Source organism: Carassius gibelio, chromosome B9 (genome assembly GCF_023724105.1).
Source record: "Carassius gibelio isolate Cgi1373 ecotype wild population from Czech Republic chromosome B9, carGib1.2-hapl.c, whole genome shotgun sequence".
NCBI lineage: Eukaryota > Metazoa > Chordata > Actinopteri > Cypriniformes > Cyprinidae > Carassius > Carassius gibelio.
The window spans coordinates 28,519,676-28,800,349 of record NC_068404.1 but is presented as its reverse complement, the minus strand read 5'-3'; the positions used below and the strand labels follow the sequence as shown (position 1 = coordinate 28,800,349).

At 35.9% G+C, this 280,674-nt stretch overlaps 6 protein-coding genes and 1 long non-coding RNA gene across 25 annotated transcripts in view; 5 read left to right on the top strand and 2 right to left on the bottom strand.

Annotated features, from left to right (window-relative positions):
* Positions 1–18,337: 18,337 nt before the first annotated feature.
* On the bottom strand, positions 18,338–20,266 carry sox21b (SRY-box transcription factor 21b). The gene has a single exon (XM_052564741.1). It carries the CDS (start codon positions 19,878–19,880, stop codon positions 19,152–19,154), a length of 729 nt encoding a protein of 242 aa, XP_052420701.1. The 5' UTR covers positions 19,881–20,266; the 3' UTR covers positions 18,338–19,151.
* A 66,681-nt stretch (positions 20,267–86,947) lies between these two features.
* zmp:0000000936 (interleukin-1 receptor type 1) lies at positions 86,948–126,906 on the top strand. Of its 4 annotated transcripts, XM_052566418.1 has the most exons (12): positions 86,948–87,089; positions 102,956–103,178; positions 111,034–111,123; positions 113,070–113,322; positions 117,216–117,396; positions 118,639–118,804; positions 119,384–119,446; positions 119,826–119,958; positions 121,521–121,666; positions 125,764–125,907; positions 126,112–126,276; positions 126,501–126,906. In XM_052566418.1, exons 3-12 carry the CDS (start codon positions 111,036–111,038, stop codon positions 126,890–126,892), a joined length of 1,731 nt encoding a protein of 576 aa, XP_052422378.1. In that variant the 5' UTR covers positions 86,948–87,089; positions 102,956–103,178; positions 111,034–111,035; the 3' UTR covers positions 126,893–126,906. The 4 variants fall into 4 exon arrangements, with proteins under 4 accessions (XP_052422378.1, XP_052422379.1, XP_052422377.1 ...); XM_052566416.1 differs by lacking the exons at positions 86,948–87,089; positions 102,956–103,178 and adding an exon at positions 108,291–108,521; XM_052566419.1 differs by lacking the exons at positions 86,948–87,089; positions 102,956–103,178; positions 125,764–125,907 and adding an exon at positions 108,284–108,521.
* A 3,734-nt stretch (positions 126,907–130,640) lies between these two features.
* On the top strand, positions 130,641–200,002 carry LOC127965580 (interleukin-1 receptor type 2-like). Of its 13 annotated transcripts, XM_052566420.1 has the most exons (13): positions 169,289–169,451; positions 170,377–170,514; positions 170,947–171,049; positions 183,309–183,439; positions 183,981–184,490; positions 187,535–187,745; positions 188,764–188,926; positions 189,866–190,025; positions 190,452–190,508; positions 193,621–193,735; positions 196,042–196,181; positions 196,269–196,409; positions 197,426–200,002. In XM_052566420.1, exons 3-13 carry the CDS (start codon positions 171,018–171,020, stop codon positions 197,446–197,448), a joined length of 1,683 nt encoding a protein of 560 aa, XP_052422380.1. In that variant the 5' UTR covers positions 169,289–169,451; positions 170,377–170,514; positions 170,947–171,017; the 3' UTR covers positions 197,449–200,002. The 13 variants fall into 13 exon arrangements, with proteins under 13 accessions (XP_052422392.1, XP_052422391.1, XP_052422390.1 ...); XM_052566424.1 differs by lacking the exons at positions 169,289–169,451; positions 170,377–170,514 and adding an exon at positions 131,166–131,494 and having other exon boundaries at positions 183,399–183,439; XM_052566423.1 differs by lacking the exons at positions 169,289–169,451; positions 170,377–170,514 and adding an exon at positions 131,167–131,494 and having other exon boundaries at positions 183,369–183,439.
* On the top strand, positions 131,461–154,174 carry LOC127965582 (interleukin-1 receptor type 1). The gene is made up of 11 exons (XM_052566433.1): positions 131,461–131,495; positions 131,885–131,986; positions 140,424–140,634; positions 142,059–142,221; positions 143,587–143,746; positions 144,372–144,428; positions 146,134–146,248; positions 149,880–150,019; positions 150,107–150,247; positions 151,188–151,346; positions 151,956–154,174. The coding sequence occupies exons 2-11, from the start codon at positions 131,929–131,931 to the stop codon at positions 152,390–152,392; spliced, it is 1,641 nt and encodes a 546-aa protein (XP_052422393.1). The 5' UTR covers positions 131,461–131,495; positions 131,885–131,928; the 3' UTR covers positions 152,393–154,174.
* On the bottom strand, positions 158,568–159,803 carry LOC127965583 (uncharacterized). Its single transcript, XR_008155334.1, has 3 exons — positions 159,529–159,803; positions 159,339–159,453; positions 158,568–159,263 (listed from the first exon to the last, which is right to left on the bottom strand). It is a non-coding gene; the product is annotated as an uncharacterized LOC127965583 (long non-coding RNA).
* Positions 200,003–205,430: 5,428 nt separating the features above from the next.
* On the top strand, positions 205,431–241,345 carry LOC127964309 (transient receptor potential cation channel subfamily M member 2). Of its 3 annotated transcripts, XM_052564441.1 has the most exons (34): positions 205,431–205,840; positions 207,624–207,718; positions 208,617–208,690; positions 210,006–210,174; positions 210,938–211,118; positions 212,013–212,179; positions 212,850–213,030; positions 213,966–214,027; positions 214,108–214,308; positions 214,989–215,091; positions 217,554–217,675; positions 218,377–218,718; positions 221,094–221,234; positions 222,301–222,436; positions 222,518–222,663; positions 223,721–223,833; positions 224,026–224,133; positions 227,495–227,720; positions 228,163–228,281; positions 229,327–229,465; positions 229,662–229,833; positions 230,668–230,848; positions 231,523–231,704; positions 232,486–232,618; positions 233,679–233,766; positions 233,873–233,960; positions 234,199–234,347; positions 234,436–234,488; positions 235,455–235,484; positions 235,578–235,664; positions 235,876–235,954; positions 237,383–237,484; positions 237,792–237,908; positions 239,684–241,345. In XM_052564441.1, the coding sequence occupies exons 2-34, from the start codon at positions 207,626–207,628 to the stop codon at positions 239,807–239,809; spliced, it is 4,410 nt and encodes a 1,469-aa protein (XP_052420401.1). In that variant the 5' UTR covers positions 205,431–205,840; positions 207,624–207,625; the 3' UTR covers positions 239,810–241,345. The 3 variants fall into 3 exon arrangements, with proteins under 3 accessions (XP_052420401.1, XP_052420402.1, XP_052420403.1); XM_052564442.1 differs by lacking the exon at positions 205,431–205,840 and having other exon boundaries at positions 207,602–207,718; XM_052564443.1 differs by lacking the exons at positions 205,431–205,840; positions 207,624–207,718 and having other exon boundaries at positions 208,521–208,690; positions 234,202–234,347.
* A 6,675-nt stretch (positions 241,346–248,020) lies between these two features.
* Positions 248,021–280,674, top strand: part of LOC127965402 (mitogen-activated protein kinase kinase kinase 13) — a 55,979-nt gene continuing 23,325 nt past the window's right edge. For both annotated transcript variants that reach the window (XM_052566212.1, XM_052566211.1), the window contains exons 1-2: positions 248,021–248,162; positions 263,984–264,058. The gene's annotated coding sequence lies outside the window, so the exon portion shown is untranslated. The remainder of the gene's footprint in view (positions 248,163–263,983; positions 264,059–280,674) is intronic.

Here is a 280,674-nt window from a genome sequence, read left to right as displayed (position 1 = left end):
ATATGTTTATGTTTTTTATTTTATTTTATTTTGTAGAGCACATCCAACATATGAAAATCCAAATCAAAACAATATTTTTCTCACTGCTGAAGAATGAAACAAGCACAAAGAAACACTGATAGAATTACCAATTCACTATAAAAACTGCATCCTTAAACCGTCTAAATAAAAACGAAATATCTTTATCTTTAAAGTATTCCTGGTAAAACACACAAATGGGTTTTGCCATTATTTCTCTCTCTGTGTCACAGTATTTGTGTTTTGACTAGAATATGGCCTGCTAATGCTCATCCTAAATGGGCCTCATTAAAGTTGTATTAATTCCTCAGTGGCTAATTGCAGTAGCGTGGAGTACGCTTGCCGGTTTTTCCATCATTTTGTCCACGTACAATGTAGTCTGAGCCGGTAAAGAGCACTTCGCTGAAGCCTTGCTGAAAACGCTATTGTTTTAGGGATGAATAAAATAGTTAGCGCTGAGGACGGCGTTTATCCTTTGAAGTGGCGACAATGAGAAATTCTCGATTAATAGCATTTCAAAGGGACGTCCAGATGAAGGGGATGCTTAATTCTGTGTAACAAGCAACAGGAGTATTATTATTATTATTATGTTGATGGAAAAATGCATCAGTTCTGCTAATGGCTATTAGAGCAGGCTCCGTACAACACACGTTTTAGGGAACCTAATGTGTCGATTCAGAGAAAGGTTGCCTTTTCAGATTGTAATTGAGAGCACTTCAGTTTCATCTCAAAAGCACGAGGCTTTGTGGAAGAAAATGCGAAATGTTTTCAAATGCAGCGTGGATTGGTCTGCCCATTTGACTAGCATTATGACACATTTCCCGTTGCGTCTCAGACAGTTCAGCTAATGGCTCACTCACATCTGCAGAGATTATTGTTGTGCATGCGGTGATAAACACTGAAGACGTCACTGAAGGGTTACCTGGGTTTTGGCACTCTGGTCTGCCACTGAAGGGCTTTGCAATTAAAAACACAAAGATGACAGCTAGATACACTGCTGCTAAAACAAGCTGGACTTGTTAGGACAGGCTGGCTTTAAATATGGCTATTACATTTTTATTTTAAGACAATGTAATTTTGAATTCATGTGATGTCTGATTTAAAAGGACATGCTATAGCTTTTATACCATCAACAGAGCTCAACCATGCTAATTAATAAAATCATGTTGATTTAAAAAGGTGTTATATTTCACACACGCTGTCGGAAGGAACGCGGAGACGAGAATAATCAAAAGAGTCTTTATTACACAGAACGAACAAATATTGCTACAAGTGTGACTGCATCATATAATAATTGCTGTTAATTCATCGTCTGGCTGACTATGTCTTGTATAAATTTCCAGAAAAATCATATGCGCACAAACTGACAATCACTTATAAGCTACGACTAAATATTGTAGAAACTTAATTTTCTGTAAAGTTGCTTCGTAATGATTTGTATCGTGTTACGAATCTCACAACAATCGTAAAAAGTGCTATACAAATAAACTTGAATTTAATCGAATTGATTAAACCAACACATGGGTAAATCCAACATGGAGAACAGGAGGAAGACACGCATCTTTACTGGTTGACCCGACAAAACTGAGCTGAAAGGACTAGGGTTTTTAAAGGCAGGATAATGAGGAACAGACAGGTGCAGGGAATCAACTAATAATCAGATTAACAAGGACAGGAAACAGACCAAATAAGGCAAAACAGGAACTAAAACACATGTCGAAACAGAGTTCTGTCAAACGATTGATCTCGATTAATTGTATCCCAAACAAAAGTTTTTGTTTACAAAATATCGGTGCTGGTATTTCTGGATCTCAGTGTTGTGTTTGACACTGTCGATTATAACCTAATACTAGAGAGACTGGAAAACTGGGTCGGGCTTTCTGGGATGGTACTCAAATGGTTAAGATCACACTTAGAAGGGAGAGGCTATTATGTGAGTCTAGGAGAGCATAAGTCTAAGTGGACTTCAATGACATGCGGAGTCCCACAAGGCTCGATTCTAGCACCGCTCTTGTTTAGCCTGTATATGCTTCCACTAAGTCAAATAATGAGAAATAACCAAATTGCCTATCACAGCTATGCTGATGATACTCAGATTTACCTTGCACTTACACTGGCTTCCAGTTACATTTAAGATTGATTATAAAGTACTTTTTTATCGTATATAAGTCACTAATGACCTAGGACCGAAACATATTGCAAATATGCTCACTGAATATAAACCAGAGTGCATCTTTATAATTATTTTATTTTGTTTTATGTAAAGCACTTTATTATATTTATTATAATAAATTTATAATTTATTATACATATATAAAGACACACACATACAGCATATATTTTGAAAAGATTTACATATATTTAAGTGTACACATTTGTATTTATATAAATTATATCATATATAAATATATTTAATATATAAATGTATATATTATGTAAACAAAAACTTTTATTTTGGATACAATTAATCGAGATTAATCGTTTGACAGCACTAATATATATATACACACACACTATCTCTCTCTCTCTCCCTCTATCTCTCTCTAAATTTATATTTATAATATTTTTATAGTATTTATAATAATTAACAATAGTTTGTTTTAAGTATTGTTTTTTTGTATTATATGTCTAATTTTATATGTACTTTTTAATTAAATATATGTTTATATATTTAACTGTTGTTCAATCCCTTTCTTTTCAGATCATTAGTCAACAAATCCTCTGTAAAAACTGCAGAAAGTGGTCAAAGGCACACAGGTACGTTTTTAATAATGTAGTGTAATAAAGTGAAATATTAAAGCATTAATAGGTTCTGTTTAAAACCTGCACATTTGGCAAACCTATCAAATTATAGGTATGTGTAAAGAATAATATTGGAAGTCTATTTCTCACTGGAAATGGAAGATCATGTGCATCGTGGGATACATTATTGTGTACAGTGCACTTTATGTGAATAGAGAGCAGGAGGTCATTGATTTAAACAGAAAGCAGTGTGCATACCGAGTACTACAGAAACAGTAAGAGATAGTATGCTGTTCTCAACACACTAGAAGAACTGATCATTTAGGAAGAAATTTGGTATGTCCTCCACACATTTACAGGCTCTAGAGGGCAGCAAAACTCTCTTGCACATTTAATTAAGGTTTTACACTTGGTGGCCCAAATCTGATCATTTGTCTATAAGGATAGTCGGATATATGGGTACTTGCATGCTATTTATTTTAACACTATATGCAATTTACTAACATTGGACACAGCATGGTATACATCTGGCACACACACATATACAGCAAGCAAGACGTTTGGGCCTTTACAGCAGAGAATTACACACGCACACATTTCAGGATACAGCGCCCTGAAAAGTAAATGCGAAATCAGCAGCACTCAAATCACATTTCTTGGACATGGAAGGGGGCGATTCCTGACTGTGTAGCTTAACTGAACCTTTTACGACGGCTCCAAGAAATCCACACACTATTCGCTCGCCTTGCTCCATGGTGACACCCACATCTCTGGCAGCTTAGCGATTTACATTTTAGCATAATGCCAGCCATAGAGGAGGCACAAGGCAAGGGCGATAAGTTACAAAGTGCTCCGGGGGTAAACCTTGTAAGAGAGGGTTTGGAGCTATTTACAGTGCTTCAGAAATCCTTCAAAGATGCGCCAATTGGGGAGGAGATTGTTCGCAGCGGTGCATGCTTCGCGCACAAAAACGCAACACAATGCGCGAGGAGCTCGTGACCAGATGGCTCTAATTCGAATGTCCTTATTTTATCGCATGCTTTTGAGGGGAAGAAATGTGGTCGGGGCAAGTCGGGAAATAAAAAGGAAATATAACGTTTCAGTTTTAGTGAAATACAATTAGGACCTTTGTCGCAAGTCAAAAGCCAAAAGCAAAAAGTGTGCCGGATGAAAGGCATTCGAGAAAGAAAACGAGAAAAGGGCTTAAATGATTTCTAAGATGCAATTTAATTTTCAATATGGGACTATTAAATTTTTGAGGCACATCCACTGTCGAGATATGTTTTCGATTGTGCAATTTCACATAACAGAATGCGGCTGAAATGCAAAAGTCGCAACAATGGAGGTGGGGGAAAGCAATGGCCTTTTCTTCTCTTATCGAAATTGCTTTCTGTAGAGTTGTTCCATTTGAAATGCATTTAATTGCAAATAAAAAAAAGGAGTGGAGAGAAAGCCGTGCGCCTCCTAAGCCTTTCTCATCTGTTTGGACGCAGAGAGAGAGAGAGAGAGAGAGAGAGTATTCAAACGCGGAGCGGCCCAGACAATAAGAAGAAGCGCGCGTGCTCTGAATAGCCCAGTCTCTGCGCTGGCCAATCCGCAGGCGTCCCTCAGCCGGAAACAGAAGCGGACCTCCCGCCGAAACAGAGGAAGAGCTCAGAAGAAGCAGGTGTTTTCCTAAGTTTGCAGAACTCTCCCTTTGCTTTATGTAGCATTGCTCAGAGACGATTGATGGTGCGTCTTGAGTTTGCTTTCAGAGGCTTCCACCAGAATGAGGTGAAATACTCTTCTTTCCTTTTTGTGTTTTTACAGTAGGCCTTTATTTATGCACTTTTTCACTAAATGACACATATTGACATAAGGAACACATTCATTTGAAATACCAACAGTTTGAGAAAGAATAAAGGAACAATTCTACAAAAATAAATCAATAAATAAATAAAAATGAATGCATACAAATCAATCAATGAATAAAAACCGCTGAAAATACACCTGAAATTATATAGTGTGAAATGTCCCCTTTAATGAAAAAAATAAACATTAATTCAGAATAACAATATTTCAAGGAAGAGTAAATAAATACATAAATTTAAAAATACATAAATACAGTTAAACTACAAGAAGACTATGATATATGATGATATTAAAACATTTTATTGTAATAATCTGGTTGCACTTTATTTGACAGTGTCCTTGTTACATGTGCGCACTGTTGTAATAGTAATTAATTGTGCAAAATTGCATGCAACTAACCATAATCTAAACCCTGACCTTAACCCTAACCATACAGCATATAGGTACACATAGTTAATTGATACTACTCAGTAATTAAATGTATAATTAAAGTATATGTAACAAGGTCAAAATAAAATGTTACTGAACTAAAATGCCATTTAATTTCATTTTTTGAAGTATCAACTTTTTCAGATTTCTCTCCTGCACCAAAATTAGGCAGATGTCAGCAAACAGTGAAGAGTAATATATATTTTTTAACATTGTATTTATTGATGTATTGACTTTGATAATATATATATATATATATATATATATATATATATATATATATTATCAAAGTCAATACATAAATATATTGCATATTGCAAATTGCATATTAATATATATATTAATTCCATTAATTCGGAATGACAATATTTCAAGAGAGAAATTAAATAAACATTCATAAAATAAAATACCATATCAAAATACATCTGGCGTTAGAAAGTGTAAAAAGTCCACATCAGTGAAATCCAAACAGAGCACCACAGGTCATCTCTGACTTTATTCTGTGTCCTTCTCTCAGGAGAAACATCTGAGGAGCAGGTGGTCCTCAAACAGAAACAACTGATTTGGGATTTTACTGTCAGGATGCTCTTGGCCTTCTCCCGGAGGATTGTGGGTAGATAGCCGACGATCCCGAGAAGAACCAGCGACGTGAGACCCTTCAAACTTTCTGTGCCACTCCCGAATTCTGTTTTCCCCCCAAACAAAGATTTATACATATTTATACGAGCCGATCGACGGGAAGGTGGTCCGGAGGAGGGGAGGAGAAGCGGCGGAACTGCAGAGGTAAACTTTATGTAAATGCCATAAAGTAATAGACTTGTAGTGCAAATCACACCATTTTATCTTTAATTTTGCCGAGCCGCCCCTTCCCAGCATCCTCTCGGCATCTCTACAGCACGTCCCATCTCTCCCTCCCCCAAAGTCCTCTTTCCGTGGGCTTAAAGGTGCATCGGAGATATGCATTTAAGCATATTCAGAACACGGGGCGTGAAATTAAATGTGTGACAGAGTGGGAAAAATATACAGGCGCGGGAGATGCCTTAAAAATAGTCATTTATGCAGATGGAAAAGGAGGGGAGTTGAAAATCATTTGCGACAGGATGACCCTCTCCGCAAGCTGTCTACCTCTCACTGTTCTCGGGCCTAATCTCGCGCTGTATCTTCATTTTTCATTGAACTCGCCAGTTTGCTGCTAAGCAGCCTTGTAGATAAGGAGAAGTGCTAAAAGGAGACAACTGAAGGTGCTCAGTGGGTCCGTTTCTATTGCACTTTCACCCAAGGCAATGGGCAGAATTTAACGGATTCCTTCCAACATATGTTTTTGCCAGATAAGTAAACAGTGTGTGTCGGCAAGGAAGAAAAAAAAGCATTTGCAATTTAATGACATTACAGCTCCCAGCTTAGCCCTTCTGTGCTGCCAGGCGCCGAGCGGAGAGAAGGAAAGAGCGGAAGAATGGAACCGGGTGTCATCAGCACACATGTGTGTGTGTGTGTGTGTGTTTCTCCTCTTTTTCCCCTCTCTCCACTCCTCATTCTTGTCGCTGCTTCGTTCTCTTCCGCAGAGTTTCCTCAAGTTTGCAGCAAAAGCTTTTTTTAGTCCAGCGCTCGAAAAGGTCGACGGGGTCATGAGAGAAAATTCCAAATTAGAGTTCTGGATCCGGATCTGGAATTCGGAACTGGACTGGATTGGCCACGCCCCACAGGATACATAAGTAGATTTCCCCCAAAAAAGAAGGAAAATCATCACAACTATATGATTAAGAATTATACTTAGGTGTTTATACATGTGAATTGCTTATGGTGTCAATTAGATCAATAAAAGTTCCTTAATTTAAATCACAAAATCTTTATTAGCCAAGGATCCAAACTTGACTTATAGAATTATTGTGTCAATATAATTATTGTATTATTGTACTATTTATTACTTTATAATACATTAAATATGATATTTTATAATATTCTTTATATATTTCAATACAATTTTTAAATCGTTTTATATATATATATATATATATGTTTATAAATTATTATAGTTATTAAATATATCGTTTCTGCAGGGGGCTTTTTAACTAATATTTTTGGAATTGTTTATGTTTTGCAATAAAACACCTTAGTAATTCACACCAAAAGGAGAAAATGTTAGAAAAAAACGAATATTTTAAACCATTTTAATGTATTCTATTTAAATGTGTTTGAATTCCATTCCGCATTCCTTTTGTTTGCTCAATTCAAATATTCCGTTCTCAAATTGGAATTTTAAGAAGAGGTTCTGATTTGATTCAGACCCAGTTGACGTTTGTTCCTGCCTCATTTACGCTTGATTTTTCTGCTTAGATAATTGGGGCTCAGTGAGACACTGGGCCTTAATTCCAGAAAAACACTGCCCTTTGGGAATTCTGGAGGGCCACATAATCTCAGCGTCTCCATTACAGACAGGCAACACAAGCATGGCCCGTCAGACCGTGGGTGAAGCCCCCTGCCCCCATCTCTCTTTCTCCCCCGGTGTCTTGACAGTGACTTATTATGGCAGGCTAATTGTGCAGGAAAGCAGATTATGGAAGTGTTAGGATGTAACTCCTTGACCGTGTGCTAATGTGATGTCAAGCTTTTTTCTTTTTTGGAGGGGGAAGCACTGCCAGCTACATGCCAGGGCACTCTTTGGCACCGCCTGTAATCTGTCTTTGGTATTAACTCAGCAAACCGGCTTGTTGGAGTGCGGATCCCTCACTAATTATTGCTACAAGAAAGACTTATATTGGCGGCGTTGATCTGTCATTAAGCATGCTATATGGAAAGGCATTGGCAGGCTCCCCCCCTCTTCCTTAAAGGATACACAGTCGCCCTCGGGGCGTGAGGATTGCTAAAGCATCTTACAGAGGAGGAAGGGGGCAGAAAATTTGGGTCAGGCGTGTTTGCCAAAAACAAGAATTTCAGGTCCTGCTTTAAAGGAGATACTTCGCTCTCCGCCTTTATTCTGCATGCAAACATCAGCTCTCACATGCATGATGCATTGAGATTTTGATTTGTGCATCTCTTTAGAATAGAAAAATGGCAACTGAGGTCTCTTTAATATCTCTTTTTTTCTCATAATTTTAGAAGCATCTGAGACAAAGTTGAGGCCTAAAAGATTGAATCATACAAATGCATTTTAATCTGTGATATTTACATCTGTGTATCAGTTTAGAACTCCATGGAATTAAAGAGAGAGCAAATGGAAAGTTTGCAATATATAGAGACACAATATATAATAACTATGCAATATACATTTACATTGATGCATATATACACATATATATAGTGCATGTTTCATCTAAGATCTCACTAATGTATCAAGTATTTCTCACCAAAGAATCTGAGCTGATAGTCACTTAATTTATTTAGTTTTATATTAACAACTACTGACTTTTTTTTCTCTTTAAGTAATTATAGAAGCAGATCACTAATAATGTAATACATTAGTTCAATCTAATTTTTCTAATTAATAAATTAAATTTAATATAATAATTCTTATAAATGATTAAATATAAATGTTATTTATATATAATATTTATTTAATAAATTAATGTTATGAATTTATCATTTAATTGAATCTGTTAGTCAAGTGCATACAGAGAATTTTACTTTATATTTAATGTAATTCTTTTACAATTGTAATATATATAATGCTATATACTTTTATAAAGTAAGTTTTAATATTTTAATTATATAATCCTTCATTAATAAATATAATAATTCTATACATGTATATATGTTTCTAGATGGGGAATTGCTTCCATTGTTCATGTGCAATGAAATAATACTTCATACTCATACTGGATGACAACTATTGACTCATTGTTATGCATCTGAGACAAAGTTGAAACTTCACATTCACAGTGTTGAATCTCCAAAGGTATGAAAAAGCGATCAGTTCACCTGTCATTGCACACATCGGATCGTTTCATTAAATGTAGATATCTCAGCACAGCTACTCTTCAGAACTGAACACAAAGTTGCATACTTTTACCATGTATAAATAGCCTGATTTTGACAAAGTGTTTGTATCTAGGCACTTTAGCATATCTGAGGTGGAGTTAATAAAGCTCTGTCGCAGGCAGCCGCTCCTCGTGCGTTTGCTTTAGCTCTACCTGAGCCCACCGGCCTGTCACCTCTGATTGTAAATCAAATTACCGAGATGCACAAATTCAATACCTAAACATGAGCGTTTGAACATTTATTTATCTTGCATCAAACTGCATTTGTTAAACTAATATCAGCAGAAGTGTTGAGAAGTGCAGAGTGACACCAGGACGCAATGAGTCTGACATTAATGGCCTAATGACTCGCATTTACACGCTGTCCTACATACATAAATGCACGTCTCGTTATTTCACGGTGCTGCAGATGATATTTTGGTGTGCATTTCACCCTAATGATCCGGTTTTAGTCAGAAAGCGTGTCTTTTTGAATGCATCGCTGCCGTATCGACAGTGAGCGAGAGCTAGAAAGGTCTGAGGGTTATTCCAGGTTTCAAACACGCTTGTGGGTTAGAAAAGAGTTCATGAAGAGGAATACAAACAACGGCATTCTGGTGTGTGACTGGAAAACTTTCTGGAAAAGTTCGCACTGTTGACACATTGATGAGTGATGTGACAAGAAGAGAAAGTGACGAGGGGGTTGCACAGAAGTTGTGCAATTCATGAGCATTTCATAAAACCCACACAATCTTTTTATTGTGTGTGCATTGTAAAAACACAGCAAAGCATTTTGATTTGTATTCTTTTAATTTGTATTCTAGAATATTCAAATTAGTGATCATCAAATCTTCATAAATAACATGCAGATTTTTCTACAATGCATTGAATTGTGCATTTATAATCATTGTTTTCTGGCATGAAATTATATGTATATCTTTTGTAACGATTCCCACTATGGAAAGAGCGTTCAGAATAGATTAAGTGTGTTATTAGAGTAACTATTTGTTCCAGTTATGCTAAAACATGGGTTTGATAATGTGCTTTTGCTTGCTGTAGCAAAGAAATTACATTGATTTGAGTGTTTAAATATTGTTATGGTGGTTGTTTTGTCAAATAACATATTGAGCGCTCAATATGAAGTAATGTGAAGAAAAAAAATTGTGAGTTGAATTTATCTATCATAGAATACAATTAATATGATTCAGGGGTGAAATAGTATGATTTGATTGCAAGCATTGTGCTATATAGTCATATTACCGAGACAGCTAAAGAAAAACTTGACAAAAGCTATTAGAAGTGTTTTTGCCTCTTTAAATGTTTTTAATGTTGTTTATCTAAACTAAGTGTGTGCTTTTAGTTATATGTATTTAGCATTGTGACCTAAATCCATGAGACTGCAATGGAATGGAATAGAATCCAACAGAGTGCAATGCAATACAATAGCATAAAATTCAATGCAATAGAAAAAAAAAACAGAACAGAATGCAATTGAACAGTATATAACATAACGCAATGGAATGGAAAAGAACAGAATGGAATGTACTGCAATAGAGTAGAATGCAATGCATAGAATAGTATGTAATGGAACACAATGTGATAGAATAAAACTGAATTGAATGCAACAGAATAAAATAGAATGCAATGTAATAGAATAGTATAGAAAGTAATGCAATGCAAAATAATGTAATGGAATGCAATGCAGTAGAATAGAACAGAGTGGAATGCAATGCAATAGAATAGTATAACGGAATGCAGTGGAATGGAATAAAATGGAATAGAACAGAGTTGAATGCACTGCAATAGGATAGGATAGAACGGAATGCTTTGCAGTGCGATGGAATAGAATAGAACAGAATGCACTGCAGTAGAATAGAATAAATTGGAATGCAATGCAAAGGAATGGAATAAAATCCAACAGAGTGAAATGCAATATGGTAGAATTGAATAAAATGGAATGCAATGGAAAAGAACAGAACAGAATGCAATTGAACAGTATATAACATAACGCAATGGAAAGGAATAGCACAGAATGGAATGTACTGCAATTGAATAGAATGCACTGCAATATAATAGAATATATTATATTATGAAACACAATGCAATAGAATAGAACAGATTAAGAATAGAATACAGTATATTAGAATAGAATATGAATGAATTCAATGCAAAAGAATGGAATGGAATGCAATGCAGTAGAATAGAACAGAGTAGAATGCAAAGCAATGGAATAGTATAGTATAGTATATAATGGAATGTAGTGGAATGGAATGTAATGGAATAGAATGCACTGCGATAGAATAGAATGCAATGCATCAGAATACTATATAATGGAATGCAATGCAGTAGTATAGAACAGCACTGCAATACGATAGTATAGAATGGAACGCAGTGCAGTGAAATGGAATAAAATAGAATAGAATGCAATTTAATCGAATTTAAGGAAATGTGATGCAAAGGAATGGAATGTAAAATAATCAAATATAAATTAATGCAATAGAATAGAACAGAATCATGCAAAATAGAACCTTTTAGTTGAGACTATTTTGACTGTGTTCAGCCTCGAGTGCCATATTGCTTAAATATACATTACAATATACTATAATCTGGTTGTGGTTTGCCGTGTGAGCTTTAAGAACCACTGTGAGGGCAAATCCACATGCATATAGCAATATGTAAAGCGATAATCAATGTGGAATTCAGAGCAGGCCATGCTTAAATAATCCTGTTGAAATATGAATAAATAAAGCTGTACAAATTGAAGCCAGGGAGGATTTTTTGACACCAACAATAATAATAATCATTATTATTATTATGAACGCTTGCAGAAATCCTGTGGGAGGCAAAGAACGTTCCTCAAGAGGAGTTTTTGAGCAAATGAGAGAGATTCACTGGTTCTCATTAAGGATGTAATCTGCAGCCCCCCACCAGATCAGCTCAGTAATAAGCAGAGAAAATAATCTGCTTTATTGATAGGCATATGTAGGTTCGAGTGTACCGACTGCCAGGTACTTATCTTTTTTTGTGCATGTGGTGTCTCATAGGAGGATATAATACTTTGTGACTAACTCCTGAGGCTAAAAGTTCTTCAGATTCATTATTTTCTATTTCTCACTGATACATTTTAGCCTCCAAACCAGGGAATTTAATATGATGGCAGACAATCTGTGCCAGCAGTTAACTAGAGAACGAACAAAAACATCCTGTCAGCTGACAGACTATTTCTCCAAGACTATGCATATTTAAAAGTGTGTTTTTATTTCCCATGCATTTTAGAAATCCTCAAATCTCTGGTGCGGAGGACACTTTTAATATGCAAACGTGAAAAGAAGGTGATATTTCAGCACTTTATTGTGTGAATCACTCAAAACAGCATCAGTGTACAGGAAATAAATAAATTACATAGGAATAGAAGATTATTTCATCATTCGTACAAATTAAAAAATTAAAAACACTGTCAGAAATAGTTTGATATGCTGTATTCAAAATAATGACAGATTTTTTTATATATTCCTATTTGTGTACAGTGATTGCTTTGAATGCATCATGTTTCTTATACTACAACATTATTTATGAACAGTGCTGGGCAGGAACTGATTACATGTAATCTGGAATAAAATAATCGTGTTCAGAAAATGAAGTACTTGTAACTAGAATATGTTACATTTTAAAATACTTGTAATCAGATTACAGTTACTTTGTTTTACAGTTTAAATGATTGCATATTATTCACATGGTCACATGCATGTAATTGCATAAAAAGTGTTTTATTTTGATTGAAAGATTTATTTTAATTTAACATTTTTAGGATTTAATTTAGATTAGCTTTTCATTCAATTCACAAACCCCTGCAGTTCCTTCCCGAATCTTTGACGTTGATGTTTAATGCATTTCATGTATTTTTATATTAATATGGTGCAAGATTATATTTAAATCAGTGTGATAAGTAAAAACAAATCTGTTTGTATCACCTGAAATTTAATGGATTATGGTACTAACTACAATTTCCATCATGTGATTTGGACTACAGTTTGTAAATAATTTGTCTGTTTTACAAATGTCAATCTCTACACAGAATGGTCCTTCAGCGACTGTCCCGCTCGGGTTGTTTGGAGTCGAACTGTCACCCGTCTCACGCTGCGAGTGAGTGTGTCTTTCCAATTTTCATCATGTGATTTTCTGCCTTCCTGCAGGCCCTCGCTGCTGTACATGGCTTATTGTGCACAATACCTTGACACAAACTTCCTCTTTTAAGTACAGAGTTCAGACTTCAGAAGACGTGCAGTGTTTATCTCATTTCTTCTAGTGACCTTGGGCACAGCGACACGGGCGAGTTCTGAAGCTTCGATTTGACACGTCAAGATGTTGCGGTAATGCGAGATAATTTTGGGGTTTTTGCCCTCCTCGGAGCAAACTGAAGTAAGGAAATGTGGCAGAGTCCTTCTCCAGAGATTACAGGTAATACAGTCCATTGCCCCCATAAACATGCTTGACACAAGGCCCTCATGATGGAGCGATTGCTCCAGGAGAGACTTTTTCACACTTTAATTTGCCTTAAATGAACTGGAGAAGTCAGCGAGGGCTTTGAGATGCTGTGCCGAGAGAGAGGCCATGGTAAACTACCTCTGCGCTCGCCTCTCTCCCTAAAAATGACATGGAGTTACATCACGAGTTCGGTGCGAATCTGCATGTGACTTGTGCAACCTCGTTTAGAGCCAAAATACTCATCTGCATCTACGATTGGTTTAGAGTGGATCTAAATTATCAATAAAAAAATACTTTCCATCTATCTGAGCTACAAAAAGAAGTCATTATTCCATGCATAGTTTAACATTTCAAAAAGGATATTCTATATATTTTAATATTTGTACAATATTTTAAAACCAGCATGCAGAATTAGACTCAAATTGTATATCTTTTCTTATTGAGCTTTATTTTTTTATATCTTTTAATAGTTATTCTATTTTAAAAAGCACTATTTTTTTGATGATTTGTACAATGTTCATATTTTACCACCAGCATGAAAGATTAGACTCAAATCTTATATTTTTAAATCTCTTTTATCTTTATATTGCAGTGTATTATGTCTAATTTGTCAAATCCCCATCACTGCAGTTTAATTAAATGCTAAAGTTTGTTATTTGAGTTTTATTTTTAAACATAGTGGCAACAATAAATATCTTACCTAATTTTTTTTTTTTTTTTTTTTACCGCCAGCATTATATTATTTGATGTCTTATATTTATATTGCAGTGTATTGCTTCTAATACATCAAGTTCACATTGTCAATGGTTCATCTAACTAAATTTTGTTATTTGAGTTTTATTCATGGATGCATTTATATTCATAAATGACAAAAACATAAGATCAACTTTATCAGATCCTAGTTTTAAGATTTTTGAATATTACAGTCATTGTTTTAAATGCATCTTGTTCCTTATAATGCATATTATCATTATTATGCATATTTTATTATTTCAATCCAAAATTATAAAAATGTCAAATAATCATCATATGTAATATTTTTTTTCTCTTTTTAGTGTAATATAGTTTTCAAATTGCAGTAAGGGAGGAATTAATTCTTGCACAATATCTTTGTGCCAGTGTTTGACAGCAGAAATTGATCAATTACTTTCAACAAGTGGCCAAAAGAAGAAGAAAAAAAAAACAGTTGCTAACAATATTTGCATGATTTATTTATGGTGTTATCTGGCCATACATCATCCTGAAGGACTGTCCTGTAAAAATCTAGTAGAAGTGCAAATGCGTTTTATTTACTGTACCATTATGACCTTAAGAGGAATTCTAAACTCAAAATATTTAATCAATCAGCATGGCTATAGAAATAATATCTCACAGATATGTTTTTCAGTGTCATTGCTCATATATTTCCAGTAGAGAGGAAGCACTTTTACACACTTTAGGGAGGAAAAAAATCTGTGTGTCGAAGCAACACGGAGGATATTTGGGTCATAGGCGGAAACTTCTATTATCATGGCTGGAGTGTTTAGTGAGGCTGAAAAGGATCAAATCGCTAAAAATCAATGAGCGCTTTTTAAAGACAGTGAATCAGAGTGTGCTGACCAATCGTCCATAGGTTCAAATCCTCAAAGGATTCTAAGGATGGATAAATGTGGCTTTTTCTTTGTCTGTCATCTGATATCACTGTAGTGTGAAATACACCCATGCTGGAGAAAACCCCCGCCTGTAATAGTGGGTCGGCGTCTGAACTTCTGAACATTTAATCGATATTGTGTTTTAGGAAATGTGGCATTTGGAGCCTTTTTACATAAACTGTGTGATCTAGTGTCAACTTTGACCATTTGTGTGCTGTTTTACCAACCCAACACAATTTAAGACACTACAGGCAAAAACATTGTACTTGCATGCACTGGACTGAGATTTCATGCTGTTTGGCTTTGCATAACATGTATTTTATAACTAGTGGAAAGAAAACTCAAAATACACATTTAAGTGCATTTTTAGGGCCCCAGCACTGCAGTGCGAGCACCCTATTGGAATTGCTCCGTTTATATCTTTTTTTGCATCTGTAGGTTTCATTAAGTATCTTTAAAGGCCGTGAGTTTTTTCTCCACTTCAATAGCAGGTTTTTATAGAGGGATTTGTGCATATATAATCCATCTAGTTTTATTAGAGAACTTTATCTATTTTATTATGATTTTTTATTATAATGCATATTTCTTAAAGGCCATTTCTCACTTTAGCAGCACTCACATGCACCAAAATGTAAAGTTTTATTCCTAAAAATATTGTAAAGGGTTTTTTTCTTTTGACAGGATTTTACATATGACATTATCCATTGCTCAGATTTATCTTCAGGAGATGTATGCATTTTATAATTAGATAATGCCTCACTTTCATATTTACACATAACATTTCAGAAAGCATGTTATAAAAAACAATATTTGCAATTCTTAATGTCATCAGTCAACTGGGAAACTGTCTTTTAGTTAAATATTCCACCTTAATGAAAGAAAACCCAACTTGGCACACTATGATAGTTGACACCTGATGATATTCGAAGATGATAAGGACAAAAATCTGGGCAAAATACCTCAACGTATCAACGCTTACCTCTTGTCAGCGAACTTTGTGCCAAAAAAGAGGCACCTTTTAGTTCGGTAAATGAACAAATTTCCTCATTCTTCCAGATTTTCTCATGCGCTTGTTTGAATAGTCGCATCTCTACCTTTCCCATTGGGTCTCCTTTCCAGAAAAGAAAAAGCATATCTATTCAAAAGCCATTTAGTTCATTCCTTTCTTGGCCTGTAAACGCATTCATCAATTGTTCTGCTTTGTAGATGCCTTTCTAATGCTAATCTGCCGTGTTAAATATCTTTTTGTTCCCCTTTCACCGTTTTGTCATTCAGTTTATCCAGTTTTGGTCACCCATTTTATTTATTTATGCGCCTGGCTCCATTCATGTGCTCATGTATTTTTTATTATGTTGTTTCACTGTCATCCAGTGTCAACTCACTCTATTCAATGTAGGCTACTTGAAGGACTCGGAGGGACAAAGCGTGTACACATTGCAGCGCTATTCACCCCGGCCAGCTGGATTGCCTGAAAAAAAGGGGAGAAGAAAAAAAAAGCCTTGTGAAAAGAAATCCTCAACAATGAACACAGAAGAAGTGCACAATGCTAACAGTTTTCCAAATACCACTGATTGCTTTAACCACAATGAGGGAAAGCAGGCGCTTTTTGCTGAGCTCCACTTCAACAAACAACAGGCTCACAAAGGCCTCCCAACTCAGGTTTTGTTCCGAGACAAAACCTCCTCGACTGTCTAAATGCTCCTACTGAAGGGACGCAAAGTTCTTTCAGTTAGTGCCCCCTTTTTAAAAAAAGTGGAGGGAGAAAAGAGAGCTGAGAAAATAAAAAAAAGAGAAAAATGGTCACTGGGCTGGTAATGTGCACTCTTTTTGTGGAGCGACGACCTTTTCAGGCATTTCAGTGTAACACAGAGACCAATTCAGAAACTAAACAAAAAAAAATATATGTTTTTCAGGACATTTAAAATATGCATATATGGTGACAGCTAAATGATTTTTGAGATATTCGCTGAATCAACCCGGTTGCATTGGCAAAAGCCATTTTAAAGGTCATGGAGGGTAGAAATAAATCAGCACATTTTTATTGTTCACCTTTTTGCGGTGTAAAGTAGCTACTAATAGAAGTAGTATTATTTTAATATATCTACTTAAGTTGCATTGGAATGCAATCTTTCAGACAAGTTTTTCATAAGTTTTTCAAAAGCTTAAGTTGCAAACCAAAAAAAAGAAAAAATAATAACATGTTTAAAATATAAAATGTCTAGGTTGCATTGAAATGCAAATCTCTAGAGTAGTGTTGCAAACGTTTAAAAGGTTGTCAGAAAGCTGTTTTGAAATAAAAAGGATAATTCTTGAAACCGTGTCTATCCTTAAAATAATGTGCACAACACTTAAAACAAATATTTACTTTGCAATAACTATATTGCACTGAAATGCAAATTTCAAATGCTTAATAGGTTTGGAAAAAGAGAGTGAGTTGAATTTTTTTTTTTTTAATAACGTGCAAAAGGTCACCAAGAAGCTGCTCTGAAATTAAAAAAGGATCACTCTTGAAAAGGTGTGTGTCCTGTGAATAATGTGCATCTATACCCCGGTGATTTGTTGATTCGTCCGGTTCATAACAAGTGCAACAAGGTCACTTTTCCAAAGCGAAGCAGGAAGTTCCGTGGAGAGCAGCGATCGCGGTGTGACAATAGAGAATACAGCCAGAGAAAAGATCCAATTAACCGTGGCGGAGGTAATTATCCCTGGACAGTCCAAATTAGTTTAGCATAATTGGTCTGAGCCATACGAATTAACTTCTTAGTGTAATCTAAGAGGGCAGTTTACATTAAGATCGACCCGACACGGAGCATATTGGAAATAAAGGAGTAAATTCTACGAAAGTTATGAATAATGCAACCCCGTTTGAATAATGTGCATGTGTAATATGCATAAATAATGACAACTGGTGAGTACATAAAACATTAAATGGACAAGAGTGTTCCCATTTTTAATACAATAGCTCTATTTGACTAAGAAAAGTATTTCTAAACGGTTTCGTTTTTCTGCTTAAAAGTAAACTCCTCTTCTTTATCTTCCTTCCTATTCATGATCCGAGTTGTGATAAATCAGGATTCTGGCTCTTGATTACAAAGACCTGCTTGAGATTTCTGAGTAATTCTATTCAAAGCCCGAACAAAAGCGTCCTTTAGAGGATACTTTACACTTCACCTGGTCCGAAAAAGTAAAGGCATTCAAGATACAAATCTTGTAAGAACTACAGAGCAATTTCCTTTTTTCCGCATACGCTTTATTATATCCCCCTTGTTCAGTAAATGAACGATAGGCATTTAAGTACATATAAGTGGAATTATGCAAAACATATAACATACAATTTCACTTCGAGTTAGTAAAAAAAAAACTGACTTTCTTACGATCGTCTGATCTAGAATATGTTGACGGACCAGCACCCTAGAAATTTCAGAAACTTGGCCATGTTGTTTCTTTTGAATAAATGACACTTATAAGTGCTCAATATCAATTTCCCTTTGTGCAAAAAAAATATTAAAGGACACGGCGTGTCCCGCGATCAACAAATAGGGTAGTTTCACTGACTGAACAATAAATATTACATACATCCATGGAATAGTATTCGAAACTCAAAATATAGCCTACACCTGATTTCTAGTCAAACCATTTAGAGCACTATCCAGATATGATTTAATAAAACTGTACACATTTACAGCAACATGACTGATTTGAAAAAGAAGAAGAAAAAAACTGCGCGGGAATTCATCAAGGTTGATTTTCATAATAAAACAATGTTTTTTTTTTTTCAATATATCTAAAATGCAACCACTTGAACAGTATCACCCAATTTTCTCTGCAATAGCGGCACACAGAGTCAACAGGTGAGTCTGAACTCTTCACATTGATGAGGGCATTCTGGATGGTCTGTCATTAATATCCACGCCGAACAGAACACCAGAGGCGTTAATCATGATACAAACACATGTGATATCTGATATGAAGATCGTGGCATCACATGTTCATGCTCCACGTGTATTGCGTTGATTTCACATTTACAAACTGTTTCAGAGTCTCATAACGCCGCCGCGTACGCGGGGTACGGTTCAAGCTGTGGTTTGCCCATTCCAGGTAATAAAATGTAGGCAAGAGGTGGCTGGAGCCCTGCAGACGGCCAAGCCGCGCAGTTACACGGGATCATGTAGCCCGGGTTTCCCGGTGATGGATGTGAATGCGTGTGGGTGTGTGCGCCGGCTCCGGAGAAAGCCGTCGCCGCTGTCGGGTAACCCAACGGTGAGGCGTATGAGAAAGACGGTGGAGAAAGTTCTGTCATTTTTGAGCTGAAGTCAAGAAACGAATAGGGGTTTGTAGACATGGAAGGGTTGAAGAACACTCTCGCTGCTGCTGCCGCCGCCGCCGCTGCCGCCTTGTCCGGGTTGCTCATTAACGATTCGGTAAGCGCTCCACTCGGTAAGCCGCCCACTTTCAGCGCCTCGTGCTCGCCCAAATTATACGCCATGGGGAACGCGAATTTGTCTTTCTTCATTAAAGTCTTGGGCTTGCGCCTGGGTCTGTATTTGTAGTCAGGGTGTTCCTTCATGTGCATCGCGCGCAGTCGCTTCGCCTCGTCGATGAACGGCCTCTTCTCGGACTCCGTCAGAAGTTTCCACTCCGCTCCTAGTCGCTTGCTGATCTCGGAATTGTGCATTTTCGGGTTTTCTTGGGCCATCTTCCGCCGCTGCGCTCGGGACCACACCATGAACGCGTTCATGGGACGCTTTACGTGATCCATAGACTTGGACATGATGGCGAGCGCTCGCTTCACCTGCTCAGGTAGCTACAGATCCACCGACGGAGCTGTCACTTCGGCGAAGATTCGCGTGGTTTGAGAGTAGGCTACGCGATGTAAAAGTCTCCGGGCTTGCTTTAAATTCACTGCTTCATTCCGACGCGTAAAAGAAAAAAAAAAGAAAAAACAGTCCAAGCGTAATTCTTCTTAAACTTTCACGAAAGCAATGTTCTCAGATGCATCTTTAGTATATCCTCAAAAAGTTGTTGATGAAGTCGAAGAGGGTGAACAAGAAGCGTCTTCCTCCTTAGCTCTGCTCAACTTTTGTTTTCCTCTTCACCATGGTGAAGCAACCGCAGCTGATAGCTTCAGTCGAGTGATTGTCAACCGAGAGTTGCAACATGTGAAGTAAGGAGCGCGCTGGCAGGTGCTGAAAGGGCCCTCGGCGCATGCGCACTACAGCTGACAGACCCGGGGCGCTCCAAAATCCCACCCAGCGCGAGGAAAGAGAGTGAAATGATAAACTCGCTTTGCTCAGAGTAAAAGCAGTCCGACATCGCGTGTGTGTGTGTGTGTGTTCCAACTTAAGCATATGAGTGTAGTACTTTAATAATAGCCTACTCCACGTAAGCGTGCTAATTATATAACGATTTTCGCATTTGAAATACATTTATCTGGGATTTTTAGTAGTGCAATCTGTCAATCTCACAAACCAAATTGTAAATTCTAGATTTTTTTTTTAACAAAGATTTGTTTATAAACAACATACTATCAGAATTATTTGTATTTTGTCAACGTTCCATTTAATAACGATCCTGACGAGAAGTGTTCGACTGTTGCTATGGTTACCTCCTCAGGTGAACGCGATTTTCGTCTATTTAACACCAAATTAAACTTCGTTCTTTTTTTTTACTCATTTGCATTTTAACAGTCTGATGTGTTTAGTTCCTGAAACGTTAGAGAACTTATATTGACCGTCAATATTGAGTCACCTTTAGCAAATATAACCTAATAAATCACTTTTTATTTATATTTTGTGTTCATATGCCTGGGGTGCGTTCCGTTTGCACATAAAAGTCACATTAATGCAATACATCACGAAATTAAATCAGGAAAAAAAAATCAGCTGTCTTGACCAAACGGAACGCACGTCTTCTTTAATTTATCTGAATACGTCTCTAACACACACACACACACACACACAGGTATTAATAAGCTAGATAAAGCGTGAGGTGTTTATCGCACTCAGATAACTTTTTCTTCCTCAGAGTTTCTCTGTCGCTTCTTTCTCTCCGACTTCAAAGGATTTTCAGAAGGCAGCGCATCGTGACCCGAGAATGAGGTTGAGGAATATTTCACTGTGCAATTACAGATATATGAGAGAGCCCTTGTGCAAATTGTATGTTTAAGTGGATTCTGTGCGCACGTTCTCTGTTGTTCCCTATTATTAAAATGATACCTAATATGACAGCTTTTAACCAGTGGGAAAATCATTTAATTGCAGAAACTGGCATTGCATTTTCCCTAGCTCTTAATATCACTGCATACGTTTGTATTTGAAACGGAAAATTGGCGTGCACGCATACCAGTTTTATTCTAATTATTTTTGTGTTTACCTATTATTATTAGCCTATTTTTATTATTATCCAAATCGAAAGTCAAAGCATCTAATTATTTTAAAGAGAAAGGCACATAATCCGGTTTTATCAGAGATGATGCCAACATGATTAATAATCATACATTTAAAAGATGCAGAGCCTTGGTAGGGAGCAAATAAGATTCAGATAAGAAAAAAAAATCATTCACATTTATTGTGAAGAAAGTCATCTGTGAATTAAAAGACAAGCAGCGCTAAATGCTGAGCAGCTACATGGGTGTTTGAAATCTATTGTTCGCCATAAGCCTGGTTTCCTCTTCATTATTCGCCCAAACGTGGCTTCTGAAATTTAATTACGCCTTTCGAATGAGATTAATGTTGTACTGTTATGGCGATGTGCCCTCGGCCTTTATATGCATGTCTTTTGTTCAGGCTGAAGTCCGGCGGGATACAGTGAAGATAAGATGATGATGATGATGATGATGAGTGTCAGAGCAGATGATTGACAGACAGCAGCTCTGACGTGTCCATCTCTGTCCTGTTCTCTTCTGTGGGGAATTTATGTTTCAGATGCTTCAGGCGACAGCAAAAATATCACGTGAGCGGCCAAAACGTCCTTTTAAACCCTTCAAACAGTCGATGATTAAGAGAAATAAAAAGATTGAAGTGAATCAATGCATAAACACCGCCGCCTCTGCTTTGATACCAACAAATAGTTTAAAGCAATAACCCCCACTCCCCAACACACACACACACACACACACACACACACATTTTGATTAGCTAGTACCAAAAATGATTTTAATTTTGACTATTAATTATATAAATGCTTTTTAAATATCTCAGGTATTGTGGTCTGTTGGCTGATATATAGCAGAATAATTTATGCATCATATATTATTCTTAATGTTTGTAGATATTATATTGCTTAGAAATGTACATTTTTATTAAGGTTCATTGTGTGTGTGTGTGTGTGTGTGTGTGTGACATTGACATTTCAAGTTTCAGTTTATAAATAGTTTTTACACATTCCTTGACTGTGATGTATGACAATTAAAAGTACATAAAAGAGGAGTGTGTAGAGTCGGTTTGAGAAACTTGAGGAACAGCCAAACCTCTTTCATTTGAGTCTTGACCTTGAGTTTTCCATGAACTCCATGTGAACTTGAATCAGACTTTAGCGTGTCTCAAACAGCAGAGGAAGTGATTTACGGGAAGAGATGGGCATTTCTTTGTAGAAGCTGTACACTTTGCCTATCATGTCATCTCTCAGTGACACAGGACTGCAATAGAGCCCTTCAAACTGAAGCTGGGGTGTGGAGGCGCTTTCTCACTGATGAAAGAGTGGTCATTACAGGGAGGCTGGAGAATATAAGTGACTCTTATCAGATGCTCTGTCATATAAACTCCCTTCCTCTAGTTTGAGATGTTTAACTGCATGGCCTAAATAAGCCAACAGATCCACTGCATGTTAGAAAACAAACAAGTTTTTATAATTATTATTGTGTTTTTGGACGACTTGCTTTTTTTAGGTGAATGGATCCATAAAAGTGCATAAAACAGGATACAATTTACTGTGATGCTATGATTTTTTTTTTGTACTTGTAGTTTGAATTATGCATTGCACGTGTTGTGTTTTAAAGGAAACATCTGTAAACTGGCAGAAAATAACCAGTATTTATTTCTGTTTCCTACAGATTTCTAACTTTGATGAAGTTTAAAGAGAAGATTGTGCATAAAGTCAGCTTAAGATTCAATATTATGGCATAATATATCAGCAGCAGTCCTTAAAGTATTAACCAACTGTGTTTCATTTCTACTTGACTTAGCTGACTTTTTACTAATGCAGATGCTCAATTATGAACTTAAGAACAATAGTGAAAGAAACTGAAAAATACAGAATTTAATTCGTCTGAATCATTACAGTCATGGGTTTTAAGAAATTGTGCAGAATTTGGCACTATTTAAAGCCCACACATTTATAGACATAATCAGGTGTTTAAAAGATAAACAAAATAGCTACTACAAATAGCTCCCAGGCATTTGGACTGAAACTAGATCTGTGAGTTTCTGTCAAAGTCGTGTTTGCGCTGTAATCTTTCATCAAGTTTGGATCCAAATATCCAGCACAGAATAAAATTAATAAATAAATAATAATAAAAAAAATATATATATATATATATATATATAATTTAAAAAAAAAAATTATTTACCAATATAAAAAAAATATAAAAATAATATAAACATTTTCTATTAAAAATGTCATTATTCTGTGGAAACATTACATGATCGCTAGGTGTCCTCGTGAAAAATTCTTGCTCTCTCCTGTTCTGGTCCTCTCAGGCTAATCGCTCACTAAACCGACAGACGCTCTGAAATCTGAGAGTAAAAGGCAATGATGTACAGTGAGAAAACAGGACGAGTGATAAGCCATGTCTCAGTCAAAGAGTGACAGTATCTGTCTTCCTCGAGGCTGGCTCCGAAATCTTACGCCGTTTACCATGCGACCTTCTGAGCCGTTTGTCAAATCAAATTTCGCCGGCGTCTCCCAAGAGCTGCATGTTTAACTGAAGAATAAACTGGAGGGGGCGGGGAGAAGTATTCATCGTTTCCACTCTCATACCCCTGCGGTTTACAAATCAGAGTCTTTTCCCCCCACAGGCATTGTGATGACTTTGTGATGATACACTGTTTTGAAGCATTTAGCCGGTGTGCATTATCGCCCGCTTGCTTTTTCTCCATTCTTCCAGCTTATCGTGGCTGCATCACAGCCCGGTCCACACAGAGAGTTGTAATTACCCAGACTGCCACCTGATAGCTGCTCCTCTATCAGCAGCATCACCTGCATTACAGAGAGACGTAATGATAGCATTTTGAGCTGGAATCAGCTTAAACTTCACAATGTTTCTCATCCATCCTATTATCTCATCACAATGCCTGGCTTTCTCCATACACTTCTCCTTTTTCTGCTGAAGCAGATGTGATGTCTGACACAAAACAGAAAGCCATTCATTCTCCTTCGCATTCAGCGTGTTTTATATGGTGTCAGTGTTCTGAGTGTAGAAAGTGGAGAGTTCTTTGGTGATATTCGCCTCTTTCCCGAAACCTGGTGCTCTGTCTCAATGTGTGCCGTCTACATAGGCTCACTATGGAGCTGTTTCCAGTCGAAGCCAGTTTGGCCTGCAATGTCAGCATTAAAATACACAGCACATGCACGCTGTATAAAACAGTTTTGATTAGATTGAACTATTTCACAGAAGTAAACCAACCCATATGCAGAAAAAAATATATTATGTCTGGTCAAAATATATTCTAATTAATGCTAAATATATGTTGTAAACAGCCCAGTGAAGTCATATATTATAAACTAAGCTCCTTGCTAATTTTTATAGACAACACATTAATTATACACATTTAGATTTTTTTTTCCCAGTGTGACATGTGAAAGTATTTTCTTGGAATGAAATATGCAGAGGGTAAAATATATATGGGCTATACATTTATATATAATCAGTTTTAACAATGGTCAGTGTGGTCATCAGCATGATGTTTGCTTAAAAGATAAAAATAAATTAAAAAAAAGATTATTTTTATTATTAATCAACACTATGCCACACAACTGACATAAAATAAGTGCAATTTTATGCGTCAACCATAGAAGGCGATAACCCCGAAGTGCACTTTTTTAAGAGAAGAGGGAAATAACAAAATAAGTTTCAGCTGGAGGTAAAAAGGTAGAGTTATTTAAGCAGAAACATCAAGAGACATCGATCAACACTGAATGAAAATTAAAGTATTGCTTACGTGCTATGGCTCTGTGTCCATACTATATTAAAATACTTATTTTTTAAATGCAAATAAATGAAAATTTATTACATTGTACATTTCCTTAATTGTTTTACTGTTTAAAGTTTGCTGAGATGCTTTTTTAATGACAGGTTTTCATTGTGACAACTTGTTGGCATGCTGTCACAGTGTGAACCATATCTTTTGCCTACACAATAACAGTGGAGATGGTTCATAGTTTTCATTAAAGGGGGGGTGAAATGCTCGTTTTCACTCAATATCCTGTTAATCTTGAGTACCTATAGAGTATAACAGCATCCTTCATAACTCCAGAAAGTCTTTATTTTTATTATATTTATAAGAGAAAGATAGTCTGTACCGATTTTTCCCGGAAAAACACGAGCGCCTGGAGGCGTGACGTGTGGGCGGAGCTAAAGAATCACGAGCGCCAGTAAGCTTTTGAGTTGAGAGCATGTGGAAGCTGTGACACAGATCCAGAGGCTGAAATTGAACAAGAGCAGCATCAGCAAACGACGTCTCTATGTGGTATGTACTGAAACTGTATATATTTGCTTAGTGGTTTTGGAAAATGACTAAGTTCCACTTTATGTCGTCTTTTTTTTTTCTTTTTCTTTTTTTAAGCTGTACATGTGGAAAGTGCAGTTTGATGACAACATCGCATGTTGTTTACTTGATGTGCTTATGCGCCGATAGCTAAGTTAACAACAGAGATATTTGAAGCAGTTTAACTCACCGCCTGCGGTTCCAACACACAATCGTGACCCTTTTCCGTTGGGACTACATTATCCTCAAGAAATAAACGATGTGCAATCCGAAATGCAGGGAACAAACAAAAACACTTGCACAACTCCGTTGATGCTCTGTAAAAATAAACTCCATCCACTGGTCCCTTAATGCTGTTTCTCTTTTGGTAATCTGTGCAGGGTTGTCTTGCCCTGGCAACCAAAAACACACTTCTTTTGTGACTTTTCGCGACGCTCTCGCTCTGATCAGTGAAGTCTGTTGTGCTCTCAGTGCTCTGCTATACGGGAGCGTGCGCTCTTCCGGCAGAAGTGCCTTAGGACCCATATAAGGAAATTCCGCTCCATCTAACGTCACACAGAGCCATACTCGAAAAGAACTTTCAGAAACTTGTGACAAACCGGAAGAGTTTTTTTTGGAACAAAAATACTCCTTCAAACTTACAACTTAATTTTTTTAAACTTTGTCCAAGTTTAGCATGGGAATCCAACTCTTTAACAGTGTAAAAAACTCAGTATGCATGAAATAGCATTTCACCCCCCCCTTTAAAGACAGTAGTCAATAGTTGTAGTCCAGACTTTAATGTATGGCATATTAAGGCCAAATATGCCCATTTGTGTCTGTTTACATTATAACTCATTGCTTTGGACAGCAACAAACCTTTAAAGCAACTGAATGTAGTTTTCCATATTTTTGCGACTTTAGAGCCCCCTGCAGCAAAGTGAGTATAATTCACTGTTTTAAATATATCACTGTCCAGTTCATTTACAGTCAAACTAAATACAAAACAGCACTATAAAATACTACACATTTTTATTATTTTGACAATAGAGGGCGTGCACGTGACATCACTGTCAGTTGGAGTGACTTTGGCTCCGCCCACTGGTGCAAAAAGATTGAATAGCAGCATTGGTTTTCAGCGTGAATGCTGCGACAAAATGCACGAAACAGACGAGTTTGCGATTGACTGTACGAATAGATTTGATCTGAGGTATGTTTACAGGCTGCTGAAAGCTACAGAAGCTAACTTTAACATACTGGTAAAAAACAAAACAAAAACATGGCCAAAATGCACTGTAAGTTGCTTTGGATAAAAGTGTCTACTAAATGCTTTAATATAAATGTAAACATTAGTATATAATTTATTATATATATATTATATAAGTATGCAGTACACACATATAGAATGTAAACATTATGCCTATATTATTTTATGTAAACATAAACTTTTATTTTATTCGTTCTGCGCCCCTTATTAAAACAATGCATGATTCATCTTCTCATTAGCCTATAAATAAGGTTTTATTTACATAATTGAATCAACATTGCATGTCTTGACTGAGCTCAAATTAAGCTGAATGTCTTCTGTAGAGCCTTTAATTTCATAATTGATGAATTTCACAGCATGTTATTCTCCTGTTTATTAGTGTGAAGCTGTTTTGAAACAACTTTAACAAAAAGCTCTAGAAATTAAAGTAACTTGACTATACTTTCTTGAATGAGAAAACTATCTTATCATTTTCTTCTCAGCCACATACGAACCTTTTGATGCATATTGCTCACAAAACTGGAGAGCTCTGTGTTTTGAGTGACAAGTTGTCAAGCAAGTTGTCTTTTATGTATCTGGGTTCTTGTGACGTGGGAAGGGCAGTGATTTCAAACACTTTTGCCACTGCTCCAGCATTGTGCACTGAACATTTGCATGAGAAAACTACAAATCCACAGGGACTATTAGGGTTTTAAAACTGCACGTCCTCCTCCAAAAGGAAAACACAATAGGCCTCCCATGCAAACGCCACGTCCCTTTGAAACAACCTGTATACGCTTGTGTGTCCTTTTCCCACTTCTTCTATCCTCTGCTCTATGGCACGGACAAAAAGAGTGGAAAAGAGTTGAGCAGGCATTCAGTTGTAAACCCCCTGTTGCAGCTGGTCCACATCTTGCTGTGCGCTGCCAAGTGCGAGAAGCGCTCTCCTTTCATCTGGCTCGGTCAAAATCTGGGCTAATGTGTCTTAGTGAAAGAGTCCCGCGGTGCTGCGATCTCTCATTCTTATCCTGTTTTTTCCGCCATTCTGTGCTCTTCCACTTGGGATAATTGCAGTTTAATTGGGTGACAAGAAATGAAAACTGTGTCCACATTATGTGGGATTATCTCCTTTCTGCTTGAGCCTGCCATTCAGAGAGGCCCGTATATCAATGCATGCGAGTCTGTCGCCCGGTCAGCGCTGAGAATAGTTTGACGACCGGTCAGCTGAACGATACAAGGAGGACAGGGGAGCATGCTTTATTTGACAGAAATTTACATTCGCCTTTGAGTGGTAGATGTCGAACCAATGCATATATGATATGCTTTTGAGAGCTGTTTTTGAAATGCAAGGAATATCCTAAATTTCAATGGAGTTTGTCAGAGATATAAGATATTAGAGGTATTCATTCAATAGGCTGAGATTGAGTCTGCATGTAGGATCTCTTTATATCTCACATTCTTTGTGTGTTTGTTTATTAAATGTTTTATTTTTATATTGATTTTGCTTTCAGCTGCCTAAAAGGGTGTGATTCTTATTAAACAAACTTGAACAAGAATGTAAGTTGAGTAAACGATCCACTTCTCTTTGCATTCACACAGTTCTTTGGATTCAAAAGTGGATTTGGGAATTATTTAGATCATTTACCCTAGTTTTAACAGTAATTGTATGGTCATTACTGTTAAATTAGTTGATTATAATATTAGTATGATGTTTTTTATTATTATTAATGCACTAGATTTACTATTAGAATTATTGTTGCTATTATATAACTATAAAAAACATATTTTAGATTTTAATATTAATAATAATTAACTGAATAAAATATTTAATTTTATTATCATTTTTACTGAATGATAATTTTGTATATAATGTTATATGTAATGTCATTTATTACTTGGTAATATATTATAATATTTATTACAATTATTATTGATATTATATCATTTAATTAAATATTTATATTATAATTTTTTTGTTTTTTATATTATTAGTATTATTATTTTTTATTTTTTTTATTTACTAATTATATGAATAATTATTATTAAATATATTATTTTAATTATAGAATTAATCTACTATATTTATATACAATTATGTATTATTGTTTATTGTATTAAAACTGTATTTATACTTATTATTAGTTCTTAAATCAATCGAATATAATGCTTATAATATTACTTAAAAATAATAATAATAAATTGAATAGTGGAATATTATTTTATTTTTATTTTTTACATTTAGTTATTGTCAAATAGAATTTTGATGTATTTATTTATTTATTTTCTTTTTTTAAATGCAATTTTAAAAGACACTCCAATTAAGTATTGAGTCTTAAAGCATTCATTCTCTCAGTGAAAAACAAGATCCATTTCTGTGCAGTACTTTTATAAACTCACAAGTTATTTGCTAAGTTAAAGTTAGTTTGTAGCATTCAATCAGAATCTCTCGAGGCCCCTGTAATGAACCCAATTTAAAAACACCCCAAAAAGTAGTACCACCAACTCCATTAACATTTTACCACGTTTCAATTCATGTTCTGCAGTCATAGAAATTCTGAAATGCAATAATAACAATCAAGGTTTGCTGGAAAATGCAATTTTGCTGTGATGAATCTCAGCCTGGCTGACAACAGATGATAAAACAGCAGATATAAACACTGCTAGATGTTGTTGGATAATGAAGAAGCGGCGAGAAGACGGTATTATTTGTGGCGAGGGGGCTATCCTTTTCATTAGGCTCTTTTCTGCGGTTCCCAAACCTCCTTGGGGGTGTGCATGGCAAGGTTATAAACATTGAGTCATTCTCAGGGCCTCTGCGAGCCGTACCTTCCCTTTTGTCAGGGCTGTACTCAACTTTAAAAGCCCCTTTCAGTCGACATGAATGCCCTTCATTTTCTCTCAAAGAACTTTGCATTGATAGCCAGCAAAAAGGGAAGGTTGTTTAGAAAAGGATGGAGAAACAATGAGAACAAAAAAAGCGAAAAGCTTTTCAGATTCCATTATGAACATAGCACTCCCATTCTTTCTGACTGTTTATACATGTTCTGCAGAATAATGCAGCCCTGCTGTAATATGTTCCTTGTCCTCTTATTTGAAATGGGCCTTGCATCAGCGTTAAATGGGGGGGTTAGGATTGCGAGAGCAAGACGCGGTGCACAACCGTCGCTCATGCATTCACCGCGAGATCAAGGTAAAGAGCACAGACTGGGCACGGAAAAAATGCGAAAGCCAGGTGAAAGAAAGGAGACCTTGCCCATGCAGTAAAGAGCCATTCAGACTGTGCTCCATTGTGTCAATATTTAAGGTGCCCTGATGCTTGGGCCGAGAGGAGAGCCGGACTTTTTGGGAAGTGCCTGCGATGACAATGCCAACGCTTTGTGTTCGCATATCTGTGCCTGACCTTAGAGCTGAAGCCCAGTATACATAAAGATTACTGCAGTTTAGCAGTGCTATTACTGATTGTGCATAAGGAAAAAAAGCGTTATATTGAGGTTTTGTCCTGTATTGGACACCCTTGAGTTGCTCTGTGTTTTCTGTGATTGTCACTCATGATTCTTCTTCAGATTACAAAGGCAGTCTTTGAGCAAACTGCACCTGGTGTTGTTTTACAACAGTGTTGGATATGAACTAACTACAAGTATCAATGCTTTTAAAATAGAGCAGCTTTTCCACCAACAAGCTGTCCGTGTTAATTATTTTTACACACAGCTTTACCGAGAAAGCATGTAATAATGTGAAGTTTGATTCATGTTAGGTTCATAACGAATTGGTTCAATTCACGGTGAACTGGATTGGTTCATGGTAAATTGGTTCGTGGTGAAATGGTTAATGGTGAATCAGATGGATTCATTGTCAGTCAGATCGGTAGTTGGTTCACTTGAATTTGTTCGGTTTATAATTAATTGAATCAGTTCATAGTAAATTGGTTCAGAGTGACTTTGTTTATAGTGTATTGGTTCATAGTGACTTGGATTGGTTTTAAGTGAATTGTTTCCTATCAAATTGGATCAGTTCACAGTGAATCAGGTTCCTAGTGAATTGGTTCATAACAAATCAAATTGGGTCATAGTGAATCAGATAGGTTCAGTGAATTGGTTCAAAGTGAACTGCTTTATAGTGAATCGGATTGGTGTACTTATGAATTTTGAGTGTGCAATTCATTGTACACACATTTTGTATATTGTTGATGAAAAATAGCAACAAAACCTGACAGAAAACACTAGATTTATCTTGTCTATGAGGACATTTTTTATTATTATTTTATTATTTTTTGCCCAATGTTTGATTTGAGTTTGTAGGTTGGAACATAAAAGCAACATGAATATTCAGGTAAGTGTAGTTGGTATTAGACTAATAATTGGTGCAACTGGTTTATAAGGTGTCCCAAAGTAAAATGTTCTGATTACATTGATCTGACATTTGTTGACAAGAGTCTGTATTAAGAAAGTTGCTTCATATTGAATCAAAATTATTGAGCATATAGAGGCAAGTGTTGCTGGAATTGGACTAGAAATGGTTCAAATGTTCATAAGATGTTCCACTAGCTGCCCAAAAATAAAATGTTCAGATTACATTTAGTAAAATGAAAAAAATGCCCATTATAACCAAATGAAATGAATGCATATACTCAATACTAATCTCTACAGAATAGCTAATGATTTAAGCACATATGCCACTGCCAAAAAGCCATCGTCTGAGTTATTCCACCTCACAGACTCACCGGAAGGCATTAGCATCAATTTCACCAACTCTTCTTTTACGTTTTTCATTTCCCATCAATGGCAAAGTTCAGCCTTGAGGAAGCACACTGACTGTCATCAAAGAAACCAAATGTCTCTTTATTCCAGGCTGGCTGGTCCCGTGAAGACCGCTGTGGATTGTAAAGCTGACCCAGCGCTATGGGAATAACTCCGAGTTAATCATTTTTAAGGTGGGGTTACGGTGTTTCGGTGCATGATGGAAAGGGGGAGCAGTTTGTGTAATTGGAGTGCAAATAAGGTTTGATCAGTGTCCAGTGTAATCGAGCGCTGAAGCAGCGTTTAGCGGCTCTAAATCAGAGCGATGGGAGGCCCGTGGGGATTCGGCCTGACAGACGGGGCCCCTGGGGCCATGGAGTGAGAAATAAACCAGCGCTGAATGAGGGATGTGGAATAACTGATTGACTGGCTGTAGGGCACAAACCTCATCGTTTGATGCAGCACATTATACCTGTCTGATCACAAAATGCTTTATACAGATACAAAACATGCTGTATTTTACTTCATTTATTCATTTTCTAAATGTAACTGTATGGAAATCCTGGGTGTTTGGCAACAGTTCAGGTATAGTTGAAACTCTAAAAATAAATTCAGGGGACTTGTTATTACAACTTAAACAATAAATGCATGGTTGTTATAGTTAAACATTTAAATTCATTGATTGAATTAAATATTTAAAGTGGTAAACAATATTTAATAATTACCTCAGTTGACATAATAATGTTGAACTGTTAAATCAGCTTAAAATTGTGTGCAATTCAAATGGAAATGTCTGTGTTTATTGAAATTTAATTGTGTTGAAATTAGTTGGAACAACTTTTTTTTTCTGAGAAATCAACTTAATTGTATGTATAATACAAATTATTACATTCCTCAACTCAGTGTGGTTTGTGAATTGGACATCATTTTGTTAGTTGTTGTAACTCAAAATGAATAATGCAAACTGTTGCCCTAAATTTTCTGTTGAACCATAACATGTGTTTTGTTTTGCCATGATTCTGCTAAATTGATTGGCAATTTCATGCTTTATTCTGTCCTACGGAAGAAAACTATTCAGTCAGTTTTTACCACTTTGAGCACAATCACGGTGCTCACTGAAATCACCTTTCTCTCTTTTAGAACACATTCTTTAAAGCTTAGCAACAGTAACCAAAGGAGGTGGAGCTTAGTAAAGGGTCAATCCTGATTGGTTGGCTTTCTGCAGCGAAACTTTTTCACTGGAGTTGTCCTGGTTAGTGACATAACATCTTTGAGCTTTGTTTGAGGTTCTCTACTCAGCTGAGTAAACTAAATGAACAAAAAGATTATTATACAATGTTTTTTGTGAAATAGTCAATGCTTTTCACTTTTGGATTGGAGTCTGCACACATTTGCATATATTTGAAAATTTTATTCCAATTATTTGAGTCCAGTTTATTATTATAGTATCTATTAATTCACATAAACCTGACATGTTAAAGCAAAACAAACTTGTATCCTTAAAATATCAAGCCTTGTATGTCTTTATAGTGTGAACAACATCCAGCCCATCCATGTGAGTGTGTGTATGTGTGTGTCATCCATTCCCGCTGTGCAATCTCTTGGGGTAGTGCTAATGCTTTGGCTGCATGGTTCATTTCTTTCAATTACCGTGGTTGAGCGTGGAAAAGCCCACCAGTGTTAAACAGACAGGACCATATGTTTAAGGAGCACCCCCCCCCCTCACCTCCATACATTACACCGGTCCCAAGCACCGCTAATTGTGCAGCTTTTAATCAAACCTGAGTACCTTTTGTAGGATTTTTACAGGTCATCGCATTTAATAGAGACATTTTCTTAAAGGTATTGTCCACCCAAAAATGAACATTCTGTCATTTGCTCACCCTCACATTCTTCCAAACCAGTGCATATCTTTCTTCTGTGGCCGCAAAATAGATTTTTTTTAAAGAGCGTTGGTGACCAAACAGTTTCAGATCCCATTGATTTCCATAGTATTTTTGTCCATGTTATGGTAGTCAATGGGACCTGAAACCATTTGGCTACTAAAATCTGAAAAAGAAAAATATATTTTCATGTCCCATTGACTTTCATTGTATTTTCTGTCTATACTATGGTAGTCAATGGGACACTACATCATTTCTTTATTAATATTCTTCTAAATTTCTCTTTTTTTGTCCCATTGACTTCTATTTAATTTTGTTGTTGTTGCTATATTATGTAAATCAGTGGGGTCTGAAAACATTTGGTTACTAACATCCTTAAAATATCTTCTTTTTGGGCCCTGTTGATTGCCATTGTATTTTTTTTTTATCATACTATAGAAGCCAATGGGACCAGAAACTATTTAGTTACAAACATTCTTCAAAATATATTTTATTTAATTTTTCCATCTATACTATGGAAGTCAATTGGACACAAAACCATTTGGTTACCAACGTTCTTCTTCTTTTGGGGTCCCATTGACTTCCATAGAATTTCCGAAGTACTTCAGTGGCACCCAAAACCATCTGGTTACCAGCATCCCTAAAAATATCTTCTTTTCGTGTGCCTTTAACTTCCATTGTATCTTTTGCTCATACCATGTAAATCAATGGGTCCCAAAACCATTTAGAAACTAACATCCTTAAAAATACCTTTTTTTTTGGGTCCCATTGACTAACATTGTAGTTTCATCCATACTATAGAAATCAGTGGGAACCAAAACCATTTGGTTACCAACATTCTTCAAAATACCTCCTTTTTGGGTTCCATTGACTTCCATTGTATATATATTTTTTATCCATACTATGGAAGTCAGTGGGAACCAAAACCATTTGGTTTCCAACATTCTTCAAAATATCTCCTTTTTGAGTCCTGTTGACGTCCATATTGTTTGTTCTCCATATTATTGAAGTCAGTGGGATCCAAAACCATTTGGTTTGCAACATGCTTCCAAACATCTTTTCAGGTTCCCATTGACTTCAATAGTATTTGTTGCCCATACTATGGAAGTCAATGGAACTCAAAACCATTTTGTTACTAAAATATCTTCTTCGAGTCCCATCAACTTCAGTAGTATTTTATATCTGTACTATAAAAGTCAGTGTGACCTTAAAACCGCTTGAATACCAACATTCTTCAGAGCATCTTCTTTAGGCTGAGTAAATGATGATAGATCACATCAGAAATCGGACATGCCTCGACATCCCAAAGCATTTGTATTGAAATCATAACCAAGTAGATAATCAAGAATTGTGAATAATACGAGTGAGAAAGCCCTCATTCAATTCCTCAATTGTTATGTGTCATAAAAACCTTTTAATGCAGGACACACACAATGAGAAGCTTGCAGCCTTGAAGGTCTAAGTCACAGACACTTCCTGACACGCAATAAACAGCGATGTCATTTAAATTCCCTCATAACCTGCCCCGGAATCATTATCAGGACTCCAGAGATATTACAAAGAATATTCCTATTGTAAAATGTTGATTTAGCACATCGTCTGAATATAAAGCGACTCCAGCAACACTTAAAATGAGCGACTCTGCGGTCTATTGTATCCGAACCTCCCCGTCATCCCAGTGGTTCGCAAGCAAATTAATTAACAAGAGAAGGAAAAAAAGGTAAGAATGCACATGGCAGAGAGAGGCCTCCCTCACTTTAGACTCTCGTAGGCTTTTGTTCTCCTGTATTGTACCAAATTATTTAATTGGGTCTCTCTGATTGTGTGCTCACACAGAAAGGATCGCAGGCCTTTGTCAGAAACCCATATAGCCAACAATGCAGTATCAAATTCAATTCCCATCAAAAAGAAAGAAATGAATCCCTACAAAAAAAGGAAAGTGAGGCAAAAAGAAAGCAGGGTGTTTGGGCCGGCCGCAGAGATTAATGACGATCTCCAGAATCACCAGCCCTGGGACGGGAGATTTCTCAGGCAAAATAAAAGACCCTTTCAGACACAACAATGGCAGGCCTGCGGATGTGACAGGACTCGAGGAGATGTTGAAATAAATCAGAACGAGGCCTGAAGTTTACAGAGAGTCTCACAATGAGATGTTGAGCTGCATGTGTGAGAATCGAGGCTGCTGACATGGAGGTTGCAGGTTCGCACCCGTGTAGAAGCAGGATGACTGTCATCTGAGTGTAGGGATTTTCTTTCCTTTTGTAAAAGTTGAGGCTCCACAGTTGTTTTCTAGATACCTTTATTTACTCTGTATTCAGTCTCAGGTGGAACGTTTTGGCATTTCCTGCACTGATCTGCACTGACTTGGGGGGGAAATCTGAAATAGTCTTAGTAGTTGCTGACTGCATTCAATTAGCAACCTGCAAAAGATTTTTTTTAAAGATATAAATACTTTTATTCATCAAGGATGCATTAAATTGATCAAAAATGACAGTAAACATGTTTATAATATTGCAACATAAATCTGTTTCACATAAATGCTGTTTTTTTTTTATTTTATTTTTTTTTATTTTTCTATATTTCAAACGATCCTAAAACTAAATTGTATCACAATTTCCACAAAACTATAGGGCAGCACAACTGTTTATACAATGATAATAATCACAAAAGTAACAAATCAACATACTAGAATGATTTCTGAAGATCATGTGACACTGAAGAATGGAGTAATGATGCTAAAAATACAGCTTTGATCACTGAAATGAATTACATTTCACAATATATTCTCATAGAAGGCAGATATTTAAAATTTTTGCTTTATTTTTGATCATATAAATGCACCCCTGATGAGCAGAAGATACTTATTTAATTGTTTTTTCATAATACCTTTAAAACCCCCCAACTTTTGAATGTTAGTATTCTTTTAAAAAAAAGTTAATGCAATCAGATTTTAAAGGTAATTGCATTAAATGTCTTTATAAATAAACACCTACACTGTACATTTATATTACAATATGTATATTTGCACATAAATATGCAAAGAGTTCATATGCTTCAAAAAAACGAAAAATCTTAATCGATATTCAACAAGAAAAAAATGATATTGATTTCAACTCATTTTAATTTCTCCATCAGAAATTGATTGGATAAGCCTTTACAATGGATTCAGATGGCTGGCAAAGTTTAAGAAGCATTTGTGACTTTAACAGCAAAGGTAAATTTTTATGGCTTAAACAGTTTGAATGTGTTGTAACATTGCAAGTCCAGCCTTCTATTAGTGACTTTATAGCGTCCCATTTAGCATGCAAAAAGAGTTTACAGAGGGCCACATTTGATGATTTTTGGGAGGAAGAAATGCATTCTTGACTCTTTTACATTCTCAGCATGGCCCGTCCCATTCCTGTTGTATTTACTCTATTTCCCCTGATTCATAGTCGCTGATCACTGGACCAGAACCTTCCAGCTGCCACCCCAACATCTCATTATTTTTGGAAATATCACGCTTTTATCTTCTTGATAAATAATTCCTTGCAGTATAATGTATCAGACTAAAACATATTTTCAGGGGGCCAACGAGGTTAAAGTGCCAATCTTACCTTTTTACATTTCTTCCTGCCCCGAAGACAGTGATTTCCATAAATAGAGTGACCGGGGTTTGTGTTGAACACGAGCAATCGGGGTGTGACACACATTGCTGTCAGAGATTGGAAATGAGGCTTGCTAAACTTGTAAGAAGCCTCCCAGGACCAATCAGATCTCTGACTTTAGTCAGCGCATTATAAAAAGAATGGCGACTGTGAAGTTTTTATCAGACTCCTTGACAAACATTACAGTTTAATGCAGTTTTTTGTGGCCATGCATTCTTATCCAGCAGAGAAAACATTTATCTACTTGAAAGCGGCAAAACGGTTGCCACAGGGAAGGATTTCTTTCAATGGAGCACAATGGCTCTGGTATTGGATGCATCACTGTTGGGCCGTGAGACTGAAGCCCTCAATATATTCATAGCAAAAGTATTTATCTTCATGCAGGAATAAAGTGTACATTAAGGAGTATTTTTACAATGACATTTCACATTCATCCTAAATGGCTCTTCTATCGCTTTGCCCACCCACCTTCATTTGAAATCGGATTCAGGGGCATTTCAGGGAAACTGTTTATCATTATGGGGAGACGGCGCTCGGGCACAACTCTGGAATGCATTAACGAGTGAGAAAAATCCAAACGTTTGAGCAGATCGAATGATGTTTAGTGTGCAGATGCAAGATAATCACAATTTAACATGGCTAAACTTTGATTTCTTGTCTTTAAGCATGGTTTTTATTCATAATGAGCCATGAGAGGCTGTGCGATAATGATTTTACAGAAACCAAACGGCAGAAAGCACATCCTGTTTGCTTTCTTTATTTTACAAAAGCACGTTTTGTTGTTATTATGAGTGTGCAAATAATTGTAGAGTCTTTACAGATTCGAAAGATGTATTACTCTTATCTGCATGACCAAAAGTGACAGTATTTTAAGAGCAAGAGAGAGTACCAGTGTCTCCATACTCTCCGCACAGACACTGCAATAGCACACATTTCTCTAGATTAACATTAGATTAAACTGTCATGTAAAATTGCTAACACTTACATATTTCAGATGATAAGCCATATTGGTGGTCGATGAATGATAGGCGAGCGTTTGGATGTCCTGTCTAATGTACTGTATTACTGTAGACTAGTCGTTATCAATCTGTCCATCACGAGTGCGTGAATTCTCCGGTGGATCCTCTTTATGATAATTTTTTTTTTTTTTTACTAATACTATTTTGGTTGACCAAGCCTCTTCTGGTCAACTAATGATTAGTCAACTATCAGGGGGCAGCCCTAATATATATATGGTTATTTGTCCTCATTATTAAATGATCTTGAATATGATTGGCTGGTGAACATTCTGAGGTGTGCAATTATTTTCAGGGAAACGCACGGTGAACGTAGTTCCAGGCAGGTCTTGACCGCATTATATGTCCATATCACTTCGCCAAATGATTTGAGCTCTTTCAAAGATCCTTTCAGCCTAAAACAGAGAAAAATAACCAAAACCCACAAGGACACTGACCAAGCAAATTAATAAAGTAAACAATATAACAAAATCGATGGATCACTTCTATGTTTTTGCCACAAAATAATGTTTTATTATGTACGGAAGTATATAATCTCTGCCACTCTCTCTCCCTCAAAGACGTACATTACTGTAAGTTTGCACACACATTAACACATTACATATGTTTTAGTAATTTCCTTGTGTGCTTTTTGTAATTTGTTTATTGGTTATGTTTTTTAAAGAAATGCATTTGTAGTTACTTAAATTAATGCAATTATTTCAATTAATTAAATTTAATTCATTTTTTGTTTTTCGTTTTTTAAGTACACAAAGTTAAAAATTACTGAGAAATATTGCGTTGGCAACTAGCTGAAATAAAAAATTTCATGTTGGGTTTTTTTTTTTTTGTTAATTTTATTTACTGTAAAATAAATGTTTTCCCCAATTTTAGCATTAGCTAACTAAAATAACCCTGTACTGTAATAGACATGACCAGTAAAGTCTCAGCTGAATTAGCTGTGGGCAGGGTTTGTGCTTGAATGATTTGGAAATATATGTATTTGTACTGTGAATGCAGCCTGTAATTCTGAAGCAATCATCACATAATGACTCCTTTGAGCTTTACCTGCGTGTAACCCCCTGTGTTATTCAGCACGGAGCTCCTCATCAGTACATTATTCACCTCCACACTCCATAAGTTCAATTAATGAATTCATAAAACTTTTTAAACTGAGAAAAAAAAAACAGTAGTAGTAGCTCTTTATCAAAGCGCTTCATATTTAAGGGATGTGGGAGCATGTTCTGCATTTGCAGAGCAGAACTAATGCTCTATAAATCTGAAGTAATAAGCATCCCCCCGGAGCTGTTGTCTAAATGAAGATTTTACAGCCAATCTGAATTTGCCTGCTGCATTACTGTTCTGCCTTAAGTGCGTTTGTTTAACAGGTGTGCCAGATTGCTATTTTCCCCTTTCTTTACACCGCTGCTGCTAGGGAGAAATTTGTCGCCATGTCTCATTTTGTCAAGATTTAGCTTACTGAAAGCTGGAGGAGCATCAGCGACGCAGAAGCTACCTTAAAACTGTAGTTTAAGACAAGCTACTTAGCATTTAAAGTAGTTAAGTAAACTCAAGCTGCTCTTTTAAAAAGTAGCTATAACAAACAGTTATCTAAGGTTGCAATGGTTTTTTAAATGCATAACAATCAAATGAAAACACAATTGATTTATTTTTTTAAGAAATTAATACTTTTATTTAGCAAATATGCATTAAAATAATCAAAGGTGACAGTAAAGGCATTTATGATGTTTCATAGTACTTCAAAGAAGTGCTTTTATTTTTGAAATTTCTATTCATCAAACAATCCTGAAAAAAAAATGTATAACGGTTTGCACAGAAATATGAAGCAGCACAACGGTTTTCAAAATAATCAGAAATGTTTCTTAAGCAGCAAATCAGCACATTAGAATAATTTCTGGAGATCATGTGACACTGAAGACTGGAGGAATGATGCTGAAAATACAACTTAGCTAAGTACAGAATGACTTAAGAACACCTTTATATGCAATTTAATAATTACCATTATTGTCTTTTGAATATGGTTAAAGTGATCCAATAAATGTACTGATAAACATTTTTGGTTAAGAAAAACATACCAATGTAATTTCTATTGAAACTTTAAACTATTGACAATTTAAGTTGTAATTTAGTACGTGAAAATAAATATGTAACCATTTTTATATAGGAAACTACAATTAAAATTATAATCACATGTACTGTACATACTTCACATGTTTCTTTGGCAACTATAGCTGAAAAATTGTTTTATATATATATATATATATATATATATATATATATATATATATATATAATTTTATAACTTGTTTTGTTCCAATTAATGTTTATTTGTATAGTTTTGTTAATAAATTAATATATATATATATATATATATATATATATATATATATATATATATATATATATATATATATATATATATATTTGTAATTTTGTTGTTTTTGTACAAAATAAGTGTATTTCTTTATAGCATTGATAAATCCATAATTCAATTTATACTTTAAATTAAACGTTTAATTTGTCCTTATCACAAAGTGCACTATTTAAATGTGTTCTTACTTTGAAATGTGTTAAAGTGACAGTAAGCGATTTCTGAGAAATACTGTTTAAAGTGGATATTAACATGTGAATTAATGTGTCTACTCTTTTTGGGGAAGGTGTCTGTGTTGCATAGCGTGTTCATGAATTTGGAGGCGGGGCTTTCAGAGGGGTGTGGTCTTTTGCTCTTGTTTGTTTTTGGTGATTTCAAATACCTGCATGAGTAGTGTACTCTCTTTAAATACACTTAAATGGTCTTTTATTTGATCAATAGATCAATATCACAGTCAAGTTTTTAGAAATAGGCTTTTAAGATTTGAAGTACACTACAAGTGCACATTGAAAACAGTTAAGCACACTTCTTTTACACAAGGATTGAGTTGGTGTCTGTGTTCGTGTGAGCATCCAGAGATGAGAGGAGTTACTGTATCAAAGCTGTCGAATGCTCACCCAATCTAGTCTTTGCTTCATTAGCAAACTAATCATTTAAACCGGTTCCCTCTTGCTCCTCTTCCCCCAGAAACAATCTGGTTTGGGTCAGCTCTTGTGTATTCTGGATACGCTTTGGCTATTACCATTACTGAAAGCTTCAGATGTGTCGGAGCCCTCCGGCGATAGATGTCTAGTTTAATTTCCCCGCTGGCCTAAAAAGGGGCACGAATTCAACTAAAAATCACAAGCTGTTTTGTTGGCTCTCCTTTGTGGCTCATAATGAATCTAATGAATATAAAGAGACAGAAGGAATGGGCGGGAGAAGGAGGGAGAGCGGGATTCGCTTTGACCAAGCGGCGTGCGACTGTGACCGGCGACAATGGGACAAGACTGGGGGTTTGTCCTCTTAATTTGACTTTGTGTTTAGGTTTCATCACCGTTGTCCAAGTGTAAGAGTCGTTCGGTGGTTAAGTGCTGACTCAAACACAAAGCCGCTTATGTATGCTATAAATTATTTTTATAAATTTGTTACATTTTAAATGGAATAACTTGTAATCTGTAACCTGTTACATTTCTAAAGTAACCAACAAAAGTAACTATGAGTTGCAACATTAGCGTTGAGATTCCTAGTTGCACCCAAACAAAATCTTACTGAAAGCTCATTTTTTAAAAATATCAACTTCAAATTTGGAACACAACTTGCTTAGATTTACGGCTTTCATTTTCTTGTAAAACTAAAATATAAATATTTCAATAAACATTAAGCGATAAATTGAAGGACGCTTGTGTGAATTAAAAGATAGGGAATGTTCCACCATAATAACAACTTTAATCATAATTAAATAACAACCATTTCACTGCCAAACCACATTTTATTTACCAGAATTGAATTTCAGTTGGATATGTTTCATCTGCATTACTTATGATTGTGCTGTGAGATGTTTCAAAAAAGTGGTGGGGACACTCCGACTACTCATACATTACGCATAATAATAATAATAATAATAATAATAATAATAATAATAATAATAATAATAATAATAATAATAATAAATATTGAAATAAATATTTTATTTTAAATTCTACAATGGTATTTTTGTCCAGAGAAGGAAAAGTGGTTTTAGAGCCTTATAATATACAATGCATGTAATATTAAACACTCTTCAGATGATGCATTTGTATTTACATGTAACACATGCATGAAACATTCATATTAAATATTGACCAGAAAAGAAAAGTTAATCAAGACTTTATTGTTGGCTTGATAAAGTTTGACCTAAAAACTCTAAAGTGTGTTTATATGTAGTTGAAAAAGAAAATGGGTTGAAAAGATTACAAATTACATTGTGAAATTTAAATTTTAAATGTACTGTACATTATGTAATTTAAATAAAGGCTCACAGTTGTCAGAGTTTCCCAGAGTTTTCTAGAATATTGCAAAACACAAGGTCAAATTATAGTTTTGTTAATATTTTGTTATTTTTATATTGTTTTGGTAGTTTTGTTGATTATGATTTTTGTCATTTTATTATTTGTTTTTATTAGTCTGTGTAAATAACTTTTAGATTTTAGTTAATTCTTAAACTAAAAAAAAAAAAACGAGAATTTGCATTGTCAGCTTGATTAAAATAAGTTTCTTTTTATTTATTTCATTTTAGTTAAAATTTATTTTATTGTAAGTAATACATTTTTTTATAGTTTAATTCATTTTTTGGTCAACAGTAATAATCTATGTAAGTGTTACTGTACTGTTACTGCTTTTTTCCATTTAATTTATTTCATCCTCAGCCATGACAGAAATCAATATATACCGTAGTATGTTTTACTTGAACATCTCGTCATAAGCATCCATGTATCATTTTCCATCTTTATTTCCTCTGTTTAATTCTATATACATTGTTCTGGTTTAATAGGCATCTAATTTGTGTTATCAGCTTACAGGGCAGTAAGTAATAATTTGCATGGCTGCCTTGAGCAAAAATGCTTCCATAAGCAGCCCACAGAATAGACCCAGGAATAGGTAATCCTGCATATTGGTTATGCCCCGATGATTAATGCCACAAAAAAAAGAGGGAAAAAACTTAGGTGGAAGATTGAAAGATTGCTAAAGCCGTCCCTGCAGCTGAGCGAGACCCAGAGAAAGCACAAAAAACACAGATATGAAAATATCTCATCTGCTGTAGATCTTATCCTCAATAGAAATATGACATTATTGGGCTGCATCTTTGTTGTTGATGTGTTTTCTTCACTTTTTAATGCTAATCTCGACTTGCATACCTGGGCGTGCATGTTTAGTTTGTGTCTATTAAACTTTATAAAACTTGAAAGCACACGAAAAGCATAAAAATACATAAACATACAAATATTGCATGCTTTTTTAATCAAATTCAGTTACTTGAATGAGTTTTATCAACATTTGTCTCCTCACTTAGATGAGGATTTTACAATGAGCATGTCGCAGTGTATTCTGGGATTGCCTTCTGTGCAAAGGATACATACAGTACTGCTGTAAATTTGGACCAAAATTAGGTTTGCTACCTTTTAGACGACTTCATTTCTCATCAGGCTCACTTGGTTTTAACCAAAGCCCATATATTCTCTCTTTAATGTGACAACACTTTTAATTGAGAAGTAAGTGAATCTTGTTTTTCTCTGTTAGGAGTTTGTCTCCAAAGGTCACAGTGAAAATATTTGATGTAGGATTTACTTTGTTTTCACTCAGAAATTGCAAGTAAACTGAGAAATTAAGTACTGTAGATTTATCAATGAATCAAAAAGAAATGGCAAGGAAATACTGTAGAAAGTAGAAATAGTGAAACAATCATAGTTTAGTATAAAAATACTGTTATAGCTTTTATTAATATTTTGAACAAGAACATTAATATTTAGTTTTTTAATTTTTTGGTTTCATTTTATTTTGAGTTAACGATTTAGTTGTGTTTTTGTCCTTTTAAATAGCTCTTTTTTTAATATGCCTAGTTTTTATTCATTGTTAATTCAGTTATTTAGTACATCATTAAAAGTTTTCTATTTTATTCTATATAGTTATTGTTTTTTATGGTTTTAGTTTTAGTTAACTGAAATAACCTTGGACTGAAATAGTATTTGCTATTTTGTAGATATTTATGAAAATTATTAGTGGAAATGTAAATATGTAAATATTTTTATTGCGTCAACCTAATGTTCTCAAGATGAATTATTCATGCTGACCAGGTAATTTTCCACATAAATCCCATATTGAAGGTTGTATATCATGCATGTATTTTGGAATGGCTTCTATGGTGCACCCTTGAGCTTTAATTCCCAGTTGATCTTTAAGCTGTGTAAATGTAGCCGGCTGACCTCCTGTGCTGTGTGTACGTTTGCTGCTGAAATGTATGCAGGTATTCAAAGCAGCGGATGCTGCAGCGGCTCGCGACCGGCTCGGTTTGCGGTCTGGAGCCCTATCTCTGGCTCCGGCCGGTGATATCAGCCTCCTGCGGTTTGGAGGTCAGTGCGATTACTTGAAGCTGTCGGCTGTACACAGCGCAAGCTATCTGGACCGATAACCTTGTGACACGAGGAACACAACAAATCCTCTTAAGACACAACCAAGGGTCGCTGCTCTCGGCGTTATCACAGACGACTGTTCAACACGGCCGCTGAGAACCACTAGTCCTTGTGAGGGAACAACGGAGCAGCGGCTGCTCTTCAGATGTTCCAGTGCAGGACAATGAGCTGAAGCAGGAGGACAGAGAGAGCAAAACACAGACGTGCACTAACACCGTTTACAGCTGCCTTGTGATATACAGTACAGTTCAATAGTGCAAAAATAATTCTTAATCAGTATTTTGTCTTGCTTTTCAGTATAAAATATGTAAATATTCTTAAAACAATATCAGATTACTTGAGATGGAAATCAGTTTTTCAGAGAATATATATATATATATATTAATCTTGATATATAATGATATACACTCACTGGCCACTTTATTAGGTAGATCTTGCTAGTACTGGGTTGGACCCCCTTTTTGCCTTCAGAACTGCCATCATTGTTCGTGGCATAGATCCAACAAGGTGTTGGAAACATTCCTCAGAGATTTTGGGCCATACTGACATGATAGCATCACACAGTTGCTGCAGATCTGCGAATCTCCCGTTCCAGCACATCCCAAATCTGATCTATTAGATTGAGATCTGGTGACTGTGGAGGTCATCTGAGTAAAGTGAACTCATTGTCATGTTCAAGAAACCAGTCTGAGATGATTTGAGCTTGGTGACATGGTGCATTATCCTGCTGGAAGTATTCATCAGAAGATGGGACACTGTAGTCATAAAGGGATGTGGTCAGAAACAATACTCAGGTAGACTGTGGTGCCTAAACGATACTCAGTTGGTACTAAGGGGCCCAAAGTGTGCTAAAAAATATCCCCCCCACCATTACACCACCAGCAGCCTGAACTGTTGAGAAAGTACAAGATGGATCGATGTGTTCATGTTCTTTACTCCAAATTCTGACTCTAACATCTGAATGTCGCGGCAGAAATCAAGAGTCATCAGACCAGGCAACGTTTTTCCAATCTTCTATAGTCCAATCTTTGGTGACCCTGTGTGAATTGTATCCTCTGTTTCTTGTTCTTATCTGACAGGAGCTTCACCCGGTGTGCTCTTCTGCTGCTGTAGCTCATCTGTTTCAGGGTTTGATGTGTCGTGTGTTCAGAGATGCTCTTCTTCATACCTTAACGACTGTTTATTTGAGTTACTGTTGACTTTCTATCATCTCTCACCAGTCTGCCCATTCTCCTCTGACCTCTGACATCAACAAGACATTTTCATTCACACATCTGCTGCTCACTGGATATTTTCTCTTCTTCAGACCATTCTCTGTAAACCCTGGAGATGGTTGTGTGTGAAAATCCCAGTAGATCAGAAGTTTGTGAAATACCAACAACCATTCCACGCTCAAAGTCACTTAAATCCCCTTCTTCCTCATTCTGATGCTCAGTCTGAACTTCAGCAAGTCGTCTTCTCCACATCTAGATCTCTAAATGCATTGAGCTGCTGCCATATGATTGGCTGATTAGCAATTTGTGTTACCAAGCAGTTGAACAGGTGTGTATATACATATATATTATAAAAAGTTGATTTTTTTAAAAATATATATATTTAAGATCTTTTAAAAATATTTATTTAATCACTCACTTGCAGTGAACGCAGACTTCTGGTCTCCTCTGTATCGTTTCATATTCATGTATTTAGTAACTTGCATTCTGGCAGAAGGGAAACAGTGACAGTAAACCTGTCAAATAAAAGATTTTCTTTGTATTATAAAGCGAGGATGAGGATTTTGACACACACTGTTGCTGAAAGCATGCAGCTCATCCTCACACTGGATATCTGAAGATGCACAAACCAACAAAGTGCTTTCAACACAAAACCTGCAAACGCTGTCCAATCAATTATTCTTATAAATAAAAGATTTAAAGTGGGCTGTCTCTAAAGATTAAAGATTGATTAAAGTGTTAAAGATTTTACTCCGTGTTTTGCTGATTAAAATTGCAAGCTTTGTAACTCAAAGTGTTGTGTCTGATGAGGAATCCCTTTCACTTGCTGAAATCATTGTTGATTCAGTTATGATATCAATAAGAAAATAATTAATAACCATGCTTTAGGGTGGTGACAGCATCTGTCACTTAATCAATGCAAACAAATCACACAGCATGTGCTGATTATCTGAGCGAGGCTGAATATTAATGTAAGTCTATAAACGGCTAAAGAGAAAGAAATAATCACCTCTTCAGCAGATAAAGTTCTTCTTTTTCGACAAATACTTTTTTGCTTTTTATATTAATATATATATATATATATATATATATATATATATATATATATATATATGTATATATATATATATATAAATTAATAAATGCTTTATTCTCATGACTTACTGCTTTAATAAATGCATATTTTGCCGTAAAAATAAGACTTATATCAACCTACAGATTTACCTGTTTTAATAATAAAATGTGATTTTGCCTTTTGAAATCTGGCGAGTCTGGCATAGCGAACGACCCTCAAATTAGCCCGTCTGAAAAACACGATATTACTCCAGAGACCTTTTTATTGGTGAGGTAATGGCATTTGGGAAGAGCCTGATTCCTGGTTTCATTATTTGATAAGAATGCACTTAATGAAAATATCAGCCAGAGGCAATACATGCAAACACTTGATTTCAAAGTCCTCGAAGGCCAGAAAGACAGGAGAAGAGAGTTCGACAGCGTTAGCATACCGCTAGTGTTCATTAAAGAAAACCTGAAACAGCAGATGACTTAATGGATGTCATTTCAAGTGGAGCCACCAGAAGAAACGTCTCCAGCTCTCGACTCGACTCATCTGCTCTGTTCTTCTAGGAGCTGAAGGAAAAAAGAGTCATTGTCAAAGGCTTTGTTTCAAAACCTACAAAGACATTGCAATCTGTCCAGTCATTTATGAGGATCCGTGTCATAGGATGCTGCTCCTGAAAGCAGGCGTCATTGTAGGGATTGATTTGTTCGGTATTGGTCTGTTCATTTAGAAGTATTATTTTTTTTGTTTAAAGTATGTCTTGAAAAGATTTACAGAAGCCCTGCAATGCATTTGGATTTTATTTATTTATTTATATTTTTTTGCCTTTTTTAGGACTATTTTATATGCTATGTTTTCTCTCTCTTTTTTCAATTTTAATATTTAAATGTTTTATTCCTCATGTCTTTTTCAGCATGTTTAAAAAAGTTTTTCATGGTATATATGAAATTATATTGTTTTTATTAATTTATTTATAAAATGCATAATAAAATAACATTTGCCTTCAAACTACATTGGAGAAAAGAAAATGTTAATTCCTTATTGTCTTTAGATTTAAAAATTTTCCTAATGATGTTTGATGGGAAATGTATAGAATTTAATATATTTTTTGTTAATTAATTATTTAATTAATTCATTCAAATTAAATATATCAGCATGCATGCTTTTCCTTTGAGAAAAAATAAAATCGTATTTAAAAAATGTAAAATGGTAAAACAAAAAGTTTTTTTCTTGGAATTATATATATATAATTTAAATTTATTTTTTAATTATTCTATATCTAATTTAAATTGATATATTAGTATATATTAGTGCCGTCAAATAATTAATCGCCTCCAAAATAAAAGTATTTGTTAACATAATATATGTGTGTACTGTGTATATTTATTATGTACATATAAAACCACAGTACTTTAAGTGGGCCGGTACGCACCGGTACTCAGTACCGCCACTTCCAAATATTGCTCTTGAGCGTACAGCCACCTCTCCATACGCCCAGAACGTGCTTTTAGCGTACTGGTAAGTTCATTTGGACATCTGTTTTAATTGAGGTTTTAATGCTTTGCCTGCGCTGCCGCTTTTCAGAGCGCCCTTCACAATGCAGGCTTCCTAATTCTTCCTAGTTCGGAGTATGGAGCGTGAATCATTTGAACCAGTTTGGGTGTTCAGAGCGTGATCGTGAATCATTTGAGTCAGTTTGGGGATCACAAATCATTTTAATCAGTTCGGGAGTTCGGAGCGGCTTCGCGGATCATTTGAATCAATTCGAGAGTTCGTAGCGGGTTCGAGTCAGTTCGGGAGTTCGGAGCGGGATCGCGAATCATTTGAATCAGTTCGGGAGTTCAAAGCGGGTTCGCTAATAATTTGAGTCAGTTTGGTGATCACGATTCATATGAATCAGTTCGGCAGTTCGTAGCGGGTTCGCGAATCATTTGAGTCAGTTTGGGGATCGCAAATCATTTGAATCAGTTCGGCAGTTCGTAGCGGGTTCGCGAATCATTTGAGTCAGTTTGGGGATCGCAAATCATTTGAATCAGTTCGGGAGTTCGGAGCTGCTTCGCGGATCATTTGAATCAATTTGAGAGTTCGTAGCGGGTTCGCGAATCAATTGAGTCAGTTCGGACCGGGATCGCGAATCATTTAGATCAGTTCGGGAGTTCGTAGCGGGTTTGCGAATCATTTAAGTAAGTTTGGTGATCACGAATCATTTGAGTCAGTTCGGGAGTTCAAAGCGGGTTCGCGAATCATTTGAGTCCGTTTGGTGATCACGAATCATTTGAATCAGTTCGGCAGTTCGTAGCGGTAGCTCTTTCTAAGGGTATTTTTTTCAAAATCCTTTTGCACATTTTATTTATGTTCAGTAGTTCTTTCTAGCTCAAGCAAATCTTATAAAATCTTAAAAAATATGCCAAAAATGTTTTGGTCCATTTTCCTTGAAGTTTTTTTATAATTTGTATAATATTCTATATCTATCATTTTAATTTAATTTTTATTTTATTTTATTTTATTATATGTTTTCTTTGTATTTTTACTTTGTATTTTTCTTTTTTCTTTTATTTTTATATTATTAAATTTTATCTTTTTAAAATTATTTTATTATCTTGCAATTAAAAAATATGTATATATTTCTATTTTATGACTTTATATATAATGTAAAACAAAACCATGAAATAAAATAAAAAATAAACATAAAAAAGCTACAAAACTCTAAAAGTCACACATTTTATTTCATTTAATTTATTTTATGTTGTTTTATTTTATAATTTTGTAAGAACGTATTCTTGTATTGTAATTTTTATTTTACTATGAATTTTTTTACACTAGCATATAAATGAGCTTAAGCCTAAAACTCCAAAGCCACTAAAGTCCAAAACTTTTGATTTCATGGCACTTTTAATTATGTTGCATCATAAAGGCAAAAACTTCCAACTGAAAACGATTCATTTACAGCAGACAGGTCCATTTCTAGAGCATTGTGCACTTTGTATGTGGCCTGTTTAGGGTCCTGAAAAGCCAGGGGTCTGAATCTGCACAGGCTGGGATAATGTAGCGACGAATCGCCACGCATTAAGACCGGCTACACAAAGCACAACAATGGCATGCATAAACACCATTTAGAGGCTTTGACGAGGCATTGAGGGGCTGGGCGTCAACGCAGTATTGCAGCTGAGTCGGCTCATTGTGGCGAGGTGAAAAGATGCCTAATGAACAGGAAGCCTTACTGACAGAAACCATACAACGGCCGCATTGTGGGCCTGCCATCGACCCTGTGGGTCCCTGCATTAGGAGAAATGATGAGAAAGTCACCCCCTTAACACACACAGACCCAAACCCACGGGGGAAAGGGCCCAAACAAGCCCCTGAATATCTGGGCTCGAGGCCTGGTTACATGCGGCTGTAGAGTTGTGTGATTTTTCCCAATTTTATTGATTAATTTGAAATGTAATGTTTTGTTTTTGTTTACATAATGTGTTTGTGTGTGTTTTGAATATATATTATTTATAAATAAACACACACATATAGCATATATTTTGAAAATATTTATATAAGTATGTAAACAAAACTTTTATTTTGAATGCGATTAATCACGATTAATCATTTGAAGAAAAGAAAAAAAATTAAAAAAGTGAGATTCGGTTAGATGTTCTGGAACAATCACGATTTTAATTTTTTGCCAGCCCTACATGCGGACCTTGAAGTCAATTCGGTGGAGAGCAAGAGAGCAGGGCCGTGCACAGACCTTTTTAGGGGCATGTGCTGAAACTGAAAAAGGGCACCCCCCCCCCCCCCTTTTTATATCAAGATTATTTAGTAAGCCTGCATAAAAGGAAGAAATGGTCACATCTTCATGACAAATTCAATAACACAAAATAATAGTCTCAAAAGCTTTAGATTTATTCACGATTAATAACAACCATAATAATAATATTAGATAATATAGATAAACAGGGTTTTAAGGGCTTCTTTAAACCTAATACAACAGCAACCTTCTGTGAGCCATGTATCTGGCAAAAATTTGATACTGTGGTGGACCAGTGATGTTGGTCTCTCGAAGGTCTCTTATTCACTACACTTTCCCCTAAAATAAGCCAGCAATGAAAAAATAAATAAAAATAGTGTGAAAAGTACAGTTGCAGTGAAAAGCATTTCTGAAGGATCACGTGACACTGAAGAGTATACTGGAGTAATGATGCTGAAAATTCAGCTTTGATCACAAAAATAAATTACATTTTAAAATATTCAAATAGAAAACAGTTATTTAAAATTGTAAAAATATTACACAATATTACTGATTTTGCTGTATTTTGGATCAAATAAATGAAGCCTTGGAATGAATCACGAATTACATTCTGTATGATAAAATATAAAGATTTCAGTGATCTTCTGTAATTTTTTTTTTTTTAGTTACTACTACATTACTGTAGTAAAACCATGTTTTACAACATTTTATACAGAGAGTATACAGACAGTATACCATAACATGATTAGCCTAAATGTTAATAAATTAAGTGTATCAGCAATCATAAATCAAAGAAGAAATTTCTTAGAAATATGTTATCTAGGTGACGAGGATCTCTCGTCGCTGTGTAAGTTCCAGTACGAAACAGCGCGGGGGCGCACCTGTTATGATTTTCCGATGGTAAAAACAAATTATATGTTGTTGTATTACTTATCAATATATCGTTTTTGACCAGCGAATGTGTGCAAATGTGATTTTTTTTTCCGTCCGTCATTAAAACGGCGATGGCGCCTGCCGCTGCGGGCATCACATTACATTTTCATCTAGGTTACAAACTAGTTTTTTTTAGCTATATAGACGGAGCGCTCAGTATTTCCTGTGGTAAAATGCATTTGGCCAAATTAGCATTTTATAAAAGATGAAATGCTACTATCTGCACAGGCTATTTAAGTGTTGGCTATGTATTGGCTATGACTAGATGGCAAATGCTAGCCCTCTCTCTCAGGCGACGTCCCACATGTCTCAGTCAGTGAGTCAGTCAGACATCAAATAAATAAAATATGAACCTTTATAGACAGTGTTTAGTAGTACTTATTCAAACAACAAGATATTTATTTACCCTTCGCAAAACTTTGTTCAGCTCAGCTGTTGTCTACTGTGCGGCTGCTGTGGAACTTCAGTTGATTCAATGAGAGGGGGCGGAGTTATCAGCTTACTGACCGCTTGAGGATCGAATAAGATTTACACAAGCTCGTTTTAAGAACTTTCATTTGGTAAAACAGACAGACAGACGTAAAGGGTGACCAATAGCATTGATTAAAAAAAAAAAAAACACCACCAAAAAAAGGGCACTTCGGAGTGTAAGGGCAAAAAGGGCATGTTGAGCCCTACCTGTGCACGTGCCTGCAAGAGAGATTCACTTTTCTCTGTAATGAGGTTCGGATCTGTAACGAGCCGCTCTCGTTAAGGCCCGTCGCTCACGTACAATGCGATGACATCACTGACGAGCGGCCTTCACCTCTGCTGTAAGACCGAGGTAACCTTATTTACTGATGAGTTGAGCCTCGGCCCATTGTCCCGTCTTTTCATTTTCAGCTTTGTGCTCGCTGCTGGCGAATCAAAGGCCATTTAGGCCGAGGTGATCGAGCATGCAGAGGATTTAAACTGAAAACATGCCACTGCTTTCCTATTTTCCCTCCAGCTTACAGCCAGCAGCTCAGAGAGGAAAAAGTTTGGCCGATGCTCTTCCTGCTCCGGCTCTTCCTCCGGCAGATTCTTTATCCTTGGTGTGCCAAACTGAACGCATACTGATGATGATGGTTTCAAAGACTGAGAAAATGTGCTGTCCCTTATGAAAAGGTAGTATACTTAAGTAAAGTTCAAGCATATTTTAAAGTATACTTTATGTAGCAAGTATACAAATATGAGTGTTCTAGTAGTATACTTCTAAGTGTACTGTTTCAATACTCCTTAAGTATACTTAAAGTATAACAGTAGCAAACTTACACAGCTAGTAACTAGTTACACAAATAGTTTACCTCTAAGTTTGTAGTTTGTACTGTAATTATACTGAAAGTGAACTTATAGGTTTACTGATAGTTTACTAATTAAATACTTTGTACACTCTGAAGTATAGTCTCAGTAAACTACTAGTTTAGTAGTTTTATACTGAAAGTATACTCATAAGTTTTCTTTAAGTGAACTTTACATCATACGATGTCCCATTTAGGTTTGAATGTGTATATATTTTGTTATATGAATATCTGAACATACAAAACATCCAAAGAAAGAACACAGTATCTGCTTGTAAACAAAAATAATTATTCTAGCTTCATGCATTATTTTTTTAAACACTTTAATGTGTTTCATAAAAAATAAAGAAATAACATTTTGAACAAAAAGCTGAAAAAAGACTATGAATTGGATTCAGAATGGAAATCAAAACGTAGATGGAGTTGATCAACACCCCAAAGCTTGACTGTAATCATTACCTCTTCATCTGTCATTTTATTCCATAATGTTAGTTTTGATGCTGTTTCATGTCAGAAGATCCTGTTACAGGTGTTTCTTTTTTCTTCTTCACTTCACTTTTGTGGAAATTCTGTACAGAAGATGTGTACTAGCGCCCTCTACTGTATAACAATGAAAACACGGATTCTAGGAGTATAGCTCAAATATATTTAGGCTGTCCTTAGGGGGGTGTGAATGGTGCAGTCACCTTGCAACGGGCCCCGCGTCGGCTCAGGACGGCCCTGTTTGTGGCATAATGTGGAAAACCTCAGAAAATAATTTAGTATAGAGCATAATTTAGATAGATCTCACAGTATTTATTTATTTATTTATTTTTCAGCTCTCTCAACAGAATTAAGCAATGTATTTGTTTATTCATTTTGTTTATTTATTTAAAGTAAACAATTTTTGTTTCATGTTGATTACCACAGGAAATAATTTAGACTGGTCTCCCTTTATTTATTTATTTATTTATTTTTGGCCAGCTCAACAGTATTTATTTATTATTAAATAAATCCAGCTCTATCAGCAATATTTGTGGTATTATGACCACAGAAAATTGTTTGTTTGATTGTTTGTTTATCTATCTATGTTTTAATTTTTTTTTTGCCCTTTTTTTGCATGTTGAATATGTATTTATTTATTTTTCATTTAAAATGTATCCACTCCAGCTTTGTCAACATTTACCACAGTAGATAATTTATACTTCTCTCCCTTTATTTATTTATTTATTTATTTATTTTAATTAAATCCAGTTCTATCAACAGCATTTGTGGCATTATTACCACAAAAAAAAATGAATTTTTATTTATTTATTTATTTACTATTTATTTATTCTTTGAATAATTGTATTCATGTTATTTTTTATACATTTGTTATTTATTTAAAATGTATCCAGCTCTGTCAACATTTCTGTCATTATAACTATTACCACAGAAAACAATTTAGATTTGTCATTTTGTATTTATTTATTTATTTTTATTATATACAAATAATTTTATAAATCAGTTTTATTTATTGATTGCCTGTCATTTAGTGCCTGTCTAAATGGTGTGTGTTGGAAACATTGTTTGTGTAAGTTGTAATTAATTTTCTAATGAAACTCAGGAGAAACACCTGAGAGTTACTTTAAAGACTCTGAGAAGTCCATTAAGTCTCCTGAGCTGTGAAAGAGCAACTTATATTCAGATTTTCCTCTGAGTGAATTCATGTGACTTTCCATTCAAATCCAACTTCAATACTGAACATGTTGTTCATCCATATGTTTCCATTAGATGTTCTCTACCGTGACATTGTTGCTTTTTAAAAGAAAAAAACAACTAGAGGGCGAATCTACATTATTTTCTGTGGTCATTATGCCACAAACTCTGTCGATAGAGTTTAACCTGCCCAAAAGATGCACATGTAATTCATACCAATGAGTAACTAATAAGAAAACTCTGTTGTGTAACAAAACGAGACGTTTTCTGACTCTTGTCGAAGATTGAAGCACAAAAACATGACGAATTGGATGAGTAACTGGCAGACTGTGCTGGAAGGTTTTAAACTTGTGTTATTTATTTGACTTGACAAATGGTTTAGAGAATGGGCCTGTAAAAGGCTTCAGGAGAAGTCAGATACGCTGTTACCTCTCATTTTATGGATGAGGGAAAGTGCCAGGCGTCAGTCAATCTCATGGGATTTGCTCACACGACTGCTGTCAGATGAACAAAACATCTATACTTGTTCACCAAAATTTGCACCATCAAGCGATTTATTTGAGAGAAGTTAATGCACAAAAAATGTCTTGAAAAGTAATTGTCTCGCCGCATACACACACAAATCTCACACAATACCAAAGTGAATAGGCCGCTCTGTAAATCCAAACTGACTTGTGATTGCATTTCAAATCCTGCTCATTGTGAGGCACAAAACAAATTTCAGTTTATCATGAATATTACGCTTGATTAAGCCTCTATCATATGTCTCTTAACATGCAGCCGACCTCTCCGGGAATTTATTCGTCATGTTTATTCATTGTGCTGACTTGTATATTTTTATATTTTCTCCCGACTAACTTCATTGTGAATCCGGCAGGTTTCTCGTTCTTGTGCATCAGCATTGCTTTTGGCCTTTGCATCAGATAAGCGTCCCTAATATGAGGAACGTGGAAAAGGGGAAAGCAGTTGTATAATACTCTTTGTGCAAACTTTTGTGAAGCAGAGAGGTAGGATACATGCTGTCTGGAATGTAGATTGCTTCAGTATTCCCTATTGTGCAGCTTTTCATCTTTAAAAGCAGGTAAGTGCTATGTATTATAATGATTTTATGTGTTCCTGTGAACATACTGAATGTATTTGTCATTGTTGGGTGCTTTCTTAAGGTTTATATTTATTAACTTATCGGTAGAGCCAATAATTAAGAAATGACTATTACTATACATTTCATTTAATTTTATGACCAAAAAAATGAAATAAAAATCAGTTACCAATATTTTTATAATGAGTTTCCAAAGAACTGGTGACTCTCTAAAGAACAGAACAAACAACATCACACTGCTGAATGTTACAGCTATAGGTTTTTGTTATACTCTAGGTTTTTAATAATTCATTTATCAGTAGAGTCTATTTAAAAAAAAAAAAAATGTATATATATATATATATATATATATATATATATATATATATATATATATATGTACTATATCAGCATATTTTGTGGCACTTATCATTTCAGACATTTGATTTTATTTGAAGACAAAAAGATAGAACACAAGATCAAAAAATAACCGATAACTGGTTACCGATATTTTACATTTTTGCCAATAGCTATTCCTTATCCTAAGAATTAAGCTGTTAAACAATGTAATGCTTTAAATACACAGAAACAACAGAATTCAACAAATATTTATAAGTAAATTAACATATTTAAATTATGGTTTGCATTAATTATTTCCATAGCTATTGGTTATGGATTATTTTAATTGCTTTAACCGATAATCGGTTACCACTGTTTTTATAGTCACTTTTTAAAAAATCTGCCACTTAGTGGGTCTCTGAAAAACAGTACAAACAACATCACACTGCTGTAGGTTACAACAGAAAACAGCTGTTTGCAGGTAATGTAACTATATATATATATATATATATATATATATATATATATATATATATATATATATATATATATATATATATATATATATAGCATAAATTAATTTTTATAGCTGTAGCTTTTATAGTCCATCTGGCATTTTAAGCTGTTAGAAAGTATAATGCATCTAAAGAATATATTTTATTGTTAAAACATTTATGTAACAAATAGTTTTTCATTGTTGAACTGTGTCATTTAATTGTTTTAACTGATAATCAGTTTCTGATATTCTTAAAGGTACTTTTTTGAGAAATGCCGCCATTTGTTGAGTCTCTGAAGAACATCATAACTTCACCAGAAAACAAGTTTACAGGTAACATAACATATTAAGTATTTTTTGTAAACATTATTCAGCTTTTTAGCTATTCAGAATAACTAGCTATAAGCTGTTTACAGTATAATGCATTTAAGAATATATTTTATTTAAATATTTGTTGCAAATTATGATTGTTGTATTATATTGGTCAATAGTTATTGTGTTGTATTCTTTCAATTTCTTTAACCGATAATTGGTTACCATTGTTTCATAGACACTTATTGGGTCTCTGAAGAACAGCTCAAACAACATCACACTGCCAAAGGTTACAACAGAAAACAGCAGTTTGCTGCTAATGTAACAATAATGTTTTTTAGTTATTTATTTTTTATTTATTTTTGCATAAATTACTCTGATTTTTATAGCTATAGCTTTTATAGCTTCATCAGGGATTTTAACCTGTTAGACAGTATAATGAATTTAAAGAAATTATATTTACTGTTAAAACATTTATGTAACAAATAGTTTTTCATTGTTGAACTGTATTGTTTAATTGTTTGAACTGATAATCACTTACCGATATTTTTAAAGGCACTTTTTTGAGAAATGCCACCACTTGTTGAGTCTGTGAAGAGCATCATAAACAACTTCAACATAAAACAAGTGTACAGGTAACATAACATTTTTAAAGTATTTTTTGTATATATTATTCAGCTTTTTAGCTATTCAGCATAGCTAGCTATAAGCTGTTTGCCATATAATGCATTTAAATAATATATTTTAATATTAAAACCAATTTATGCAAATTATGTTTTTAATTGTTTTTAAAGTATATATTTCTATTGGCCTTTGGATCAGATAAGTGTCCTGAAGAACCTGGAGAAGGGGCAAGTACTTGTGTTTTAATACTCTTTGTGCAAACTTTAGTGCATTGGAGAGGATGCAGAGAGGTAGAATACATGCTGACTGGGATGTAGATTGCTTCAGTATTCCCTATTGTGCAGTGTGTCAGCTCTAAAATGCTGGTAAGTGCATTGGCTCCTTGTGCGGCTCGCGCTGCTACATCTGCCGTGGGCCGTCTGCTCACCGCGACGCTCCCTGAGCCCCTGGCCGCCTGCCCTGACACCCGACACAAAGTAATCACAGATCACAGCATTTAATCACTGAAACAAGCACTCTGGAGAGGCGGTGTGTCAATATCCCACTCTCTCATTATCTCTTTGGATTGCACATCCACACTGTCAGATGAACAGAGTGGAAAATTAAGATTAAAAATATGGTAATTTCATTTGAGCGCAGGCAAGCGCTGGCTCCCGCTGCCCCATTATGCTATTGATTACTCTCAATTCAATCTCTCCTTTCAATGTAAACTTTAATCTATTCACCACCCAACAAGCCTCACTCCCCCGGGGCTATTTTAGAGTAAGTAACCATTTAATATAATATCACCAGCGTTAATGAATTGTGTAAATCCCTGCTCTTCAACGAGCTCTCGATTCAAGAACCAAGCGGTCCTTCCTTCTGTCAACTGTGTTTAACAATAAGTGGTTGTAAATGTGGCTTTAAAAATGAACGCGGGTCAGATGATTGATGATTGGCAGGATATTAATTGCGACAGGTTTGAAAATTAAGAGATCGTTATCAAGTTTTCATTCATAAATGAATCTCAGACATATGCTATGGAATAGCTTTTGTTTGCACATTGAATGAGAGAGATGAGAACAAAAGCAGGAATAATTGTTATGAAAGGATAATGACTAGACTCCACGGTGCTAATGAACATGAAACAATTGCATGCTTAGCATAGGCTTAATAAATAAACAATAGGCTGTGAGAAAATATTGGATGTAAAGTGGGAGCTGTACAACGCCACAGCATAATAACAAGTGTTACTGGTTACATACAGAAGTTTACAGTTTTATAGTTATGTATGATAAATATTGTTTTCCTGGGATAATGTTGTCTCACTATGACACAATGTCATATTTGGGTGCTATTCTTTGGGGTTTTATTTTTTTATTCATCTGTAAAGCCATTGTCTACCGATATATCGGCCGATATTTGGCATTTTAATTATCGGCATGAAAACAAGGAAACACTTGTGTTTATAATTGTTTTTACAGGTAAAACATTTAACTCTTTTTGGCATAAATTACTCAGCTTTTTTATATAGTTATTCATTAAACATTTTAAGCTGTTAAATAGTCAATTGCAGTTAAAAATATTTTAAAGTTATTTTGTTTTTGATTATTCTTTAAGCATTTTGAGTTTAGATATAGCACAAAATAATGTAATGTATATATATATATATATATATATATATATATATATATATATATATATATATATATTGTTACATTATTTGTTATATATTTCTTGTGGTAGTGTAACAATAAAAAAATTACTGTATATATTGGTTGAATATTCTTTAAACATTTTTAAGCTATTGAATAGTTAGAGATAAAAATATAAAGCATTAAAAAAGAAAGAAAAAAACATGTTTTATTTTTTAATTATTTATCTTGCATATACATTTTGTTATTGTGGTAGTATAACAATTATTTAGTTATTATTTATTATCATTATTGGTAGATTTCCATTAAGCTTTTTAAGCTATTAAACAGTTAGCAACAGGCCAAAATAATGTAACACATTAAAAATATTTTATGTTACAATATTTATGTTGTATATTGTATTTTTAATCATGGTAGTGTTACAATTATTTTATTGTTTATTGTTATTTAATATAATGCATAAAAATATATTGTTAAAATATTTATGTTGCTTATTATATTTTTCATTGTGGTAGTGTAAAGATTATTGATTACTTTTTAATATATATATTACTTGATCTCTACATCTTACAGCAAGTGGACATGTGTAAAAAGAGCAAAAAGGGGATTATATCAGTTTGTATCAAAAGATAATACAGACAACTGTCAGTCCGCTACCAGATGAGCTGATTAAATATTTGAGACCGGACTGATGAATACACAGCGCTGCCTCTGAGCGTCTGTGTATTAATAAGTGATGACCAGAGCATCTGGAGCAGGAGTGAGCTTATTTAAAACAGGCAGAGATACAGAAAAAGAGAGGGACTAACAATGATAAGAGCAGAGCAGAACAATGTGTGTGCTAATACACCAGAGATAGAGAGTGAGGTGATATAATGCTACGGCTTACAGCTGCTGACTGCTGGAAATAGTTTTTTCTTCGCCTCCCAATACCAATTTCTAGCTGTGGCGAATGAGATACAGTTGAGCTGATAAATTTGTGTCAGGGACAGAAAAGAAATCGAATGATGGAAATTTTTTTAGTTCCTCCACAAAGCCCTGTTTGAAGTGGTATCATTGTATCTGGGCTTTCTGACAGATGCACATAAGAATCGAACTGAACAATGTATATTTCCCAGCGCTGCTTATCTGGAGAGCGGCCGAAGGGGGAATACATCATAAATGAATTAAAAATATATATGTATGTATGTTTTAAGCACTAGCTCCGTTACAATAATCCCCATAGAAACTTTATCTTGAAAGCAGACAAAGTTAAACCTCAGGATTCCCAAATGGATCATAAGCAAAATGAGCTTCCAAGACGTCGATAAAAAAAAAAAAAAATCTGTTTCATAGACTGGAAAGTAGATTTGAACAACGATTCAAAAAATAAATTAATAATAAATAAATAAAAAACTGATAATGATGTATAAGAATAAATTAGCATAAAATTCTCATTTTAGTTTTCTGAATCTCTGATTGGACAAGATCTAAACTGCGGATCTTCTGTATGAAGAACTCATGAGTGTGAATTTATTAATCAAATACAACTTCAAAATAATGAGGTTAAAGAAAAGAGCAAAGAAAACTAGTTCAGCTGGTGAGTCTTCACCCCAAAAATTGCTGGGAGAGAGCAATGCAAATAATAAAATCTAACTAATCATAAAATGTTTAGTAGTTAGGACAACAAAATAAATATTTATTAACTTTATGAAGACACATTATAAAACACTTTTCATTTCACTTTTCATTGTTGTTGTGTGTCCAGTCGAACTCCAATGCATTGCACTAAATACACTGTTTCTAAAGATGTACAGTAAATCATCTTAGTTTTGTCTTAATATTACATTGAAGTGAACTGTACAGTAAAGTGGATGTTCATTGTTGTCATGTATTCAGCTGCTGTACTTCCACAATAATAATAAAAAAAAAAAAAATTATTCAGAAATATTACAGGAATGTAATTGTTTCTTTCTTTCTCTAATTTGAGTGCATGTTTTCTTACAATTATCAATTGTTTAAATTGACAACAGTTTTTAATGTTTTTGTGTTCTTCAGTATAACTTTCTATCCTGTTAGTATTTTGTAGGATCCATTTAACAAACAAAAGCCAGTTCCTGAATGACATCATCCTGCAGGAAGTGACATCATTTTGAAGGGAAAACAACAGTATGAATATCATAAGGTAGTGGATTTGATGAATTCTTGATGAAGTTTTTTTTGTGTGTGTGTGTGATGTTTGTTTAAAGAAAATTCACCCACAAATGAAAATGTGCTTACTCTCGGGCCATCCAAGATGTAGATGAGTTTGTTTCTTCATCAGATTTGGAGAAATGTAGCATTGCATCAGTGTCTCATCAATGGATGCTCTGCAGTGAATGGGTGCCGTCAGAATGAGAGTCTTATAAAAACATCACAATAATCCACAGCACTCCAGTCCATCAGTTAATGTTTTAGGAACTGAAAACTACCACTTCTGGCTAAAATATGAGTCCATAATCCATAATAACACTTCTTCCAGTGAAAAAGTCCTTCTCTTGTGGTCTCTCACATTAAAATCCAGCCACAGATTTGTTTAAAGCTGTTTGTGCTTGTAAGTGCATAAACTATAATGCATAAAAACTAATCATATTTTTAATTTCCTTTTCCAGTCTCCATCTTCAAAGTCTGTCGCTAATTAAAAAACAATAAATCTAAAAATCTTCCCATTCTATTCTCTCTCGTGAAGCAGAGTCTGTTATTGTGAAGTAGTTTGTAAACTAGGTTGGCATCCACTGGTGGACGTTTTTGGATCTCTCACTAATTTATTGTTTATTCATCAGGGAGTGTTGGTGATTTTGGCCTCTCATCTTTCTTTTATTGGCAGTAAGGGGGCGTTTGACACCAGTGTAGGTGAAGAACTCTCCCTGCTGTGCTCCATTTGGTGCCGTCCTTCACCTCGGCCACTGACCGGACGGCCATCGACCCGCACAGCTCCTCACAGACGGCCAACAAATGCTGCCACAAATGGATCTAATTGGCACCTCTGCATGCCCCGTCCAGAGGAGGGCAGAGATCAGGTGGGCAGACGCGGGACGGAGAGAAACAGGAGCAAATTTTGGATACGCACACATTTACAGTGCCGCCCATTAATATTGGCAAATATGAGCAAAGGTGGCTGTGAATATAAATCTGCATTGTTTATCCTTTTGATCTTTCTTTTCAAAAATCTGCTAAATTCAAACTTTTCATTGAGGTAAAACATTGGAAAGTGGGGGGTAAATCTCATTACGAAATAAATGTTTTTCTCTATTTCACATTAGACAAGACACTGATATTGGCACCCAATTATCGCAACGTCCTTTTCTCAAGATACCAGTTCTGAGTTTTCTAGTTTTGATGTTTGTTTTGGATCATTGTCCTAAAGGAAGATCCAGACATGGTCCATTATAAGATTTCTAACAGAGACAGTCAGGTTTTGATTTTTCATCTTTTGGTATTTAATAGAAGCCATGATACCACGTGTCCGAACAAGACGTCCAGGACCTCCAACAGAAAAACAGGCTCAACATATTAAAGATCCAGCAGTATATTCAACCATGGACATGGGGTACTTTTTATCCCTGTTTGCACCAAACCCATCTGTTTCTTGAAACCCATTTGAACAACATGGTGGTGATATAGGGGTGTCTGATATATATTTTAAGCTTTCTTTCAGCTGTGATCCTTGAAGAGTCTTTAAAGCACAATGTCATACTGATGGTATAGTATTGACATAAAATAAAAGAACATAATAAGATTTAAAAAAATAATACAATACAAAAGACAATACAATTAAAAAAAAATAATAATAATTCTGTAATTGTACTTTAAATACAGCATAATTTTATAAAATAAAGTGAAAAGTAGTCAAATAAAACAAAAATACATTAATATACACATTTCACCGTCTTGTTCAATGAAAATCTAAATGTAACTTCTGTAATCAAACTTAAAATACAGTACATTTTATAAAATAAAAGCAAAAATTTATAATAATAATAAAAATAAAATAATAAAATAAAAAACACATTTCACAAGTCTTGTTCCAGTCAATAGCTCCATGATTTTAATTCAGTAATTGTACTTTCAACACACAAAAAAAGCAAAATAAAACAAAATGTAAAATAAAATAATAAAATTAAATGCACATTTTTAAATCTGGTTCTAGTCAATAGCTCCATGATAGTCAACATTTTATTTATGTAATTGTATTTTAAATACACATTGAAACAAATAATTCACTGAATTAATTAAGGTAATTGTTTGCAATTCATTTATTTTAGCTACATTTAAAAACTAATTTAGTTGGCTAACTTTCCACTTTATTTATGTAGCTAAAATAAATAATTTGCAACCACTTACCAACAATATATTTTTCTTTCAGTGCAACACATTTTATAAAATAAAGCAAAATTGAAATAAAATCATGTATAATAAAGTAAAATGTAATCTTCCAGTCAACAGGTGCAATGATACTTTAAATACAGCATCATTTTTAGTAAGAATCTATTGTGTTACAATAACGAGCACCAAATTAAAGTGTTTGGATATAGCTTATTAAAGTACAACGAATGTTGGTGGAAAATGTGTTTAATTGTGCAGAATATGTCAAAATGCTTGTGTCTGAGTGACACGCACCCATTAGCAGCAATCAGTCATTGTGTGCTCAACTCAAACTAACACACTGTTTCTGTGTGAATCCTGCGTTTATTCATCTCTGCGTGACTGTCAGGCCCCAAAATGTGTTTTTGACGCTGCATACATGTCACGTGCAGCACTTTAAGCGCTCTAAACTAAAAATGCAGACAGCTTTAAGTGAAGGAAAGTGTAAGTGCAGTGGTTTGACAGGCATGGAGGTATCAGCTCAGATCAGACCGCGTCGAGAGTTTGATCTCTTCAGCGCCGGCAGCTCACGTAGATCAAGGTCTGGACGAGAGATGCCTTATAGAAGCATAAACAACATCCTTTATCACAATCCAAACAGCTCTCACCCATGTGTGCTTTACTGGATGTGAGCTGGAAACTAGTTAAGAAAGAGACAAACAGATGTGTGCAAATCATTGAGAGGTGAGGGAGCCATTCAGGACAGATGCTTTGATATAATACTGAATAGATCACTTGTTGTTATTTATTATTTTATATTGTTTATTTTGTATTTTGTATTCAATTATTATTTGTTTTAGATATTTTATATGCTTTTTATACAACCATTTATTTATTTGTTTGTTAAATACATTATACATTAATTCATTTTACTGTTATTTGCTATTTTTAATATTGCTTATATTATTTTTTATTATTTAGATGTTTTCTATAATTGATATGGATATGTATTGTTTATATAATTCAGTATTCGTATTATTATTTATTATTTTTATATATTTATTTTTATTTAATTATTTTATGTAGTTAAATTTTTTCAAATAAGCAAATATACATATAATATCAATTAATATATAAAAAATTAACAATAAAAATTTAATGCATATACACACACACACACTTATTGTGTGTTTATTTTATGTCTATTTTCTATAATTTATATTTACATTATATATTATTGTTTATATAATTTATTTTTATTTATGTAATTTGTACATTTTTTATTTATTATTGTTACATTTTTGTTTTTTTATTTAGTTATGTAATTTATATTTTTATCATATATATATATATATATATATATATATATATATATATATATATATACACACACACACACACGTACACATTTTAAAATATATAAATATACAAATAAAAGTTAAACTAAAAATAACTAAACTAAATTAAAATAATACTTATTTATCTATATACTTGATATTTACATTTGCACTTGATTTTGTAACGTTATAAAAAAATTGCATGCTCATGCAGAACAATATTCAGGAGACCTTTAAAAAAAAAAGAAATAGTCTTTTCAAACATATTTCTAAATTAATTCTTTTTTTTTAAAGCCAAAATATGTGTAAATGCCCATGAGTGCAAGAGGATTTCATCAACATTAGTGCTTCTCTAGTGTATAATAGTGACACTAACACCATTAAACACACTGCAGTCAGATCATGGCTTTACAGCTGCAAATGAAAAGCATAAATCCACATTAAGCATGTTCAGGATAACCCCGTTTTGTTCCCAGTTTCTCAGAGTAATTATCCTGAGCTTAAAGCAATGAGATTTGGTCGGGCTGAGAGTCATTAAGGCAGGATTCAGACTCTTATTAGTAGAGGAATCCCTGTTAAGGTGAGCCGCAGTTTCCCAGCTTTCCATTGGCTGATTATGTGCTTCAATAATTTGACGCCTGATGTTGGCTCGGGTTTTCATTTTCACTTTTACTCTCAATTCTCCACTCTCAATAGAACGTGAAATGGATTCTCTATTTACCGCTACACACTAATAGAACTTTATCATAATCAAATCTGGAAGGAACTGTGGAGAATAATGCGAGTCGTGGATTTCTGTATGGACTTCTGTATGGAATACATATCAGAATCTGAGCGTTTCTGCAAATCACAAAGCCTGGGAACAAACACCTTATATCCAGTTATTTTCCATTTGAAAGCCGGGGTGAATCGTTTTCTTTTTTTTTATGTATTATTAATATTGTTGTTATTATATCACACAGTATGAGAAATGGAAACCTGTTCTATTCATAAAAGTACATTTCATCTTAAAGGAAAAGTTCATAATTATTCTTTAAATTATTGTGCTATATATATATATATATATATATATATATATATATATATATATATGTATAGTTTCAAACACGCCAGGTTCCACCTCCACACAATCACGGCGCACACCCTCACCTGAGTTCTAACCATCACCACCTGATCCGCATCACCTGTCATCCACCACAGCCCTACATAAACCACACACACGCACCCAATCATTGTCCGGTCACGTTCGCGACAAGATCATTCATCTGCGCTAACTATATGGACTAACTCCTCTTTACCTTCTCTCCAAGGATCTTCTCCGAAGACTACTCCTCCTTCTTCTTCTCTCTAAGGATTGTTCCCGAAGACTCCTCCAAGCCCCTACGGTGCGTGTGTGTGTGTTCACCTCCATCTGCTTGTGTCTTTAAATAAACATCTACTTCATCTGTTACTCCTCTGTCTCCGAGTGATCCGTAACAGATGACCGGACCACCCCCGAGAGACACAAGCATGAGCCTCACGGACCCCTTCCAGGAATTGTTTGACGCACTCCGTCGGACACTCATGTCAGCACTCGCATCACCACCACCAGCGAGCACTTCCGCTAACCCCATCATCCCTCCTTCACCTGCCGTGCACGCCAGTCCCATGGCCCGGCCAGCGCCCTACTCTGGTTCGGCGGAGGAATGCAGCGGTTTCCTCCTTCAGTGTTCACTGGTCCTGGAGATGCAACCGCTCTCATATCCAATGGACCGATCCAAGGTAGCTTTTATAATCTCCCAGTTACAAGGCAAGGCATTGCAGTGGGCAGACCCTGTCATGTATCTCTGGTTGTCCTGTTGCAGTGGAACGTCCCCCTGAACCACTACCAGTTTACTCCACATCCGTTGAAAGCCCTGTCGAGAACCAGTCCATCTCCATACCCAAGTGCTATGCCCCCTTCGGCGATGTCTTCTGCCCAAAGCGGGGCTCCAAGCTGCCTCCACACTGGCCATGGGACTGTGCCATAGATCTGCTGCCGGGTGAACCAGTGCCAAAGGGACGGATCTATCCCTTATCCGTCCCCGAGGAGAAGGCCATGGAGGATTACATCAGGGAGGCGCTGGCTCAAGGATACATCCGCCCATCTACCTCCCCTGCTGCTTCCAGCTTCTTCTTCGTGGCCAAGAAGGACGGAGGGTTACAGCCATGTATCGATTACAGACCTCTCAACAAGATAACCCAGAAGTTTCGTTATCCTCTTCCCCTCGTCCCAGCGGCCCTCGAACATCTCCGTGGTGCCACTGTGTTACCAAGTTGGACCCCCACAGCGCGTATAACCTCATCCGGATACGTGAGGGGGACGAGTGGAAGACCGCCTTCATCACCCCTACTGGCCACTACGAATATTGTGTGATGCCGTATGGACTTGTAAACGCCCCCTCCGTATTCCAGGATTTCATACACGAGGTGCTCTGGGATTTCCTCCATCATTTCGTCCTAGTCTACATCGATGACATCTTGATTTACTCCCGGAGCCAGGCAGAACATCAACGCCACGTTGCGGAGGTCCTGCAACGCCTGAGGGACTACCAACTCTACCTAAAAGCAGAGAAGTGTACATTCCATCAACCCTCAGTGCAGTTCCTTGGATATACCATCAACCGCAGTGGCATCCGGATGAACAAGGGGAAGGTAAGCGCCGTCAGGGACTGGCCCATTCCTAGCCCCATAAAGGAACTGCAGCGATTCCTTGGCTTCGCCAACTTTTATAGACGATTCATTCAGAACTTTAGTACTATAACCAGTCCGCTTACCAACCTCCTTCGCCAGAAGCCCAAGTCCCTGTCATGGACTCCTGCTGCCACCGAAGCCTTCAAGACTTTGAAGCAGGCCTTCATGACCACCCCAGTCCTCGTGCATCCAGACCCTGACCTACCATTCATCGTGGAAGTGGACGCCTCTACCACCGGAGTGGGAGCGGTCCTATCCCAGCAGCAGGGGACACCCAGCCGCCTCCATCAATGCGCCTTCTTCTCCAGGAAACTCAACCCGGCGGAAATCAATTACGACATTGGTAATAGGGAGCTACTTGCCATCAAGCTCGCCCTGGAGGAGTGGAGACATTGGCTGGAGGGAGCCAAACATCCTTTTCAAGTACTCACAGACCACAAGAATCTGGAATACCTCAGAGCAGCCAAGGGACTCAATCCAAGACAAGCCCGCTGGGTGCTATTCTTCACCTGCTTCCAGTTTACCATCACCTACCGCCCTGGGGCTAAGAATGTAAAGGCCGATACTCTGTCCAGATGTTATGCACCTGAAGAAAAGTCGGAGAACCCCGAACCCATCCTTCTGGACAAGGTCATAATCGCCCATATCTCCTGGTCTGCAGAAACTCCCCCCAACAACACTCCGCCAGGTTGCCCACCAGTTTTTATTTATTTATTTATAAATATTTTATTTATAGAATTATTGCTTTATTATTTGTTAAGTTGGCTTAAAAAGCCCATTTAAACAACTTCTTCTTCTGAGACCAAATTTTTAAATGTATATTATATTTTATCCGAGTTTGGTGGTTCTAGCTTGAAAGCTCCTCCTAGAGCTTTCAAGCTAGAACCACCAAACTCGGATAAGACCTTCAGACTGGTCTCGGGTTGCTATATCTTTTCTAACTGATCCGGCTTCTGGTTTTCTTAAACCAGACTATTAAAACCACCTAAAATCCCATAGACTTTCTTTGAGGGGATGAAAACCTTTATACAATAAGACTTTATTTAAGCTGTCTACTGCTATAGCAAAGCTTAAAAACTCCTTACTGGAAAAAAAAAAAAAATACAGCTAAAACCAGCCTAAGCGATTTGAATAGTCTCCCAAGCTGGTTTTAAAGTGGTTTTGGACACTTTTGTGCTTTTCATTTTTACTGAATGGGCTGGTTTTAGCTGGATTAGTTTAGAAACATGCAAACAGTATGCTAGTTACTTGATAATCATGTAAAAAAAAAAAAACATGCTAGCAACTCATTAAAATGCTAGCATTGAGCTAGTAAAATGTTAATCTTGCAAGAATCATGCTAGTAATTTGCTAATCATGCTAGAAACATGTTAACAAAATGCTAGTAATTTAGTAATCATGCTAGACACATGCTAGCAACTTGTTAAACATGCTAGCATCATGCTAGTAACTTGCTAATCATGTCAACAACATGTTAGTAACATGTTAATCATGTTAGAAACATGCTAATAATTTGCTTATCATGCTAACAAAATGATAATACTATGCTAGTAACATACTCATTATGCTGGAATAATGTTAGTAAAATGCTAATCATGTTAAAAACATGCTAGTAACTAGCTAAACATGTTAACAATATGCCAACACCATGCTAGTAACATGCTAATCTTGCTAGAATCATGTTAACAACATATTTGTAACTTGCTCATTATTCTAACAACATGTTAGTAACATGTTACTCATGTTACTGGAAACTTGCTAGTAACATGCTAATATGTGCTAGCAAAATACTAGCAAAACATGCTAATCATGCTAACAACATGCTAGTAACATGCTAATCATGCTAGAAACGTTTCATATCTGATATCTGATTTTCTGATAGACTGTATCGCCTTGAAAATATATTCAAACTTTATTTTTTTTATTTTTTTTACTATTTTTACTTTCAAACTACTTCAAAATGAAAACTTTTTAAAACTTTCTAGCTAGGCACATGCATGTACATATATTTAATAAAAATATGTTACATTTATATATTAAATATGCTGATACTAATATTGGTTTATATTTTTGTTATATATCATTTTATTTTGTTTATACTATTGTTCGTATTTTTCATATTTTGGTTTATTTTTATTTATTGTGTGTTATTTATAATTAATTACCTGCTCTCTTATTACTGTTTTTGTTCCGCAGAAAATATAGAATGCACATTTGGAGTAAATGTAAATTACAGAATTTATTTTATTCCTCTCAAAATATACACTCAACCATCTCAGTCCTCTATTACTGTTGAATTCATGTCTTAATGTCATTTTCAGGCTGCAACTGCACCAGAACCCGCATGTTTGTTACTAACAGATCCCATCCTGAGCTCTCATTCAGGGAACAATCACAGCTTTATACGGCAGAGAAACTTAATCTACACAAGCGTCGATACCAGAAACCCATCAAGGCCACGACAAAACCCCTAATGAACTTGTTTGGGAAAAATCAGGGCTGCAATCTCATCCGGAGAGCGACGCAGGGCCCGATGGGAAGGCCTCGTAAAGCGGCTTTAGCTTGTTTTGGAAGAGGAGGGAAGGTAATAATCTCTCCAGACTGACAGGAGCTTCTCCTTTTCTCTGTTCTTTCTCTTTCTTGGCGGCCGTGGGAGTTCGTCTCCTCTCTGCGACCCTTCAGGCTGGCATTTTCCTAATGCACTATCAGTTTCAACAAGCGGAAATAAAGTTTCAAGCATCTGGGGGCATCCGTCTGTCTCACTCGCTCGAGTTTTCCTAACCAGCTTACGTCGAGCTAGAGAAGGTGTGAAGGTTTTGGGTTTCGACTCCTAGCTCACCTGGAAGCAAGTCGCCTTTGTAAATAAGCAGATTTGTCATGTTGCCACTCAATGGGAGCCTGTGGTAATCTGAAAATGCCAGACGCATTTGGATTACATCTCTCGCGAGATGAGAGTGAAAAGGAATCATTATAGACACCACTTTCTAACCATGATAATGTGACATGACAAAATGCAGAAGTAGGTCTCAAAGTTGAACGGAGTTTCTGCATCTCAAACAGCCACTATTTACTCTCTGCATACAAAGTGAGAGGGGTTATAAATTATTATAAAGATTTTTTTTACTCATATTTTTGTATTATTTTTTTATTTATATAATCATTTTAATTGTATATAACAATTTATTGTTTTATATGTATTTCTTTAAATCATTACTTTTATTATTTATATAATTACTTGTGTTTAATATTATTTATATGTGCGCTGTGCAATCTATTAAGACTCGAAAAGTGAGGTCAAAATATAAATTTAATGCAGGATCTAGAAAAAATCTGATCATGATTAAACCAGAAAAATTTTAAATAAATGAACAAAAATTATTTTTAAAGTTTGGGCTCATAAATATTAAATCACTCACACCCAAAGCAGTTCTTGTTAATGAAATGATCACATATAATAGTTTTGATGTACTCTGCTTGACTGAAACCTGGCTAAAAACAAATAATTTTTTTGGTCTAAATGAGTCTACTCCACCAAACTACTGTTATAAGCATGAGCCCGTCTGACTGGTCGTGGCGGATTTGTTGCAACAATATATAGTGATATTCTCAATGTTACCCAGAAAACAGGATACAGGTTTAACACATTAACAAGAAAAAATCTATTGTATCTCTTGCTCTGGCTACTGTGTATAGACTACCGGGGCCATATACAGAATTCCTAAAATAATTAGTAGATTTCCTATCAGACCTACTGGTTACTGTTGATAAAGTGCCACAAGGATCTGTCCTAGGTCCTCTGCTATTTGCAATATACATTATTGCCCCTTTGTGATATTATTAGAAAATATGGGATGGGTTTCCACAGTTATGCTGATGATACAGCTATATATCTCAAATAGACCAAATGAAACTTCTAAATTATCTAAGCTAACAGAGTGTGTTAAAAATGTAAAAGATTGGATGACCAATAAATTTCTCCAATTGAATTCGCATAAGACAGAGATTTTACTTATTGGATCAAAAAAACAGTACACAGAATTTAGTAGATTAAAATTTGCAACTAGATGGATGCATTGCTTCTTCCTCTACAGTCAAAACTCTGGGAGCTATATTAGACAGCAACTTGTCTTTTGAAAATCATATTTCCCAAGTTACAAAAACTGCATTCTTCCATCTTAGAAACATTGCCAAGCTACGAAACATGTTATCTGTTTCTGATGCAGAAAAGCTAGTTCATGCATTCATGACCTCTAGACTGGACTATTGTAATGCACTTCTAGATGGTTGTCCTGCTTCGTCAATAAACAAGCTACAGGTAGTCCAAAATGCAGCAGCTAGAGTCCTTACCAGGTCAAGAAAATATGTTTATATTACCCCAATTTTACAGTCTCAGCACTGGCTACCTATTAAGATCCGTATCAGTTACAAATTATCATTACTTACCTATAAGGCCCTAAATGGTTTAGCTCCTGTGTACCTAACTAGCCTTCTACCACGCTACAAACCATCATGCACCCAAAGGTCACAAAATGCTGGACTTTTGGTAGTTCCTAGGATAGCAAAGTCCACTAAAGGAGGTAGAGCTTTTTCACATTTGGCTCCCAATCTCTGGAAAAGCCTTCCTGATAATGTTCAGGGTTCAGACACACTCTCTCTGTTTAAATCTAGATTCTAGAATCTCTTTGGCCAAGGATTCAAATAATGCATCTCATAATTTTGGACTGCTATTATATCTGATCAAATGTGCATTCTAATTCTTTAGCTTGGGTTAAACTAATTAATTTACTTGGCTGGAACAGCAGCTATGCTCATGATGTCTCTATTTGTTTCTATGTTTTACCACGGGATTTACACAAGCTCCAGTCTGGATCCAGAACACCTGAGAAGAGATGATGCTGACCCTCAGAGGACCTCAGATGATGCTAACCCTGAATCAACAAAGTTTGATTGCATCATATAATAATTGCTGTTCATCATCTGTTTGATTACGTCTTTAATTGATTTTTCTGAACATTTCTGACATATAAACTGACAGTCTCCACCGATAAGCTATTACTAAATATTATTTTATATCATACATTCTTTTTTTATATATTTTTATTTTTTTATTTATAGAATTCTTATTTTAAATAATTTATATTTTTATTTATTAAATTTATTATCATTTTGTTCAACATTTCAGTGCTTGAATTGACTTTATTTTTGACTTTGTTGATGTATATTTTATACTTTTTCTTAATATTTTATCCAGGATTAGTAATTTACTCTTGTTGGCACTGAAGAAATAACACAGAATCAGTGCTAAATGTGAAAATTTAACCAAAACTGGCCTTAACCTGGGTTAAAAAGAAAACATTAACCCTGGGTTAATGGGTAAATAAAAACAAATCATATAAATTAATAATCTAAGTAATATAAATATTACTGCAATCAAATTACTGCATAAAAAAAAATTGATAAACAATATAAATAATATAAACTATGTGAGTACAATTCCTCATTACCTCACATCTCGTTACCGATGCTGTAAAATAATATTGTTTTCATTGTCTTTTCACCTCGTGTGAGTGTTGTAACTGTTAACACGACAGACTAAAACAGCATTAGCATTAGTGCTATCAGCTTTGATCATGCTCCACCGCCTTTATCAATCATGCTCCACATGGATGCGTTGAATTTCCCAGCATCAGGCTGACATTGTGCGGTGAGCTGATCACACCACAAAAGAGCGAGGAGTGACAGCAGAAATTAATTTCTAAATAATCTTTTAGATCAGCATGTCACATCAGAAATGTAAATTGAGACTCTCCTGTCTACAATCCATGCATAAAACCCGCATAAAACGGCATGAAGTGTTGAATAAGGAACTAGTATTATTCAAATGTGGCATTAGTCATGGTCAGTACCTTCAGTATCCGGGAAATAAACTGGTTTCCGGTTGAACAGAGTCCAGTCAAGATACTGGATGCAAAAAATGCTTTGATACGCCGGTCAGTTTTCTGGGTGCATCACAATCATTTGGACGCTGCAAGCATAGATAAAAATGTATGCAAAGAAAAAAATAAGAATATTTTATTAATATTGATAAACTATACTATAATAGTTTTCACCTTTATTTTGGACTTGTTTTATTTTTATACTTTTAATTAAAAATTTTGTTAATGTTTTAGAAATTTTGTTGTAATTTTTATTAGTTTTTGAGTTTTTTAATATGTCTGTATTGTTTTTATTTATTATTTTTTGTTTTAATAATTTGTTTGTCAGCTTAGACTGAAATGTGTATGAAGTAAATGTAAATAAAAATGAAACTGTAAATAAAACAAAGATACTAAACTAAACTTTTGTATTTTTACTATTAGTTTCAGTTATTTTATTTTTATTGTTCTAAATATAGTTAATGTTTTAGTAGTTTTGTTGTGTTATTTCATTTTTAAGAGTTTCTCATTTATTTTATTTAGTTATTTAGTTTGTCGAGTTAAACAAAAAATAGAAATCTTGCCTTTAGTTTTTTTATTTTCATATTTTTTTAAAAAAATTTTATTGCATTTTCTCATTCCTGATTTTACTTGATCTTAGTGCTGCGTTCGACACTATAGATCATGACATACTCATAGATCGATTACAAAACTAAACGGGGTATTCATGGGCAGGCTTTAAGATGGTTTAGATCCTACTTGTCTGATCGCTACCACTTTGTTTATTTAAACGGGGAGTCATCTCAATTATCACTAGTGAAGTATGCAGTGCCACAAAGGTCTATCCTAGGTCCTCTGCTATTTTCAATATACATGTTATGATTACAGTTATGTTACCCTTTGCTAATATTAGTAGAAAACACGGGAATAGTTGTTACTGTTATTCTGATGATACTCAACTATATATCTCAACGAGACCAGATGAAACTTCTAAACTATCTAAGCTAACAGAGTGTGTTAAAATGTAAAAGATTAGAGGACCTCAGATGACGCCAACCCTGAAACAACATACAGAACTACCAAATTTTGCTATAAGTTATGTATATATATATATATATATATATATATATATATATATATATATATATATATATATATATATATATATATATATATATATATATATAATAAAACATGACACATAAATAAATAATCTATTTTTTTTTCTATATACCATTCTTATATACAGCATAGAGATGATCTCAGTGCACAGAGATTTCTGTTTTCTATCCTTTAAGGCATGAAGTCAAGAGTTTTCATTTATCAGCACATCGTAGTAAAGTATGCAAACACACACCAATGCAAATGAAGGCAAATACATTCACTTCCAAGCTCTTAATTACATTATATGTATTCCATGAATCATAAATTGTATGTTCCAAGGGGGTTTAGTGGCAAAATACTAGCTTTCTTTAATAATTGATTTTCTGAGCACATATCAAATGGAAAATAACGACGTTACAGTGACACACATATTGATTGGAGTCAAAGGTTATGAGAAATATCAAGAATTCATTAATTTCTGTAAAAATGTCTGGCAACAGCAGCATAAAATAATATGTAAGTGAGAGCAATGGTAATCATTTTTGTATAATCTTAATTTTCTTTTTTCTATGTGCAGCATCAACAGACAAAAAAAAAAACATATTTCTGGTCACAGGAGCTGCTTTAATAGTGTTATGTTTCAATATGCAGATGCCATCATCAGTTAGATCATGTTATGTTTTTATCTAATATCATGTTATATATATATATATATATATATATATATATATATATATATATATATATATATATATATATATATATATATATATATATATATATATATAAACCAATTTTATAATAAAAAGCATTATTATAATAAAAACAAATATATTTCAACTATAATTTGTTTTATTATTCGTATTTTACTTTAATACATATTTCTATATAAATATTTTATTACATTTTATAATAAAAAATAGAAACATATATATTAAAATACAATATGAATAATAAAAAGCTAGACATATTAAAATGTGTTTATTTTTACTATAAGAATGTTGAAGGATAATATTTTGCAGGTTTATTGTAACTCGTTGCTGCTTATAATTCCACTCACATTTCTGCTCAACTGTATTATAGGACACCTGTAAGTTTTTCTGAAAATGAGGCTTCTGTTCTTTTATCATCATTTATGAAGCCTATTGTTGTTCACTCATAATGAATCACTGACCTGAGTAAAAAGGGCCAAGAATTAGTTTATTTGCATTAATGATTTTGCATCTTTCAATTGTAGCTCTGACCCGATCCTTTCTTCTGAAGGAGGAACAGGAAGATGCTCCAGACCCGCTGGCATTTCTGCCTTTGTTTTAAGTGTTGTGATCTCACAGCGCTGAGGAATATAAGGTGTTTAGACCAAGCCTCGGCCTCAGAAAACCTTCACCTCTGTGCTAATCAGGCAGAGCTCTTCACTAGCTCATCTGCATTACATCTACAGTAACTCAAGAAGAGACTTGTTTCATTTAAAATACCTACCAATGGACTCCTGATTACACTCAATATTGAAATCTAAAAAATGGTTAGCTGTAAGTTACCTGATACTGCATTTTACAAGAGGATAATGTATGTAATTTAACTATATAAAATACAGATTGCTTTATAATTGCATTATAATGTGTCAAGGTGCATATGTAAGATTATATATATATATATATATATATATATATATATATATATATATATATATATATATATATATATATATATATATATATATATATATATATAATTATTTTAAAAGGTATTATATTATTAATATGATAAAATATTTTTTATCATATTTTTATTTTAATATATTTAATTAAATATTTTAATGCATTTTATAAATTTTAATTATAATTTTTGTTCCATTTAATTGTTTTTATTTTTACTGTGCTATTTTATATATATATATACATAGAGAGAGAGAGAGAGAGAGAGAGAGTACAGACATTTTACTAATTGTACTATTCATTATATTTTATTGTGTATTTAGTGTGTGTGTGCATTTTAATTTAACATTTTTAATTTAATATATATATATATATATATATATATATATATATATATATATATATATATATATATATATATATATATATAATTTATAAATTGAAATACAAATAAATATATAAAAAAATAATTATTTAATATTTTTCATTTATTATTCATTATAAAATAATATTATTCCTTATTATATTTTTTTCTGTGTGTGTTTGTGTGTGTGTGTGTATAATATTTATTGAACTGATATTATTAAACAAATTTCTGTAATTTTATTCAACAGGACTTTTTTGAGTGACAAATCATGAAGCTGCCGTTTTCCTTCCAAAATGATGTCACTTCCTGGAGGATCATTGTGTTTCCAAGAAAGTGAGTTGAATATTTTATCCAGGATATGAATGCATCTTTGATGTGTCTGTGTTCAGTAGAAACGAGTGGCTCTGATTTCTTACGAACACTAGAGAGTGTGTTCAGTTACTCTAACTTACAGTCCTTTAGGTCACATTATGAGCCGATCAAAACCACACTACGCTTCATTCACACAGAGACTCGACATTTTAAGGACAAAGCAGCAGCAGCACAGAGTCACGTGGACTGAGACGTCCTGATGGCTGAATATTCTGGAGCTTTAGAATAAATTAGGAGAGATTTTTATCCTAAAAATGACAGACATCCTTTCAGGAAGTGTGAGAAGAGGAAGGTCGAGGTTAGCAGAAATGAAAATATAGGATTTAACTCAGCTCTTTAATTGCAGACGTTATCATGGTGATTCATGTCCACTCAGTTCATGTCATCAGATAAAGACTGTTAATTCATAACCTCTATGAACGTGAAGACTATTCACAATATTTCATTTAGATAGACTGAAATCCATCTCAGCGCTTAGCTAACAATTAGCTAACGATTGGTTAAATAAAAGAGATGCAAATTAGACTTGTGGTATAAAGAATCAAAGGGCCTTTGATGGAGGAAATAGAGAGGAATATTGCTGAATATCTTTGATAAATCAGTGTTATATTCCTCAATGTTTTTGATAAAAGTGTTTTTATTTTTATTAAAATATAAAGTATAGTGGTCAATAGTTTGGACGTACTTGTATTATTATTTTATGTTTACATATTTTATATTTTATATCATATTCTTTTCATATTTTAGAGTGTATATATATAATAATTATTATTATTATGAAAGATGAGAGTCCAAACTATTGTCTGCCAGCTTATTATTTGGTTACAGTAATTAAATTGAAATAAAATAAATAAAATGCATATAAAACTACAATAAAAAATTTGTTTAAATTAAAAATTAATGTTAACACTAAAATAAAATGTAACACTGAACTGTAATGAAATAAAGGTATAATATATATTTAATGTACTTTAATGTATATATGTGTACCATTTTTCTTATAAAAGCGATGCAATTGAAATTTAAATCAATTCCAGTTGGAATTTATCCATCAGCAATTGATTGGTTGATGAAAATGGCCATTACTTACTGGAGTGTTGAAAAATAACCGGATTGGTTGGTGACTTCATCTGAAAAAGAGAAAGAACATTTTTATATTTTGAAGAAGAAATAGGAAGCTTTCCTCCTTGAAAAAAAACATGCATGGTCGAATCATACAGAGATTATCATGAGTTCGATTCCCAGGAAATACATGCATGTTAAATTTAAATCCTGTCAAATGCAAATGCATTGAATTAATGGATTAATAAAATAAATAATCAAAAATAATCACACAAAAAAAATCTCAGATTTGCCAAATGAACTCAAAAATTTCTCATCAAATTCCCTAAATCTTCAAGCTCTGTATTCTTACCGTGCGTCAACAATTGTCTCACTAGTGTCTATTTTTATGTCTCCTCAGGAATCCACATCTGAGACAAAGTAGATAATGAAACATAACTGAGACCTTCGCTCCGAGCAATACGCCGTTCCTTTGGGAAGCAGCAACAATCGCTATCAATACGACACACAAACATGCCAATTAACATGAATGTTCCTAACTGGTTTGGACATCAAAGACTCGATACTATCACTGGGACAAAATAAAGCACTTAGGGTCAGCGGTGATGCAAATTGTCTTTTTTCCCTTCAATGGCTCGCTATCGCATGCCTCCAGTAGCTTTCTTTTCTTACAGAGGAGCAATTAGAGATAATGCTTTATTTAAACTGTGTATATACAAAGCTTTTATCCTCTTGTTAATGTGGCGGCCCTAAAGAGGGGCGTTTGGACCCTGAATGTCAGGTCGAGGCGAGGAGGGGTCGAATTAGAGCTTATCGCAGTCATCTGCGTGTAGCGCGGGAGGGTTTGGTCCGATCCTGAGCAGATAATGAGGGAAGAAGGTCGTATGGAGCACATCAAATGGGACGCTGGCGACTGGTGGACCCAGAGGACTGGAGAAGCCCAGCCGTCCCACCCAAAATGAGTGTTTGTACTCGCATGACCCGGCGAGAGATCGCTTCACAACAAACAAACAAACACGGGCTTTGTCTGAAGGAGAAAAGGTTTAGATGGAAAAGTGCTGCTGCTGTGAAGAGTAAACCATACTGACGGATCTCAGTCTCTAACACTGACAGGACAGAGTTTGAACAACGCCCAGCTTTTATTAAAGATTATCTTTAGATTGCACTATTATTAAAGAAATACAAAAAAAGTCACCAACCAATCCTGATGGATAAATTTCATGAAATTTAAATTTGTCAAGCAAGTTATGATAAAAAAAGGCTGCATTGTAAACTTTAGTTTTTGTTTTAGCAAACCAGGTGTTCTATCATATTGTTGGCTCTATGTTTAAATTATGAATGAATACACACACACACACACACACACACACACACACATACTATAGTCACAGGCTCTTAATGCATGGTTTTATCTTCTGGAGCATCGGTGAGCATTTTAACTTTCTGAAACAGTTGCATATGAGTCCTTCACTTGTCCTCAGTGTGAAAAGATGCATCTCATAATCATCCAGTCATTGTTGGAAAGGGTTCAAAAACACCAAAATGCTGAAAAATCCTATAATTTGTGGGACCTGGTGGATTTTTCTGAAGAATAGCAGAAAATGTAACTGTTCAGGACAAGCGAGGGACTCATGAACAACCATCACTAAACAAAACAAAAAAACACAGCTGAGGATCATTCAGCTAACAACACAGTATTAAGAATCAAAAAGGGTCATTTTTATAAATGAAACTATAATTTTCTGTTGTGGACTATATGTAAACATCTTTTATGTGAAATACTTTATTCAGGTCAATACTAAATAAACAATAACATGCATTTTGTTATTAAATATTTGTATGTATTATATATTTTTATGATTTCTCTTATTTTGATAAAATAAAAATAATAAAACGTTTGCAGATTCTGAATGGAGGATGTAAACTTTTCACCTTAACTCTGTGTGTGTGTGTGTGTGTGTGTGTGTGTGTGTGTGTGTGTGTGTGTGTGTGTGTGTGTGTGTGTGTGTGTGTGTGTGTATATGTATACACGTGCATACCATATATACAAACATCCATTCATATGTTTTTATATTTAATTGCTTAATTAACTATGTTAAAGTGGACAGTAGTTTATTTTTATAGGATTTATAGGATTTTATTTAGGAATTTTAACTTTCCTAATTTCTGTTTTGGCTTTTCATAATGACTTTGTTTCCTCTGTTTAATCTCACAACAGAAGCATCTCATTTGTGATTGCTGAGCTCATCAAACATCAGCATTTGCCCAGGATTTCTGCTGCTGCCACTTGTGTGATGGTGCTTCTGGTGGGAACGGTGGAAACAATACGAAAGGCCTTCTTTGTGGAGAAATCTCTGCTGAATTGTCCTTAAAGCTGAAGCGTTTGGCAGGACAGAATGAGATGCGAGGTTCAAACCCAATAACCAGCTGACTCCCCTCTTTGTTCGAAGCAGCGACCCCATCTTTTTTTTTTTTTGGTTTTGTTTGTGGCCTTTATTTTGGGCTCTAAACACCCAGATGCCAGAGCTTTTCTTTCAGGGAATAACTATGGACATCCTTGTCTTCTTCCCCCCCTTTTCACTTCATGAAGCCACAGTCAATGTGTCATTGTGTTTGCTCAGAAGGACCTGACATACACTTTGGTGGTCTCGGTCACTGTCTACATTGGTGGTTGGAGTAGTCCGCGGATTACGCTTTTGTGCGTTGTGAAAAGGTAAGAGAAGTCACTTATTTGAGCTCAGTGAAGCTGTTCAGTATAGAAATAAGAGACAGGCTTTTGAAACAGCCTTCTCCGATAAATCACAAGCATCCTCTCGCAGAGATCGCCTGATACACGCACACAAACACAGACAAACTTCGCATGCATTTACAGAGAGTGTGCTAGAAACAAACCAAGCTCAATGACTGATCAACAGCTACTACAGAATTGTTGTGATGTGTGCTGCCCCCTGTAGGCCATCCACTCCGCATTAGTGCACAGAAAAGACAAATCAGACTAAACCCCAACTAAACTCTCAACTAAACCCCAATGAAATTAAAAAAGGCAGCAAATAGTGACTTTGGTTTTTAATCAATTATTAAGAACGGCTCTCTTTATTGGTAATGGCTCTGTTACCGATAAAACATGATCAACATCAACAAAAACTATCTTTAAATGCAGAGGTGGCACTGAAGCTGTTCATTTACACTAACACTGACTCTTACATACATGTATTTACACAACAATTGTGTCATTTTATAAGATGAATTTAATAATAGTAAATAGCCTATATAAAGTCAATTAAGACAAATCACTCAAAAGTTTCTAATTGCCTCTGATTAACCATTGATTTCATGTGCTTAACAAATATGTGTATGATTGGTTATAATATTCTACACTAAAAAAACAATGCATAAAAGGACATAGTCGATGAAACGCGAGCAGATATAAATGGAATGCTGCATTCAACATGTTTTACTTATTTTCCCGTTTCACTTTAATTGCATAGTAATTGTTTGTGATGGGCATTTTTTTTGGGGCCATTTTTGCCCCAAACCACTACTAATTTTCAATCTTAGAGTGTATTATATTTAAGCACAAAGCTTCTGTCAGGTAACAATGAGCAGGTGCATCAAAGTTTCAGAGTGAATCCGCTCTGATGTGTTTGCAGCCTGAAGGAAGGCCTTTCTTTCCATTGAGTGTTAATAACGGGTGGCAGAGGAACCTGAGACTTCATCTTGCTCCGGTTACCGCTTACGTCAGGATCCGTCAAATCCCACAAAACACCCACAATGACACTGGCCTGTTTTGTGACAGCCTCTCTTTGATTTTATTGCAGTAATATTTAATTTTTTATCTTATTTTTCAGTCCCTTTTCTTTGATCCATTCATTTTCCAAATGAACAAATCGATTCCCTCCCAAATTCATCGCAAAAGTGGAAGTGTTTGCCTTTGCCTTTGCATTGAGCAAATCTTATGTGTTAAATTAACATATTGACAGTTTTTCTGAGTAACTTTCTAATTAACTTGTTAAAGCAACATGATGCAATATATATTTAGTCTGGCTCACTGTTATTTTAGTATCAATGAGAAACTGTTATAGATTTTATTAATACTTAGAATCACTTTAGAATCACTTTTTTTTTAAGCTTAAAGTTTTTTAGTTTTTGTCTTTTTTATATATATGTCCATATGGTTTGTTTTAGTTATTTTAGTACATAAAGTTAATCTGTATTAAAATGAGAAATGTTGGATTGGCAACTAGCTGAAATAGGTTTTTATATTTTATTTTATTTCCATTAATTTGTATTTTATTTCAGGCAACAAAATATATTTGAATGGTTTTTTTTAAAAATGTATCAATATTAAAATAGTTTTAACTTCAAACAGGAAAAAGTTGGCCAGTGAGGTCAGAAAAATAGACTTAATTCTAAAGGAAAACCAGATTATTTTTCTGACCTCATTAGCAGATTTTCTTGTTTTAAGCAAAAGTTCACTTAATATCTTAATTTTTCTTTTCACGTAAGAGTATCTTGATTTCAGGATGGTTGATTTTTTGTATTAATAAAATACAAAAATACCAAGTAAAAAAGTACAAAAGTAGGGCTTCTTTAATGTAGTATTTTCCAAATTATATGGTTAGGCTCACTATTAGCACACTTAATAGGATATAAGAGGTCCAAACCTCTGAGAGCCCATCAAGGGCCAAGGGCCCACACAGGGGGCCCATCCATTGACACAACCCTGCTATTATCTTCACACATCCCAATGCACAGTCTGTGACAGTGGAAGCAAACTAGGATTTAAAGGTCACGCCAGCACAAAGGAGGAGCTCTCTGCATTGCTCAAGATGCTTTATTTGACCTTGCAGTTCTGCCAGAAAGGATGCAGGCAAATCTTTCAATACACTACGTGACTGCTGAATACGAGCCAGGAAAACACAATATTGCTGAGGTGCAGGGTCACTCTGCTTAAAGGAGTCCCCCGCCGGCTGCGGGACGAGGTGAACGCGTCGCACGGCGAGGTGCAAACACGTCATTGGAAGGGCCCAGATAAGGATACAATTCCTCACATTGAGAGGGCCTCTCCGCCGCATCGGACGAAGCAGTTACGGCCTTTGTTAATGAAGTTTCATTTGATTCTCTCTGACAACCATTGAAACAATGAGCATTGGGAAACGGCCCTAACAATGCCCCTAACTCGCATAAAAAGCGAGAGGATCTTCCTTCCTGAAAGAGTCCGCCATAAAAGGCACCTGCAAACAAGAGTTGAAAAGGGTCACCAAATGATGCCACTTTTGTTCAGCTGCACAAAGCGTCCGTGATTTCCATTGTGACCCGAGAGCGCATTGTGCAAGAACAATGCGTCACCGTACATGGAGTACACAGGAGTAATTGGCTTTATTCGCAGGCTCTTTTGACCAGTCAGTCTGGATCAGCAAAAGCCAGATTGTTGCAAATGGGGCAAATCGTTCAACTTTATTTGAGCATCAGTGTTGAACGTTATATTGCAATATAAAAAATGAAAAGTGACTGAAGCAACATCGAAAATGTCAATATTTAATGGACGAAAGTTGTGAAATAAGCTTGAATCAAATTTGTTATTGAATAAACTTGGCCATCCTGCAATATTTTGACTGTACACTTGATTCATGGACAAATAAAGGTATCAAATGAATGTTTTTCAACAGGTTTTAAACTTTCCAGACTTAAAAAATAAAGGCTCAAAAGAGGGTTTTCACAGTGATGCCATTTTTGGTTCCTCAGTGAACAAAAAACGATTTTCTTCGTAGTGTAAAGAATTTTTTAATAATCTGAAGAGCATTTGTCCACTTTGAAGAACCATTTTTGTGTGTGTGTGTCTGAAAGGATCTACATTCTTTAAAATAAAGGTTCTTTAATGCATCTTTTGTTCCATGCAGAACCTTTAAGATCCATGCAACTTTCCATTTAGCAAAGGGTTCTTCACAGTGGAGAAGTCGTTCTTTACAAAACCCTTTTCGGAAAGGTGTAGTTGCTCTATCAATGCAAGCAAGCGTCACTTGTCTTTTAAATATACTGTATAGGGATTTTGGTGAAAGATGCTCCACGCATTCTGTTTATCATTATTTACAGGCCTCCAAAATACTCTCCAGCCTTTGTTACAGTTCACATGATTTCCTCAGAGTTTGATGGATTTGCTATTGGTGGGGATTTTATTCACATAGATAATGCAGAAATCAAAACTACAAAAAAATTGTGACTGTTTTAAACACTTTTGGCCTGATTCAGCATGTGCACACACAATCGTGGACACACTCTAGATTTACTAATTTCCTCTATTGTTAATAAGGATGTAGCACTGATCACTTCTGTATTTACATAGATATATTGATCTCTGCTGCCACTGAATCCAGATCTGTCTCTGTCAGAAAGAGATGCATTAACAAAAAACAGTAGTGTGCTATTTACTAATCTAAACTCATCTGTTTAGCTGTGCATTTACTGATTGAGCTCTGTGCGATGTACGAACTGATTGCACTGTATTTAATACATATAATAATGTACTATTCTTAACTGTTTTAATTCTTTTTAAATCAGTTTTTAAATCTTTTCAAAGTCTAAACAGAAGGTTAAAGTAAGTGCTGTGAAAGTAAAAAGAATGTGGGTAAAGAAAGACAGCTTTGTTGGTTAATCAGTAGGACCTTTGAGTTGTGTTTGCTTGGTTTATGATGGTCAAAGTAAGTATTGTTGGGTATTTTGGGAGGATTTTCCACTTAGTGGGGAAGAGGTTAAGCAAAGCTTGAGAATGTTTGTTTGTGTTAAGAGCACATTACTAACAGTAGGTTTTTTAATTTCATTGTTTTTATTGCTGTGATTATTATTATTATCAATTATTATTTGACTTTCATTTATGTAAAGCAATTTGAATTGCCATTGTGAATGAAATGTGCCTGCTTTGCCTTTCTGGAACCTTTATTATAGATTAATGGAACCATCAATGCCGTTAAAGAACCTTTATTTTTAAGAGTGTTTGTCAGCAAACAGTCCCGGTCCAAGAATTTCAAGATGGGGCAGTTAAAAGCAATGGATCTGACAGCAAACAGTAAGACTTTTTTATGATTTTATATGAGTGGGCATTTTGGCTACTGCACCTAAAAACTCCTAAGGCTCAAAGAAGGAGAGCTGAATGTGGTCATGTGAACAATGACATGGTGAAGCCATGTATAATTTGAGCTCTTTAATGCAGCACAATGTTTTTGTTTCTCTTTAGTCTGGTATCTGCCGCAAACATCACTCAGGCATTGTAGAGGAGAGATTGGCTTTCATACCTGCTTTGTGCAGTTCTTTGGGTTTGGCTGATGTGCCACACCTGCTACTCAACCTCTGAATGTGTGCCAGGCATTTCCCTGCTTTTGTGAAGTTACTCATACTGGAACAGAAAACTTCTGAAGGTAAACATTTAGACGGGAGCTGAGAAGCGTCCCATTTTTTAACTGTCATTTAAAACATGAGCGTCCTTTTTATTCATTTAGAAGTATTTTGTAAAGGTCTCGGTTTGAATAAGGATATTTATTTGTATTATTTGCCTTTACTGTGACAGGATTCCCGAACGAATAATTGTAATGAGTCATTGTAGTGAATTGAATGGATGCTGCTAAACCAATAAGTCGGTTCCCTATTGTATGAGTCGGCTCTTTTTAATGAATCAGACTTGTGCAGCTGTGAATTCCGATTCCCGAACGAATGACTCTAGTGTGTCGATTCTTTGTAATGAATCAAATGGATGCAGTGTAAGAAGTGTAGTCCGATTCCCGAACAAATTACTCTATGAGTCGATTCTTTGTAGTGAATCAATTGGATGCAGCGTGAGAAGTGTAGTCCGATTCCCGAACAAATGACTCTAGTGAGTCGATTCTTTGTTGTGAATCAAATGGATGCAGCGTGAGAAGTGTAGTCAGATTCCAGAACAAATTACTCTAGTGAGTCGATTCTTTGTAGTGAATCAAATGGATGCAGCGTGAGAAGTGTAGTCCGATTCCCGAACAAATTACTCTAGTGAGTCGATTCTTTGTAGTGAATCAAATGGATGCAGCGTGAGAAGTGTAGTCCGATTCCCGAACAAATTACTCTAGTGAGTCGATTCTTTGTAGTGAATCAAATGGATGCAGCGTAAGAAGTGTAGTCCGATTCCCGAACAAATGACTCTAGTGAGTCGATTCTTTGTTGTGAATCAAATGGATGCAGCGTGAGAAGTGTAGTCAGATTCCAGAACAAATTACTCTAGTGAGTCGATTCTTTGTAGTGAATCAAATGGATGCAGCGTAAGAAGTGTAGTCCGATTCCCGAACAAATTACTCTAGTGAGTCGATTCTTTGTAGTGAATCAAATGGATGCAGCGTAAGAAGTGTAGTCCGATTCCCGAACAAATTACTCTAGTGAGTCGATTCTTTGTAGTGAATCAAATGGATGCAGCGTAAGAAGTGTAGTCCGATTCCCGAACAAATTACTCTAGTGAGTCGATTCTTTGTAGTGAATCAAAGCATGTTTCACAAACGAATTACTCTGAATTGGTTCTTTTAAGTTAATCAAACCCATGAAACTGAAACTTTAAAAAAAGATTGTAAACGCTTACAACAAACAATTGTTTTCATCTTTTGGCAGTTTATTAAAAAAATTCCCAATTGTTTATTCCTTAGAAAATTGGAAATGGAGACATTAATGCTTATTTGCATGCCTGGCAAACACCTCATGTGCACTATTTCTCTGTGTCTTTTTGTCCCTCTAGAGCAGTGACTACACCCTTGGCCCATTTCTGTGAAAGTGCAGATGGGTAATCCCACAATAATTATTTCCAGATTAGGAGAATTGGGCCACAAAGCAGGCCTAGCCAGGCATGAAATGGCCTCTCAAACACAGCAGCAGCAGCAGCTCCAGACGACCACCTGCCTGACACTAACTCAACTCACCTGGACCCAACGAGTCAAACAGTCAAGAAAACCATGCAGTGTCTTTGGAGAAAAGGTACATTTTTAAGAAATTAAATGCCATTCTCTGGGGACAGAGCCTGAATAAATCATTAGACTACTGTCTGTATTATTAGCATTGATGCAATGTGTTGATTTCCACGTCTGAGGATTGCTGTTGAATTAAATCTCTCTAATTGTGGCAACTGCACTGCGTTTTTGGCACTTTATCGTTTCGTCCTCCTGATACTTGTTGTTTGCATGTTATTCTGCTTTTGCTGTTTGTCAGTACTTCAGGGGGAAAACAAAACATTACTCTATGCATAAAACACTTTGCGGTCAGTATAAACTTGTAGAGTTTTGTATATTATTTTTAAGGATGACACAGCGTCATGATAACCAATTCATGGTTATCTTCAACTAAAACTGTAACCCAAATCATAAAGAACAATATTGTTTACATATATTTTATTATAAAACATTTGCACCAAAATGCTGTCAAGTTTGACTAGACAAAACCTTTAACCTCAACAGACACACACACAAAAGGTATGTTTAATTAGTCGTTAATTTGCATGATTCATTAATTTTTCCCTGCTGTCCATGACCCATCAGAACAAACCTGTGACCGTTTCTGGTCACAATCTAGCGGGAGAGAAACACTGCTGTACGTAATAATCCACAGCATTTGTGGCTATCAGTAGATATTGTTCTTTATTTCTATTCTCATGATTGCTGCTTTAGATTGCATTCACATCAGGAGTTTCTAGACATTTCCAGACCCTGCACGTGATGGAGGGAATAAATTCATTCAAAGTCAATGATTCATTAGCAACAAAAAGATTTGATCACTGCATCTATTCAACAGTATTAACTTAAAGTATTCAAGTAAGGTCAAACTTCAGACTGTAGGCCTTTTACATCAGTTAACTTTTGAGTTCATTTTTCATTAAATCAAAGCAATATCAGAGAAATAAAGAGTGATACAGTATCTACGTTCAGTGATGAATCATTGGTCGTTCATACAGTTTCTCATGTTACACAGAATAAATATCTAACTGCGTCATTTGTCATATTTCAAGAAGTCGTGGCCTAATGGTTAGAGGGTTGGACTCCCAATCGAAGGGTTGTGGGTTCTAGTCTCGGGCCGGACGGAATTGTGGGTGGGGGGAGTGCATGAACAGCTCTCTCTCCACCTTCAATACCATGATTTAGGTGCCCTTGAGCAAGGCATCGAACCACCACCTGCTCCCCGGGCGCCGCAGCATAAATGGCTGCCCACTGTTCCGGGTGTGTGCTCACAGTGTGTGTGTGTGTGTGTGTTCACTGCTCTGTGTGTGTGCATTTCGGATGGGTTAAATGCAGAGCACAAATTCTGAGTATGGGTCACCATACTTGGCTGAATGTCACTTCACTTTCACATTCACTTTCAATTAATGTTCCAGGAAATGTTTTTCTATGGTTTTAGTTAAAGATAATAACCCTGATTCTTGTTGGAATATTGCAATATGATGGTCATGTCAGGCTATCAGCTACAATAACATCAAGCAGTTTCTCACACTGACACCCCCAGCAGAGATTTGCACCACTTTTGTGCTTCAGCAGCGTCTCGTCACAGTCGTCCCCGTCCCGTCTGTAGATGTAGAGCAGTGGGGTTTGTTGACTGTAGGCCGTGTGGCAAATTGTAGTTCCCTGTCCTCATCTAGATAAGGTGTGGAGCTCCGCGTGTGTTCAGGTCTGCTCTTTTAGCACAGAGGACATCATAACAGTGAAGAACGGAGCACCTGCATCTCCGTTTACCTCCAGCTCTGATATATTCCTGAGACCTTTCTCATTGTCAAAGCCGGGCCACAGCGGTCTCTCTGTGCTCCTTTCAAGCAATTAAATAGAGGACAGAACGCTTATATCAGCAGTCCAGCATCACACTTATACAGTGAACCTCCTCAGTGCTCAATTTACTCAAACTTCTGATATCATCAAGCAGCTTCAGCTGTGAAGCATCACTGCCTCCCAAAAAATTACAGTCAGCATGTTTGCATCTGCTATTAAAGGCCGGGTTTAGCCCAAAATGAGCGTTACTCTATATCATCATTTACACACTGGTTGTCTTTTCAAATTGTTTTTTCTCATTTGAAGTATGTATGTTAAAACAAACTTTCTCAGCAGTTATTTTTTTTTAGTTTTTATTGATATTTTGCTTCAGTTTTTTTCACATTAATTTTAAAGTTTCGTAATTTTGTTGTTTTTGTTATTATTAGTTTTTGTTTTATATATATATATATATATATAAGTTGTTTATATGTGTGTGTACTGTGTATACTTATCATGTTTTAAGGATGTGAAAATATTTTTACTCAAACGAGGCAGAAGTACAAATTAAGAAAGTTATATTTTATGTATGTACACTACTGTTTAAAATTTGGAAGTTGAAATTGGAACACCTTTCTTTGAATTAAGTTTATTTTGCTCACTAAGGTAATATTGTAATATTATTTCAATTTAAAATAGCTATTTTCAATGTGAATATATTGTAAAATATATTTATTTCTGTGATGTGCGGCTGTATTTTCAGCATCATTCCTCCAGTCTTCAGTGTCACATGATCTTCAGAAATTAGACTAAAGGTTTGATTTTTGGGATTTAATTTAATGCATTCTTGCTGAATAAAAGTATTAACTTTCTGGCCCCAAACTTTGAATAGTATTGTATGCATGCATGTATTTCTAAATCTCTTATTATATTTTGTATTGTATAAATGCATGTGTATATATATATATATATATATATATATATATATATACTGAATTTAGTCAGTTATCACAGTTTGATGATAAATATATGTGCACACTACAAAAGGACACAGGCTATCATTTACAAACTTATTCTCATTCAATCAATGTCTTGCATTTTTAAACAGTTCATATAAGGAATAAGTGACCATACCCCATAAGCACCCCCACACTCACTAATGCATACAGTGTATTAAAGCTGCGGTAGGTAACTTTTGATGCTCTAGCGGTTAATAAACAGAACTGCTTGCGTCTTGCGGAAGAACATTGTAGCCGGAACTACTTCTCTCTGTTTATGTCTATGAAGAATCACAAAGGTACTGGGTTACTCCGCCGCGGTACCCCCGAAGCAATCTAAAATAGTCAGAATATAAACACTTATTATAGGTGCACCCTAGTGATTCAGGACAAGCTAAAAACACGGTTTGGAAAATGGATTCATGGTGTACTCGCTTATTATATAAATTATTCTACGTTTTGAACACAAACAAAGTTACGGACCGCAGCTCTGATTGGTTGTTTTTTACCGAGAGCGATGGAGTTTCTGCAAATGGCAATAGGACACTGGGAGGAGCCAGAGGAGCTTGATTTTTTCACAGATTATCTGTCTCATATTCTACTGTCAGGACATAATGACAGGTTTAACAAATATGTAAAAAATATATTTTTACAAAAGTTACCTACTGCAGCTTTAATACTTCTTTGTAAATTATTATTTGAAGTAACAAAACCATGGTTAATTTGCAGTTACCATGGCTACAAGAATGATGATTTGTGGTGTTATTGTTAAAACCATGGGTAATTGTCCTAAGGGAACCTAAAAAAAAAAAAACTTTCACAGGAATGCCTGAAAGTGATAAACGGCCTTGTTTTCACCTAAATGATTTATACTTTATTTTAATATATATTAAAAATGTATAAAGTGTGCATTGTAGCTGACACCTAAATGAACACATTACAATAGTTTTATGACTGCAAGTCTTTCTCCTCAAATGCTCTTGAGCTTCAAATTTGCGTTTGAGCCCATGTGAAAGAGTTGTATAATGTACATATGATTTACAGGTTATTTTAATAAATATCAAACATTTAATTTAATTGTGCATTATAGCTGACACCTACATGAACAATTACATCATTCTCCTCAAATGCTACTGACGTTAGAAAAGTGTATAACAATATCGCATGTAACTTTAGAGACGGTCCCTAAATTTGAGACTCGTCCAACGTAAAGCCAACTTTATGCCTGTTTTTTTTTTTTAGTTTTTTTTTTTTACTTTTAGTTTTCCTTTCTCTTCGCTGGATTGCTGATGTACTCTACCCGGGCATAGATGTTCATCCATCAATTTTGAACATTCAGCCGCAAACATGAGGTGCGAGCGGTCGCGAGCGCGGATAGGAGAATGGAGGAAGTTTTTTTTTTTTTTTTTTGGAGCAACTGGGATGGTGCCCATAGACAGTAGATGGTGTCCCCTCTGGGCTAAAGCATTTGTGAATATTCTGAATAAAAAGGAAAAATTACATAAAAGCAGATCATCATTCATTCAGAGCTGTTGCTGCTGCGGTGTGTCACGTGACAAGCAATGACGCGTCACCATGGAAACGCCGCCCCCCCTCTCACAATATAGTTCCCACGTCCCTGGCAGACACTAGTCCATATCGAGATTTGATTAAGTGCTCTACTTTTGATTTATTCATTCAAATAGCCTATGGCCGAATTCCGTGCTGTTCTGCTTTATACAGCAAGTTCAATTTCCGCAATTCAATCCCAGTCTCTTTTCAAACACAAACTGGGTGAATTTATGAATGAAAGTGTGAAAGTTCGTTCTGACACAAAACGAAGTTGTTACGTATCCTCACGCTTTTTAAAAGTGGGTAACTTATCACGTAGTAGACTACACCACTGTAACGTTAGTTATTTAAAATCTCAAAGTCTGTGCTTTCATTAAAGCTTAATTTATTGATAGATAATAAAATTTACCCAACTTTTCCTCCTGAGTCTCAGGCCGGTGACACACTGGCTGCGTGTCGTGAGCGTGGAGGTTCTGCTGCGTGGCGGCTGCTTCGCGTTTTCTGTGTTTTTATACGGTCTATGGTCTTTACACATCAGAATCGTGCGCTGCTGCTGCTGTAGTAGGTGAAATAGAAGGAGGCCGCCGACAGACCAGGGTCTTGTCTTCATGACAACAATATCTATATACTTCATGTAGAGCATAAATATAAGGCCTACTGATAAAGGACACCGTCAACAATATTGACAGCAAAATAGACTATGTTTGACAGGTGTAATAGGCTACTTGAAAATCGAAAATTATTAATTTATTTTTTAAATTCCATCTATATCTGAATATGTCAGAGTTCGGAGCGGGATCGCGAATCATTTGAGTCAGTCATGGGGATCGCGAATCATTTGGATCAGTTATGGGCATCGCGAATCATTTGAGTCAGTTTGGGAGTTCGGAGCGGAATCGCGAATCATTTGAGTCAGTTTGGCGATCGCGAATCATTTGGATCAGTTCGGGAGTTCATAGCGGGGTCGCGAATCATTTGAGTCAGTTTGGGGATCGCGAATCATTTGAGTCAGTTCGGGAGTTCGTAGCGGGTTCGCGAATCATTTGAATCAGTTCGGGAGTTCAAAGCGGGTTCGCGAATCATTTGAGTCAGTTTTGGGATCGCAAATCATTTGAATCAGTTCGGGAGTTCGGAGCCTCATCACGAAAGATTCGCGCTTGTAAATTTTCAAATTGGCCATAACCTTTAATTCGTTGATGCCAACTGGGGTGGCAGCCGGGGTTTCTTTTAGGGTGGCACTTGCCCACCCCGGCAGATCCGCCCCTGTGAATGTGTGTGTATATAATATATATATATATATATATATATATAAATTAATAAATGTATGCATTTAGCAGACGTTTTTATCCAAAGCGACTTACATTGCATTCAGGCTATCAATTTTTACTAACGTGTGTTCCCCGGGATTCGAACCTACAACCTTTATATTTAAATGTATTGGAAAATTATAAATTATTTAATAATTTTAAATAACTTGCTTAATTTTCTTATTTATGCATTTTAAAATTTAAATTTTTGCTGTGCATATGAATCTACTTGAATCTAATATTAAACATCCGTGACATTAAATGACTCGACTGTACTTCAACCAGATCTGTCTGATAAAACACAGACCTGTTGACAACACCATACAAAGGTTTCAGAAAAGCTTGTCGACACTTTATAGTCTTCTCAAACAATGAAGTTCTGTCATCTGAAAACACTGTCTGTGTCTCTTTCCAGAGAAACCTCAGAGACCCAGAGCGAGTGACTCATTTGTTGTTGGTAGAGCGTGACCGAACCACACCAAGCAATGGCAAATAACCACAACCTCTGCAATTAAAAAGAGATCATGATAAAATAACAACAGTTCGGCATGTTAAACAGAGCAAAAACTGCAGTCATGTCAAACACAATATAAGCACAATATTAGCTTCATAACTCAAATGGAGCATGCATGCTCTTCAAACACAGCAGACAAAAGCCAAGAAGGCACTCTGGCATCTGAAAATGCGTGAGAGACACAGACAGATACAACATCCGCAGCGTTCATACAGTGTGTGTGTGTACAGAGGGAGGGTGCGACATGTTCCTGTGAATAAGAGTAACACACTGTGTTTGTCTGTTGTGTTAGTCATGCTGCTGTTACACTGTCTGTGACAGGTAAGATCACATTAATGAGTGGCTCTGACCTCTATATTCATGTAGCATTATATCATGTAGTCCCGCATTATAAAAACACAGGTCTGATGCCGATTCTGATTGGACGAGTCGTGTTCAAAGCCGTTGCACAATGCTGATAAATTACTGGCAACACACACAGCCTACAGTTGAACAAATGGCCCTTAGTCAGGTATTTGATACAAATGACAATGGCTTTGAAGAATGGAATAGTTTAGCCATAATTTACCTAAGAAATGAATATTGCATCATGATGTGTTCATTGGTTGTCTCTTCCAATGAACTTGTTCTTATGCATAAGAATTATACTTAATGTTTTAAACAAGCAGTAGTATACACAATTTTGTTGTTTATCTTGATTTCAGGATGCTGAGAAATTTTTACTGGAAAATGAGGCAAAAATACAGATGACGAAAATTATATTTTATGTATGTGCACTGTTAAATATAAATAAATACATATTAAAACTTTTTTTTAAAAAAACAACAACACAATGCAGTAAAAAAAAAAAAAAAAAAAAAAAAATAGAGGTAAAACGCCTGTAAAATACCAATACAGAAAATTCCTTCATTTCAGTAAAGTACATTTACCCTATTTTTATGGATTTTTTAGAGATGTATGCAAGCATGCATTTCAAATTTATTTGTTTATAAAGATAAATTATTTATTTCATTTATATGCATTGTAGTTCTTTCTCTCTTTTTTCCTGATGCTTTGAAAATTTGAAGGATAGTTTCATTTGTGTCCACCGGAATGTATATATTTATTAGTTTGTTTAAATTGGATATGTTTTTTCAATAATTGGTCATCTGAATGATCACTACCCATGCATATCTATTGACCTTACAGCCACGTTTTCATATATGTCAAATTAAATATGGCATCTCACTACTGTCTATAGAGTTTTGTAGGAATGATGTATTTATGGGCCAAATCCCAGAAACAAATGGATTTTATCCCTTCTGGTTCCATTGTCTTCAAGTCAATGGATTTTTTGAATAGGTTTCATCTTAAATGCCTGAACAGTGCCTGATAAGATATTTTATTATAAAACATGCAGCAATACCCCTTGTGATATTTTTAAAGCTTTTACTTGTCTTGAAAGGAATCGTCGGGGACATTAAATGAATAGGTGAACACATCTACACCATGCTTTCTCAGCTTCACAGCATTTATAATTGTCCATTTACACCCACTGCATTTATAAGCAAGTTTATTTGTGGAGATTATAATAATCTGACAAAGCTTATTTTTTTAGGGAACCAAAGCTAATTTATGGTGGGCCTACAGCGATAGCACATGGGCAAAAGCTTTTACACATGTACACTTGCTTATTCTTGTAGCTATGAATGTGTTCTGCTGTTGCTCCTGTGGTGGTAACAATGTCTTGTTGCAACCATGCCTGTCATTTATCTGCATGTGCTATACTTATTTGTTTACTCAAGACACTTTTATCCAAAGAAACTTGCATTCCTTTTAAGAAAATTTAGCCTAAATTTGATCAGTTATACTCTTAAAAATAAAGGTGCTTAAAAGGTGCCATAGAAGAACCATATTTGATTCCACAAAGAACCATTCATCCCCATTCAACCCATGCAAATGCCATGGATTTCAAACCATAAAATCAAGCTGTCGTGTAGCTATATGTGTTTCAGGACGAATCGTGTTTTCTTTTCTGTATATAAAAAGCCCATTAATTGAAGTGTTCTTCATTCGGGCCCCTCCTTACAGGAACGGCGAGCAGTCAGACAGAACATCGACAAACAATATATGGCGATCCGGACTTCTGTTGAAGTGCTCGTGTTTGCATTGAAACTGGGTTAACTAAAACAAGGCCCTAATGTCACACAGTCCTAATCCTACGCGTAAACCACGCCAGCTATTCAACACCCAGAAATTAAATTAGGTTTATTATTGTGTGTTTATTATGAGTCAATGCAAGGGATGGGACATCATCCGAAAGCCCTGCGAGATGCGACTGTGTGTGCGAGAGATTAAAGAAAAGCCTTGCGAAAATACAAGAGGGGCACTTGACGACTGATTTGGTGTTTGAGAGCTTAAGTCAATAGTCCCAATGGAACAGATAAAATCCCGGAGCTGTGCTATCGTAATCTCAATCAATAGCCGTCCGTGATGAAGGAGTCCAGTGTACATATTGAAACAGGCCGTGTTTGAGCAGATAAGCCTGTACAGTAGGCCTATCTCTCCAGGGTTTGGCGGCACTTGGATGAAGCGCTCGAGTCTGATGTTTGCTTAGTTAAAAGATCATGTCTGCTGACCGAATCCAAACGGCCGCAGTATTAACAGGATAATGCGATAATCAAAGAGCTCTGATACTGTGTACAATGCATGTCTTACTCCGTTTATCCAGTGCTTGTAACCGCTCTGTCAAACGCTGCTTATTCATTATTTGCCACATTGTTGGAGCTCATGGATAACTGATAGCCTGCCTTCTGGAGTTTGACGGAGTGTCACTCGGATTTGTCGGACAAATACCAGCTGACTAGTTCCACATACAGGTCTGTTGACACTGGCTTTTCTCAACAGCATTGTTTAATAAACGTACACAACCTCAAATGATCCCAGTCAGCGCAAACGACACGTAAATGATCCGAACGTGATGCGCAACAATCGGTTGAGATAACCACACAACTGTCAAATAAAATGCATGTACTAAAAAGTATGTTTCTGTCCCTTTCAGATTTAAAGCAAACTCTTTCGTAAAGCTAGTTTCCATCTGAGCTCTGCTGGTCTCTTTGCAATGCATTTTGATTGTACTAGTGATAGTTTAATCAAAAAGAGTCGACAATGCGTCATCAAAGGTTGAAATTAAACTGTGCAACCTGTGGACTCTTTCCCATGATGCCATGGGAGCTGATTTGAAAGGATGAAAATGGCAGAGAATTGTATGTAGAGCATCTCTCATATAGAGCGTTTCCTCGTGGTTCATTTACTTGTTTAACAACAGGACAATTAAAGGACAATGCTAAGATGACAGATGCAGTATGTCCAGGAAAGGCAGGGAAGTACATTGAATTCAGTACGTACTCTAAAATGGGAATTCAGAAATGTGGAGTAGCATTCTAGCATTTACTTATATGTATATTAGAAGAAACAGAATGAGTAGCAGGCTATAGTGTGCTAGTAGGCCCATGCTATACTAATATCAGCTCGTGTTTTTAAAAATTGTAATGAAAACACAAATCAGTTAAATTGTGCCATCTAGTGGTAGAAATAAAACATTTTTATTAAACGGTTCATTAAAATCTGACTGATCACTCTCAGGAATATATCTGCCTGTGTTCTTTTAGTGTCGTTGTTAATAGAATAAGTTATTAAATAAATTTAGTTTTTTTTTTTTTTATTCTTATTTTTTATAATACTAGATATTCTTAAAAAAATTATAATAATAAAAAACAATATATATATATATATATATATATATATATATATATATATATATATATATATAAATTATTACTTTTAGTTTTTTAGTATTTTTTTAGGGTAAATTAAATGAAAATGAGAGGTTGCCAGCACACTTTTTTTTTCACAATTGTGTTGTGAAAGGGCCCTTACAGTTGCCAAAAATATAACTTTTGGATTTTTTGTTATAAAAAAAAAAAAAAAAAGAGAAGGAAAAAAAAAGCCCAGCAGGTGCCAAAAAGTTATGCAAATGTAATGTAATACATTAAAAATATAAGTAATGTAATTAGATTCTTTTTTATGGAGTAAAATTTTTATGGTTTTAATTTAAGGTTTAATTAATGATAAGTACTCTATCTGCAGCAGATGGAAAAACATGTCATTTATGTACAATATGTATGCATGTATTTAATTATTTTGCACGTTAAATGCTGCATACAACAATCAGCTAACCAAAAAGCATTCATTAATTCTCGATATAGTTCTCCACTCACTGTAAATACTGATTAAACCAAAACATCCAGACACACAGTGTTGAAAGCAGCAGGTGAGACCTTCTCTAGTCCTTTATTCTGTCCTCTGCTGTTTAACAGCTTCTAAAGCTCTTTTCTCCAGAAAACAGACCATGAGCTTTCAAGAAGAATGGAAAGGTGAGCCTTCAAGGTAGTAGATTTTTCAGAGAAAGTCCAACACTTAGGGAAACAAGAGAAGCTATCTAACAGTACACATGAGGCCCAGACACACAATGGAGACGCTGGTCCTTGAAAACTCTGGCGTATTTCCAAAGGCCCGGATCTGCACGGGAGCGATTGATGGGAATTTGAGAGACACAATGGAGCGGAGGATTGGCTTTAACTCTCACCTGCGTAAATGAAACTGTAGAGGTCAGAGCTGAATAACACTAAAACCAGCATTCATGAGCGTTATTTCCACAACTGCATTTACATGCATCAGGATTATGGGACTTTCAGAACTGAACTGAGGATGCTTTCAATATGCCTTTGAGAAGAAGAATAAGGGAAAAAAATTATAAAGTGCAGTTTTAAATACATTTTCAGAATGAATGACCAATAAACGTCATTATGAACAGCAGTGTTGTTACTGTAAACTTTGTATTTAAATATACAACAAAAACGAATAGAAATGCCAATAAAATCTAAATAAAAGTGTGTGTGTGTGTGTGTGTGTGTGTGTAAACAAAAATAGTAAAAAAAATAAAAAAAAAACTTCTAAATAGTCTTCACAGATGAACGTTTCTACATTACACAAAATCACATAAACTAAAATCTAAAAATTAACTCCAAATTAATTCAAGCTTATTCAAAATATGAATAAATATAATATATACTTCTATATACTAAATGTAAATACTAAAGTAACACTGCACAGAGAACAAACTATTTTTTTTATAATTTTTAAATATTTTCTTTTTTAGAAACACCATGTTATTAGTTGTTAATAGTTAACCTTTGATATACTGTATGCATCTATAACAATTTATAGGCTACTTAATTAATATTTTATTTTATTAACTCTAAAATAAAAATTAAAAAAAGTTTTATTTTTGTGGAATGTATGGTGAAATGAAAATTGTGTATTAAGAAAAACAACTATAAACTATATATTTCTTATTTCTAAGAAAAGTCTGAAAAAATGTGCATCAGTTATTTTTTATTCACATAAAATTTAGTATAAAATATAAAATAATTTATTAATATTTTAATGAATTTTAAATTAATTGACATTTTAGAACATTAAAAAATATATATGTTTTAGTAATTTTGTTGTGCTTCTGTTATTATTAGTGCCGGTTCTGTTTGGTATGCTGGTGATTGGTTTGCGATTGTAGCTCCATTTTTCACAAGTTCATTAAAAAACAGTTGTAATTCTGAAACATTCATCAGCATGAGGAATGGCTTCTTCTCCTGCTATTGTTGTTTCCACCACTTGCAACATGTATATTTTATCTAGCTTTGTCAGCAATGAGGTATTCACATGTGATAAAGGCAGAGAAATAGTTAGGCTGACAGAGAAGATTTCAGAACTAGAGACACACATCCAAACTTTAAAGTACGGCTAATGATAACTTCAATTCAGCAAGTTTGTTATTCACACCTGCGCTAATGATGTTCGAATTCGCCAGTCGGAGTTCAGAAAAAAAAAATTGTTAAAGAGGTGTATGAACTTGCAAGCAACACTGTCATATGCTCTGGTCGCGAATCATTTGAGTCAATTTGGGGATCGCGAATCATTTGAATCAGTTCGGGAGTTCGTAGCGGGATCGCGAATCACTTGAGTCAGTTTGGGGATCGCAAATCATTTGAATCAGTTCGGGAGTTCGTAGCGGGATCGCGAATCATTTGAATCAGTTCGGGAGTTCGTAGCGGGATCGCGAATCATTTGAGTCAATTTGAGGATCGCGAATCATTTGAGTCAGTTCGGGAGTTCGTAGCGGGATCGCGAATCATTTGAGTCAGTTCGGGAGTTCGTAGCGGGATCGCGAATCATTTGAGTCAATTTGAGGATCGCGAATCATTTGAATCAGTTCGGGAGTTCGTAGCGGGATCGCGAATCATTTGAGTCAATTTGGGGATCGCGAATCATTTGAATCAGTTCGGGAGTTCGTAGCGGGATCGCGAATCATTTGAGTCAATTTGAGGATCGCGAATCATTTGAGTCAGTTCGGGAGTTCGTAGCGGGATCGCGAATCATTTGAGTCAATTTGAGGATCGCGAATCATTTGAATCAGTTCGGGAGTTCGTAGCGGGATCGCGAATCATTTGAGTCAGTTTGGGGATGGCAAATCATTTGAAGCAGTTCGGGAGTTCATAGCGGGATCGCAAATAATTTGAGTTATCTGACTCCAGTTTGGGAGTTGGAGCGGGATCGCGAATCATTTGAGTCAGTTTGGGGATCGCAAATCATTTGAATCAGCTCGTGAGTTTGTAGCGGGATCGCGAATCATTTGAGTCAGTTTAAGGATCGTGAATCATTTGAAACAGTTCGGGAGTTCGTAGCGGGTTCGCGAATCATTTGAGTCAGTTTGGGGATCGCAAATCATTTGAATCAGTTCGGGAGTTCTGAGTGGTGTGTGTGTGTGTCCTAAAGACTGTGCTGCGCAACCGTTAACTGTTAGATGTTCAAAATGTAACGTTAAATCAGACACTTTTTGAAGAAGATGAATTTTGAAATATCCATTTTAATTTTCAAATAAATTGATCTATTAAAATAATACACGCCAACAAACCGCCTGCCTCAAAAAGATCTAATTTCATTGGCTGGATCGTACAGACGCTCATCGATGGTTGGCCAGTTTACATGTCAGTCATAAGCACTAGAATCAGTGGGCAGTTTTCGTCGGGTGTGAATGACAACGCGTAACTTACTTGGGTAAATTTACAGACACTGTGGACGTGAGAATCGAGAGATATTTATTTATTTATTTAAATTCTAATATAAATTACTTTATTGGGCATGAAAACTCATTGATGGCATGGTGGTAATAAAAACATTCGGGGCTTTACTGAAAACATTCGGGGCTACAGCCCCCTTAGCCCACCCCTAACGCCGCCTCTGGTTCAAGCCCAGTATGGTGTTGGGTCACTCAAGGACATTCACAGAGTTGTTTATAAGCCACTCTTGCTGTGTGCTTAAGGTCATTGTCCTGTTGGAAGGTGAGCTTTCTACCAAGTTTAAGGTTCTGATTGCTGGACTGGGTTTTCATTAAGGCTACCTCAATATTTTGGTGAACTGAGCTTTTCTTCTACTCTGACGAGTCCCTTGGTCTCTGCCGCTGAAAAACAGCTACCAGCACACTTTACTTCTGGGATGCTACTCTGCAGGTGATGAGCAGAGCCTGTTTCCTTCAAACACGATGCATGGAATTGAGGTTCACCAGACCACAGAATATTCTTTCTCACAGTCTGAGGGTCCTTTGAGCTGGGTACACACCAAAATATTTTTTACATTTTGCTCCTATAGTGTGTGGTGTGCCATGATGTGAAAAAGACAGCACACCACACAGAAACAGATTTTCAACCAGAGTCTCGACTGTGAACACAGGAAATCTTGCAGAATCTCACAAAACTTCAGAATAAGTTTTGCGGACGATATGCAGGAACAAATTGCAATGATAGTGTTTGGAAATTATTTTATACACAACACGTTGTATAAACATTCATGCTGTTGCCACAAATCAACAAGCTGATCCTCCATCTCTGCTGTCCACATCAATTTCACTTTGTGCTGCACTATGACTGCTTCCATCTTCCATCATCTCGCTTTCTGAGTGGATATTGTTTCGCAATCTCCAGAGCATGCATGCGTTTGTCCTCTGGGTTCCCCCCACACATCAGGATTTCTGATCGTAAATATTAAACATGTTTGCCACAGGTTATCTTCACTCTAAGTGTAGTAACATCTACAAGCAAGATGCATCTTGTGGTCAAAATGTTTAAAAAGCTGTCTTTGTGTTCCAGACAAACCAGACATTTCTGAACAGTTTGATAAATCAGTTTGTGCTATGAAAACCTGTATTCACGTTATTTGAACCAGAATACGAAGCAGTCGTGTGGTTTTGTGCGAAAACAAATCTTCAGACGTCACAGATCACATAGTTTTAGCAAAATAAATCAAGCTCCAGTTCTGTGCTTCAATGCTAAATTCTTGGCTTCAAAGCTATAAATTGCATGCCCTGACTTTAGTCTGTTTTTGTGGATTACCCTTTTGGATTGCCTTGGATGTAATTAGCTAGGTTTCCGTCACCCAGAATCGAGTGATGGAAACACTGAATTTCGAATTAAAATGCCTTAATTCACAAAAAAGTTTTAATGCTCGCTTGAGGTGGAATTTGGCTTGCGAAAAAGGTTTAATGCGAATAATGGTAGATGAAAATGCATTTTTCTAATAAATTCCTCCATGGAGCATGAAAGTTATGTGACTTCACTTCACAGTATCTGAAGTGTTATTACGGTCACTTGGAAATGACTGAGCAAAGTCTGTGTGATTTTTTTTTATTATTATTTATTATTATTATTTTTATTTTTATTTTTTAATTTTCCAAATTTGCTCGCAAGTTAATTTTGCAACTTTGAATGGAAACCTGGCTACTGTTTGGTGTTACTGGATCCTGTCTGTCTGACTACACTCTTTAATTAAAAAGACTGTGTGCATAACCTTTCCATTGTTTAACACAGTGATAACTTTTTTTTCCGTCATCTAGTTTTTAATCTGATTTATTTAATTTCTATTATAATGCCATGCAGTGTTTATTAAATAAAGCCTTTCTAAAACCAAGTGTTTGAAAAGATAATAATGCACAATTAAACGACTTCGCCATCTTGTGGCCATAAGATGTTTAACACATTTAGCTTAGCTTTTTTGGGTTTCAAACGAAAAGTTAAAAATTTTGCATTCCATCATATTTTTACCAGTATAATTATTAAAATAAATGTCATTATTGAATGCATTAAATTATATATTTTTTTATTATGAGATTTATTTTTCATTTAATTACATTTTATTTAATACATTTAATAATTAATGTCAGCATAATAATATGTGTGAAAATAAAGAAGAATATGAGAATGTTAAAGTATCAGTTTATTTAACTTTTAATAATTTAATATTTTGGTTTTAATTTTAGTTAAAGTTTTATTCATTTTATTATTTTTGTCGTTTTTTTTTTTTTTCATCAAGTAACACAAAATTAAAATGAGAAATTTTGCCCTGACAACTAGCTGAAATACAATACATTTTTGTAATATTTTTATATATTTTTGTGGTTATATTTGTAAGGTATGTATGTTTCATTTAATTTTATTTCAAGTAAAAAAATAATTAATAAATAATTAAATATTAAATATTATATAGACTAACCCAACTGTTGGGTTAAAAATATTTGACCTAAAATTGGGTTTAAACAAACCAGCATTTTTTTGAGTGAGAAGAAAGAATATTTGAGAAGCTGTTCTTCCAACAGGAAATGGGAGGTTCCTTTCCCAAGCCTCCGAATCATCATGATCCGATGATGAATCCCCTGCTGCTGACCATTGACCAGATCATGAATATAAAAAGCCATTCTGACACACAGAAGAAATATGTGACATTCAAGAACCAGAACAGAAATAAACCTCTGGGAAGGAGTTACTGTAGAAAGAACTGAAGAACAACAGCAGAAGTGAATGTCTGTCCTATTTTATAAGGTTAGTGAAGAACATCTATTCTTAAATTAAAATAGCCGCCACTGCACAATAATAGCTCAAATCCTCACAGTATATTTGAATGTGCATGGCTTCCTTCTATAGAGGATATTGCATTGGATAATCCCGAATAATATCCAGGACGATGCTTGAATCCGACTGTGTTTGTTCTGACTTTCTTCTACTATTATAATTATTCTACCATAAACGTGTCTGTAAGGTAGGCCTACAGACTCAAGAGCTTTAATAACACAATTTAAATACTTGCACATAACTCTAAATCCCTGATCTTTGCTCCTGAATCAAATGCTTTTATTTTTCCACTATTTTGATTTCTTTAAAAGCTTTTATAACATGCCGAACATGGTTTGTCTAAGTTTTTTTTTCCATCACTGTTTTCGTAATGCTGCTTTTTAAAATTTGCTTTGTTTTATAGCATACTTTATTTTCCACTTATTAATTTGTTCATTCATCCTACGTGTGTGTGTGTGTGTACGCTAGGGGTACTATACTTTCTAATAAAAAAATTAGAAGAATATTCTATCCAACTAGCAACAGCACAAATAAATACAACAGAGTAAAGATGCAAACAATAAACAGTGATTTATCGTTTTTTTTTTTTTTTTTTTTTTTTTAAGGCAGGTCTAGCACAAGCTTTTAGGTACAGAAAGGATACTTACCAAAACGGGCATTTTGACATAGTTTGTGTGTGAATTTTTCCATTTAAACACAATACTTCAGAGAGAGCTTAATATTTGCAAGAGTTCTGAGGCGCGGGTTTGCGAGCATGCACAAATCTTCTCACTGCGCGCGCAAGCTCGCATCCTCTGGCTCTTAAATGTTTAAACAGACAAAGCTTAAATGAGTTTAGTTTTTAAACACAGCGAACAGTGCCACACACAGTAAAAAATAGTTGTTTTTAACCTAACCGTTGTGTTACACATATTGGGTCAATGTGTTGGGTTATCTTAAACTTTATTGGGTCATTTTTTTTTTTTTTTTTTTTTTTTGCCGTTGGGTTCTTTTTAGTTATATCCCTACTGTTGGGTTAAATAATGTTTCCCGCTTCATCCCGGTTCAAATTTTAACGGTCCAGTCAGCGACATCAGAGACAGCCTGCCTGATTATGAAAGGTAGTTAACTGTTAATATAATCCTATGATGTATATAACTGTTATAACATTAAATAATTTGTCTGATGCGTTAATTATTATTTTTTATAAGTTAAAAAAAGTTTTAATTCCCTTTAGTCCGTTTGTTTCCCCCAGAGAATCAGATCGATTATAAATGAATGCTATTCCTGTTTGTTCGCCAGCATTAATACATTAAAAGATTACCCTGCAAAACTTTTCAGACAAGTATTACTCAAAGCTAATAAAAAAAGTTTGACGAAATCATTAGAATTAAGCTAGAAAATCCGCACAGACCATTTATCGGATCGGACCAGTGAATGAAGCTGCTCGAGCAAATGAGTTGGGTTGAAATAAATAACCCATAGATGGGAAGGTTCTATAGTTGGGTTATTTTTTAACATAGACATATAAATACCTAGACGCCTCATTGGCCGCTTTGAGCCGTTGCCGCGATACGTCAACGCGTCCGCCATGTTAGTGAGGGCAAGACTGCCTTAAAACAAATGAAAGTAAACGGGGGAGCTGCGGTTTTTACTGAATAAAAACACGATAACGTTCACATTTATCAACCGATTTCAGAGGTTTGTGTTCTACGTGCAGTTAAAAAAAATTGCCTCCAATTATTTAGTCAGGTTTGGAAAATTATTAATTGAAAGCTCACATTTGTCTTGCTTGTTGATTTCGTTTATTTTTTTGGTTTACAAATCTGCTAATTTAGTATAACTGTGACATATTCATGTAATGTAATTTGAATGTACATTACATGATATGTAGTTGTTTTATTGCTTTCTATGTGTTCAGTCCCAACATTTTTCTTTCTTTTTTTTCTCTCTCTTTCTTGTGTCTCAGGTCAGAACACAGGTCATTCCCTTTGAAATACTGGTTTAAAACCTAAATAATACATCTTTAAACACTAATAATTTACTATCGTTGAGAAAATTTAATAAAACAAGTAAATACAAGTCAAAAAGTGACACACTTGTAGTCTGCTTTACATTTTGATAGCACTATAGCCTACAGATGAACTCCACAACAAATAATAACACATGTAACTGATGAGGCTATTTATCCAGTGAAAATGAAAATATGCACTGATACAGTGCGCAGTAGAAATATAGTAAAAGTGATATTTTATATTAAAAAGTTTATGTAGTACAACTTAAAGTAAAGTGAATAATATGAAAAGCTAGTACAAAGGCACAATAACATACCGGTATGTGATATAATAGATTTATAATAGCATAAAATTATATGTATAATATGAATAACACCATAATAAATAACTGAACAACAATAGGTTAATAGTAGCAAGAAGAATATGTAATATCAAGGGTGGAATAATATAGAATAGACAAAAATGAAGAATAAATTAATAGTAAATTAAAGAGTAAAATAAAAAAAAGAAATAATTATTAATCAAATTAAGACACAACTAATGACACAACACAAAAAAAAAATGTGGACATTAGTTCCAAATTGTGTTTAATTAATGAGGTCCTTAAATATAATATATACATGTACACACACATTTTTTTTCTATAATGCACATTACACACACTCATGTAGAATACACACATTTTGAAACTGTGGATCATTTTTCCATGTATGTTAACAGTGTTGGGCAGTAACACGTTACTGTAACGCAGTTCCATTTGACAGTAACTAATACTGTAATCATTTGAGTCAGTTCGGGAGTTCGGAGAGTGAATCATTTAAATCAGTTCGGGAGCTCGGAGTGGGATCGCGAATCATTTGAGTCAGTTTGGGGATCGCAAATCATTTGAGTCAGTTTGGGAGTTCAGAGCGGGTTTGTGAATCATTTGAGTCAGTTTGGGGATCGCGAATCATTTGAATCAGTTCGGGAGTTCGGAGCGGGTTCACGAATCATTTGTGTCAGTTTGGGAGTTCGGTTCGCGAATCATTTGAGTCAGTTTGGAAGTTTGGAGCAGGTTCGCGAATCATTTGAGTCAGTTTGGGGATCGCGATCATTTCAGTCAGCTCGGGAGTTTGTAGCGGGTTCGCGAATCATTTGAGTCAGTTCAGGAGTTCATAGCGGGTTCGCGAATCATTTGAATCAGTTCGGGAGTTCGTAGCGGGTTCGCGAATCGTTTGAGTCAGTTCGGGAGTTCATAGCAGGTTCGCGAATCATTTGAGTCCGTTTGGGAGTTCGGAGCTTGAATCATTTGAGTCATCTCGGGAGTTCGGAGCTGGTTCGCGAATCTTTTGAGTCAGTTTGGGGTTCGCGAATCATTTGAGTCAGTTTGTAAGTTTGGAGCAGATTTGCGAATCATTTGAGTCAGTTTGGGGTTCGCGAATCATAGCTGTATATGGATAGGCATTTTTAACTAATTTAGTAGCTAGTTCTAATTACGTTTTCCACGCGTGTTTATGTGTGCTATGTGAAATCGTATTTTTTTATTTTAATGATGTGCCTTTTAACAGTATCAAGTATATTAAAAAACTAAACAAATAGTGCCTAAAAAGTGCACGCATCTAGGCTAATGTAAAGTTACATGAAGTCATACTAGTGCACGTGGCGCGTGTGCATTTTGAGTGCGTTCTTTCACTGCATTATGCGGTGTATTCAAATGCATAAATGAATGCATGTAAATGATCACAAAATTTAAGATATGGGGGTTAGAAAATGTATATATTTATATCATTTTATGTTCATCAATAACACACGAAGAGTGCCATTTCAGTTTTTCTCTCAAAATCAGCATGATTAAAATGTGATATTAAGTTATTACAAACAATAATTTAATTACAAATACAGAATGTTGCAGAATAATGTAATATATGAATGAATAATATAAAGAACCTTTGTGCCAAAAGGGTTCTTTCTTGACATTATAGAACCTTTTTAGCATAAAGATTCTTTGGAGTTGAGTAAAGAACCCTATGGTTCTATATCTACAATAGTGTTTTTGAACCATACTATAGTAAAGTGCTTGAATTAAATTGTTGTGGTAATTCTATAGTTGCTGTGGTAACATAACAACTATAATAATATAAACAAATGACTTTACCCAATATTATACTACATTTTCTAACTATAGCATACATGAAAATTAAATACTATAGTAATTTATAGTAAATTCTACAGTGTTTTTGAACCATAAAGTACTTAAATTATTTTGTTGTGGTTATTCCATAGTTGCTTTAGTAACTATAGTAATATAACAAATTAGTTTACCCAATACAACTATAGCCTACATGAAAAAATGCTATAGTAATTTATATTAAATAACAGTATTTTTAACCATACTATAGTAAAGTGTATTATACTGCATATATTATAGTATTTACAACACTTTCTTAATGAATGCTACAACAAACTGTAGAAATAACGGATAAACTGTAATAAATGCTGTAGTATACTTTAGCTTTTACTACAGTAAACTGTAGTGTATTGTAGTATAATATACCTTATAGTTGTAGAAAACGTGGGTAAAGTCATTTGTTTATATTATTATAGTTGTTGTGTTACCACAGCAACTAAAGAATTACCACAACAAATTAATTCAAGCACTTTACTATGGTTCAAAAACACTAGTGTTTACTATAAATTACTATAGTGTGTTTTTTTCATGTGGGTTATACTACAACACACTACAGGTTACTGTAGTAAAAACTAAGCTAGCTGTATTACAGTATTTCTTATAGTTTATCAGTTCAATACAGTGTGATGTAGCATTCATTAACAATGTGTTGTAAGTATAATACTATAGTATGGTTCAAAAACACTATAGTATTTACTGTAAATATGTGGAAAGCATTCAAATATAAGAGATTATTGCGCTATCTCACACATGTTATTTCTTTGTGGAGGCTCAGCTGGACCATGATTAGGTCACTCACGTGTGAACAGATTTAAGTTCATCTCAGTCCCTGAAGCAGTTTAAGTCATAAGTGAGAAGACTCTGAATGTTCAGTGAAAGCAGCATCAAGTCAAACAGCTTTTCTCTGCCTTCCATGCTCGTTAGTTGTGCAACTTTCTGGGTCGTTGGAGAGGAAGCTTCCCAAACTCAGAGAGGGTATTGCAAAACGCGCTTTCTCAAACATTCCCTTGACTACGGAGAAGTGGCACGACAGTCCGGTATATATGTGCTCTTCAGTGTCCAATGGAGACAAGATACAAACATGTGTACTTGACTCAAGCACCAGGAGAGTTTTCACCGAGGATAAACATGATGCTTTGGGAACGACTGTAGGTAAGATGGTTTGTTTTTCAAGGCAAAAGCGCTGACTGGCAGCATCTGTGCTGTTATATTGTGTGATTCATTTAGATCCATGACTTGAACTCTCTAGGTTTTGTTTCTGAGCTTTCCCAGATTTCCTCTGTAAACATGGGGTGAGGTGAAATCCTTACATATTATTTAACTTGATGAATGCATGTTCATGTTTGTTCAACAGATTGAAAACTTTGACTTATGGCAGTCACAATTTGGACAGACTTGGTCATGCCTTATTATGACTTCTTTCCACTTTTTTTTTTAGAATGACAGCAAAGTTATGGATAGAATAAGCAATGGAAATTTCACACAAAACTCTTTTATATTTAAGTTTATTTGTCTGTTTTTTTTCTGCACATTTATCAGCCAACTTTACCATCATGGCATGCTTTAAAACACGAATAAACGACTTTTTTTATTTAATGTAAATTTTAGTTGCATGAAAAAATTCAAACGGACAATTTTACACAATTGCATTAATTTACGAAGCATTTTAACCATTTAAGCAGAAGCCTTGAAGTCTTTAATATCATGAGAAACATAAATTCACTCAAGTGTAGACAATGGGGCAGACAATATGCAGTGGTTTATTTTTGGCTTTAATATTGTTTTATTTGATTGCAATCTAGTTATAGTGTTGACTCATAACTAAAGTTACGTATTATTATTAAGGGTCATTATTAAAGCTGAAGTCGTCAGCAATGCACCTCATACACAGTATTTTTTTTATTTCAATTTAAATTTAAAGATGGATGGATTTTAAATCCATCCAGTTATCTATTTATTTATTTATTTTGTTCTGTTCTGTTCTACTGGCTTTGATTTAACATTTAAAATTTTACTCCTGTGACATGTTTGGACTGAATCAGAGGCTTTAGGCAAATGACTCAAATGACAGACTTGTTGCTATTATTAAACTTGCAGTTTAATGATCTGTGGTTGTGGGAACTCAACACTCTTTCTGTCTGTTCTCTTAGATGGACATTTTCATGTTAAAGTAGGCTATTTTCCCACGTCTGTTATAAGTGCTGTTGGGGTTTGTCATTTCTTAAAACCAGTGCTTTGCTGTACTTGAAAATTGGGTTCATTATTCATTCTGATCCATTTTCTTCTTGTATGTTTTTCCAGTTCTTAGCAGAAACTGTCAAACAGGATTGCAAATGTTCATGTGAATCAACCCAAAATTATGCATCACTCCTTTTAACAGTAGCAGAGTGTTTTCAGACCTGGTCATATTAAAGGATTAGTTCTGCCAAAAATGAAAAGTTGCTGAGAATTGACTCACTTTTAGGCTGTCCAAGATGTAGATGCTTTTTTTCTTTCTTAATGGAAACAGATTTGGGGAAATTGAATATATGAATGGCAATGAATGGGTGCCGCCTGTATGAGAGTCCAAACATTTATAATAATCCACTAATCCATCTGTTAATGTCTTGATAAGTCAAAAGATGCGTGTTAAATAAAATTAAATAATGATTTGTTATAAAGTAAATAATATTTAAATGTGTTAGTTAAATTCCAGGGTTAATGTAGGCCATGTACTCTTAGATCCTGTTTAATTACAAAGCGTTCCCTTTTTCTCCTGTGCACATGTTTATTTCGTTCCTCAAATTCCCATTTTTAATGCTGAGCAAGCACTTTAAGTTCCTCTTTAATGCAGCCGTGTAGTCTGCTCTTTCAAAGAATGAAACTCTTTTAGTTTTCATTTGAGTTTTTTTCTTTTGTAAAAATGACTCTTTTAGAGGTCTGTTGTGGGATCAGCACTATTGAGCTTCAGCTCTAGTCAGCGTTTCCCATGTACTGTATCTGCGTTTCTTAGAGAAGAGGGAAGTGAGAGTAGAAATACAAGTATTTGCAGATTGCTTAAGCTTAGTTATTTAAGAGCTGGTCATCAAATAATATTGCACTAATGCATCTCTGAATCTGAGTCTTATTTTGTTGTGTATTTATTTATTTATTTTTGTTTATGTAGTTTCCAATTAGATGTCCTTTTCTATATATTATGACCATGAAAGCAATACATACACTGTTAAAATAATAATAATAATAATATTTTTGGATGTTTTAAATTAAACCGAGTTTATTGGAGTACGTTTGCAAGATAATATATCAGTTTTTCTCCTATTATGTGATTTATGCCATTTCTTTGTGAAATTTACTAGCAACTTGATCAAGTTTTTTTTCTTTTAAAAATTATTTGCATTTAAGTGTGCATTTAATTTTTCACATGTGTGTAATTAAGTTTGTGTTTGTGTCATTTGACACATTTACGTTTCTAAATATCATGACATGAGACATGAGGTTCAAAGTTCATCAAACATGACTAAGTACTGTATATTGTGCCTGAATATTATTTATAGGGTCAAAGTCATGGCAAATCTGCAAATAGTTGTGTTTGCAGGCCTTGAGATGTCATGGAAATGTTTGAAAAGACACCACCACACACATATTTAACAAATATTTAACATATTTGTCATTTCTTTGTCTACAGATATGGGCCGGTCGTCCCTCATTTTTCTGGTCACTCTACTTTGGCCAGTTAAATGTGCTGTAATACCAACAAAACAATCTTTAGGTTCAGGTAAGGAAGTTGTATCCATGGCCGGACTTACCATTGGGCCCTGTCTCGGCCCGTTCGTTACATGCAAGTCAGAATTCAGAAATTAATGAACCACATTTCCACTGCGAATGCAAGATCTAAACGGCTACAGCTTACAACTACGACCTTCATTTAAGATAATGATACATTCTCAAATGTTCACACCTCATTTCTTTACAGAGGTTCATTCTATATTTTAATGTTCCACTAATTTATGCAATCATCGGATGAGTTTTGAGCGCTTTCTCTCGTCTTGCCTAGCCTTGCCTTGCCTTACACATGGAGTCTAGAGAATATCCCTAAAATTCAAGATATGGGGCAAAACGCCCGTCTGAAATTTAGTCTCATATTTACATCACATAAGTTAATAAATATCACACGAGCTGTAGGTTAAGTGTAATATCACATGTGCAAATGTGATACTCACCTTATACAACAGTTCAGTAAGTAAGAAGTTAATATTGTGTTGTTTTAAATGCTCAATTTTGCCAACCAAAATAAAAAAATTTGTGAACCATTTGGCGAGTTAAACCATTGGCCATAGTCGTGTTGGATTTGAAGTGGTGCTTCACAGACCCATCGGTGTATGACATCTATTCTGTCATTACTCCATTATGGTCCAAAAGAGTATATGTAATCAGTTTTATCAACTAAATATTTCTTGCTAATCCTATGTTTTGTAATCTCTGTTTGATGCTTTAAAAACCAATTACATTAAATTATCTTTTGGGAGTATTATCTCCAAACTTGATGTGCAATTAATTCAACTAATTAATCGCCACATCATGTAATTCATTAGATTACAAATTTTAAACGCTTGCCAGCCCTAATTTAAATTTAACATTTATGCACGATCCATCTATGAATTTTGTGGATAGTGATTTCATTTGATTGTTAATAGATAGTATGTCTTCTCATTTGATTTTAATTTTATTGATTAAATAAGAACCTGACATGAAAAGATATAATAATACTAACAAGCCAACATCTCTGGCTTTTTTCTTGTCTTTTTTGTTGTTGTTGTTATTTCAAGGTTTTGACCTTTCAAATGAGAGAACACATCATGTTTATTATATGATAATGAATATTTAATATTACATTTAAACGTTGACTATAGCCTAGACATGTTGCATTTTAATTGAACCTCTCTCAATTAATTGAGCATTTGTAGTGTGTGTATAGGGCCATAACCTCATTTGTCTCATTAACTTTACTACCTGGATGAAATTATAATTCTTATATAATATTATATATAAAATAGAAAAAAAAAAATTGTACTGTTTGAAACACTATGAACTATTTTTCAGCATAATGTTATACCCCTCCATGTTTGATGTGTTATTTTAATATCAATGATATACTGTTATAGTTTTCTGTTCATATTTTGAATTAATTCTAATATATACATCAGGTAAAATGCATATTAAACACGTCACCGCTTTTCTCAGTAAATACATTTTTAAAGGTGCTGTTGACATGAAATTTTCACCAGATGTCAGTAACAACCAAAGTAATCCATACATACAAAGAAAACAAAAGAAATGTTTATGAACTTCAATACTTAAATACAATAGCTACTTTACCTGCTTTAGATACACGATATATATATATATATATATATATATATATATATATATATATATATATATATATATATATATATATATATATATATATAATATAAAATTTTTGTAAATATTCTTTCATTTCAGTTAATATTTAACTTAAGTATTTTTTCAATGGTTTTAGTTACCAATAATAACACTGCTTGAGGTAGAGAATGCATGGAAAAAAGTTGTAGCATTGGTGCCGCTATACTGTTTAATTTTTATTTTTGTTTTACTAAATTAATTTTGTTCCCATGCTCTCTCATTATGCCTTTCCATTCTCCCGGATTAACTGTCTTCATGGTCCATGTCTGTGAACAGGTTCCTGCAGGGATTTCAAACAGGAGTTTGAGCGTACGTTCTCGATCCCTGGTGAAGTTGTGATACTGGAGTGCCCACTGCAGATGCATCATCTCTTTGATCCTGCAGATACACCATACAACGTCACATGGTACGATGAGAGAACGGGCTCTGAGATCTCAGAGCTGGAGCAGAGCATCATGCTGAAGAAAACACAAGTGTGGTTCTTCAACGTCACCATGCAGCAGAACGGAAAGTACACATGTGTGGTCAGGTATGAACAGACACTCTCCTTTTGAGTTTGAAAAATAATGCATGTTTATCAATATATGTTTTGCATGTTTATCAAGAATATGTCCAAAGCAATGGATCATGGGACAGGTCAAGCCATTTCACTTAGAAAAGTTTTTTGCTCAAAGTAGGAATAAGAAATATGACAATGATATTTCTCGATATTTTGGGGATATTGACATAGTGTTGTGCTGATAAATGTGCAGTGTAAATAAGTTCAGCCGCTCATTTGTGTACCGATATGGCTAACAGCTGTTAATGCGAAATTACCATTTTAGAAAGAAAAATGTATACGATTTCTATTCAAACTGCTGTGACCTTTAACTTACTAATGCTAAAACCTTGAAGAGCATAGGAGAACCAGGCTGAAAAACGTACATGCATCCCTGCTTATAAAATATCATTTCAAAGATTTTACCGGTAGTGTAAATCACATTTGCTGATATTTTTATGATATTGCCCATATCATATAGAAAAATGAGGGAGAAAGGGGCATTTTTGCCCCCATACATTGAATTTTAGGGTTGTTTTAATTGCACGTTACTTTGCTGCATGATGCAGTGAAAGTGAAATCTGATAATGTCAGCTTCCAGATTGTTAAACAATAGTTGACCTATCAGTAAGCCCTTCCCCTCGAGCGCAGATGAGCCAATGGCATTTGAGGATCAGTAGCACACGAACCAAAACTCATACATCTTTAAGTTTCAGTGTCATAGAGAAACATTGTAAGATCCGAAGCTTTCATCGGTTTGATGATATTCATGCTACAAAAATGGACGATGAGATTTTTTCCACTGCCAGCCCTACCTTTTCTCATGAGATTCACTGAAGCACTCTGTTGACTGAAGAAGTAAATGGACAAAAAGATTCAGAAAGGATTAACAAGTGGCATTTCCAGTAAACCACTGTCGTGTTGAACAGGTTTTGTAGATCCTTACCTCTAAACAACCTGCTGCCGCAAAACACACACTTACGGTCAGGCTCAGACAGAATCCGTAAGCAAAGAAAGGTTAAGAAAACAAAAAAAAAAATGTAATGCTGAATGTACAGATTAAAAAATTAAAAAGTTATCAATTACATTGAAAGACACCAACAACATGTTGGCCAGCGAACGTTATTCTAAAATCCATGTTATGATAATTGTGCATGTGAAGTCTTGGTGAACTTTCTAAAATCCACACTGTGGTAAGTTTGCACGCTAGTACTCTATGCCCTTTTCTAAAAGTCATACATGGTGAGGGCATCGCGCGGTTGCTTCGTGCCCTTTCTTGAGCTGGTAAAACGTTCATCTTGGGTGCTACTCCACCCATGTATCCTGAGGATACCTGTTAGTGCTCACCATGGTTATGGCCTTTCCTCCCCTTACCACAGTGGCATGGGTATTCAGTTCACTATAGTGACCCTCTAGAGGACGCAGTTCGAAGTTCCCTTGAAAGGGAACATCTCAGGTTACTTATGTTACCATGATTTCCTCAGTAGGGAACGAGACCCAGTGTCCTCTATATTCCTGCCATGCTTCAAATGCAGGTTTCAGACAAAGAAGTCTACTATAGTCTCACCGGTAGTGCATCATGGGCTGTCGCTGGCCAACGTGTTTTGGTGTTTTTCAGTGTATGCGTCAGACACGGGTCACGAAGAGGCATTCCACATATCGACCCCTAGAGGACACAGTGTCTCGTTCCCTACTGAGGGAACAATGGATACATAAGTAACCTGAGACCACTTATACAATTAAAAGAGAAGACTGCACACTCTGTAATAATTGACTCTATTGATAAGAGTGTGCTCTCTGTGCCTGCTTCTGCCTCATCTTCAATGGAAGTTAGAGGCGAGTGGGGTAAGTTGAGCCACCCCCTGCATCTTGGCTTTTGTACATTTTTACTGTCATGTGATGATGTATTTTGGAGCCACCCATCATTTCTGCTAGACTGTGAAAAGGAGAAACACATTGGGGGAATGGAAGGCACCACGGCCATAGCCAGGGTTTGAAGATTAGTGAGGTCTGGGTGGGAATTGTGCTATAATAACCCCACTCATTATATACAATAAACACTTTAAAAGAGACGGGTAGATAGATGTTTGTGAAAGCGGTTTTGTCTATGTTTTGGAGGAATGAGCATAGTTCAATTATATCACATTGCACCATTACTTTAGGTTAGGGGTAATTTTATCATTTGTTTATCATTCATTCATCAATACATAGGCCTATTACTGTTTTCTCTGATAACCATTGCTATATAGATGATAACTTTGTCTAGTGCCCTTATGAATGGCATGACTTTGTGAAACTTTAAATAGCATAGATGTAACATACTTGTTCTACAGATCTCAGCACTAGTGTTATATGCTACTTTTTTGATCGCGTTGATAACGTTTCTGACAGATAATATCATGATGTGGTTGTTTTGTTTTTTTCATTTGCGTTACCGCATGTGGTATCCTGTCAGCGATAACATGTGGGCTATTGATTACTATCAGTTTACGTTCTGGCAGTGTTGCAAATAAAAAATAAATAAAATATATTTCCTTCTGTAGTCACTAATGGCCAACAAACTCTGTTTCGTCTGTTTTCAGGAAGGCTACAACTTCGGTGTTCAACATATTGTTTCAGAAACAAATATTGAAATTTAAACTTCATTTGATTGGTTTTATGTTGTTAAAGTTCATAGAACTTCATGAAAAGAAATATGACTGTCTGTAAAAGAAAATTATTTATTTCACATGGGTTTGAATCAGATTCAGTCAGATGGTCATTTAAAACACAGAGGGTGCATCTTACTCACTGACTCCACTCCAGTCAACTTAACCCTAACCCGGGGCAAACTGAGCCATGGGAAAACATTCTTTTAGTAAGAAACCATATTTTTTTAACCCTTTGTCATAGATACATTCTGATCATTTAATGATAGGACAACTAAAAATATTTTAAGTGCTAAAGATGAACAGTGGGTAAAGGGCAGTGTGTAATAATATAAATATAAAGTGGGCGTCTGCGCGTCATACGTTATTTCTGTGTCATTGCACATGCGCAGTTTTTTCAGTTTCCTTGTTCATTCCGATCGAATGTTTACCTGCACGCTCAATAGTAGTAGAAGAGGAATAAACCACCCCCTTCAATCCGATCGAATTTTCATTCAGATCGAGCTCAATCGGATGGATTAAGATATTTATATGAACAGTTTTCAATCCGATTGAGCCGTCAATCTCATTAGAAACAGATTATTTGGGTGCAATGACCTAATTCAGATTTCGCACGGCATATGAGTGCAATAATACAATTTCTGATGACTTATTGAAGTGCGCGTGTGTGATACGTGCCAGAAACGCATCTATAGTGCAGATTTAAGCACATCTAGATGGATCAAATGTCTTGCAGTAAAGAAGGAAATATATCACAAAAGCAGACTTTTTCGTAACATTTCGAAACAATGTGTTCTCATATCGTGCAGCATAAATAGAAGTGGTTCAGTAACAATGCTTCGTTGAGTCACAATGAGTCATAATGAGTCAGATATTATTATATTTTGACGTCACTACAGGGTAATAATCTGATCTATTAACGAAGTCAAGTAAACGCATCTTACTTGTGTTGTCAGGTTACTAATGTGCATGTAAACGGAGTAAACTGGTTATTTTAATGAGCTGATATTTGTGTTATCAGTTTACTGGTGTGCATGTAAACGTGCTCATAATAATGAAGTGTGTTTCTAACATCTTCAATTCCAATACTCCTCATAAGTCTGTGTTTTTTTAAACATTAAAACCTGAATGCAGAATACTGCAAGAAATTGCTTTAAAATAGCATGCATTTATTATGCAGAGTTAGCAGTCATGTCTTTTTCATGCAACACGTCTTCATGTTTTTATTTTCATCAGGACTGTGAACAAGTGCTACAAACAGGCCACTGGGCTGGTGGTGACAGAAATGACATCAGAAAACTGTGTGAGACCGCAGTGTGGACTCCAGCAGATCAGGGCTCATGTCAATGATCTCCTCGCCTGCCCTCTAAGGAAATATTTAAAGAGTGTGGACAGTCCGTCCATCCAGTGGTACAAGGTAGTGAATGCTTTGTTAACCCCATATCTGATCAAGTTTGCCTGAGAGGCCTTAAAGCGATTTTAAAAGTGCATTGTTTTTTTTAAAAAGTGCATTTAAAAATGAATGTCCTAATATTGTTTACTCCTCCTTAATGGTTTTCCAAATCTATTTTATGATAACTTGTTCTGTTGAACAAAATGCATTTAATAATTTTGGAAACTTTTTTAAAAATTGCATTATATTCCATGACTTCTCCAGTCTTTGAATCCCATTATGCCTAGATTTAAGATTATGTATCTGAATTGCATATAAAATTGCCGTGCATTTGAATGACACAGTTTCATATTCATGTATTTGTCAGTCATGCATAAATGAAACCGGTTTCTTTAATAGTACAAATAAACTGAATATGTTTTAAATAAACAGTGAACAGGTTTATTTATCATCAATAAATCCAATTTTTTTAAGTCTCGTACATTTTAACTGATGGACAAATTTAATTGTTTTCACAGCGAACACATTTATAATGATTCTAAGCAATTTGTGAAAAAGCATTTTGAAAATATAATTAAGTAAAATCAAATAGATCCAAATTTTTAATAGCAAACTATTCCATGACTTTTTATTTATTTTTTATTTAGTTGTTTCTTTATGTATGACTGACTAATATGCATCACTTTAAGTGGAGTACTTTTTAAAATATTATAGTCCAAATAGATGGAAATGGAAATGCAATTCAAGTATGTAAATATTAAATTGTGGCATCATTTTTTGAGTGTGGGGACCCTTAAATTAAAATGGACGGATGTATAAGGAACAATAATATGACTTTCACAAAGTGAATAATATTTTGAAGTGTGTGTGTGTGTGTGTGTGTGTATATATATATATATATATATATATATATATATATATATATATATATATATATATATATATATATATATAATTTTTTATTTTTTTATTTTTTTTGCTTTCCTGCTCAGACAGTAAATCATGGTTTTCGATGGCCAGCAAAACTCACATGCATAAACTGATAAAAATGTATACCTTTATTGCAGAGTATGTTTCTTTCGATTATAGTGTCTATGAAAAGCATTAGTTCAGTGTAAATACTCTCAGAGGGTAGTTGAGAAACATGACAATATGCATTTAGTTTGATTTTGGATCTGTGCACCTTTACTCATTCCTTCAGTTTGACCCCTAGATTTCATAGTTGATGTGAAGTCTTCGTCTTTACTGTGTCTGCTTTTCTCTAAGAACTGCAAGCTCCTTCAAGAAGATAAGAAATTTGTTCCAAATAAAGATATGCTCAACATACGCAAAGTACATCTCGATGACGCTGGATTTTACACCTGCAAAATGACCTTTCGTTTAGCTGGAGTTATCCATGAAATGGCTGAAACTATAGAGTGTGAAGTGAAAGGTGAGCATTTTCTGCACAATGGAAAGACTGTGTGTCAACATAAAAATGAACTCACTCTCAGGTCATCCAAGATCAGGATGAGTTTGTTTCTTCATCAGATTTGGAGAAATGTAGCATTGCATCAGTGTCTCATCAATGGATGCTCTGCAGTCAATGGGTGCCGTCAGAATGAGAGTCCAAACAGCTGATAAAAACATCACAAAAATCCACACCACTCCAGTCCATCAGTTAATGACATGAGCAAACACAAGCTAAAACAAACCCATCAAAACATTTTAACTTACAAACCATTACTTCCGGCTAAAATATAAGTCATAAAATACATAATCCATAATAACACTTCCTCCAGTGAAGAAGTCCATCTTCTTCTGTCCAGATTTCTCTCCTGATTCAGACCAGACCACTTTTTCACTGGAGGAAGCGTTATTATGCATTATGGACTCATATCTATGTTTCGTTTCAGCTTTTGTCTTCTCCAGATGTTAAATGATGGACTGGACTGCTGTGGATTACTGTGATCTCACAAGCAAAACCGTGCTTTTAATTTGCTTTTTAAAGCTTTTTTTGTTATTCTTGCAGATGAGTATTTAATGAAACCACGAGTGATCGAGCCTGTTAATGAGATCATTAAAGTGGAGAGGGGTGAGCTGCATATTTCATTTATTTATTCTGGATTATCATTTATTTTTCTCTCAGTTTATGTGTTATGCACACATGAAGTTCATAAACCACATCCTACCACGAAATGCAACAAAACTGCAGTTTGCACAGTGGTTGCCAAAATGATTAGAACACCTGTATTTTCATTAGTTTTAAGTCAGTAATTTCTATGTTTTGCTATAGTGTGTCGGTAGGAAATATCAGTTTAGATTTCCAAACATTAATTATGCCATTAATTGTAATAATCAAGTGAGATTTTTTTCTTGCTTCACATGGAGATCTGATCTGTCTGGAATACCACATAAAGAAACAGAACAAACGTCTCAAGATGCTCATATGCATGTTTGTTTGTTCATATAAGGTTCATCCTTCAGGAAGAACTGCATCGTCGAAGTTCAGGGAAAAGGCATTCCCTTGGTTGAAGTGATCTGGAAAGACCAGCTGGATTTCATCTCTCAAAACACGTCACATCGCGTCCATCAGGAACCCATGAAGTGCGTACTGAAGTTAGCTGTGTTTCAGACAAGATAAAGATAGGATAAGACTTTAATTTGGGCAGTTTTGTTGTGGACCATCTTGGTTTTAGGCTTGAAGAATTTATGCTTTGTTTGAAACCATATAGAGACTAGAAATGTCATGCATTTAACATGAATCTTCTATTTTTATAAGTAAAGTTGGATAATACAAAAAAAATGTGTAAAGTATTTACTGGATAATACTAAAATTTCATTACCGTGTTATTGTTATTTTTTCAAATAAAAGTATAGCTGTATTGTGACGAATGTCATTATTGTGAATTAATGATTTTTATTTAGAGTCCATATAAACAAGACTTGCACCAATAAATTTGCAAAGTATTTCATTCACTGGTTAATAATAAAAAAAGCCCTTACCACTTGATTAATAAATATAATAAAAATTTTAATGGGAAAAAACAACTATATTATGACATGTATATATATATATAAAAGAAGAATGCAAATGTTTGGGGATGTCATTGGGTCACAGGCTTGATGCAGTTAGGATTAAGGATTTGCAACTAAATATTAAGTCTTATTCACTTTAATCTAGTTTAAGTCAAAATTTTCCAATACTTTTGGTCACATGAGCAATGGGTGGGGTAAAAAAAAAAGTTGCTATATATTGTGGCGCCAGTATCGAGTCCCACGTAGGAGATGGAAGGATATAAAACTGGAGCGACGACCGTGAAGGACGAGAGAGGACCAGGCCTGGGACATTATTTTATGTTTGCTTTTTATTTGCGCGCACCAGTCGTCCGCGAGGGGCTGGTGCGTTGTTTTGTATTTATTTTGAATATTAAAGTTTGATTTTGATTGTCCGCCGGTTCCCGCCTCCTTCTTCCCGATGATTACAAAGACTGTAATAATAAAATCTTTGTAATCATCGGGAAGAAGGAAACATAAAATAATGTCCCAGGCCTGGTCCTCTCTCGTCCTTCACTATAGTCGCTCCAGTTTTATATCCTTCCATCTCCTACGTGGGACTTGATACCGGCGGTGGGGCGCAGGTGCAGCTCATCTCCAATCACTACACCTGGCCTCACTCCTCGTTCCCACGCCTCTCGGCCCCGCCCCACTCGCCACATATATATATATATATATAGCTTCAGGTGATGCATATATAATTTATAAATATTATAAGTAATATATTGATTTGCATCTATAAATTATCTGCCAAGAAGAAAAAAAAGATGTATTTTTTATTTTTAAGCATTTAATTAATTATATTATTTAGTATAGTTATTAATAATTCTAGAATTTGTTATTAAAAATAAAAACATTTAAACAGATTTTTTTCCCCAGTAAAAGTGATATATATCCTTACTGTTATAAGATTTTATCATGGAGTTTGTCATGTAGTTTCTTCATGCATGCATTAAAGAGAAGGCAGACATAAAGCACGTTCATGGCCTCTGTGTGGGATTTTCCCACTGTTTTGGAAGATGAACATTTCTGTGTATTAGTGTATATGCTTCTGTTGGTGAGTCAATATTTTCCTTCAGTTGAAGTGTAACCCATGCCCTTTCCTCTCAAAGTGAAAGCCAAACGGTAGATGGCTATCGTATGGAGCGCACGCTCTTGCTGTCTGCCGTATCAGAGGAGGATTTCTACTTAAACTTCACCTGTATGGCATTCAGCAGCCGAGGACATCCGACCGGACAGATTACACTCGTCCCTGCAGGTGCGTTACCACAACAGCTCAGTAAATACTACTCCACTGCTCTGGGTGTTTGCTCACGGGTGTGTGTGTGTGTGTGTGTGTGTGTGTGTGTGTGTATGTACACTTAGGATTGGTTAAATGCAGAGCACTAATTCAGAGTATGGGTAACCATACTTGGCCATGTCACATCACTTTCACTTTATCTTCAAAATTTTTAATGGTTTATCATTTTGTGGCAGAGCAGTTTCACTTTCAGTGAAACAGCAGATGACTAATTGTTGGAAACTTGTCTGCTGGTTTAGCAAGCAGTGGCTGTTTCTCATGCAGTCAGAGCTGCTGAGATTTTCTTGCGTGTACAACAAGAGAAGTAAAATAAAATAAAAAATATGCTTTTTTCTGTTATTACAAATAATTTACTGGGCTGTCCAAAATTTTAAATATGTATTATTATTATTTTAATTAAAATGAGTTTTTATTAAACATATTAAATGATTAAATGAATTTTATGTTGATTTCATGGTTTGGGGTAAATATTTATATGTATAAATATGTATTTATTTATCGATTGATTTAACTGCATTAATTTAAAATAATTCCAAATTATTATTATTATTTTGTTTTGTAATTTAATAATTTTGTGTATTTTTTAATTCAATTTCAAATTAAAGGTTTAAAATGCCATTTAAAATAAAATCTATTAAAATATACTTTTTTATTAAAATAAAATGCTTGTCTGTAGAGATTTTTATATTTACATAGATATTTTATATTTACAATAATTTAATAAAATATAATTTTATTCTTATTTCTATAAGAAATATTACTATTTGAATATAAAAAAAAAAAAAAAAAGTATATATAATAAATTACATTTTAACGGTACCACTGTAAAATTACAATACTAATATTTATGCTGTCTAAATTAAATGTTAATAATAATAATAATAATTTACAACACTTTTTTTATATTTAATTGCATATACAATCAACAAATCTGCACCTTCTTTGTTGTTTTATTTTATTGCACAGAATCTATAGCTTGTGTGAAGTTTATGGGTTTACTATCATTTATATAATGTAAATAATCACATTAAATAAAAAAATATTACTGAACATTAAATAAATTATATCTCATTTACATTAATCTTAATAACGTACGTAACCCTCGTTCCCTGATGGAGGGAACGGAGATGTTATGTCAAACGGTCTCACTTGGGAGGCCATCATTTAAGAGAAAACGGCAATGAAAATTGGCTAGTGGATTTAACTTACCTGAGCCACTCCCTGTGCCAACGGTATAAAGGGCGACAGGTACATCCACTTATTAGGTTTTACGCTGAGGAGCCGAGAACGTGTCGCGGCAACAGCGAACGGTTCAAGGTTGTAGCATGAGGACATAACGTCTCCGTTCCCTCCATCAGGGAATGAGGGTTACGTACATAACGAGACATTCCCTATCTGTCGGTCACTACGAGTTAGGTCGAACGACATATGGCGTCCTATGGAAAACACCACAAACTGAACAATTTCACAACCCTGTGGCGCTGCAATTGTTGGCAAGCCGTGGCATGCCCCAAAAGCTACGCTTATGGTCGTAACCTTCCCAAAGCCCCAGCGCAAATTCACTGACCTTGGTACCGAAGGGGCCAAAGGGTGAGTACATCGCTGCTGGAGAAGGCCACGCTGCTGTTCCGCCCTCACAAAGTTAGTGGTAGGGATTTCAACCTTCGGTGAAAGATTGCTTCAAATCTTCCCTATTTGTTCTTTCAGCTTGGCAAGACAATGGGGAAGCGAGCCTTAGGAAAAGGTCGCTACAGAGTGCACATCCTACCCGTAGGGAGGTGACATGTGGAGATACGGATATGGACTGGCCCGGGGGGCAGTATTACATATGGAATGGGTCTCTGAGGCAGGTCCTACCTTAGAGTAGGGATGGAACGGCTACCATAAGAGACTGACAGAACGGGTCTGTCAAGGGAAGACACGGGTTTGCCAAGAGAGAAACCTTACCGTGCAAGAAAACACACATGGGATTACACGTAGGGAATCAAGCCATATGAACACCTAGCCCAGTACAGGGGCTGACCGGAACTCCGGGCATGCTAACACTAGTACTGTGGCTGGCGACAGACTGCTCCGCCAAGTCTGATTGCCGATGGTGCTGGAGGATGCTCGACCAGGGTACACCAACTGGGGAACTCTACTGGGAGAAGAAAGGCGCTCACATCCCCGTGTTAGGCGGAATGGCGCAGCAAGCATGACACCCAGCCAGCCTGTCCCGCCAATTACCTCTTACCCAACACACAGGAAGAAAGTGGCTCTACACGGAGGTTGTAAAACCCTGCAAAGGTTTTGGGTGTCGCCCAGCCCACAGCTCGACAGATGTCTGCGAGAGAGGCGCCGTGCACCAGCGTATAAGAGGAGGCCACACTCCGTGTGGAGTGGGCCCTCACCCCCAGGGGGCACGGCTTGTCTTGGGAATGGTACGCCAAGGCGATGGCATCCACTATCCAGTGGGCCAACCTCTGCTTGGAGACAGCCTTCCCCTTTTGCTGACCTCCAAAGCAGACCAGGAGCTGCTCAGAGCTTCTGAAGCTCTGGGTGCGGTCCACGTATATGCGTAGCGCTCTTAAAGGACACAGCAACACCAAGGCTGGATCTGCCTCCTCCAGGGGCAGCGCTTGCAGGTTCACCACCTGATCTCGGAAGGGAGTGGTGGGAACCTTGGGCACGTATCCGGGGTCTCAAGACAACGTTAGAGTAGGCCGGCCCGAACACAAGGCACTCTTCACTTACCGAAAATGCTTGGAGGTCCCCGACCCTCTGATGGAAGTGAGCGCGACCAGGAGCGCTGTCTTGAGACACAGTAACTTAAGGTCGATTGAATCCAGCGGCTCAAAGGGACCCCTCTGAAGTCAATAGAGAGGTCCCAGGAGGGAATCAGGGGTGTCCTAGGAAGATGTAACCTTCTGGCACCCCTCAGGAACCTAACGATCAAGTCGTGCCTCCCCAGGGACCGGCTGTTCACTGCATTGTGATGGGCTGTAATGGCTAGGATTGTCAGAGAACAGGAAACGACGTCTTTAATCGCGAATCATCCGTGATTTGCTCTTTTAGGAAATCTGCTCTCTTAGTTGAAGCGCACAGGGGAATCGCTGAAAGGGACACCGCTGTTTGCGCTGTACCGCCAACCAGAACAGCTTCCCGACACACAGCAGATGAATGGCTTTGTGGAGTATAACAGCTTTCATACAACCACTCGGCTCCGAAGCAAAAATCTAATGAGTGGATGCACCTGTCATCCTTTATAACCGTTGGCAGGGGGAGTGGCTCAGGTATGTTAAATCCACTTGCCAATTTTCATTGGTGTTTTCTCTTAAACTCAGAGATGATTGGCTTCCCAAGTGAGACCCCATATGTCGTTCGACATAACTCGTAGTGACCGACAGATAGGGAACTGATTTGTTCATATATTTATTGATTGATTTAACTAAATTTTTAATTATTAATATATGTAGAAAATTGTAGGACAGCTTTGAAATTACAATGCTAGTCTTTATTTATTTATTTTTCAGATGTTAATGTTTAATTCATATTAATAAAAAATATTAATTTATATACAGTAAACATGACTTTAATATTTAAATTGTAATTGTTTTACGTCTTTTTAAAAAATGTTTGAACATTTAAATTTGGGGGAAAATAACATCTTGAGATCCCTTTCTTCCTTTTATTAACTTTGTTTACTTCTATTTATTAAAAAATGTATGTTTTTACTAAAATTGTGTTTATAACAGATTAGTCTTTAATTCCTTGCATGCACTGAAAAAATATGTGAATTTTTTAAGGAATATAGGTTGCAAAAAAAATGTTTTTTAAGTTAGTCAACTAAATCTGTTTATTTAAATGTAGCTACAATAAATTGCAACCACTTACCTAAAAAAAAATAGTAAATGCAATTAACCTTTTTTTTTTGTCTGTGTATTGTTTGCAGAATGACATGTTTGAAAGTTAATATTGCCTGTATTTGCATCTGAAGATTGGCAAGTGGTAAATATTTTTTTCAAGAAGAAAACATGATCTGCTTTCACATCAAAACAGTTTGTTTGTCCCTTCAGATCCGAACCTTCTCTTGCTTCTTGGTCTTCTTCTGTGCTCTGTGGCATTGCTCTTCGTGACGGGTGTGATTCTGTGCACCACATTCAAGGTGGAGCTGGCCTTGTGGGTCAGGAATGTGTTTCCATTCCTCTACCAAACCACAGGTAGTCAATAAACAGGAAATATACTTTAGCACTTTAGCAGCATCACTCAGTCACTTGGAAAGTACAGCGGTTACATAAACTAGAATTAACACCTTTCAGTGAAATCACAGAGCTGCAGGAAATGCTGAAAAATGCATAATAATTGCTTTCATGTATTTATTTTGCATGTTCTGTGCTGTTTGTTTTTTGTATTGTTTTTTCTAGCTGGTGATGGTAAGCAGTTTGATGCATACATCGCCTATCCCAGAGTCCTCGAGGGCTCAAGTGAAAACGCTGAGATTTTTGCAATGAGCACTTTGCCGCAGGTTTTGGAGGGCCAGTACGGTTATAAGCTGTTCATCCTGGGCCGGGACGGCCTGCCTGGGGAAGGTAAAGGTGTTTTTCTCAATATTGAGCTTTTTTTGCACCCTCAGATTCCAGATTTTGTAATAATATTTGATCCTAACATACAAACATACATTAATGGTAAGCTAATTTATTCAGCTTTCATATGATGCATAAATGTCAATAAAAAAAATTGACCTTTATGACTGGTTTAGTGGTCCATGCTCATATTCAGAGCTTTACCAGGCTGATTTCCTGGTGTTTTCCAGCTGTGGTGGACGTGGTGCAGGACGCTCTGAGCCGCTGTCGCAGACTGCTGCTGCTCTACACGGCGTCGTCTCTCTGCAGCCCGGAGGCACAGGACTGGGCCGAGCAGCAGACAGGTCTGTACCAAGTGCTGGTGGAGGACTCCATGAGTGTGGTGCTGCTGGAGCTGGAGGAGATCCACCAGCCGCTGCGCCTGCCACACACTGTGCGCCTCCTAAAGGACAAACAGGGAGCTTTGCAGGCCTGGAAGAGAAGGAAGAGGTGGGCGTTCTGGGATAGGAAGTCAGAGGAGCGTGTGAACTCTCTGGAGCCCTCTGCACGCTTCTGGAGGGAGCTGCGATACCATATGCCCATCAGAGGCAAAGCTAAAGAGAGAAACTGGTTTAGTTTCTAGATGAACACTAAAGGTGAGTACTCGGTCAAGTTGAGTAAACTTCCCGGATGAATAAGAACAATGCACTCTTCCTCAGAACAACAAAAAGAGAGAAATTAATACTTTTATTCATCAGGAATGCATTAAGTTGATCAAAAGTGACCAGTAAAGACATTTACAATGTGACAAATGATTTCTATTTCACATAAATGCTATTCTTTTGAACTTTCTATTCATCACAAAATACACCAAGGAAAACATTTTTCACAACGGTTTTGTGGTTAAAGAAAGACCCTAAAACAGCTGTTAGTGACATCAGCAACAGCCTCCGGAGGACAGGAGTGAAGGAATCACAGTCTATTGTTCACAGAAGACTTCATGAAGAAAAGTACACAGGGTACACAAGAAGATGCAAACCACTCATTAGCAAGAAGAATAGGAGACAAGCCAATTTACAGAAAGATGCAACAAACTAATTGGGAGATCCTTCGTCATGCTGCAAGATAATGACCCAAAACATAGTGCCAAAGCAACTGACAGACTGGCCATGTCAAGATCCAGACTTGAACCCTAAAGAGAAGAGACTGAAGGGAGTAACCCCCCCCCCCCCACCCCCCACACCCACCCCAAACTGAAAGAGGCTGCGATGAAAGCCTGGAAAATCATCACAAAAGAAGAATGCAAATGTTTGGTGATGTCATTGGGTCACAGGCTTGATGCAGTTAGGATTAAGGATTTGCAACTAAATATTAAGTCTTATTCACTTTAATCTAGTTTAAGTCAATATTTTCCAATACTTTTGGTCACATGAGCAATATATATATATATATATATGCACACATGCTTACATGTGTGCGTTTTTGTGCTGTATCTATATATAAATACACTGTATGTATGTTTGTGTGAGAGAGAGGACTGTCTATAATAGAAAAGGTATATATATATTAATAAAACATTTTATATGAATAAACTAAAATTATGAGAAGGAGAAGAACCAAAAAATTTTAATGATATATGATTTTCACATTCCAGATCTGTTGGGACTTGAAGAATCCTTGCTTTATAAAACAATAATTACTTAATATTTTGACCCTTTGACCCTATCAGGACAACACTGTTTGGATAATAGAGTGATTGGATGGATGTTCTTCTTAAACATTTCATTTAGAGACAAAGTTAACTTTGAAGGCATTTTTTAATTATTAAAGGTTTTGTAACAAAATAAAATTCAAATTAAAGAAGAAAAAAACTTTGCATGTAGTTTGATTGACATGCAATCTGGCCAATCATAATGCAATTTCTGTCTGACAAACAAACCAGACAGGCGAATAGATTAATGTGAACTGATGTCTTTCCATGGCTGAAACAAGATACCTTCTGATGTTCATTCGTGTTTATTTCATATTTCTTTTTCATTGGTGAGAACACAATGTGTGGCGTGAGAGTGGCATGGTTTAACAGACTTAGAAACAGTAACTAAGGGTCATCCCACTTATATATACTATATATATATTTAAATTGTGATTTTAATATCTCATCCAGTATATAACAATATTCCAATCAACCAATCTGAGTTGAGATATAACTTTTCAGAAAATATCTGTTTTAGGATTACAACAAAAGTTACAACCCTTGTTAATCAGTTATCATTTCCCTTTGATTTTGAGTGACAGTGAAGGGGTAGGTTGTAACATGTTTTTTGAAAGTGTTACAACCATCCCCTTACATACAACCAAGAACATTTTTGTGATTTTAACAACACTACAGAATGCCTAGAACTTGGTTGGGAAAAACAGATATTGGAGTCAATGCTAGTCTTTTAAAAAGAGCAGCAGAGAAAGTTTGGAAAGGAAAGTCTGTTAGGGCAGTGGCAAAATCCCACAGAATCTGCCATGTAACATTGAACAGATATTGGCAGAAATATAAAGAACTGAAAGACCAGGGATTGAGGGACCTTCCTCGTGTAGGATACTACAGTCCTCACCAGGTCTTCACCAGGGAGCAGGAGGAGTCTTTGTCATAAGCCAGAGAAGAAAATGAGAAGAAAATGGCAGGGCCTGATTGGTTTGGCTTGTTTATGAAGCGGAACCCCAGACTTTCAGTGAATTTTTTTTTTTTTTTTTTTATTGTCACCATTGTGACTGGTAAAGAATGCATTTCACTTGTTCATTCTCTGGAGTGGGGATAAACATACGTCTGTTAATTTGCTCACACACACACACACACCCCACACACAAACACACGTTTTGTGAAAAGTGGTGACATCCCATAGGCGTAATGGTTTTTGTACAAACTGTATATATTATCGCCCTACACCAACCCTACACCTTACCCTAACCCTCACAGGAAACTTTGTGCATTTTTACTTTCTCAAAAAATATTAGCGTTTTGAAAAATGGGGACATGGGTTATGTCCTCATAAGTCACCCTCTCCTTGTAATACCTGTGTCATACCCATGTCATTATACAGAGTTGTGTCCTGATATGACACAAAAACAAGAGCACATACACACTCTCACGCACACACACACACACACACATGAATGTGCACGTACAGACATGCACACACAAAAAGGGAAACATGCACAAAAACACACAATATGCTCATACACTCCGGAACGTGTCCTCACCTGCAATCAAAGGTACTGTAGACATTCATCCGCCATTAAAGCAAGTAACAGTGAGTACAGCAGTGGTAATGTGTGTGAATAGAGTATTAGCAATGTAAGCGCCGTTAGCAGCATTAACGCTGCTGATGCTAACGGGCTATAAGCTAATAGAGGACCCAGGAGATCAAAAAAAAACTAGTGATAACGAGGCGCTCTGATTGTTTTTGTTGTGAAATACGATAGAGCAGTGGTTTTCAACCTGTGGTCCGCGGCCCCCTAGTGTTAGTAGTTGCGGTGGTATTGCAGGTGGGCCGCCAATTATTTTCTGTTCATTTCCAGTCCATTCTAGGGCTGTGCGATTAAAAGAAATCGTCATAAAATCATGATTTGAGAATGCACGGTTTCTAAATCGCTTTATAGCATGATTTTCCATGGCCCTGACCTCCCGTAGTATACTATCCGATCCAATCAGAATGCATTACGCCTAGCGCGAGAACAGAACAGACTGGGCATATGCCTAACTCCAGGTTCACACACTGTCTGTAATGTGCCTTTTTTCCGAGCCCATGTTAACGGATCAGAGCGTTCACACTGCACGCGGTAAAAGGCTTGTATAAAAACGTGCAAAAATAATTATTATCTAACACATGAGCATAGAGAGAATTGTGAGTGCACAGGACGCAGTTTAAGTGAGAGGAGACACGTTTTAAGTGCGCGCACTCTCTCACCGTTTATCTGAGCAGTGGCAAAATCCCACGGAATCTGCCATGTAACATTGAACAGATATTGGCAGAAATATAAAGAACTGAAAGACCAGGGATTGAGGGACCTTCCTCGTGTAGGATACTACAGTCCTCACCAGGTCTTCACCAGGGAGCAGGAGGAGTCTTTGTCATAAGCCAGAGAAGAAAATGAGAAGAAAATGGCAGGGCCTGATTGGTTTGGCTTGTTTATGAAGCGGAACCCCAGACTTTCAGTGATTTTTTTTTATTTTTTTTATTTTTTTTTTTTATTGTCACCATTGTGACTGGTAAAGAATGCATTTCATTTGTTCATTCTCTGGAGTGGGGATAAACATACGTCTGTTAATTTGCTCAAACACACACACACCGCCCCCCCCCCCCCACACACACACACACACAAACACACGTTTTGTGAAAAGTGGTGACATCCCATAGGCGTAATGGTTTTTGTACTTTACAAACTGTATATATTATCGCCCTACACCAACCCTACTCCTAACCCTAACCCTCACAGGAAACTTTGTGCATTTTTACTTTCTCAAAAAATATAAGCGTTTTGAAAAATGGGGACATGGGTTATGTCCTCATAAGTCACCCTCTCCTTGTAATACCTGTGTCATACCCATGTCATGATACAGAGTTGTGTCCTGATATGACACAAAAACAAGAGCACATACACACTCTCACACACACACACACACACACACACAAACACACATGAATGTGCACATACAGACATGCACACACAAAAAGGGAAACATGCACAAAAACACACAATATGCTCATACACTCCCCATATTCACACATATTTATTGTTGCAGCCATTCATTTAAAATAAAACTGTTTTTGTGGCATATCACTTGAAGTACCCTTAGTTTTTGTATATTTTGTCTACCTGTTACAACTTACCCCAGTATGTGTTACAACCTACCCCAGTAGTGGGGTAGGTTGTAACAAAGGACCACCTTGTATTTGTCATCATCTCACAAAGTCTGTGATATAGTTGAATAAATTTAAATTGTTGCCATTTGTAGTATAAACATGTGGGTAATTTGCCTAGAAGTTTTAGACGTGTAGCCAAAAGAAAAAGGTAATTTTAGGCGCTGAAGAAAAAAGTGTTACAACCATCCCTGGTTTCCCCTAACTGTTTCCGTCCGTGCCGTTTCCTTCAAAGAGTGTATTTAAAAGGAAACCGCAGTGTGGATTCTTAGTCTTTCATTTCAGAAATTCTGTGAAGGCACGAGAGAAGTTTTGAAATCCTACGACACGAGGTAAACCACGACTGCTCTTCTTCTATTGTAGTCATTGCATTTGAGTTATTCTGTTTCAGAGTTTTATTCCTAGGCTATATGTGTATTTCTTTAATTTTATAACTGAAACGTAGGGAAACCCCGTCATGCCTTTCTTGAAGGATCATCATTCACATCTGCTCACAACATTTTAGTGTGAAATATTTCATTTTTGATCACACGTGTACTTGCTTGCCAACTGATACACCTTGCTTTCACTCGTACTGAAAACGGGAAGTATGAGTTGTGTTTATGTTTCGTATTCCAATCTGTCAAGAGGGATGAAGTCTGTGGGTGCGTTTTGTTTGATATTCTTGAATAGCGTATTACGAAAATGAAAATGAATTATCGTTTTTCATGTCTTTTCCAGGAAAAGCGCTTTAAACTTGCCAGACATTCAGTCATCAAAACCCGACATGATGGCGATTTCTTTTTCTTTCCGATGGGTTTTACTCTCAGCTCTTTGGATTGCAGGTAAGAGTTAATTTCCTTATCGCTTTGTCTATTTCTTTGTTGGCGACATGAAGAAATAATTTGCATTCTGTTGTGGCACGTTTATTGTGGTCGCTCTGTTAGCGTTCAGACAACGGGAAAGAATGAATAAAGGTGTTGCTTTTTCAAAAGTGAACACTGCACATAAATAGTTTTTTATCACTGGTCGTTGAGTTAATATATGTATCACACTGAACGAACGCTTGATTGTTTTCCTTGGCTGCCACTTACAGAATGTAGTCTTCCTAAATGTTCAACAAAACCAAATGAAATGCATTGACTCAGACTGATGTTAAAATAGACTTGCAAAGATTACCCAGAAGATGTGGAGGTTTCGTTTGCAGTTGCTTCACTATACAATGACCTCGGTAGCGAGTTCTGAGCTGCGGTCATGGAACTTTGCAAAAACCACACAACTCAACGAACAACACTGCTTAAAATAAAGTCACCCCACACAGCAAAAACTAATTGAAAAGACGTCAAAAGAAGTCGTTTGCAGACGTCCAAACAACGCTAAAATTTAGTTGAAAAGTTCAAGGTGAAAAGACGTCTTTTCAAGCCTAATTACAACCGTGAATTCATTGATTATATTTATTTTTCATATTCAGAATTAGACAAAATAAGACGATTTGCAAGAGTTTATTGACACATGTATTGACACATTAAATACTTTTTTTCATGTAAAAAAAAACTTTCTTGATCGCATCTTAAGCCTGCATTTGATTAAACAGACCGTTAAAACAGCAATATTGTGAAATATACCTACAGAAATAATTGTTTTCTATGTGGATGCATTGTAAAATGTAATTTATCCCTTTAAACTGAATTTTAAACATCATTACTCCAGTCTTCAGTCAGTACATGATCTTCAGAAAACATTGTAATATACTGATTTGCTGCTCAAGAAACATTTCTGATTATTATCAATGTTTAAAACAGTTGTGCTGCCCAATATTTTGTGGAAACCATTAAATTTATCAGTAGTTTTTTAATAGAACTTGCAAAAGAGCAGTTCAATTCAATTCAAGTTTATTTGTACAGCGTTTTTTACACTACAAATCGTTACAAAGCAACTTTACAGAAAATTAAGTTTCTACAATATTTAGTAGTAGCTTATAAGTGGTGACTGTCAATTTGTGCGCATATGACAGGATTTTTCAGAAAAATTAATACAAGACGTAGTCAGCCAGACGATGAACATTATTAACATCAATTATTATATGATGCAGTCACACTTGTAGCAATATTTGTTAGTTCTGTTTGTTGATTCAGGGTCAGCATCATCTCTTCTCAGGTGTTCAAATTGTAATCTACAAGATTCTGTGTACTGTTTTTTGGTCCAATAATTAATATCTCTATCTTATCCAAATTTAATAGGAGACAATAATTGGTCATCCAATATTTTACATTTTTAACACACTCTGTTAGCTTACATAATTTAGAAGTTGAATCTGGTCTCGTTGAGATATTTAGCGTAGTATCATCAGCATAACAGTGGAAGCTTATTCCATATTTTCTAATAATATTACCAAGGGGCAACATGTATATTGAAAATAGAAGGGGACCTAGAACGGATCCTTGTGGCTCTCAATATTTTACTGGTGATAAATGAGATGGGTCGCCATTTAAATAAACAAAGTGGTAGCGATCGGACAGGTAGGATCTAAACCATCTTAGAGCCTGCCCTTCAATACCTGTATAGTTTTGTAACACTAAGATCAAGTAAAAATAGCAATGAGATGCAGCCTTGATCTGACGCAAGAAGCAGGTCATTTGTAATTTTAACAAGTGCAGTTTCTGTGCTATGGTGTTCTCCTGAGGAAAGAGTGCATTGTTCTGATTCTTCGGGGATCTTTACTCAACTTGACCGAGTACTCACCTTTAGTGTTCATCTAGAAACTAAACCAGTTTCTCTCTTTATGGTGAAATTCTTCATACAGATCATTTTTTTGCAGTAAGGAGCTCAATTGAGCAGACACAACTTTTTCTAAAATTTTAGACATAAATGGAAGATTTGAAATAGGCCTATAATTTGCCAGTTCATTGGGATCTAGTTTTGGTTTCTTAATAAGAGGCTTGATAACCGCCAGCTTGAATGGTTTTGGGACGTGAACTAAAGATAACGACGAGTTAATGATATTGAGAAGCGGTTCTTCGGCTGTAGGTAACACCTCTTTCAGTAATTTAGTAGGTACAGGATCTAATAAACATGTTGCTGGTTTAGATACAGTGATAAGTTTATTTAGCTCTTCCTGTCCTATATTTGTAAAGCACTGCAGTTTATCTTTGGGTGCGATGGATGAAACTGAAGTGTTAGATGTTGTAGAATCTACATTCGCTATTGTATTTCTAATGTTATCTATTTTTTCAGTGAAGAAATTCATAAAGTCATTACTATTAAACGTTGATGGAATATTTGTTTTGGTTATTTTCTATGAGTTTGTGTATATGCTCTGCCCTAGCAGTTTTTAGAGCCTGTCTATAGCTGGACATACAGTTTTTCCATGCAGTTCTAAAAACTTCCAAGTTAGTTTTTCTCCATTTGCGTTAAAGACTACGAGTTTCTTTCTTGAGAGAGTGAGTATTACTGTTATACCATGGCACAGTACGTTTTTCTCTAACGTTTTTCAATTTGATGGGGGCAACAGCTTCTAATGTATTAGAGAAAATAGTGCCCATGTTGCCAGTTATTTTGTCTAGTTCATGTGTATTTTGGGGTACAAATAGCAGTTGAGATAGCAGGTTATTTGCGAATCTGTCTTTGGTGGCTGGAACAAAAGTTCTGCCCAGACGGTAACGCTAAGACATATAGTTAATATCAGTGATACGCAGCATGCACGATACAAGGAAATGGTCAGTAACATCATCACTTTGAGGTACAATATCTATAGCAGTAAGGTCAATTTCATGCGATATAATTAAATCTAGTGTATGATTTAAATGATGAGTGGGCACGGTGACATTTTGCTTAACATTAAACTCTAAAAGAGTTTATTAGGTCAGTAAATGCAATGTCTTAATGCATCATTTGAATTATCAACGTGAATATTAAAATCTCACATGATTAGCACCTTATCAACTGTAATTAGAAGGTCTGAGAGGAAATCTGCAATTCTGTGTACGGCCCTGGTGGTCTATACACAGTAGCCAGAGCAAGAGATACATTAGATTTCTTTTGCATATGTGACAGTGTAACATTAAGCAGAAGTATTTCGAATGAGTTAGTGTAAACCTGTATCCTGTTTTCTGGGTAACACTGAGAATATCACTATATATTGTTGCAACACCTCCGCCACGACCAGTCTGACGGGGCTCATGCTTATAACAGTAGTTTGGTGGAGTAGACTCATTTAGACTAAAATAATCATTTGGTTTAAGCCAGGTTTTAGTCAAAGTATATCAAAACTAGTATATGTGTTATCATTTTATTTACAATAACTGCTTTGGGTGTGAGTGATCTAATATTTATGAGCCCAAACATTAAAAATAGTTTTTGTTCATTTACTTTACATGTTTCTGGTTTAATAACGATAAGATTTTTTCTAGATCCTGCATTACATTTTATATTTTGACCTCACTATTCGGGGAACAGACACAGTCTTAATAGATTGTACAGCGCAAGTACTTTTATCATTTAAGCGGGTGGAACAAAAGTCATCATAATAGTTATTTGAGAATTTTCTTACTAGTCACATGGAGCGAAGTGTCCTGGAGATGTTGTCAGAGAGCAGCTCCGCTCCGACTCTGCAGGGGTGGGACTGTTAACAGAACGCTGTATACTTACCCCGGACTTGTGAGCGTTCCAGCGCAGAGCTCCGCTCTCTCAGCTGGGCCTGCCTCACCTCCAGGTCGCGAATCTGCTTCTTCACAGCTTCGAGCTCGAGCTGCATTCTGCAATCAAAGGTAGACATTCATCTGCCATTAAAGCAAGTAACAGTGAGTTCAGCAGTGGTAATGTGTGTGAATAGAGTATTAGCAATGTAAGCGCCGTTAGCAGCAATAACGCTGCTGATGCTAACGGGCTATAAGCTAATAGAGGACCCAGGAGATCAAAAAAAAACTAGTGATAACGAGGCGCTCTGATTGTTTTGTTGTGAAATACGATAGAGCAGTGGTTTTCAACCTGTGGTCCGCGGCCCCCTAATGTTAGTAGTCGCGGTGGTATTGCAGGTGGGCCCCCAATTATTTTCTGTTCATTTCCAGTCCATTCTAGGGCTGTGCGATTAAAAGAAATAGTCATAAAATCATGATTTGAGCATGCACGGTTTCTAAACGTTTTTCCCTGGCCCTGACCTCCCGTAGTATACTATCCAATCCAATCAGAATGCATTACGCCTAGCACGAGAACAGAACAGACTGGGCATATGCCTAACTCCAGGTTCACACACTGTCTGTAATGCACCTTTTTTCCGAGCCCATGTTAATGGATCAGAGCATTCACACTGCACGCGGTAAAAGGCTAGATATAAAAACGTGTGAAAATAATTAATATCTAACACATGAGCATAGAGAGAATTGTGAGTGCACAGGACGGAGTTTAAGTGAGAGGAGACACGTTTTAAGTGTTCACTCTCTCACCGTTTATCTGAGCAAGCACATATGGTTTTGTGACAGAGCAAATGAAATCTGCGTGCACTCGTGCATTATTTTAATGTGCTTTCGCGTTATATTTATGCGCTCTCACTGCTGACCGCATACACAAACTGTATACACACTGCAAACACCTGAGGCACCGCTACAAATAATGAGGTCTATGAACAATGCATGGCAAAAAAAGAAAAAAAAAGTAACTGTACAAAGGAAATTCTTTTTTTTTTTTTTTGGTATAAGTCTATACATTTTGTTACATCTTTACTATAGTGATAATTTTGACTTATGTCTGTTCTAGAGACGTTACAACATTTTGATAAATCTGTAATTGGTTTTCTTTTGGAAATATGTTTCAAATAATCCTGAATGCATTTATGAAAGCATATCGGTGTGTGTCACAATCGCAAAATAGATCAAAGAAATCCCAATAGTTTTTGTTTTTTTTTGTCCATATCGCACAGCCCTAGTTCATTCAATAAATACAGTTAACATTTTAGCTTCTGAGTCCTAAGTTATTATCCCAACAATAGCGGGGTCAGTTAATTATTTTGAAGTGGGCGGCGCAAACATATGTATGTGGTTGTGTGGGCAGCGAGTTGAAAAAGGTTGGGAACCACTGCGATAGAGGATATATTCACACATTATAGAAACAGAAACGATGGTGTATAAAATTTATTTTTAAGATAAAAATAGTCGATAAAAAGAATGTAATGACGGAGCTCAAATGCAGTACAGACGCCAACAACAAACAGAGTGCACTCAGTATTTATTTCAATTTTTTTTTTTATCAATTTTAAAAATCTTTACTGTAACTTATGAAATAAATCCATCTTTTTTGTATAAGCATAATTTTTCAAGACAATAAATCTTGGAAACAGTGACCAATTATAACCACATTAGAACAACCAAACATGTAAATTCTGTCATTAATTACTTACCTTCATGTTGCTCCAAACCCATAAGACCCTTTTGTGCAGAACATAAATGAAGATATTTTTTAAAAGATGCCTTGTGTACGCAAAAAAACAAAAACAACAATTTATTCAGAAATTATGTATCCCCAACGGATTTTTACAAAAGTACCATGATATGGCCATCTCTCACGCCAAAACAACACTGATGATTCATGGTGCTCTCGTGAATGTTATTTTATTAAAAAATCATTTCTCAGATTTCATTAAAAAGTTCTACATTTTTGATTCAGAGATTAATAAAAGTCTGGCTTGGAACAACATGAAGGTGATTGATAAATGTTTGGTTTAACTAACACATTAGGTGAATGGGTTCTTTCAGGAGCACCAGTAGATCTCTGCCTGATCTCTGAACAACTTCTTCTCCTTCTTCCATCCCAATCCTGGATTAATGAGCCACGTCAGATATTTCACTTTGAATGCTTTAGCCTTGCTGTTTTTCTTTTCTCCAGCATCTAAAATGAGAAAGAAAACAATAAATAAAATGTAAATGTAAAAAAAATGTACTAATACAAAAACAATGGTTGTCCAAAATGTATAGAATGCACTTGAGTTTTCCCTACTGTTAGGGCATTTCCACCTCGGGGCATAAAAGAGTGGGAGCTGACTTACAAGATAAGTACAATTTTCTAGAATTTTCAGTTTTTTGTCACTTCCTGTACAGAGCTAAAGACTATAACCAAGTGGTCACATTGTGCAACCATTTTTTCTGTTGGTGCGACTAAATTTTGTGAGCAGTCACACTGGTGTGACCACTACGTTAACCGACCTCATAAGTGTTACTATTTCTGTTGCATATGAGAAACATCAAACAGCAACTGAAACAAAAGCTAGTCAGCTATGCTACTTATTTGAGTTGTGCAGTGTGGACCGTTTATTGGCTTGGATCAGCTCAGTGCAAATAAACTTCTCCGAGCTCACAGCAGGTTTACTCAGGAAGCAGTGCTGATTTCGCAACACTGTTACTGCACAGTGCTGGTTAAGGTTGCCATCAGCTCTACTGAGAAGCAGTTCTGACTCATGGCAATCTATTCTTGCCTTAGTTTTTGGAGTCACAAATTGTGGGCTTCTGCTTGTCTGTCCACTCACCTTTTGAGGACTGACCACAGGTTCTCTCTGGGATTGAGATCCGGGGAGTTGCCCGGCCATGGATCCAAAATTTCAAAATCCAAAATCCAATATGTTTGCAAAAATAATAACTGCGTCTAAAATCATGCTACCATTTACTTTACTTTCAATGCCGTTTTTATACATTTCAGAAGCTACAAAAGTCAAGAGTTTGCTAAATAGTCGATCAGCGAATAAAGTAGTTTGAGGATATCCGTAAGAACCAGACCTCATTTGCCCCAATTGAAAGCATATTTACTTTCTCTGAATCGTTCCCTATTGCCTACATTGTGCACCAAGTACCATTCACCGTGCAGGAAATACTACACTGTGAGCAAGTGACCAATCTCAGCTGGCACTTCAGTGTGTGTTTATAGTTTAGTGGGCAGGTGCTTTAGATTCTAGAGCGCATTTGATTAGTCAGAAGATCTGATGAGAAGATGAAGTACGATGTGACGTCAAAAAATCGTTGATTATTTTTGGCGGAAGTGACGAACTGCAAGCTTTGAAAGTTATATCTTCTAAATCCGAATTATGTCACGCATACTAGGGATGGGTACCGAAACCGGTATTAAAATGGCCCCGGGGCTAAATTATGAAAGACCGAAGTATCAGTAAGATCTGACGCTATCGATACTGCTTTCGGGACTGGAGGGGAAAAAATGTATATACTATGTATTTTTACTTAATAATGTTATCGTGCACATTTTATCTTACCAAACATTTCTAAGGTGCGATCATAATAAGACGTTTGTCAGTGAGATCTGCGAGATCTCTCATGCGCGCCGCGGAGGTTGTCGGTCAGTCACACACACAGACCACATGAACGAGCACGGCGCACATACACGCATAAGGGGCCGCTCACATATTGCATCTTTTGCTCGCTCAAGTTCGTTATTTCAAATGTAGGCACACGGTATGCGCGCTCATAATGGAAGCGACGCGGTCGCGACTCTCACGTGGTGTGACAAGCTCGTTTATTCCAGGTTAAAAACATCTCAACTTTTCAGAATGCTGGAAGCGCACCACAGGTCATGTAACTTCCTCACCTTTTCCGTAACAACGTTGAAAGCTCAGCCAAGATAAAGGAACAGCTGATAGCTGTATGTGGATTTTTAAATTAATTTAGTTGCAGAGCTACTGCAAGCAGTTTTTAGTGCGGCAAATCTATTTATCTATTGCTAAAATTTCCACGTCTTCATGGAGAGAGCAGGTCATCGTTGCTTAGCAACGGCAGACTCCTCAGGAGCGCAAGTGCCCGAAGGCTTTAGGGGAAAAAATCAGAAAGCGGCGTGCCTAGCATTTTCCACGCATTTTTAGACGCGATATGTTTTTGCATGTAAGGGCGGAAACACAAGCAATCTGTCAAAGCATCTTTCAAAAGTGCATTATGTGCAGACAGAGAAATGCAAAGTTTTCGACTACCTAAAACAAGACCAAGTAACACAACAGCGTTAAAGTACCGGACCGTTGAGCAGTATCGGTAAGAGTAGTAATACCGTTAAAACCTTAACGATACCCATCCTTAATTCATACTGGCTTATACAGTAGACTAACATATAGCTAACATATTAACCTACCCACATATAACATAACATATTGCTCTTACCCTGATTTATATATATTTTTTAAATTACAAGTTGTTGTCACTAAACGGTGAATTTAATGACAAGCCGTAAAATTTGGTTCATGCTTTAAAACAGTAATTAGTCCCATACTAGCTAAATGTATTTAATTTTTTCCTCTTCAAGGGAGTGAGACGCAATACACAGAGCTCAAGAATTATACCACCAGTGCTGGTCTCGCATTTAAGCTTGAGTGCAGTGAAACACAGAATGTGAGCTGGAGCCGTTTCCCTAATCAGAGGCTGGAAGGCATCAGTGGAATAAACATTCAGGGAGGCGCGCTATGGTTTCTACCTGCTGACCTCTCCCACAGCGGATCCTACTCCTGTCTCACCAGGTATGATGCAATTCACAAAGTTGTTTAGTTTTGTCCCAATAAGGTCCAATTAGAATGTTGAAAATGCTCACTTGGTCGTTCAAAATAGAATGTAATTATTTTAACACTCTCTTTGCATTAATGTCCTCCTCTTGTTTCTATCTTGACATTGATGAATGAACACTGAATAGTCGGCATTGATGTTTTAAGCTGTTGTATGAAGGTAAAATGATGTCATAAAGATTTGCATGCGCAGGGTAATATTTGTGGAAGTGTACATTAATTTTTTTTTCTTGCACTTGAATCACAATTTACACCTTAACAAAGATTCTCTTGCACATGCAAATTTAATTTATGCTTACATTCTTATGTACACTTTAGCCTTTTAAATATTATGTAGGATAGACACTGAGTGGTTGAACTAGGTATTGCAGTCATAATTAAAAATATCAGAGAGGGGTTTTTTTCACCTGGCCCCTCCTTCTCAGACTTGATGCTCAAGCAGGTTGCCAGATTGATGACACAAACAGGAATGAGTGCACTTGATAAATGAAATTAAATACACTGTGTTTTCCACCTACTGGCAACCCGAAACAGAAATGGGTAAACTAGCAGTGGGCAGGTTTCACAAACCAAAACAGAGACCAACACTCCAGCCTGGAACGCACATTTTCAAAAGAGAACAATTGACTGTAACATTGTTTTTCAGATAAACAATTATGTTAACTTGCATGCATGCAACTAGCATGTTTCTTAAATATCTGCAAACGTATAGTATTTTTATGCTTTAGTAGAGTCAAAATCCTACATACAGCATCTTTAAGTTCAGATGGTTAAACCATCAAACAATCTGTTCAGAATAAGCCGTTTAAGCAGTTTTGTTTTCACTAGGATGGAAGTTCTGAAACATTTCAGTATTGTACCATGATGCTTTATTTCTAAAGGAAATTTGATTACTGAAATCTTACTGAAAAACTTGTTGGATACTTGTTGTGAAAAATCCTCGGATCAAATTATACAAAATGAGGTATAGAGCATAAAGATGCAAACACAAATTAAAAACGGTAACACTTTCCTTTATATATAATGCACTATAAAAGTATTTTTAATGCATTTATTTTGCATTGTAGTTATAATACATTGCATGATCTCATTGCTATTTGTAACCACAGTTATAATAATACTTATCTGTTAATTATTGCACTTTCAGAAAATATAATGCATTAAAACATGTAACAAGAACATATTTTAATGAATTACATCTTTGGTTACATCTTTGGTTACAATTATTTATCAAAATATATAATGTATTACAACATACATGAATGCATTATATATAAATGCTTCAAACTCACTATTATGAAAAGCACCTTTGCATTGTATGTTTTCTGTTCAGTATACCCTCATTGCCATTCTTTCATCCCAACTGTTGTTCTATATGGCAGAAATGGCGATGAAACCTGGACAACAATATTTAATGTCTCCGTTGAAAATAAAACATGCCCCAGGTTTAACAGAAAAGATGAAATAACGAGAACAAAGGAAATCACTTGTTTGCTTTCTCACATCTTTGAGATAGACCCTCAAGCTCAAGTGACCTGGAGAAATGTAAGACACAATCATAAACGGATCTGAACTCAATCACTACTGCATAGGACCAACATGTTTATGAAAAGTAGCTGAAAATGTCCTCACCCTCAGGCCATCCAAGATGTAGATGAGCTTGTTTCTTCATCAGATTTGGAAAAATGTAGCATCACATCACTTGTTCATCATTGGATCCTTTTCAATGAATGGGTGCCATCAGAATTAGAGTCAGAACAGCTGATAAAACCATCACAATAATTCACAGCGCTCCAGTCCATCAGTTAACATCTTGAGAAGCCAAAAGCTGAATGTTTTTAAGAAACAAATCCATGATCCATCATTAAGACGTCTTTAACTTCAAATCATTGTTTCTGTTTAAAACATGAGTCCTCTAACCACAATAATGCTTCCTTCAAATGAAAAAGTCATCTGGTCTGAATCAGGAGAGAAATCTGCACAGATCAAGCACTGTTTACAAGCCTAAACAGCTCTAAACAAATGTGGCTGGATTTTGATGTGAGAGACAACAGGATATGACTTTGTTTTACTGGAGGAAGCGTTATTATGGATTATGGACTTATACTTTAGCTGGAAGCAACAGTTTAAGGTTAAAAACAAAATGATGGATTTATTTCTTTTGTCTTCGCAAGACATAACTGATGGGCTGGAGTGGATTATTTGGGGATTATTGTGATGTTTTTATCAGCTGTTTGGACTCATTTTCAAAAAACATCTAAAGACTCATCTTTTTCGCCAGCACTTAACCAACTAATACTAGCACTTACCTCTTCTTTTCTTGTTTTTCATATTCTTTAAAAAAAAATAAAAAATACAACACCTGGCTATGTGTTCTGTACTAGACTAACTGATATTTGTCATGGCACTTGTATACTGTTGTTGTTCCATTGTTGACCTGACTGCTTCTATTGTTCTAATTTGTAAGTCGCTTTGGATGAAAGCGTCTGTTAAATGATTAAATGTAAATGTCATTCTGACGGCACCCATTCACTGCAGAGCATCCATTGATGAGACACTGATGCAATGCTACACTTCTTCAAATATGACTAAATCACATCTTGGATGCAAATGTACGTGCATTTTCAGCAAGTTTTCACTTTTGGATGAAATCTTCCTTTAATGCTTCTCCTGTGGTTAACGTTACTTTTTTACAAATAACAAACAAAAAAGACACCAAAACATTGCTAAAGTCATCAGTATGTCAAGCTTAGTTGGTTTGGGAGCTCTTTACAAACATACAATTATAACTTAGAGCACTTTCACTTTCCCATTTAAACATAAGCACTGCTAAATCCATGCATGTCTGTACATGTAGAGTACATTGTAATTGTTTTGACTGCTAAATGGTTTGTTTTTCTCTCTCTTTAGAACTGCCACCCACTCAGTGTGACAAACAGTAAGGTTTTACCGATAAACAGATCCAAAGACATGATTGGACTCTATACATGCTTTGTGAACTTTACTTTTGGAGGACAGCATTACTCTGCTGCCCAGACTACAAAAATCTTCAGCCAATCTAAGGATTATGGTAAATTACTATTTGAAATCTAAAATGATTCTAGAGGCTCTGTTTCAAATCCTATAGTGAGTTGCATGCCTATTAGCTTAGTCTACTGTTATAATACACTCTTGAGGGAACATAAAGTATGTCCAGTACCGAAAGGTTCAAGATAAAAGGTGTCTTTCTGCCTTATTTAGCCATAATGGTTCACACACACACACATTTTATTTCAGTTAGTTGCTTTTCTTCTTTACATTCAGTTTAAATTGATGATTTAAAATAAGTAAAACTATATATAATAATATATATATATAATATATATATACTGTTTAGACAAATAAAAATAACAACAAAAAAAGACTAAACCAGACCACAGTTTTATTAAAACTTTAACTGAAATTAAAATTAAAATACAAATATATAAACTATTTAAAAATTCTAATAAAAACTATAACAGTATCTCAGTTAAACCAAAATACCCTGCTTAGAATCCATTGAGAAAAACATCTAGTCAACTACATTTGATGATAAATAATAATAAATGCTTTATTAATATTTACTTCGGACCAAGAGATGGAAGCATAGAGCTGAAGTGAAAATGTTCAGACTGAGAGAGTTTCTGTATGATGCAATAAATGTGTTTCGTTAACAGTGGTGACAAAGCCTGAAATCATCTACCCAAAAGAAGAAACAAAAAAAGTAACACTTGGTGAGTGATAATGATGATGATATTGTAATTTGTGTCATTTAATCCCTTCTAATGATGTTTGTGTGCATTCAATTCTTAATTCATTTATATGTGTTTTAAAAGAATAGTTAACCAAAGATGGAAACAGTTTGCTCCCCCTCAGGCCAAGATAAGGATGAGATTGTTTCTTCATCAGATTTGGAGAAATGTAGCATTGCATCAGTGTCTAATCAATGGATGCTCTGCAGTGAATGGGTGCCGTCAGAATGAGAGTCTGATAAAAACATCACAATAATCCACAGCACTCCAGTCCATCAGTTAATCTCTTGAAAAGACAAAAACTGTGTTTGTTAAAAAGTTTTTAACTGTTGCTTCAGTCAAAGATACGAGTCCATAATCTATAGTAATGCTTCCTTCAGTGAAAAAGTCCTCTGGTCTGAAACAGGAGAGAAATCTGCACAATTCTGGCATCATTTACAAGCCAAAATAGTTATATATAAATGTGTGTGTGTCTGGATTGTGATGAGAGAGAAACCATGATTTGGACTTTTTCACTGAAGGAAGCATTATTATGGATTATGGGATTATAAAATGTATCACTGGGCTGAAAGCAAAAGTATGAAGTTAAAAACGTCTTAAATCTGATGAAGAAACAAACTACATCTTGGATGACCTGAGGGGAGTACATTTGCATATTCGGGGGAAGCCCTAAATTCGACAAATGAATTGGAATTTCAGTTCTGATCAAGCCTGATGTAAATGAGCATGTGCAGTATGTGTGTGAAGAGCACAGTAACGTTCATGTCATCAGGGGTGGATTTTATTATTTGGGGGCTCCAGGCAAAATATAGGAATCAGGCCCTCAGTTGCTCACAGTTACCTAGATCAGCCTTGAGGCTCCTTTTTTGTTGTGATGCTTGCTGCTGCACAATGGTGCCCAACATTTGTGTCCACATTTTTTTTTTTCATGTAAATGTTATAATTGCTTTCTTTCATGCTGTCAACCACCAAAAAAGCAATCGACCAGTTTTCACCAAAAAGCAGTTTTCACAAAATCAAAAGAAAATATAAAATGATAAACATCACAATTGAGACACAGAAGAGATAAGTTGGACGTATAAATTATGAAATTAATTTAAAACATGGGGTTATGTTGGTGGATTTTCATATTGTTGACATGGAAAGTCAGAAATAGTGTTTCAAAGCAACGCCGCTCATAAATGCTTTTTTATCCGATAAAATAAAAATGTCAACAACTTTTCTGAAGACAGCTGGTTCCCTTTATTCATTCATTCATGTAAAAAAAAAATAATTCTAAGCTTTAAAATACACTTATTTTAGTTATTTTAACGACAAATTTAAATGAAAATGAAAAAATATTAAATGTATATTATACATTTACACACCTAAGAATTATATCAACCAAACAAGAATCCGCGTATGCATACTCTAATTGGGTCCTTAATAAGTAAGCTACATTTAATACAGCTTCAGATACATGATGTTTTCATTTCCTATAAGCAGGGTACACGAGAAGTGTGTTCAACTTAGACACACAGACAGCTGTCGTGGTGATAAACACTGTAAAAAGCAACCCTGTATGTGTCAGTGCTTAATGCGCATCTCGTATATGAAAAACATTTTAGGGGGCTCTTGGTATTTGTGGGCCCACAGCAATTGCCTACCTTTGCCTAATGGGTAAGTCCACCTCTGTGTGTTATTACAGGTGAAAGTTACACTCTGAACTGCAAAGCTCTTATTGGGAAGAACGACAATAGAGAAACTGTTATTTACTGGTATACTGACTTAAAAAATCTCAAACTGGACTACAACAGAAGTATGTAAGTACATATGCCATAGACTCCTTATGCATACAAACTGTACATCTATCCACATTAGCTGTTTCAATAATTAATCGAATAGTCTACCATGACGCTTTAAGCTTGATGTCGACTAGTCGCTATAGAGGTCCTATAGAGGGCGCAACAGGATAAGAAATCTTTGAAGGACTTACACATTTACGCTCCGTTTCCATCATTTAAAATGACAAATAATTCATACTCTGAAAGCACTCCACAATTTAGAATGAGTAGAAATCTGTGAGAAATATAACAAACAAAAATATAACAAAGACAAAAGATATGATAAAAATGAGCTGTTATAGGAGCAATAGCCATGTGGGTAACGCTCTTTCATATGCCATAGCTGTGTTTTTATATGAAAATAAGTTGAAAATACTCTTAACTGAAAAACCTTTAGTGCTTTTCTATAGTATTAAGCATCAAATTTCAACTGTACATCATAATGGTTTCTTCTTTAAATTCTATATAAATTATAAAAAAGTAAAAATATGAATGGTATTATAACGTTATTCTAAAACTTAAATTAAAATAATGGGGGAAACCCTTAAAATAACCTGTAGAAAGAAAAAACACATCTTAAGCACACAAAATAACATAAGTCGATTATGAATGATAAATTGTCGCTTTGAAAAATTATGTAATTGTGGCATCCATAATTGTAATCGCAATTAGAAATTCAATTAATTGTACAACCCTTATATATATATATATATTTTTTTTTTTAGGGCTGTCAAAAATAGCGCGTTAACGACGTTAATTAGTTGTTTGTTGTTAATTACGTCAAATTTTTAACGCATTTCACGCATGCGCAGTGTGATAAATTATTCAGGTCAGGAAAGTCTCGTCGATCTCTGAATTCTCATGATAGTAAAAAACAGCGGCGAGCGCCGCACCGAAAACATCAAACAAGCTTAAGGTTTTACCCCAGTTACTGTCAAATACATTCATGCCAAGCTCGATAAACAGAGACGACTTTGGTAGTTGATACGCTGGAGCTTCTTCCTGTTATAGCGTCCTGTGTTTCACACCGTGCATGCGCAGAACGCCTACATGCAATGCAGCGAAAATTACAGCTGTTTGGAAAAGCATATGCATTTTAACTTGGTTTTACTGGCACTTGAAGCCTTCAGAACGTGAAAATATCGGTCCTAAAGTATCGTGGCAGAGCAGATGAACACCTCCCAAAAACAAGAGTGCCCAGAGTGCAGAGGGCGCATGTTTGTGTTTCTGAGTTCATTCTTTCGAGTTTCTCTATGCATAACCACAGGTTCACCTAAAACTCTTACAATATCTGTAGTTAAATGGCATGGTTTGATATAGTGCTCAAGTAAATTTGATCTAAGTAAACGTTAAACTTTTGAAATTCAGAAAAAAAGAACCACATATTGATGAATCAATACATGAAAATTATGTATCTGTGTCCTGTTATTTATCTTTTGGTATGCATTTCAGAAAAAAAATGGTTAGGATTCAGGTGTAATTGCAAATAGTGATTAATCCTGATTAATCCACTGAAAATTCTGATTAATTTGATTAAAATTTTTAATCATTTGACAGCCTTAATAAATAAATAAATAAATATATATATATATATATATATATATATATATATATATATATATATTAGTGCTGTCAATCGATTAAAAAAAATTAACTAATTAATCGCACAATTTTTTAAAATTAATCGCGATTAATCGCGATTAATCGCAATTAAAAGACTGAAACTTTTTGGATATGTAAATGTGAAATGTAAATAATTAATGTAAACTCAAGACAAAGAAACTAATTAAATTCAAAATATGATTGTTTATTGGAATTTTTGTTTAACTTGTAACACAGATTTTCTCATGTAAACAACATACCTGCAATAAACCATCAATATCCTCCAAATTAACTGTTGGCTTGAAAGCCATATTTATTACAGAAATAAAAACACAGGCATGTAAGTACTATTTGAATTTCAAAACAATCAATGCCAATAAAAAACAAAAATGATTTCCATGTTGAATTCTAAGTGGACTGCAAAAAAATTCCAAAGTATAGTCATTGCCAGTGCTTTAAGTGGGCCGGTACGCACCAGTACTCAGTACCGCCACTTCCAAATATAGCTCTTGAGCGTACCGCCACCTCTCTGTGCGCCCAGAACGTGCTTGTAGCATACCGGTACGCTCATTTGGACATCTGTTTTAATAGAGGTTTTAATCTTTTACCTGCACTGCCGATTTTCAGAGCGCCCTTCACAATGCAAGCTTCCTAATTCATCCCACCCAGAGCAGAAACTACATTACCCATTCACCCTTAAGTTATACAAGTGAATAGCGCATGTGTCGCTTTTCCCACTGTTAAGTGTCAACAACTCAACGTGGCCGGAGAAGGTGTGTGAAACTCGTTGTGAGTTATACTAAAGCAAAATCCTGAGTATTTATATTCTGATAAACATTAAAAACTGTCTGCGGAGGTTCAGTCGTCCTGCAGCCCCCGCTGGCTACTCATTGGCTGCAGCATCTTTTTTCTAAGTGCTAAAAAAGTACCGTAGACGGCAAGGCACAAATTTAGATATTAATTTATCTAATTAATCTATAGCCTATGCACAAAGACAATATGATCTTTTTGTCCCCTTTTTGTTTTAAAGCTTGATGAAGAGAGAGAGTGCAAGTTGCTGCAACTGAGGAGGACAGTGATGCACGCGTACAGGAGTGATTGACAGTTCGCGGCACTGTGTACAAAAAATACTCCGCTACATAATATTTTCGTTTAAGCTTATTAACGTTAGCGTTACAGAAAGGTCTGATTTACGCACTGTTACAACAGTCATTTTTTTTTATTTTTTTTTTTAAACAATGACATTTGAGTTCATGATTTTAATGTTGCTGTTTCTTTTGGCAGACTAAATGAAGAGTGATGTTTCTTGTGGCAGACTGAAGAGTAATCCGGCAGAGTTTTATACTAAAACTTTCCGTCTAAAAGTCCTTCCTTGGTCTTATCCATATTTCTTTGCACGTTGAACACACATAGGCCACAACTGGAAATAAAAAAAACTGCAACCGTGTTAATTGCGTTATTTTTTAACGCGTTAAATATTTCAAATTAATCGAATGCGTTAACGCGCTAATTTTGACAGCACTAATATATATATATATATATATATATATATATATATATATATATATATATATATATATATATATATATATATATATATATATTAGTGCTGTCAACTAATTAATCACGATTAATCGCATTCAAAATATTTTAAATATACTGCATATATTTATTATGTATTTATAGATGCACACACAAACATGTATATATCTAAGAATTTTTTTTTAAATATATTTATAAATTAATTAATATTTATATATATTAAATACATGTAAATATTTTCAAATATACGTGCCTGTCTGTATTTATATAGTCATAATTAATATACACAGTATATGCACACATATATAAATAAAAACATATTTTGGATGCGATTAATCATGTTTAATCATTTAACGGCATTAATATATGTATAATATAATATGTATGTATGTATATGAATATATATAGATCGAGATGTTTTTGATGATGTCCAATCACTTTGCTTCTGCATGTCTCTTTTCATCAGTGTGAAAGAGGGGGAGCGGGACTATATGCTGTCTACTCTGTTCATCCCAGAAGTCACAGAAGAACATTTATACACTAATTTCACCTGTGTCGTTACACACCCAAGAGGTTCAGATTCTGGAAATGTCTTGCTTATTCCTGGTGAGCTCTAGTTCATCTTTTACTCTTGTACATTATTAGTAAAAGTCTCCTCTTTTCTAACCTGCTTTCTGGTCTTCCTCTCTCCAGTGAGTCGGAATGAACGTTATTACTGCATCGGTGTTGGTCTGGTGGTTCTGCTCATATTACTGTGTGCAGTTGCATTTCTCTTTAGAGTCGATCTGGTTCTGGCTTACAGGGCTGTTTGCTCGTCTTCTGCCATAAACAGTGGTATGGTTTTTTATTCTTTTTCTCAGATTCAATTATTTTACTGACTGTTCTCTGTAGAGATGCTTTCAAGTAGATTGACTTAAGTGGCCATGTCAGTGGTTTATTATAATTAATATAACTATTACAACTATATATATATATAGTTGTATTTTTTGCATTGTGTTATTATTTCAATGACAGTTATGGACATTTAAAAAAAATCTCATTATTTTAATGTATTTTAATGATTTTTAATTATAATTGTTTACTTTAATACAGTATTTCTGTTTTAACTCAACCAAAATTAAACCTATTACAAAAAACATACTATATTAATTTGTTACAATTTCAATAAATGTTGAAATTAGGAGAGTTTTAAAAATATTATGAGAATTAAATTAACTGAAAAGGACTGAAAAGTCCTTATATAATTCCCAGCTTTAATTAATATGTGTAATTCTTTACAAAATCATCACATTAAAAATGATTAAACAAACCTGCATGAATTGCATGATTTTATGATACAAGTATATATCTGCTATTCACTGTAATCCAACAATGTGATGATTTTGTGAACAAACCAGTTACACATATTTATTAACCCTCTTAGGTTCAAATTAAGTTTTAGTAACAAGTTTTTAGTGCTCCAGATACATAAAATATGTATCTGGAGGAATAAGGTAGATAGTTTTTAACTGTTACAAATCAGCAACGCCTGCCTTGAGAGGGTTAAAGCTGGGAAACATTGCCTAAACATTTCCAAGTCAAATTTTACCTTAAAAAAAAACTAAAACTAAAATCATTGCAATCATCTGATCATATAAAATAATTGCACATTTTATTTCTATAATCACTTTTATTTTTTTATTTAATTAAAAATACTTATTGTTATATTTGTATTATTCTGTTTTATTGTTATTTTATGTTTGTAAGTGTGGATTATTCTAATGCTTTATTTAAGATGGCAAGTCGTACGATGCGTATGTGAGTTACCTCCATAGTGATCAACACGGCTCAACTTCTGCAGTGACATTTGCTCTGGATATCCTTCCTGCGGTGCTGGAGGACTTTTATGGTTACAATCTCTTTATCAGTGGTCGTGATGGACTTCCTGGGGAAGGTAAACATCCTGTCACATGATCGCACTAACACAGCTCTAATGACACAAAGTAAAACCCTGTTCAAAAAAACAAGGCATGTTTGAATTAAACAACTGAAAATTCTTCATTTTAAAGATTTGAAATTGTTTATTCAGCATTTGATAATGTCTATGCATTTGTATTTCACACCTTTAATATAAACTAATAAACCTAATGTGATGCAAATTTGTCAGTCATGCAAAAATTAAAATGGTCAGGTTTCTGTAATAGGACTACAGTGTAAATAAAACTAACAACTATGCCTTGATAAACTATATATATATTATTCTGACACCTTCAATATTTCTCAAACTATCACAGATTATTCGCTATTGTTTAGAAAATGGTAATAAAATGTTAAACTGTCAAAAAATTTCATCTTAACAATGACTTTGATAGAAAGGTACATAACAAAACATGCTCAGGTCAAAGTGTCAAATAAATTATTTGGTACCAAGTTTTGTAATTGAAATTTTAAATGCAATTCAAATACTTTAAATCTTCAGGCCTAAGTATCTCCTTGACTGTTTATTGAAGCACAATCATACAAAAAAAACAAGTGTTTGACATTAATCAACTCTCTTTTTCAGCGGTGCACGAAGTCATTGCTGACACAATTAGCCGATGCAGAAGGCTGATCATTATTCTTACATCACAGAGCTGTGTTTCACCTCAAACCGACACCACCAAGAGCTTTTTACCAGATAAACTCCCTGTATCAGATCATGATGTGCAAATGAACGCACAGAACACTTCCTCTGATAAAATATGGGCCACTTACGCGCCACAGGTGGGTCTCTATGACGCTTTAGTGAAGCAGGGTCTGAAAGTCATCCTGGTGCAGGTGGAGGATGGTGTTGAAGAGGCTCTGCTGCCTGAATCTTTGCGATACATCATCCGCACCAAAGGCATCCTCAGATGGAGGCAGAGCACCAGTCATCGGGGGAACAGAAGCTTCTGGAAACACATGCGCTATCAAATGCCTCCAGCGAAGCGGCAGAAGAGTCCAGAGCTCACGGTGCTTTGAGATCTGTTTGACCACAGAAACAATCTACACAAGTATATAAACTCATTATGAAGTGTGTATGGATAACACCACTCAAGAAACACAACAATGCACACTTACTGTACACTGAAAAAGATACTAAATTAAAATCTAAAAGCTATTTTTTTAACAAATTTTATTTAAATGTAGCTAAAATAAATGGATTGCAACCGCTTAAAAAAATAAATAATTGTAAATGTAATTAATCTTTTTTTCAGCGCAGGGGCTGTTCACACAGAATGCGTTTTTCCACTCCCATGTGCCACTTTTCCATTGTTTTCTATGTAAACGCTCTAGACCGATTGCATTTAGACGCTGTGTCAAGTTTAAACTTTTACACACAGCGCTGCTCATGAGTGTCGATTCCAAAACAGTCGACCAATCAGAAGACCCCGGAGGCGGGGCAAGCGCTTCAAGGTTTTGTTTACAGTAGAAAGTAGTAGTTTTATTTGACGAAACATGTTGGAGGAGGAATTCTGCTCTACACTTTTTAAAGGCCCCATGAAATCAAAATTGTTGAAAACTTTTTGGCTTTTAGTCTGAATATGTTAGCCTTGATGTAATCTCTCAGCTAGTGTGCTCCAAAACAATGACAAAACTACAGCATTTAAGCATTCAAACCTTGCAGTGTGTCACTTACGCCAATATGGCTGTCATACACTGTAGAATTCGGCTTTACCAAGCGCAGTGGCTCTAGCCCAAGCTGTGATATAAATAAAATTGGCTATTTTAAAAAGAGGCGGGTTTACTTGATGTGTCCTGCCCTGTCTTCCTGTTTAACCCTTGTGCATTGTTCAAATTCACTACCCTTTCATACACACAAACACTATAATTTGCTGTTATACTCCATATAACTCCAAGCCAGAAACTAAGCCTTTTTTTTTGCACAGGCCTTTCTAAAGGGTTAACGGTCCCACCTAGTGATCAACTGTAAAAATAACACATTTTACCTCTTCCCAAAAGGGAAAACCACAAACAATCAAGAATGCATGATTATATGGTGTTTTCATCCACGAACATAACAAAAGGGTAGTGAATTTGCCCAGAGTTTACCGTTGAGTTTTTGAAAAATTTCTAAGCATTTTCCCAAAATATGGGTCAAAATAAGATTTGTCACCAAAAATCATTCCATTAGCTCAAACACAGAGAAAGTTGTGGCCAAAATAAGACTCAACTTTACCCTCTAGTGGACGAAAACGTCCCCAACAACGCATAAGGGTTAAGTTAAAATGACATCAACACAATGAGTAAAACTGCGTTTTTAGATGCAAAGACGCATTCTGTGTGAACGTCCCTTTAGTTTGTGAGCTTGTGTTGTGCGAGTTTGCATATTTGTGTAGAGGTTTGTTGAGTTGGTGTGAAGAAACTTTTATCTTGTTTTATCTTGTAACTGTGATGAAAAACAGAGTGACAGGTGATGCAAGTTAGCAATAAAAAAATTACTGTATGTAGAAGTTATTTTCAATATAACTATCATTTTATATTTTTTATATTATTTTGTTAATGCAGATGGAATGCGTATATGTTTGGTTTTATACTTTATAATTCTTAATTATTTCTATTTTTTTACAGAATTATTTAATATATAAAAATATTTAAAGTTCTTACAAGTGGCATAGTGACTACAGGTCATGTCAGATAAAATATTTTAATGTTTTTTAGAAGAAACAAAGTAAAATTAAACATTTACTGACTCATGTTTTATTGATTCATGTCGTAATAATGATTTATTACAGTGTATCTAATAAATATTTGTCAAATATGTCACTCTGCATGCATTCTTTTCTTAGGACAACTTTGATTAACTTTTTTGATCCACTTTCAAATGCTGACTGCTGTAGCTTTTCTATCTATGGTTGCTTGCAACTGAAAATGGTAAAATAATATAATGTAAAAACAGGTTATTATAAATGCTATAACTAATTCATGTTTTGAGAGCAGCAAAGCAATTCATAGTTTCTTGGGGTTTCACTGCACATCATGATCTGTAAAGTAATCACTTTACCCAGCGCTTATGAGAAAACAGGAAGTTTTTGCTCTGCTTGTGGCTTATAGGGTACTATATGTTGGTGGATTTTTCACCTTGGTTCATTTCCACATAATTCATACGTGTGAGCTTTGAACATTTCGTTATAGGGCTGGGGTCAGTCCCCTGAGCTCAAATAATAAATGACACACAGTCTGCATCTGACAGAAAGTGTTTTGTAGAATGTCTGAGTATAATCAGTCTGTGAAAATAACTAGACTTTATTTAGTGCTATGTTGCTGCTAAAGCAAATTGGACACGTTGTCATTCAACAGTTTTTGCGCTAAATGCATAACGTAGGAAAATAACAACACACTCTCTTCACTAAAGCAATTTTGTGACAAGTTATGCTAAAGTTAAGGTTATGGGTTTTTTCTGACCACTAACCTTGTAATTATGAGTCATTACAATAATGATGCTTGCACTGTTATTTATTTAATGTATTTATTAATTTAAAAAGTTTACTTTTCGGATAAAAATAAATTCAGATTTTTATTTATATATATTTGTATTACTTATTTATTATTCACGTATTTAATACATTTGTTTATTAATTGTATAAAACATTTGTATTATTATTTTATTTTTTGTATTTTTGTATTTTAAAGCAATTATTGAATTTGAAGCCCATATTGATCCCTTGAATGCAATGTCATAAGCACAGATATTAATATAATGAATAGTATTTATTGATCTTGCTCCAGAAAGTTCCATTGCTCCTTTTTATGAACTTCGAACCAGTTAAAACTAGTTAGATCCCCCTGAACTCTTCTTATAATATCCTGTTTTCTAAGGTAAGGACAAGAATGAGAAATAAATGGTAATTATTTGATAGAAGAGATTAGTTAATTGCAATAAATCTTCTTTTATCTGATCAATTAAATTGAAAATAATTTAAATTCAGTCCCGCCCACCGTTTATACAGCGCTGCCTGTTTATTCCTGCCTACTGTTTATCAGCACTGCTTGTATAGCCCCGCCCACAGATCATAAAGCACTGCAGGTTTAGTCCCGCCCACCGCTTCTAGATTGTTGCCTCTCTAGCCCCGCCCACCGTTTATACAGCACTGTGATCGAGGCTATGCCCGATGCTGTTCCGGAGGTTGAGGCGGTGCCCGATGCTGTTCCTGAGGTCGAGGCGAGGCCCGATGCTGTTCTGAAGGCCGAAGTGGTGCTCGATGCAGAGGCGGTACCCAATGCTGTTCTGGATGTTGAGGTGGTGCCCGATGCCGAGGCGGTGCCCGAGGTCGTTCCTGATGCGGTGCCCAATGCTGTTCTGGAGGCCGAGGCGATGACCGATGCTGTTCCGGAGGCCGAGGCGGTGCCCGAGACCGCTCCTAAGGCCGTTACCAAGGCGGTGCCTGAGGCCATTCCCGATGCAATGTCCGAGGTCGCTCCCGATGCCTTGACCGAGGCGGTGCCCGAGACTGTTCCAGAGACAGTGCCCGAAGCCAAGGGACCTCAGGTCTTCACAGACAGTCCAGAATCTAGTCAGATTCCCGTGGACTCTCCGGAGTCGGGTCAGGTTCCGGTGGACTCTCCGGAGTCGGGTCAGGTTCCGGTGGACTCTCAGGAGTCGAGTCAGGTTCCGGTGGACCCTCCGGAGTCGAGTCGGGTTCCAGCGGACCCTCCGAAGTCGAGTCGGGTGCCAGTGGACCCTCCAGAGTCGAGTCAGGTGTTTGTGGACCTTCCAGAGCCAGGACCAGTCACCGATGACCCTCCAGAGCCAAGTCAAGTCACTGGGTGGTCTGCTGCTCCGTTCTGGGGGACTCCTGTCTCAACCACAGGGGCGTGGTGGTCTTCCGCTCCGCTCTGGAGGGCTCTGGCCTTGACCACAAGGCTGTGGTGGTCTTCCGCTCCGCCCTGGAGGGCTCTGGCTTTGACCACACGGCTGTGGTGGTCTTCCGCTCCGCCCTGGAGGGCTCTGGCTTTGACCACAAGGCCGTGGTGGTCTTCCGCTCCGCCCTGGAGGGCTCTGGCCTTGACCACACGGCTGTGGTGGTCCTCTGCTCCGCCCTGGAGGGCTCTGGCTTTGACCACAAGGCTGTGGTGGTCCTCTGCTCCGCCCTAGTGGGCGCCTCAACATGCCCTTTATGGACTTCTGTTTTGTGTATTTGAGTTCTGTTATGTTCCTGTCTGTCTGTCACACCCAATCAGAGGCTTGGCCCACCCTGGCCCCACACCACATAACAGCCAATCACAAAATTAGTGCGATATTCAATTCAGCTCCAGATACGTTTTTTTCTAATTTCTGCCCAATCCCCTTTTTTTTTCCCTCCGAGACACAGACAGATTTAGCTCAAGGCTTTGCAACCTTTGAGGTAAACGGACGTGCTGAATTATAAAGCAATAAACGACAGTAACAGCCAATTAATTGTATTATAACTGTTAGTGGTAGCTAGGGTGACCAACTATTGCTCTGTTGCAGGTCAGCAGACCTGATTTTGCGGGACAATGCGGGACACGAGGCAGAGAAATTACTATTATTATACTAGGTAAATAATATTTGATTTTTTTATTAGATATCTTTTTGCAGTGATATTAACATGTTTTAAATTGCTAAAAGAGTTTATAAAAATGTTAATGACGGTGGCGCTGTGAACGTCACTAATAATATTTAATAGTAATATCAGTAAAAAAAATATCAACATAAATAGCACGTTAACAGCACGTTAACAGAACGTGTAGGCTATATTCAATCCAAATAATTAAGTGAAAATAATAATCCAATCGCTACAAAGCACTTTTCTAAATAAGCACATACATTCCATTAGTAAAAGACTAGAAAGATTAAAGGCGTTCTTACCGGATTCAGTGCATCTTGAATTTATATTTTTTGTCTGATCCGTCAGCTTCGAGTAGGGCCTTCTCATTCATTATGGGTCATTAGAACTCCTGGCAGGTGTAGCTGTAGTTCACTTTCACCAGGAGAATTTTTTTTTTTTTTTTTTTTTTTTTTTTTTTTTTGTCTGTGTGGGTTTTTTTTTACTCAGTGTTTATTTTCCTGCTCTGGCTAGCCGCTAGAACCAATAATAACGGCTGCGCTGCGCATGTTCATTGTTTTCTTATTAAAAAAAAAATTTTATTGTAGAATTGTAATTTAAATTAACGATTAAATAAAATGACGAAGACGAAATTAAAATGCGGGACACTGCTTATGACTTGCGCGACGCGGGACAAAGCTTCAAATTTCGGGACTGTCCCGCATTTGGTCACCCTAGTGGTAGCACATTATAGTACCCCAATAAGTGGCTTGAATATTCTGTGGATTGCGATGCATTCTTTTGTTCGGGCGTAGATTACGCGGGGGACGCGTCCCCCCCACTTTTAATATCATGGAAATTTGTCCCCCGCACCTTTTCAGTCAAATGTGTTCGAATAGATGTTTTAAAGAGCTGGTGTAAATACATATAGATTTAAACTCAAAGAGACAGGATAGTCTGCGCATGACCTGATATGATGTCACTGGGTGACTAATCCGGGCGGAACTGTAGTGTGGGAAATATTTCCGCCCGGACCAATTTAAGTGAAACATAAGTTCTGTTCCGGTTGGCCCAAGGTGGGGAAATTATCCAAAATACATGTCAGGTGTGGGAAGAGGACGTGTTGGATACCAATTGGAGGATCGGGAAGGATGCAGTGATATAAAAGGGGCTGGTTTATGAACAGGAGGAGGTTTTTTTGTTCTGCTGTTGTTTCACGGGATACGGAAGTGGCTGGTGTGGCGTGGATGTTGCGATTTACGGGCTGCAACGGAGAATCCAAGGAAAATGGATATTGGAAGTGCGGAGGAAGTTAAGTGATCGACCTTTTGTATATTGTGTTTACCTCTTATTGTGGATTGAGTTGAAGGAGCGATCCTACGTTTGGAAGGCCCCTGAGTGAAGGAGATCATTGAATTCGTGTTGGGAGAGGACAACACTGTGCACTGGTGGGTGAAGACTTTACGAACATTTCTTGTACATTGTGGAGAGTGAATGACGGATGTGGAGGGAGACTAACTGCCTTTAAGAAAGGATTCCGACTGCATATCTCTCCGTAGCAGTGGAAAATCCCCCCCCCCCTCTTGTGTTGATCTGATAATCCTCAGTGCTTGTGTGTTTACTCAAGTGTTGATAGTAGTGCCTTGCGTTGGAGATCGCTGGGAAAGACGGAGAGACTCCGGTGTACGATATATCTGCCTGCTGTGGTCTGCCCTCCTGCCTTTGTCCATCTGACCCGCCCTGTCAGGACTCTGAGCCCGAAACGGGAATACACCACCGATCTTCTTTCACTGAGTGTGTGGAGTGTGGTGAGTGCTGCTATATTGAAGTGTACACACAAGAAGAATTGTAGTGCCTTTGTGGTGTGTGGTGTTTGTCCGTGGTTGTGTCCCTGGTCGTAGGAAGAGGCCTGACGGAGAGGAGTAGTGTATTGGTGGCAACCACAGTCTTTACCTTAAGTAAGCTGGAGCTCGGACGTGTTGGAGGCGCCTCTGGAGGAGGTTGGATGTCGTTGCCCACGCAGCAATCCCTGTAAGCTTTTAAATCAAAGCCTTATCCTTTTTTTATCCATGTGACGTTGTGTCCTTGGCCCTGTCGGCAACCACCGGCCTTGTGCGTGTCGTCTGTGCTGTTTATTTGACGAGGGAAGCGAAGGACAACAGCCGATCCTCCCCCGTGTGCCCCCTTGTCAAGCTGGGCGGGAAGCCCAGTATTGTTTGCAGTTTCATCTGTAAGGCCCACCAGCCGTCAGTCATCGACTAAACCCGTATCTGCTTGGAATACAGACCTCTGAATATCTTCAGTGGTGAGTAGCGCATTAACAGCCCAGCCCTGTGAATACTCACCTGTGTATTGAACACTGTACTTACTTGAGAGCTAGAACCCCTGCACGCTAACAGCTCAGCCCTGTGAATACCCACCTGTGTATGGAACACTGTACTTACATTGAGAGCTAGAACCCCTGCACGCTAACAGCTCAGCCCTGTGAATACTTACCTGTGTATGGAACACTGTACTTACATTGAGAGCTAGAACCTCTGCACATTAACAGCCCAGCCCTGTGAATACTCACCTGTGTATTGAACACTGTACTTACTTGAGAGCTAGAACCCCTGCACGCTAACAGCTCAGCCCTGTGAATACTTACCTGTGTATGGAACACTGTACTTACATTGAGAGCTAGAACCCCTGCACGCTAACAGCTCAGCCCTGTGAATACTTACCTGTGTATCGAACACTGTACTTACCTGAGAGCTAGAACCCCTGCACGCTAACAGCCCAGCCCTGTGAATACCCACCTGTGTATCGAACACTGTATTTACCTGAGAGCTAGAACCCCTGTACATTAACAGCCCAGCCCTGTGAATACTTACCTGTGTATTGAACGCTGTACTTACCTGAGAGCTAGAATCTCTGCACATTAACAGCCCAGCCCTGTGAATATCCACCTGTGTATTGAACACTGTACTTCCCTAAGAGCTAGAACCTCTGCACGCCGACAGCCCAGCCCTGTGAATACTTACCTGTGTATTGAACGCTGTACTTACCTAAGAGCAAGAACCTCTTCACATTAACAAGCCCAGCCCTGTGAATACCCACCTGTGTATTGAACACTGTACTTACTTGAGAGCTAGAACCCCTGCACGCTAACAGCCCAGCCCTTTGAATACTACCTGTGTATGGAACACTGTACTTACTTGAGAGCTAGAACCCCTGCACGCTAACAGCTTAGCCCTGTGAATACTCACCTGTGTATTGAACTCTGTATTTACCTGAGAGCTAGAACCCCTGCACGGTAACTGCCTAGCTCTTGCTTTAAACTTACCTGGAGTGGAGTCGGCGGGAAATTAAGGGCTGAAGTGGAGTGTTGTCGAGGAAGGGCTGAAGAGGAGTGTTCTTGAGACTGGAATCCGTATTTGTGGATAAAGAATAGTTCGAGTCATCATAGTTTTAAAGTTTCCTTACCCCTTTCCCCAAACTTTTAAATAAATAAAATTGTTAAATTTTAATCTTGGTTGTCCGTCCATTCATTGGGGTAGTTGTGGGACCTCCTCGAGGTGGAAGTTAGAGGGAGGAGCGAGACCCGTTAAATTGGTGGTCCGCTCTGGCCTGTGACAGATTTTGGCGTAGTCGGCAGGGTTCCACCTCGAGTTGAGCGACCGCCGCTCCCCAATGGCGGACGAGGCAGTGCCTGAGGCCCCACCCCGAGTCATGCCCATTTTCTTGGGAGCCCCCTGGGCACCGAAGTATGGAGGGCCGGGATCTGAGATACGGCTGTCGGAATGGAAAGCCCAGGTCGAATATCTGGCTGGGATTCAAGGATTGAGCGCCCCCCAGAAACTGCAGTTTGTGATAAATTCCCTAGAGGGGGAGGCCCAACGGGAAGTCCAGGCTGCCCCAGAGACAGTCCGAGCTACTGCACAAGATGTGTTGGACTTCCTCACAGGAATATATGGGGATGCAACCCCAGTAGCGGTCCTTCGGGCCCAGTTTTTCAATTGCAAGCAAGGGCAGCAACAATCCTTAAGGGCCTTCACACTAAGGTTGCGGGAGCAGTTCATCAGGCTGCGAGGTAAGCGGGACCATGGCTTGGGAGAGGGGGAGACTCTCTTACGAGACCAGTTCCTGTTGGGGCTGCGAGAGGGCCCAGTTCGTCAGAGTCTACGTGTTCAATTTCGTAGAGACCCAGCTATGACGTTTGAAGACCTGAGAGCCGAGGCTCTGGCCCTAGAAGCGGATCAGGTGGGAGTGGTGGATTCCCCAGTGTGTGCGGCAGTGAGTGGAGAAGTGGCAGCTGCCTCTGGAACAGGGGATTGGAAACAGGCCTTACGTTCTGAGCTCTTGAAGGATGTCCGAGAGCAGATGGCAGAGTTATCTAAAACCCTCCTAGAAGAGATGCGACGAGGCCCCCAACGCTTACCACCAATGTCACGGGAGCGGTCGCATTCCGAGGGAAGACGAGGTCTGGAGAGACGTCCAGTACGGGAAGCCCGGGCCCGTTTTCAGTGGGACGAACAGGGACGCCCCATTTGTAATCGGTGTGGTGAGCCAGGGCATTATAGTCGCCAATGCGGCTCTCGACGGGGTTCCGAAGGGGATTTTTAGGTCGGCCGGCCACTGTGGGTCAAGTGGCTGGGACCTCTGTGAGTGACCCAAATTGGATGAGCGCCCCCAGGAATCAGCTGATCGGGCATAGCCCAGTGGTAGAGGTACGGATCCGTGGGGTGAAGATACGATGTCTGGTAGACACTGGGTCTCAAGTCACCTTAGTCTCAGAGAGCCTGTCCAAGGAGCTGTTTCAGGGTAGCCAGGTACAGGGAACAGAAGCACCCTGGCTGACCTTACGGGGGGCTAATGGACTGGAGATCCCCTATGTCGGATATCTAGTTACAGATTTGGAGATTAATGGAATCACTGTGCCCCAGAAGGGGGTCGTTATTGTCCGAGATCATTGCCTAGGAATCCAAAAAGCCCTGTTGGGGATGAACGTAATTGCAGACTGCTGGGAGGAGTTGTTTCAGGCTAGGCCTAAGAAGACCCTACCACCGGCAGAAAGACAAGAATGGGAAAGGATAGAGGCCGATTGTCGTCGGGTACACATGGCCAAGGCACGGGGGAGTCAAGAAAGTATCGGGCGGGTTGCCTGCCGATACGCAGTATCTATACCGGCAAGGAGTGAGGCCATTGTCTGGGCAAGAGTACCATCGCACGAGTGCGGGTCGTCAGGCTGGGTGCTGGTCGAGCCCCATATGGACTGCCAGAGTGTAGCAGTGGCCCATGGATTGGCAGTGGTTCGCCGAGGCCGAGTCCCGGTGAAGATACGGAACGAGAACCCTTACCCTGTCAATTTACATCGTCACCAGCGGTTGGTCCTGGTGACCATGGTGGATGCCCACCAGGTGCGAGAGGGCCGGGAAGTCAGCTTCCGGCAGGTGTGTCCTACGGTCGTAGAAGTGACCTTGGCTCAGGTGGACTCATCCCTGGAACAGCTCGGAAATGAGGTGCCTGTTCACCTGACCAGAGAGTCCCTGCAGGGAGAAGGGCTAGAGGAAAGCCAGAGTAAACAATTGCAGGATCTCCTTACCAAGTGGCAACATGTGTTCTCCAGACATGATGAGGACTATGGCTGTACCGGTGTAGTGAAACATCAGATCCCCACTGGCGATGCCCTGCCTAGTCGTGAGAGATACCGTCCAGTACCACCCACTCTGTATTCGGAGGTTCGTACTCTGCTGCAGGGAATGTTGGACAAGGGGATTGTCCGGGAGAGCAGTAGCCCATGGGCGGCCCCGATTGTCCTCGTCCAGAAGAAGACGGGAGCTTGGAGATTTTGTGTAGACTATCGGAAATTAAATCAAGTCACAAAGAAAGATGCTTTTCCACTGCCGCGGATAGAGGACTCTCTTGCCAGCCTGACACGGTCTGTATGGTACTCCACTTTGGATCTTGCGAGTGGGTATTGGCAAGTCCAGGTCGAGGGGGTCGACCGAGAGAAGACTGCTTTCACCACTCCCTTTGGGCTTTTTGAGTGGGACCGTATGCCCTTTGGCCTATGTAATGCACCGGCCACGTTCCAACGGCTGATGCAGCGGTGTCTGGGTGGCCAGTTGGTGGACTCTACGCTGGTATATCTAGATGATGTCATCGTCTATTCCCCAGATTTTGAGTCCCATCTGCGACATCTGGAGGATGTGTTCCGGGCCATGGAGCAGTATGGGTTGAAGCTGCAGCCAGAGAAGTGCCACCTGTTGAGGAAGGAGGTGAAGTTTCTGGGCCATTGTGTGAGTGCCTCTGGGGGTCTCGGTGGATCCCGAGAAGGTGGCGGCTGTGCAGGGCTGGGAGGCACCGAAAACCGTGAGGCAAGTTCGGTCCTTTTTGGGCTTCGTCGGATACTATCGGCGATTCATCAAGGATTTTTCAAAAATTGCCAAACACTTGAATCAGCTGTTGGCAGGGACTGGGCGTCCTCGCGGCCGTGGGTCTCCCTCCATCGCTTGGAGCCCGGTGTGTGAATCGGCGTTTCAAAGGCTGAAGCAAGAGCTGCTCCAGGCTCCAATCTTGGGCTATGCGGATTATTCACAACCTTTCATCTTGTACACAGACGCCAGTAACCTCGGGCTTGGGGCGGTGTTAGCTCAGCAGCAGCAAGGGGTAGAGCGAGTGATCGCCTATGCTAGCCGAAGCCTCCACCCGGCAGAGAGGAATGATTCGAATTACAGTTCATTTAAGCTGGAGTTGCTGGCTTTGAAGTGGGCCCTGAGTGAAAAATTCAAAGATTACTTATGGGGTGCTAAAGTACAGGTGATAACAGATAACAACCCCTTGGTCCACTTACAGACGGCAAAGCTGGGGGCAGTGGAGCAAAGATGGGTGGCCCAGCTGGCCAACTTCGACTACCAGATCCAATATCGGCCAGGCCGAGAGCACACAAATGCCGACGTCTTGTCCAGACTCCCGGAGGCACATCAGATGGAGAGTGAACGAGAGTTACCGATAGGCCCGGAGGAAGGGCTGACAGTGGGGGTTGTAGAGGTACCGGGGGCTCCGCAGGAGGCTGTGCCAGTGAGTTGGGGCTGGGACCCGCAACGATGGAGGGAGCGTCAAGAGGAGGACCAGGATTTGAGAATGCTAGGTCATTGGTTAAGACGGAGGAGGGGGCCAACGAAGGTGGAATGGCGAGCCCAGACTCACAAGGTGAGGAAGTTGTTGGGGCAGTGGGCACGCCTTGGCTTGAGAGATGGGGTGATGTGCAGGACGATTAAAGACCCGAAGTCGGGAGAGGAGTTCCGCCAGGTGTTGGTGCCAGGGGGCCAGGTGCAGGCTTTGTTAGAGGCCTACCATACACAATTGGGGCATCAGGGGAATGAGAGGACGTTGTCGCTTCTGCGGCGACATTTCTACTGGCCCGGGATGGAGGCCGCTGTGAGTTTGTTCATTCAAGCATGCCCTCGATGTACCCTGTTTAAGGCTCGGAAGGAGGTGAAGGCCCCGATGGTTCCGATACAGGCCAGGGCCCCGTTGCATATCCTGGCCATGGATTATCTAACCTTGGGCAGGCCCATGGACCGCTACCAAAACATCTTGGTGGTCACCGACCTGTTTACCAAGTATGCTTGGGCCATCCCGACTTTGGATCAGACAGCCAACGTGACCGCCACCGCTTTATGGAGGGCAGTGATTCAGCCTTTCGGATGCCCAGAATTCTTGCATAGTGACCAGGGGCCGAACTTTGAGTCCAGAGTGATCAGGGAGTTGTGTCGGGTGTATGGATGTACTAAGACCCATACTACCCCCTACCATCCCCAAGGGAATGGGTGCTGCGAACGCTTCAACCAGACTCTGTTGAGCCTACTGGGTACGCTGGACCAGGAACATCAGAACGATTGGGTGAGTAACCTTCCTGCACTGGTCCAGGCCTATAACAACAGCGTCCACAGCACTACGGGGTACGCTCCGACCTACCTGATGTTCGGGAGACATGTGCGGTTGCCGACAGACTTGGTATTGGGGGTGGCCACGTTGGAAGAGACCTTGAGTTTGACCGAGTGGGTAAGATGCCACCACCAGCGCCTTCACTCTGCCTATGAGCAAGTCTCGGGGAGGATAAATGCTGCCGCAATTAAGAACAAACAGATATATGATCGGACGGCCAGAGAAGCCCCGTTGTTACCAGGAGAGAGAGTGCTGGTACGGGACAACCGGCGACAGGGGAAAGGGAAGTTGAGTGATCGTTGGGAGTCTGTTCCATATGTGGTGCAGCACCAGCAGCGGCTGGGGCAGCCGGTCTATGTACTTCGACCTGAGGGGAAGGCTGGACCAGAACGGGTATTACATCGCAACTTGATTCGGCCATGCCCGAACTACCCTAGACCTCCCCTAGAGGCATTACCAGCTCCGACTGTGTGCGCTCCGCCGTTGCAAGCATGGGCCATAGTTCCGAGGCTCCCAGAGGCTGAACCAAGGGGACTGGACCCCGGATCACCACCTAGACGGTCCCAACGAGAGAACCAAGGACGGCCCCCCGAGAGGTATGGGGATTGGGTTGAACAACCACGTTCTAGGGACTAGAACGATTTGGCGGGGGAGGATGTCACTGGGTGACTAATCCGGGCGGAACTGTAGTGTGGGAAATATTTCCGCCCGGACCAATTTAAGTGAAACATAAGTTCTGTTCCGGTTGGCCCAAGGTGGGGAAATTATCCAAAATACATGTCAGGTGTGGGAAGAGGACGTGTTGGATACCAATTGGAGGATCGGGAAGGATGCAGTGATATAAAAGGGGCTGGTTTATGAACAGGAGGAGGTTTTTTGTTCTGCTGTTGTTTCACGGGATACGGAAGTGGCTGGTGTGGCGTGGATGTTGCGATTTACGGGCTGCAACGGAGAATCCAAGGAAAATGGATATTGGAAGTGCGGAGGAAGTTAAGTGATCGACCTTTTGTATATTGTGTTTACCTCTTATTGTGGATTGAGTTGAAGGAGCGATCCTACGTTTGGAAGGCCCCTGAGTGAAGGAGATCATTGAATTCGTGTTGGGAGAGGACAACACTGTGCACTGGTGGGTGAAGACTTTACGAACATTTCTTGTACATTGTGGAGAGTGAATGACGGATGTGGAGGGAGACTAACCGCCTTTAAGAAAGGATTCCGACTGCATATCTCTCCGTAGCAGTGGAAAATCCCCCCCCCCCTCTTGTGTTGATCTGATAATCCTCAGTGCTTGTGTGTTTACTCAAGTGTTGATAGTAGTGCCTTGCGTTGGAGATCGCTGGGAAAGACGGAGAGACTCCGGTGTACGATATATCTGCCTGCTGTGGTCTGCCCTCCTGCCTTTGTCCATCTGACCCGCCCTGTCAGGACTCTGAGCCCGAAACGGGAATACACCACCGATCTTCTTTCACTGAGTGTGTGGAGTGTGGTGAGTGCTGCTATATTGAAGTGTACACACAAGAAGAATTGTAGTGCCTTTGTGGTGTGTGGTGTTTGTCCGTGGTTGTGTCCCTGGTCGTAGGAAGAGGCCTGACGGAGAGGAGTAGTGTATTGGTGGCAACCACAGTCTTTACCTTAAGTAAGCTGGAGCTCGGACGTGTTGGAGGCGCCTCTGGAGGAGGTTGGATGTCGTTGCCCACGCAGCAATCCCTGTAAGCTTTTAAATCAAAGCCTTATCCTTTTTTTATCCATGTGACGTTGTGTCCTTGGCCCTGTCGGCAACCACCGGCCTTGTGCGTGTCGTCTGTGCTGTTTATTTGACGAGGGAAGCGAAGGACAACAGCCGATCCTCCCCCGTGTGCCCCCTTGTCAAGCTGGGCGGGAAGCCCAGTATTGTTTGCAGTTTCATCTGTAAGGCCCACCAGCCGTCAGTCATCGACTAAACCCGTATCTGCTTGGAATACAGACCTCTGAATATCTTCAGTGGTGAGTAGCGCATTAACAGCCCAGCCCTGTGAATACTCACCTGTGTATTGAACACTGTACTTACTTGAGAGCTAGAACCCCTGCACGCTAACAGCTCAGCCCTGTGAATACCCACCTGTGTATGGAACACTGTACTTACATTGAGAGCTAGAACCCCTGCACGCTAACAGCTCAGCCCTGTGAATACTTACCTGTGTATGGAACACTGTACTTACATTGAGAGCTAGAACCTCTGCACATTAACAGCCCAGCCCTGTGAATACTCACCTGTGTATTGAACACTGTACTTACTTGAGAGCTAGAACCCCTGCACGCTAAGAGCTCAGCCCTGTGAATACTTACCTGTGTATGGAACACTGTACTTACATTGAGAGCTAGAACCCCTGCACGCTAACAGCTCAGCCCTGTGAATACTTACCTGTGTATCGAACACTGTACTTACCTGAGAGCTAGAACCCCTGCACGCTAACAGCCCAGCCCTGTGAATACCCACCTGTGTATCGAACACTGTATTTACCTGAGAGCTAGAACCCCTGTACATTAACAGCCCAGCCCTGTGAATACTTACCTGTGTATTGAACGCTGTACTTACCTGAGAGCTAGAATCTCTGCACATTAACAGCCCAGCCCTGTGAATATCCACCTGTGTATTGAACACTGTACTTCCCTGAGAGCTAGAACCTCTGCACGCCGACAGCCCAGCCCTGTGAATACTTACCTGTGTATTGAACGCTGTACTTACCTAAGAGCAAGAACCTCTTCACATTAACAAGCCCAGCCCTGTGAATACCCACCTGTGTATTGAACACTGTACTTACTTGAGAGCTAGAACCCCTGCACGCTAACAGCCCAGCCCTTTGAATACTACCTGTGTATGGAACACTGTACTTACTTGAGAGCTAGAACCCCTGCACGCTAACAGCTTAGCCCTGTGAATACTCACCTGTGTATTGAACTCTGTATTTACCTGAGAGCTAGAACCCCTGCACGGTAACTGCCTAGCTCTTGCTTTAAACTTACCTGGAGTGGAGTCGGCGGGAAATTAAGGGCTGAAGTGGAGTGTTGTCGAGGAAGGGCTGAAGAGGAGTGTTCTTGAGACTGGAATCCGTATTTGTGGATAAAGAATAGTTCGAGTCATCATAGTTTTAAAGTTTCCTTACCCCTTTCCCCAAACTTTTAAATAAATAAAATTGTTAAATTTTAATCTTGGTTGTCCGTCCATTCATTGGGGTAGTTGTGGGACCTCCTCGAGGTGGAAGTTAGAGGGAGGAGCGAGACCCGTTAAATTGGTGGTCCGCTCTGGCCTGTGACAATTTTATTCGGACCCAGAAGCGCTAAACTCTCCTGCAGTGTGTGTTTCATTCGTCCTCGAAGCCGGAGCGCGCTCTCGCGCAAAAAAAAAAGTCATATCAGGAAACTCCTAATATGGACAACACCGTCCAGCTATAGCTATATGAAAACAGTTGTTTTGACAGAAGAACTGAAACTTTTGGAAACACGAAGACATTCATATACGATGGGAACAATATATGGTTTTTTAAGTAATCTCCAGCAGGTGATAAATACAGTAGCCTATATCAACAAAACAGTGCTAACTGACATAGATTTATTAGCCTATAGTATAGAGAATATTCTGTCTTATTATGTGATAAATAAGTGTTTGTAGTATATTTAAAAAAAAATCATTATTTTTTGTTATTGTCAAGCAGTTATAGATTTCTAAGCAAATTAAAAGCTAGAAATTAGAGAATAATTAAAGTTGCCTATAGTATCCACTACTAGTCACTAGTCACTACTAGTCTCTTCTGTTCACCAAGCCTGCATTTATTTGATCCAAAGTACAGCAAAACGGTAAACTGACATATTTTTAAATTTTAACATGTTTTAAATATTGATAATCAGCAAATCAGCCTATTAGAATGATTTGATTTTTTAAGGATGTGACACTAGACTGGAGTAATGATGCTGAACATTCACCTTTGATCACAGGAATAAATTACATATAAAAATATTTTCAAATAGAAAATAGTTATTTTAAATAGTAAAAACTTTTAAAACTTTTACTGTACGTGGGATCAAATAAATACAGGCTTGGTGACAGTGAGTAAGATTGCATAGCTGTGGGGCTTTTTGCCAAGTTGTTTTAATACACGTTGGAAAAAGATAAATACCTGGCTGACATTACATCAGGTATCCCACGAAATGCGAAATAAACTTCCAAAACCATCCAGAATGAAGTGATTTAAATTTTGGCATCCAAGGTTCTGAACTACTAAATAGTTCCAAAATATGTACAAAACATAAAAAATGAAGAAAACAAACACAACAATAACAAACAACCCTAACAATTGCCTTAAATATATGAAATTAAAACTATATGTAAGTGGTAGGAAATTAGGACCCAGTAGATACCACCTCGAAGCGCGGCATTACTCAGCCAGCTATTTAGGGTGACGTAGTCACAGAGCGATAAACTAAGCTGGTATTCCAACAGTGTGTCGGTACAGCGTGGGGAATGAAAGCACCAGGATCGATGGTTTAAACCAGTGCTGTTGTCGTTGCCTGAAGCTGGAGATTGGCCAGTGGACAAAACAGTTGTTCTGGGCAAATTGTTGCAGGTACCAAGTTAGATTTATGAAATGTGGTGAATGATTGTTAAAGCTTGGTATATTGATTTTGTATCTCCTGTCACAGTAAAATCATGAGATTGTGGTGAAGACGCATTGTGCAAACATTTGTTTGCTATTCAGGACGTCCAGTCACAGTTTTTCCTATTTAGTTTTAGCTATATAAACTGCCTACCATATTTTATACTAGTGTTTGCTGAACGCCCTAGAGGCATGTGAAGAGAGGGGAGAGATATCGGATTGTGTGTTTTACACTGTATGTTTGTTTTGTTGTTTTTTACTCTCTCCGATAACTTGTGTATACAATGTGAGGTTCTCTAATTGAAATACTAGGGTGATTGTGTAGTTTTCCAAAGAGACAAAAACACCTGTAGTGGTGTGTGTGTGAAGTGAAGAGGGGATATTGCTGTGAATCACGTGTGATCGATTTAATTGGGTTGTGTTACCTGTGTATTCTTAAATTATTTATTAAGAGTGACGTGTGGTGTGCTTTAAATTCTGACACGTCTCAGGAGGGAAACTCCGTGCCTGCCCTTAACCATTTGGTGTTTGGATTGAGGGAAGTTTCATAAAGTATAACAGTTGTCTTTTAAAGATTGTTTATATAATCTAACAATTGTAAAAATATAAATAAATGTATTTTTTTTCTGACATACCAGCTTCCATCTGCGTCCTTTAATTAGCGTGGCTTGCGTGAAACCAGGTGGCTCTTTTGAGCTGAAAATGTTATAATTGGATTTTATTTAATATAGAGAGTGTTAGACTCCTGAAGGCCACATATATAAATAGACATGTGAGATTAAAGCATTGAAGAACACCCCCCCCCCCCCCCACCTGGAATATAATTTGGCCCACCTTTCATCTCATATCTGGAGCCGGGCCTGTTACCTGCTATTGGATTTCTCCTTGTTTTCAGTGTCGCCACACGTGACAACGTCAGTGCTGTTTCCTACAAGGAGTGTATTTAAAAGGAAACCGCAGTGTGGATTCTTAGTCTTTCATTTCAGAAATTCTGTGAAGGCACGAGAGAAGTTTTGAAATCCTACGACACGAGGTAAGACACGACTGCTCTTCTTCTATTGTAGTCATTGCATTTGAGTTATTCTGTTTCAGAGTTTTATTCCTAGGCTATATTTGTATTTCTTTGATTTTTATAACTGAAACTTATTCCACATAACCGATTTTCTTTAGGGAAACCCCATCATGCTTTTCTTGAAGGATCATCATTCACATCTGCTCACAACATTTTAGTGTGAAATATTTCATTTTTGATCACACGTCATTTTACATGTAAATAGTTGTACTTGCTTGCCAACTGATACACCTTGCTTTCACTCGTACTGAAAACGGGAAATATGAGTTGTGTTTATGTTTCGTATTCCAATCTGTCAAGAGGGATGACGTCTGTGGGTGCGTTTTGTTTGACATTCTTGAATAGCGTATTACGAAAATGAAAATGAATGATCGTTTTTCATGTCTTTTCCAGGAAAGCACTTTAAACTTGCCAGACATTCAGTCATCAAAACCCGACATGATGGCGCCTTCTTTTTCTTTCCGATGGGTTTTACTCTCAGCTCTTTGGATTGCAGGTAAGAGTTAATTTCCACATCGCTTTGTCTATTTCTTTGTTGGCGACATGAAGAAATAATTTGCATTCTGTTGTGGCACGTTTATTGTGGTCGCTCTGTTAGCGTTCAGACAACGGGAAAGAATGAATAAAGGTGATGCTTTTTCAAAAAGGGAAAACTGTACATGTTTTTATCTCTGGTCGTGTATGGCGTTATTTCCCTGTCAAATGTCGAGAGCACATAATTGTAGCGCGAAAGTACATTAATATAGTGCGCGAGCGTCAATCTCTCTGCTCGGGCGCGGAATATAATGTGCGCGAGCGCGAATCTCTCTGCTCGCGCGCAGTGTTGCCAACTTCTTTCAATGGAAAGTAGCTAAACCGTGCTTGAAAAGTCACTAAATGCCGCTAGTTGACGTCATATGCTAATTAGCATATTCATGACGTAAGTGCGTCATATTATTTTGCCCTCTCTGTGCTCATGTACTGCATTTTAATGCAGCCAAAATTCTCAATAAAACGTTTTTCATTATTATATGTTAATGTTTCTGTTGTCTGACAATGGAATTAATATTATAATGACTGAAACGCGGTCCATTAATACATACCAGGTCTCAAAGATGTTAATCTCTGCTCTAAAATCCTATTCACGACATTATCTAATGAAATCACATACACATAAGATTAAGACAATGGTAGTACTGTGATTTTGGCTATACTTGTATGAGTCGGAAGTGTAAATTAGTTTGTTTGCTTGGTAGTGTTATAAGACACAAGTTGCCAGATCAGGGTGCTGACCCACCAAAGACTGTCCGATTAGAGACGATATGAAGATGCACTTTTCTGGGAATAACCCATTTATTGTCACCACTCAACAGATGGTTTGGTCGTGGTTGTGGTTTTTCTACAAAATATATAAACCAAAGACATAAACATAAATATACATAATATACATGATAATAGTAAAAATAAATTATAACAAAATGGCAATAACACAGCACAGTAAATTAAACTTGATAATTAAACATCAATATGAACATTATTTGCAAAAAGAAATGTAGAATACAAGGCAGGCTGTAATTCCTATATTATAAGCAGCGCACATTTGTAACTTGACACCCTATTAGAGCCAGGACGCCTATGAAGCGCCACTCAGTCTGAGCTACGAGAGCGCATGCGCTTAGAAAGTTATATTTTAACAGTATACTCGTTAGATATAAAGAAATGCAGCGAACCCTGTTTCAAACGGGAACTTAACTTGTACTGATAACAACATATGTTACTCTAGCACTCACCAGATATGTATATAAGCATATAAACAACGGGTTACAATGTTTACAATGTTACACGCGAATTATAAATGCACGCATACACATAGACATCGTTACCTCACGGACATATTAACTTGTATACAGACGTGAATAAATCTCTCATCGACTATATAATAAGCTATTCAAACTTACTTTTGCATTCACACACAACACTTTGTCCAAAAGGCGATCTTTAAACAGTCCAGAAACAATGATAATGCAGAAACTTAAGCCTTCGACCTGTATCCCCCATAGACAGTAAAAGAAATGGACACAGCGACCCCATTGGAACTCAATTGAGACAAATGAAGCCCAGTTTTAGCGTTTTTTAGCACTTCCGTTTCTGACGCGCAGACTCAAACGAAGCTTGACGACGTCAGCAACCTGTCTGCCAGATGTAAATCTTCTAGTAGCTGTGCGTGCAAACTGCCATCGTTAATCTTGCAGAGACGGCAAGCTTGAGCGGGGAGTTCTTTGTCGTGAGTGAGTGAGCAGGAGTAAGTACTGATTAATTATTTTGTATAGTATTTTAAAATGTAACGCCACTACGCCATATTAAGTTAATTGCCTGCGAGCTTCTCCACCTGTCTGTACGGTAATGCGACAGAGTCGAGTGGTTATGACGCAATCGTTAGCCTATTTTTTTACAAAAACTGTTTATACGGGGCCATAATGTAACATAGAAGGTAATGGAGCCCTTTATACATTGTCGTGTATCTTTAGAAATAAATAATGGACAAACAGAGTCTTTAAACGCCTCAGATGTAAAGTTATTCGCTGTCAAAGTGACGCCAAAATGAATGGGAGTCAATGGGAATGCTAACGCAAGTGAAGTTCTGCTAAAAGATGGCAGCCCCCACCTGACTTCAACTTCCGGTCGAGTTCCTTGCCCCTTGCTGCACTGATCTTCAGTCACTGTGAGGGCGGGGGTAATCACGTGGTCAAGGTTTCTGGACGCTAATTCGCTCAGGTGAAGTGGTCTGTGTATGTACATGTCTCAACATGTAGAAGGAGAGATTTAAATACAGTTAGAAAAATAGAAACCCATAGCCTTTTTTACATGAATCAACAAAATATCTTTTTTTAACTGAAAGTGCTGCTCCTCTCTGCTCGTTGAATAGAGCAGATGCAGAGAGAGAGAGAGGCGTGTGCACACGCTGGGAGAGAGAGCGAGAGAGAAAGCTCGTGCTGCAGTACCGGAGAGTCTCAGAGACTAAATAAGGTCTGTCAAAAAAAGTCGCTAGATTTGTCGCTAGTCTCTTTTTTGGAAAAAAGTCGCTGAGAGGGTCTGAAAAGTCACTAAATATAGCGACAAAGTCGCTAAGTTGGCAACACTGCGAGTCGCGCGCGGAATATAATGTGCGCGAGCGCAAATCTCTCTGCTCCCGCGCGGAATATAATGTGTGCGAGCGCAAATCTCTCTGTTCGTGTGCTGGAACTCGGCGCACGCTCTCAGATATGTGTTGTCTTGTAAGAATTTTCTCTGGGCTCGCTCAGAGAGTATGCCTGCACTTAAAACGTGTTCAGTGCAATCGCGAATCTCTTCTCTTCGCTTAAAGTAAGCGTGTATGTGCTTAGACTGCGTCCTGTGGGTTCGCGCATGGCCAACCAGTGTTGCCAACCTCTTTCTATGGAAAGTAGCTAAACCCTGCCTGAAAAGTCGCTAGATGACGTCATATGCTAATTAGCATATTCATGACGTAAGTGCAGTCTTATTATCTTTCCATTTCTGTGCTCATGTACTGCATTCTAAGGCAGCTAAAATTCTCAAAGGTTTTTTATTTTATATTTTAATGTTTCTGTTGTCCGACAACGCTAGATTTGTCACTAGGGTTTTGTCGCTATGGGGGTCTGAAAAGTCGCTAAATCAAGCGACAAAGTCGCTAAGCTGGCAACACTGCAAGTAGCCTACTCTTCTCTTCAATTTCTTTCTCTTTGCTCTTGGCATAAACGCTGTCAAAACGGCAACAACCAATCAGAAATAGGCTTCAACGACTGACCAATGAAAACGCGACATCGTACATGGAATCTTATTGGTTGATACTGAACCGCACATGGAACACATAGATACAGACGGTTGGTCTGGGAACGCCCCCGGGAACGCCCCGTCACGTGAATTTAGCCCATGGGGGAAAACATTGCCTTGGCGCCAATTGAAATAAACGGGACAGTCACGCCAAAGAGTTGCTGTGTCGTTTTCTGTACCTCCAATAAACTAACAAATTATGAATTGAAGTTCTACATCCTTCCTTATAAACATACAGAGCCGGAAAGGATTACAAAATGGCTACAAGCAATACGTTTTGAGGATGATCAAGGGAAGTTGTGGAATCCCAAGACTAAGCGTGTGTGTGTGTGTGTGTGTGTGTGTGTGTGCAGTCGGCATTTCATCACAGGAAGGCTATATTAAGATTGTGTTCATCATTAACGTTATCAAAACTGTGTAAGGTTGTTTCATGCATATATAATTAGCCTTATCATTCTACCTGAAGCAAAACTATGTAACGTTAGCCTAGTGTCGACCATAAACCCACTTAAAAAAGCATGTGGACACGTAACAACTTAGTTTTGTGTCAGAACTTTCATTCATAAATTCACCCCGTCTGTGTTTGCGAAACGATTGAGTCGCGGAATCCAGTCAAAAATAGAACTTGCTGTATAAAGCAGAACGTCACGGGATTTGGCCATTTTTTGAATGAACACATCTATATTAGGGCTGTAAAATGAATCAAATATCGATATGGACTAGTGTATATGAATATTAAAGTTAAAAGAGACTACAATTGTTCTACGTGTCTCTGGGAATGAGTGCCCAATATGTGCATTTTGCCATTCAGATACACACGATGCTCGCAGTGTTTTCCCCCACGCCGACTCCGCCCTCGCCGCGCCCCCAGCTATGACTAGATGCCGACTGTATCTATGGAATAAGTTCACTGAAGTTCAATCAAGACGATACATTTAACGTATTTAACATCAAAACAAATAAAACTGGTTACCTGAGATCGTGAATTCGGTGGATCCATCTCAGCTCGTCTTGATTGAACGTCAGTGAATTTATTCCATGTTATGATTGATGATCAGCTGACTTTCTCAGACCACATAAAACTTTCTGATCCTGCAGATTTGCTTTATTCAACATCAAGAAGATCAAGCCCTTTCTTTCAGAACAAGCTGCACAACTGCATAAAATTCAAGGCATTGATGTTTGCCTACAAAACTGGCTCTGCACCAATTTACCTAAATTTGTTACTTCAGACTTATGTGCCCTCTGGAAGCTTACATTCTTCAATTGAACACTCACTATTTTTATTCTACTCTTAAAAAATTTACTACTTTTCTAATATTTTTGTATGCTATTTTCTTTTCATTTATTATGCAATTGTGTGTGTGTGTGTATGTGTGTGTATATATGTGTGTGTGTGTGTGTGTGTAAAGACCTCGAACACAGCTTGCTCTATTCTTTTTTTTTTTCTATCTGTTTTCTTTTTATTTATTATATTATTTAAAAGCCCATGCTTCGTGTACTGTGTTAACCTTACTGAGACTTGTTATGGAACTTATATTTCATTGCTCTTTTTGTTGTTTTTGGTTGCTTCCACTGTCCTCATTTGAAAGTCGCTTTGGATAAAAGCGTCTGCTAAATGAATAAATGTAAATTTAATGTTCCATGTGCGGTTCAACATCAACCAATAAGATTCCATGTACTATGTCGTGTTTTCATTGGTCAGTCGTTGAAGCCTTTTTCTGATTGGTTGTTGCCGTTTTGACAGCGTTTATGCCAAGAGCAAAGAGAAAGAAATTGAAGAGAAGAGTACCGAGAAACCTCAGCGAGCAGAGAGAAAATTCTGGTCCCACTTTATATTAGGTGGCCTTAACTACTATGTACTTAAATAAAAAAATAAGTACAATGCACTTATTGTGTTCATATTGTGTTGTAAAACACTTTTGCTGCTATTGAGGTGGGATAGGCGTAAGGTTAGGGAGAGGGTTGGAGGTATGGGTAAATTTAAGGTTGGGTTAAGGTGTAAAGTATGGGTCAACAGTGTAATTATAAATTTAATTACAGAAATTAAATATAGATGTAATTACATGTAGTTTTTTTATATATAAGTACAATGTAAAAACATGTATGTATACAATAAGTACAATGTACTAAATTATTAATTAAAATGTAAGTACATAGTAGTTAAGGCCACTTAATATAAAGTGGGTCCAAAATTCTTACAAGAGCAATGTGTATCTGAGAGCGTGTGCTGAGTTCCAGCACGCGAACAGAGAGATTCGCGTTCCGTACATTATATTCCGCGCACGAGCAGAGAGAGATTCACGCTCGCCTATCATATTAATGTACTTTCGCGCTACAATTATGCGCTCTCGACATTTGACAGGGAAATAACGCCATAGTCGTGGAGTTAATATCTGTATCACACTGAGCGAATGCTTGATTGTTTTCCTTGGCTGCCACTCTTCCTAAATGTTCAACAAAACCAAATTAAATGCATGGACTCAGATTGATTTTTAAATAGACTTTACCCAGAAGATGTGGAGGTTTCGTTTGCAGTTGCTTCACTATACAATGACCTCGGTAGCGAGTTCTGAGCTGCAGTAATGGAACTTTGCAAAAACCACACAACTCAACGAACAACACTGCTTAAAATAAAGTCTCCCCACACAGCAAAAACTAATTGAAAAGACGTCAAAAGATGTCGTTTGCAGACGTCCAAACAACGCTAAAATTTAGTTGAAAAGTTCAAGTTGAAAAGACTTCTTTTCAAGCCTAATTACAACTGTGAATTCATTGATTTATATTTATTTTTCATATTCATAATTAGACAAAATAAGACGATTTGCAAGAGTTTATTGACACATGTATTGACACATTAAATACTCTTTTCATGTAAAAAAAAAAAAAAAACACTTTCTTGATGGCATCTTAAGCCTGCATTCGATTGTGAAATATACCTACAGAAATAATTGTTTTTTATGTGGATCCATTGTAAAATGTAATTTATCCCTTTAAACTGAATTTTAAACATCATTACTCCAGTCTTCAGTCAGTACATGATCTTCAGAAAACATTATAATATACTGATTTGCTGCTCAAGAAACATTTCTGATTATTATCAATGTTTAAAACAGTTGTGCTGCCCAATATTTTGTGGAAACCATTAAATGTATCAGTAGTTTTTTAATAGAACTTGCAAAAGAGCAGTTCAATTCAATTCAAGTTTATTTGTACAGCGTTTTTTACACTACAAATCGTTACAAAGCAACTTTACAGAAAATTAAGTTTCTACAATATTTAGTAGTAGCTTATAAGTGGTGACTGTCAGTTTGTGCATGTATGACTGGATTTTTCAGAAAAATTAATACAAGACGTAGTCAGCCAGATGATGAACATTATTAACATCAATTATTATATGATGCAGTCACACTTGTAGCAATATTTGTTAGTTCTGTTTGTTGATTCAGGGTCAGCATCATCTCTTCTCAGGTGTTCAAATTATAATCTACAAGATTCTGTGTACTGTTTTTGGTCCAATAATTAATATCTCTGTCTTATCCGAATTTAATTGGAGAAAATTATTGGTCATCCAATCTTTTACATTTTTAACACACTCTGTTAGCTAATTTAGAAGTTGAATCTGGTCTCGTTGAGATATATAGCTGAGTATCATCAGCATAACAGTGGAAGCTAATTCCATATTTTCTAATAATATTATCAAGGGGCAACATGTATAATGAAAATAGAAGGGGACCTAGGACGGATCCTTGTGGCACTCCATATTTTACTGGTGATAAATGAGATGACTCACCATTTAAATAAACAAAGTGGTAGCGATCGGACAGGTAGGATCTAAACCATCTTAGCTGCCCTTCAATACCTGTATAGTTTTGTAATTGATTAATCTATCGATGAGTATGTCATGATCTATGGTGTCGAATGCAGCACTAAGATCAAGTAAAACTAGCAATGAGATGCAGCCTTTATCTGACGCAAGAAGCAGGTCATTTGTAATTTTAACAAGTGCAGTTTCTGTGCTATGGTGTTCTCCTGAGGAAAGAGTGCATTGTTCTGATTCATCCGGGAACTTTACTCAACTTGACTGAGTACTCACCTTTTGTGTTCATCTAGAAACTAAACCAGTTTCTCTCTTTATGGTGAAAGTCTTCGTACAGATAATTTTTTTGCAGTAAGGAGCTCAATTGAGCAGACACAACTTTTTCTAAAATTTTAGACATAAATGGAAGATTTGAAATAGGCCTATAATTTGCCAGTTCATTGGGATCTAGTTTTGGTTTCTTAATAAGAGGCTTGATAACCGCCAGCTTGAATGGTTTTGGGATGTGACCTAAAGATATCGACAAGGTAATGATATTGAGAAGCGGTTCTTCGGCTATAGGTAACACCTCTTTCAGTAATTTAGTAGGTACAGGATCTAATAAACATGTTGCTGGTTTAGATACAGTGATAAGTTTATTTAGCTCTTCCTGTCCTATAGTTGTAAAGCACTGCAGTTTATCTTTGGGTGCGATGAATGAAACTGAAGTGTTAGATGCTGTAGAATCTACATTCGCTATTGTATTTCTAATGTTATCTATTTTATCAGTGAAGAAATTCATAAAGTCATTACTATTAAACGTTGATGGAATATTTGAATCAGGTGGCATCTGGTAATTTGTTAATTTAGCCACTGTGCTAAATAAAAACCTTGGAGTACGTTTTTCTCTAACGTTTTTCAATTTGATGGGGGCAAGAGCTTCTAATGTATTAGAGAAAATAGTGCCCATGTTGCCAGTAATTGTGTCTAGTTCATGTGTATTTTTTGGGTACAAATAGCAGTTGAGATAGCAGGTTATTTGCGAATCTGTCTTTGGTGGCTGGAACAATAGTTCTGCCCAGACGGTAACGCTGAGACATATAGTTAATATCAGTGATACGCAGCATGCATGATACAAGGAAATGGTCAGTAACATCATCACTTTTGAGCTATGATATATAGATCAGTAAGGTCGATTTCATGTGATATAATTAAATCTAGTGTATTTAGAGTTTATAGAGTATAGAGTTTATTAGGTCAGTAAACGCAAGTCCTAATGCATCATTTGAATTATCAACGTGAATATTAAAATCTCACATGATTAGCACCTTACCATTGTCTAGTTACAACTGTAACTAGAAGGTCTGAGAGGAAATCTGCAAATTCTTTTAGGAATTCTGTATACGGCCCTGGTGGTCTATACACAGTAGCCAGAGCAAGAGATACATTCGATTTATTTTGCATGTCTGACAGTGTAACATTAAGCAAAAGTATTTTGAATGAGTTACTGTAAACCTGTATCCTGTTTTCTGAGTAACAATGAGAATATCACTATATATTGTTGCAACACCTCCGCCACGACCAGTCTGACGGGGCTCATGCTTATAACAGTAGTTTGGTGGAGTAGACTCATTTAGACTAAAATAATCATTTGGTTTTAGCCAGGTTTCAGTCAAGCAGAGTATATCAAAACTAGTATATGTGTTATAATTTCATTTACAATAACTGCTTTGGGTGTGAGTGATCTAATATTTATGAGCCCACACATTAAAAATAGTTTTTGTTCATTTACTTTACATGTTTCTGGTTTAATCACGATAAGATTTTTTTCTAGATCCTATATTATATTTCTATTTTGACCTCACTATTCGGGGAACAGACACAGTCTTAATAGTTTTTACAGCGTAAGTACTTTTATCATTTAAGCGGGTGGAACAAAAGTCATCATAATAGTTATTTGAGAATTGTCTTGTTGGTCACATGGAGCGAAGTGTCCTGGAGATGTCTTCTGAGAGCAGCTCCGCTCCGACTCTGCTGGGGTGCAATCCATCAGTGCGAAACAGCCTAGGATGCTCCCAGAAAAGATTCCATTTATTAACAAATAGCAGTTTCTGTTCTTTACATTATGACAACAACCATTCATTTAAAGCAACAAGTCTCCGATGATCACTGCGTAGTGTCCCATCTCACGGAGGGGAGCGAAGCAGTTCCAGGTGGAGATCTCGAAGACCGGAGGGGGAGAATTCGTCGCCCGGGGCCTGGCTAGTGTCCTCCGCTGTGGATGCACACAGGGTCCGTGGTGTCCCGGCACTGGAGTGAAGGACATCTGGGAAGATCGTGTCCTGGGTACACCGGGCCTGTGCAGAGAAACAAACGGATTAGATGTGGTGGGACCATTAACAGAACGCTGTATACTTACCCCGGACTTGTGAGCATCAGCCTGGGATGATTCCAGCACGGCTCTCCGCTCTCTCAGCTGGGACTGCCTCACCTCCAGGTCACGAATCTGCTTCTCCACAGCCTCGAGCTCGAGCTGCATTCGGAACGTGTCCTCACCTGCAATCAAAGGTAGACATTCATCCGCCATTAAAGCAAGTAACAGTGAGTACCGCAGTGGTAATGTGTGTGAATAGAGTATTAGCAATGCAGCAACCACGCTGTTGATGCTAATGGGCTATAAGCTAATAGCGGACCCAGGAGAGACATTGAGAGCATAGGCCGTAATTTAGATATATTTTTGAGATGGAAAAATGCAGTTTTACAAATGCTAGAAATGTGGCTTTCTAAGGAAAGATTGCGATCAAATAGCACACCTAAGTTCCTAACTGATGACGAAGAATTGACAGAGCAACCATCAAGTCTTAGACAGTGTTCTAGGTTATTACAAGCGGAGTTTTTAGGTCCTATAATTAACACCTCTGTTTTTTTCAGAATTTAGCAGTAAGAAATTACTCTTCATCAAGTTTTTTATATCGACTATGCATTCCATTAGTTTTTCAAATTGGTTATTAGTTTCACCAGGCCGCGAAGAAATATAGAGCTGAGTATCATCAGCATAACAGTAAAAGCTAACACCATGTTTCCTGATGATATCTCCCAAGGGTAACATATAAAGCGTGAAGAGTAGCGGTCCTAGTACTGAGCCTTGAGGTACTCCATACTGCACTTTTGATCTATATGATACATCTTCATTCACTTTATTTCACTGTTACTTTCCTGCCAAGCAAAACGAAATACCTCTAGTTTTGTTTTCCTCCAGCTGCGCTCCATTTTTCGGGCTGCTCTCTTTAGGGTGCGAGTATGCTCATTATACCATGGTATCAAACTGTTTTCCTTAACCTTCCTTAAGCGTAAAGGAGCAACTTTATTTAAAGTGCTAAAAAGAGAGAGTCCATAGTTTGTTACATCATCAAGTTGTTCTGAGATTTTGGATATGCTAAGGAATTTGGATACATCAGGAAGATAACTTAAAAAGCAGTTTTTTGTGGTAGAAGTTATGGTTCTTCCATACTTGTAACAAGAAGTAGAATTTACAATTTTGGCTATATGAAGTTTGCACAGAACTAAATAATGATCTGAGATATCATCACTTGGCTGAATAATTTCAACACTATCAACATCAATTCCATGTAACAGTATTAAATCTAAAGTATAATTTCGACAATGAGTAGGTCCTGAAACGTGTTGTCTAACACCAATAGAGTTCAGAATGTCTATAAATGCTGACCCCAATGTATCTTTTTCATTATCAACATGGATATTAAAATCACCAACTATTAAAACTTTAGCTGCAGCCAGAACTAACTCAGATGTAAAATCACCAAACTCTTTAATAAAGTCTGTATGGTGCCCTGGTGGCCTGTATACAGTAGCCTGTACAAACATAACGGGTTTTATCATTCAGCCCGGTTGTATTGATGATTTAGGGAATTAAAAATCTCCAAGATTGTTTGAAATAATGATTCAATCCATTTCAAACAACTGTTAAAAAAAGGAAACTTAAAATGGACTTGAGAAAAGGCCATTGGTGTGTTTTTTAGTGAACGTAACCGACACAGGCTAGGCGGCACTAGGCAGGCATAATTAAAGGCTATAGGGCCATTACAAATTTATTGGACAGGAAAACAAGTCAATCAACATTTTTGGTGTCCAAAGTAGAGCGTTTTTTATTCACTGTATGTCCAGCTGTTGAGAAGACGCGCTCCAACTGCACTGATGTCCCAGGGACACTCAGGTACAGCCGCGCAAGGTGGGGGTATCGCTGTCAGCTTGCAATGGTCCTTTTCATAACTCAGAATCTCCTGTAACTAGATGCACGAATGAGGCGAATTCGCGTCTACCGTGCCGCGAGAGACTTAACATTGAAATCATTCATGCCAGATGCTCTATTCACGTTTGGTGTGAAAGCAGCATGGTTGCTTTCGACGTCACTGGGTCTTATAGGCATGCAAAATTACTGGTATTTTCTGTCTAGCTTTCGCAACACATACTGCACTTTCGGAATTCTTTATTTTCTTTTTCTGCTTGTTTGTGAGTTTTGTTACATCTATATTTGGTTAAAATCGATTCCCTATTTTCATTTTCAAAACTTTTTTCGGTTGGTCCGATCGATTTTGCAATCGATTTTCTAACTAAAAGTGACTGCCCTAAAATAAATCCATCATTTCTGTATAAACATAATTTTTCAAGACCATAAATCTTGGAAACAGTGACCAATTATAACCACAATAGAACAACCAAACATGTAAATTCTGTCTTTAATTACTTACCTTCATGTTGCTCCAAACCCATAAGACCCTTTTGTGCAGAACATAAATGAAGATATTTTTTTAAAAGAACAATATTCAGAAATTATGTATCCCCAACTTATTTTTACAAAAGTACCATGTGATGGCCATCTCTCACGCCAAAAAAACACTTATGCTTCATAGTGCTCTCATGAATGTGTTATTTTATAAATAGATTTAAAAAAAAAATTCTCAGATTTCATTAAAAAGTTCTAAATTTTTGCTCCAAAAATGAGTAAAAGTCTGGCTTGGAACAACATGAAGGTGAGTGATAAATGTTTGATTTAACATTCACTTTAGATGAATGGGTTCCCTCAAGAGCACCAAAAGATCTCCTGCCTGATCTCTGATCTATACAGAGTCGAGTCAGGTTCCAGTGGACCCTCCAGAGTCGAGTCAGGTTCCAGTGGACCCTCCAGAGTCGAGTCAGGTTCCAGTGGACCCTCCAGAGTCGAGTCAGGTTCCAGTGGACCCTCCAGAGTCGAGTCAGGTTCCAGTGGACCCTCCAGTGTCATGATCCTGCCCTCGTGTCCTTGATTTTTCCTAGTCTTGAGGCAGGATCATGACAGACCCTTGTTTTGTGTACAAGCGCATGGCCTTGTCTTTGGGCCATGTGCTTGTGTTGTCTCGTTCCCTTGCCCCGCCCCCCTTGTTAACCTAGTCGTGTCTTGATTGTCCTATCTGTAACACCTGTCGTGTCTTGATTAGTACCCCTATTTAGATCTCCTAGTGTGCTCTGTCTTGCGTCGGTTCATTGTCATTGAGATTTGTACCTGTGATTGTTCCACTCTGTGATTGTTCCTTAAAGAAGTGTTTGTATTACCGTGAGTGTTTGTTTATAGTTAGTATTTAGAGTCCTTGTTTATCTTGTTAGTCCAGTCCTGTTTTAGTTATTTAGTCTTTACCTTGCTCCGTGTTTTCCCCCTCGTGGGTTTTGTTTTCCCCTTTTTGTAATAAACCCTTTGTTTGAGAATCCCTGTCTGCACCTGAGTTCCTCCCTTACCAATACCTGACATCCAGAGTCGAGTCAGGTTCCAGTGGACCCTCCAGAGTCGAGTCAGGTTCCAGTGGACCCTCCAGAGTCGAGTCAGGTTCCAGTGGACCCTCCAGAGTCGAGTCAGGTTCCAGTGGACCCTCCAGAGTCGAGTCAGGTTCCAGTGGACCCTCCAGAGTCGAGTCAGGTTCCAGTGGACCCTCCAGAGTCGAGTCAGGTTCCAGTGGACCCTCCAGAGTCGAGTCAGGTTCCAGTGGACCCTCCAGAGTCGAGTCAGGTTCCAGTGGACCCTCCAGAGTCGAGTCAGGTTCCAGTGGACCCTCCAGAGTCGAGTCAGGTTCCAGTGGACCCTCCAGAGTCGAGTCAGGTTCCAGTGGACCCTCCAGAGTCGAGTCAGGTTCCAGTGGACCCTCCAGAGTCGAGTCAGGTTCCAGTGGACCCTCCAGAGTCGAGTCAGGTTCCAGTGGACCCTCCAGAGTCGAGTCAGGTTCCAGTGGACCCTCCAGAGTCGAGTCAGGTTCCAGTGGACCCTCCAGAGTCGAGTCAGGTTCCAGTAGACCCTCCAGAGTCGAGTCAGGTTCCAGTGGACCCTCCAGAGTCAGGGCTAGTCACCATTGACCTTCAAGGACAGAGTCAAGTCACTGGGGTCTTCATGGGAGAATTCAAGTCACCAGTGATCGTTATGAAACAAATTCAAGTCACCAATGATCTTCATGAACAAATGCAAGTCACAAATAATCTTCATGAGCAGAGTCAAGTCAGCACCGATCTTTTGCAATCCAGGATAACCACCATGGGATTACCAGAGTCTCGTTACTTCTCTGTGGAACTACCAGAGCCTCTCCACGTGTCTGATGAACTACCAGAGCCTCCCCACGTGTCTGATGAACTACCAGAACCATTTCACGTCTCTGCTGAACTACCAGAGTCTCTCCTCGCCTCTGGTGGTCTTCTTCTCTGCCCTGGGGGGCTGCTGTTCTGAGAGCACGGATGTAGTGGTCTTCTGCTCCGCCCTGGTGGGCGTCAAGCTATGTCCTTCCTGGACTTGGTATTTTTTGTTTTGTTTTTTGTCTTCTGTCTGTTTTCCAACTATGGACCTGGCCCTCCGTCCCTCCCCCTGATCCTCCACCGGTCCACCTCCCTCCTGGGTTTCTTGTCTGTGTCTTTCTTTCTGTTTCCCTCTTGGACCTGGCCCTCCATCCCTCCCCTTGATCCTCCACCGGTCCACCTCCCTCCTGGACTCCTTGTTTTGTGTTGTACTTCTCTTGTCTCTGTTTCCCCATTTTACTTGGTCGTCTTGCTTCTGTTTACCCATTTTTACCTGGTCCTCTTGTCTCTGTTTTCCCCATTTAACTGGCCCTCAGTACCTCCCCCTGGTCCTCCGCCGCTTCACCTCCCTCCGGGTCTCTTTGTGTTTTTGGTCTTCTATTGGGGTCGGGTGGAGCATCTGGCAGCTGCTCCGTGGAAGAGGGGGTAATGTCACGCTGTCCAGTTTCCCTGGGTGTCCTGTTTCCCTGGGTGTCCACTAGTGGGCTCACTTCCCCTTAGGCACTTCACCGTAGCCACAAGTAATCCATTAGTCTTGTCCGGTCATCACAGTAATTGCACTCCTGCTAATTGCACGAGGTGCCTTCACTTAATTGTCATTAGCCTCCCTAAATTTACCAGTCTTTTCATGTCGTCTGTATGGAGTCCTTACCTTTCGTGTTTCCAGTCTTCTCGTCCTCCGAGATTCTTGATTGTCTTCTCGTCCTTCGAGACCCCTTGTTTTCCACTTCCCTTTCCTGTCCCTTTGCTTTGTTTATTTGTTTTGAACTGTCTTTTTGATTTTGACCTTGGCTTGTGTTTTCGACCACGATTTGGATTACCCTTTAATAAAGAACATCTGCGATTGGATCTACTCTCTCCTGTGTGTCACTGAACACGATCGTCACACAGTTTTCAGCTGCTTTTCCATTGTGACTTCCTCTGCTCCAGTTCAGCACGTGCACCCATTAAAACATGTAGAAGTCAAGTATTTTCAAAATATATTTAACAGTGCTTCAGATATGTCAGATGTCTTATTTATTTCTTCACTAGCTATATTTATATTATTTACTATGTGGTCCGGAAAAAAAAAATCTGCTAATTTTTGACTACATTAGATGGACCAAAAGTCCAGTTTTCTACATCTAATTTTGGGCTAAATTTGGACTAAATCAGATGGATGTTAAACGTCGACTATATTTTGACCAAATCCGACCGACCAAACAAAGACAAATTTTCAACGTCGATTTTTGGGCTTAATTCGCATGTGCACTGTCTATATTAATATATACAGTCATGGCCAGTTTTGAAAGTGACATCAATTTTGTGCTTCAGTATTTGTAGATAATTTTTCCACGTGTTTCTGTAGTTTACTGAAAAACAATGATAAGCATATCATAGGTTTTAATTGCTTTTATTAACTAAAACAATACAGTTGGTCAATATTTACAGTGTTGGCCCTTGTTCTTCATAACCTCTGCAATTTGCTCTGGCATTCTGGATATTAGTTTCTGGGCCAAATTCTGACTCATGGCAATCCATTCTTGCCTTAGTTTTTGGAGTTGATCACAAATTGTGGGCTTCTGCTTGTCTGTCCACTCACCTTTGAGGACTGACCACAGGTTCTCTATGGGATTGAGATCTGGGGAGTTGCCCGGCCATGGATCCAAAATTTCAATGTAATGATCTTCGAGCCACTTCTTTATCGCTCTAGCTGTATGACATGGTGCTCCATCATGCTGGAAAACACACAAATCACCAAATTTCTCATGGATTGTTGAAAGACGTCGCTCTTACAGGACTTTTTGATTCCATTCTTTATTCCTGGCAGAGTTTTTTTTCCTTTCCTTTTTTTTATGGGGCAGAATTATGAGAGAGCGATATGTCTGCAAAAATAATAACTGCGTCTAAAATCATGCTAACATTTTACTTTCCTTTCAATGCTGTTTTTATACATTTCAGAAGCTACAAAAGTCAGAGTTTGCTAAGTAGTCGATCAGCCAATAAATTAGTTTGAGGATATCCATAAGAACCAGACCTCATTTGCCCCAATTGAAAGCATATTTACTCTGTCTGAATCGTTCCTTATCACCTACATTGCTCACTAAGTACCATTCAATGTGCAGGAAATACTACACTGAGCAAGTGACCGATCTCAGCTAGCATTTCAGTGTGTGTTTATAGTTTAGTGGGCAGGTGCTTTAGATTCTAGAGAGCATTTGATTAGTCAGAAGATCTGATGAGAAGATGAAATACAAAGTGATGTCAATAAATCGTAGTTCCTTTGTTGCGGAAGTGACGAACTGCAAGCTTTGAAAGTTATATCTTCTAAATAAGAGATTTGTCAGGCATACTGTCTTATACAGTAGATTATACAGAAGACTAACATATTGCTAACATATTGACCTGCATTTGCTCTTACCCTGATTTATATATATATATTTAAATTACAAGTTGTTGTCACTAAACGGTGAATTTAATGACAAGCCGTAAAATTTGGTTCATGCATTAAAACAGTAATTAGTCCCATACTAGCAAAATGTATTTAATTGTTTCCTCTTCAAGGGAGTGAGACGCAATACACAGAGCTCAAGACTTATACCACCAGTGCTGGTCTCGCATTTAAGCTTGAGTGCAGTGAAACACAGAATGTGAGCTGGAGCCGTGTTCCTGATCAGAGGCTGGAAGGCATCAGTGGAATAAACATTCAGGGAGGCGCGCTATGGTTTCTACCTGCTGACCTCTCTCACAGCGGATCCTACTCCTGTCTCACCAGGTATGATGCAATTCACAAAGTTGTTTAGTTTTGTCCCAATAAGGTCCAATTAGAATGTTGAAAATGCTCACTTGGTCGTTCAAAATAGAATGTAATTATTTTAACACTCTCTTAGCATTAATCTCCTCCTCTTGTTTCTATATTGACATTGATGAATGAACACTGAATAGTCGGCATTGATGTTTTAAGCTGTTGTATGAAGGTAAAATGACGTCATAAAGATTTGCAAATTTAATTTATGCTTACATTATGTACACTTCAGCCTTTAAATATTACCCTGCACATGCAAATCTTCATGACACCTTCATAGTGCTGTATGTAGGATATACACTGTGTGGTTGAACTAGGTATTGCAGTCAAAAAAAGTTTTTTTTTCACCCGACCCCTCCTCCTGAGACTTGATGCTCACACAGGTTGCCAGATTGATGACACAAACAGGAACGAGTGCACTTGATGATAAATGAAAATCAATATACTGTGTTTTCCGCTATGCATGCAACTAGCATGTTTCTTAAATATCTGCAAACGTATGGTATTTGTATGCTTTAGTAGAGTCAAAATCCTACATACAGCATCTTTAAGTTCAGATGGTTAAACCATCAATCAATCTGTTCAGAATAAGCCGTTTAAGCAGTTTTGTTTTCACTAGGATGGAAGTTATGAAACATTTCAGTATTGTACCATGAAAAAAGTATTTTTAATGCATTCATTTTGCAATTAAGACATTGCATGATCTCATTGCTATTTATTATCATAGTTATAATAATACTTATCTGTTAATTATTTCACTTTCAGAAAATATAATGTATTAAAACATGTAACAAGAACATATTTTAATGAATTACATCTTTGGTTACAATTATTTATCAAAATATATAATGTATTACAACATACATAAATGCATTATATATAAATGCTTCAAACTCACTATTATGAAAAGCACCTTTGCATTGTATGTTTTCTGTTCAGTATACCCTCATTGCCATTCTTTCATCCCACCTGTTGTTCTATATGGCAGAAATGGCGATGAAACCTGGACAACAATATTTAATGTCTCCGTTGAAAATAAAACATGCCCCAGGTTTAACAGAAAAGATGAAATAACGAGAACAAAGGAAATCACTTGTTTGCTTCCTCACATCTTTGAGATAGACCCTCAAGCTCAAGTGACCTGGAGAAATGTAAGACACAATCATAAACGGATCTGAACTCAATCACTACTGCATAGGACCAACATGTTTATGCAAAACAATGAAAATTAGCTGAAAATGCCCTCATCCTCGGGCCATCCAAGATGTAGATGAGCTTGTTTCTTCATCAGATTTGGAAAAATTTAGCATTGTATCAGTGTCTCATCAATGGATGCTCTGCAGTGAATGGGTGCCGTCAGAATAAGAGTCAGAACAGCTGATAAAACCATCACAATAATTCACAGCGCTCCAGTCCACCAGTTAACATCTGGAGAAGCCAAAAGCTGAATGTTTTTAAGAAACAAATCCATGACCCATCATTAAGACGTCTTAACTTCAAATCATTGTTTCTGTTTAAAACATGAGTCCTCTAACCACAATAATGCTTCCTTCAAATGAAAAAGTCATCTGGTCTGAATCAGGAGAGAAATCTGCACAGATAAAGCACTGTTTACAAGCCTAAACAGCTCTAAACAAATGTGGCTGGATTTTGATGTGAGAGACAACAGGATATGACTTTGTTTTACTGGAGGAAGCGTTATTATGGATTGTGGACTTATACTTTAGCTGGGAGCAACAGTTTAAGGTTAAAAACAAAATGATGGATTTATTTCTTTTGTCTTCGCAAGACATAACTGATGGGCTGGAGTGGATTATTTGGGGATTATTGTGATGTTTTTATCAGCTGTTTGGACTCATTTTCTAAAACATGTAAAGACTCCTCTTTTTCCCCAGCACTTAACCAACTAATACTAGCACTTACCTCTTCTTTTCTTGTTTTTCATATTCTTATAAAAAAAAAAAAAAAACTTAGAGCACTTTCACTTTCCCATTTAAACATAAGCACTGCTAAATCCATGCATGTCTGTACATGTAGAGTACATTGTAATTGTTTTGACTGCTAAATGGTTTGTTTTTCTCTCTCTTTAGAACTGCCACCCACTCAATGTGACAAACAGTAAGGTTTTACCGATAAACAGATCCAAAGACATGATTGGACTCTATACATGCTTTGTGAGCTTTACTTTTGGAGGGCAGCATTACTCTGCTGCCCAGACTACAGAAATCTACAGCCAATCTAAGGATTATGGTAAATTACTATTTGAAATCTAAAATGATTCTAGAGGCTCTGTTTCAAATCCTATAGTGAGTTGCATGCCTATTAGCTTAGTCTACTATTATAATACACTCTTGAGGGAACATAAAGTATGTCCAGTACCATAAGGTTCAAGATAAAAGGTATCTTTCTGTCTTATTTAGCCATAATGGTTCACACACACACACATTTTATTTCAGTTAGTTGCTTTTCCTATTTTCAATTTTCATTTTTAAACAAGTAAAACTTAAAAAAAAAAAAAAAAAAAATATATATATATATATATATATATATATATATATATATATATATATATATATATATATATATATATATATATATATATATAAGTGAAAATGTTGAGATTAAGAGAGTTTCTGTGCTTCTATCAATAATGCAATAAATGTGTTTCGTTAACAGTGGTGACAAAGCCTGAAATCATCTACCCAAAAGAAGAAACACAAAAAGTAAAACTTGGTGAGTGTTAATGATAATGATGATGATATTGTAATTTGTGTCATTTAATCCCTTCTAATGATGTTTGTGTGCATTCAGTTCTTAATTCATTTATATGTGTTTTAAAAGAATAGTTAACCAAAGATGGAAACAGTTTGCTCCCCCTCAGGCCAAGATCAGGATGAGGTTGTTTCTTCATCAGATTTGGAGAAATGTAGCATTGCATCAGTGTCTCATCAATGGATGCTCTGCAGTGAATGGGTGCCGTCAGAATGAGAGTCTGATAAAAACATCACAATAATCCACAGCACTCCAGTCCATCAGTTAATCTCTTGAAAAGACAAAAACTGTGTTTGTAAAAATGTTTTTAACTTTAAACTGTTGCTTCAGTCAAAGATACGAGTCCATAATCTATATTAATGCTTCCTTCAGTGAAAAAGTCCTCTGGTCTGAATCAGGAGAGAAATCTGCACAATTCTGGCATCATTTACAAGCCGAAATAGTTATATATAAATGTGTGTGTGTCTGGATTGTGATGAGAGAGAAACCAGGATTTGGACTTTTTCACTGAAGGAAGCATTATTATGGATTAGGGGTGGGCGATATCTCGATATTTAAAATATATCGAGATATTTTTTAAACACGATATGGATTTTGACATATCGTATATATCGATATATTGTTTATATTCTGATTCCGCCACTTTGCTTTTTTGCCTTCCCTGTGCTGTGCTCGCCCCCCGCCTCCTTGCTTTTGTCCCCTCTCACCTCGCGTGTAGAGAACTAGTCAAAAAAAAAAAAAAAGACAACTGGCTCCATTATATGGAGATACTTCAGTTTTAAGGCATAGGGCGAACGGCAGGCAGATGTCTACTGTTGGGCCCAATGAAACGCGGACGGAATCGCGGAATCCAGTCATAAAAATGGAATCTACAGTTTAACGCGGAATGTCACGGAATTGGTCAAATTTTAAATGAATTAATCAAAAGTCGGTAATGCACTTACATCAAATCGCGAAATGGACTAATATCTGCAAATATTAACCCGGAAAAGTCTATTTAAATATGAATCCTGCATGTTCTGCGTGTCTGTGTCAACGAATGGAGCAGAAGCGCGTCTTCATTCATTAAACACGGAAGCTCGCATAACGCTCTCGCTGATTACATTGTCTTTCCTCTCTCTAAATAAAGACGTGAACACATGAGAAACATCTCCAGAACTGCACTGAGAGTCACTTCATGAGCATCTGACCGTTTGATTTGAGTAAGATTAGCTCATATCACATCATAGACTGTGGTATCACATACACAGAACTGTAAAGTAATTGAAAAAAATAAAAGTATTTGACAGAAATCTATTACTATTGTACAGCAGAATGTAGATAGCCCACTACTACTACTATTAAAATGAAACGAACATAATTTTATAAGGAATAATCACACAACATTTCTCCCATGTTTTATTTTTAATAGTAAATCCCCTTTGTTTACCAAAAAAATAAAGTTTGCTTAATTTTAAATAATTAAAAGATAAATTAAATGAATGTTCTATGCCTTCATTTGATAATCAGTAAAATGTAAATACACAGAATTTCTGAAGGGAAAAAAACATTTCACATAAGGCTATTTTAAGAATTTTTTTTAACTAATTAAGTTGTTTTTATGCATTTATGCACACAGAATTAGGTAACAATAAAACATATGGTGAAGAAAAAAATAAAATGTTTCATAGGCCCCTTAACATGTAATATTTGCCATATTTGTTTTTGCAGTAGTTTTTTGGGGGTTATTTTTCCTGTAAAGATATCGAGATATATATCGTATATCGAGATATAGCAAAATATATCGAGATATATTTTTTGCTCCATATCGCCCAGCCCTATTATGGATTATGGGATTATAAAATGTATCCCTGGGCTGAAAGCAAAAGTAAGTTAAACACGCTTTAAATTTGATGAAGAAACAAACTACATCTTGGATGGCCTGAGGGGGAGTACATTTGCATTTTGGGGGGAAACTAGCCCTAAATTCGACAAATGAATTGGAATTTCAGTTCTGATCAAGCCTGATGTAAATGAGCATGTGCAGTATGTGTGTGAAGAGCACAGTAACGTTCATGTCATCAGGGGTGAATTTTATTATTTGGGGATTCCAGGCAAAATACAGGAATCGGGCTCTCAGTTGCTCACAGTTACCTAGATCAGTCTTGAGGCTCCTTTTTTGTTGTGATGCTTGCTGCTTGCACAGTGGTGCCCAACACTTGTGTCCAATTTTTATTTTTATTTTTCATGTACATGTTATAATGGCTTTCTTTCATGCTGTCAACCACAAAAAAAGCAATCGACCAGTTTTCACCAAAAAGCAGTTTTCACAAAATCAAAAGAGATTATAAAATGATAAACATCACAATTGAGACACAGTAGAGATAAGTTGGACGTATAAATTATGAAATTAATTTAAAGCATGGGGTTATGTTGGTGGATTTTCACATTGTTGACATGGAAAATCAGAAATAGTGTTTCAAAGCAACGCCGCTCATAAATGCTTTTTTATCCGATAAAATAAAAATGTCAACAACTTTTCTGAAGACAGCTGGTTCCCTTTATTCATTCATTCATGTAAAAATGTTGTGAATTAGTGAGAATGAGAAAAATATAGCCTATGTTGAGGAGGAAAGTCCACTGAAGAGTTACCAGCGTACGCCTGTGTGCCAAAGGCTGCCTAATTCTCAACTTATTTTAGTTATTTTAACGCCAAATTTTACATTTACACACCTAAAAATTATATCAACCAAACAAGAAACTGCGTATGCATACTCTAATTGGGTCCTTGATAAGTAAGTGGCATTTAAAACAATAAACATATGATACACACTGTCATACAATATTTTAATACAGATTAGGATACATGATGTTTTCATTTCCTATAAGCAGGGTACACGAGAAGTGTGTTCAACTTAGACACACAGACAGCTGTCGTGGTGATAAACACTGTAAAAAGCAACCGTTTATGTGTCAGTGCTTAATGCACATCTAGTTTATGAAAAACATTTTAGGGGGCTCTTGGTATTTGTGGGCCCACAGCAATTGCCTACCTTTGCCTAATGGGTAAGTCCACCTCCGTGTGTTATTACAGGTGAAAGTTACACTCTGAACTGCAAAGCTCTTATTGGGAAGAACGACAATAGAGAAACTGTTATTTACTGGGATACTGGCTTAAAAAATCTCAAACTGGACTACAACAGAAGTATGTAAGTACATATGCCATTCACTCCTTATGCATACAAACTGTACATCTATCCACATTAGCTGTTTCAATAATTAATCGAATAGTCTACCATGACGCTTTAAGCTTGATGTCGATTAGTCGCTATAGAGGTCCTATAGAGGGCGCAACAGGATAAGAAATCTTTGAAGGACTTACACATTTACGCTCCGTTTCCATCATTTAAAATGACAAATAAATGCATACTCTGAAAGCACTCCACAAGACGTGTGATGAAATTACTGGATGCTCAAAATTGAATAGGAGAATGCATGTTTTAAACAGTGTATTGTGCAGGTAAGTTAATCGCTTTTCTAATCTAATGCGCTGCTGCACTGTAATGCACTCACATAGGCTACAGACAGTATTGTGTGTACATCACACGCACAGAATCATGTGCAGAAATGTAAAGTCAACACTGTTCTGTGATTTCTAAATAAATAGCTTAGAAACGGAAAAGTTTAAGCATCTGCTTCTTAATAACTAAATCCCACAGCTTCACTACTAGTAGAGGGATACTGCCAGGTAGAATTAATTCACACACGCAATCGCTCTCACTAATGAATTAATATGAATTAAATCTTTACTGTACTACTTTATCTGTATCTGATTTAGAACGAGCAGAAATCTGTGAGAAATATAACAACCAAAAATATAACAAAGACAAAAGATATGATAAATATTAGCTGTTATAGGAGCAATAGCCATGTGGATAGCGCTGTGTCATATGCCATAGCTGTGCTTTTATATGAAAATCAACTGAAAATACTCTAACTGAAAAACCTTTAGTGCTTTTCTATAGTATTAGTATTCAGTAGTATCCCTGATGGGCTGCAGGTGTGACCGCTCAGCCCGTAATGAGCAGGTGCAGGTGTGCCTGCTCTGTTTCCAGGGCGACGCTGATGAGAGCCCGGGACACGCGTCACAGTATATATTACATGTAAATAGATGTAAATATTTTCAAATATATACATGCCTGTCTGTATTTATATATTCATAATTAAAGGAGCATTCCGTAGGATCTGAAATGTCTAACCGTTACTGACACCATTGGCCGTTAGAGGAACTGCAGCCAGTCTCGTTCTCAGTGCGCAGAGGAGCAGGCTCTTTTTTTTTTTTACTTCGAGGAGCGTCCGTGGGTGTCTGAATTGTGCTGGAGGCTGGTCGCTTCTTTCCATCCGCAGAGTCCATTTGAAAACACTATTGCCGCTGCTTACTATAATGGCTGGCGTGCCGTACGGTTGTAAGCAAGGGGCAAGGAACTCGACCGGAAGTTGAAGTCGGGTGGGGGCTGCCATCTTTTAGCAGAACTTCACTTGCGTTAGCATTCCCATTGACTCCCATTCATTTTGGCGTCACTTTGACAGCGAATAACTTTACATCTGAGGCGTTTAAAGACTCTGTTTGTCCATTATTTATTTCTAAAGATACACGAAAATGTATAAAGGGCTCCATTACCTTCTATGTTACATTATGGCCCCGTATAAACGTTTTTTATAAAAAATAGGCTAGCGTTTGCTTCATAACCACTCGTCTCTCTGTCGCATTTCCGTACAGACAGGTGGAGAAGCTCGCAGGCAATTAACTTAATATGGCGTACTGGCGTTACATTTTAAAATACTATACAAAATAATTAATCAGAATACTTACTCCTGCTCACTCACGACAAAGAACTCCCCGCTCAAGCTCGCCGTTTCTGCAAGATTAACGAGGGCAGTTTGCACACACAGCCGCTTAGAAGATTTACATCTGTCAGACAGGTTGCTGACGTCGTCAAGCTTCGTTTGCTAAAAAACGCTAAAACTGGGCTTCATTTGTCTCAATTGAGTTCCAATGGGGTCGCTGTGTCCATTTCTTTTACTGTCTATGGTTGTAAGCCCAAGTAGACAAGAACGCACATGACGTCACATTTTGTGAATTTTCGCACCAATTCGGGCCCGACTCCTCCACACACAATTGAGCCTACAGGCTGATAGAGGCAACCGTGGTGGACAGTCGAGGTGTCATTCTTTTTTTTACATCATGGTTGGCTCATACATGTACAAATGAAAACTCTATCTCAAAGATTTTTTTAAGTTAAAAACCTCCACATAGCTCCTTTAATATACAAAGTATATGCACACATATATAAATAAAAATGTATTTTGGATGCGATTAATCATGTTTAATCATTTTACGTCATTAATATATGTATAATATAATATGAATGTATGTATGTATATGAATATATATAGATCAAGATGTTTTTGATGATGTCCAATCACTTTGCTTCTGCATGTCTCTTTTCATCAGTGTGAAAGAGGGGGAGCGGGACTATATGCTGTCTACTCTATACATCCCAGAAGTCACAGAAGAACATTTATACACTAATTTCACCTGTGTCGTTATGCACCCAAGAGGTTCAGATTCTGGAAATGTCTTGCTTATTCCTGGTGAGCTCTAGTTCATCTTTTACTCTTGTACATTATTAGTAAAAGTCTCCTCTTTTCTAACCTGCTTTCTGGTCTTCCTCTCTCCAGTGAGTCGGAATGAAAGTTATTACTGGATCGGTGTTGGTCTGGTGGTTCTGCTCATATTACTGTGTGCAGTTGCGTTTCTCTTTAGAGTCGATCTGGTTCTGGCTTATAGGGCTTTTTGCTCGTCTTCTGCCATAAACAGTGGTATGGTTTTTTTTTTCTTGCTTTCAAGTAGATTGACTTCAATTACCATGTCACTGGTTTAGTTTTAAGTCAACATATTTTACTGTAACTGCCTATATATACTTATTCTTTCAGTTGCACAAAACCATCACATTTAAAATTTACTAATTATTAATATTAAATATTATTATAAAATGGACATTATATACTATATTATAATTAATATAAGTATTACAACATTATTGTTGTATTTTTTTGCATTGTGTTATTATTTCAATAACAGTTATGGACATTTAAAAATGTTATTCTCATTATTTTTATGTATTTAAATGATTTTTAATTATAATTGTTTACTTTAATACAGTATTTCTGTTTTAAGTCAACCAAAATTAAACATATTACAAAAAAATACTATAATTATTTGTTACAATTTCAATAAATTTTTTAATTATGAGAGTTTTAAATATATTATGAGAATTAAATTAACTGAAAAGGACTGAAAAGTCCTTATATTATTCCCAGCTTTAATTAATATGTGTAATTCTTTATAAAAATTCTGTAATCCAGTGTTAGTTTATTATCTTTGAGATACTCTTATCATTTTTATTCAAATTTAGAATCAGTTTTAATACGTTTTTTTTGTTTTTTTTCAATATATATATATATATATATATATATATATATATATATATATATATATATATATATATATTATTCTGAGCCCTTCAATGTTTCTCAAATTATCACAGATTATTCGCTATTTAGAAAATGGTAATAAAATATGACGTTAAACAGTCAAAAACTTTTATCTTAATAATGTCAGATGACTTTGATTGAAAGGTACATAACAAAACATGCTCAGGTCAAAGTGTCAAATACATTTTTTGGTACCAAATTTGTATACATTTTGTATGGAAATTTTAAATGGAATTCAAATACTTTAAATCTTCAGGCCTAATTATCTCCTTGACTGTTTATTGAAGCACAATCATACAAAAAAACAAGTGTTTGACATTAATCAACTCTCTCTTTTTCAGGGGTGCATTGCTGTCATTGCTGACACAAAGCGGCAGAAGAGCCCAGAGCTCACGGTGCTTTGAGATCTGTTTGACCACAGAAACAATCTACACAAGTATATAAACTCATTATGAAGTGTGTATGGATAACACCACTCAAGAAACACAACAATGCACACTTACTGTACACTGAAAAAAGATACTAAATTAAAAGCTAAAAGCTATTTTTTTAACAAATTTGTAAAGTTAGTCAACTACATTTGTTTATTTAAATTTAGCTAAAATAAATGGATTCCAACCACTTAAAAAAAATCAATTGTAAATTAAATTAATCTCTTTTTCAGCGTAGGGGCTGTTCACACAGAATGCGTTTTTCCACTCCCATGTGCCACTTTTCCATTGTTTTCTATGTAAACGCTCTAGACGATTGCATTTAGACGCTGTGTCAAGTTTAAACTTTTACACACAGCGCTGCTCATGAGTGTCAGTTCCAAAACAGTCGACCAATCAGAAGACCCCAGAGGCGGGGCAAGCGCTTCAAGGTTTTGTTTACAGTAGCAAGTAGTAGTTTTATTTAACGAAACATGTTGGAGGAGGAATTCTGCTCTACACTTTTTAAAGTCCCCATGAAATCAAAATTGTTGAAAAGTTGAAGCTGAAATCTGTCATTTATTCAAAGATTTTCTGTTTTCTGTATGGTGAATGGGGATAGGGAAGGATTCAGGTATAACTTTGCTTTCTGTTGGGGCAGAAAAAGTCTAACAAAATGATAGCACTGAGCGGATCATATGTCCGAGTCGGCTCAGACCATAAAACATATCAAACCCATTTGAATTATACACAGAATGTAATATTTTGTATCAATATGGATGAGATTGTGGCTGTCATACACTGTAGAATTTGGCTTTACCAATTACAGTGGCTCTAGCCCAAGCTGTGATATAAATAAAATTGGCTATTTTAACCTGTTAAATGTCACCGTCCCGTATACGGGACGCCTAAATTTACTTAAATATATTACAATTATATCCTAATCTAATCATGTCAAACTATATATCATTGGAAAGGTCTAAGAGTCCTAAATAGATATTTGACCATGTTTTGTTGTTAAAAATTAGGAAGGAACAGTAAAAGATTAATTTATAAAAAGAGTGCACCTCAAAACATATACATCATAACAGGAGTTCTGACCTTTGTCACAAAAAATCTACTCCGGTTCCTTTTTCCCTATCACATGTTTTAGTAATCATCATAAATTATATATCATTTGAAAGCTTATATACTCCAAATTCATCTTATGAAAACCATTTTGAAATCAGACACTGCGTTACCATGGAAATCATACTTTAAAATCTTTTAGCGTGCTCCTCCCCCTCAGCGGGAGGGGTCATATTCCAAATATATTACGGTCTTTTAGAATCAAAATTTTTCATAATCTTGACAAAATACATATCGTTGGAAAGGTCTGAGTCTCAAGATTCCATATTTGGTGGTTATTTTGTCATAGACATAATATTGAGAGAGAAATTGATACATTTGTGACAAACAAATGCATCCAAAAAATTCAATGGAGTTTCAATGGCCCCCGGTGGCTTTTTGTGGTATAACACCTAAACAGAATTGCATATGAACCTACATTTTTTTTATATCAACTTCAAATTTGGAACACAACTTATTTAGACATATGGCTTTAATTTTATAGAAATTTTGGATTAAAACATATTTTATAAAATATTTATTTTATATAAAATATAATAAAAATAAAATAATAAATGTATTTACAGTAAATTTAAATAATAACTTATTACTTCAATAACTTTTTTATGCTTTCATTTTTTTAAATGATTTCACTTCTGCAATAATCTGCAGATTGTCTTCTTTAAAAAGAGACCAACCTTTGGTCTGTATTCAAAAGCGTTTATGAATTATAACAATTTAAGTGTGAATAGTGTACTTTCACGTGTATGTTAAAAAATGGGGGTGACAGTTAAAAGGTTAAAAAGGGGCGGGTTTACTTGATATGTCCTGCCCTGTCTTCCTGTTTAAGTTAAAATGATGTCAACACATTGAGTAAAGAATAAAAAGTTCTGTGTGAATGTCCCTTTAGTTTGTGAGCTTGTGTTGTGCGAGTTTGCATTTTTGTGTAGAGAAGGTTTGTTGCATTTGTGTGAAGAAACTTTTATCTTGTTTGATCTTGTAACTGATGAAAAACAGAGTGACAGGTGATGCAAGTTAGCAATAAAAAAAAAACTATATGTAGAAGTTATTTTCAATATAACTATCATTTTATATTTTTTATATTCTTTTGTTAAAGCAGCTTGTTGAACTAGTGCATATGCAGATGGGATGCATATTTGTTTGTTTTTATATTCTTTATTATTCTTTATTATATTCCTATTTTTTACAGAGATATTTAATATATAAAAAATATTACAAGTTCTTACAAGTGGCATTGTGACTACAGGTCATGTCAGATAAAATATTTTAATGTTTTTTAGAAGAAACTAAGTAAAATTAAACATTTACTGATTCATGTTTTATTGATTCATGTCGTAATAATGATTTATTACAGTGTATCTAATAAATATTTGTCAAATATGTCACTCTGCATGCATTCTTTTCTTAGGACAACTTTGATTAACTTTTTTTGATCCACTTTCAAATGCTGACTGCTGTAGCTTTTCTATCTATGGTTGCTTGCAACTGAAAATGATAAAATAATATAATGTAAAAACAGGTTATTATAAATGCTATAACTAATTCATGTTTTGAGAGCAGCAAAGCAATTCATAGTTTCTAGGGTTTTCACTGCACATCATGTCTAAGATTGCTGTAACTCGCTGTAGATCACTTTACCCAGCGCTGATGAGAAACAGGAAGTTTTTGATCTGCTTGTGGCTTATAGGGTACTATATGTTGGTGGATTTTTCACCTTGGTTCATTTCCACATAAATTCATACGTGTGAGCTTTGAACATTTCGTTATAGGGCTGGGGTCAGTCCCCTGAGCTCAAATAATAAATGACACACAGTCTGCATCTGACAGAAAGTGTTTTCTAGAATGTCTGAGTATAATCAGTCTGTGAAAATAACTAGACTTTATTTAGTGCTATGTTGCTGCTAAAGCAAATTGGACACGTTTTCATTCAACAGTTTTTGCGCTAAATGCATAACTCAGTAAAATAACAACACACTCTCTTCACTAAAGCACGTGATTTGAGTCATTTGTGTAAGTAGAACTAAAATTTGGTGATAAGTTATGCTAAAGTTAAGGTTATGGGTTTTTTCTGACCAGTGCTTTAAGTGGCCCAAAAGAGGTGCCGGTACTCTATTATAGCCAAATATATATATATATATATATATATATATATATATATATATATATATATTTTTTTTTTTTTCTTTTTTTTTTATGACTCCCCTCATCCCCTGAGGTAACAACAACTATATTGAAGGGGTTTTATATACAGCAGTCAGCAGGCGACCTTAATAATAAATCCTTTTATTAGTTTGTGGATTTGCTTGAGCTAGAAATAACTACTGAACATAAATAAAATGTGCAAAAGGATTTTGAAAAAATACCCTTAGAAAGAGCTACTGCATTCAAACTGACTCAAATGATTTGCGAACCCGCTACGAACTCCAGAACTGATTCAAATGATTCGCGATCCCACTTCGAACTCCCGACCTGATTCAAATGATTCGCGATCCCCAAACTGACTCAAATGACTCGCGAACCCGCTACGAACTCTCGAATTGATTCAAATGATCCGCGAAGCCGCTCCGAACTCCCGAACTGATTCAAATGATTTGCGATCCCCAAATTGACTCAATGATTCGCGAACCCGCTGTCTATGCTCCGAACTCCCGGACTGACTCAAATGATTCGCGATCCCGCTCCGAACTCCCAAACTGACTCAAATGATTCGCGATCCCCAAACTGACTCAAATGATTCGCGAACCCGCTACGAACTCCCGAACTGATTCAAATGATTCGCGAACCCGCAAATTGACTCAATGATTCACGAACCCGCTGTCTATGCTCCGAACTCCCGAACTGACTCAAATGATTCGCGATCTCGCTCCGAACTCCCAAACTGACTCAAATGATCCGCGATCCCCAAACTGACTCAAATGATTCGCGAACCCGACACGAACTTCCGAACTGACTGAAATGATTCGCGAACCCGCTCCGAACTCCCGATCTGACTCAAATGATTCGCGAACCTGCTCCGAACTCCCGAACTGGTTCAAATGATTCACGCTCCATACTCCGAACTAGGAAGAATTAGGAAGCGTGCATTGTGAAGGGCGCTCTGAAAAGCTGCAGTGAAGGCAAAGGATTAAAACCTCTATTAAAGCAGGTTCTGGGCGCACAGGGAGGTGGCAGTACACTCAAGAGCTATATTTGGAAGTGCCGGTACTGAGTACCTGTGCATACAGGCCCACTTAAAGCACTGTTTCTGACCACTAACCTTGTAATTATGAGTCATAACAATAGTGATGCTTGCATTGTTTATTTAATGTACTATTTATTATTTTAAAAAAGTTACTTTTTGGTTAAAAATAAATTCTGCTTTTTATTTATAAATATTTTAATTACTTATTAATTATTCACGTGTTTAATACATTTGTTTATTAATTTTATAAAACATTTGTATTACATTTTTTTGTTTGTATTTATTTATTTTAAAGGAATTATTGAATTTGAAGCCCATATTGATCCCTTGAATGCAATGTCATCTGGGATAAAAGCACAGATATTAATGTAATGAATAGTATTTATTGATCTTGCTCCAGAAAGCTCAAAATGTAAACCTTTTTAACATTTTATGAACTTTGAACCAGTTAAAACTAGTTAGATCCTTCTGAACTCTTCTTATAATATCCTGTTTTCTAAGGTAAGGACAAGAATGAGAAATAAATGGAGATTATCTGATAGAAGAGATGAGTTAATTATGATAAATCTTCTTTTATCTGATCAACACTAATTGAAATAACTTAAATTCAGCTCCGCCCACCGTTTATACGGCGCTGCCTGTTTAGCCCCGCCCACCGTTTAATCAACACTGCTTGTTTAGCCCCGCCCACATATTCTAACGCATTGCCTGTTTAACCCCGCCCACCAATTCTAGATTGTTGCCTGTTTAGCCCCGCCCACCGATTCTACATTCCTGCCTGTTGAACTGTTTTCATTACATGATCACATGGCAGTTCATGACCCCTTTAAGATGTTTTCAGATATTCTCCTAAGATCATCTTAATTTATTTCCTTAAGAAGATGACAGACTCAACAGGACACAGGTAAAATAATAATAATTTATAAATATTTTAAACCATTTTTTTATTAAATTATGATGAAATAAAATAAATATATCAACTGTTTTAGCAGATCTTGTAATAATTTATCTATACATATGTTTACAGTTTTTAAATTCAGGAAAATCTTCTGAAAAAATGTTTTTGAAAGATAAATATTTTCAATATTCATTTCTTAAAAGGAAAATTACATTTTGGCAAGGTGCCCGTTCGACTTGTTTTTGTACATTACTGAATTTATTTATATTATATATTTATCACATATATAATGTATTTATCATATTTTTCAAGTTCAGCAAAGTTGCATGTCACACATCAACATGAATAGTTTATATCACCAATGATTTACTCTTCTGAGAATTTGTGCACATGGTGTTATGATGTCATGCTTAATTACAATTAATTCAAACCAGTCCAAAAAATCGCAAACCATAAGACACTTTGGTTAAAATTGATAAAAATGATATAATAGCAGTGATTATAAAGAGGTGCGTGAGGTGAGTTTCAGCCACTCCTTAAAGGGACAGTTCAACCAAAACTCACCCTCATGTTTTAGTTTTATATTATTTTATTAAAAATTATGATTTTATTATGATAGTTTAGAGGACAGAATTAACAAAAATCATATTTTAAGATACTTTAATTAAAATAATCGTTTGAATTAGTTTTAATTTTTATGTTACATTTTCATTTTAAATCTAGTTAAAGTTTTTTATTTAATACTTTTCATCAAGGTTTTTTTATACACACACACACACACACAATGATTACTTTAATTCGTTTTAAGATTTTTATGTTTCATTTTCATTTTAATCGTTATTAAGGTTTTAGTAATTTTGTTTGTTTTTTATTTGTATCTTATAACCATTAATAGAAATAGACACATTGTCTAATAAACTAATACAACTAATACAAAACTAATACAAATGACAAAATTACAAAAAAATGGTTTTTACACATTTTTACTATAATTTTTAAATAAATTATGCTTCAGAAAAAGTGTTTTTTATTAACCAAACTTACATACACCGATTTAAAAAACACATTAAAAAAATAAAAATAAACTTACATAAAGTTGGTTAAATCACTGCTGAGTAAGCTTTACACTCCTACTGATATTTAAAAGGATGGTTCACACATTTACTAAAGTCGTTCCAGACATGTATAACTTAAAATGAAATGAAAGTAAACATTAAAAAATAAATAGTGAGGTGAACTATCCCTTTAAGGCACAATAAACTCACGTACTGCACGTCGTTTCCATGATGACTAAATCAGTCACACCCGACAGCATCTCTCTCAGCCAGCGTTTAATGTGAACTCTAAACAGAGCGAAACGGCAAAATAAACGTATTTTTTCTTGTTTACACTCTTACAAGAAGCAATGTAAGTCGTCGTGTGATTTATAAACATGTCTTTACTTAATTTGTAGGCTACTGTACCCAGATTCATTATCCATTAATCCATGTGACGTTTCTTAACTACCAACAGAGTTTACGACAGTGAATCAGGACGAAATTAGCGAAAAGATTTAAGAGGTGAGGAAAAATGATTTGCAGCTATGTCACAAAATACAGCATTTTATATAATGGCATATGATATAATAACAGTGATTATAAAGAGGTGTGTGAGGTGAGTTTCAGCCGCTCCTTAAAGGGACAGTTCAACCAAAACTCACCCTCTTGTTTTAGTTTTTTTATATTGTTTTATTAACAATAATGATTTTATCATTTTAGTATGGAGGAGAGAATTAACAAAAGTTATATTTTAAGATATTATATTTAAAATGTTTTTTTAATGATTATTTGAATTTCATTTTAATTTTTATATTTCATTTTAAATGTAGATAAAGTTTTAGTAATTTAGTTTTTTATTTGTGTATTTCATAGTTTTTTATATCTTACACATGCATACATAAACATATATGTTCCTGTAGCTCAAGTGGTAGAGCATTGCGTTATCAAGGGGGTTCGATTCCCCGGGAGCACATGATGATTGAAATTGATAGCTTGAATAAGGTGTAAGGTGTAAGGTGCTTTGGATAAATGCATAAATTTAATTTTAATTTAATATATGTAGCAATTTTTTTTTTACACAAACCCACACACAATGGTTAATTCAATTCGTTTTTAGATTTTTGTTTCTTCATTTTAATTTTTAATTAATGTTTTAGTATTTTCTTTCTTTAAATTTGCATCTTATAACTGTTAATAGAAATATACATAATGTCTACTAAGGCAAGGCAAGTTTATTTATATAGCACATTTCGTACACAATGGTAATTCAAAGTGCTTTACATAAAAGTAAAATAATCATGAAGAAAATAATACCAGTAATGTCAAAATTTTTTAAACGATTTAAAAATGTACTTATTTAAAATGAATTTAAAAGAGTTAAAAATTGAATTTTTACATAAAATACAGTCAATATGTAAAATACAGTGCAATCAGCTCGGACATCGCACAGAGCTCCTTCAGTAAATGCACAGCTAAACAGATGGGTTTTGAGTCTAGATTTAAAAGTTGCTAATGTTTTAGCACATCTGATCTCTTCTGGAAGCTGATTCCAACTGCGGGCGGCACAGTAACTAAAAGCAGACTCCCCTTGTTTTGTGTGAACCCTTGGCATTTCTAACTGACTCGATGCTATTGATCTGAGTGCTCTGTTAGGTTTGTATTCAGTGAGCATATCAGTAATATATCTCAGTCCTAGGTCATTTAGTGACTTATAAACGAGTAAAAGTACTTTAAAATCAATCCTAAATGTAACTGGAAGCCAGTGTAAGGACCTGAGGACTGGTGTGATATGCTCAGATTTTCTGGTTCTAGTCAGAATCCTGGCAGCAGTGTTCTGGATGAGCTGCAGCTGTCTAATGGTCTTTTTGGGAAGGCCAGTGAGGAGCCCATTACAATAGTCCACCCTGCTGGTGATAAAGGTATGAACTAGTTTCTCCAAGTCTTCACTGGAAACAAAACATCTAATTTTTTGCAATGTCTTTTAGATGATAGTATGCTGATTTAGTTACTGCTTTGACATGACTACTGAAACTAAGGTCTGTCTCCAGAATCAGACCAAGATTCCTGACTTGATTTTTAGTTGTTTGTCCCCTAGAGTCAAGGTATGTATTTACCTTTAAAATTTCATCTTTGTTTCCAAATACAATGACTTCAGTTTTTTCCTTGTTTAACTGAAGAAAGTTCTGGCACATCCAACTATTAATTTCATCAATGCATTTGCAGAGGGAGTCAATGGGGCTGTAGTCATTTGGAGATAAGGCTAGGTAAATCTGTGTATCATCAGCATAACTATTATATAAAATTTGGTTCTTTTTCATTATTTGACTGAGTGGGAGCATATACAGGCTAAACAAGAGCGGTGCAAGAATTGAGCCTTGTGGGACTCCACATGTCATGGACGTCCACTTAGACTTAGACTCTCCTATACTCACATGATAGCCTCTCCCTTCTAAGTATGATCTGAACCATTTGAGTACCATCCCAGAAAGCCAAACCCAGTTTTCCAGTCTTTCTAGAAGTATGTGACATTTTGCCAGAATCATAATTTATGTGAATATTATTTATTATCTTAATGAGCACTGTCTCTGTGCTGTGCTGTGATGCGGTCAGAAACCATAAACTAATACACCATATACTAAAACTAATAAACTAATACAACTAATTCAAAACTAATAAAAATGACAAAACACAAACAAAATTACACACACAAAAAATTGCTTTATTCTCAATTATATATAGTTGTTATACATTTGTGACCCTGGACCATAAAACAGTCTTAAGTGTAATTTTTTAGTTATATATGAAAGCTGAATAGATAATCTTTCCATTGATGTATGGTTTGTTAGGAGGACAGTATTTGATCGAGCTACAACTATTTGAAAATGTGGAATCTGAGGGTGCAGAAAAATCTAAATATTGGGAAAATCACCTTTAAATTCAAAATTAATTCTTAACAATGCATATTACTGATCAAAAATGAAATGTTCGATATATTTACGGTAGGAAAATATCTTTACTTAAAATAAGTATCTTTACTTAATATCCTAATGATAAATAAAAATAGATTGTTTATAAAATATGGGACTTGTTATTTAATAAATGTCTGTAGTTTATCGGATGTGTTGAATATAAATAGAGTTTTTGACAGTATAAAGTCATGCAATTGCATTTAGAGTTTTGAAGCTTTGAATAGGACAAAAGCACCATAAAAATAGTCACGCATGTCATGTCAGAGCATGTCAGTCCATTTCAGCAGTCATGCTTTTCTCAATGATAATGTAATCTGATCGTCATGTAAAGAATTGCATTTCTGCCACTTAGAGTTGCACTTGGTGACCATTACTGTGGCAACTTGTTTTGGTGACTACTAGTATACATCTGTGAAAAAAAAGCAAACATCAAAACCGTCAAGCTTTTAGAGTTTTATTTTCTTCTGTTTCCTAGAATGTAAAACCCAGTCAGAACATATAATGTTGATTATATGAGAAATAAGAGAACTTTACCAACTCCACATCAAGGAGAGAAGTGAAAACATTCTTTGAGGTAAAAGTATCTGAAAAATGCAAGCAGCTGAAGTCAGTTTTATTCTTCTGTAATATTGTATTATATATTACTTTAAAAATCTGCAAAAGTTTCTTTCTTGGTTGTGCTAAAGTAACACTTTTTCTATATATGTTTGTTTATTTTATACAGGAAGAGGCTATAACTGTTTTTCTTTTTTTAATTGTTAGTCTGTGTAAACAGGCTAGAAAGATGTCTTTGATCCACTGCATTCAGTTTCACTGTGAGAACACAAGAGCACAGCCTGTGTGGACTTTGAAGAATAAGATGAGTTTTACTTGCAAATGTGCTTTTATGCAAAAAAGTAATATGTTTTGATTGCAGAAATGCTGTGTGCACTAGGAGAGAAAGTACACCCAAAGGATATCAGCAACATCCAGTTAGGAAATCTGACAACTTTATTCTTAAACATCGAAAAGGTGAGACATAGTGCAAAAAAAAAAAAAAAGGTTTATAAAAAATATATATAGAACAATTCATGAAACAGCAAAAAAAAAAAAAAAGTAGATATTCACAAAATTGATTCTGTTTTAAGATACTGTTTTTAAATAAATAAATAAACGTTTTCCAGAAATCAATGTTTTAGTATAATTTACATAATATTATAGTTTTTAAATTGGGGTTTGTCCTTATTTTTAAATTTACCATTTTCATTTCAAATGCACTTATAATAATTTTGTTGTGAGTTTTTGCTGAGATTATTTTTATATAATTTTAAAATGATAAATGATGACTTTGCAACTAATATTAAGTGTTAAAAAAAGGGTTTAATTTTAATAATAACACTTCTTGAAATATTAATAAACTTCAACTGAAATAAAAAACGTAATCTTATTTTATGATCTTATGTTTTGCCCATCATTTAAAAAAAAGACAAAAACACAACAAAGCTACTGTACTAAAACTTAAAATTTTTAATAAAAACAGAAAATATAAACGTAAACATAAGAATATAAAAGAAATACATATAAAATAAATTTATTAATAAAACTATGGTGATAGTAAAATACCACTGAGTTAAGCTCTTTAAATGAGGCTTTCACTCTCTACTCCAGATTCCAGTAATGCTTCCGTCTCTGTGTCTGACATCACCACTGCAGCAGTGCAGTTTTTCAGCGCAACAGCAAATGCATTGTAGCCCATCCTGTCCATGCCCTCCCTCCCTCCCTCCCCCGTCCCGTGCATCTGCACTTCTCATTCACTCTCACTGTCTCTGTCACAAGCATGGGTGAGGCAGTGGAGGAGCCGACCCTGGTGCAAACGCTCGCTGTGAGCGCCGTTAAAGGCCATTATCTGTCTCTGTCTCCCTCCTTCCAGCGCTGCTCGCTCGCCTCCTGGATCAGAGAAAACATCAAGAAGAAAGAGTGCTGCTTCTATGTGGAGGATGGCAGGTATGAGCGTGTCTTATAACCTTTACTCCATCACACTGGGGAATTAACCCTTGGAAGACTACTGTATTTGATATCAACAAAAAAAAAAAACTTTTCTCACGATTTACTCCATGGCTTCAGTCACCTGATAGATAGCTTATCCTTTTAGTATAATCACAAATCTAATCGTCAGGATCTTTTTAGGAATGTTTTTTCCCGAAGCTTTGCTTTCATTGTTCCTCTGTGGAGTAATGATCTTCACAAGCCTCCAGAACATCTCACATCTTCTGAGTGTTTAGTTACTTGCTCATCTCTCAGTCATCATTTGAGTGCATTGATTCATCTATAAATATAATCTTACTGAAACCTATTATTGGAGATATAGAGTGACGACATATATTTATATCATTAAATATAAGTATCTGCTGTGCTGTTATAAAGATCACAGTGATTTACATTACAAGCCTCAGGATTTCATCTCTTTTTGGCCATATAAATATCAGCATCTGCACCAAATTGCATATTTTAGCTTAGTTTGGATTAGTCAAAAAAAAAAAAAAAAAAAAACTGAGCTTCGTATTCTCAGCGTATCTCATTAAATGAACCATAAAAACCTGGTTTATCAAATATATAACCATACTCAAAATTGACTTTTGTCTCATCTCCGCTTGATGTTAAAACACACTCTTTTGCTTATTCATCCTAACAAAGCAAGTAGTGCAGGAGCAAGCGTTGTTGTATCAAAGCATATGTGAAGTGTTAACATAAAACAAAAAAATAACACAAGATTAAAGCAGGTGAATAGCAATATCCACATACAAAACAAAGGGTTTCATTTAGTGTTGTATTAACAAAAACTTTAAAAAAAAAAAATTTACTCATCCAAACCTGTATGACTTTTTGACACAAATGATTATCTGAACAGAATATCTGAGCTGCTGTTTTCCATGCAATGAAAGCGAAAGATGATTTTTATCGCTGCAAAATAAAAAATGCACATTGTATATTTAGCTGAACTATGCTTTTTAAAGTTATTCTGTGTATTTCAAATATTAATGGTGTCAGTCATACACTTTAAATACTGAACAGAAAATATTATTGAAGTACAATTAACTCAAAAATACAGTTTCAGTCTTTCTATTTAAAAATATGATGTTTAATTCAGTTTGTTACTTCTCACTTTACTTTACTTTAGATGAGTATAAGTCACAGAAATGATGCGGTTGACAAGCGGTCAGCTAAAGATCACGTGTATACTCTCCTGCTGGATTCTGTGTGTAGTTTGGACAGTATGTGCTGTAACTCATGTGTGGATAACGTGGATTACTGTTGACAGGGAGGGGATTTGTAAGTGTGGTTACCCAAAGATCCAGCACTGCGATGAGGCCATCAAACCGGAGGACTATATGGGGGAGCAGTGGGACAAACACAGACATGTCAGAGAGGTGCCCACCGATGCCTTTGGAGATATCAGCTTTGGAGGACTTGGACAGAAAACTGGGAAGGTAAAATGATGTCTCCAGTGTATTATGGATAAATAAAGAATAGTTCAATCACCCCAAAGTGCAAATTAGCTGAAAATGTCCTCACCCGAAGGGCATACAAGATGTAGATGAGTTTGTTTCTTCGTCAGATTTGGAGAAATGTAGCATTGCATCAGTGTCACATCAATGGATGCTCTGCAGTGAATGGGTGCCATCAGAATGAGAGTCCAAACAGCTGATAAAAACATCACAATAATCCACAGCACTCCAGTCCATCAGATAACATCTTGAGAAGTGAAAAGCTGTGTGTTTGTGAAAAAACAAATCCACCATTAAGACGTTTTAACTTCAAACTGAGTTCAAAATGTGAAAACATAATCCATAATAACACTTCCTCCAGTGAAAAAGTCCTCCTCCAGTTCTCTCTCACATTAAAATCTAGCCGCATATTTGTTTAAAGCTGTTTTGGTTTGTAAACGTTGCTTGATCTGTGCAGATTTCTCTCCTGATTCAGACCAGATGATTTTCTCACTGAAGGAAGCGTTGTTATGGATTATGGATTCGTATTTTGGTCAGACGCGAAGGTTTTACATGTCTTAATAATGGATTTGTTTCCTACAAACACGCAGCTCTTGGCCTCTCCAGATGTTAACTGATGGACTGGATTGCTGTGGATTATTGTGATGTTTTCATCAACTGTTTGGACTCTCATTCTGACGGCACCCATTCACTGCAGGGGAATTATATATGTGAACTCATAGAAGGGCTTCTGTGGTGTGTTTAGTATGTTCGGGTGTCGTCGGACACGTCCTCTGAGAATCTGTTCCAGCTGATGACCGAACACTGGAAGCTGCGTTCACCAAACCTGCTGATATCAGTGACCGGCGGAGCCAAAAACTTCTGCATAAAGACTCACCTGAAGGACAAGTTTCGTCGGGGCCTCATCAAAGTCGCCCAGACCACAGGTACAGAAGCTTGCCAAAGGGCCGGGATTGAAATGTGAAATCTCTACTTGAAATTACAGCAGTATGTTCAAATTTAGTCTCATATATTCAGCATACTCGTGCAGGGCAGTATGTACTGTATAAAGCACATCTAAACTGCCTAATTGTTTGTATCAGGAACATATTAACGTTTCCACAAAACTATGAAGCAGCAAATCAGGAGATTTTATATATTGATTTCTGAAGATCATGTGAGACTGAAGACTGGAGGAATGATGCTGAACAGACAGCTGCGCATCACAGAAATAAAATGCATTTTTTAATATATTCACATAGAAAACTTAGAATTTTAAGTTGTGATTATATAACACTATATTACTGTTTTTACTTTAGTTTTGATCAAATAAATGCAGCCTTGTTGAACAGAAGAGACTTCTTTCAAACCTTAAAAAAAATCTGAATTATTTCAAACTTTAAATTTACAATTTAATAAAAATTTTAGTAGTTTTTAATGTTTTTGCAGTTTAATAAAAATTATGTTTTAGAAACTTAAACTAAACAAAACTGATAAATGTTGCCTATGTTGCATTATTTATTTAGTTCAGTTGGGAAGTGATGCTTTTATTTTTATGAATAAAATGCATGCATGCATACATTAAACACTAAAAAACATTAAAAAAAATAAAACACATGCAGCCATTGAACAACATCGGCAAAAATGATTTCAAATGATGCCTTAAATACTAAATATAGATGGCTTTCAATGACCCTGACTGGAAATGAGAGAATTAAAGCATGTGTGTGCAACCGTCACAAACCCATCTGGCACAAGCTGCAGAACCAGTTTCTGATTGTTTGTGTTGTTGACGTGCTTGTTTAAGCTGAGGCTAATCTACAATGCCTTCTGTGTGTCAGGTGCGTGGATCCTGACAGGTGGGACACACGCCGGTGTGATGAAGCACGTGGGCATGGCCGTGCGAGATTACACCCTCAGCAGCGGTTTGATGGAGGGGCAGATCGTCGTCATCGGTGTGGCACCCTGGGGGGTCATTCACAACCGACACGCACTCGTCCATCCTGAGGTCAGATCATTTCCTCATGATTTGGTCGGCCAAACCCTACGTGCTAAAATATTTACTTTAAGCTCATATTTCAATCATTTAAAAACATCTTTTTTCTCATTTTTTTTTAAAAATACATTTTTTAGAAGCTTTTTTATTAAAAAAATATATATATTTATTTAAATTTTACATTTTTATAATTTTTGACCCTGGAGTACAAAAAAAGTCTTCAGTCGCTAGAGTATATATGTAGCAATTGCCAAAAAATACATTGTATGGTTCAAAATTATCGATTTTTCTTGTATGCCAAAAACCATTAGGATATTAAGTAAAGATCATGTTCCATGTTTGTAAATTCCCTACAGTAAATATATAAAAATTACATTTTTAAATAGTAATATGCATTGCTAAGAACTTCATTTGGACAACTTTAATGGCAAATTTCAAAAAAAAAAAAAATTTTAAAATTTACAAAAAAATTTTTTACAAAAAATTTTATTTCGGCCAAATATTGTCCAATCCTAATAAACCAAACATCAATGGAAATCATATTTGTTCAGCATTCAGATTTTGAAAAATGACACTAAAGACTGGTTTTGTGGTCCAGGGTGTCATTTAATTAATAGCTTTTCATCAACTCTCGAACCCCTTGTAGTTAATCTTCTGGGATCTCATCTTCTGTCTTTTCCAGGGTAGTTTCCCAGCGTACTACGCTCTGGACGAGCAGGGTCAGGGCCGTCTCTCCTGTCTTGATATCAATCACACTCACTTCCTGCTGGTGGATGATGGGACTCAAGGATATTATGGAGTTGAGATTGAGCTGCGAGCCCGTCTGGAGAAACTCATCTCTCAGCAGTCGCTGGGAAACAGAGGTGCAGTCTTGAGGAAGCTTTACAACATTTACTCATTTCAGATATATTTTAATATTGTACAATATCCATCAATATCAGTTCAAAAGTTAGGTGTCTGTAACCCTGTGTAATGTTTATGAAAGAAGCCTCTTCTGCTCACCAAGTTTGTATTTATTTGACTAAAAATACAAATGAAGCAGAAATATTATTGCAATTTTAATATATTAAAAAAATAGTTTATTCATGTGATGCACAGCTCTATTTTCTGCATCATTCCTCCAGTCTTCAGTGTCACATGATCTTCAGAAATCATGAAAATATGATGATTTACTGCTCGAGAAACATTTCTGATTATTATCAATGTTGAACACAGTTGTGCTGCACAATATGTTTGTGGAAACTGTGATGCATTTTACTTTTCATGATTCACAGATTAATAGAAATTTTAAAAGAACATTTTGTAGATATATACACACTGTATAGGTTGTTTTTTTACCACGTCACTGGAATGAACGATTCACTAAATGAATCAGCTCTACTATAATGCTGTCACACAACTTTAGTTAGTTACTCCTCAGCACTATAGAGATGAATAGTAAACAGACAGACAAAGGTCAGAGGTCAGCAGACCGGCAGTGGCTTTCATACGCACAAAGGAACGTGTTTGCTTGCGTGATTGGTATTTGACAGCTCATTTACTGTAAAGCCCAACATGAAAAGCAGTTTTCTCTCCTGCGTGAATGTATTTCCTGTTTACACAGGAAGTTTAGACAGGGCATATCAAACCAAATATATCAAATAGCCTTTGATCTGGACAAATATCTGCCACAAAAGTAGTATTTATGGCACACTTTGACCTCAGAATTATGAATAAAAGCCACAGAATGTTTGATTTCATGGCTCTTTAATGCTGTTCACTAGTGTGTGTGTGTGTGTGTGTGTTGTCTGTCCATCAGAGAGTGGAGGGACCATACCGGTGGTCTGTGTGGTATTGGACGGTGGTCCAGGAACACTAAACGTGAGATTTTAAAGTCATCCTCTTCATAGATGACAGTGACATGTTCTTTCATTGGGTTTGATCGACATATGTCTTCACAGACCATCTACAACGCGATGCTGAAACACACGCCGTGTGTGGTGCTGGAGGGCTCTGGACGCCTGGCGGACGTCATCGCTCAGGTGGCAGCTCTGCCCGTGTCAAAGGTCACCCTGGTGCTTATCAACCAGCTCATGAAGAGGTTTTTTGGACAAGAGTACAAAAGCTTCACTGAGGTGCAGGTCATTGAGTGGACCAAGAAGGTAACAGACAGAAACATACATTTCATTGGATAAAATATGAAAAATGGTTTTAATTCCATAACAAAGTTTGAGTGATTTTTTTAAATTATGACTCTTAATTAAGTCTCGATAACACTTTACTTAAAGCATTTATGTATAAGTAGTTAATACTTTAATCATAACTTGTAATGTACCTTATTAACACAGTTAATACATTATAACACTCATCCAGTCATTGTTACACAATGTGTAAAAAATAACATAGTGTATTAGTAATTACAAGTATTAATTAAATTACTGACCGTAATCTTTTAAACACTTGTGTAAACTGTTGTCTGATTCATGAACCAATGAACCGATTATTTTAATGAATATTAAATAAATTCATTAATCAATCTGAATTAAACTATTTATCTAGTTTAAAGTAAACATTGTGTAAAATAATATATAAATGACATCAATATTTCATTAAATATGATTTAAATAATGCAGAATTAATGGTTAAATTAAATATTAGTTTTAAATTATATATAATGTAATGTGTTTATATATATATATATATGTATATGTGTGTGTGTGTGTGTGTGTGTGTGTGTGTGCGTGTAATGTACATTATATAAAATATGAGTTCTCTCAGAAGTCTCATGATACACATGCATCTTAAGCAGTGAATATGTGTCTTTATTTTTGTCTTTCTTTAGATTCAGGACATCATCCGAATGCCTCATCTGCTCACTGTGTTTCGGATTGACGAGGATAAAAACTATGACGTTGATGTTGCCATTCTACAGGCTCTGCTGAAAGGTATGAGTATGAATATCACATTTAAAAAGCACATGCTCCAGTCTCTGCAGTTCCTCCTCTGGAGATCGATGAATTGAACTTGTTTTTCCGGGCAGCGTGTAACTGGATTATACTGGTATTGGATCTGTAACTAATGGCTGCACTGAGTGTCTTGAATCAAAAACCTCATCAACGTTATTCTTCATGTTATTTAAAATCACTCAAGCTAAATGCTGTGTAGTAAACATGCCTGATGGGTTCTAGAAAAGGTACAGTATATCAGGTTCTTGCAGAAAAACAGAAGGGCTTGAGCACATCCTCCTCCCTGGAGAGTCTGCAAGCGTCTCTGATTGAGGAAGCTCTTAGTGCTTGAGTTATGGTGATGGATGACACATCTCTGAAATGCTAAGGAGATTTATGTAGCTTTACTTAGCACTGAATACTATAACACACAGTCGCTTATAAACACAGTTGACTTGTCTTTGCATTAGATGCTTGTGACCAATGAAGAACTTCAATGCAGAACAAAAAAGATGTTTAAATTAATTATTTTTGAATGAAATCTACATATAAATTATATTTTGTTTGAAGTAAAGCCTCATAGCCTTATATTTTCTTTTAGTTGAGTATGATTTAATAAACCAGGAAATCCCTATAGGCAATATATGTATATATTATTCTGAATTAGCTTTTTTTATTTTCAGTTTTCATTTTAATTCAGTTTTTTTTTTTTACTTTTGGAATTTTTATCATTTTTGTAAAGAATTCTTAGAATATATTTTTAGATATTTATATTCTTTAATTTGTTTTATTTAAGTTTTAGTAATTTTAGTAGTTAAAATGTTAAATTTTTTTCATCTAATATTTCAATACTCTTTTTTTTTTAGCTTTCATTCAATGATTTTAATCATTTCTTTAACAATGACGACATTACTGGGAAGGTTTCATGCATCTATGCAAACAAAGTCTTAAAAGTATTTTGTCCTGGCTTCTGATCTAAATTAAGATTCTTTTTCTGGAGAAAAAGGCAAAAACAATGGTATCGAATTAATAATCATAAGAAAATGGCTTATTAATTGGCATGAAAATATATCAGAATTAAAAAAATTTTTTTAATAAAATCAAAGGTCTGATAGAAGTTATTTTCTTTGTACAAAATATAATTTAATTTACTTATTTTTGTTTTTTGACTTTGTCGTCAATACATATATATATATATATTCTAATTACAAATTTTAAAGGGGGGGTGAAATGCTATTTCATGCATACTGAGTTTTTTACACTGTTAAAGAGTTGGATTCCCATGCTAAACATGGACAAAGTTTCAAAAATTAAGTTGTACATTTGAAGGAGTATTTCTGTTCCAAAAATACTCCTTCCGGTTTGTCACAAGTTTCTGAAAGTTTTTTTCGAGTATGGCTCTGTGTGACGTTAGATGGAGCGGAATTTCCTTATATGGGTCCTGAGGCACTTCTGCCGGAAGAGCGCGCTCCCGTATAGAAGAGCACTGAGAGCACAACAGACTTCACTGATCAGAGCGAGAGCGTCGCCAAATGTCACAAAAGAAGTGTGTTTTTGGTTGCCAGGGCAAGACAACCCTGCACAGATTACCTAAAGAGAAACAGCATTAAGGGACCAGTGGATGGAGTTTATTTTTACAGAGCATCAACGGAGTTGTGCAAGTGTTTGTGTTTGTTCCCTGCATTTCGAAGACGCTTGTTTTACAAACAAGGCCCAATTTGACGACGGATTTGCGTATCGTTTATTTCTTAAGGATGATGCAATCCCAAGGAAAAAGGGTCACGATCATGTGTTGGAACCACAGGCGGTGAGTAAAACTGCTTCAAATATCTCTGCCTCATTGTTAGTGCATCTGCCTCCCATCAGAGACCCGGGTTCAAGCCCCGCTCGGAGCGAGTCATTGCTGCTGCTGCTCTCGTTCAGTTTCAGCCTTCACAGCTGACACAGCTTCCACATGCTCTCAACGCAAAAGCCTACTGGCCCTCGTGATTCTTTAGCTCCGCCCACACGTCACGCCTCCAGACGGTCATGTTTTTCCGGGAAAAATCGGGACAGACTATCTTTCTCTTATGAATATAATAAAACTAAAGACTTTTTGGATTTATGAAGGATGCAGTACTACTCTATATGTACTCAAGATTAACAGGATATTGAGTGAAAACGAGCATTTCACCCCCCCCCTTTAAGTTTACATTTTCATCTTATATTTCTATTTAATTTCAGCTTTATTTCTATTACCAAAAAACTATTTTTAATACTTTTAGTTAACAATTGCAACATGGTCCTGTAGCACATTTTATAAAACTTATAGAAAACCGTTACCAAAAATGATTGGTGTCTTGACTTCAGACCTGAACTTGACCTAGAAACACTTGAGGTTTTTTCCATTACAAACAATTAAGTATTGTTAAAACCCATCTAAAGACATCATTGACATCATCAAAAGTGTCATTGCTCTTCAGCCTCCAGAAGCGATGAGCATGCAGGACAACAGTCATGGGAGAGACAGCTGGAGCTCGCCGTGGCCTGGAACCGAGTGGACATCGCCGAGAGCGAGATCTTCACCGAGGAGAGCCAGTGGACCGTGGGTTAAATAACCAAATCATGCTCATTCACATGTGCTGAAATACACACGTTTGGGCACTGCAAACTTCTGTTCTTACTGTAATCCAAACTCAGAACCAGTGCTATTTTAGTATCGTTAAAATTATGTTTGCATAAAAATTAAATAGAAATATTGGCACGGCAATAATAATATAATATTCTATTTTATTTTATTTTATTTTCATTTTATTTCAAGTATTTTTTGTATTTAAGTATTTTAGAATCTTAGTTATTGTTTATGTAAATTTGTTGCGTGTTGTTACATTTTTTATTTATATATTTATTTAGTTAGTTTATTTAGTTTAGTTATTACTTCAACTTCAAATGAAAATAAGAAATTTTATCTTGGCAACTAGATATAAAACGTTTTTTATTTTTTATTTTTATTTTTTTATTGTTTCAGTGTTAGCCACGAATTTAATAATATTATTGTCTGTTTTCATTATTATTATTAACATTTATACAGTATAGTTGCATTAATTTTTTAGTTTTAGTTTATTTAATTTTAGTATTTAAATTAAATGAGAATGAGAAATGTTGCTTTGGCAAATAGATATGAAATATTTTATTTCATTTCAGTTTAGCAAGTGTTAAAGGTTTTTTAAAGGTTTAGTCTGCTTAGAAGTCATCAATGCACTATAGCTGAGTTGTGGTGGTTTTTCCCCATCTTTCCCGTCTCAGTCCTGTGATCTGCATCCGGCCATGTTTTCTGCGCTGGTGGGCGACAAACCTGAGTTTGTGCGGCTCCTGCTGGAGAATGGCGTGTGTGTGAGGAAGTTTCTGGAGCATGAGGACAGGCTCTGTGAGCTTTACGCCCATCTTCCCGCCTGCTTGTTTCTGCGCAAACTCGCCAAACGAGTCCAAGGTGGAAAAGTCCACAGGGGTCAAGATCCAGCGCCTGGAAGCCCAAAGATCTCCTTGAGTCACGTGGCTGAAGAAGTGCGCCACCTGCTGGGGAGTTTCACTCAACCGTTATACATCCCGTCGCGCTACAAGATGACTGAAGATGATGTCCGTTTAGCGGCAAGTTCAAGAACACACATCAGAAACACCTCCGCAACAAAGACATAAATAAGAATACATTTAAACAATAAAGTATTTAGTATTAATTGCTATTAATTGTATTAATAAAATGGTCATTGTTTTATTTTATGTCCATTTTCATTGTAGTTTTAATTGTTTTATTATAATAGTTAATTATTAATAGTTTTAAATTAGTATGAGCCCCCCCTCCTGTTTTATTCATTGTATATATATATATATATATATATATATATATATATATATATATATATATATATATATATATATATATATATTATTTAGCTTTATTTTTTATTTTATTACTTTAGCTTTAGTAATTTTAGCACTTCAACTTAAACTTAAGTTCATTTAAAATGTACAATTTCAAGAGAAACATTTCAAGTTTGTGAGCTAATATTTATATTTTCTTTTATTTAATCTCCATGTGTCATGTTTTTATGCACATTTTTTTAATATTTATATTTAGCTTTATTTTTATTTCAGTTTTAGTTTTAGCGATTTTAATACTTCAACTTCAGTTTGTTGCCAAATCATTATTTCAGATTTGAAAAGTGTTTCAGGTTTTGTTTGTTGTTTTTTAATCTAACATGGTGCTTCTCAATAAATTTGAATGTCAAGGAAAAGTTCATTTATTTCAGTAATTCAACACAAATTGTGAAACTCGTGTATTAAATAAATTCAGTGCACACAGACTGAAATAGTTTAAGTCTTTGGTTGTTTTAATTGTGATGATTTTGACTCACATTTAAAAAAAAAACAACAATTCAAGATCTTAACAAATCAGAATATGGTGACATGCCAATCAGCTAATCAACTCAAAACACCTGCAAAGGTTTCCCGAGCCTTCAAAATTGTCTCTAAAATCATTGACACCCTTCACAAGGAGGGTAAGCCACAAACATTCATTGCCAAAGAAGCTGGCTGTTCACAGAGTGCTGTATCCAAGCATGTTACCGGAAAGTTGAGAGGAAGAACAACCAACAAGAGAGAACCGCAGCTTTATGAGGATTGTGAAGCGAAATCGAAAGAATTTGAGTGAACTTCACAAGGAATGGACTGAGGCTGGGGTCAAGGCATCAAGAGCCACCACACACAGACGTTTCGAGGAATTTGCTGAACCACAGACAACGTCAGAGGCGTCTTACCTGGGATAAATAGAATAAAAACTGTACTGTTGCCTAGTGGTCCAAAGTCCTCTTTTCTGATGAGAGCGAGTTTTGTGTATCATTTGGAAACCAAGGTCCTAGAGTCTGGAGGAAGGGTGGAGAAGCTCATAGCCCAAGTTACTTGCAGTCCAGTGTTAAGTTTCCACAGTCTGTGATGATTTGTGGTGCAATGTCAACTGCTGATGTTGGTCCCTTGTGTTTTTTGAAAACCAAAATCACTGCACCCATTTACCAAGAAATCTTGGAGCACTTCATGCTTCCTTCTGCTGAGCAGATTTTTGAAGATGCTGATTTCATTTTCCAGCAGGATTTGGCACATGCTCACACTGACAAAAGCACCAAAAGTTGGTTAAATGACCATGGTGTTGGTCACCAGACCTGAGCCCCAGAGAGAATCTATGGGCTATTATCAAGAGGAAGATGAGAAACAAGAGACCAAACAATGCAGATGAGCTGAAGGCAAATGTCAAAGAAACCTGTGCTTCCATACCACCTCAGCAGTGCCACAAACTGATCACCTCCATGCCATGCCAAATTGAGGCAGTGATTAAAGCAAAAGATGCCCCTACCAAGTATTGAGTTCATGTACAGTAAATGAATATACTTTTCAGAAGACCAACAATTCACTATATGTTTTTTATTGGTCTTATTAAGTATTTGTTGAGATCGTTAATTGGTGTGTTTGTTAAATGTGAGTCAAAATCATCACAGTTTAAAGAACCAAAGACTTAAACTACTTCAGTCTGTGTGCACTGAATTTATTTAATACATGAGTTTCACAATTTGAGTTGAATTACTGAAAAAAACTTTTCCTCTACACTCTAATTTATCGAGAAGCACCTGCATATTTACTTTTTTTTAGCTGTAACTTAAATATTGATATTTTATTTGTATTCGTTTTAGTTTTCATGAACAATAACACTTCTGGAAATGTTTTAGCAGTTTTAGCCTTTTCATCTTAACATGTCATTTTTTTACTTGAAAGTAAGACCAAAAAAAAAAAAATTTACTGATTATGAAAAGAAAATGGATTATAAATTGCAATAAAAATTATGTAAAGATGCCAAAAAATCTCAGAGGCCCTAATAATAATATAATTGAATTTATTTATTTTTGACCAGGACATGTGTTTGATAGGCTTTGTGAGAATCATTCACCTTTCATTATATTTTTCTGGTCGTCTCTCAGGTGCCTTCCAAGGGTTTAGTGGATCTGCCGTGTTCGGGGGAAGAGTGGATCCCAGACACAGTTTGGGACCCGGGACGGGATCTGTTCCTCTGGGCCGTCGTACAGAATAACACAGAACTGGCAGAGATCGGCTGGGAGCAGGTACAGCATCCTTTATGAACGCTTCGTTTATCATTAATAATCAATCGAAACGGATCCAAAGATAACATCCAACACAAATCTCAGAACATATTCAGGTGAGGCAACCGGTTTACTGCTGACTAATGAAACACTTCATTAATATGAAGAGCCACGGCTCAATTAAAATGGAAATAATTAATTCGCTGTATTTGAAATAGTTTGAGCTGCAGTTCAGCTGCTGACAGTTCTATAGGAATCGGTTGTTTTTTGGCGGCCTGTTTTAATTTTAGTTTTAGTCTAGTCTTTGTGTGAAAGTGTCATTTTAGTTTTTATTAGTTTATACTCCTTTTAGTCGAGTCAAGTTTCAGTCAACTAAAAGTCTGAGCATTTTAGTCTTTTTTTAGTCAGAATTATCCATTAATATTTAAGTCTAGATTTAGTCGACGAAAACTGATGACATTTAGTCTAATTTTATTCAAGGAAAACTGTATTTAAGTCTCTTTTTAGTAATGCGATTCTATTTAACCCAGTCAATACAGTATAAGTACCTAGAAGTACAGATGAAACCAAATGGGTTTTTTAGCCAAACCCATTGGAAGCCAAACCCAGACCTGGAAGATTAACCACATTTATTTTACCAACTAAACATGTAAGAAGTACACACACTTAACTTTGTTGTCTTCTTCTAAATAATGCCACGAGTGAGGCTTGAGGACGTGACGTTGCCTGCATATGCATAGATTGAGCTATTTCTATCTACTGTACATGTGTGTTAGTGTGTGTACTGTGTGCTTGTTTATGCTACATTGTGTGGACCAAATGTCGCCACAAGGATAGTAAAACCTGAAAGTTTTGACATTGTCAGACTGGCCTGCGGTCCACATGAAGGGAAAAAATATAAAAACATAGTAAATGATGTTTATCTGAAAGTGTAACAATGCAAACAGGTTTTCTGTAAGGGGTAGGTTTAGGCTTCGGGGATAGAAACTACCGTTTGGTCAGTGTAAAAGTAATAGAAGTCTATGGAAAGTCCCCACAATTCACAGAAAAAAACGCGCGTGTGTGTGTGTGTGTGTTGTGTTTGCAGTGCAGAGACTGTATCGCAGCCGCTCTGGCTGCCAGTAAGATCTTGAGGAAGCTGGCACAGGAGAGCGGAGAGGACGACAGCGAAGAGGCAAAGGAAATGAGAGAACTGGCCAGCCACTACGAGAAACAAGCCATCGGTACGAGCCGACACACATCGCCTCATGTCCTCTGAGCAGAGCTGTGACCTTTAACCCTGTGCTGGTGTCTTCCTGTCCCAGGTGTGTTCAGCGAGTGTCACAGCGTGGATGCACAGCGGGCGCAGAAGCTGCTGATCCGCGTCTCTCCGTCGTGGGGCAAAAGCACCTGTCTGTGGCTCGCGCTCCAGGCCGACGCTAAGAGCTTCATCGCTCACTCAGGAGTCCAGGTGAACAAACCAGATCCACTGCCAGAAAAAGTGTTCCTGCGGCTCGAGTGGTAGAGCTTTGCGTTAGCAGCGCAAGGTTGTGGGTTCGAATCCCAGGGAACACATGTTAGGTAAAATATGTTAGCCTGAATGCACTGTAAGTAGCTTTGGATAAAAGTGTCTGCTAAATGCATAATTTCCCATTTCCCAAACCAGTCCTTTGTTTTCTTACTGAGAAATATGAAAATATTTAATTAAAAAAATATGCAAAAGTATCACAGAATGGTGCGATGTGTGCCATATATACAGTATGAATATCATATACATTAACATTTAATCATATATGTTAATATTACCAATATCATGAATTATTTTGTGTATTTAGTAACCAATATGCACTAGTTTTAGTTAGATTATTTTTTTCTAAAGAGCAATGCATCTTTACACAAATCTTAAAGAGCAAATCAATTTTTTTAATGTGATATAAAGTTAATATTATTATTATTAATTCATATTATTTATGTATAAGGATTATTATATGATGATGATGTTGGTGATAATTACCAGTCTGAACTATTTGTATTTTATGTTTTTGACAGAGTAATAAATATAAAAGAATATTTGAGAATAGTTATTCATTATAAATATTACATAAAGATGTTATTATGTAATCTTATTATTATTGTTATTATTATATTGCATAGATAAAACAATAATGTGTACAATAATATTAGTTAGCTATTATTATTAATATTATACACATTGTTGTTTTGTTACATTTATTACATATTACATTGTTTGTTTATTGCTTTACAGTATTAATGGTTGTACATTTATTATCATTATTATTATTAATTGTATTATTATGATTTACTTTTTTATACAAATGATTGCTTTTGTTATTAATGGAGTTTTATTTATGTACTCTTTCAAAGTTGTTTTGTGGTCTAAAAGATTGCATATACAGTATATATATTTTTGGAGTCTGTGAAAGGGTAGGTAAGCAATTCATTCAAAGCATACGCTCAAAATAATTCAGTGTTACCTGTGAACGCTGTTATTTGTGCTGTTTTCTCAGGCTCTGCTGACTCAGATCTGGTGTGGAGAGCTGTCCGTGGAGAATCCACACTGGAAAGTGCTGCTCTGCATGATCTTCTTTCCTCTCATATACACCGGCTTCCTGACCTTCAGGTGAAAAACCTTGTTTTCATGGAACACGTTATCAAAAGCACTTTATTAAAGGGGAAACAAACCTAAAATCATATCAATGAGTCATTGCATGCACAAGACCATCAGATGGCAGCACTACACTGAATCATTTAGCTGCTTTTAATTTAGTGGTCCTTATAAGTGCTGTTTTAACCCTTGAACTCTCGAGAGCAGACGAGATGAAGTCATCCAGAGACATGCCGAGAGGACGGAGCAGCAGAAACTGGCCATGGATGCAGTCTTTTCTGGAAGCTCAGATGCCAAAATCAAGCGACATTACCGGTTAGTTGAGTCACAGCCGCAAACATCTCCAGAGCACATTCACACCCAAGCATTTAAATGCATGAGTAAATCTCATTTATTATTGAATTCATACCCTTATTTTTTTTTATTTATTTTTTTTTGAATTGTTCACTAACCATTGGTGATAAGCCGAATCGTTTTGAGCTCATTGTTGCCCCCCATCCGCCCATATAACCCTGTTTTAAGTTAATATAACAATTTATACTTTTGACTCATCTCTTTTCTTTAAAAAAAAAAGGTTCATAGACTGAAATGTGAGGTTTATCATATTAGAAATATTTTTTTGTGAAGACCTGTATCTCAACTGTAATTGAATCACGTTTTTACAGTCATTTTAGTTTACTATATTAACATTATATTACATTATATATTAACATTAAATTATTTTTGCAGGTCTTAAAGTCTTACATTTGATTTATAAATTGATGCAGACAGATGTAGCTTTGCACACTGCCAACAATCTAAAATGATTTTGATCAGCATTTTAGTGTTCATCACAGAGGACTCTCTCAACTTCTTTTACAGTTTATCAATGGATATAACTGTTAATTGCTACAATATAATTACAATATAATTTTTCATTGTTCGTTATTTGATTTTGCAGGCTTTGCATGTGCCCCACCTTAAAAGCCTGAAGCCACAGAGCTCCCCACATAGCAAATCCCAATTTTATACAGTTCCTTGTGAAAGTATTCAGACCCCTTCATTTTTCCCCCACATTTTGTTGCAACCTTATGTTAACCTGCTTAAATTCCTTTTTTCCCTCATCAATGTACACGCCATACACCATAAAGACAAAGCTCAAAACAGATTTGTGACAACTTTGCAAAAAAATAATATACAGTATATATATATATATATATATATTAGGGGTGTAACGATACGCGTATTCGTATTGAACCGTTCGGTACGAGGCTTTCGGTTCGGTACGCGGTACGCACTATGTACCGAACGGTTCATTGGACTAATTAATTATATTTGGAAAAAAGAATTGTGAAATATAATGATATGCATTCAACAAGGTAGCCCAATAACCCAAACGACGTAACAGGCAACGCCCCTGACACCCCCGAAGAAGAAAAAAGCACCAACTTATATGTTTATGTTATGCTGCTTAGTCAGGCGCTTGCTCACTCAGTACGCGCTGAAGGCTCGTTTAAAAAATGGCCAATGCGTTTAAAAGACCAGAAATAGAAAATCCTCCAATAACCAACAGGTCTCGTGTTTGGGTGCACTTTACCAATCGATCGGGGCATCCAAACAAACACGGAAATCAAAATGGACTAGTACTATACTGTGTCGGAATTTCCTGAGCAGTACGATACAATTAACAGGCCTGCACGTTATTAGATAGAAGAACTGTTATAAATAGAACGTATGCAAGGGCAGTTTTGAAAACTCCACCTACTTTGCTCTTGGTATGGTGCAGCGCAAATCGCTTTGTATCTGAAGGGTAACACTGAGCCCAGGGTCCAGCGCAGCGCATACCGCGTCCTGTGTAAAAGACCCTTTGGCCATTTTCCAACGAGCCTTCAGCGCGTACTGAGTGAGCGAGCACCTTACTCTGTAGTGGAAAACGCAGGTTTTAAGAACATGCTTAATGTAATTGAGCCCCGTTACAATATTCCTTCACGAGCCCATTTTAGCCAGAGAGTAATTCCTGCTTTGTTCCAAAAAACATAAGCCCTATAGAGAACCAATTGAGTAAAAACACACTCAATATAAAGAGTTATAGAGTTCCATATAAAAGGTTACATCTTTCTATGTGTTCATAACTACTACAACAATATGACATTTTCATTTTTTTTATTTTTTATAAGGAGCTGTTTTTGTTTATACAATATGCTGCTAAGAAAACACCATAGAATATGGGTAAAGAATAGCTCCATCATTGTTCAATGTAAAAAAAAAAAAAAAAAAAAAAAAAACATACTTTGTTAGTTTTAATAAATAAAACATTTTTTAAAAATCAAGGAAATTTATCTGCCAATTTTTCTTTTTGCTGTATCTAAAACGTACCGAACCGTACCGAACCGAACCGTGACACCAGTGAATCGTATCGAACCGAACCGTGAATTTTGTGAACCGTTACACCCCTAATATATATATATATATATATATATATATATATATATATATTTCACGTCTTTTGGACTGAAGCAATCCATCACCCACTGACTGCAATGATAGAGCTTGAAAGATCAAAGACCATTTTTTTATACTACACCCACCTGATTCCTCTGAAAGATGAAAGTCATATAGACCTAGAATGCCATCGGGGTTGAGTAAAACCAGACTAATTTTCATTTTTGGGTGAACTAACCCTTTAAATAAGTACATTGCATAAGTATTCAAACCCTTAACTCAGTTCTTAGCTGGAACACCTTTACAGCCTCAAGTTTTTTTGGGCATGCCGCTACAAACTTTGCTCATCAGCATTTGTCAGGTATCTGCCATTCTTCTCTTCATCTCTTCACCTCTCAGGCTCAGATGCACATGTTCAGGTCTCTCCAGAAATATGTGATTGGGTTAAAGCTCAGGCTCTGGTTCGGCCACTCAAGGACTTTCACAGAGTTGTTTATAAGCTTGGGGTCATTGCCCAGTCTGAGGTTATGACTGCTCTGGACTGGGTTTTCTTTAAGGCTATCTCTCTCTATATGGTGCATTGAGCTTTTCTTCTACTCTGACGAGTCCCTCGGTCCCTGCCGCTGAAAAACAGCTACCAGCACACTTTACTTCTGGGATGCTGCTCTGCAGGTGATGAGCAGAGCCTGTCTCCTTCAAACACGATGCATGGAATTGAGCTTCATCAGACCAGAGAATATTGTTTCTCACAGTCTGAGGGTCCTTTAGGTGCTTTTCTTGCAAATTCCAGGTGTGTTTTCATGTGTCTTCACTGAGGAGAGGAATGCATCTGGCCACACCAGCATAAAGCCCAGATCGGTGGAGTGCATGATGTTTGTCCTTCTGTAGGTTTCTCCAATCTCCACATATGATCATGGGGCTCAACTAGAGTGACCATCAGCTGTACTTTAACCACTCTGTGCCTTGACAAAAGCCTGTTTCTGAGCTCTACATTTGAGCTACATTTCAAGTGTCTCAGAAATACTTATGAATACTTATGAAGAATACTTATGCAATGGAATCATTTGCGTTTTTATTTCTAATAAATTTGCAAACAAACCTGATTTGTGCGTTGTTGTTTTGGTGTATGGAGTGTAGACTGATGTTGAAACAACAAAACGTGCAAAAAATGGAGGGGTGTGAATACTTTCAGTCGAAGACTACATGTGTTTATGCAAATCTGTCTGAATAATGTGTGATTGTTGTTGCGTCTCAGCGGCTCCTCGCAGACGTCTGAGCTGGAACCTCTGAACTGTTCGTCTCGTCTCATGAGTCTGTTCACGTCGCCTCAAGTCAAGTTTTACTGGAACATCGCCTCGTATTTTGGCTTTCTGTGGCTGTTTGCCGTGGTGCTCATGATCGATTTCCAGACCTTTCCGTCGTGGAGGGAACTTCTGCTGTATGTGTGGCTCACCTCACTGGTGTGTGAGGAGGTTAGACAGGTGAGACACACACACAATGTAGTCCATATATATATATATATATGCTCCTATGTAATAAGTATGTTTATTTTAATGTATAGTTTCATTTATGTACATTTTCAAACATAGTTTTTATTTTTAATTAAAAAATTTCATTTTTTATTAATATTTTGTTCATATGCTAGTATATATTTATTTTTATTAAAATGTTTTTGTCAATTATGTATTTTAATTTTATTAATTAGAATTATTTATACTATATATATATATATATATATATATATATATATATGTATATATATATATATATATATATATATATATATATATATATATATATATATATATATATATATATATATATATATATATATATGCATTTATTATTGTATATATTTAATTTTCTTACATTTTCTTTATATAAATTAAACTCCACTAAAACTGTAAAATGTTTACTCCACAGCTCTATCATGACTTTGACGGCTCTGGTTTCCGGAGGAAAGCGAAGATGTACATCAGTGATCTGTGGAACTTTCTGGATGTTCTGTCAATCTTGCTGTTCATTGTTGGTCTGGTCTGCAGGTAAATGCAATTTCTGTTTCACTCGATACAGTTCAGACATGATTAATATTAATTCAGCACAGTTCATATTTGCTTTTAGTAAATTGAGATTAGACTCATTATTCTTGTACTTAGATCTAAAATGTAAATCTATTATATATGTATTTATGTTTTTCCTCTGAAATCACTTAGGGTTTTTTTTAAATCGAGGAACCATAATTGCAACCAAACAGTCAGTGTAGTCAAGTTTATTCAAAATGTTTAATATTAGACTCAAACTACAGTAAAAATTGTGAAAATAACAATTTTCATTTAAGGTACCTGGAACTAAAACTTTATTATTAAGATAAGGAATTTATTCATTTATTGAAAATTTCTTTCTCTAGAACAGATTAATGAATTACACAAGTTAATCAGAATTTATAATTCATACATTTGTTTTTAAGAGGAATTAGTTAAATAAACAGCTGTAAATTCAATTAAATTGTTGAAGCTGTTACATATTTGCATATTGTTTGGGTAATAAAAATCAATATATAGCAACAAGATGTTTACTACAACATTTTCATGCATTTAAAATTTAATGGAATTACAAGTTAGGAATCTGTTCGCTTAAACAATTCAAATGTTTCCACAGAAAATTTAATGCAAAATGCAAATTAAATATGCCATTAAGTTGTTGTTATTATTGCATATGCAAACAATTAATGTTTTTTATTATAAAATTGCATATTGAATTATATTTGAATATATGTGCAAAAATATGTAGTTTTGTATACTCATCAGTGACTGTTAGTCAGTAGTTGAAGTAAGCTGTAGACCTTTTTTTTATTAGATATGAAATAACATTTTATACAAATGCAATTTAAATATGCAGTAAAATTTTACATATTTAAATATGCTCGTTCATTTCACTGAAATATATCAAAGTTTAAACATTAATAGAATCTCTTGTAGGCCGTATAAAGATATCGTATTTAACGTTTTTGTTCCTTGTTGGGTTGCACAATGACTCAGAACTGCATTCAAAGAAAAGGAAATCAGTTTTTGTGTGTTTGTTGCACAGACTTCAGGCCTCCAGTACTGTATTCTACGTGGGTAGAGTTGTTCTCTGCATCGACTTCATCATATTCAGTCTCCGATTGATGGCCATCTTCACTATCAGCCGAACCCTGGGCCCAAAGATAATCATCGTCAGGAGAATGGTGGGTTTGTGCGTTCATAATGCTCGTTCATTTAGTGCAAACATGTTATGTAATAATTCTACATAGCCTTAGTGGTAAGAGACTCAAAAGGGATCAAATAATTATTGAGTTTATGAAATAAAAGAGTGTATTGTAATATGAAACATTCTGAAAAAGATTTGTATGAGCCTATGAATGTTGTCTCTTCTCGTTGCAGATGATGGATTTGTTCTTCTTCATGTTTCTGCTCAGTATCTGGGTGGTGGCGTATGGGGTGGCCAAGCAGGGCATTTTGATTCACAATGAAGACAGACTGAACTGGATCATGCGTGGAGCTGTCTATGAGCCCTACCTCATCATATTCGGCAACGTCCCCACTAATATAGACAGTGAGCAGTTTACTGACTTTACAGTCGAAATCACTCGATGGGTGCTTAAGGAAGAGATCACAACAGTAGGGTTCTGATATATATGTAAATCTCATTCATTTTTTATCTAGGGAAATTGATTTTTATCAATAATGTGTGAAATAGCTCGACCAATGTATCAGTTTTGCCGATTAATCGGTACCGATAGTTGATTGCTGGAACAATCGGTTATCGGAAAAAATCCATGTTGATAGTTTTCCGCATTACGTCCATTGCTGGAGCAGCTGAGAAGGGTCTTATTTTACTCAGTGCGTGAGTGGCCTCTAGTGGCTGAAATCACTGACAAAATGTGCTATTAAAAAAAAATTAGTTGTTTTATGCGTTCAAATAATTTGATATGTTAAACACAGAATTTGGTAACTAAAAATATGTGGAGAAAAAAATTAAACATTTCATAAACTTGTCATTTTTGTTAAACTTTTATTAAATTGATGTGAAAATGTAGAAGTTTCATGGTTTAAAAAAATTAGACTTGCTTTTTGATTAATAAACTTTAATTTAGCTATTAAAAAGGAGTGGCGAAAAATATAACTGAATCCAGAAAATTTTAAACAGAGATAATGGATTTCATAGGGCCCTGTTAGAGTGTGGTCAACATTTACTACTGACATTTAATTAAAAATGTTACATTTTGCATACATGTTAAATGCAAAAAATAGAAGCAAGTTTTGTATAATTCAAATCAACTAAAGTCAGTAGTCTAAATCAGTTACAAGTCAGTTTAGAAACGTTCACAAATACTTAGATTTAGTCCAAATAAAGAGCAGTCTAATGTTTCTGTATTTTGTGATCCAGACACTCAGTTTGATATGAGCAGCTGTAGTGTGAACGGCTCCGATCCTCTGAAGCCCAAATGTCCCGAGCTGAACGAGGATAACATGCCGGCCTTCCCAGAATGGCTGACCATCATCATGCTGTGTGTCTATCTGCTGTTCGCCAACATCCTGCTGCTCAACCTCCTCATCGCCATCTTCAAGTGAGTAAACCATTAGAGACGGGTGACCGTAAACACTTACCTGGGTTTCCAAAACCTAGTGAGCTGGCATGAATGTCTCCTGTACGTGCACAATGTCTGTGCATCTGTTATGAGCAGTCCACTGAAGGCAAGCGTAGATGAACCCAAGTGCAGTTTATTTACAAGGAGCAATCCAAAAAATAAACAAAGACTTGACAAGGTATGAAAGACTTGACTTGACTTGACTCACCAACTGCAGGTACATACGTTAATACACTACAAGGCACAGTGGCAAAAACATGACTACTTATGACAAACAATACAGGTCACATGACAAGAACAAACCAATGGGAAACAAGACACATGACTAAGACAACCAATCAGAACATGACACAATAAACAAGAGGAACCAAAAGCATGAAGACAAGAGGTTGAGGGAAGCATGAGACTAACAGCATGAAACAAACCACGTCGAATTGGATAAAAGGGTCTGCTAAATGACTGAATGTAAATGTATTATGGCTTAAAATGCAGCTTACTTGGTTTTGTAACAGAGCCCATATATCTGTATAAGTCTAAGGTTGTATCTTGTCACTCCTGAAGCGTTTCCTGTTCAACACTATAGAAGTTGCATTTTAAAACACTGCAGTGAATTTCAGAGCATCAAACTCTCTCTGATTGTGCATCACTCACAGCTACACGTTCCAGGAGGTTCAAGACAACACAGACACCATCTGGAAGTTTCAGCGCTACGAGCTGATCAAGGAGTACCACAGTCGACCCGCTCTTCCTCCACCCTTCATCCTCCTCAGTCACTTCATCCTCTTCATCAGATCAGTGCTGCTGCGCTACCCTCCTCAAAGACACAAAACCTTCAGTGAGACAAAAAACACGCATCACGATCGATTACTGATCTCTGTTAGTCAACAGTATGAAGTCTAGGCCACTTTAAACTGACCTAAGACATGTCTGTCTGATCAACATAAAAACAACAAAAACTATTCATTTTGTCTATTAACCTGCTGCATATTCACAGTATCTGAAATAGTTCATATTACACTAATGCTAAAACATAAATAGTGGATCGCCCAACAAATTGAAATAAATGTTCTAGAATTTAAAATATATATGAATAATAAATTAAGGCTACATGAAAATATGTAAAAAAATAATAATAATAATAATAAATAAAGGAATAAAATGATCAAATGGATATTAATTAATTAAAAGGGAACTTATTATAATTAAAAAATGATATATATATATATATATATATATTATATATAATATATATATATATAATTAAAAATAACAATAATCCAAATGAAAACTGAAAATATGTAATACCAGTATATAAATAATACTAAAATAGCATTGGTGTGTGTTAATCTGAGTTTTAACAACTCTGAATTTGACTAATCCAATCAGAATTGCACGTTTTAAATGATACATATTTTAATACATTTATGAAAGTTTTTATTCTATATGACTTACATTGCATTCAGTGTTTCATCAATTCATGCATTTCCTGGAAATCAAGCCCAAAGAATTAGATTATGCTAAAAGTGCACTTTCATTTTTATGCTTTCATTAGTTTAAAACAACTGTCGAGTGTCTCGTTCCCTGGTTTAAGTGTGTAAGTGTGTGATTCTTCACAGGACAGGAACTGGAGCAGACTGAGGAAGAGGAGCTGTTGTCATGGGAGGCCTACATGAAGGACAACTATCTGGCATCGACACGACAGGACGAGAGCCAGAGCGTGGAGCATCGTATCCAGGACACCGCAGAGAAGTAACTAAGAGATGAACAACACCGAAATATAGCATCAAACAGAGCAGCTCATGTGTTTGAGCGCAGACTATCATCTGAATTCAGATGAGGAAATGTTTCAATCTACTCGAGAATATGGGAGGAGCATAGCAATGCTCTGAATATGTAGGGGAGGAGCTTAAAATTCTTACATTCATGAATATTAATTACATGGCATGATGTTCCTACCTGATTAACATTCTGAGTAATATTACTGTAATATGCAACATGGGTACTGAGTAATATGACAATTAATTGTTTTTCCATCTAGATGCAATGGCAAGGTTTCTATTTTAAAAAATATTAACTAAAGTTAAAACGAAAACTATTTTATTCCAGCTAGTTGCCAATGCAAGATTTCTATATTTTATTTAGTATGAACATTTTCACTGTAAAAAAAATTATAATAATATCCATCTGCATCAACTTAAAATAAACGTAAATTTAATTAAAATGACTTTAAAAACAATGAGTTGAATCTTGTATAACTTAAAAATAAAATAAGTTAAAAATGGTTACATTTTAACTCTTAAAATATATACATTTCAGATTAAAAGAAATGCAAAAGGAAAACCCTAAAAATTTGTGGCAGACATTTTTGCTACAAAGTTCAGATTATGCCTTCAGATTTTTTAAATTATTTATTTTCTAAATGTAATATAAATTAAAATAAATGAAAGCTAAATATAAATATTTACAAAAATAAATAAAATAACAAACATTATTGCACATAACGCAATTACAAAAACTTGAAAACTGAAAATATAAAAAGATGATTTAAAATATTTATAATTTCTGAAATATAAATGTTACTTTGGCATATAGTACATAAACGCCATTTATTGTTTACGTTTATATATATATTGTATAAAATGATGCATACGCATACACACACACACACACACACACATATATATATATATGAGTGTGTGTATAAAAGTTGTATTTCATTACTGCACAATCATAAAGCAATCAAATGACATTGCAATTAATTTCTCATCTTAAGCTGGTATGAAGGTGAATGGTGTCTGTTTCCTCTCAGGGTTGGTGTGATGTCAGAACTTCTGGAGCGAGAGTCAGAGATGGTTTCTGCCACTATGGCAAAACGACTGTCCAAGCTTGAAGAGCAGGTGTCTTTCTGTCACAAACACCCACCAGTACCACACAATCAGTGCTTGTGGTCTGTTCATGTTTTCAGGCAGCGTGTCAGATGGTGAACGTCTTGTCTTCTGGCAGGTCTCGGAGTCCACCAAAGCTTTACGATGGATCATGGACGCGCTGAAATCTCAGGGATGCAAGTCCAAAATGCAGCCGCCACTAATGAGTGAGCAGAGTGTTTTTAAATCAGCTCTTATAAGATGTATGCATCCTTCTGGATCTTGATGTGACCAAGCTTCAAGCTTAAATTTTTTAAAGTGTTAATTAATTGTTGTTTAAGTAACAGATATATATACTTTATAATATTTTAGATGGCCTATTATTTATTATCAGCCTGTTCTGTGCTTTAATTCAGTGCAGTCGCTGTCTGCTGCTGTTGTGAATGAACTCTTCTGTCTGTCCAGCAGGTAAAAGCTGTGACAGAGATGATGGTGATTCCAGTGGACAGGAGACGGATGAAGAAACAGCTCCTCACACGTTTGCACGTCAGCTTCAGTATCCCAGCAGTACTGTCAAACGCTTCCCCGTGCCTGAGGAGAAGGTGCCCTGGGAGGTGCCTGATATCAATTATATAACATATTTTACCAAATTAAACAACATTACTCTGGATTGCTTATCTTATGTGACTCATGTTTTTTTAGGTAAACTTCACTCAATATCATCCCCCGGTTTACAATCACCAGGATAGCAGCGAGTGAGTTTCATTCTGACAAACAGAGCTCATCAAACTGATCAGGGATATAGTTTTGTGCAATTGCTATGCACTATTAAATATATTGTCTGCATACTTCAAAGTGAAGTCTCTGTTCTAATGTTGAATGCAGTGTCTGTATTAATGGTAAATGTGTTTAAAACAGGGTTATCATAGTTTACTAAATCTAAAACAATAAAATCTGTATTTGAAATAAAATAAATTTTAACTGAGATAAAATATAGTTCAAAAAATGTAATGAATAAATTATACATTATGTAATTATATATAAAGAAATATATATATATATATATATATATATATATATATATATATATATAAATAATTGTTTTAGTTTAACTTAATGGATTAAAATACCTAAAACTAAAATAAAAAATAAGGAGACATATATAGGCTTATTTAAATACAAACAAACAAAAACTTTAATTAAATTTACAATTCATTGTTTTCATCTAGATGCAAAAGCAACATTTCTACAAAAAAATACTGAAATTAACTAAAGTTAATATGAAAATAATTTTATTCCAGCTAGTTGCCAATGCAACATTTAAATAAGTTTAACTTGACATGAAACTAAAACTGCAACCATATATAACAAAACTACAAAAAAATCAAACAAAAAAACAAAACACAACAAAATACTAAAAACGTAAACTAAAATGAAAATGGGTGACATAAAAATGAAGACTAATTGAAAAAATAAAAGTGAAAAATGAAAATGCTAGTAGCCGAAGACTCATGCACAGTAGTAGTGTAGATAGAATAAATAGAATTTAGCTAGGATATATTATGATTGAGTTATTCGTAAATTGAATAGAGTTTTTAAAAATCTAGTTCCTACACCTAATGTAGATAATGTACATCGTCAGCTTTAATGGAAATGACGGAAACATACATTCACTGAATTGCATTTGTTTTGTAAATAAAAACACATTTTTCTCTGTACAGCCCTGACACTTCAGTCTTGGACAAGCACAGGTATGCAAAACATCTGCGTCTTTATTCTCCTACTGGATTTTGCATTTAATTTGTTTGAGAGCTAAGCTTTATTCTCATTAATGGATTTGGCAGGAATCCAGGAGGAAGGACTGGGATTCGGGGAAAAGGGGCTCTGAAATCCCTCGGTCCGAATCACATTCTCCACCCAATCCTCACCAGGTGAAGTAAAATCCCCTTCATGTCCTAATCTCCACTGGAATTAAACTCTAATCTCATATCAGATTGAAGTTTACAACCGAACACACAAAAAACAACAGTCCCACAGCATGTATGAGATTATAGTAGATTAGAGATGGCGTTCATCCGTGTCCTCGGTTCATCCCGCTGTAAGTGTAAGAGGAGTCAGAGAGCTGTCTGTCTATTTTTAAAGGTGGCGTGATGCTGAACACAAGGTGCTGGAGTTTCTCGCCGTTTGGGAGGAAGCAGAGAAACACTGGGCTCTTCCGGGGGTGAGAACGCAGAAAACCTACATACATACACACACACACACTACAGAACAAAAAAATTATAATTTACTTAATGTTTTAGAGAATATCGATTTTAACAAAACTATTGGATGATACTGATACCAATATTGGTCACATAAAGCAGGGCTTTAAAAAAAAAAAAAAAGTTTGGTGGAGAAGAATCGGTATTTGAACGTTTTTGTTACTGCGTTCCTCTGTGAAACCAGTTTGAGTAGAAAACATACCGGTTAATAACATTATTTTTTTCTTTGCCAATAATAATAATAATAATAAAGTAGAATGTTTAATATACTCAAAAAGAAAAAGACTTGGATGATCTCTCTTAGTCATCATAGCCAAGACAGCATCATCTTTTCTAGATTCACCAAAGACCAAATGTATTGAACAAAAGAAAAAAACTGCCAATGCAATAAAACATTACATAATTTTTTTCAAGATATTAAAAAATGTTTCTGAATGGATAAAAAAATTTGCATTAATTTTGGAGAGGAAAAACCTGGAGGAAAAATCCATAATTTATGGTCAGACCAACGCTGGATTTAATACAGATAGAAGCAAAACATCATTCAAAACTGTAAAGCTTTTGTAAAATAAAGAGAACTGCTTTCTGCCATCTTCGTTCACTTCTGAGTGCATTACAACTATCAGAAACTCAGCACAATTTTTTTATTTTCATTTTGTTTATCTGTGAATGAACTAAGTAAAATATATTTTCATGCATAGGCCTATATATTCCTTTTTATGTAGCCTATATAGCTTTATTCTGTTCTATCCAGTCACCTAATGCTGCAGGTGCCTGATGTGAATCCGTGTTCTACATTGGTTTCAAACAAAAAGCTGCTATTACCTACTTTACCATTCATTTTCACTTAAATGTGTATGTAATGCTTGGTTGTTTGTGACATATCCTCGAATAAACGCTAACGCCAGTGCATTGCTATTTACTTATGATGTGTTCACAGCTAAGCGCGGATGTTTCACTCGTTGGATGCATCAGCGCCAAGTTTGCATATGGCCATACTCTCTGACAAATTATATTTTGTACACATTTTGTTTTGTTTTGGCAAGTATTTAATTATTTTGCCCAGATAAAAACATTGGATTATGCAACAAACATGCAACTCGTTGTCTCCATGCATTTAATTAATGAACCATCAGTATCGACCTTTTCATGCTATTTCCGATATGGTGATGGCTTTAAAATTAAATAAAAATTGGCCGATAAATATCGGGCGACCGATATATCGGTGCACACCTAATTTTGACTTTTAGTCATGAAAATCATCATAATTACTGAAAATTAACTAGTTATACTCAAACACAACACAAACTGGCTTTAGAGATATGCTAAGCATATATTGAGTCAATGCAACATTTTTGCTAAACTATTTTATTTTTATTTTTTTGCAGTGCTCAGCTAAACCCGATGAGCCTCTAGCACAGACTCTGGAGAGGATTCTGGGCAAAAAGTTACATGACAAGACCAAGTCTAAACTAGAGGCTGGAGAAGACGTGAGAATGATAAATCCACAAGACTTCACTGATTAAAAGACATTGATACAGACATTAAGATCATAGATTTGAACTGCAATACTTTTCATATATTAATATTGGCTACTTGGCTTTCATTTTGCAGATATTTTCCAGTTGCATGGAAAAAATACAGCATGCAATAAATAAATGTATTTATTATACCTTGCATGAACTGTATGAATATTTTGCTTATATTTTTCTGTATTATTTGTTCACACATAATCACCTGGTGCAACTGCTGTAACACAAGCGGTTACACAGCATGTGTGTTTTCTCTGTGATGCAGGTGTATAAGGGTTATGTAGATGACAGCAGGAACACTGATAATGCCTGGATAGAGACCACCATCGTCACACTTCACTGTGACAAACACACTACGCTCATGGCAGATCTGAACCGCATTGTGAGTACAAAATATCACTTCCTCTCATATTGCAGCGATTTCTGTACGATTTAAATGTAGGATTATTGGCCAAAATGAATACAAAGTGTTTTGTGGTTTACAAATGAACTAAAAATGCTGCTGAAGTGCCAAATATAAGGCAATGGCAAGTAAAATCCATGATATGATATAAATCAGACCCTGCTGCAAGTCAAACATGTACAAACCATCTGCTGTTTTGACTCATGCATCTGCTAACAACATGCGTTTCCTTCTCAACGGAGACTGACTCATCTCGCTTTTCATGTTGACCTGTGCTGTTTCCACAGATATGCAAGGAAAACTATCCTAAGCATCTGTTTAAGTGTTTTATATATATATATATATATATATATATATATATAATAAATATTCTGTAAAAATGCTAGTGAGCTGGTGTATGAAAAGTTTATATATGTGTATAAAATAAGGTAATGTAACAGATTAATTGTGAGATTTCCCAATTGAAAAGTTGCAGGGCACCACTTTCAGTATAATTTTTAATTTTGTGTATCTATATGTACACACAATTAAAAGAGCCCTGCAACTTTTGAAATCCCAATTCATAGCATCTGTACTATATATATATATATATATATATATATATATATATATATATATATATATATATATATATATATATATATATATATATATAGTACAGATGCTATGAATTGGGATATATATATATATAGTACAGATGCTATGAATTGGGATATATATATATATAGTACAGATGCTATGAATTGGGATATATATATATATAGTACAGATGCTATGAATTGGCATTTCAAAAGTTGCAGGGCTCTTTTAATTGTGTGTACATATAGATACACAAAATTAAAAATTATACTGTAAGTGGTGCCCTGCAACTTTTCAATTGGGAAATCTCACAAATCTGCTACAGTGCATCTGCATATTTAATATTTGTATAATATATATGCTTTGTATGAGTTGTGGGATTTTCCAATTGAAAAGTGACCCTGGAGCACAAAAGCAGTCTTAAGTCTCTGGGGTATATTTTTTGCAATAGCCAAAAATAACATTGTATGGGTCAAAATTATTAATTTGTATTTTATGCCAAAAATCATTAGGATGTTAAGTAAGGATCATGTTCCATGAAGATATTTAGTAAATTTCCTATAATAAATATATAAAAAACAAATTTTTGATTAATAATATGCATTGCTAAGAATTCATTTGGAGAAAAAGTTGATTTAAAGTTGATTTTCTCAATATTTGAATTTTTTTCAGATTCCAGATTTACAGTCGTATCTCTATCCTAACAAACAATACATCAATGAAAGCTTATTTATTCAGCTTTCAGATGATGTATCAGTCTCAGTTAACACTGGTTTTGTGGTCCAGGTTTAAATATAATGTTTTGTTTTGTCATTTTGAAAACATTTTGTTAAAATTAAAAATAGTTTTTGTATTATTAGTTAACATATATATATATACGTGTGTATAAAATAAGTTTATTGTAACAGATGCTTTGTCTTATCGGATTACCTGATGTAAAAACTGTAGTGCTCCACTAATGCTGTGCTCATAACACTCTTCTGAAAACTGTCTACAAGATGCGTGTCCCAGATGGATGCCGTCTCGATAGACATAAAACATCATAAGCACATTCAGTTTTATAGCTCTGTGCAGTCATATTCTCAGCGCTCCATAAGTGGTTTTTATTTAGTGAATTAAGCAGCAGTATTTCAGCTCTTAGAGAGTTGTTCAAGCTGTCTTTGTTTTTTCTGCAGGTCGAGAGCTCGCCGTCGTCACATCAGCCGCTCCAGTGGCGGGAAGTGAACAGCGCTGCGTGTGTGTGTCCGTACCAACGAGAGGCTCTGCGTCAGATAGCACAGTGTCATAACACACACTTTTGACCCTCAGGAAAACACACACACACATAAACACACTCCACACTCCTGTGTCTTTAAAGGTGTGGCATTTCTGTGCCACAAACTGTGGAAGATTGTTTCTGCCACAGGACAAAAAATTAAAAAAAGATACTTGCGACTTTTTATCTCAGAAGTTGGCTTTTTTTTCTAATGTCAGAATTGTAAGATATAAGCTCAGAATTGTGAGATTTAACTCATAGTTCTGAAAAAAAAAATTAAAAATCAGATCATATATCCTTATTTAATTAAAGCATGAAAAAAACATGATTGAACATCAGAACCTATTTTATTTCAACCACAGAAAGACGTAAGTCCACCGGTGTTAATCTACTCTCCTGTCTGATCTGTTTGTCGGACAAATTGGTTCATTAAGCGTTATGATTGGTCAGATCGCCTGTCAATCACTCTCCCTGTGAAAGGTCACTTCTGAGTTTCTGCCTCTCAATTCTCAGGTTAGACCTTGGAATTCTGACTTTTTTTTCTTGATACAACAATTCTGACTTTCAGTTTACGGATATCTCACAAGTCTGACTTTGTTTCTTGATTTTGCATCATTATTTTTTCTCACAATTCAAAAAAAAAGTCTGAATTGCGATTTCTTTTTTATCCTGTGGCAGAAATGGGCTTGCATGACAAACAGCAGCAAACAAAATTGTGTTCAAACTAGTTTTTGGATCACAGTTTTGTTGTATGCTGTTAACGTTGCCAGGTATGTCGCTCACTTTCATGCAGATTTCTGTATAATCCATAAGCCATACAGTTAGCTTCACACATATGGTGCTTTGAATATGTTTTATAATGCATTATTGTATTTATAAGCTATTTTGCACAGATGTTTCGGCATCTGGGTCAATATGAATTTTAATATGGTTGTTGAACATTTTAATTTAAAATGCAGATACCAAAAATCAAGTTTTTAGTTGTGCACAGACAAATCTACTGTTCTATATGCAAGAAATAAATGTAGTGGTAGCTAGTTGTAGGGCGAAAAAGGACATTTATTTTGCAATGGTGACCAAATGGCTGTATATTATCCCACATATTACATGGCTATTAACCAAATAAATAAATAAATGATTATATGCACGGTAAATATTTAAATATTTAAAACATACATTTCAATTGAGCCTTATTTATTCATTTCTGAAAAGAGTAGGTTATACAAAAGAAATGAACCAAAGGTGCATAAATGCTTATTATGTACATATTTCAACACTTCATGTAGCAGTAATGCACATGCCTTTGATTCATGTACAGTGCTGACAGGATTTAATGGCCAGATGGCAGATTAGGTGGCATTGAATTATGGGATGTCAGCAGGCAGATACATTTGATTATATTATTCCACATTGAACATTAAGCTGCATTTTAAAAGCAATTATGCAATGCCTTTAATATCATAGCAAATGCAGACATGTGAACAATGAACTGTCCTCAGACAGTTTTAAGTTAGTGCGAGTCAGGTTTAAAATAAATATCTGCATTGTTATGAGAACTGAATAAAAAGATACTGAAAGCAAACTAGTCTCTTTGATCAGTGATGAATATAACAATGTGCATAATGGTGTATGCAGTATAAAAATTGTGTGAATTTACATTACAATGTTTTTTGTTTTTGTTTTTTGATATTCTTCATATTCTCTGTCACGGTCAATTCACACTTACAGAATTTCATCTTTTCCAAGAAGTTTAAATAGATTTTTACCTTTATTAAGCCATTTTTCTAATAGTGTGCATTGTCTTTTGAGCCACATTCTTATATTTAATCAGTGAATTAGAATAGTAAGGAATTTGAGTTGTTACCAAGCAAATGGAATCCGTATCAATAAAATTAATTTTTGCAATGCAGAGGAAACACATGCAGCTTCTGATGAGGAATTTAGATGCATTTATACACAGTTTAATGCAGAACATGACCTGCAGTTACACATGCATAAATAATAATTAGATATATTAAACATAAAACGCTAACTACTGTAATGAAATTATTTAAATAATAAAAGATGCTTTAAAAGTGAATTAAAACCGCCAGTATGTGGCAGCAAGTAACTATTAATAAGTGAGTCATTGTGATTGAACTTGATAGCAGACATAAGCCACCTTCTCTTCTCTTATTTTATTTTATCTTACATTTTTCCACAATGCATGTGCTGTATGTTCTTTATTTACAAACGGTTCCATGCCCTTCAGCTGTGAAAGAGCCACACACTGCTTTCACTTCGAGTAAACACATGATGTCGAAATCCTATGAAATTATAAACAGAAAACACACACAGTTCCAATTATTATGCTTTTAAATAAACACGTATGCAGTACACTGTATGACTCAAATGATTTATGAACCCGCTCTTAAGTCGCGATCTGACTCAAATGATTCGCGAACCCGCTCTGAAGTCGCGATCTGAATCAAATGACTCGAATGATTCGCGAACCCGCTCTTGAATCGCGATCCGACTCAAATGATTCGCGAACCAACTCTGAAGTCGCGATCTGACTCAAATGATTCGCGAACCCGCTCTGAAGTCGCGATCTGACTCAAATGATTCGCGAACCCGCTCTGAAGTCGCGATCTGACTCAAATGATTCGTGAACCCGCTCTGAAGTAGCGATCTGACTCAAATGATTCGTGAACCCGCTCTGAAGTAGCGATCTGACTCAAATGTCGCAAATGATTCAGATGACTCAAATGATTCACGAACCCGCTCTGAAGTCGCGATCTGACTCAAATGATTCGCGAACCCGCTCTGAAGTCGCGATCTGACTCAAATGATTCGCGAACCCGCTCTGAAGTCGCGATCTGACTCAAATGACGCAAATGATTCGCGAACCCGCTCTGAAGTCGCCATCTGACTCAAATGATTCGCGAACCCGCTCTGAAGTCCCGATCTGACTCAAATGATTCGCGAACCCGCTCTGAAGTAGCGATCTGACTCAAATGATCCAAATGATTCAGATGACTCAAAAGATTCACGAACCCGCTCTGAAGTCCCGATCTGACTCAAATGATTCGCGAACCCGCTCTGAAGTCGCGATCTGACTCAAATGACGCAAATGATTCGCGAACCCGCTCTGAAGTCACGATATGACTCAAATGTTTCGCGAATCCTGCTCTGAAGTCGCGATCTGACTCAAATGATTCGCGAACCCGCTCTTAAGTCGGGATGTGGTATAGTTTCCACATACTTGTCTAAGTCCAATTTGAATAAAGAAAAAAGAGGTTTATAGCCAGTAAACTTTTGTTTATAAATGTGAAATTTAGCTAACAGGAAACATAATTTATTTATGTAATATTTTCCTGCATTCTCTTTTGAATGGTCAAACAATCCAAATGAAAACAAAAACAGAAGTCACTTACAAAATAACACTGAATAAATGCCAAAAAGTCTGACCAAAATTTTTTAGTGTATAGGAGCATTGCCAAAATAAATGAATGAAGACTTCTTCAGAAGAATGACAAAAACAGCAACTCTAATTTTTAATATCTAATTTTATAGTTATTTTTTTCTTGATCTGCAGAAAAGCAAACATTTCAGATCATTGTGTCAGTTAAATTCCAACTTAAATTCAGAGTGTAAGTACATGGCCATGTACTTACAATACCTTGTTTGTTGTGTGGTTCACATTTGTCTGCTGTGCTGTAAATAAACAGTCGTGGAGCAAAAAGCCCAACTCTGGTTCATCGTGTCAAGGACTTTGTTTTTGCATCTTTTTTTTTGGTTTGTTTTACTGGAAAGACACACTGCAACAAAAATCCATTGAACACTTCAACATGGATTTGACTATGAATGCTTAAAATCACTTTGTGAGCTCAGTTTTGAAGAGTTTCATATTATCATGGTTTTGCGCACTGAAATATTATTAAAAGCTTATTATATTTTTAGTCTGCACAATACATTTAAAATAAGTATAATTTAATTGTATATTATTTCTATGTAGTGTACTGTAAGCATTATAAATATATACAGTTCTGAATTCTTGACATTCATATATAAATATTAAATTGTGAAATGTATGATTGCCTGATTGAATTTTATAAGAGTACTAATAGTAATTTGCTTTTATTAACATGTTTAGATCGTGTAAAATTACTGTGTAGATTTTTTCAAGAATTAATTTTTGTATTTATTTGCCTAACATTTAAATAAAATATGTTGCCATTTTTAATGTGCCCCTCTGGTTAAACACTGGCCCCTCCTTGGCCCCCCTAGTAAAATGTGTCTAGAGCCGCCACTGACTGTACAAAACAATATGCTCTAGCGGTGTCCGATTCGCTAACGAATCATTATTTCGAGTCGGATCTTTTAAATGAATTTGTCGGTCTGAACGATTCTTTCATGAATGAGACTGAATCGTGTTCACGTGTCCGATTCGTGATGACAGATCCGAGGATTTTGTTGCTGGGACGAACAGTGATGATTTGGTTAATATAAAAAATGTAGATGTTTGATGCGCATATGAAACTGTTCCCAGATTTCGGTTTCCATACCGTTCTTTTTTTTACTCTCCTCAAAAAACAAACTAAATTAATTTATTAATTTAATATTAAACACACGAATAAATGATTTGCTGGGTTAGTTTTAATCATCATAAATGTATTATAATTTTTTATTGTTATATATGATATATATATATCATTAAAAATAAAAATCATGACTGTAATTAACACTGATAAACAGTATAAAATAAGGATGAAGTGATGAGGTAAAATAATCACTAGTTGAATTCTTATTCCCTCACACACACACAATAATAATAATAATAATACAATTGAACTTACTGGGCTGGTTTTAATTAACATAATTTAATTATTAAATATAAGCAGTTACTTTTTTTTTTTTTTTAAATGCGATATCCAGGTTCTAATTATCTTCGTTCTTATGTGATGAATCATGGCTCTAACGAAGTGTAAAACTGATCAACCTTATCTATTTTCTGTCTACATTTGGCTTTTGAGACGCAGGAATATCGTGATGACGTAAAAGGAACACTGATTCAGTTATTTGATCCGGTTCTTGAAAACGAACTGCTCGAACGAATCGGTTCATTCAAATGAATCGGACTTCCCATCCCTAACACACAAACAAGGCGCACAATACAGATCGAGTGAAGTGTGTTTTAAGGTGTAAGTGGAAGTACTGTAGAGAGCACAGTAATTAAAGTAGACTAGCACAAATGGATTAAACACGTGAGCGCGATAATACGCGTTCACAGATATCCAGCAGGACGCGACTCTGAACGAACGAGAACGTATGGAAAGTGGACCAGAAAACGCGTGCTTTTCAACGCCGTATTAATTTTAAAACGCCGTTTTCATAACGCCGCCAGGTGTTAAATAAGCGCCGTTACGCGATAAGTAAACGCCAGACGCCACCACGCGTTAATATAACGCCACACGCCGATAGACGTTAAGTTAACGCGACACACCACTTAAGATCCAGATTTATTTACTCATCTACATGGACACACCTCTCATGGCTACAAGGACTCTACGGCAAGTCAGAGCATCCAGTTTGCAAGAGCGCGAAGATGGCAAGTATAGCCCTTACAATTATACATATAGCTTTTGTCTCATAAAGTTAAAACACGAATGAGTGCAAATTTGGAAAATATTTTATTCAACAGTTAAATTAATACAAAAGTAATATTATTATTTTATTATTATATTATATTTTGAGTAGGCTATCATTTCAATTTAATAAATAGTTGGTGATAGTTTCACAAAAATAGAAATTATGTTTATTTAAATTTACTCAACCCAATGATTCAGATGCAGTTTCTGTAACAAAAGTATAGCATGTGTAATTCTAAATTAAATATTAATATTTAAAGCTACATTTTGTTTGCTTTTTCAGATTTAACTCAATTAGGCTCTAAAATATCTTCTGAGGGTACTTTTTCTTCCTTTTTAAAAACATAATAACATATGATAAACTGAAATCATACTCAAAAGTTGTTACCTGATTTATTTTACAATAAAGCAATTACAAATATGGATATAGGGAATATAGTTATCGAATGACACAAATAAGTCCAAATTTGGAAATTATTACAATGGTTAAATAAATGAGAAAATGTATGGCAAGTCCTGACCTTTTGGATGTATTTAATTATAAATACCTTTGTAATCTATAATAACAGTACATTTGTTCATTCTTGAATATTAATATAGGTACCTGTAATTTTGGCCAAATTATATATACTTTGTTTGTGAATTTGCACATGCTATAATGTAAGCATCATTAATGACCCCTTTGTGTTTAATAAAAAAAATAAAAAAGATTGATTAGTGAAATGAAAGAATGATTTAATATAAAATTAGACTGATTATTAATTGTCTCCCATTGGCCTGATTAGCTTTGCCCTCAAAACCTTTCTTATTTAGTGGTACAGTATTGCATTATTTGTACATAATACACTTTGCATAAACGTTTGCAATTAGTTTTTTAAAAGGTAACGTTACAGTATCAAGGCCTCTATGCTTTTCTTTTTTTGATATTTCTTTGTTTAGGAACATAAATTAGTAGGGCAATATTTGATTTTTTTTTTAGCTTTTTGATCCCATTTTCCATCTAATTTTTATTAAATTAGTAAAATACAATCCAGAAGAATAAGTTACCAGTCAAATGAAATCAGCATCAACATTTCAGCTTTGCAAGACACAGAACTCTGCTGTTGCATTAAGGATTATGCAGATTTTTTGAGAAGACTTGGATGTGGCGTTAATGTATTTCATAAGAACGATGTAATGAAATTAATGTTTAAAATATAAAGTTTTGAAAATGGAAATATTAAACGATTTAAATGACTCATTTATACTTTCAAATGAAACTGAAACCAACAGTAGGTGGCAGCATGTCACTGCCTTATCAATGAATCACAAAACAAATTACTCTCTTTATGAATGGGTGATGGGTAAATCATTGACTCGCTAGATTTGTTCTAAAATGCAGATTCATTCATAAACGTTGTTCAGAAACAGCTGTGTGTTTGTTTGGAGATGCACCGCGATCAGCTGTGACTTTGTTTGAATTTGTTTTTAAGAAATAGAGCAAATTAAGTGTTCCTGAAATTTAAGTCCATATGTTCAGGGGCGCCTGCAGGATTTCTTCCGAGGGAGTCATCTCTACACTGTTTGTTATGATGAATGACAATACTGCAGCCTGCTTTCACGATCTGAGGTGAACCAATAAACATTTACTGCCTTCATTCAATCCCCATACTCCGTCTGTTTAATCTTATTTACTATCCTAATTGCATTATTATTATTATTATTATTATTATTATTATTCAGATTTGCCTTTGTTGTTGATGCTAATACAAAATATCAGGGGGGACTCCCATAAGTCTATTTTTAGTGGGGGTCAGCTCTGCAGTTCTGCTTAATTCAGCTATGATTATCATTTCAGTTTATGTTTATAAATAAATAATATATATATATATATATATATATATATATATATATATATATATATATATATATATATATATATATATATATATATAAGAAAAATGAAATTTAATTTAGAGTTACATATGCTCTACTTTTGTTTCAGAAGCTGCATCGGAATCGTAATATATTTACAGACTAAAACAGTTTGGTTATCAGCATTCTTCAAAATATCTTCCTCAAACGCAATACAGCATAAGGTTTGAAACAACATTAGGTTGAGTAAATGTAAATGTAAATGTAAATAAACAGATTTTCTATTTTTGTGAAACTATCGCCAACTATTTATTAAATTGAAATGATAGCCTACTCAAAATATAATATAATAATACAATAATAATATTACTTTCTTATTAATTTAACTGTTGAATAAAATCTTTTCCAAATTTGCACTTATTCATGCCTGGGGTGATAACTTTATGAGACAAAAGCTATATGTATAATTGTAAGGGCTAGCCATCTTCGCGCTCTTGCAAACTGGATGCTCTGACTTGCCGTAGAGTCCTTGTAGCCATGAGAGGTGTGTCCATGTAGATGAGTAAATAAATCTGCATCTTAAGTGGCGTGTCGCGTTAACTTAACGTCTATCGGCGTGTGGCGTTATTTTAACGCGTGGTGGCGTCTGGCGTTAACTTAACGCGTAACGGCGCTTATTTAACGCCTGGCGGAGTTATGAAAACGGCGTTTTAAAATTAATACGGCGTTGAAAAGCACGCGTATTCTGACCCATTTGGCTTTCCATAAGAACGCGCTGTGATCTATTTTTATCCCGCGCGCTGGTGCAGGTGCACAGGTCAGCAGGCGGAAGTGACGTGTGCGCTCACGAGACTCGCATTAAACCGTCGGGATTAGATCCGAGGACAGTCGAGCGGAGCTCAGTCGAGTTAAACGGTAGGATTTCACTCCTTTCCTTCATTTGTCACTCACATTGTATGATTACCGGCCGTCGTGAATTGTTGTGGAATAAACGCTGGTTTTCTAGGTTTGTTTACGTTTTATGTGTGTATGTGTGTTTGTGTGAGAGAGAGACGAGTTTGGGAGATCGGCTGATGTGAGGGAGAAATATCTCCAGAGTTGTTTTACAAACACCGGTTCGTGTTTTAAATCGTTATAGTTATATAGTTAAAAGTTATACGATTTTAAACTGCTCTAATGCACATCTCTGCGTTTCATAGCAGTATTTGACGTTATACGATGATTTGATGTCCCGGATTGAAGCGCTATTACCCGAACTCCGAGCTGTCAATCATGCGTCTCAGTATAATCTGCGGCTCTGGCGTCTAAACAGGCCACTGAACACAGAGGGCCCTAGTTAGATGCAGCCTGTTTGTTTCTCTGCCAAGAAAGTGACTTGTCCCAGCAGCCTCGATGCAGATGCACCGGCTGGAACAAAGCGAGCACATCACAAACACACCAGCCTCACTGTTCTTGTAGGACATGAACACATCTTTCCATTCCTGTCTGCTTAAACATCAATCTGTGATGCATGGAATCTGATGTTTGTTTTGATTTTAACGTGTTTTTACTGTAAATGCATTGATAGAGTTGTCACAAGGGCTGCACTTTTGTATCTGTGATGTCAAATGTGTGCACCTGCTGTATAAAATCGTTTTTTGTGTGTGTGCCTTATAATAGTTTAGCAAATTACTAATATATATTTATTTAAACACCATTTACAATTTATTTTATATATATATATATATATATATATATATATATATATATATATATATATATATATATATAATAATATAATTATATAATTATAATATAATAAAAAAAAATTCATTAGTACCAGAGTAGATTCAAAATGTTTCATGTAATAATTAAAAATACAGGCAAAATCTAGTACAAATAATCAGCAGTGATTATAATTTTAAAAGTCATGTTTTCACATTTGTATGCACCAGTAAACCGCATATAGTCATAAACAGTAGTATTTACCTACATGTGTTTATTAAACTTTAGAAATATGTAAACATTGTACTTTAGTATCTGTAATGTCAAAAGTGTGCACCTGTTGTATAGAATCATTTTGTGTGTGTGTGTGAGTGTGTGTGTGTGTGTGTGTGTGTGTGTGTGTGCGTGCGTGCGTGCCTTATAATAGTTTAGCTAATGACAGGTTCTTATTGTGACAACTTGCCCCACTCTTCCCCGCTTGGTTGCATATCCATGTAACTCTGATGTTTTTAGACTAATAATAAGACATGCTGATCAGGTCATAGTCCTCCATAACCGAAACAAATGTATAATAATCAGCAGTGTGTTGCTCAAAGTGTTGAAAGTTTACTTTAGTTTAATATTATTTAACCCTCTAAAGCCTGACATATGAAATATCAATTTTTTTATTCAAACTGAACAGGTTATTGAACCTTTAGACAAAATATTAAACATGCATGTGTTTTTGTTGAGTATCCTATTTAATGTGTCTTATATGGCTCATATAATATTATATATTGAGATTATGGACACCCTGAGTTTTATTCAGACGCCCAAACGGAGTAAAACTGTGCACTTTGGTGCAAAAGTTGATATGCACAAAAACTGATGAAGCTCTGATGCTTGTAATGTAAACCAATGAAGTCTTAATAACAGTATAGCAGATATTTAAAATGATAAAATATGTTATTGGTAGTCGCTCTATATATCTTCAAAATGTAAATAAATTTTACAATTAAACAAATTATTTCAGATGTATTTTATATATATATATATATATATATATATATATATATATATATATATATATATATGTGTGTATAAAATAATTTAAAAAGGATGCGTATATATACATAACTCTTATATATTAGTAATACATATTTAGCTATAAATATACTTTTTCAATTTATTGCAGTCAGCCATTGTCATCATTCTAATTTAATAATTAATATTTAGTGAAGTAATTATAATAATAAATGTATAAACAATGGTATTGAAATATTTCTAAAGTTTATTCTGACGTTCACTTGATCTAAATCAGCAAAGATTTGAGAGCGAAAAGACACGTGAAGCACGAGCTGAAGCTGGACGTTTGTACAGCTACACTAAAAGTATGTTTGGTAAAGCAATGCGAGTGTTAAGTATGTAGAGCGGGGCTCATTTGTTTCCAGTATGTCTGTGAATGTCCACGTGTGTCAGTAATGAGACGCTGCCATCAATCTGAGACGGGTGCAGTTACAGGTCACTCTCTCCAATTTAGCAAATCTCTCGTTCATCTGCACCTCTAATTAAGCAAATGCAGTCTCTTGGCTCAAGCTCAAACTGTTATCTTTGTTTTTTAAGTGTGATGGGAGGAAAGTGGATCGTTGGCACTCGTGAGGGATTTTGCAAGGACAGATTTACAAATAGTGTGCATTTAAAAGGAAACCTCACTTACAAAAAGACCGTGATGTAGTCCGTATGACTCGTGTGATACATTCTGAGGCCTCACGATGGAGTTCAGATGTCCTGGAGAATTAGATTTGAGAGCTTTTTGGCAGAACTCATCTTCTAATGGCTGAACAAGCTGCATGTTCCAGCAGCTAAATGGCAATTCATTACAGGCTGTATAGAGGATCAAATGTGTCTTTCTTGTAATAATCGAGAATATTATCTGTCAGGTTCATAGTAAAATGTGAATGCAAAAAGACCTTATTGGAAGCAGGCTGTGAGCGAGATGCGAGATGCGCACATGTGCTCCTATGAATCAGCATCTGATTTCTTATATAATCTCATCACTGAATCATATGCAAATAGGACACTGAGGGTCTCCTTCACGCTTCTCTAGAGCTGCGCAATATACATGAACAAAACGTCATTAAATAATCTTTAGCTCTTTTCTATACATACATATGCATACACATAAGAATAAATGAAAATTGTGTATTTATTATTAATATTTTATTTTCATGCATTGTAATCACCCATAGTAATCACTGTAAGATATATATATATATATATATATATATATATATATATATATACAAAATATAATATTTAAATGTGTATTTATGCATAATAATAATACATTTATAAATATATTTTTTCAATTCCTTGCTGTCAGCCCTTGTAGTCTTTGTATTGATTAATATTAATATTTACACACACACACACACACACACACACACACACACACAGACATATACATATATATAATATAACATTTTTTTTGTAGTTTATTCATTAATAAAAGACTAGATTCAAAATGTTTAATGTATTAATTAAAAATACAGGCAAAATCTAGGCATGTTTTCACATTTGTATGCACCAGTAAATGCCATATAGTCATGAACAGCAGTATTTACCTACGTATGTGTTTATTAAAACTTTATAAATATGTAAAGATTGAAGCCATTCATGATGTGTGGTTTCCCAGAAGTGATGTCACAGAGGGAGGGGCGGGACTAGAACGGGACACAGTATTTATGTAATTGACATGTGGGACGCGTTCCTGTAATCCTGGACAGAAAGCTCTCCTTCTGCTGTTTCATTTTCATAAGCTCTCACCCACGGCAGGAGCACGTCTGTTTCATAAGAGACAGACCTTCATGTGTGTGTGTTATCCTGTTGAAATAATAGCTTCTGCCATTCTCTTTTACCAGTGCTTTATTGATAAAGTTTCATGGCATATACTGATAGTGATATCTAGAGAATGTCTTTTTATGGTACACTGAAATGTTTCTGTATCTGAGTGTTTGTGTGTTGATGTTTTCATTTGCATTTAAACAGATGTTAAACAACAGGTGAATCTCATCTTCCTGAGATGGGCTTTATTTCATCTCTCTCTCTCTCTCTCTCTCTCTCTCTCTCTCTTTCAAATCTTGCTCTATTTATCTGTTTGATTGTCCGTCTGCTTGTTTAATTTTTCCAGTTCTGAAGCAACATCAAAAAATAAAGTGGCGTTGGATTTACTTTGAATCAATTTTCACTTAGGAAATGAGCAATTATCTGTCAAAAATGGCAACTTTTGTTTGTAGTATTACTGTGGAAAAGAAAAAATTATATATGTGTGTGTGTGTGTGTGAATTAAATAATTTAAAAAGATTTTAAAAATAAAATGTTTTATATATTTTTATATTTTATGTATTAAGTATTTCATTTAGTATTTATTTACAATTATTTGCTTATTTAAATTTTATATTTTTTACGATTTAATAGATTTTTAGCCTGTCATTAGCCGCAGTTTGGGAAAACTTGCACTAGTAATACAGAATTTAAACACCTCACTTTTGAGGGCATGTATATGCTAAAATACTGCTAAAAATGGAAAGAAATTGAGCATGTATCCTAAAAAGTGCTTTTCTTCACCAGTAAAATGATCTGAAGTTATTGATGACATCATCCTGCACTTAGGGGCGTATGCAAAGTTCTGTTCAGTCTAATACTCTCTGGAATCTGAATGCCGTTTCCTGTTTGTGATGCAAACTAAAGGTTATTGGATGAGATTTGGATATGATTTTAATAGGAAATAAATCAGCATTAGAAAGAAACAGTGTATGGGGTATATAAAGGGTCTTTGTGCATCGTTCAGTCATCAAACTAAATCAGTTACAGTTCATGTCGGGCTCCCGGAAGGCCGGCCTATCAATCCCTCCATCTTCCCGCTCTCTTTCTCGTCATCACGCCTCCTCCTCCTCCTCTCAGCTCAGCGTGTGTTTTCTCCTGAGGAGTGATATTTCAGTAATGAAGCGATCTCTCAGTCAAGGATCCCTCAGAAACTCAAACGCTGACATCTAACAGCACACACTTCACGGCCTGACCTTCAACCACTGCTTGACTTGAAGATCCTGGAATAATTCAGTTATATTATATTATTATATTATATTTATTTTATTTTAATTTACAAAATATGTGTATTACACCAACATTTTATGTGTGAAAATAATACTAATAATATTCTAAAATATATTTTCTATTTAATAATTTATGTATCAAATCTTATTACACACAGATCTTATTAATATAATATGCAATTAAGATACATTTTTAAATATTATTAAAATGTTATTATCTCAGTATTTTACTTATTAATATTAAAACATTATTATTATTTGTGTGTGTCTCTCTCTCTCTCTCTCTCTCTCTCTCTCTCTCTCTCTCTCTATATATATATATATATATATATATATATATATTAGGGGTGTAACGATACGCGTATTCGTATTGAACCGTTCGGTACGACGCTTTCGGTTCGGTACGCGGTACGCATTATGTATACCGAACGGTTCGTTGGAGTATTTAATTATATTTGAAAAAAAAAAAAAAAAAAGAGAGAGAGAGAAATATAATGATATGCGTTCAACAAGGTAGCCCAATAACCCAAACAACGTAACAGGCAACGCCCCTGACACTCCCGAAGAAGAAAAAAACACCATCTTATATGTTTATGTTAGGCTACTCAGCAGGCGCTCGCTCACTCAGTACGCGCTGAAGGCTCGTTGCAAAATAGCCAATGCGTTTAACAGACTAGAAATGAGAAGATCCTCCAATAACCAACAGGTCTGGTGTTTGGGTGCACTTTGGATTCCCTTTAAGCTATAATGGTGATGGCAAGAGAGTGGTTTCCTTTCCAAAGCGCTCGGGCAGAAGCGCTCATGAGGCGTCTGTCTTTGCTAAGCAACAATGACGTGCTCTCTCCATGAGACGCGGACATTTCAGCGAAGGATAAATGGATTTGCAGCTCTAAAAATCGCTTGTAGTAGCTCTGCTACTGAATTTATTTCAAAATTGCAATCCATATACAACTATGATCAGCTGATCCTTCATCTTGGCTGAGCTCTCAACGTTGTTACGGGAAAGGATGAAGCTGATTGGTTGGTTCTTGTCACATGACCCGCGGTGCGCTTGCGGCATTCTGAAAAGTTGAGATGTTTTTACATTTTGCTGTATCTAAAACGTATCGAACCGAACCGAACCGAACCGTGACATCAGTGTATCGTATCGAACCGAACCGTGAATTTTGTGAACCGTTACACCCCTAATATATATATATATATATATATATATATATATATATATATATATATATATATATATATATATATATATATATATATATATATATATATATATATATATATATATATATATATATATATATATATATAATATTGTTATTTATTTTTTATTTTATTTTTTTGTGGAATTTTGTAAATGGAGATGAACTGTTTCTTTAAGAGAAGAGAGAGAAAAATATCACCCATCTTTAAATTTAGGGTTGGGTTTGTTTGGGTGGAGTCCTGTGTGTCTGTAAAACCCACAATCCAACCTTGTACTTGAATGCATTTCTTCTTGTTGTGATTGTGTGTGTGTTTAAAGCAGAGGGAAGTGCACTAAGCAAACAGCCGTTCTGACTGAGCACTTCTCCTCAAGGGGAAGACTGATTCTGCTTCAGTGTGAGTGTGTCCTCACAGATTTGTGTGCTACTATAATTACAAGCGCCTGCAGCATCTCATGGGGAGCGCATTAACACACACGAGTGGAGGAGTAAAAATCACTGCACACACTCTCTCCTCTTTTCTCCTCTTTTCCCCTTCTTTTTCCCATCACTGCTCTCCACTTCTCTCCATCCTGGCTGATATATGGTATATCTGGCAATAAGTACATTGATGTAGGGTACTAAATAAATTTCACTTAAAAATTATTTTAAAAAATAATATATAATAATAATTATTATTATTATTATTATTATTATTTTTTTTATTAATGGCTTAATAGTTTAAAAATGTATGCCACAGCAAAAATTCTTGAAAAAAATCTTCTGCAAAAAGTTTTTTCCACAGTTAAGTAATTCTGAATCTTGTCGGTGCCGATATAAAAAATAATCTAGAACATAAAAAAAAATATATTATTGGTAAAAAAAATCTTTAAATGGCTATGATTTGATAACAAACTTAATATCAGGTCCTTTCTCAACATGCAATTTGTCTTGGCTGTTGATATCGATGTTAATAAGAAGAATATATATATATATTTTTTTTATTCACTACACTTTTAAAGTCTTTTCTGCTCACCAAGGCTGCATTTATTTGATTAAAAATTGTGAAATATTATTAGAATGTAAAATAACTGCTTTCTCTGTTAATATACAGTAAAATATAATTTATTCCTGTGATCAAAGTTTAATATTTTGCATTACTCCAGTCTTCAGTAATCCGTCAGAAATCATTCTAATATGCTGATTTGCAACTCAGGAAACATTTCAGATTATTATTATTAGTGTTGAAAACGGTTGTGCTGCCCAATATTTTTATGCAAACCATGATACTTATTATTTTTTCGGGATTTATGTGAAACCAAAATCTTTTTTGTTTTGTTCTCTTTAGTATTCATCCCATCATCCTCTCTGTCCTCTCTGCTCTCCCTTGTTTTCCCTGTTGTTGAAATCTTTTTGCTTGTACTGAGGTGATTGGATGATGTCCAGGCCTGTGTTTTTCTGCATGTGGTTCATTTCAGGTCATTCCTCACCAGCATCTGTTTTGGAGTATTGTGTTCCAGTAGATTTGTATGTGAAAGTCACTATAAGAATAAACTTGAATCGAATCGAATTGAATAGATTCAGTGTGACTGGCTGATATATTAAATAACTGGTGGTGATCTAAAATTAAGCGTCATCTTGATGGATGCAGTGACTGTAATGCGCTTTTATTGATGAAGATTTGTCTTTTAGAACATATACTTTATTTTTTCTTAAGTTGAGTATAGCTACACTGGCATGCGAAAGTTTGGGAACCCCTTACAGAATCTGTGAAAATGTGACTAATTTTAACAAAATAAGAGAGATCATACTAAATGCATGTTATTTTTTTTAATTTTGTACTGTCCTGAAGAAGATATTTTACATAAAAGATGTTTACATATACAGTATTTTTCAGACTATAAGTCGCACCTGAGTATAAGTCGCATCAGTCCAAAAATACGTCATGAGGAAAAAAACGTATATAAGTCGCACTGGACTATAAGTCGCATTTATTTAGAACAAAGAACCAAGAGAAAACATTACCGTCTACAGCCGCGAGAGGGCGCTCCATGTCTTCAGTGCAGACTACAGGAGAACTGAGCAGCATAGAGCGCCCTCTCACTGCTGGAGACGGTAATGTTTTCATTTCTCTTGGTTCATGTCAAATTAATTTTGATGAATAAGTTGCACCTGACTATAAGTCACAGGACCAGCCAAACTATGAAAAAAAGTGTGACTTATAGTCTGGAAAATACAGTAGTTCGCAAGACAAAAAGATAAGTTGAAATTATGGAGGATTGTGGTTGTTGATACTGTGTGCTGTTCCCTGGATGATCCACGACTCGCTTTCTGTTTTGTGATGGTTGTTCATGAGTCTCTTGTTTGTTCTGAATAGTTAAACTGAGCTCTGTTCCTCAGAAAAATCCTCCAGCTACTGCTTATTCTTCAGTTTTCCAGCATCTTTTGCATATTTTAACCATTTGAACCATCACAAAACAAAAAGACAGCCGTGGATCAACCAGGGAACACCACACAGTATTAACAACCAAGGGTTCACAAACTTTTGAATGATATGTAAACATCTTTTATGTAAAATATCTTTCACATGCATTTTGTATGATCTCCTATTTTCTTAAAATTATTCACATTTTTCAAACTTTAATTATTTTATATTTTCAAAGTTTAGTTATTTTTCATGACTTGATTCTGTTTTAGTGAATCGATTCATAAATCTGATTCAATTTGTTTTTCACTCACAATGATTACACATACAGTACGAAAGTGTAAATGTACACCCTAATCTACAAATGAAATAATAAATAATTATGATAAATAAGTGAGTCGATTCATCAAGTTGTGTTATTATCACTCATTCGCAGAACTCCCTGCTTGTCATTTTTGATTAATTTTATTTTGTATTTTTTGGTATTTTTTAATATTGTTCCCCCAGGTTTGTTTATTGATTGCACCTTTAACCACATTCATTCATTCTAGGGATGCACGATATTGGATTTTGGCCGATATTCGATATGCCGATATTTTCAAAATAATTTTGGCCGATACCGATATATATATATACAAATTTTTCGCCTGATAAATTTAAACTTTAATTTTACTGAAGAGAAATCCATGTATCTCTTCTGTACTGATTCTACCATAAATGTACTATTTTACAAATGTAGACAGACATTCACATCTGATAAACAGGTCAATTATTTCACTTGGAGAATATCGGTTTGGCTCATCGGCAGAAATATTCATATCGGCCGATACCGATGATGGTCATTTTAAGCTTTTATCGGCCGATACCGATGTTGTGCCGATATTATCGTGCATCCCTAATTCATTCAACTTACAAAATCAATAATACAAACTTAAAACCCTTGACCAAATATAAACCTATTTGATAAATGTTATACAGTAGTATTAATATCTGTCAGTAAATATAGTCTATGAATATGGATTATTATATTGGTGATATGCATTAAAAAAAATATAATTATTTTATTTTATTACAAACGGTGTGAAAAACATACTTTGATTATTTTAGTGATTTGTTTGTTTGTTTTTTTACAGTATTTTCTTGCATTATTTTGTATAAGTTCAGTTTGATTGGAACGATGCTTCTGTCAGAGCAAATCCATTATTATGGAGATATTTTTCAGTCTTTTGCAGTGTATTCAGTATATGTTGAGAAGTAATCGTTCTGTGGTAATCAATACACTGCTGAATGTTCTGCTGAGGGATTCGTGTCTATAACAGAGTCACTGTTACATAACTCACCTGCATGAGGCCATCAGCAAGCGCATGCATGTCTGAGGAGGACGAGATACACACCCTGAACCCACTATCATCTGATCTCTAATACACCGTGTGTGTGTGATTCTGTGTGTGTGTGTGTGTGAGTGTGTGAGTGTGTGAGTGTTGGCGCTTCCGCTGTTGACTTTGAACCAGGCGTTAACCTCGTGTACAGGGTCGAGGCTGTTTGAGCCATAACTTCATGTGTCCTTTTGTTTTAATTATTTGTGGCTGATCCAATATGTATTGTAGAAAGATATATAGTTTTAGCAAAATGTGTGTGTGTGTGCAGAGAGCGAGAGAGAGAGAGAGAGATGGAGATGCATATGATTTATTAATTTATTTTAATATTTGTAACCTGTACAGGCAAAATTAGTCACAATGAGCAATTTTTCAAATATTTTTTTTTCTAAAGACCTTTAAAAATATATGTATGATTTGTTGAATCAGACAAAAAATGGCTGAGCTACACATATTTGTCAGTCAGTTCTGAGAGAAATCATGTTAAAGTTTGCTGAAGGTTCCAAAGCACGTTTCCTCCACGTCCTTATATATTATTACTATTTATAATATTAAATACTATATTAATAATCACAATATAGCCATTTTTTATTTTATCTTTATTAAAAATAAGAAAAGATAAAAAAAAAAACAATAGTAGAACAGATATAAGGGAGTAATAAATAGTGCATTACTTGTCATTTTACATTTAAGCCTTTGTGTATGATTCATATTAGGGATTTGCAAGAGCGATCAAGTACTCGGCCGTGACAGAGACGATCGATCATGAAAACAATAATCGTGGGAATTATTTATTTATTTATTTTTCTGATTGATTATAGCTGCAATTTGGCCGGCACCCTAAGCTCTTATTGTTTCGCTGACCACAGCATGCAGTCCAAAGTATGGACATGAGAAAAGAGAAGCGTGGCTTCGAAGTCACGTAGTGATGTCTAGGTTAGCTACATACATATCTGATCTAATATAGAATGTGTTGAGATATGAACATTTATTAACATGCTGAATGAATGCGCTGCATATTACCAGTGTTTAGTTTCATGCTAAAATGCAATGCCAATGAGTTATTTGAGACGGTCAATACTGATATTACAACAATCCAGCAGTGCTTTTTTTTTCCGCATAAACGTGTTTGTTAGTGTGAATCATTTGTGATCCATCTTTAAGGTTTTTTTATGAATATTTGCAAATCGTCTTTCCTAATAATGTGCTAGTTAGCAAGTTGAGGTAAACCGTATAATGAGAACGGCTTGTCACGGAAGAGAGGGGCGGGGTCAGCAGAGCTCATTAGCATTTAAAGGAACACTGACTAAAATGGCTTGCTGAAAACAGCTGGTTTTTGACAAGGTAAAAACGGTGTTTTACGTTTGAGAAATTTTAACCAAAGTATGTTATAAACTTTTCATTAAGACCCTAAAGAGTCATATCAACTTGTGGAAAAAGGGGGGTCCGATGATCCCTTTAATTTACAAATTTTACTGAAAACCTGAAATTCTTTTTTTTTTTTTCTCTGTCTTTTGTCTGTAACTCAGAATTAACCCATGCATATTCAGACTGATTTTGTCCGCACGGTCACAATTGTAATATTATTTATATGATTATTTCATCATTTTAATATATGTAATAATTTATTTTATTATTTGTTTTCTGTATTTATAATTTAATTTACCGAGAGATACATAGGATTTATGAATATATGAATGACTTATTCATATTATGTGTTATTTTATATTTAACTCGTTTAATCAATACATTTTTATCAATTGTTTAATAAATTAATTAAATTAATGTTTTTGAAAGACGTGTCTTCTGCTCACCAAGGCTGCATGTATATGATCAAATATACTGTAAAATCATGAAATATTATTACAATTTAAACTGACTGTTCTTTGTCAGTATTTTGTAACATGTAATTTATTTCTGTGATCAAAGCTGAATTTTCAGCATCATTCCTCCAATCTTCAGTGTCACATGATCTTCAGAAATAATTTCTGATTTGCTGCTCAAGAAACATTTCTGATTATTGTCAGTGTTGAAAACCGTTGTGCTGCTTCATATGTCCGTGTAAAAGGTTTGTGTCTTGATTGGTGTGTATGTGAGCCGTTGGTTTACTGGAACGGCTGAATTTATTCCCGTCTTTGGAGTCTGTTTCTCTTTTTCATGTTAAGGACACAAGAGCTGTCAGTGTGTTTGTTTCGACTCGTCTCCATTATTAATGAGAGATTGTAACGGAGCCGAAGCAGCGCTGGATCCCTTACAGCCCGCAGAGGCTTCAGATGGATTTCAAACTGTATGTTTGTCCTCAACAAAGAGCCTCGGAGTTGGTGTGCATGTGAATTATGACTAATTTATCTACTCCACTTTAAATCCAAGTCCGTTTGGGCTTCTTTTAGGTCTAGACCTTAACTAACCTTGGTTTAGTGGCAGAGAAACGTCTCAGTTTAATTGCAGCTTAGTTTGAGCCCGTTTGTGTGTTCACTCTTGCCGTGTGACTGTGAATATCTTCAGTCGTTCGGTCTGTGTTATTGATTGTGCTGAATATGCGATCGGATGACATGATCTTTGGAATGCGCTCGGATGTGTCGAACAGGACTAGCTTGCTAAGCAAACATGCCTCTGACACTCCTGTGTGCCAATGCAGTCGCTTTAGTCAATGTTCAACAACACGCCTGAGTCTGACCCGCTTTCACATTAATACTCTGTTCACATATACTGTGGCATTTTAGTGTTTTATAATTATTAATCCATGGCATGTTTTAAATACACAATTAGTGACCTTCATAAAGTAACCTTTACTAACACATGTCACCATAGTTTATGAATACCACTGTAGAAAAATGTATTACTATGGTATAACTGGTAAATTGAATTAGTCTTCTATCATCAAATACTAATTACATTTTTTTGTATAATTTTTAATAATTGTATTATTTCTTATTTTATTTTAGTAGAATATATTATTTATGATTTTATTAATTTTGTTTAGTAATAGGTTTTTTTGTAGTAGTATTTTTATTTATATTATTAATATTATGAATCGATTTATTATATATAATAAAAGGAGTACTACAAAAAAAATGTATAAACTTTTTAAAATTTAATTTCTATTGTTGTACTATAATGTACTTATTGTTTTATGAATGTAGTTAATTTTAATTAATTGATTTTTTCGTCCGTTTGTAATTTGTCTTGTAAAGTCTGATAAACATCCAGCACTCAGGTTTAATCTAATAGTGTTTAGTGACAATAAAAACAGCAATAGTGATAATTTCAAAAATACCAATCAGTGCCTGTGAAATATGCAAATCTGTATTTTTGGTCTGTTGTTAGACTTGTTCGGCTGCTGTCGGTATTTTCAGATTTCAGTGTTTTTGTGTGGCTGCTCTTATTTTGTGTTATTTTACCTCAGAGGGAATCTAATGAAGCGAAGACTGTTAAATTATGAGTAACTGACTTCATATCTCACATTATTAGAAAATCACACTTAAGCCTCTTCTGCCAGCATCATTAGTGAATCCTCAGCAGTAGTTATGCATGCGTTTATGAAGTCATTAACATAAGGTTTATGATTAATTTATGAACAGCACCCGCCATTAGCGGATTTGTTAATGACAGAAATATAAAACTGAATAATTTTTTTACATATTATGTATTATAAATGAAAAAGTAAATTAGACCTTTAAGATTTAATGACACATTGTGACATTATTTTTTGTACCTTTCATTTCTTAATTCTTGCTACTGTAATGCTTTCTAAAACGTTGTGCTGATGTTAATTCAAATATAAAGTCGATTATTACCTCAATGCATTTATTTATGTATTTGTTTGTTCATTTTTGCTTGACATTAATGACAATTTAGCTTTGACAGTAAAGTCAAAATAATGTTAAAAATGTTGCAATTTTTTTTTTTTTCACAATGCAAAAATAATAATTGTCTTTATTTTTAACAAAATATATTTTTTGATTACTTTACATTTTGAGGGAAAACTAGAATGATATAAAATCTTAATTTTGCTCAATTGACTAAAAAATCAGAACAAATAAATATATGTAATGCTTTATTGTTTCATTAATATTTTATTTATTGCTTTAGTATATTTGATTATTTTATTTAATATTTTACTTCATTGATTTAGTGATTTGTATTTTATTTATTGTACTTTTATATTTGGGTTTTTTTTTTATTTGATATTTTACTTCGTTGTTTTTATTTTTTATTTATTTTTTGACCTTTTTATAATAATGTTATTTTTTGTGATAAATCATCAAATTTAGCTTAAAACATCAAAACAATGTGCTCACATTGCAAAAATCCTAAATGTCCTAAAATAAGGGTCTATTTTCTTTAACCTTAATATTACTTACTTTCTTTTGTTTTTGAAACACAAGACATTTCTTCATTAGAGACACATTTCCGGACAGATGTAAGTGAGAGTCTGTATCACCAGCTGATCCTTTGTTTGTTTTTTATTTAACAAAATGTTTTTAATCTTCATTTACAATTCCACTGATGATATGTGAGTCTGTCCTCAGCCGTGTGTGAAGTGTGTCTTTCTCTGAGCTGTCACACTTTAATTGGGCAGACTGGGGTGTAAATTGGATGGGTCTTTGTGCCCATGTGGGGCGTGTGAGACGGGACGAGACGAGACGGGACGCCCGTGGGTGTGTGTGAGGATGTGGGACTCATTTGACATGCAGCACCCCCCTCTTTCATGATCACACACACACACACACTCGGGCTGACGGTTAATGATCCGGGCGTGAGCAGCTGTTCATTAGTTTGTCTCTTTAGTGGCCCGACACCCGGCAAATATACCCCCTTCATTTCCCTCCGTTCACCACCTGAACCTCCACCAAACCGGCCGGTTAATATGAAGAGAAAACACAGTTCATAATGTCAAGAGCAAATCTCTAACAAATCTCAGTGTTGCTTAATGCTTACAAAATTTAGAACAAAGAAATTGTGAATATTTCATTGGGACACAGACACGCATTATATAAAGTGACTTTAGCTATACTTGCATTTTAATTAACCATATGATACATTGCACTTCTTGCATACGTGTTTTGCAATTTAATAAAAACACAATTAGTACATTTTACCTAACCATTTTTTGGCAATAGGTATAATGGTTGAAGACACCTAATATTTTTTTTTCTATTGCATTTATTTAATATTGTGTGTTATTTTTACTGTATTGTTTTAATAATTGATTATTTTATGATTTTCATAAAAAAATTATTTTACTTTATTTTACTAATATTTTATTTGATTTTGATATAATAAATATTTTACTTATTTGACATTTTATTAGTATTTTACTTTGTTGTTTTGGAGTTCTTTTATATTTCATTTTACTTTTATTACAAATATTGTACTGTCAAGATTTAGATAATGTATTTTTTTAACACTGAAAAGACATATTGGATATTTATTCTTGGTCTTAAATTTTTAACAGGCCACATTTACCATCTCTTTAACCCTTGTACTCACGAGCTGTGTGGAAGAGTCCCGATTGTTCGCTAATTCGCCGGAATGCATTTTGTCCATCTTGTCCTGGAAGAGGGATTTGGAGCCATGCTGAATTTTGAAATGGGTTTGCGGTGACAGAGGAGATTTTCACACGTTCCCCTCTAAATAAATGACTTTGCTAGAGAGATTGTGTGTGTGTGTGTGTGTGTGTGTGTGTATGAATGCTTGTGTGTTTGGGGAACTCCAGTGTTATCGTTCTAGTTTGGATGACATTCATGGTATTTCAGTCTCTGCTAAACATGAACACATATTTGGTTCTGGGATTCCCCAGCAGACGCTCGGATTGGCATGTCAACACGTTCAGAAACCCTCACACACTCGCTCTGGCTCAGCTTCTGCTTTTTCCTTTGGAAAGTGTGGTCAGAGTCTGATTACGGACCTTGTGACCTCTGAACTCTGACCTCTCTGTATTTATTATTTACAGGTGCGAAGAGAAGAGGAGATAGTTTGCAGTCGACGGTAGAAGCATCTCGGGAAATGAACGTCAGTTACACTGGAGGTACAAACCTTGAGGTTATTATTGTTAATGTGCAGGATATGGCATGATTTGAAGATGCTGTATCCTACCATACGTTGGCTAAAATTGTAATAAATATGCAAAGTAAACAAAAAATAAGAAAAAGTTCCTATACACAGAAAATGCATTTACAGTGAATTTAATATTTTTTCCTAGTTTTGTACTAAACTGAACTTTTATATTCCTTTTATGTGATACGATACTGTAAAAAATGATATTAAAATCAGTTATCTACTTATAACTTAATGTGATTACTTTTATATTAGTTCGTAATACATCACACACATAATGTATTTATACAATTTTTGCATTTACATTTTACATTTTTAATTTTTTTTACCATATGTTGAATTCAATAATTAAAAATAAAATCTGAAAATAAAATTATTATCATTTATGTGCAGGATGTTATACACGTTCACATGCATGACTTCTGTTCCTTTAATGTGATGTGATACTGTAAAAAAAATAATTTGCCAAAGGTTAATTGTTCCATTTACACTTTAAAATTTTTATGCCTTTTACCTTAAGTTTACATTAGTAAATGCTAACATAATATAAAAATATAATGTAAAATATCAAATAAAATGATAGAAAATAAACCAAGCACTACCAAGAAATGAATTTCTTCTTGAATGAATTCTAAAGTAAATGACTTTGGTGTTAAATTTTATTATAAATTTTGTAGTGTCAATATTATAAATCAAAACATGCAGTGTTTATATATAGTCCTGTTTCCAGAAATTTACAAGCTGGTTTGTGGTTGTTTATGTTTGCCTGGCATGCTGGGAGTTTTTGTATTCCCAGCATGCTTTGCTGTAGCACAGACTGAGGTCAATGAAAGGGAAAGAGTGAAGTTTCTGCTGCTTCTGTGTTGTGGTCAAACACAAGCCACAAGGTATAGAGTGTTTCAGTTTAGAGCACATGCATGCTGATTTTACTCTCCTACTATATACACTATATTTAACAAGAACAGATTTTTTGAATTTGAATTTCTTTATATGTCTGTGTTGTTTTATGTCCTGTACTCATGTCATAAACTTAGTGCTAGTTTTGTGTTTTCGACTGAAAACCAATGCAAAAGCTGATTCTGTTCGACATTTCACTGCAATTTGTCTCTTCTGAGTTGTAAACAGCGTTTTATTATAGTGAAAATAAGATTTTTTAGGTTTTTATCAGACGGTAGCTTTTTAAGTGCTTTTTTTTAAATTAAATAATATACTAGCAATTAATTTTTTTAATTTCATTATTTTTTTATTTAGTATAGAATTTTATTAAAATAAAGTAATATTTTACCATATGTTCGATTATTATTATTTATTTATTTATTTATTTTTAATAAATTCAATTGCAATGTTTTTTTTTTTATTATTAAAAAATATTAGTATAGTATGACAAATGGATGACTTTTGCAGTGACAGGCCTAACATTTTAAATTAATTGTTTAAAAGTAATCAAAATAAAATATTTTATATTAATAATAATATTAGTTATTTTAATAATATTAATTATTAAAATAATTATTTTAATAAAAAATAATAATATTCCTAATAAATAAGAATAATTCATAAACAGAAACAAAATGTTTTCTTTCCACGTGTAAAAAAAAAAAAAAAAAAAAAAAGTATTTTATTACAGTAAAAGTAAGATAAGTTTTGGCCTGTTACCAAATATGAAAGCTTTTTTTTTTTTTTTTTTTTTTTTTTTTTTTTTGTGAAGTACTAAATCAAATGACATAAATGATGATACCTTGATAAACAGCATTTTATTATACTTAAAGTGAATATATATATATATATATATAATTATTTTTTTTTTTTTTACAATGAAGCCAAATAGTTTTGAGTATATATATACATATATATAATTTCTTTTTTTCACTCTTTCTAACTTGTACTTATGAGAAGAATGTCTAAACCTTGGTATTACAAGCCTCATATTGCCCCTTTAAGAAGAATCACTTTATGTATGAGATGGTAGAGTTGTAGAGATGGTTTTTAAAAGTGGAAGTGAGACGCTGTGGTTTGTCTCCCATCAGCTGTGTTGAGGAGGACGTGTTGGGAAAGTGCTGAACTCGCACCGCCAGCGTGACCTTTGTTCATTCACTGAGCACGACATCAATCTGCCATCTGTGTTATTCGTGGCTTTTGGCATTCGCAGCTCCTTCTCACCGAATAGCTGCTAGTTAGGCCAAATATGCACTTTAGAGCAGCGTCTGCGGCTCTGCTCATGCAGAATTAGGGCTGACGTCAGGATGGAGAGTTGTGTTTGAAAGACTCTTAATGTGTGCTATGCTCTGGGTTTGGTTAAAAATATCAGGATTCATTTAGACACATGCTGAATGCGTGCAGACACACACACACACTCCAGCACAAACATATGTTCACACATACACACTCGCCAAGCACCAAATGTGAGTACAAACGGGCTTCCTTGGGAAAATAGAATACCAGTTATTCACCAGCTGTCTGGACATTGCTTTTCTGTTTATGACATTTGATTTATAAGAATGAATGTGTGAGCATCACTGACTAATTCTACTGTAGACTCTTTTACCTTAATGAAAACACGATGTATTTACCATTACGTTGTTTTTTTATTATTGCTTTTATCGAAAGCGACTTGCTTTTTACTCTGTTCATGCACTCCCTGGGAATCGAGCCCATGATTTTTGCGTTGCTAGCAATAGTACTAAATTGTTTTTTGTATTGAAATATGCAAGAAAACCGTAAACAACTAAAGTTCGCTTAACAGCTTAATAGTTTCTTCATCATTTTGACCTAATTTTGTCACAGTACCAGCATTTCGGTAGTTGGTAATTACAGTAAAATGTCATGGTTCTTGGCACCAGTTTCAATTCCAATGAAAAAGTGTTGGAATTATTAAACTATTTTAAATAATAAATACATTGAATGTGTTAGTTTTAATGGTAATGAGAATAATAGTTTATAATATAATAGTTAGATAATATATTATAATAAGGGCTGTAAGTCTATTTAATTTTTTTATTAATGGAATTACATGTGTCACTTAATTAAATTAATCAAATTAAATAAGATTAAATAATACTCTAAGAAACTAAAATTGCCAGCAGGTGTAAGGTGATGTCTGAATCATTTATTAGTTCAATTCGTTCAAAAGCCTGATCCATACAAGAATAGTGGTGTAATGGTACAAGTATTCGTACAGAAATTCTTCGAACGAACTAATCATAAAAGGAATTTCAATAAATGGTGTGGCAGATTGCTGTATAAACACCTCAATTCTTCATTTACGGAAAGATGTGATTTCAAAACCGCTTGGAGAAGAGCATTTCACGAAATATTAGACTGTGTAGTCATATTAAACTCCTGCTGTACCGAAACCATACCGAACTGTGATGTCAAAACCGAGGTACGTACCGAACCGTCATGTTTGCTGTGGCTGTATAGATAATATACATATAATTATATAATATATATTATACATATAATATATAATAAAATTTAAGTTTGGGCTCTGTTTTTTTTATTTTTTTTTTTATTGTAACCTTACAGTTCGGTATGGTTTCGGTACAGCAGGAGGAAGTCTCTCACAGTGTTGTTTTTTGCAGCCCTTTTAGTTTTAGTCTTAGTCTTTTGGACGAAAATGCTTTTTAGTTTTAGTCACATTTTAGTCACTTATAAACTTGATAGTTTTAGTCGACGAAAACACAAAAAGTTTGTCAATTTTATTAAAAAAAAAAAAAGTAGTCTTTAACAAATTAATTTAGGTTAAAAAGTATTGGAAATGGACTTAGGTTTGACAGTGTTGCAATTCATAAAACAACAGTTAACCTTAAAAGCTTTGCATAATAAACTAGACTTTCTCATTGATGGAGATGCAGTGCTGCCAAGCTGTACTTCATGGTCGCATTGGGCAGAAACCTTTTATCCACATATTTAAAGTAATTTTTTTTCCATGAATTGATGCTCTTCTAAAATTTAGCACATTGCCTATTTTCACCAGCAATCACAGTAATAAAGGAATGGTTTAAAGTTTAAACGGCAAAAGACTTTGAGCTACTACAACATTACTCACAGATAAAGTGGTAACAGTGGAATCACTGTTTTACTCCAAAAAAGCCAGGAGTAGAAATATTCTTACTTTGGCAGTTGTGGCTTCATTTGGGAAATTGCTAAAGTGCAATGAACAACGTGCCCAAAATATAAGCTATTGAGGAACACATACTTATGCTCTACAACTTGTGCTTCAACTTGTCTGCCAGTGCAACAACAAGATGCATATTATTTGTAAACACAAACATCATACAACCCTGTCTAATAAAAGTGACAAACATTCAGGGATGCAAACACATGTATGGTCAAAAAAGAGAGAGTTATCGAAGCCCTCACCCCGCAGCAAATATCACAATTCACAAACAAGAGCTAAGAAGTGTATGTATTTATATAGCCTACACTACACACAAATAATATACAATTAAATTATGCTAATTTTAAATGTATTGTGTAGGCTAGGTATAAAAATATAGGCTTTTAATAATCTTTCAGTGCGCAAAACCATGATAATATGAAACGCTTCAAAACAGCGCGTATGCACATAACGGGTGCAGAATGATGTGCTCAAAGCAACATGGAGTCACAGTGTGCTGCGCTGCTCAAGTGCGCATTTAAAAGGACGTGCAACCCCGTCCCAGGTGCAGCCCCGCCTCGATCTGCAGGCTGCAGCCGGGTGCTTCTCCAAAACAGGCAGAAATAATATGCATTGTGAACGTCAGACTTATAATCATTTTCGTTCCGTCTCGTCTCGTCATGAAAACTCGAAAACGTCTCGTCATGTTTTAGTCACATTAGAGCCATTTTTAGCTAGTCATCGTCGCGTTATTGTCATAAAGAAAGGTGCGCAAACGAAATCATTTTGTTGTCATCATCGTTGACGAAAACGACATTGCTCTATCAGGTATCACGAGAAAACAACTCAAGGTGCTAATATACAATCACAATGTGATATTATACTACCGATTAGTATTAAACTCCATACTGAAGTCCCATATAGCCAGAAAATTATTTGTGGGACACCATGAGCACAGAGACTGTAGAGTACACCGCAAGTTTGAAAACGCTTAGCTTAAATGATTAATATGAATAAACAAGCTGAGGTCGTATTCTCAAGTGAAGCGAGTTGAAGCTTAAACCTGGAAACAGCGCTTCTTACATTATCACTTAACAACCGGATAATGGTATTTAACTATTATAAGCATAAAAAAAAGTAAATTACTTTTTTCACAGTTAACTGAAAAAATATAAATAAAAAAATATATTTTTTGGTGGATGCTTTTATTATAATGAATTTGTGTTTTAAATATTATTATTTATGTTTTTATATTTATAAATGTATTTAAAAATGTAATATTATTTTCTTAATTGAATATATGAAGTTGAGTCTGGACTTACTGAAGCGCTTTTTTGTATCTTAGGTTTTTAATTAACAAGTTGACCTTTGGGGGAGGGTCATTCTCATTCTAGAGAGCGTTTTGATTGGACAAAAAAAAATTGGATACACCCCTGAGTGCGTGATGATGCATTCTTTCTCTGTTTACCTGGAAGAGAGCATAGCGTGTACGTCAGCTGACTGACTTTTAGAAATATACTAGCATAGAGATGATGGAAATCACAGATACTGGAATAAAAACGCTACAGTGTTGTCTTTCTAACAGATAAACCAATGCATGATGTGACCTCTTTGATTTAGGATACAGTCCAAGCGCCGCATTCATTAGTGTTTTGAAATCATTTCCTCGTCTGTTCGGCTTCCGCATTCTGTGTGTGTGTGAGAGAGAGAGATCAGGATCGCTGCATCGTGTCTGCGTCATCTGGCCCTTTCATTCATGAAAAGTGTGACGTGAGCAGTCTCCGCTCTACCGCCGCCCACTCAGACGATCTGCAGCTCTCTCTCTCTCTCTCTGTGTCTCTGTCTCTCGGCCAGCTCTTTCAGAAGGAGGATCATGCATGGCAGGGACATCATCTGTGAGTAATCCACTGCAATGTTGTGTGTCATGCTTAAACATTACTCTCTTTCTTCGCTCTTTCCTGTGTGTATGTATTTGTTTATTTTGTTTATTTCTGATGTCCGTCTGGGGTTGAAGATGCCTAACTTGCGTGTATGTGTGTTGGTTGTGCATACGAGCTATATTTGTCTTGTGTTCGCTGCGGTGCTTCTTTTATCACTGCCCTCTGCTGAAGGAAAGATGGAGCAGCCGACAGGGATACACCACTACACACACACACACACACACACACACACACACGTGTGCATACAGAACTTAATGACTTGTCTCGGGGGAATCGCATGTCATGCATTTTAACAATGCATCTCTTTCCATTTCTTTTGTGTTGTCTAATTTGTCGAGATTTATCATTTTAGATCACCTTGTGTTTATATCACAGGATAGTCATTGTTGCTTAAAATCAGCTAGAAATCATATAACCATATGAAAATGTATGTTTAAATCCTCTCTGGCTTCAATCTTCTGTTGATTTATATCTTGATGGATGTCAGCCAAAAGCTAAATAATAAAAAAGCATCGTTCTGACTTAATTTTGATTGGATAAGCCTCATCTGTATAATATTCAAAACACACACACACACACAGGTCATGCTTGAAAACTGTAAATAATGTAAATAATGTAATGACTTCCTCATTTTGACTTTCACAATAGCAATATTTCAGTATTCGGTGCATGGTTTGGGTTGAACAGCAAAAACAGTTATATATATTTATGTATATATGTATGTATATATATATATATATATATATATATATATATATATATATATATATATAATTTAACTGTTAAAGTAAGAGTAACAAATAAATGAGTTTATTTTTAATAATAGTAAGATCTAACTTTGTGTAACTTTTGAACTATTTTATTTATCTGAAAATAAACATTAATAAATACGTAGTTTATGTAGTTTTTCCGTCTAATCCTTAATTGTAATAAACATATTTATAATGTTGAAGCCGAATACGTTATTCGGAAAGACACGGATAATGGCTTCAAAAACGAATAATGGATAAAGAATAATTCTGCCCGAATATTCGTCTGAGGCTGCAGGACAGTCTGGTGTTTGCTAGGTAACAGGTGAGCCAGGGGATCAGCGCAATATTTTACACATACCTCCTAAAGTCACGCAATAATAAGTGTGTGAAGTGAATGAATTTAAACTTTACGAATGAAAAGAGCGCATATCAAACACCGCATTGCTGTTGCCTCTCTGTGCATCTCTCAGAAATCAGAGCTTGCCAAGAGTAATATCAACTAAAATAATACATCATACTGTACATGTTCTACTATTTGTGTATATTTAAAAGGCATTGATTTAAAGACTAGTAAATTATACATGAATGAATGGAATAAGCACTGCGCGATCATCAATCAAAGAGCCGCGTTGCCGTCTCTGCGCGTCTCTCAAAAACCAAACCAGCTCTCTGTCCAGAGTATAGGGTATCCGCTTCGACTGTTAGAAGATATTTAAATAAATGTTATAATCATTACGTTTTAGTTAAACACCGTATATTTGTTCAGTGATAACTATGTAAAAAAAAACATAATGGTTTTAGTAACTATAATTGTACAAAGTTCCAGTTCCAATTCCAGTTCAAGCTCCGCCTACTTCCGGTTTTATCCGAATACACATACAGATACGAATAATTTTGTAATTGTTACAGAAATACTGGCTTCGCTGCATACCCCTAAAGTATATATTCACGCACTGAATTTGTTTTTAAACTGAAAATTGCTGAAAATTGCTAGTAAATTTCACAAATAAAAGAAACAAAAAAAGCTACACATTAAATTAAACATGCTGTTTTGTAGTAGAAAAACTTAGTATTTCGTAGAGTATTCTTAGTAGAAATGTTTATTTTGTTGTAAACTGTTTTTTTTTTTTTAAAGTTGCTGTGTACATATATTTGTGTGTGTCTGTGTACATTTTTTTCTATTGTTTCAGTGATATTTTTCTGTTATATTGTTAAAGGTTGTCCATCTGTCTTCCAGCTGGAATAGTGGAGAGTAGCTACGTTTGTTTCTAAGCGTGTTTGTATAAACTCACGCTGGCCGCCAGAGCTTTAAATCTACAGAGATGGAAAGAGAAAGGGAAAGAGAGGCTCATGTAGAGCAATACAAGAGCTGCCTCAGCCGGTTTCTAAAGAAGGTGTGTGTGTGTGTGTGTGCTCGTATGTGTGTGTGTGTGTGTTGAGTCCGCAGCAGCTAATGGAAGTGCCAATGTAAAGTATTGATTATGTGTCAGAACTGTAAAAGCTTGGGGAAAGACGAGAGAAAAGAGCTGGAAAAGCCTGTAATCTTGAGTCGTGTCATTGTAGTGTGTGTGTGTGTGCTGTAGCATGCAGCAGCATCATCATCATCTCCCAGCGTGTGTGTGTGTGTTGTTGCTGAAGAGGAGCAGCAGCTGGTCAGATGGAGTCGCTCCTCTCGTGTCCTTTGTTGTCGCTCTGGGATCTTTTCTTGTCAGAAGTGAGCTGAAGCATTGTCTTTCTCCTCTTTTCCTCCTAATTCTTTTCGTCTTCCCTCTGTGTCTTTGTAAAGTGTTAGAGTTAGAGTGCAGAAGTCCCTCCGGAAGTAAAAATCCCCCAAAGTTTGCCCCTGAATGGGAAAATCGTGATTACAATTACGGATGCCACAATTACATAATCATTCAAAGTGCAAATTAATCGTTCATACTCCACTTATGTTATTCTGTGTGCTTAAGATTTTAATTTTAGTTTTAGTATAACATTATAATACCATTCATATTTTTTCATTTTTATAATTTAAAGAAGAAACCAACAGGATTTATAGTTGACATTTAAGGCTTAATGCTATTAGAAAAGCACTAAAAGATTTTAAGTTAGTGTTTTCAGTTTGTTTATTTTCATAAAAAAATACGGCATGCAGTTGCTTCAAACATCATTCAGTGTAAATTGTGATTATCGTAATTAATAATCCCAGTTACAATTTCAATGGAATTACTGATAATTATTATAGTGCCCTATAGTGTATATCAAAAAGTACAGCATTGTGCCTTTTGACATTTTGTCAGATTTTCAGGGGATTTTTCTCGCAGGAAATTTAACGAGAAAAATACTTGCCGCTAAAATAGTGGGCGGGGACTGTTGCACTCTGCAGTGATGTCAGATCATTCTGACTCACGATTGGCTGAAGTCAGGCTCAGCGTCTATCTATCAAACCTTTATCGAATGAGATCTCATGATGCTGGGTCCCCGGGGCTCTGAGTGTCCCGAGAGCCAAAGGGATTGAATGGGGCCCAGCCCTGTGATGCGTGAGCGGCCGAGTGATGTTAAACTAATGCACAGCGTCACAGTATGTTTTCCTCCATCTCTGCAGTCTGTTTTTAGCTGGCTGCTGCATCAGTGTTAATATGACTCACCTCACACTCCCACGATCCTCCAGCCATATTTGCTGTGATTTACACTCGCTGCACTTAATAATCGCTCCTCTGTGGGTGAATGAGTGTGTGTAGGAGGAAAGAGCTGATGTTTGCCTACAGGTTACTGATAAGAACCGAACCGTGTTAACTGTGACCATCACACTGATCAGACTTACAGATGATGTGGACGGTATAGTTTGTACTACGCCGTTTGCATTGTTTTTTTATGTTTGAAAACAAACATACTGTGAGACCAGTGTAGTACGAATAATAACGAGTGAACTGAAAACATACAGCGTGAGCCGTGTAGTCTGATTCTTATGAGCCGTTCTTTTAATGAATCATGATGAATCTCTGTACTGAATCGGTTACAGCTGTTATTGAATCACTTTCTGAACTTGCAGTGAGGTCTTGAAATAAAGCAAATTGTATTTATATGCATTTTGTAAATATGAAAAAAAAAAGTTATTACGGTTCATATTATTTTTTTATTATTATTTATACTGTGATACTAAAATTAATGTTGTGTAGTAAAACATTTTGAAAACATTATGTATATACTATATTTGTAAAATAATATTAAAAATAAAAGTGTGTAGTTAAAGATAAACATCTGCAAAACTTAGCAAGCACAGACTTTTTATTATTAATATATTGTTTAAATAATAAAAGTGTGTGTGTGCATGCAAAGTTTTGCAGATGTTTATCTTTAACTAGACACTTTTATTTTTAATATTATAAATATATATTATATTATATATTTTCTATCATATATAATTTAAATATATATTAAATATATTTAATATATAGATGTATATATTTAATATATATGTATGTGTATGTTTATTTATTTATTTATAAATGATTATAATAAAGTATGTGTATAGATGGAAAGAAGGGTGTATGGAGAGCAAAAGTTTTAATTGAATATCCAGCTGAAAGAAAGCTATATTAGGATGTATAGTTTGATCGTGACATGATTCATGCCCCGATGAAAGCTTGTTCATCTCATCCAGCCCTGCTCCCGCTGAAGCTCCTGCGGCTGCGTTTCATTTGACGTCAGACTGCAGTGACTGCACTAAAGCAGATGTATTTAGGCCATTCGTGTCCCTGCGCTCTTATGATTTCAGCTTTAATAAACAGCAGCATTAGGATCCCAAAGCAGGAATAACTGTGGAGCCTCTGATCCGAACCCGGAATAAACCCAAAGCAGGATCAGCACTAGCAATCGTATGCATTTGTGTTAGACGTGTTTGCATGTCAATGACCTCAATTTGAGCCCAAAGTCATCATATTTTGGTTAACTATAAAATTAGCATGGGCTGAGATTACTAATATATAACAGTATTAACAATATTTGATATAAAAAACAACAACACTGCAAAGATTTAAGAGCACTGTTTATTTGAACATTAGGACATTAGGTTTCCTGAAGGACGTGTCATTGGACTAGTTGTGGTATCCTGTTTTTTGCTCATAATTATAAATATATAATGTTTATGTTTTAACATTTTTCCTGGTTTAAATAAGTTAAAATGCACAGAAATTGACATTAATGCAGCTTCATATTACTTTCTAAAAGATGATTCAAAATCATGCCATTTAAAAAAATGAATATCTTAAAACAAGATACATTTACTTAGCAAAATTGAATAAAATTAAAAAAAAATTCATAGAATATATTCTCAAAGAAATTAGTTCTTTCATTTGTAAGGATGAGTCTTGTGTGTTTATTAAAACAAGTAATATTTGTCAATGGGAAAGGAACAATTAAAATGCAATAAAATCTGTCAAAATAATTTTTTGCTTTAAAAACTTCAGAAATGTCATACTGAATAGAAGTAATTATTCAGAAATTGAAAACTTAAAGAGCTTTAGAAGCAAGACAATAAATACATTTCAGTGGGAAAAGAAAATTATTTTTCTTTAAAATTTAATGTATTAAAAAAGTAACTTGTTATAATAGCATTTCATTTCAAAGTTCATATACTGTAATTATTCAGAAATGTAAAACAAAATATTTGTCAATGAGAATTGCAAAAATAACAAAGTTAATATATTTTTAGCTTTGTATTATATTGCATTATAAGACATCTCTACAGCAGTATAATCAATTTCAAAGAGATTTTTGTTGTTGGAATTGCTTGATAATTGGCTAAAAGCCTCAACAACTCAATTAGAGAGATCAATGCTGAAGTGATGATCTCTGTCCTGTGGGATCCTGATGCTCAGGTGCCGCTCTCATTGTTCCTGTGATTGATTGTCAGTCATGAGCTCTCAGCGTGTGATTGGAGGAGGGTGTGGCCAGTTTTCAGCTCAGACTAATTGTCTCTTTGTTGTAGTGGCAGCTGTGGATTCACCCTCGACCCCGACATGCATTAGAAAAGCACTGTGTGTGTTTGGGCTTTGCTTTGGCAGGGACCCTGAAAAATCATGATTTCTTGTTACAGCACATTGGTTTATTATGTTTAGAGCAAGAGTTTTCAAAAAGGTTCAAATGCACAGAAATTGTGGCTTTATTTTGCATTCTAAAATCTGGCTGGAAGTCTTAAGATTAATCACAAATTAAAGATAAAAAGTTTTATCATAAAAAAAATGTAATTATGAATACAAATTATTATTATTAATTTCTCCTACTGAGATTATTTTCCAGATTTTTCACCAATAGTATCTCAGTGGAATAAATGTATCATTGTTTTTAGGAAATATTTTTCAGACTAAATAATCAAATTATTTGAAAGGCATTTTAAATATTAATGAGTATTATTATTTTAAAATCTGAAAAATAATGGAAACAATAACAACAACAACATGTTTTATATATGTTTTGTATAATATATTTTATATTGTTTCCATTATTTTTCAGATTGTAATATATTTTAAAGGAATATGTTTTTACTATTTCTGTTAATATTATACAAATTAAATAAAGATTTACAGAAATTGACATCACGGCCTTTTCTTTCTGCTTTCTAAACACTGGTTGCAAATCAGATTATTGTTTTTGTTTTTTATTCTATCTACAGAATTTTCCAGATTGTTACATTTAATATTTGAATACAGTAAATTTATAGTTGTTTTTGTCAACATTTTCCATACAATATTCTACTGTTTTTAATTAATTAATTAATTTGTCTTTTTTTGAAAGATTGTGTAAATGAGCCTTTATACTAGGAAAACTCATATTTGTGGCCTGTAGCATTAAAAAGATTGAAAACCCCTGCTTTGAAGTGCTTTTAGTTCCCATTTTGAGCATTGACCAAAAATTTCCAAAACTGAAAAAATGATAATAATGTCTTAACATGATAAAATGATTTTACCTGTATGTGTGAACACTTTTTACACACTACATATTTTAGGTATTATATAAAAATTATATGATTGAAGAAAATTACAATTATAAAGTTACATTTTACAAAATTAAGCCCTGTTGAACATGAAAAATAAATTATTACTAGCTAGCTCTCCTTTTGTAGTGTAGCTGAACTTATAACATTAGGTTTTTAAACATTTCATGAAATTGAAAATCTTTATCCACTCCTCATAGTCTCCTGGTCCACATTGCATCCACTTAAAGTGTTTTTCTAGAAATCTAGATATTTTCTTACAACCTTACGTGAATTCTTCTGATACATTGTGAAATGCAGTTGCAGAAGGGTAACAGGTGCATTAGAGCTAGCATTAGCACCAAGCTAAGAGTTTTCATAAAATTAATAGCTTTTACACAAATCTCACTCCAAACTAGCATCAAGTGTTTGGAGTAACTTACTTATTTGTAGTTTTTTTAAATGAAGTTTCCAGCTTGGCATTTCTCATGGAAACCTTCTTTATTGTTGAAAACACCCCAGTGTGTGTGTAGTAAACGAAACCATACATCATTCATTCATACAGAGTATGACCGCGTAATACAAGTTAATGCTCTCCAGATCATGTATATCAGCGGAAAATGAATAGAAATGATGATTCTCTGTAAAGAAATATCAAGTAAACTAGTGTGAAATTTTCAGGATTTTTTTTTTTTTTATCAGAATATGAACTAAAAGCTGTAATGGAAGCTGTTCAGCAAGTGAGTGAGCGAGAGAGAGAGAGAGAGAGAATCTCTGCACTCTACACATGTTCTTTGTCTAGTTTGTATACATGTTTGTTTTAGGCCTTTTGATGGAAGTTATTTACATAAGAGTTCACAATGGTGTGTTGCAAGGGAACATCAGCACCTTGTGCTTTAAGCCTCTCTGTGTGTGTGTGTGTGTGTGTGTGTGTGTCAGTCAGGGCAGATTGTTCATCCTCTTGTATGAGTGGGATTATTGGTTCATGTCAGATGTGGGGTTTGGGTGTGTCTCTGTCCACCATCAGCTGGAACCTGATCTTCCCATCAACCCCACCAGCTGTCCTGTCCCCTGTGTGTGTGTGTGTGTGTGTGTGTGTGTGTGACCCATTAATTTATTTTCATCCTGTTGAAGACGTTTTCTTTTCCTGCTGTAGGGATGAGGTTGTAAGGATAATTATTTTGCTAACATACGGAATAAGAATATTATTATTATTATTTAATATTTATTTAATTATAGTTTTTATACTTATAACCAAAAAAAATACAAATATTGTTGTTTAGTATTGTATAGTTTTATGTTATTTCTTTGTTTATTATTATTATTGAATATATTATTAAATTAAATGTTTACACAACACTGAGCAAGAATATTTGTCTTTTAAAATGTGAAATATAACATTTGTTTTTATTTTATTTAATATTAAATAATACTTTTACACTGATAAGATTATACAATAGTAATCAATTATTATTATTTTGGTATTTTATTTACCGGTAATATTTTTTTATTAAATGTTATACTTAATACTGTACAATACAAAAAAAAAGTATTATTATTATGAGTGAATATATTATTAAATTGTATTTTAATACTTGACACTTAGCAAGAATATTTGTCTTTTTTTAAATATATAAAATATAACGTCTGTTTTTAATATTAATACTTTTTATACTGATAAAATTATAAAATACAAAACAAAATGATTATTCTTATAATTTTTATTCTTTTTAATATTGGTAGCATTTTAATATTTTTCTTGATGTCTGTGTGAAATCAAAATTAATGTTTATTTAATTAACTCTTTAATTTTTTTAATGCATACAATTTCAAAGATTTTTTTTTTCTTCGTAATCTTTTAGCCAAATTCAGTAACCTGCATTAGAAACCATTTTAACACAAAGTGTTACTTTAAGATCTGTTTTTGTATTTAAAGTACCGTACCACTAATTGGAGTCATTAATCAGCATATGTATGTTTCAAGACAGTCACAGTTTTCTGTCCTGTGTTGATTTATGTCCTATTGAAACCGGAAGCTGAAGTGTGGATTAGTGGATTAAAGGTCTTGATAAATCTCTTTGTCTCTCTCTGTCTTTCTCTTTAGTTTCTCTTTAGTATCATTGAACACATTTGAAGGTCCAGAAACATAATTCTTAACATTATTTCTATTAATACTTTGCTCATTAGTGACAGTAGGCGGCTCATTTTCCAGTTGGACAGGAAGTGCATTGATAAAGCCCAGATATTATTTATAGCAGTGCTCCCACCAAAACCAATGAATAATTCACTGTCTTCAGATTGATGTCAACTCACGAGTGACACGACAGAACCCAGCCAGACTGATCCGGACTCCACAGGACTACACATGTACAACCAGAGATAAACTATTGTCATGAGTGTGTGTGTGTGTGTGTGTGTGTGTGTGTGTGTGTGTGTGTGTGTGTGTGTGTGTGTGTGTGTGTGTGTGTGCGCGTCCATGGATTTTGGCAGGACTGTTGTTTTTGTACTGTACTGTACTGTAACTCAGAGCCGGCGTGGAATTACACACACACACACACACACACACACACACACACACACACACACACACACGTTTGCCGGTCACCTGAGCGACTCTCTCTGGTTTCCTGCTGCACTCTCGGCAGAGTTCTGTGAGACGCATGTGATGCATTATTGATGCACTTCTGCTGCTGCAGCTCTATCACACCCACTCACCAGATCACTTAGCATGCAGAAATACCCCAAATAACCCACATTAATACCCCACTGTATATATCGGCACCATGTTGGCCTTTCTAAACAATTTTATTCATTTTATTTGCTTTATTTGTTGTTTGTTTATTATTGTTTCATCATTTTAATTATATATTTTGTATTTTAATAACATTATTTGTATTTTATTGTATTATTAGTAGTTGTTGTATTTATCTGTTTTTATATCCGATTGTTTTTGTTCTTGTATTATAATATTATTTATCTATTTGTTTTTGTTTATTTTTCATTGGTTTTAGTATTAATTGGGTTTTTCATTTAGGTATCGTTTATTAAAGATTTCCATTACTTTTACCATCATATACTGTAGCACTGAGGCTCTATACTTTTTGGTGACACTTTATTTTAAGGTCCAATTCTTACTATTAACTAACTAGGGATATGCTGGTATCAAATATTCATGTTGCGATTAATTGCTCATGCTTTTATCATGGTATACGGTATTACGACGTTATTGATATTTAGTTTTAAAAAAGTGGTCATAATACAGTATAAACGGTTTAATAACTTTATTCTTATAACAAAAATTACTGATCATACAATAAAGCATCACAGAAAAATATGTCGCAGTCCAGAATAAAATGAAAAAAAGTTTTGAAAATAAATAGCCTAATAAGTCTAAATATTTAATATTTGGCACTGTGATGAATATCATAGCGAAAAAACACAAATTTGAATTATTTAAATATGTTTTAGAAATTAGCGCAGCTGCTTTATTTATGGGGTTTCCAGTGTAAAGGCTACTTTTTTCTGCAGTTTATCGCCATCTGCTGTCAGAGAGTGAATGTGTTTTCATTCAGCGCCTCACTCACGTGTTCCCCATGTGCTTCTCTTACGTGCTTGTTAACATCAGAGCGCACATGCATCTTTCAAGAAGCAAACCATACTGCGGTGTTGTGCATTTTGACCAGTTGATGGGAATAGTATTCTTAAAATGCATTCCAAATTCTGAATAATTTATAATATATAAATATTTGCGGTATTTAGAAGTGCCCACAATAACCATATTGCACATATTCATAACCGTGATATATGGCATTACCGAATGCTGGCACATGTCTATAACGAACT

What these genes read in the sequence shown, in the direction of transcription:
- LOC127965580 (XM_052566421.1), top strand. Translation starts at nt 171,018, where the DNA reads ATGGGTTTTACTCTCAGCTCTTTGGATTGCAG. An exon ending in CTCAAGTGACCTGGAGAAAT is followed by an intron (nt 188,927 to 189,865) that starts GTAAGACACAAT and finishes CTCTCTCTTTAG; the next exon opens with AACTGCCACCCACTCAATGT. An exon ending in CAGCCAATCTAAGGATTATG is followed by an intron (nt 190,026 to 190,451) that starts GTAAATTACTAT and finishes TTTCGTTAACAG; the next exon opens with TGGTGACAAAGCCTGAAATC.
- LOC127965582 (XM_052566433.1), top strand. Translation starts at nt 131,929, where the DNA reads ATGATGGCGATTTCTTTTTCTTTCCGATGGGTTTTACTCTCAGCTCTT. An exon ending in CAGCCAATCTAAGGATTATG is followed by an intron (nt 143,747 to 144,371) that starts GTAAATTACTAT and finishes TTTCGTTAACAG; the next exon opens with TGGTGACAAAGCCTGAAATC. An exon ending in CTGGACTACAACAGAAGTAT is followed by an intron (nt 146,249 to 149,879) that starts GTAAGTACATAT and finishes TCTTTTCATCAG; the next exon opens with TGTGAAAGAGGGGGAGCGGG.
- LOC127964309 (XM_052564441.1), top strand. Translation starts at nt 207,626, where the DNA reads ATGCTGTGTGCACTAGGAGAGAAAGTACACCCAAAGGATATCAGCAAC. An exon ending in GTGGTCCAGGAACACTAAAC is followed by an intron (nt 214,028 to 214,107) that starts GTGAGATTTTAA and finishes ATGTCTTCACAG; the next exon opens with ACCATCTACAACGCGATGCT. An exon ending in AAGATGATGTCCGTTTAGCG is followed by an intron (nt 218,719 to 221,093) that starts GCAAGTTCAAGA and finishes GTCGTCTCTCAG; the next exon opens with GTGCCTTCCAAGGGTTTAGT.
- sox21b (XM_052564741.1), bottom strand. Translation starts at nt 19,880, where the DNA reads ATGTCCAAGTCTATGGATCACGTAAAGCGTCCCATGAACGCGTTCATG.
- zmp:0000000936 (XM_052566416.1), top strand. Translation starts at nt 108,413, where the DNA reads ATGTGCTCTTCAGTGTCCAATGGAGACAAGATACAAACATGTGTACTT. An exon ending in AAAACAATCTTTAGGTTCAG is followed by an intron (nt 111,124 to 113,069) that starts GTAAGGAAGTTG and finishes GTCTGTGAACAG; the next exon opens with GTTCCTGCAGGGATTTCAAA. An exon ending in GTCCATCAGGAACCCATGAA is followed by an intron (nt 119,959 to 121,520) that starts GTGCGTACTGAA and finishes TTCCTCTCAAAG; the next exon opens with TGAAAGCCAAACGGTAGATG.